Source organism: Pinus tabuliformis, chromosome 3_2 (genome assembly GCF_031772625.1).
Source record: "Pinus tabuliformis cultivar Carrire ecotype Pingquan chromosome 3_2, CPIR1, whole genome shotgun sequence".
NCBI lineage: Eukaryota > Viridiplantae > Streptophyta > Pinopsida > Pinales > Pinaceae > Pinus > Pinus tabuliformis.
The window spans coordinates 172,577,267-172,865,624 of NC_142302.1; the positions used below are offsets into that span (position 1 = coordinate 172,577,267).

Sequence of the window (288,358 nt, forward strand, 5' to 3'; positions counted from 1 at the left end):
ACTATTGGAGGAGAAAAAATTATATGTAGAAACCTTCAAGTATTTTTTTCGAGTATAGGAGGTGGAATATTTGGGTCATATTGTATCTCATGAAGGTGTTAAGGTAGACCCTAACAAAATTAAAGCAATTAAGTAATGGAAAATCCCCACAACCCTAACGAATCTTCGGGGATTTCTTGGGTTGACAAGGTATTATTGCAAGTTGTTAAGAATTATGGGAGAATAGCAGCACCTCTAACAACTTTACTAAAGAAAGATGCATTTTCTTGTACTCCATAAGCAACTAAGGCCTTTGAACATCTTAAAGAGGTAATGTGCCAAGCACTAGTCTTAGCTACACCAGAGTTCACAAAAACCTTTATTGTGGACTATGAGGCCTTAGGAAATGGAATTGGTGGTGTTTTAAAGCAAGAAGGAATACTCATTGCTTTTTAAATTCGTCTAATCAATGGAAAGTGTTTACACAAACCTATTTTTGAGAATGAAATGTTGGCAATACTACATGCACTAAAACAATGGCAACCTTACCTAATGGGGAGACACTTAAGGTAAAAACAGATCATGATAGTCTTAAATAATTTTTGGAACAAATATTATCTTTAGAAGAGCAACAAAAATGGGTCACAAAGGTGTTGGGTTATGACTTTGAAATCATCTACAAAAAATGGAAGCAAAATGTTGTTGCAGATGCACTCTCAAGAAAGGATGAGAATGTGGAAGCAATGTTTTGTGCAATTTATATTATCTAAAGTGATTGGATAACTGTAGCAAGGGATGAATGGAAGAATGATGAAGAGATGTGAACACTCATTCAAAAGTTGCAGCAAGATCCCAATACATCTGATACATTTATTTGGAAAAATGATTCATTATGGTACAAAGATCTCTTATATCTCCGTAAAAATTCCCAACTCAAACAAAATATTCTTTTGGAATTGCACACCTCCCCCTTAGGAGGACACTCAGGATTTTTAAAAACTTACCACAGGTTCAAGAATGAATTTTTTGGGATGGCCTTAATTATGATCTTTAGAAGTTTGTGGTATAATGTTTGGTTTTCCATCAAAATAAAGTTGAAACAATTAAGACCTTGGATCTGTTACATCCTTTAGTCATTCTAAGTCATTGTTGGGAGGATGTCCCAATGGATTTTATCACAGGTTTACCCAACTCTGAAGGAAAGAGTGTCATCATGGTGGTCGTTGACAAACTTACCAAGTATGCACACTTTTGTACATTATCTCATCCTTTTAAAGCCAATACAATTGCTACTGCATTTATAGAAACAATTCAAAAGCTACATGGAAACCCAAAGATTATTGTAAGTGACAGAGATCCCGTTTTTGCTAGAAATTCTTTGACAAAATTAGTTTCTTGTCTTGGTACACAATTAGCCCATAGCTCTGATGGGAAAACTGAGATAGTGAACAAATGGTTGGAATGATATATTCGTTGATTTGTATATGATAAACAAACACAATGGGTTAATTGGTTACCTCTGGTTGAATGGTGGTATAACACTTACTTCCATACTATAGTAAAAATGGCCCCATTTATGGCACTTCATGGGTATCATCCACCATCCATCACATCATCTTTAAGAGAAAATGCTAAGGTTTAAGCAGTGGAAGATCACATCGAGCATTAAAAAGAAGTTCTCCAACTCTTAAATGATAATCTCACTCTGGCACATAATTGAATGAAATAACAGGCAAATCAACATTACAGTTGAAGAAGTTTTTATGTAGGTGAACAGGTATTTTTAAGGCTACAACCATATAAACAAATGTCCCTCAAGCAAGCTGAGAAGGATAATAAATTATCAACCAAGTACTACGGTCCTTACAAGATGTTGCAAAAGATTGGTACTATGGCATACAAATTGGAGCTACCTACATCTTCCCAAGTACACCCAATTTTCCATGTTTCATGATTAAAGAAGGTTATCGGTGACAAGCTCTCAATTCAAACAATATTTCCAAAACTTTATGAAGAAGAAAAAATTATATTGGAGCCTGAAGCAGTGATGGAAACAAGAAGCCGGCAACTACGAATTCTATCAATTTCAAAGCATCTCATTAAGTGGAAGAACTTACCCACTAAAGATTCCACATGGGAGGATGAGAATTTTATATAGAAACATCCTGAACTACTCAAACGTTGAGGACAACACTTTTTTTGAGGGAAAGGGGCATGTTAAGTCCCTATAATACTAGTGTAGTCCCCTTATTGTTATTTTTAGTGCAGCCCCCTATTGTTATTGTTGTCCCCATGTAGCCCCCATATTGTTATTGTTGCACCACATTGAAGCCCACTATTTTTATTATTGTGCTCTTACATTATTATTGTTATTGTTGTGCTCTGATTGTATTATGACCCCTTAGACTCCTATATATACCAAGGAGGTATTTTCATCTGTATCCTCCAAGATTATTCATTTATGTGATGTAAAGGAAGTTTCCCCCTCAAAGAGTCTATTTCTCAAGTCGTCGATCTATCTTTTCTTTTCTTTTGTGAGTTGGTTTCATAACATACTTGTTTCCCTACGTCACCTTGGTTGTTATCATATGTTCCTAGTCCAGTGTGACCTTCCTTAGTTTTTTTTTTCTTTCATTGTCTAAGACGGGCAACAATAGGAGACCTTGATGATGGCAACACTCCATGTTATTCATGCTTAACACTTATCATCATCCCCCTATATGTGTTATCCCATTTTTTGATTGGTGGTTGTTAGTTGTTCATATTGGTTCATTATTGGCTTTGTAATATGAAAAGAAAGGGACGAATATACCCAAGCTTGATGCAATTATAAGGAAAGAAAGAGAATGAGCCAATTGTTAAACTACAAAAGAATAGAAAAGGATGTAATGAATGTAAAAGCCAATTTTAGCTTGAGTTCTACCTTACTCTTATATTGCCACACTTCCTCAAGAATAATGCATATCACACTTATCAAAGTAAAAGGAACTCTTAGTAAACAACTCAGCCTCAATGAAGTGATAAATTACCCATCATTAAAAGTGAGAATGTATGTTCATTATTAATTGACAAATGTTACGAATAAAAAATATATAAAAATAACAAAAATAATATAAATGACAATAATAATAATTAATTAGTAATTGGTAATTAGTTAATGAAAAGGTATGTCCCTAAGGACATAACCTCTGGTGAAGAAGTACCTGCCTAGGGTATATAAGCAGACCCTCACCCTCAATGCAATCATCTCACTAGCTCCTATCTAATATTAAATACACACTTACTTGTCCTACTATGGATGTTTACGTCTTCCAAGTGTTTTGAAGATTACTCCGTTGTGTATACGAACCTTGTTTGTTACATTGGTATTACAGCCACATCTGATCTTGACCTTTGGCCATCGACTCTTCATCAATTTTGTAGTTTTCAGAACTCAGGTATTTCGTTATAAAAAAATTTAGAGATTCTCCATTCATCGTCAAGACTTTGGCAATTGACAAAAAAAAATGTTACATATATATATGTTTATGTGTGTGTGAGAAGGTATATTACAAAAATATATAGATATATATATATATATATATATTAAAATTTATTATTATTATTATTATTACAAAATTAAAATCGACATACCGACTTACCAGGGCAACGCAAACGCAAGCAGCTCCGTCATCCACAGCCGAAGGCACCAAACACTAAAAGCATCCCCTCAACATGAGTCAATTTTTCCGCAGCGCAACTCGACAGTCCAACGCCACCATCGCCCTCGAAACTCAGTTGTCCGATAGCCTAATTTATTGACTCCTTGTCACAATTTCTTCCACGCCACCCTGCTCTCCACTCTCCCCATAACAACGACATTTCCCTTGCTCAGCCGACGCCACCGCATCTGCCTGCGTTCTGATCAGCCCATTTTTGCTATGACCACACGAAATACCAGACCGTCCACCCTGTTGTCCTGGAACCGTACATACAATCGCGACCTGTGTTGAATTGACCCTCTGCAATACAAAACATTGCCCCGTCGCTTCATAGCCACCCAATATTTCGCATCCATTACCTTTAATGTACTATCCATACATAAATTAATTCTCCTTCCCTATTCTTCCACCGAAATTCTTGTACTTACAATCGATAGGGTGTAAAAGGAAATTTGCTTCTCTACAATTACAAGGTGTGAATTTTACATTCTAGGAATAATCGAAATAGCAAAAGTATTTAAACGAACTATTAGTTTTACCTTATCTATTACATATATAATCAAGTGATTATACATATTTTAAAAAAAAGGAGGGATATTTTAAATATAACTATAAAAAACGAGAGTATAAAGTAAAGTAAATTATTGAATGAAAAAGGAAGCTTGAAGTTTTAATTAAATGGATTATTTAAATAAATAATAATTCCAAGATATTAATAAGTTATTAAAAAAGATTAGGTCAATTTTAGAAAAAAAAAAAAAAAAATGGATTATAATCAGAGAATGAAAAAAAAATGGGGTTAATTTTAGAACTTAAAAAAATGGATTATTATCAACAAATGAAAGAAGTAAAGACAAGTTCCACACAATAATGAATATTTTGGACTAAATGTCCATTGTGTTTAAACAAAATTGGATATACTTATATTAAAAATAATACAATTTCAGATGTCCGAGGTGTGGAAGATTATTTAGTACAAAATAAATCACAAAACTTCAACAAAAGAATGAAGCATAAGAGAAGAAATATAAAGATCTAGAAGACTGGTTTCATAACAAATCAACACAAAGTAATGAAAAGATTTTGCGCCTAAGAGACCATAATCAAAAATTAATTGAACAGATCAAGAAGCCAAACATTAAGAAGAAAAAATTAAAGCAAGAGAACGAAAGTTCTAAAGAGAAATTCAACGAGAATCTATCGAAGAAAGAAGAAAATTCGCATTAAACTTTGAATCAAACGTTATTAGAACAAACCAAAAATAAAGAGAAGGATACTGACAACAAAGTCGACAATTAAAAAAATGACGAACTTTCATGTTTAAGGAATCATAACCAAGTCGTACTTAAGCAAATTAAGAATCTTAAAAATGACAAGAAGTCACTAAATGACAAGTTATAACAACTTTAAGAAGAAACACTGAAGTCTCCATTCGTTTCGGTCCAAGTTGAAGATAAAAGAATAAATATCGATCTAGTTAATATCACAATTCAAGAGGATGAGAAACCAAAAGAAGTTAAAACATATTCAAAATTTGCAGTTCAAACAATGGACATTCCAAATGATGAGGTCAACTCAACAACAACACCTGAAGGAAATCATGGAACTACCACTAACATGATAAGGAAAAGTCCAATCAAAAGAACTCCTCGTCGACATCCAAATCACAAGAATAGACTTTCCAATCAATTTACATACCAGTATCACTCAAAACAAACAAAAGATTTATGTTCCAAAGAATACTGAAATTTGTAAAATCCAAAGTGATGATAACAATTCATTGCAAATGTCCAATGATCGAAAGATTTCACAGAGGATTAATCTGGGATGGTCAGATCCATTTTTGATTTGACAATTTTATTAATCGCTCCAAGGATCATATCATCTTGTAACAACGAAGATGGCAATTCCGCAATGAGCTGAAAAAGAGATCAAGGCTTTTCATCAGTAAGCTTTGAGGACAAAGCTTTTTGAAGAGGAAGGCAATGTTACGAATAAAATCTATATAGAAATAATACAAATAATGTAAATGACAATAATAATAGTTAATTAGTAATTAGTGAATGAAAAATATGTCCCTAAGGACATAACCTCTATTTAAGAGGTACCTGCCTAGGGTATATAAGCAGGCTCTCACCCTCGTTGTAATCATCTCACCAATTTTTATATAATATTAAATACACAGTTACTTGTCCTATTATGGATGTTTACGTCTTCCAAGTGTTTTGAAGATTACTCCGCTGTGTATACGAACCTTGTTCATTACAACAAACCCATAAAGTTTCTTAAGCAAGCCATACGAAAGTAAGAAGAAGAAAAAAAGACAGAATTTCGGGGCTTGAAAACACAAAGGCAATGGAAGATAACTTAAGCAACTAAGTGCTCCCTCTACAAAGGCACTTATAGACAATGGGTTTTCATAACCTAGTACAAGACCAGAACACTTTTCATGAAGTAAACCCCAATTCATAACACCCATCACTTACACCTATCATTTGTAAGGGTTTGCCTAGGAACTGTTCCACCCATTAAGGATTGAAAGCACCTAATAGTCCTGTGATAACCCTCACATGTTTAAGTGAGGTAACTTGGACAAAATCAAAATCTAATTGAATATTTGAAGATGATACTTGTATGAAGTACCTTGATGGCTTTAATATTGAATATGGTCCACCTTGGTACATTTATAGTACTTATACAAATGGCGTTGATTCCTCAAGTATGTGTTAGATAATTCTTATAGGTACAAGGATCCCATAAGGGATAAGTGATGCTTCTTCAACACACTATTGGGCATATCTAGCCCCATTCAATGAGGATGTGTTACACATGATAGAGGACCTTAGAACCGTATTAAGGAGCATTGACTTGGATGATGATTTATACAGATGATCTAACCCTCTTCCAATCTCAAGACTTTGGACATTGAGAATTTGAGCTAGGGCTTCAACTTGAGAGATGGTGCACCCCTTAAATGACTACATGCCCCCAAGTTGGCATTGTACCTTCTTGATAGATGTTGCACTTCATTTAATGGTGATTGATGGTGTTGAAAATTGGGACCCCTTTAAAGAGGTAGATGCTCCCTCTATCTTAATGACATCATATTATTCCATGAGGGTATCATCCTAGTTCCTCTTTATATAATGATATGAGCCCTTTGAGGATGATGTGGGCTTTGGAGGGCTATTATGGTGTTATGACACCTCATTTGATGGAGGTACATGACTTAAGAGGATAAGAAAGGTTCCTTAAGTTGTTCCATGCACCTTTGCATTGAGAGACATGCCCTTTTGATGATGATATCACCTTTATAGTACATTAGACTCACATGTGTGGGCTAAGTGAGTTATGTTATTTCATTGATTTTGCTATCATTGGCAGTTGGTTTGTGACCTGTCCACCTTAAATCATGGATTAAATAATATTTTACAAATTTTTAATCTATTTTAGGCCAAATTGACTTGGCTACCCTCATATAAATAAAGGGGAGTCAATTTCTCTTATATCATTGTCACATTTGGATTATGCACTTGTTGATCTCCTCTCTAGTGTGCAATGGAGGGTCAGTAAAGCAACTTTTCTTAGGTAGATCTTGGATGTGATGTCATCTATTTTCATGCATGCTTTTGGTGAACCTTGGATCTTGCATGGTTAAATAAGTTAGTTTATCTACGTTATCTTGGTATTTATGTTCCATGAAAAGTATGTTCTTGTGCAAAGTTAGTTTATTTAATAGTTGCTTCATTATCTCTTGTTGCACTAAACCCTTCAAGTATTTGAGAGATAGAAATAGGTTTTTCTTTCCCTTAATCATCTAAAAGATTAAGAATCTAAATTGCAAACCTTCTAATAAGATAATTTATTTGCCATAGTTTTTTTGAATTTAAAATTATCTGCAACATAAAAAAGGAAAGAAAACTCTAAATTGGTTTGTATCCTAAACTCCATTTAACCTAGATTGATAAAGCACTAGTCTTCATTGTTTGTGACATTCTATTAAAATAAATAGATAAATTAGCTTTTATTTTTATTTCTAGTTAAAATAGGGCTATTTTGCAATAAATCTTGTATTATTAACATTTAATGACTTGATGGAGTATGCCTTAGGTGTAAGGTTAGTTTTAAAGTTTATTAGAGAAGTTAATTTAAAGTATTTCACACATTTTTTTAGACATTTTAGAGTTGACATCATTCTTTACTTGTTATTTGCTATTTTAAGCAAATATCAAAATTTGTTGTAAATTTATCCCTAGTTTGCTCTTAATTTAGCCCTCATTCCATATAATTCACATACATTTACATAAACTTGATGTTGTTATAAACTCTACTTTTGCTACAATTTGTTGCTCTAAAACCTTAATTTATAGCAGACTTGAAATTTTTCTCGGTTTGTTGTTTGGATAACTTATTTAAGATTCTTTATGCTAAACTCTAGCCTTTAGATTGCCCCATAGGCCCCTTGAACCGTAATCTAATTTACTCTTTCATCCACTGCAAACACTAATTTGACATACCCTATTCCTAGAGATAGTTTTATTGTAGAATCCTTATGAGGCACTTAGGTTAAGATTCTTGTATTGTTTGATCTGTAAGCCCTACTAGGGAAGCCTCCCTGACATTGGATTTTGTCCTTCACTAAAGAGGGGATTAATCCCTAAAATGATAGTGGTAACACTCGTGTGTTGCATATTGTTTAGACCACCTAATGATGTGTTTCACTAGATGCTAGATTTATCAACCACACTCTCGAGTGGTGCACATTATCTAGACCACCAAATGTGGCTTGCATTAGATGTTAAATTTTGTTGTAACAATCACAATACCAATTATATTGTTGTTTATGATTAATTGATAATTATATTTTCTACCATACCTATGTTTCACTAATAATGGTACAAACTATTAAACCATCCATGAGGGTTCCATTCATCTTGTGGTCTACTCCACCTAAATGACATGTTAAACAAACCATTAAATCTCAATGCAAATTGACCTAAATGACACGTGAAATAAATCATTAAATGCCACTTAAACGGCATGCTAAAAAAAACATTAAATCCCGCTGCAAAGTGACAATGACAAGTTAATTTGGAAAAATAGATGCCCCTAAGAAAATGGCATATATTTTAAAGAATGTATATATTACAACATACAACCCCTAAAGGTGAGTTTTCGTCTCACTTCCAAAAATACACATAAATAGAGGGAGGAATAGAGAGGAAAAACCTTCGAATTCAAACTTACCAATTGCAGTGATCAAGCAATATTTCATAAATGTGACACCAACGTTTACCACATTTATATATGTCACTAGCTTAGCCAAGGTGGTTTAATGGTAGCATTTTAATAATATCCATTTAATCCTTATGTTAAGACGCCTATATTCAAGACCCTTCTATATTCATCGGCTTCAAAGTCCACTTGGAACTATGTTGCATTAGTTTTCAAGACAAGGGAATGGTAGGGACAGAGGGAACACATCCCCAAGACAACTAGAGTGCACCCCCAAATTTTTCAAGGATGGTGGGTTGGTGACGAATATACATATTAACATTTCTATTTGCTTCAAACTTATAAGCATAACAAGCTATATTATATAGTATTGTCCATAACCCTTACACTTGCCAATTTTGAACAACTTAAAAAGGGTTAAGTGACTCCATTATTGGTCGCTAGACATGAGTCAAGTGCAATTTAGTTTTAGGAAACTTAAGTGTAACTATTTTCAATTTGCAATAAAATCCATGAATGGTATATGAAACATAGAATTGTCTCTAACAACTTTTCTTCATATCTCTTGTTAATGATGATTATGCTAAACATAAAAGGTGTTCTCTTCTCAAGAGGTTTTGCAAGCTTTTACAATGGTATTGAAAACCATTATAAAATACTTTGATTTTATAAAGAGATTAGATTCATATTTCATTAAGAAGGTGATTGATTAGGAATTTTTTCAAAATTTCTGTACCCAATCAAGTCACCACTATCTGATTGTTTTCCACAATGCTTGATGTTGGTATGGTGGAAGAATTAGACTTGAATGACTCCTGGAAACCCATGTACAATATGTAAAAGTTTAGATGACCTGAAAAATGAGAAAAAGCAAGATCAATAACCACAAGGATCAACCCTTCGAAATGTTGCATTTCTTGGTTTCTTGACTTAGAGGCTCTAACATTGTAATTTTGTTGTTGAAAATACAATAATTACTAGAAACACAATTGAAGCCCATCATCATACAAAACCCATGCTTTGAACTGCAACTTGAAAAACAAAGATTTGGTGCAATACAAAAATGATGGATGGGAAAAGTGATCATATTCTCCAATCATCAATGTCCATGATTCTCAAAACTGAAGATATATGCCCAAAAAATCCCTAAAATATTTCTAGTACGTAACTTAAATCTATCCAAAACGTCCCCTAAATCTGCGCGAAACGTCTTGGGTATGACAAGGAAGTCCCCGAGTCCCCAATGAAGTACCCAAAAATTTGGGGAAGTTTCCTAAGTCCCATAATGCAGGGACGCATGATACACATATTTTTTTGGGGGTGGGGTGGCGTGGGGTTGGAGGGGGGGCCGGGTCCCGTGCGGCACAGATTTGGTGCCATGGCCCAACTAAAATTTAATATGTTATATCATTAGACATGAACATGTTAAAATACAAGGGAAAGAATCTCAATAAGGAGAAAGAAAGAAAGAAATTATTTTAACGTCCACAGGGCTAAAGATAGTTTATGGGACAGATTGCTTCTTCATCTGCTTGATGTATTTGGCCCTTTTTCTGTGAAGCCTCACAATAAATGCTCTCAGCTTCTCGACAAACCCCTCGCTAAATAGATTATCCCAAGAGCTAGCTGCGAACATTTCTGCATAACTTTCCCCGTTGTCTTTGAAGGCCTCACATTCTAAAATGAGTTGTTTTCTCAAAGAAGATTAGTTCTTCCCTCCTTGAAACCATGAAATCGACCGTTTTCGTGTTTAATAACTGCTTGTAAGCTTTGAGTTTTATGTTATCCTTGTTTGACTCTTTCCACATTCTCTTTGCCTTTTCACATTCCTCGTCAAACCAAGCATTAACCGGAAAGCAATTTGTTTCAAACTTCTTAATTTTTGCTCTTTTGCACTCTATAAGTGCGCATTGAATTAAATGTGTTAATTCATGACTATGAAGGTTGTGAATTGTGATTTTCTTTCTCGAAGAGCCTCTCTAGCATCATTTTGAAGGTATTAAAATTTTCTGGAGTCAAAAGAATTCTGCCCTTTGAAGATTTTGTTGGACACGCTGAATTTTTTACTCTAATTGTTTCTTTCCAATCTAAGAGAAACTTAAATAAATTGGATTGTGATCTAATTTTAAGTCCCAAAGTTGATCTCCAATCAAAACTTCCTTCATTTTCTAGCAAATTACATAAGCTACTACACTTGCTCCATTGTAAGTATTGCAAGTGAAATTACCGGACTTTGCCCATCTAGTCATGCCATTACAAATGACTAAATCAAAGGCCCGACATAGAGTAAGCAATTGTCCACCAAAGAGATTGTAGCCCTTGTCCTCTGAAATTCTTTCCCACTGATTATTACTCTCTTATGTAAGCCAAATAAGATCGTAGTCTTCTTTACAACAAAGAAGACTAAATTTCTCACTTGCAGTCCTAGCGTTGAAATCACCCACTATAAAGACTTCACCTAATTGAAAATATCTTGCAACATTTGCTTTAAGGCTGCAAATGGATCTTTGTGGTCAAGCCCTCTACCTTTGTAGATTTTTGAAACTTGTGACGCAAAATAGCATGTTGCAATTCTGATGTGGTTTCCATTTTCTGATATTTTAAACCAAATGAATTGTTTATTTGAGTCTTCTTTTCCTACCTAAATGAGACGACCTTCTTTCTCCCTCACTAAAACCATGATACCCATGTGCCCTTTGCCATTCCTTGTTGCCTTGTTCCACACTGCCATCTTCCAATATCCTTCAAGCAGAGGTGTCTTGCACCCTTCATGCTCATGTGTTTCTATGAGGCAAATTATGTCTCTATCTTCCACAATAAGTCATAACCCAGGGCCTCGTCTCCATGTGTAACCTCTACAATTCCAACAAACTAATCTTAAGGAAACTTGGGTATGACTTGATTGTTATTTATTTTGACATGCAAGACTCACATTCGAGTCTTTGTCCCTGCTTTCCCATAATGACCTTGTTTCCTGATTTTATGTTGAAGAGTTTGTTGTCTCTTCTTTATTACCATCTTGTTGCTTTGTTTTGGAAGGAGGGCCAAATCACGCTATTGCATCTTTACCTTTATAAATCCATGCTCTCTTGCTTTCATCTCTTGTTGCCCTAACCTTTAACATTTCCTCCTTCCTTTCCTCATTTTGTTTTACAGTTAAATCTTCTTCTACAAAAAAGTGAGAACCCCTCAAAAGATGCTTCTTGCTTAGAATGATATATTTATCACGCAAGATAGGCATGATGACTTTTATGGGCTTGGCTCTCTCACCGTTAAACTTACCTACCCTCTATGCTTGACATATTTTCCCTTGCCATAGCAACTTGTCTTTCAAGAAGTCTCTTGCAAGGTCAAGAGTGCATTCATTTTTCTCAGTCTTTCACCCTTTTAATAATTATATTTTTCGCTCTATTTTGTCTTAGATTGCCTTCTCTATCTTGCATGTTGTCAACTCGAATGTTTGTTTTTCCTTCCTTATTAGCAGAATTGCTAATAACTTGAGCCCAAGTTTTAGAAACTTTGGTGGAACCTACTTTCCTTTCTTCTCTTGCTTTCTCTTCATGGTTGTCTATTTGGGCAATCGTTTTCCCTTTATCTTGGAATGATTTCACATTCACCACCTATGTACTTTCCACTATAGATCTCTTTATGTTTTGCACATCTACCTTCATGCATTGTCATTTTGTCTTCTCTATCAGAAGAATTTCTTGTAGCAATGCCACTTATTCTTTCAAAACTTTATTGCTTTCTGCTAAAGCCTTGTTCTTAGCTATTATTATATGAATTTTATGATCTCTTTCCTACTCTTTAGATTCTAAAACCTCCAACCTTTGTTTTGCATTTAACAATTATTTCACATAAATATCAGATGACCAAGTGAGAGGTCTGGATGTTGGACTATAGAAGGCAAAATCTTCAATGATTTTTCCTCTCGACTTCTTCTTGTCTCATGTTTGTAGAGGGGGCTTGTTTGAGTGCTTATTGCGAAGGGCTAAAATATTTTCCCTTTGAGACCATTTTTTCCTTGTTTACTCCCATTTTAGATGAGCTAGTTTTCATTTTAAAATACCCCCATATTGTTTGATTTTTTCCTTGTTTACTCCCATTTTAGATGAGCTAGTTTTCATTTTAAAATACCCCATATTGTTTGTCATTGACACAAACCCACTTACCCACTTCCCAACGTCAGCGGATGAGCCAATTTTCACTTTCACTTGTTCTTCGGCAAATGAGGCAATTTTCACTTTCTTAAATCATTTGTGGCCACAAGTACTGAAATTTCCTGTCACGTTGTCATGCTTCAATGCATTTAAAAATCAGTCCAACCTAACCTATTCTCACTGCGTGCCTGTAGAAATCGGTCTCTGCCCTGCTCCTCACCGCTGCTGTCTGAACCCCGCTGCCCCTCTCTGCTATTCACTATCCCCGTGCGCCCAAACAGGGAAACGAAATGCCCAAACTTCTTAAACTTGGTTCGATGGAACGGTTTTCAACGTTGAGGGCGTTTACTTACAACGGCCATTTTCAGTATATAGAGTGACCGAACGCCGGATTCCAAATTAAAGCTATATGAGGAAAAACGAACACCGGATTCGAAATTAAAGCTATATGAGAAAAACGAACCCCTGATTCGAACTTCCGAAATATCCAAAAGAAGCAATCCGGACTCTCCGGAGGGTATTTCAAGGCGACAAAGGAAAAAACCAAAGACAGCCCTACTGCAACATTTTTTATGTTAATTTATCGGACGAATGCTGTCAGACTGTTGTGTGGAGTTTGTTCTGGCGTCTCACTGGGCTTCACCTGAAAACCTTCAGACTGGAACACTTCCGATATCCCAAGCAATTAACTTTATCGGTTTCGAACCGGAAACGTGTAACAAAAATGCTCAAACCCTAAAAGTTCATTGTGGAGGTTCTTGTATTGCTGAAAAGCGCTACACGGAATATCGATCTGCGAATGATGAAAGAGGACGAGGTGGCGAGGGATCCAGCAGCCACAAACGGCACACCTGCCCGATCGATCACTGTATTTCGATCTCCTTGCCCTTCTCTGCCTCTGCACAAGTGTGCCCTCCCACAAGCGTATGAGTGTGTTTCTGTATTCAAGACATTAGCTCGCTTCCACCAAATATGTTTTTTCTCTAAGTTACTCTTATCTGACTGTGCACTCCCATTGAACTTGAACTTATTATTATTAAAGAAAATTGATGTAATTTACATATTTTCCAGTTATTCTTCGGGTGTGTAATATTGCTTATAGTTTTATGGGTAAAACAATTTCAGTAATACAGGTAGAGTTTCCAGCCACCAAATATGTTTTTTCTCAAAGTTACTCTTATCTAACTGTGCACTCCCACTGAACTTATTATTATTAAAGAAAATTGATGTAATTTACATATTTTCCACTTATTCTTCGGGTGTGTAATATTGCTTATAGTTTTATGGGTAAAACAATTTCAGTAATACAGGTAGAGTTTCCAGCATAGTAACGCAAAGTGTGATTACTGTTGCTTATTCATCCATAATTTGTGAATTAGATATGGTGTTTACTATCATACCATATTGATTTTCCGCTTAAGCTTTAACGGCATACATGGGAAAATAAACTAGTCAAGATTTGATTTCTCTTTACCACCAACAAAATTAAAGCATAGCTCCGGTTGCAGCAGGCATTTTTAAACATACTGAGAACTATGGAAGAGGAAATGAAAGAACCCATACACGTAGGACTGACACAAACAGTCAAAGTATTGATTTATGAACAAATGAAAAACAGCGGAGACCATCAAAGGCCAACTTGCTCAGGATACCCGAGAAGAGCAAACAGAAAACTTCAAAAAACATGCCAACCAATTCTACCTTGCGTTTCCAACAGAAACAGTGTCTTCTATATCACTATTATCGGCCGTCCGCATGAAAAGCATAAAAGACGAGAAATTTTACTGAGATCATCACACATATAACATAAGCTCCTTGAGAGCTATCTAGAAGAAAGTTAGAAGAAAGCTCCAAATCAATAGTCCACCTTACTACCTGTAGCATGCAGAATTTATCAGCATGAACATTTCAGAAATGTTTACTTAAAAGTCGGAAATACGCAAAACATTTGCATGTTGCACAGTTGATACAAGCTTACATTAAAGCCAAAACCATAGATTTTATGTTTTGGCCATGGGACATCATCCATAAAATGTTCTGAATCCATAATTAATTTACTGTAACCTCGAGAGGCTTCTGGTTTGATATTCAGTTGTCTAAAATTCGATGAACTAAATAGGGCAAAAACAGTTTTTTACTCGACCAAACCATTCCAAATACAATGCACTCAGTCTGTGGGCACATGCCGTGTGGTACATTTGGCACATCTGTTGGGAACCACTTAAAATAAGTATCCCATGTTTCTAGCTTTTAGTTAATCCATCTTAACACGCTCAATTTTTAACCAACGGCCATAAATATATTTCACAATCTAGAGAAAACTGTTGATTCTGCGTTATTATCATATAGCATGGAAACTCAGGACTTTCAAATGTTATGGAGTTGAAACAGAAAGAGAACGATGCACTGACCAATTTGTATCACTGCATGGAGAGCAATTCAATTCTTTAAAAAGAGACGGAAAGAAAAAAAACCACTTGAGAAGCAAAATACAGCAATGGAACTATACAAAATGCAAAATAATCAATAATAAATCCAGACGAAGTTACACACTTTCATCTCAAGACAAGATATTGAAATGAAAAAATACCCATCATCTTGAATCATTAGCCACAAATAAAAATATGGTAATACTCCATTTTCCACGCCTTAGATATATATTGAAATGAGAAAATACCCATCATCTTGCATCATTAGCCACAAATAAAATATTGTAATACTCCAGTTTCCACACCTTAGATATATGTGAAATGAGAAAATACCCATCATCTTGCATCATTAGCCACCATTAAAAATATTGTAATACTCCAGTTTCCACGCCTTGGATATATGATAGTAAATCACGAATAAGATTAAACAACACAATGGATTCGATGTGTCAAGCCAAGCAAGCCGAGTTCTAGCTAACCCATTGAGTAAACTGTATTGTAATATGCATGGTTCAGAACCCAAGGCAAAGGCCTGATAAGTTAGCTAGGATGGATGCTACCATGGTAAAGAATATTCACCAAGGATGGTATAGGATCAATAAGGGGCCATGATACACAAAAGGTAAGGAAAATGGGGTCCACAGGAAAATATTATAATATCGTTGCTGCCAAGTGTCTTTTCCCAAGTTCTCCCTAACCTTTGAGCCAAGTGTTTAATCCAAATTCACGAGGCTTCTTGTGAGAGCATGAACTATCCATGCCAGGAGAGTATATTTTGTGCATTTTTCTCTGTGTAGCTACTCCATTATTCCATTATCCTATGCTTTCCCATTCAAAAGTGATTTTCTCTTCCTGGATATCATGGAACTTGTGTGAATTCATGGCTACCATGACTATAAGACCTGCCATGGAATCCTACGATGAAAGGCTAAAGTGAGGCTTCTTGAGAGGACACTTACCACCCATGGCACAGAATAGTATAGCCTCTCCATTATTCCATTATCCCATGATTTCCCATTCAAAAGTGATTTTCTCTTCCTGGATATCATGGACCTTGTGTGTGGATTCATGGTTGCCATGACTATAAGACCTGCCATAGAATCCTATGATGAAAGGCTAAAGTGAACCTATGGTAAAGTGAAGAATTTTTTGCTATTCATGGGAGGATAATTTGAGATATTTCTGAGGGAGAAGCATGATCAGCTATTCACTTGCCCTTAAGCAAGCTGTAAATATGCAAACCTATTAATGTGTCATGGATTAAGCCAATGGTCTTCCACTCCAGGTATTCCAGGACAACAACTGATGGACCAGATTCTTCCTGCCGGCACTAGATGAAAAGTGAATTGCCTAACAGACCACATTGCAAAGAAGGGGACTCCTTTCCTAGTGCTTTGTTTCACTGAGTGGAAGAACAACAACACTGCTGGTATGGAGTGATGCCTGGAGTAGTTTACCTTGTTGAGTTCACTGGTTGATTCCTTGCTGCTCAGAGTTCTCAGGCACTGCAGGTTGGGTTGAGAGAGCAAGATTAGAATCCAGTGAGTTCCTTCACCCTGGTCGTATCATGGCCTGGCTTGGGATGGAATCCATCATCGATTCCTACAGTTGGACAGTAAACTTTCCTCAGCTACTAGTTTAGTGGCCATTCACTTGAATACAAGTGTTTGTAATCCTTTCTATGTGGAATGCTTTTATTATGTTATTTTATATTCCATGATGACATGATAATATGCAAATTTTGTAACTGGACTGATTAATTGTATAAATGAACTCTAATCCTACTAGAATTGTAAGTAATACGAATTATGCAATTCTCTATTCATGTGAAACTCTGACATGTCACTGTTATTAAAGGAATTGAACTCACAGTTAGAAATCTGAGTCTAATAAGGAAGGAAAATTGTGTTTCAGTGCCTCGACTGCCTATTAGAGAAACTTTGAGGCTAAGTCACCTAACACGGGGATTCGGGACACATAGGATTCGGGATTTGTGGTGTCGGATTCGGACACATTGACCCCCCGGAACAGGATATGTTATATATTATTTTATTAAAAAAAAATATATATATATATATATATATTTTAAAAATATACATATATATTAAAAATTAGATATTATCATATTTCTTACACAAATTTTAATTAATGATACAAATTTATTGATTTCAAACATAGATCTTCATCTATAGCTATTAGCATGCATAGTACATACAAAATTCAAATAAATGTCAGTGGTACTGGTCACATAAATGATAAATCTATTAAAAATTTAAATCATGATTCATAATTCATAACTGAAAGACAACTTACAACTACAAGATAGTAAGATAAACACACTGACAACTGTAGTTTTCTCATTAAGTCATCAAATCAAAATGTGTTACATAGGTAGTGTTGGTGCAATGCCAATGGCAAATAGAAATAGAAAATATAAAACACCTACAGGTATACAAGCCTGAAGGCATCAATTAGCATCAGAATCAACGTCATTGTCCCCATCACCATGGTCCCCATTGCTCTCCTCTACATCCTCCTACTCTGTTGTATCCATAGTCGCCTCTGCATCTGCTGGTATGGAGGTTGACCCCTCTAAGTCATCAAATCTAACAGGCTCTAGCACTGGATCATTGAGATCCATGTTGGCCAATGCCAACTCAATAGTGGTGTCCAGACCCATATCATCAGGAACAGTGTTACTTGGGAGCGGGAGCGACATATTCAGAAGCGCTTGGCTTGGTGCTCTTGATTAAATACGAGTTCCATACCCTAATACATGACAAAATTCAATGGAAACATTGCAATCCCCCAATCCTAAAATCCTGAAAAACTGATAAGTCCGCTGGATTTTGAATGAAATCTAAAATTCTACTTTCTTCATATGAAATCCAATGAGGCCGGAACCACTCTCAAACATCCTGAGTCATTTCATGGTAATGTTAAAAACTTTAAGAATTTAACATTACCATGAATAGCATATCAATACTAGGGCCTAGACTTGATCATGAAGCTGCCAAAAGGCTTTACTCCTTGCTCCAACAGCACAAATCACTTGCCAAATGACAATTTTAATGAGCAAACACGCCCTTTTCATTCCTGCGCTGAGCTTAGCGAGTCTGGAAACCGGACACGTGTCCTAAAATCGCGACACGCCCTCAGACACGACGTGTCCTGTGATTTGGACACGAATCCGGACCGAATCGTGTCGAATTCGGGATTCACCGGGGGTTTAGGACGAATCCGGTGACTTGGCTTTGAGGTCATAAATGGGCCTCAAAACAAAAATGTACAACAAAAATCAACTTTATAAAAACCAATAAGATTCAATATGATGATGTCAACCATGGGGATGATTCACATTTTTGGAGTAGAAAGGTAAAATGATAAAAATATATAATAATAAAAAATACTCTTTTTTCAACTCGTATTTTCAAATTATCTCCCTAAAATTTTATTCAAATTTCGAACGGGATCACTCGTTGGATGCAGAATTTAATTTTGCATCCAATGAGTACATGTTGCATACTTTCGACGGACCCTATTACACAAAAAAATGTGAAATACATGAAAAAAAACATGATACACAATCAGGTTTTTAGTGTAGTAGGGTCCATCAAAAGTATGCAATATGGATACTCATCGTATGCCAAATTAAATTCCGCATCCAACGAGTGCTCTCACTCGAAATTTGAATAAAATTGTAAGGAGATAAATTGAAAATACGAGTTGAAAGAAATAGTTTTTCTTTTTTCCCTCGAAAACTTGATGAGGTAATCTAATCTTATTTTATTATTTCCACTATTATTTTATAATATTCCTTAAGAGGCCTATTTTTAGACCTAATGCAAGGCAGGCGGGTCTAGGAACATTATATTACAAATATGAATGACTAATAATGCCTGTAAAACATTTGTCCATAATTTACTTTAATTCAATTCAATTTAGATATTATGTACACAGATAAAAGTGATATCATTCAAGAAACCCAAATTCACTTGCATCATATAATGCCTGTAAAACATTTGTCCATAATTTACTTTAATTCAATTCAATTTAGATATTATGTACACAGATAAAAGTGATATCATTCAAGAAACCCAAATTCACTTGCATCATATCATGCTGTGGTATAAAAGAAGTGATATCATTCAAGAAACCCAAATTCACTTGCATCATATCATGCTGTGGTATAAAGGAAGTGATATCATTCAAGGAACCCAAATTCACTTGCATCGTATCATGCTGTGGTATAAAAGAAGTGATATCATTCAAGGAACCCAAATTCACTTGCATCATATCATGCTGTGGCATAAAAGATATGTTATGCATACAAGCAAAGAACAATAACAACTTTAAAAGAAGAAAATGGGCCACAATCCTTCGAAAGGGAACAGTGAGATGGAGTGCAATTCATAGCAACTGCTCACATTCCACAAGGGATACCACATTATATGGTGTACGATTAATAGTAGTTTTGGGTACTACTTCTCCAATCTAGTTCTCGTTTAAAAACATATAATAACCACGGCATGAAATCAAAACATACATAAGCCCCCAATCAGAAAAAACACAGGTTGATCTGTACACACAAGCTATCTGGTGAGGACTCTAGATAAATTTTCAAGTTCAATTAAAAATCTCTCAAAAGTTTACAGACAGATTCTCAAGTGTTTTTCCCATACACTTGAGAAAAATGTACAAACAAAAATAGCATCCTTGTTCACAGCTCATACACCTACCACCTCTTCAAGACAAGAAATTTAATTCAATTGAAATGCATGCCCAGAGATAAATATTTCTCCACTGCCCAGATACTTATCACAAGAGAACCATCATCAAAGGAAAGAGGTCCCCACCAAATACTTTTCAGTGAGCCAACAAAGGGTAATTACCAATAATGGAGAAAATGGCATTTAAACATCAATTCAAAATACATCTAAACCACAATAAAATACATTAATTTTTCTATGGAAATTGTAATGACATAATGGATAAAATCCATAGATGTCAATATAAGCTATGGCCTAAGCATTATTTAGCTATAATGTTAGCAGAATTCTGCGAGAAGAAAAAAGAAAAAGAGACAAACAGATTAAAGCAACCAGAAATATATCAGCACTCTTTTGCTCAGATCTCACAGATTCAATAAAACACATTAACTACAAAAAAAGGAAAAATAATTTCTCAATGCTTTCTTTTACTTTCTGGCAAGGATTCCAGTGGTCCAATTACAACTTTAGCATTATAGCAGCAAATTATGTGAGAATCTCAAGGTAAAACAACGTACAAGCATATTTTTTCAGTTTTGTAATTCATTTTTTGGAGAATCTATGGGCAGTAAAGATAAATCTGATTCGAGTATGCAAGCCCATGGCCACTGAAGCCCTTGCGTAACAGAAAATGCCCATATCAGAAACATTTAACAAAAAAAGTCACACGCAAAGAGGGAAATCACATATAGAAAAGCATTCAACACTTGGGTAAAAGATAGCTAATGCATACAAATCTTATAGCTTCTTTATTTCATTCTTACCCATGTTATTATATGTTGCCAATGATATCTCCCATTTGTAGAAGCTCCCATCGTTCTTCATCACATCAGTGCCCATGATGTAAAAGTAAAGGTTAAATATTAGAATATGCAGTCATAAAAATAAATAAGGCAGGTTCACTTAGTGAATGAACGAATAGCAAACGTCAAAATAAACTGAGACCAAATCAGTAAGGCTCCTAGAAAATAGAGATTTGAAATTAAATGGATGTGTTAATTGTAATCACAATTACTTTGAACGCATAACATTGTGTCCACTTGCATTAAACTGCACTGTTTTATTAGTATTTGGTTCAAACACTATAGCAGTAGCAATTTCCCACATTTCATAAAAACCACTAACGCATTCATAGTCACTGTTCCCTGAACCAATTGAATAAGCAATTTTCATGCTTGTTGACCTCACATAACTTTATACATCCACTTAGATTGAACTACACTGCTTTATTAGTCTTTTGGTTAAAGAGTTATAGCAGTAAGAATTTCCAGATACATTTCAAAAAAAAAATACAAAAAAAACCTCTATTGCATTCGTAGTCAGCGAAGTCACAAGACACGTCCTCCAAGGTCCCGTGTCCCGTATTTTACGTGTCAGACACGAAAACAGCCCTAAAACGTGTCGAAAACGTTTTTCATCGTGTCCTGTAAAATGTAAAACGTATTCGCCGGTTTTCGTCGTGTCCTGCATCTGGAAAACACGTATTCCGTTGATAGAAAACATTGCCTGCATAAGTTGCAATTTTTTTTGAAAGAAACAAATAATTTTTGAGTGGGGCAGCTTAATGATCAAGTCTAGGCCCTAGTATTGATAAGCTATTCATGGTAATGTTAAATTCTTAAAGTAAAAGTGACATTCTCCTTAATCTTCATTTTCATCATTTTACTTAAATTTTTAACATTACCATGAAATGACTCAGGATGTTTGAGAGTGGTTCCGGCCTCATTGGATTTCATATGGAGAAAGTAGAATTTTAGATTTCATTCAAAATGCAGCAAACTTATCAGTTTTTCAGGATTTCAGGATTGGGAGATTGTAATGTTTCTAGGTGACACCACCTGCCCAGGCTACCCCTGCCACCAGTAGAGGACATGGTCTAGCTCCTGTAGCTCCTACTTCTAGTTCTTCAGCTTCTAGAGCATAGCAAACTCCACTGCCAACTCCACCAGCACCAGCATCTACATCTAGAGGGAAAGGGAAAGCTGTGGCATTTTCTCGCAAGAGGGGCAGAGGAAATCAATAGGATTAGACTTTAGTTATTTTCTTATGTGCTTGTAAGTTGTACATGAACAATGAACATTGAATATTCAAGAATCAAGACCAAGCATATCACATTCTAATTTCTAAATAGTAAATTTTGATTCTATTTATTTTTTTAAAGTGAACTATGAACTCTGAGAAGTAATTATATTTTAATTTGATTAGATAAGCTGCAACCTACAATTTAATATGGATAAAAAACTATATTTTGGTATCTATATATATATATATAAAATGTGTCCCTCGTGTCCTATTTCCAGGGCACTGCGTTTCGTATTGAATACTCGTATTTACGTGTCCTCCGTGTCTCGTGTCCTCGTGTCATGTGACTTAGGTAGTCAGTGTTCCTGAACCAATTGAACAATCAATTTTCATGTTCATTGATCTCGGCCTTTTCTATTTTGATAATTCTTTGACCTGCATCTGATTTTTTACTAAATGATACTACCACATATCAAGAAGCATCTACATGGGACCTCCCTAAAGAAAATATAATACAAAAGGAAAAAAAAATTAACCACGCCCACACAAAGATAACTGATGCACTAAACAATAAGATTAAATAAAATTTAGATAAAGAAGAAAGGGATTAGGAATACTTACAGAAAGGAAATTGTAGGAGGATAACCAATTTAACTCTCCTCCCAATTATTTTTCCAAAGTTTATGACTAATATTACAATGTCTTACAAAAGGATTCTTATCAATCAGCTAATCTATGCAGTCTCCATTTGGCAGCTGCAGCAAGAGACATGCAGAGAATCATGTAAAAAAGGAACTGCAAACAGACGAGTGTTACCCGATTAATTTTTACTGCATAATTCCATGGTAAGATCATCAAAACTTGCCAGTTTACAGGACCCCTTAAGGAGCCATACTCTTTTTTCTAATATACACGCACAAAATGCAGATCAATCTGACACTATGCACTTAATAACCAAGAATTCCACTGTAAATGCTTGCATATTTTCTCTCCCAAGAAAATGAACTACATCAGTCCAAAGCCTTACAGTTGAGCCACTTGAATTATTAACTTGATGAGGATCTGCAGAAAAACAAACAACGGTTCAGTACTTTATAGCACGTATCGACATCTTCAAAATTTGTAATATCCAAATTCTTCCAAAAGAACCCCATCTCCAATATGACAAATTGAAGCTAAATTTAAAAGTTATCAGTAATAAAAAGAAAAACACAATGTCACAGCTTGACACACCTGTAATATCAACATCTGCATTTTATCAACCCCGCACATATGGCATGAATAATGTGACAGAAGGATCAGGATCATCCTGCATGATTTCTGCAGCACGATGAAATTCCTCTTTGAGCACACGTATACTGTGCTTGTCAACAACACGGCCCAAATCATGAGAAATCTCGAAGGGGTCTTCTATGCAAATAAGATGTCGCTCATTCCCAATACGCCTCGTCCAATCCTTTTCATTCTTACTGCACTCAACCAAACCATATCGGGAATTTTATCAGCATATTTCTCTCAACAATTCTAATATGATGTGCAGATTTGAGAAGCCTGAATGTAAATGCATATATCAAGAAATGTCTTAGAAATCAAAATATCTGTAATGTTCATGTTGCTATATTAGGAGAATTTTGAGGTCTAAAATGAGCCTCCTAAGGAAAATAATAAAATAAGATTTGTCCCAGGGGAGCAGCTCAATTGGTGATTGAAGTAATGTGAGTTCTAAGAAAATTGAGAGATCCAAGGTTCAAATCCCCCGGTTGTGACCCAGTTTACAAAGGGGACAGGCACTAGACCCCGAGAGGTTTACTAGTAACTACGTGTCAAGCGGGCTGTTGTGTTCCTCTAAGATACAAAAAAAAAGAGTTGTGAATTTTTAAAGAAAAAAGACAGTACATTTTTAATTATATTTTTGACTTATCTCTTTGTAGGTTCACTTAAATTGCAATAGTAGAAACCCATTGGATGCCGAATTAAATTCCACATCCAATGAGTATATCCACATCAGAAGTATGCAGAGTATTTCAATTTCCTTTTATGTGGATCTACTTAGAAGTATGCAGAGTGGAATTTAATTTTGCATCCAACAGGTTTCTACTCTTGAAATTTGAGTGAACTTACAAGGAGAAAAGTCAAAAATATAATTAAAAAAAATAGTTTTCTTCTTTTCCCTCCAAAATATTTTCCCATGGGGATGACATCACTGTCTTGAATTCTATTGGTTCTTTTAAAGTTAATTTTGTTGATACATTTTTTTAGGCCCATTTTTTACCTCAAGATTCCCCTGATGCTAAGAAGAAAAGCTAGGAACATACTTGAAGACACATTAAACCTTTGATTCGATGACTAACAAAAGTTGTGGAAGCAACAAAACACTAAAGTAACATTAGTGTTTCAATAACAACCACATGAGCATTAACTGACCATCATCAAGTTAATAAAATATCATTAAAATTGAGTGATGGTGATTAGAAGAATCTGGTAGCTTGACAAGTGCTTAAGGCATTCATAAATAAGTTCAAGGTTTAAATTTTAAGATATGAAGATTTGAGAACCGAGTCCTAAAGTATTAAAATAAGACTTTAGGAAAAAGCATTCATGTGAAGTTTTAAAAATACTAAAAACTGGAAATAACAACGAAGATGATGTCTACTGCAGCAGGAATCAAAATTTTGAAGGTTCCACAAATGAGGCAATTGTGAAAAAACCAGGAGACCTTGTGACAACAAATGGCAAGCAGAGCAGGAGACTTGTGATAAAAACTGGCAAGCAGACCAAGAGACTCTGAGTTTGACTGACTGGAGAAATTTTTGGTAGATCAGAATGACATACAGGTAGAAAGATCAAACAGAACAAGGGCATACAAACAGCCTTAGATGTGGTTCTCAAACCCACTAGACACTCATTTCAGACAGTAACACCCCTGGCACACCTACCGGTATCCGGACAGCTGCATAAAGCATGCTTTATACCTAAATAAGGCAGAAGATTGTATAAAATAATGTTTCAGGTGGAAAGAAAAGGTTGTCAGATCAGGCATGGTTTGTAGTAGCTGTAGATCCCACCCATTCCAGACATACAAAGACGTAGAAGAAACAGGCAAATCAGGCCAAAATTGTTAAGGGTAAATCACTGTACAGTGCCTATAGAGCTACAGTTAAAAGTTAACCCTTTGCAAGGAATTAATCCAGACAGTTTGCAGACATTAGTGAACAAATTATCCCACCTGGACCAAAATGGCATAAAATGGAAAAACATACAGTTTCTCTGGAAAATTTTAATGAGAGAAATTTCCAAATATGGAAAGTGAAACTAATGCACTTAAACGTATGGAGCACAGTCAGAAGAACAGAAACCAACTATATACAACCCAATAAACTGATCGAATGGACATTAGGGAACAACAAAGCAAAATCAGTGATTGGTTTAGGGATCTTTGATAGCTAATTTGCACAGATACAGATATTGGTACGCTAATGGTACATACTACAACCCATACAAATACAGCAAATTTGTGAAGCACCACATCACCAATACAGGTTAGGGCACTACATTTGTATATAGTAAAATATGTTAATTATTTATTTATTAATAAATATATAATATTTTAATAATTTAACTAAATTATAATACAGTTATCAACATATAATAACATCATAATTATCTCCCTCATTTCAATTATAATTTAATGACTTAATGGTTTAAAGCAATGCTAGATTTATCGTTATCAGCAATTTATCACCGGGGGCCCAAAATTTATATTATCAGCAATATCGAAAATTAGTGGGCAATTATTGGACAACTTAAAAACTACAAAAATAATCATTTTTTTCAATTTTTTAACTTATAAAACAACATCAACATCAAACAAATACATTGCTACATAAATATGAAAATCAAACCAATACATAAGATGTATAAGATGTCAAGTGATACATCAGATATCAATATTTAAATGTGATATTTGTTCTAAGTCATAAGATCTAATAGAATGATACAAAATCATATATTAAAACTAAAATAAATGTATTCATGAGATGAATCATGTTAATGAAAATAATGGATTTCCCCTTGTTTTCTTGATGGAAAATGGTCACATCATCCTCAGCGATGTTATCAAAACTAGGCCAAAAGATTGGTCAACCCAAAATACATAAAATATTCAAATTTTGAAAAGAACATATAATTCATGTGCATATGAATCCAAATTATTATCCACAAATATGCAAAATTTCTCATGTGTATAGCAAGCTTGCATATAACCAGAATATCACTGAGTGCAATCCATCTATAAATCAAAATATATCAACAGACACTGGGAAGCTCTAAATGGCCTCTGAAATCCAAAGAAAATCACGCTGCAACAAATAGCTAGATAACTTCAAAATCATTGCCTAGATTGGGATCCTACTCATCAAGATCACCCACTTAAGCATTAAAATAAGATAGAAAAATCTTAACATCCCAATCAATGATTTTTCTTTAGTGAAGTGTGCATTTACTAGGGTCGTGAAGGAGCTCAACAATCAATGCCTCCAGCATCAAGGTACATAGGCGGCTTGGTGATCTTGATTAAATGTTAGTTCCATACCCTTGTACATCACAGAATCCAGTACAAATGTTGCGATCCCACCAATCCTAAAATCGTAAAAACTATAAAGTCTGTTGGATTTTGAGTGGATCTAAAATTCTACTTTTTCCATATGAAATCCAATGATGTTGGAACCATTCTCAAACATACTGAGTCAATTAACAGTAATGTCAAAAAATTAAGTAAAAGGATGAAAATGAAAGATAAAGGAAAATGTCACTTTTACTTTAAGAATTTAATAGTACCATTAACTACTAGGGTATGTATCTCATGAGATGAATCTTGGGAAATGAAAACAATAGATTCCCCTTGTTTATTTGATGTAAATAGGAAGAGTATCCTCACAGTTCAATCCCCTAACTCACTTTTTAAAAATTAGGGTTAAAAGAAAAAAGAAAAAATTGGTAATAAGTTGAAATTGACAGAAGCAGGGCAATAATTTCGAAATTATCATGATAATTACCTAAATTATCACAACAAATTCAAAACAAGGTAATTATCGCGATTAGTTATGGCAATAATATTAGCGAGGAGCAGTTTGGCAATAATATCGTGATAATTTTCATATTATCATGATATGTGCAACACTGGTTTAAAGCATAATAATTTAATAAAACTAACAGGAGTGATGTTCAGCCCCTATAACTAATCAAATTGATCGTTATGAACCTAGCGCCTTAGAAATGATAAGAAACCAATAATTACAGTGCACCTCCAGGGGTAAACCTCCTTTTACAATGAATACAATGTATAAGACAAGATTATATGATCCTAAGGCTAGGTCTCTTTAGTGTGTATGTGTATGTGTGTGGGTGTAGGAGAAAAAGGGTACAATTCTAATGAAATGGTAAAAATGAAAGGTTTTAGCTGACATAACAATATAACAATAGAAATGTAACAACTCAATATTTAGGGCTTAATAAAGGGTTTTAGAGTTAACGTGGGGCTTATTTAGGGATTAACATGCCCCTCCCCTTCAAAAAATTGTTGTCCTTGACACTTGACTCGATGCATCTTCCCATGTTGCCTCTTCCACTAGTAGGTTCTTCCATTTTATGAGATAATCGATAATTGCTCAATTTCTCAGTTGCATAATCATTGTTTCCAGGATTGTTTCTAGTTCTAGTATAATTTGTTCTTCTCCATCAATCTCTGGTAAAATAGTTTGGACTAGGACCTTGACATTGATTACCTTCTTTAAGCAAGAAACATTGGAAGACTGGATGTATATGTGGAGACGGAGCAACTCCAATTTGCAAGCCATACTTTCAATCCTCTACAACACCTTATAAGGGCCATAATACCTTGGTGCCAATATCTTGTACTTTTTATGTTGCTTTAAGGACATCTGTTTATATTTTTGTAGTTTCACAAACACCCAATTCCCCACTTCAAAATCATTTTCACTCCAATGTTGATATTCTTCTTGTTTCATCCCATTTTGTGCTATAACCAAGTCGTCTTTCAATATTTGACAACCTCTTGTTGGTTCCCTACGAGGTCCTCCATTGCTCGAGCCTTTACAATCACGTTTAAAGGTGATGTGATGGATGGAGGATGATATCCGTAAAGTGCCATAAATGGGGGCATTTTTGAAGTATGGAAGGATGTGTACGACCATTCTGCCAAGGGCAACCACTTGACCTATTGCATCTATTTATCAAATGCAAAGCAATGTAGATATCTTTCTAAACATTTATTCACAATCTTAGTCTTCCCATCGAATTGAGGATGGTAAGATGTGTTGTGAACTAATTCAGTACCGAAATGAGAAATTAATTTAGTCCAAAAAATTCTAGTGAAAATTGGATCTCTGTTAGTCACAATAATCTTCAATATTCCATGTAGCTTTTGGATTGTTTTCATGAATGCTTTTTCCACTATACTTGCTTTAGAAGGATGAGAAAGAGGAAGGGAGAGGGAAGAGTGATGGCTAGGTTTATGTCTTCTTTCTACAATAGACATGGCACTGCTAAGCGAATGGGATTCGATGTTGGTGCCTTCAGGGTTCCAACACAAGGGTGTGATCGCAGCCTTGGTTGGGGTCCTTCTTTGCCCTTACATATGGAGATTCCACTGACTCTTCTACACTCGATGCCTAGGGAGTCATATGGAGGTGGGAATTTTGACCCTGTGGAGGTCTCAACAGTAAGGTTTTCACCCAGGCATGTATGTTGGAACAATAAACCCCCTCCCGCTTTGTTGCCTTTATTTTTTGTATGCTCTGTTTCAAATTTTTTGGGTCTGGATGGTGGTTCAATTCCGAAACATACGCGGTTTCCTTCCTATCAAAATGTGCCCTCCTTTTCTTTCGGATCTGAACTATATACACCTCAACATGGGTGGGAGGAGAGGCCATTTCAAATTTTTATTAAACATTTAAATGGGAATACCTCAACCTTTTGGGTAAGGAGCTCAAACATAGTCAACATACTAAAACGAAGCATTGGGGTTAAATGGGGTTTTCATGTCTTTTCTCAAATCCTACAATTTGAGGGGAGGGTACTACAAAACCCAATCCAGATCAATGACTATCACATTCAAAGGAAATCAGTTGTAGTCCTAGATATGGGGTTGTGGGGTGGAGCTCCAAGTCCCAGAATACCAAAAGGAACAACAACCTCCTTCATAGATGCAGTGAAAGGGAAACCTTCCCCTTCAATAGAATCGATCCAAAACACTCCATGTCCATACATTGTTGAACAAATGGAGCATTCTCTAGATTTGGAAGTTAACCTTCTAGAGATGACCTTCCTATTCTTTGCCCTGCAATTAAAGGCAATAATATGTAGGTTTAATGGCTTTTGGCCAAAACCATAAGCATTACATCAATGGGTCTTCTCCACTTGGAATGCTAACTGCGACCTTTGCTTATGCTCCAAAGGCTTTTTATAGTCCAATTTGACACACAAAAAGATTATGATTTTGTTTTAAACAGAGGATCAAGGGTAATGTTGGACTCTTCACAACTCCATGGTTTCCAGATTACGATCCAACAAACATGGTGGCCTCAAAAATGTCGATTTGGGTGAGACTCGCAAATCTTCCTCTTCACTTTTGGCACCATAAGTCCCTATAGGGGATTGGAAACACCTTGGCAAATCTAAAAAGAGAGACATTGAAAGAACATAAAAGGATATCTTCACCTTTGCTAGGATATGTGTGGAGATTGATCTTAGCAAAGGTCTTCCAGATCGTATCAATTTAAAATGCAGATTTTTAGTGGTCCCAAGCCTTAGACTATGAGAACACGACATTCAGGTGTAGGAATTGTTTCCAAATGGGACATTTACAGAACACATGTCCACAGATTAAAAAAAACACACAAAAAAGAAAAAAAGATATAGGCCAAGAGGATGGCAATTCACAAATCCACATATATCTGAAGAAAAAAAAAATACGGAGAATATAGCAAAAGAAAAAAGGGGATTTCAGGATAAAAATGCCACTACCCCCAATCAATGTGGGACATATATGGTAGCAATCCAGGAATCATAAATTCAGCCAACAATCCATCAGATGGAGGAAGAATCAGGGGATACAAAACGTGCCCACAAATCAGAAAGCTCAAATTTGGACAAAGAACATCCTCTGGAGTCAAATATGGGAGTTTTCGCTCTAGTTCCGATGGGCCCCAAATCTAGGGTATGGTAGCAAGTACAGAAAAAAAGGGGAAGACAATTGATTCCTTTACTTGATCTTTTCCCATAGTGTATTTTATACTTTCTCATTTTTTTTTTCTTTTTTTAGTTTCAGAATGTAAGCATAAAATAGTAAATTACTTTTTAGTTCATTTTTTGTTACACAAGGATCTGGGCAAATCCTTGATGAATGAAAACATTATGTGTGTATATACAAAATGTATTTTCTTTTCAATATGAATTAAAGTATGGGTTTCTTTTCTCAGGAAAAAAAGGATGAGAAAGAGAGCAAAATGAGCATATTTTGTCATTCGATCTACCACTACCATAATGTCGTTCTTTCCTTCAAATGTGGGTAAACCTACAATAAAATCCATTGAAACTTCTTCTCGATGTTGGCTTGGTACGACCAATGGTTGTAAGATCACTAGTCTTGATTGTCTCTCCCTTATTCTATTGGTAGACCATAGTATTCAAAACCGGCCTTGCTAACTGGTCGGTTAGCAGTCCCACCGGTCGAAACCAACCAAAAAACCTGGTTAGCAAGCCCACCAGTCAAAATCGACCAAAAACCCTGGTTAGCAGGCCCATTTCTCCTTTTTTTGACAAAAACCGGTCCTAACCAGCCGGTTTAGGACGGAACCGACCAGTTTATAGCAAACCGGCCGGTTAGGAGGCATGCCCACCGTGAGTTGGAAAAGCGACTTGCTGAGTGTGTTTTAGGGGTTTTGGGGGGAAACTAAGGGTGCTTTCCCTCCAAAAACACCCTCTCTAAGCCTTAGAGAGGCCCCTCTCACTCTCATTTGTCTCACACATTTGATTTGGAGTGTTTATGAGTGTTTGTGAGTTTGTTTGTGAGCTTGGAGAGTGTTGAGTTTTTGCTGAAGTAGTCATCTTGGAGTTGGAGTTGGAACTATTTTGGAGATAGTGTGTAGCTGTCAGTGGAGGAAACTACTTCAAGAGGAGGCTAAGGAAGCTAGTTTGCATTTCTAGGTAAGGATTTTCACTTGAAAATTCCTCATTTCACTGTTGTCCATGAATTAAATTTTTTTGTGTTATAAATTTATAAACTTCTCACTTTTATCATCTATGCTATGAACTCTCTAGCTCTATGCTATCAAATTTTTTAGCTTGCATGTGCATTTGTTTTCCTACATTTATCTTTGGTTTTCCATGTTGCTTAGATGCAATTTTTTTTAAATGGCAGACTTCTTTGCAAATTGTTATTATTTCAAGCAAACATGGCTCCAAAAGGAAAGGCCAGTGCATGGGCTCATTGTGATGTAACTAATGGAAAAATGATATGCAAATTATGCCATAAATCTATTGGAGGTGGGGTTATTCTTAGGTTGAAACAACACTTGGCTGGGATAAGAGGCCAAGTAAAGCCATGTGATGCACCAAATGTATTGTTAGGTCCTATTAGGGCAGAATACATTTCCAAGCTTGAAAAGTTTTATGAGGATAAGGCTAGGGAGAAGGCCATCCAAGATGACATTACAAGGAAGAGGGAATTATTAGAAGCCATGAAAGAGAGTGGGTATGATGATTATGAGATTCAAGACTCCTCTTCTATCCCTTCCACCAATGACCCCTTTCACTATGTTCATCCTTCTTTTGGCCAACCATCAAAAGGAACAAAGAGAACAAACAACCAAAGTTATTTCTCATCTTCTACCAACATTGCCTCTTCTAATCTCACTTCCTCCCAGCCAAGTTCTCAACCCACTTTGGATCAACATTGGAAAAGACAATGCAAAGAAACTTCTCATCAATACATTGCTAGATGGTGGTATGATTCAAATATCCCATTTAATGTTGCTCACTCACCTTATTACCAAGCTATGTGGGACTCTGTTGTAGCTGCAGGAAAAGGCTTCAAAGGCCCTAGTTTGCGTAACTTGCGTGGAGCTCTTTTGCAAAAAGAGATATCTTCCATTGATGAGTATTTGGTTGAGTTTAAAGATTCATGGCTCAAAACAAGTTGTTCCATCATGTTAGATGGACGTACCGATGGAAAAAACTGCACTATCATTAATTTCCTTGTTTCTTGCCCTCAAGGAACCATGTTTTTGAAATCAGTGGATGCATCTAATAAGGTAAAGGATGCAACCCTTCCACTTGAGCTTTTGGATAACATTATTCAGGAAGTTGGGGAGCAGCATGTTGTGCAGGTCATCACTGATAATGCCTCAAACTATGTTCTTGCTGGAAAGATGCTTGAGACCAAATATAAGACCATATTTTGGACTCCATGTGTTGCACATTGCATAGACGTCATGCTTGATGATATAGGCAAAGTGGAGTGGGTAAAAAACATTGTAGAGCATGCCAAGTGCATTACAAAATACATTTACAACCACTCATGGGTATTGAGCTTGTGAGGCCTGCAATTACGAGATTTGCAACTCACTTCCTCGCGTTGCAATGTCTCAATGGTCAACATAAAAACTTGCAGAAAATATTTTCCTCTGAAGAATGGTCTGAATCTCGGTGGGCTCATAGACCAGATGGAAAAGACACCAAAAAGAAAGTGTTAGATACTTATTTTTGGAAAAGGTCTCTAGAGCTTGTGAAAATTACCAAGCCCCTTGTTAAGGTGCTATGGATGGTGGATGGGGAAATATTGGCCATGGGCTACATTTATGAGGCTATGGATCAGGAAAAGGAGCAGATATGGGCAGCGTACAAGGACAAGTTAGCTAAATATGGCCGTATATGGGAGATCATTGATAATAGATGGAACAATCAAATCCATCGTCCTATACATGCAGCTGGGTATTTTTTGAACCCAAAGTATCATTAAAAAAATCGGCTAGGAGATCTACATGATGGGGAGGTCAAAGCTAGATTGATTGATTGCTTGGAGCGCATGGTCCCTAGCATGGTCCCTAGCCATGCAGACCAGTTGGAAATACATAGACAGCTTACTGTTTTCAATATGGCAGGTGGTACTTTTGGCAAAAACTTGGCAAAGATGGCAAGAGATGTGGACCAACCAAGTAAGCAATTCCAATTTCCAATTTGTTTTTCTTTTCAAGTTAAAATTGTTTACGTTCTTTACAATTCAAATTATAAACTAAGTTACTAATTAATGTTTTTTTCTTTGCAGCGCATTGGTGGGAGTCATTTGGTGGCCAGTGTCCTCAATTGCAAAGGTTTGCAATTAGAGTCCTCAGTCAAACTTGCAGTGCTTCAGGTTGTGAGCGCAATTGGTCTATTTTTGAGCGCATACACACGAAGAAGAGAAATTGTTTGGAACAAAAACGGTTAAATGATCTTGTTTTCGTGCAATACAACCTTCGATTGAGGAGGAACCAAATGATGAGCAAAACACCTGATCTAGATCCCATTGTGTTGGACGATATTGATCCAACATCAAAATGGGTGGAGGAGACTGAAGATCCTATGTTTGAGGCTGATTTTGATATCGACATGGCTTTAGCGGGGGATGAAGCAGATTATATGGCAGCATCAAAACCAAGATTAGTAGCGACATCAAGGAAAGGCAAAGAACCAATGGACGGCACTAGTCGTCCAGGTCAACAAACTCGTGCTTCCATTAGTTCCACTTCTATTGTTATTGGTGGCATTGATACTGAGGTTGCAGATCAGGCTTAGGCATCCTCAGACTCTGAACCAGATGATGCCTATGTATTTCCTGATGATGATCCTGTGGCTAGTAGTGGTGGTGAACTTGATCATTGATCATGTGTACACTGTAGACTTGTAGTAGGCCAATGGCCTCATAGCTTGCAGCGTTTATGGACTTTATAGGACATTTAGAGCCTCATTGCTTATGTATTTTGCTATTTTGTCGATGACATGTATTTCATTCGGTGCCATTTTGATATATTCACCTTTACATGGTATATAAATGAGCAAACTTTGCATATTTTGTCTCTATTGGCTTGGAATCATGGTTTTACACAGTGTTGATAATATCGCCGAAAAATCGGCGATATTCGCAAATATCGCGATATTTTCGGCGGGCTGAAATATCGCCCCCGAAAAATCGCGATATTTTCAAGTTTTGAATTTCGCGCGAGAAATACGAAATTTCGGCGATATTTTAGTAAAAATCGCGAGACGAGGGTAAATATCGCCGGTTAGGTTGTATCGACGAATTATAAAATGGTTTTTCAGTTTTCGATGCACGTCATTTTGTTTTCGTGAGCGCTGGAAATGCCCTTTGACAACCATTTCAAATCACGATTTCTTGGTAAAACGAAGCTGGCCATCTCAACTGCTGCTATGATGAACGGCAAAAATTTGCATTTCAAATTGATAATGTGGAAACACAGTCGACTCCATCACTCTCCTTTCATGGGAATGAATAATAAATAAGCAAATCCCGTCTATTGAATTTTATTTGGAAAGGGATTTCACTCATTAATCCCTAGTGAATGCCTACGCGTCAATTTGGCTGGCCAACACCTATTCGCCATCATCAAAATGCTGCCGGAATTTCATTTCTGATGTCATTGATACAGCACCGCCCTTCCATTTTTTTCAATGAGGCTGAAGGCACAACTTGAAGCCCTACATTATTTAATATTTATTTTCTAATTGAGGAACAATGATATTGTTGGACGTGAACGTATTGTTTGGAATCTGGATGCATTATTGTAATAATGATGTTAATATGTATGAATTAAATATAATATTATTATATGAAATTTAATTAATTTTATATTCCCTATAATTAGAAAAGTTAATGGTTTTTATCATTTAATATTGAAAAATTATAATATTATTTTAATTTTCTATTCATAACATCACTACTTATATGTATCAACTGAATATAATATTTTTAATATAAAATTTAAAATTTAATATTCATTACCTAATAAAAATGAAAGTGTTTGAAAAATCTTAATATATAAAATTATAAGATTATAATAATGCGTTTATATTTATATAAATAAATTTATCTAAACATTTATTAAAAATTTGAAAACAAAGTTATCGGCCTAATTAGGAATTGAAATTTGAATGGATGGCAAGGAGTTGAGAGTTGGGATACAAGTGTGAAAACCATAGCTCAAACCACCACCATTGTTAACATTAAACTATATTAACATTTTGTTTGAGTCCTTGATTGGACAATTATCAATTTATCACTATCAGGGATCAGCAGGATTTGGTATCGCCTTTGAAGTTTGATGTATCATTTCTATTTGACATCATACATATCAATGCCTTCTTCATATTTATGTGCCAATGTGTTTAGTTCATGTTGTTATTGCTTTATATGTTTAGAAATCTGAAAAAAATGAATATATTATGCATTTTTTATGCTTGCCGATATTTGCCGATATTTTGCCGATATTTTCGCCGATATTTCCGATAAGATATTTTCCGGACCCTCGCCGATATTTTCCCGATACCGATATTATCAACACTGGTTTTACATCTTAAAAATAGTTTTGTTGCATTAAAAATTAGTTATTTAATGTATTTTTTTAAAACCGATTCGTTTAGACCAAACCAGTGCTAGTTAGACCGGTTCCGGTCGGTAAACCGGTTCATTAGGTGGACCGATTCCGGTTTTAAAAACACTGTGGTAGACCATAATTCTTTACAAACTTGCAATAATATCCTTTCAATCTTAAGAATCCTCTAAGTTTCTTCAAGGTTTTTGGGATTGGCCACTCCCTCATACCTTTGATTTTGTTATGGTCCATTTTGACACCTTCATGGGATATAATATGACCCAAATATTCCACTTCTTGAACCCTAAAGGAACACTTTGAATGCTTTGCATATAGCTGTTGCTCTTCCAATAATGTTAAGACCAATGTTGATAATACCGTCGATATATCGGCGATATTTGAAAATATCGTGATATTTTCGGCGAAACGATACATCGCTAAGTAAATATCGCAATATTTTCCATTTTGAAAATATAGGCTAAATATCACCATATTTTGAAAATATCGGCTATGTTTAAAAATCTGAAGAAGAAAAAAATGATTTTTTATGTTTGCCAATATTTTCCAATATTTTGCCGATATTGCCCATAAGATGTTTTCAAGACCCTCACTGATATTTTGCCGATACCGATATTTTCAACACTAGTTAAAACCATGTCAACATGTTGTGTATGCTCTTCCCTAGATTTGTTGTAGATTAGTATGTCATCAAAAATACTAACACAAATTTTCTAAGGGTGGGTTTGAAAATAGAATTCACCAAGCTTGAAATGTTGAAAGTGCATTAGTAAGTTCAAATGGCATTACCAAAAGATCATGATGAGTTTCACGCGTTCTAAAGGTTGTTTAGGGAATGTCTTCTTGCCACATTTCGATTTGATAATATCTAGAACAGAGATCCAACTTCGTAAAAAAATGGCAAGAATAGAAAACTTATCTTTAATTGTGATTTTGTTGAGTTGTCTATAATCTAGAATGGAACGAACAAAGTTTGTACCTCAAGTTAAATACTCCAGAAGACTTGGAAAATGTAGATCTCCATTGAGGATACAAGAATATATATTAAAATGTATGGATGAAAATGATGTTACAAATGAGAGTGAGGGCCTGCTTATATACCCTACGCAGATGCCTCTTCATGGAAGGTCATATCTTGTTTAAAAATACATATTCAGTACTAATTACTAATTAACTAATCATTATTACAATTAGCATCATTATTTATATATATTTTATTCATAACATTGTCTTCCTCTTCAAAATTCTTTGTCCTCGAAGCTTGTTGATGAAAAGGATTGATCTTTTTTTTTCTTCCTTTTTCTTTCGAACATCTACTTGTCTCTACATTGTCATCATCATTGATACAAGTTGCTATGATCCTTGGAGTGATATATAAAATTGTCGCAGAAAGAAAGGATCTAACCATCCTAAATTAATCTTCGGTGGAATCTTTTGATTACTAGGAACTTGTGATGAATTGTTATCACTGGACTGAATTGTGCGCACTTCACTATCTTTCTGAACATAAGTTTGTTGTTTATGTTTTGAGTGATAAGGATTTGTAGATTGATTGAGTTGTCTTCTCTCGTGTTTCAGATGTCGATAGGGAATTCTTTTGGTTTGACTTTCCCCTATTAGGTGTGTGCCAATTTTTTTATTTTCTTCTGGTACTGCAATTTTTAAGTTAGGTACAAAATCTTCGTTTGGAATTCTCATCATCTGAATTGCAACATGTGAGTGTGTTTTTCCTTCAACTGACTTATCCTCTTCATGAGTTGTGGTATTGACTAGTTTGGTATTGGTTCCTTTATCTTCAATTGGAGTTGTTACGACTGACGACTTCGATACTTCCTCTTGAATACATTGTTCTAATTTGCCTTTCAACAACTTCTTGTTTTTCTTAATCTTCTTAATTTGTGTTAATAATTTTTCGCTATGGTCCTTAAGACAAAAGACTTCTTCATTTCTATCCGCGATGATTTTGTCAATTTCATTTTACATATTTTGCAGTGTTTTTTTTTTCCTTCTTGAAAAATTACGTTTGAAATATCTTGTATGTCTTCTGATGTTACTGAATTAAGTTTTAATGTAACATCTTGTAGTGCTCTTTTTCTCTTTTTGTATGAAAATGTCAAAAACTTACTTTTCGTATTCAGGATGAAGGAACCTAGGGCTTCCATCCAGGGTGAACCTAAAATAATGTCACCTTGATCACTCCATAGGGTTTGAACAGAGAATTGTGATATGAATGTATAATTTCCAATGTTTAATTGTAAATTGTTCACATCATATTTTTTGTTGTCATAACAGTTTAATTTTTCGATTATATTTGACTCAGGAATCACTAATTAGTTTGAGATTTTAGGTTTTATATAATTTTTATCTTTGTCTAGCGAGATACCAATAGTAACATCTTTTCCCGCAATAGACCCTTTAATTCTAAACAGCATTGAGGCATAGTTATATTTAGTTTCTAGGAATCTACGGGTCTTTCCGAATTAGATGTCATTTTTCTTGTTGAGATGAACTTTCTTCAAATTCACCCTTATAATCTTTCTTGGTTATTTTAATGAATTCTTTAAAAACTTCAATCTGCCAATTTTTTTGTTTTAATTTGTATAGCACTTTCTTTCCTTTTTTTAATTTAAATTATTTAATTATATAATTATAAAACTATATAATTATATGCTTTATAAAACTATATATTAATTTTAATTATATAGTAAAATCAATATGCATAAACTTTATACCTATGAAACTGAATCGACAGAAGCGTGACTTTTCGATTGGATAAGGTGGAATCTATTCTGACACAATTGGGGATGGTCGAGGTAGTTGATAGAGAAGTCGATCTAGTGTACGGCGGCTCGAACGATGAATAGGGAAGGCATGTTAATCAGTGATAGGAAGTCCGAATTTGAGCAGAAAACGACAGACAAAATTTGGACTGGAGTTGTCAGAGATTACGGTGGAATTGTAGATTTCGGTGGTGGTGTCGACTGTTGCAAGTGGAACAACAACAGAAGGGGGATATTGGAAAGATTGCGGGAACAACAAGACTATTGTTGGGCTGATATAGGGAGCGAGAAGATCGTGGGGACACGATACAACGCACAACAAATGAGTGGGTAAGGGGGCAAGAGGACTGGTTGCGTGTGGACGGCGAACAAGAACAAACAGAGATGAGTAGGGGTCGGTCGTGCGAACAATCGGATGACGGGGCAGATTGTAGATACAGCTAGTGGTAGCGGCAGCCGATCAAATGGCCGGTCCTTGGATGCGACAGTGAGTCGGTCACTTGTCGGCTGTGTCGTTATCTCGTCTATTGTAGGTGTTCAGTGGACGGATCAAGGGTACACGACTCGGGGCCTCTTGTGGTATAATCTGTTGCGATATGCTGGCAGCAGGCATTGGAAAGCTACAGACGCTAAAGTAGAGGCGAGGGTTGTCACAGGTAACTTTGTTTTTATTTTTATTAAAGTTATTATTATTTTACATATATATATATATATAGCCCCTTGTTTTAAATTCTCTTTTTTATAACAAAAAAAAAATTGTGGAGTTACTCTTTTATAATTTTTTCTTTTTTTTTATTTTGATTTTTTTTAACTTTTTTTTTGTGAATTCTTCTAATGGCCAAAGGCTTATGGAGAATCTCCAAAAACTTGTGTAGCGAAACGCCTAAATTGCGATAACAATGAAGTTGACGAAGAGTCGATGATTAAATGTTGGATCAAACTGGTTCTCTGCAACGGTTGAGTGACCAGAGGATCGAACAGCGCTGATGCCAAATGGAACAAACAAAATTTGTATACTAAGAGGAATGCTCTGATACCAAATGGAACGAACAAAGTTTGTACTTCAAGTTAAATACTCCAGAAGACTTGGAATATGTAGATCTTTATTGAGAATACAAGAATATATATTAAAATGTATGAATGAGAATGATGTTAGAAATGAGAGTGAGAGTTGCTTATATACCCTGGGCACGTGTCTCTTCATGGAAGGTCATGTCCCATTTAGACATACCTCTTCAGTACTAATTATTAATTAACTAACCATTATTACAATTATCATCATTATTTATATTTATATTATTTATATATATTTTATTCATAACATAGAAACATATGCCTTGAACCATCTTTTTTTATAGCCATCACCACTGTTAAAAAGAAACTACTCTAGCTAGATTGAATGGTGCCCACTGCCAGCTTCTAACATTTCTTGAACCATAAGTTCAATCTCACTCTTTTGCACATATAGATGCTTGTAAAGCCTAATGTTAGGTGGTAAATTTTCAGGTTGCATATGAATAGCATGGCCATGATCTCGATCAAGTGAAAGACCTTAGAATGATTGCTAAAAACTTTTTGGAGATCTATTGGAGTAGAACATATAGATATTTGAACATCTAATGAACACAATTGTGCAATTACACCATGGTATCCCTTTTTTAGAAATTTTGTCATGTTATTAGAGCTTATCACTTTAGAAGGCTTCCCTTGGATACCTCTAAGCACAATTTCGTTTTCTTCTTAAGAAAATCTCATGAAAATATCTTGAAAATTAAGGGCCATTGTTCCCAATGATTGTAGCCAATGGGCCCCTAATACAACATCAGCACCACCCATTTGGATTGCAATCATGGGACTATCCAATAAATACTCCCCCATATTCAACTTAATACTATGGCACTTCCTTGAACAATTTGTGGCACCTCTATCTACACTCATTACTTAATATTTGGTGTTGGAAATACAAAGCAATTAAGAAGCTTTGTTAATTTGTAATTGATAAAGTTATGAGTGCCACTTGAATCAATCAATATTGTTACATTTTCTTACATGATGTATCCTTCTATCTCAAGGGTTTGGAGAGTATTGATGCTGGAGAATGCATGACAAGATATTGTTGGAGTAGTCTCTTCTAGCTCTAGATCTTGTAACGATTCCACTTCTTGATCTTCTACATCTTCATAGCCTATGTAAAATGATTTCTTCTCACCACATTTATGCCCCCTTACTATATTTGCTACAGTTGAAACATAGTTCCTTTGTTCTTCTTTCATCCATTTGTTGAGGTGTCAACCTTGTTGGTTTAAGATAGGGAGCATGATTTTCTCTATAGTTATTAGTGACCAATATTCTAGTAGCCATATTTTACTTTCAACTTTCCTTGCTAGACTAAAAGCATGCTCTAGGGTTTTAGCTTCAAAAAGGTGCACCTCATGTTGGATGTTTTCCTTTAAAGTTCCCATAAATCGCTCTAACAAATTATTGTCTAAACATTTCTTTACCATGAGACTCAACTTTTGGAATTGTTGAATATGCTCTGTAACCTATGAAACCGGATTCGTCCTAACCCCTGGACGAATCCCGAATCGGACGAATCGGACACGATTCTGTCCTGACACGTGTCATATTTCCATGACTCGTCGTGTCATATCCGGGTACGTCGTGTCATGAGCGTGTCAGAAAAATTTGGAACGTGTCACGATTTTTGGAACGATTTTTGGTTTCGGATTCGTTTTTAGGGGTTTAAGTTCGCTGTTTTCATTCGCATTCACTGCTTCTGTATAGACCAACAAGACCACTGTTTCCAAATTGGAAGCTAATACTGATATACATCAATGACTCTGAGACTGGGAGTTGTGCAAAAGCTCTCTGGCAATGACTGTTTTGCTTTATCTTCTTCCTTTTCTTTCATATCAGTCACTGTCAGGCTTCAGCAAATGTTTGTTTCTTGAGCTGATCCCTGGTGGGTTTGCAGAAGCATTGAAGTTAGGTTCTCGTGCAAGTGGGTTCTAGACTTCTAGTGGTTGAGCCTCCAGGGTTTGATCTCCTAATGTTTCCTACTTCATCATTTTGCTACAGCTGTCCTATTAGTTTCATAACAGTGAGAAAATCAAACTTAAATCAACATAAAAACCCCTCACATCTGCAATGTGCATAAATCTAATATGACAGTGGCATAACCTTATTATAATTTTCACTGTTTGTTTCAAAGTGCTCCAGTACAGCTCAGAAAGTACTGAAAATTTTCTAATTATTTGGCACACTTGGCACAGGGAAATTTCATTAGTAACTCATTTATGTGACCAGTACCAGTAACCACTGACATTTATTTGAATTTTGTATGTACTATGCATGCTAATAGCTATAGATGAAGATCTATGTTTGAAATCAATAAATTTGTATCATTAATTAAAATTTGTGTAAGAAATATGCTAATAACTAATTTTTAAGATATATATATATATATATATATTTTAAATATATATATATATATATATATATATTTTTTAATAAAATAATATATAACGTGTCCTAACCGTGTCTTGTTCCGGGGTCAGCGTTTCCCGAATCCGACACCACGAATCCCGAATCCTACGTGTCCCGAATCCTCGTGTCAGGTGACTTAGTCTGTAACTAAACCTTTTTGTCAAAGATTTACCAACTGACTAAAGAATGTACTACTCTTAATATCCCCATAATGTGTTATCTATTCCTCTGTAAAAATGGACCAAGATACAACAGAATCCTTTTTCCTTTCACAAAGCTATTGATACCATACATGTTGATCTTGTTCTAAAAATATGGATGCAATATTTACCTTTTGTAAGGCTTCCACTTGGTGTAAATCAAAATATTCCTCCATCTGGGATATCCATGTTATACGATCATTGCAATCAAACCTCCTCATATCAATCTTTAAAATGTAGTGATTCCTTGGTGTTGACTTGAAGTCATGATGATGGAGATCTTGGATTGAAAAGTCATGATTATGGTTCTATGATTCAATATTTGTGCTCTCCAATTGAGATAAAATGCAATATTTACCTTTTGTAAGGCTTCCACTTGGTGCAAATCAAAATATTGCTCCATCTAGGATATCCATGTTATAGGATCATTGCCATCAAACTTCCTCATATTGATCTTCAAAATGTAGTAACTCCATGGTGATGACTTGAAGCCCTGATGATGGGGATCTTGGATTGAAAAGTCATGATTATGGTTCAATGATCTAATATTTTTGCTCTCCAATTGTGATAAAATACTCCCATATGTGATTGAGTCCCAACACCATGCTTCTCCTTATGTTCATGATTTCCTTGGGGAACTCCATATCCCTTTTAGGGAGATTCTATAATAGCATGGCTTGTATTTTTTTTATTTCTTCCTTATTTTGAGTAACAGATTTTTGTATTTCTACCCTGTTTTCATCAACTAATCCTTTTAACAGTGATAATTCAACCCTCATAGTATCATTTATTTGTTTAACCTGACTTTACAACATGGATAATTGGTGCTCAAAGTCCTTTGTTTCTTTGACAGTGATGAATGATCCTTCAAGAGGCTTAATTGTTGTAGTAGCTTTTAGATCTTTCTTTGGAGCTATGTGAAAAAATAATAGTAGTACTCCTCTTTTAACACAAATTTCAGTTAACCAAAAAAAATGGATCTTCTAATCAAAAGTTACGTCACTTTAAAACTTTAATTTAGAGACTATATGGATGGATGCCATTTGTCTTGGTATATCCCTGAGATTTGAACCCTTTTGAAACTATAATTTTGTCATGTAATACTCCAGTATATCTTCTTTGAAATTCCACAAGTCTAACCAAAATTTGATGTGCCAAGAGAAAATTATGGTAACTTCCCCAGATCTTCTTGATTTCTTGGCCTCTTCCCAAGAGAAAACTTGTATAATGTTACCACATATCCAACTCTTTATATATATTCTGAAATTTTTACCTAAGTCACTTCAGTATGTATCCTCAAATCTCTGAAAATTTCATAATCTAAAGTGCCCCAAATATAAAATTATAGCGAAAATGCCATGATCAATCGTTTGAAATTGATTTCAAGACCATTCACGAAACCTAACTCCCACAAGGTACATCCCCAAAATTATAGTGAACGAAATATGGAATTTTTACTAGACATACCTTAGAATGTTTTCTCAATATGCTCAAAATTTTACAATCTAAAACGTCCTAGAATAAATATTATAACGAAAATTCCAAGATGATTCCTTTGAAACAGATTTCAAGAGCAATCACAAAACATAACTTCCACAGCATATACCTTTGAAAGTATAGCAAACCAAAATCTAAAATTTTAATCAGATGTTCCCCAAGATCTCTCCTCAATATTCTCAAAATTTCACCGTCTAAAGCATCCCAAAAAAGTTATAGTGAAAATGCCAAGAAGACTCGTTTGGAGCACCAAAATCATGAGATAATAGCCTTGATACCAAATGTTATGAACCATTTGTTGAATTTTGTAACTATGGTTGGTCTTCATAATATATATTTTAGCCCTTGTAATATATAAAGAATTTGTAAGACATGTTCTTCATGTAATTTTGATTATTTAGCCCTTAAAAGAATTTATGTAAGACATGTTCTTCATGTCAGATTTAAAAGAGAAAATTTAGAAATTAAATTTTGAATTTTTGGCTCCAAAATAGTCAAGTCAGCCTTCCCTCAGGTCAAGTCGGCTCCAGTGAAGAGACACACACATTCGCTAAGGCAGAACACTACATAAAGGCAGTTGACCTCCTCCACAAAGGCACCATTCGACCTCTCACAAGCAAGACAGTTTCTGAGCATCCAAGCAAAGAACAAGAAGAAGAAGAAGGATGAAGATCTCTCTCTCTCTCTAGCTCACATTTCTCTCTCTAGATCTTGCACGTGTGGTTTCTAGGCAGCGATTTTTTTGGACAGGCGAAAAGTCTAGGAAGTTGCAGGGTCAAGTTACAGGGACAAAGTTGCAAGGCCGAGTTGCAGAGCAATTTGACTTGAGGATTGTGGACCAGGTTTAACCATAAGCTTAGTTGGTCAGTTTGACCTCATGGTTGACTAGCAGCATTACATGTATCTCTTGCTGAACTGAAGAATCTCTCTACGATAAAGGTTGTTGGGTTTTTCCCCTAAGTGGGTTTTCCTAGGGTCAATCTTGTATTCTCTTTGTGCATTGTGATCTCTATTGTCTTTATCGTTTCATGGTTGAATTTTTGAAGTGTAATTACTTGATGATAAGATGGAATTGTTAAAAGAAGATCTATATCATTTGAAGTAATTATCAATATTATATATTGCACTTGAAATCTCAACATGGTATCAAAGTTTTGGTGATGAAAAGGAAATTGAGATCATTGTTGAAGAAGTTTTGGTGAGAGATCACTCTAGAGGAAGACCTATATCTACAACCTATTTGCTTGTCTATGTCTGGCTTCCCATATGAGAGCAAAAAACAAATTAGGGAGCTACAAACTTTAGGGCTTGGAAAACAAGAATTGATCTTCTTCTTGCAAAAGAGGATCTCTTGGGTACTGTGAGAGGCCAGATCATTGAACATGAAAAGGATGAAGAGAAATCAAAATTTGAGAAAGTTGACAATACAACTAGAAGTTATCATTACAGATTCCATCAGAGAACATTTGATCCCATATATTGCAAATATTGACTATTCAAAGAAAATGTATGATGCCCTAGTTGGTCTATATACTATCAACAATATTGGCCAATCAACGAGTTTGAAGAATGAGCTTTGTGATATTAAAATGACAAGGAATGACACTATAGCCTCATATTTTATGAGGATTTCTCATTTGAGAGATCAACTTCAAGCAATTGATGAAATCATTCCTGAAAAAGAACTAGTAACTACAACACTTAATGGTTTGCTTGAATCATGGGACTCATTTGCAGCAGGAATATGTGCTAGAAAAGAAGCTCCAAAGTTTCATGAACTATGGACCACATGTATTCAAGAAGAATCAAGACTCGTGTCAAGAGGAAAGATTCAGAGATCCGAAGAAGGTGATTCTCAGGAATATGCAAAACATTTCAAGAAAGGTGGAGGAAGGAAGAAGTTTGGCTTTCAAAGAAGAAATGGAGGAAGAAGACCCAGCAATGGTTTGGGCAGATTCTAAACGGTTGGGAGATATTAAAATAATTAATATTTTTAATGGACTCCCTAAGTCTAAACTTGGGGAAAATAAAATATTAATGTGAATTAATATAAAACTGTGTTAGAATGGTCCAAAAGACATGGATCAACCAAATCTAATCTTAGCCGTTGATTAGGGACTTAATCTCATTGTTGATGTGTCAACGAGGAAAGTATAAGAGGAGGCTTGAGGGTCACTTGGAGAACACACTGAGAGAAACCAATCAATTCAATTTCTGGAGCGGGGTTAGCTGAGAAATTGAACCAGTGAGCTGGCGAGCAGTCAGGAGGCAGCGAGTACGGAGCAAAGAGGTGGGATCAGCCATTGAAGATCAGCACTGAGGCAGGAGAGGCAGATGCAGTGCTTTTCAGGCAGACACAGCGCTTTTCAGGGAGACGCAGAGGCAGCAGAAGACTACGTAGTCACTAGCTGGGCCCGCGTGGGTGACGCAGAGAGGCCCAGGGCTGACACAATCAAGCAGGGGCTGACGTAGAGGGTCGGAGAGCCACGCAGAGGTCAGCCGGGCTGACGCTGGGATTGGGAGAAGTGTTGGAGAATTATTTCTCCCTGTGGGTAAGCCAGTTTGGCACCTTGTTGTACTGAAGAATTGCTGAATAATAAAAAACTCCCTTACTACACTAGTTTTCCCACATTGGGTTTTTCCAGGGACTGTTCTCCAAAATAATTGTGTCAATGTGTTGATTCTTGTGCATATGTTTTGTTTCTGTATTACGGTGTGATACCTGCATCAGTGTTTATTTTAATGTTTATTGAAGTAATTTCATGAATAACTTGTTGTGGAATAAGTAGGAAAAGTAAATCAGTTGCTACAGTGATAGAATTTTCACATGGTATCAGAGCGAGTAATCAGAGACAAGAAGGGAAAATCAGTTATGGGTTGAGACCACGATGCAGAGGCATCCACGTCAGGGGGCTCACACAAATTTTCAGAAGATTGGACAAGAGAAAGAGATGTCGATTTCTCTATGTTAGCTTCCAAGCTAGAAGAAGAAGTGGCATGTATGACTAGTGTTGCATCATCAAAAGTATGGTATATAGACAGTGGAGCCTCGTGTCATATGACGGGAATCAAGGAGTGTTTCTTAGAATATCGAGAATAGAAGATGAACTTCCAAATCACCATGGGGAACAAGGCAAAGTGTACTCCAGTAGGGAAGGGTACCATAGTCCTTCAGGCAGAATCGGGAGAATGGTTTCGTGCTACAAATGTGTTGCATGTACCAGGATTGGGGATGAACTTACTTTCCGTGTCGCAACTACAAAGCAAGGGCTATGACGTCTACTTCATCAAGGAGAAGGTATACGTAAAACACCCAAGCTGGAAAACGAAAGTGTAGATCGGGATCAAAAGTAATCGATTGTATAGATTACAACTAGAATCACCAACGGCACTAATAGGCAGTCATGGAGACAAGGACTTGAATGAACTATGGCACAAAGGAATGAGTCACTTGCACCTTGGAGCTCTGAGAATTCTCAGGAGCACTGTAACAGGGGTTCTGGATCTAAGTACGGAACGAGATGATGTATACAGGGGATGTGCTCTAGGAAAGTATGCTAAGGCAGCATTTCCTAGGAGCAAACACAGGGCCAAGAGTGTACTAGGATTGATACACTCAAATATCTACGGACCTATGTCTTTCAAAGCTCTCAGTGGTGTCAAGTATTTCCTTACCTTCATTGATGACCACTCAAGGAAAACTTGGATTTATTTTCTGAAAACCAAGGATGAGGTTTTCTGTCGATTTAAGGAGTTCAAGGCTCTGGTGGAGAATTTAACTAGGAAGAAAATAAAAGTTTTGCGCTCAGATAATGGTGGCAAATATGTCGATAAAAACTTCACTGATTTTTGTGCCAAGGAGGGCATCAAAAGGGAGTGGACAGCTCCCTACAATCCGGAGCAGAATGGGGTAGCAGAAAGAAAGAACAAGACTATTGTAGAAGCAGCTAGGGCCATGATGTATGATCAGGATATGCCAAAATTCCTGTGGGTGGAAGCGTGCAACACAGCAGTCTATGTTCAGAACAGGACTCCTCATCGGGCAATGGGCAAGATTACTCCAGAGAAAGTCTTCAAAGGGAAGACACCTGAAGTCAGTCATTTCAGGATATTTGGGAATTTAGCATATTGCCGCATACCCGAAGAAAAGAGGAAGAAGTTGGATCAGACTGCGGAAATGGGATATCTGATGGGATATAGCGAGAATGCTAAGGCATACAAAATCCATCTTCCAGAGAGCAGAAAGGTAGTAGTACGACGGGATGTAAAGTTCATGGAGGAAAGGGATTTCAGAAGATCTCACGAGATGCCTTCCGAGGAGCAGACGAAAGAGGATTCGTTGCTTAAGCCTCTTCAACCAACAGAAGTAAAGAATTATTCCTCAGGACAGGAAGATTCTCAGGATGAGAAGGAAGAGCGAACAGAAGCACCTGCTAGCAGAGGAAAAACTAGCAGGCAACTTCGTCAGATTCTGCAAGATGCAGAGGACTTCATCAGTGTGCCAAGAAACAATAAGAGGGAGTGAAAATAGCCAGATAGATATCAGGCATTAGTAGCTCAGGATGGAGAGCCTGCTAGTTTCAAGGAGGCAGCTCAACATCAGGTTTGGCTTGATGCGATGGTGGAGGAATACAACTCCATAATAGTAAACAATGTCTGGGAGGTGATGCCAAAGCCTCAAGACAGATCAGTGGTAGGTTCAAGATGGATCTACAAGATCAAATACGCTGCAGACGGCAGTGTTGAGAAATACAAGGCCAGGTTTGTGGCTAAGGGGTATGCTCAAAAGGAAGGGATTGACTATGAGGAGACCTTCGCCTCGGTAGCCAAGAATACATCTATTAGAAGCGTTATATCTCTTGCAGCCTAGATGGGATGGGAGATCTATCAAATGGATGCCAAAACAACATTTCTGAACGGGGTAATAGAAGAGGAGGTATACATTGAACAACCAAAGGGCTTTGAAACTCATGAGAAGAGGTCTCATGTATGCAGATTGAAGAAAGCCTTGTATGCGCTGAAACAGGGACCGAGAGCAAGGTATGGTCGAATAGATGGCTACTTGCAGAAGATGGGGTTTGTCAAGAGTGACGCAGATCCGAATCTCTACTATCTGGTTGTAGAGAACGAGCCGCTAATCTTAGTATTGTATGTGGATGATCTCTTTCTGACAGGATCATCCAGACTCATTGGGGACTGCAAGAAGAATCTAGCCACAAAATTTGATATGAAGGATTTGGGACGAATGCACTACTTCCTAGGGTTGGAAGTTTGGCAGCAAAAGGGAGAAATCTTCCTTGGGCAAGGGAGGTATGCTACAGAAATCCTGAAAAGATTCGGGATGGAGGACTGTAGACCTATGGCTACACCAATGATCACCAACTAGAAGAAGATTGATGCATCAAAAGACAAGGATGTCAATCCCACCCTATACAGCCAGCGCATAAAGTCCCTGATGTATTTGGTCAATACCAGGCCAGACATTTGCTACACTATCAACTCCCTCAGTCGGTTCATGGTGGAACCGAAGAGGGCGCACTGGGCAGCAGCCAAACATGTTCTCAGGTACTTACAAGGAACAGTCGATTATGGACTCATGTACACCAAGAGTAAGGATATCAGATTGAGAGGATTTACTGATGCAGATTGGGCAGGAAGTTCAGTGGATCGCAAAAGTACCTTTGGGTACTGTTTCAACATTGGATCGGGAATGACCTCCTGGCGCAGTAGGAAACAGAAGTCAGTGGCTCTGAGATCATCTGAGGCAGAATATATGGCGACAAGCATAGCTTCGTGTGAGGCCATATGGCTTAGAAAATTGCTTGTGAACCTATTCAGAAGGAATATGGAGGCGACCAGGATCATGTGCGATAATTAGAGTTGCATCAAGCTCTCTGAGAATCTAGTGTTTCATGATAGGTCGAAGCATATTGATATCCGATGTCACTTTGTCAGGGACTATGTCCAACAAGGAGTTGTACAGTTGAGCTACACTCCTACAGGAGAATAGGTGGCGGACATCCTCACCAAGGCCCTTGGAAGGACAAAGTTTGACTACATCAAGGAAAAGATGTGGATGGTAAAGAACCCATTTTAGTAGCAGAAATGGGAGTAATAACCGCAAGGATACAGAGGGAGTTGCAGTGCGAATGCAGTGTTGGGAGAAAGGACCAGCAGCAGCACAGATGCAGAGGGAGTTGCAGTATGGATGCAGCGGTGGCAGTGGCAGGGCCATGGATTGCAGTAAAGGATGCAGCAGTGCAAAGGATGTTGGGCAACAGGCCTGGCATCAGCATAGGGACCGATGTCGAATGATCAGGGTGATACTCAGTTAGGAGTATTACTAGAGCACAATCCTTGCTAAGAGGGAGTGTTGATTTGTGGTAGCATCGAATGTGCTCTAGCCACGAAAATTGGTAGCAAGGCTAAAGCACAGGAGATTTCCAATACCCAGAAATGGTTTGGGCAGATTCTAAACAGTTTGGGAGATATTAAAATAATTAATATTTTTAATGGAGTCCCTAAAGTCTAAACTTAGGGAAAATAAAATATTAATGTGAATTAATATAAAACTGCGTTAGAATGGTCCAAAAGACGGATCAAGCCAAATCTGATCTTAGTCGTTGATTAGGGACTTAATTTCGGTCGTTGATGTGTCAATGAGAAAAGTATAAGAGGAGGCTTGAGGGTCACTTAGAGAACACACTGAGGGAGACCAGTCAGTTCAATTTTTGGAGCAGGATTAGCTGAGAAATTGAACCAATGGTCTGGTGAGCAGTCAAGAGGCAGCAAGTACGAAGCAGAGAGGTGGGATCAACCACTGAAGATCAACGCTGAGGCAGGAGAGGCAGACACAGGGCTTTTCAAGCAGACACAAAGGTAGCAAAAGACTGCGCAGTCACTAGTTGTGCCTGCGTTGGTGACACAGAGAGGCCCAGGTCTGACGCAGTCAAGCAAGGGCTGACGCAGAGGGTTGGAGAGCCACGCAGAGGTCAGTTGGGCTGATGCTAGGATTGGGAGAAGTGCTAGAGAATTATTTCTCTCTGTGGGTAAGCCAATTTGGCACCCTGTTGTACTGAAGAAATTGTTGAATAATAAGAACCTCCCTTGCTACATCGGTTTTCCCACATTGGATTTTTCCGGGCATTGTTGTCCAAAATAACTATGTCAATGTGTTGATTCTTGTGCATATGTTTTGTTTCTGTATTACAATGTGATATCTACAGCAGTATTTATTTTAATGTTTATTGAAGTAATTTCATGAATAACTTATTGTGGAATATGTAGGAAAAGTAAATCAGTTGCTGCAGTGATAGAATTTTCACAGACCTAAGGAAAGAAGATCCACTCTCAAGGAAAGAGAGACATGTCAACAACTCAATGTTATTATTGTCACAAATTTGGTCACTATATAAGTGATTGTCCTAAAAGACTGAATGATAGAAAAAGGAAGGGAAACCAACATGCCACCATAGCAGACTTGGATAAACTTCCAAAGAAGCCTAATAATCAAAATCCGAGTAATAAAGAATTCTTCTATTTTTTTGTTCTTACTGGTTCTATTGCAGATAGTGAAGACTTGTGGCTAGTAGATAGTGGTGCCTCGAGGCATATGACGAGGAATCGAGACAACCTCACAAGTCTAATGGAAAGAAGGTTATCACAAAAGGTAAAACTGGGAGACAACAACAGTTATGCAGTCAAAGGCTTTGGGAAGACTTCCATTGAGATAGAATCAAGTGATAATGTTCAACTTAGCAATATTTTATGTGTTCCAGGTTTGAAGAAGAATTTGGTTTCCATTTCATGCTTGGAAGACAAAAGAGATAGAGTAGCATTCATTGATGGCAAAGTTCTCGTTTGGTCCAAAGGCTCTAGTATAAATAATGCTAGAGAAAATGGAGTTCGTGAAGGAAGGTTGTATAGAATTTTGAAATAACCTACTCAAGTACTTGTACATAATGACATTAATCGATGTGAGCTTTGGCATAGAATATATGCTCACCTTCACCATAAAGTTTTTCCAACCTTAAAGCATATGGTTGCAGGTGTTCCAAATTTGCAGGAAGAACATGAAAGATTATGTAAAGGATATGCACTTGCGAAAAATGTCAAGAAGCCTTTCCAAAACACCAAAAGTAGATATAAGGAAATCGTAGATCTAGTCCATTCTGATGTATGTGGTCCGATGCCAATAAAATTCCTTGGAGGATCTTTATATTATGTGATCTTTATTGATTATTTCTCTCACAAGACATGGATTTACTTCATGTAGACAAAAGATGAAGTATTTGATAAGTTCCAGGAATTCAAGGTTGAAGTAGAAAATATAAAGGGAAAGAACATCAAGATCCTGAGATCTGATAATGGAGGAGAATATAACTCCAAAGAACTCATTTCCTTTTGTAAAGAAGCTAGGATTAAGAGGGAGTTGATAGTCCCTTACAATCCACAACAAAATGGAGTTGCAGAAAGAAAGAATAGAACTATTGAAGAATTTGTTAAGGTGACGATTCTGATCAAGACCTGCCTATGTTTCTATGGACTGAAGCATCGATGACAATTGTCTACATCCAAAAGAATTTGTTAAGGCGATGATTCTGATCAAGACCTGCCTATTTTTCTATGGAGTGAAGCCTCGATAACAGTTGTCTACATCCAAAATATAAGCGTTCACCGGACAAAATCCTCAAGTTGGTCATTTAAGAATATTTGGTTGTCCTGTTTATATTCATGTACCTAAAGATAAGAGAAGGAAGTTAGAGCCTTCAAGAAAGAAAGGGATATTCGTTGGATATAATGAATCATCAAAGGCATATAGAATATATGTTTCAGGACAAAAACAAGTTGAAGTTAGCAGGGATGTGACCTTTGATGAGAATATGGCTTATTGGAAATCTAAGGAAGTTCCCGCGGAATCTGATGAGGAAAAAGTACATGAAGCTCCTAAGAAAAAGAGGGTTTTGGTCCATCAAATCCTTCAGAACATCATGTTGATCATCAAGAAGAGCCACAAGGGCCTAATGACCAAGTGGACCCAATTGTTGTTCCTAAAATTAGGAAGAGGCCAACTTGGCTAATCTTATTTATGTCAAACCTTCCACCTTTGAAGAAGCATCTAGCCAACAAGTTTGGAAGGATGTAATGTTAGAAGAATACCAATCAAGTATGAAGAATGATGTATGGGAGATTGTGCCTAGACCTGAAGGAAAATTTGTGGCGTCCTCCAAATGGGTATACAAGATAAACAATGCAATGGATGGAAGTATTGACAAATACAACGCAAGATTTGTGGCTAGCTAAGTAACCAGATTCGTCCTACCCCCCATGTGTCGTGAATCAAGCGAATCAGACACGATTCTCGAGGGACACATGTCTGCTTTGAGGCAATTGTGTGTCTAAGAATTGGGATTCGAAGATTGGTGTGTTTTGGAAGTGATTCAAGCAACAGGTATGTGGATTTATCTTCCATTTTCTTTTCTATTTTTGCTACAACAGTGTGCCTATCATTTTGTTTACATTTTTTATTTACTTTTAGAACCATTACTCAATCAAGGACAACAAAGAAGGGGCAAAAAAGTAGGAGAAATATCCCCATTAGTGATGCCCCCCATCTTTCAATTTCATCAAGGTTTGCTAGTGTTCCATCTGTTGGAAGTGGGGTTGCAACAACAACTTCAAATGTTGAGAGAAACATCAATTTAGCAAGACAACAAGCTGAAGAAAGTAAATATCCCTCGTGGAAGTATATTACAAGAATTCAAGGGCCAGGAAACAAGTTAAAGGGAGGAGGCAATGTTCTTTGGAAATGCACTTTTTGCAACACCCAATTCAAGAGCACCTATTTCCGTGTGAAAGCACATTTGTTGGGCTTACCATATTGTGGAATTGGAGCATGTTCAAGAGTGACTGCATCTAAGAGGAAAGAATTAGAAAGAGGGGCCAATGTTAGCGTGGAAATGGTGGTTGCATCATCTAAGAAAAACAAGGATGAGGATACCTTTCATTCTTGAGGAAAAGCAATGTCAGTTATCCATTTGGGAGTTTCGGTGTGCTGAAAAGTGTAACTAGGCTCGATATTCATATTTACTCTTGATTCTTGTATATTGTAAAAAGGAAAAGAAAAATTATTATTATTATTTTTGTAACATGGGTTTCATGCTCAAGGTCATTTTATTTTAGGTAAAAACACCCATTGAGTGCTCCTAGGTTTTTGTTATTAAGTCAAGAAGTCAAAGAGTCATTGTCATATGTAAAAGACCCCATTCGGTGTTTTGTAACAAGTCAAGAGAATTATTTTTTAGTCAAAGTGTCAAAAATACCCCTCCAAGACCAAGTCGGCTTGGCAAAGAAGTCGACCTAATTAGGGCATGTCGTCCTCTTGGAAGCCTATATATAAGAGAGCATTCGACCCCTTGAAGACACTCACTCATTCACCCATCAATCAAGAAAAGAAGACGAAGAAGAAGGCAAATGAAGGAAGAAGGAAGTCAAAGTTTTTTGGGTTTTGCACTGTCAATCTCACACGTTCGAAGGCAAGCTAGGGTTTCTGTAACAACAAGGCCGAAATTCTTAAGAAGCAAGGAAAGGGTTGAAGTTGGAAGAAGACTGGACAATTTGATCTCTCATAAGGCATAGAAGAAGGAGAAGGCTAAGCAAAGGAAGGAAGAAGCTCTAGAAGCCCTAATTCTCCCACACGTGCGAAGTTGCAGCTAGTTGTTGGTTGCCAAAAATTTCAGACCTGCAGTGGGGGCCTAAATTCTGTAGCTGAGGGTCAAAGTTGTGTTGTTGTAAGAGATTTGACTTGGTTTGACTTCGATAGAAGAATCACATCATCAAGAAGGTTTGACTTGGTCTTGGAAGGGTATTGGTCTTGGTCTAGAGGTCCTAGATTTCGTCATTTGAAAAATCTATAAGAGAAGATATTTGTGGGTTTTCCTCTCAAAAGGAGAGGTTTTGGCCCTAGCTAGCAGTCTACATCTTGTGTCCTTGTGTACTATTGATCTTCATGTTTTGGTAGTTGTTTGATGATAAGAACAACATAATAATAAGAAAAGAAGAATCTAATAATCAAGAAAAGTAAAAGAACATCACAAGCAATTATCAAGTCTAAGAGAAATCACTTCTTAAGTAGCCCTATTGATTTCTCAACATGGTATCAAAGCTAAGGTTGAAAAAGGGCATGATGAAAATCACTACATCCTTAAAGAAGTTATGGAAGTTCTCATTGAAGCAGTTTTCTATGTTGGTAAGACACCTCAAACAAAGCATCAAAGTATTCAAGGATCTCCTATCATCAATCAAGGCTTCCTCTACAAAGGACGAAAAATTATTCTCAGCACTTACAGGTACTTTTAAAGATGAAAATATTTGGGTAATTGACAGTGGAGCATCTAGACATGTGACAGGTGAACATAAACAACTAAAGACTCTATCAAGAGGAAAATCAGCTTATTCGGTCAAACTTGGAGACAAAGAGTTATGCAGTGAGAGGAATTGGATCAACTTCGTTGAAGCTAGAAGATGGAGGAAACATTCATCTCAACACCATTCTATTCATTCCAAGTTCGAATGAAAATTTTACTTTATATTTCATGCTTAGAAGATAAAGGAGATAGAATTGTTTTTATAGATGGAAAAGTTATGGCGTGCGATAAGGGCTCTAGCATCAACAATGCAAAAGTTATTGGGATTCATAAAGGAAGACTCTAGAGATTACTTACCCCTCTCTCTCAAGCCTTGGTTCACATTGAAGTCGGTCCATGTGAGCTTGGCATAGAAGGTTTGTGACACCTTCATTACAAAATCTTACCAACTCTAAATACAATGGTGAATGGAATCCCCGAACTAAAGGAGGACCATGAAGGAATTTGCAAGGGATGTGCATTAGGGAAAAATGTAAAGAAACCTTTTGAAAGCAGTGTTCAATATCTAAAGAAATCCTAGATCTCATTCACTCTGATGTCTCTGGTCCTATGTCTATAAAATCTCTTGGAGGTCATCTATACTATGTGACTTTCAATGATGACCACTCAAGAAAGACTTGGATTTATTTACTTAAATCCAAGGATTAAGTATTCGAAAAATTTCAAGAATTCAAAGCAGAGGTAGAGAATCTTAAGAAAAGAAAGATCAAGGTACTAAGATCCGATAATGGAGGAGAATACACATCAAAGGAACTTATAGCTTTCTGTAAGGAGGTTGGAATTAAGAGGGGTTGATAGTTCCATGCAATTCAGAGAAAAATGGAGTAGTGGAACGAAAGAATCGTACAATTGAAGAAAGTGTTAGAGCTATGTTACATGATCAACATCTACCGAAATTTCAATGGGGTGAGGCATCCAAAATAGCTGTCTATATTCAAATTCAATGTCCTCACAAATCACTTGACAACATGACTCCTAAAGATGTGTTTACTCGGAAAAGACCATATGTAGACCATCTATCAATATTTGGTTGCCCTATCTACATTCACATTCCAAAAGGTAAAAGGAATAAATTGGATCCTACAAGCTTGAAGGGCATATTTGTTGGTTATAGTAACTCTTTAAAGGCATATAGAATCTACATAAAAGAAGGGCACCGAATTGAAATCGGCAGAGATGTGATCTTTGATGAAAGCATTGCATGTAAGAAATCCAAGGATCTCTCGATTGATTCTGATGATGAAGAGCTACCTATATTTGAAGAATCTCTAAGGGAAGAATAAGATTCCAATCATGAAGACGAAGGTCCCAATGAACCTGTGCAGCATGTCATAATCCCTGAAAATCAAAAAAGACCAAATTGGTTAAAGTCTATTATTGAAGAAGTTGAAGGACATACTGCAGCAAAAGTTACATTCGAGGAAAGCAAGAAACCTAAAAGGTATTCCGGGTATGCAGCCTATAAGACAAAGTTAATTGAAGCATAACCATCCACCTTTGAAGAAGTTTTCAATCATCAAGAATGGAAAGATAGTATGAATGAAGAATATCAATCTATAATGATAAATGGAGTTTGGGAAATCGTTCCTAGGCCGAATGACAAATTTGTGGTAACTTCCAAATGGCTCTACAAGATTAAGCATGCAGCATATGGAAGCATCGATTATGAAGAAACATTTGCACCTACAGCTAGATACACAATTGTAAGATCGTTGATCTCTTTGGCAACATCTATGGGATGGAACATCCATCAAATGGATTTCAAAACAGCATTCATGAATGGTACCATTGATGAAGAAGCGTATATCGAATAACCCTTGGGATTTAAAGTGAAAGATATAGAAATTCACGTTTGCAGATTGAAGAAGACACTTTATGGCCTCAAGAAAGCTCCAAGGGCCTACTATGCTAGGATGTGTTAAGAAATCTAGGGCAACTAGATTAAGTGATTTCTATTCTTGATAACTACTTTTGATCCCTTTTTACTTATCTTGATTATATTCTTCTTTGATTTAATTATTACTGTGTTCTTATCATCAAACAACTACCAAACCATAAAGAACAATGAGACAAGACACAAGTTATAGGTGATCAGCCAGGGCCAAAACCTCTCCACTTGGGAGGAAAACCTACAAGAATTCTTCTCTTCTTATAGAACTTCAATTGACGAATTCCAAGACTTATGACCCCTGACTAAGACCCTCCAAGACCAAGTCAAACCTTTCCAGCGACTTCATCCTCAAGAATTTCTGCAATTTTGACTTCCAGCAAAATTCTTCAGCAACTTTGAACCCCCAGCAGTTTCTTTTGCAATTTCGACCTCCCCAATAGATTCTTCTGCAACTTCAACCTTCCCAACAGATTCTTCTACAGAAACCCTAGATCCTGCACGAGAGAAGATTATGGTAGATTCTTCCTTCTTTCTTCTTCGCTTGAGTTGATTCTCTCTCCTAGAGAACTTGGCTTGCAAAGTATACTTCTTGGTGCTCTAACTCGATTTGTGCAACTCGATCTTTTTTGCTGCAATAGTTGACCTAGTTCCTTCACATGTGTGGAGAGAAGTAGCCCAAAAACAATCCAAATATTTTGTCCTCTTTCTTCTTCCTTCATCCTTCTTTTCTTCGTACCTTTCTCTCTCTTCTGGTCGAACTTGCTTGAAGCTTGAGTGAGTGTCTTTTACGTGAGGTCGAAGTCTCCTTTATATAGATCTTCTTACTAGGTCGAATTGCTCCTTTTAAGTCGACTTGTCCCTGTGTGTAGGCCAACTTGATCTTTACATTATGACGACGTCTTGGAGGGCCTTTTTACTCGAATACATTTTTTCTTTACAATATTTAACATGCCCAAGAAGGGTCTTTCATTCATGACAGTGACTTTCTTAACTTGTAGACTCAATGACAAGCCCTAGAAGCTCTCCATGGGAGCTTGACCTATAAAATAAATTTCTTAGAGCAAGAAGCCCATGCCTCAAGAATAACAATACCAAATTTATTTTTCTCATTACATAAAGTCATGTTTACATATGTGATTATGAAGACCTTCCATATTTCAACACACCCTCTTAAATAGGGAGGTATTCACAATCCACACGAAGTACTTAGATATTCTCAATCTGAAGAATTCTCATAAGAAGAGTCAGAATGGTAAGCCATCTATTTGCATCATATCAATCAGCATTGTCACATAGCAAGGCCTTGACTAACAGCTCTATCTCTCCACAAGATCAGAGCACAATGTTGGTGAGACCAATCACTTATAGACAACATCATCATTGTCTCTCAAGGCACATACCCCACCCGGGTGTTCACAAGGTATGTCCTTCCAAGACTATTGTTATCTTGGATTTCCAATCCTCGAAGAATATTGGTCCTCTATGACTACTCTTATCTTGGATGCCCTACCATGTCCTCAAAGAGTATCGGATGTCAGATGCTTACCCAATCCTCCATTCTTTCTTCTCAATATGAAGACTGTTGAGAAATTTAGGCATGAATAGTCAAAAGATTTCTTTGCTTGATATTTGCTAGTGATATACTTTTAGTTCTTAGCTTATAGTCTTTTCTTCGTTATGTTAATATTGTGTTCTTTTCATCAAGACAATTACCAATATGCACAATAAGAGACAAGTGACACAATATGTAGGCTTGTCAGCCAGGGCCAAAACCTCTCACCTCTTGAGAGGAAAACCCAATCAAAATTCTTCTTCTAGATCTTCAATTGATAAGTACCAAGACCATGACAAAGACCCTTGACTCTAGTATCCTCCCAAGAACCTTGTCACTAACCTTGATGCTCTGCCTCTTCCCTTTCTCGTATTTTTGCTTGATCTTAAATTGCTCTCCTCAGCTCCTTCTAGAAAAACTCAGTCTCTATACTTCATACCAATGTTCCGAACATCGCGATTGGGATTAAATCAGCGAGGGGAAAACAATCAGAAAAATCGGGAAAAATCAGTAAAAATCGAGAAAATCGGCAAATACAAAAATATTCAATTTTTTTAATATCTAAAGCATCTACGACATTAAATAAATGCATTGACACATAAATATGATAAAAGAACTAATATATAATATGTGTAATATCATTTCTAGTGCTACATCACACATAACAGTGAATCATGTCCTTAATAGTAAGTCCTGAGTCCCAACTCAGCCTCAAAATATCAACAAAAAATATAATAATGTATCTCATATCATAATTCATAATGTCATATACAATAAAATGAACCAAACAACTAATACTATTGATTTCTTTTGCCCCTCTTGCCAGAAAATTCAACAGCTTTTCCTCTAGATGTAGATGGCGGTGGAGTTGGCAGAGGACTCTATTGTGCTCTAGAAGATAAAGAACTAGGAGCTACAGGAGGTAGACCATGTCCTCTACTGGTGACAAGGGTAACCTAGGTAAGTGGTGTCACCTCCTCCTCCTCCTCATCCTCCTCTACCCCCTCCACTACCTCCTACTCTAACCAATCAGCAGCAAACTCCATGAGAGGCCTATCGGCCTCAACCCTCCACGCAACAGTGGTGTCAATCCCATCCAATGAAATGGTCTCCATATCAAGTGTCCACTCAAGTTGCCTCACCCACAATCAAAGATTGTAGTAGACGTAGACCATGTCATTAAGTCGTTGGGACTCAACCAGTACAAACTACAAAGGTCATAAAATAATAATTATAAAAGAAATATTATTTAATAAATTCAAAAAATTAACTGGAAATTTGGAATATTTTAAGTTTTAACCTATTGCGCTTTTTGGTGTCTATTTTTTCAAATACATTCGAGTTGCGCTCGCATCCTGAGGAGCTACATGTTTGGTTGAGCACTCGAATGGCAAGCTGTTAATTTTAGGTATGTTCTATGCTAGAGCAATTTATTTCAATTTCTTTTCCACATTAGCATAAAGTACACTGCAAATAGAACATAAATATAAATCGCAGAAGACAAGCCAAGACAAGAGGACACAAGATGTGGTGCTAACCAAGGAAAAACCCCACAATGTGGGGAAACCCTTGATCAATTCTTCTTTTATGTTCTTCAAAGTTCAGCAGAGAAAGTGAGAGAGATAGTACATTTACAATAGAAGTCAATCACTTTGACTTTTGATATCGGCATGAGATCAGATGAAGACATATTGCTTCAACTGATTCTCTAACGTGACTCGTTCACCTATCATACTGCTGCATCTCGTCTATTTGCTGCACATTACCGTGTGACACCTTGTTGTACTATCACATGTGTTGAACCTTGATGACTGAGCTGCTCTCATCTTCATGCTGCTCATCATGATGCATCTTCCATGGTCTTATTCATCATCAAGCTGCCTATGCTCATGATCTCATTCATCATTATGCTGCCCATGCTCATATCATCATGCATCATTATGCTGCCCATGCTCATATCATCATGCTGCTTATTATGCTGCCCATGATCTCATACATCATGTTGTCCATACTCATATCATCATGCATCATTACACTGCCCATGCTCATATCATCATGCTGCTTGTTATGCTACCCATTATCTCATACATCACGCTGCGTATTATGATGCCCATGCTCATATCATCATGCTACTTATTATGCTGCCCATTACTCATACCTCATGCTGCCTTCCTTCGAAGACAGATGCTCCGGCTGGCTCGGCAGTTCCCGGTAGTTCCGGCTTTTCCGGCTTTTCCGACAGTTTCGACATTTCCGGCTTTCCGACATTTCTGGCTTTCCGGCTTTTTCTGCGTTTCCAGCTTTTTTGGCTTTCCGGCAATTCCTGCTATTCTGGCTTTTCCGACAGTTTCGGCTTTTCTGGCTTTTCCAGTAGTTCCGGCTTTTCCGGTAGTTCTGGCTTTTCCTTAGGATCTCTCCTCCTACTAAAACCCAAAGACAAGTAGAGAAAGGAAGAGATCCAAGTGTGTGTAGAAATGACTTGAAGTCCTCTTCTATTTATACTAAAACGTAGACGTTGAATAGACATGATTGTTGGGCTTCTGAGCCTACATAAGTTGTTGGCCGACTTAACAATTTGTCCATAACATAAATAAATTCATAACTTCATAAGTATTTATCAGAATCGGATGATCTTTAGATCAATCCTACACCTCTCAATGAGAGGGATCCAATAAAAATATCAGCTGTCATAAATAATATGACCCACCTGGAGTTTGGCCCTAGTTGCCAATTTTAACACAAGCTTTCACAGATTGGGTACTCTGGAACCATAGCTTCTCCACCATGAATCTACAACAAAATTACAAATAAGATAAACATAAAAAAAAAATGAAATTTGAAAGTTGAAGAGAAGTATGAAGTTATGAACTTGAAGACAATGACATTTGAAACAAACTAAAAAATACTTAGCATTTTAGTCTTCCTATCAACCACAGCCATGTCAAAGCTAAATGTGCCACTTGTCATCCTGTATAACTCCATTTCTTTGCAGATTTTTGCACGTTCTATTGTAGATGGCACCATCCTTTGAACACAAGTGAAGAATCCATCCATGACCTCAGCATCAAATAAGAACCCACAGGGGTAAGCAAATGTGGGATTCAAGTAGATCCCTGCAGCATGAATGGGACGTTGGAGCATGTTGTTCCATTATTCATCAATCACTTCCCATAGGAGGAGTTGTTTCTGAAACCCCTCATCTCCCTTATCATCATATTAGGTCCGAATGGATTCTTTGGCCTTGTCCATGGCCTCATACAAGCAGCCCATTGCGGGGTTGTCACTATCAACTAATCGAAGAACCTTTACCAAAGGTTCAGTAACGTTGCACACCTCCTGCACTCCCGCCCAGAAACTTTCCTAGTATGAAACTAATCTGCATATGGCCTCTCCCTCTGGTTTGCGGCTAAATGCCAAAGCACTCCACTGATCTGAAAAAAAACATTCTCTTCACACCCCACATAGAATTCAAGAGGGCTTGAAGAGATATGAAACTGATGGCAAACCGTGTAATGGCAGGGCGCACCAACTCCTTGTTGTTGGTGAATGTTCTCATTAAATGAAACACAGACGCATGATTATATATAAATTTTGTAATGCTTTTTGATGAGTCAACAATATCTTTGACAAAAGGAATTTTTCCTATGTCCTCCAACATCAAATCAATGCAATGTGCAACACAAGGTGTTCAAAATAAAGTAGGATGCCTCTCCATAAGCATCTTTCCAGCAGCAACATAGTTTGCAACATTGTCCGTTATGACTTGGACAACATGTTCTAGACCCACCTCCAAAATAAACACATCCAGCAAATCACATAATAATCGTGCATCTTTGATATGTGCAGATGCATCAACAGATTTCATAAACATTGTCCCTTTGGGATAATTAACCAAAAAGTTTATAAGGCTTCTACCCTTTTGATCGGTCCAACCATCTAACATCACAGTGCATCCTATGTGTGCCCATGATGCCCTAAACTCCTCCAATCTCTTGGTGCAGTCAACCTTTTCATTTTAAAAAATGTGGCATTTAAATTCATCATAAGAAGGGACTTTGTACCCTGGGCCAACAATTGCAATAGCATCAGCAGCAGGCTGGAAAAATGGATTATTCCTTGCAACGCTGAAAGGAATATCACTCCAAAGAAGAAATTTGTCCAACAAATTGCCAGGTTCTTCTTTCTCCTTTTTTTTAATAATTGAAGAGATAGATGGTTGTGAACCAGACGTGGTTCTAGGAACAAAATATGATGAGGCAGCTACAGGGTTGGTTGTAGATACTGATGCTGAAGTAGAACCAGTGCCACTCTCATATTCACCTCCTAACACTCTATTCCCTGCTAATTGACTCCTCAGCGCTAACTTGGACAGTTTGGTTTGCTATATTTCTTCCAATGATCTGAGGGCTCTTCGGATGATTTCCGGATTTGTATTGGTGCAAGGCCCTACCTCATGTCTAGGGATTTGTGCAAGGTGATACTTCAATCTGTATACCCCTCCCTGTCATATGATGCCCACACAACTTGCAAGTCAAGTTTGATCTGTCAAACCCTCCATCAGGTTCACCAAATTCCCACAGAGGGTCCAATTTCCTTGGCATGTTTGTAACTTGGTTGAACTCTTGAGTTTTAATGTAAGATGAAGTTTGAAGTTGAACCTAGGGCACAAGAAGAATTGCAAGTTAAAAAAATAAAAATAAAATTTACATACAACACATTGAATTTTTTACAACAACAACAAAAAAAACCTCAACTCAATCCAATAATAATGGAAAAAATGCACATTCAAACCCAAACAAAAATGATGCAAAAAATAGAGCACAAAAGGAAATTAAACTTACAAATCTAACAATCAACTTTTTGCACTTTTGAACAAAATGAACCCTCTCCACTCTATCCAACAAAAATGAAAAAAAAAAACACAACCAAATCCACTCAAAAATCATTGATAATCAATGGATTATATAAACCTAAACAAAAACAAGAAAAAAAACCAAAAAAATAGCCAAATTTGGTGTCCATACCTGGAAACCACGCTTCGCTGAAGAAATTTGGTCCAAACTCGAATTTTTCTTGCTTTGGATGCTAAAATCTTTCGCTTTTATCCTCCTCTGCCACTTGTAGATGACTTCCTCTCCTCCTCAACTCTCAAACTTGCCCACTGTCTGGAAAAAAAATGACAAAAAACCAAAATCGGCTTTAAAAACCATTGATTCCGCCACTCATGATTTTTACTCATCGAATCGCGATTTTTTGTCAAATTTTTGAAAATAAAAGAGTCGCCAAAAAAATCTGCAAACAAATCAGCAAAGCAAAAAATCGCGATGTTCACAACACTGCTTCTTCTTAACTTCTCCTAAAGAAACTCGGTCTCTATGATTTCACTAGCTACCTCTAGAGAATCTCGGTCTCTAGATCTCTATCTTGGTTACCCAGAACAAGTATCGAGAAGAATCCTTCCTTCGTTGCCCCAGAGGAAACCTCCTTCACTGCCCTAGAAGAAAACCTCCTCTTCACTGCCCCAGAAGAACCTCTTCTTTGTTGCCCCAGAAGAAACCTCTCTTCGTTGATCCCAGAAGAAACCTTCTTTGCTATGCCCAGAAGAATCCTCCTTCATTTGCCCAGAAGAAACTTTCTTTGCTTGCCCAAAAGAATCTCTCCTTATCACTTCTTCGCACTTCTCTTTGTAGCCCTTCTTCTTCGCACTTCTTCACCGAATGTATGTCGAGTTGCTTGCTTTCAAGTGAGGTCGAGTTAGGCTTTATATACACCTCATCTCATGTCCTTTAGGCCAACATGATCACTAGAGGTTAGGCTGACTTCTTCTAGCATGTTCTTTCATCATTGTAGGCCGACTTGAAGAGGATAGGTGACAAGGTCTTGGAGGATACTTTACATAAACAAGTTTGACTCTATACAAAGTGTAACATGACTTCATTACATGACAATGACTCTATCATTTTATGACTAGATGACAAATAATTCCTAAAGACTCTCAATGGGAGTCTTGACAAAAAAACAAAATCTCTTGCTCATGAAACCCATGAAGCAAGTCAATATGATAATTTTATTTTTCTTCTTTAGATCTCATTACATAAAATCATAATTACATGTCATTATGAAAACAAATCCTAGTTACACGTTTCAACACTCCCTCTTAAATAGGGAGGTATTCATAATGGTACTTGGACTTTCTCAATCTGAAGAATTTCTCATAAGAAGAATTCAGACTGGTAACACATTTGTATAGCATCATATCAACCATCACTGTTACATAGCAAAGCCTTAACTAACAGCTCCTTATCTCCACAAGATCTGAGCTCAATGTTGGCGAGACCAATGATTTATAGACACTCTCATCATTGTCTCTCTCGAAACATCCCCTACCCGGGTACTCAGGGTGTGTTCCATAAGGACTATTCTTATCTTGGACTCCCTAGCCCTCAAAGAATATCAGTCATCCACGACTACTCTTCTATTGGATGCCCTATCTCATCCTCAAAGAGCATCGGATGCCAAATGATTACCCAATCCTCCATTTTGTCTCCTGGGTGAAGACCAGAATGTCATGTCTATCTCTCCCTCTCAAATAGGGAGGACATATTCCAATAAATGAATGTACCTCATTCTTACCAAAAAGGAATGTACCTAGGCTCCCTCTTGGCTTAGGAATTTCAAGTTTCTTCCAAATAAGAAACTTCTTTTCAATCTCCCTCTTAACTAAGGACCTATAGCAGCTCCTCATGTGAAACAATCAGATGCTTGAAAAACTCCTCTCTTCTTCGATGTCATAAATTTCTTTTGTCAAGAAGTCTTCGTCTTTCGGGGACTTCTTCATAGGGCACAAACCATCCATCACTTTCATCCATGAGTTAGTCATGTCCTCATTTCATCAAAAAGTGATCCATCATTTTTCCATCTGGATTTGCTTCATGTCATTCTGCTTTCTTTCATGCCATATTTTCCGAAAGGATCTTGCATCCTTCAATATGGTTTTCCTGGAAGTCATCCACAAATCCTCCCTTTGGCAGACCTACCTAAGCCCATCCAGATATTAGTTCAAAAATAATAAATGAGCACTTTAAATCAAAATTACCATTGTGATGGTCTTTCATCATGACATCTTCCTGTAGGTATCAGCATCCTGCATATTGGTTGACAGATCTCCCAAAGATATCCATTGTCAAGGATCTCCATCTTTTTTTTACTCACATCAGAGCCTTCATACCTTTCTGGGAGATATTCTAGTCAAATCTTCTTGGACTTCGGATGTTGAATGCCTTCTACCTTTATTGCATATTTTCACGATCTCTTCCTTCCACTTCATTCCCAGGAGCTTCCAACCAAGGTTCCTTAATTGTAGTTAGCTTCCTCATGATTCATATGAGAACATATTATGTTGATTTCATCTACTATGACTTTATGCTTTTCTGCAATATTTTGGAGGAGGAGATCCCTTCTTCTCTTGATCATGTTTCCCAAGGTGGAAATAGTGATCCATATTATCTACAACCATATGACATGAATTTCATAATATCCTATGTAAGCATACATACCTCATCTTTCCTTTCGATCATCCAGACTTCTTGTATCAGCGTCAATTGAACAAAAGAACTTTATCCTTTAGACATGTTTTCTTGTTATGTCATCATACCATCATCCCTTGAGTCCCATGAGTTGGAATTCCACATGAATCACTTGCTTTCCTTGTAGATCGGTGAATCCTTTGATGAGGATTCCATCAGAGAAACTTGAGGATCTTTCATATCCACTCCCTGCAGATGTTTCCTTATTGACTATTAGATGATAATCCTAGTTGATGATGACCTCCACTTCTTTCTATTTTAATGAGGTTTCCAAGAGCCCTTATTCTTTGTAATATTTATTCCAGATATTCTTTTTGCTTCCCATATCAAGAGCTCTTGCTTCTAATGCTTCTATTATGATGTTATTCTTTAATCAGATGCATCCTATCTTATTTACACTACTTCCTCTCTACAAGTTACAAGTGAAAAGTACCTTTTAGTGAAGATCATCTCAGTCATAGTAGAGTTCTTTTTGCTTCTTCCTTCTTAAGCTTCTTTGTCACAGGTTCTTTCACTTCCTTGGTAATATGGGCTTCTTCCTTCTTAAGCTTATTTGTCACAGTTCTTTCACTTCCTTGGTAATATGGGCTTCTTCCCTGTCCCTCTTGTGTTTAGGACAATCTCTTCTATAGTGCTCAAGTTTCTGACAACCATAACATTTTTCCTTAGCCATGTTCTTCTTTTCTTTGCAGGACCAAACTTTCCAAATTTCCCTTTTCTTCTTGTCACTGATTGATCCCTTCTATCTGATCTTTTGTTACTTTCTTTCTTCAACCTGTCTTCTTCTGCCTTGCAAAGAGACCATAATATGATGAATGGGATAGTTTCCTCTTCCCTAGTAGATATGAGGTTACCTTGTTCATCATTCAATGCATTTAGAATAACAGAGATCATTTCGTTATCAAATACCATCTCTCCTAAATCATGCAATTAACCATTTATTTGAGATACTTTCCAAAGGCATGACGATATCCCTTCATCCTTTTTTACCTTCCATTTATATAGATCAGATCTGAGTAATATGATCTTTTCTATCATGATTTTAGAGAAAAGTTCTACCAGCTTATCATATATTTCTTTAGATGTTTCTAGCTCGGCTACATGGGAAATGAGACGATCTTTAATGGATTCCATAAGGATCTTTTGAGCCTTGAGATCCTTTTCCATGTATTAAGATAATGCTTGTTCTTCGGATGGCTTGGAGACCTTTCTATGGACATGATCAATGACTTCATTTACTTCAAGGATTATGTCTATTGTTCTTTTCCATGCAAGGAAGTTTGATATCCCAACCAGCTTATGGTTCTCCTTGAAACATGAAATCATTTTTTACTAGATTAGAGTAAAATAAAAAGGTACTTACTTGCAAAGATAGAATCTTCTACTTGATGATGAACTTGTTGCTTCAGATGATCCTTTTAAGAATGTTCTTACTTCGGTGAGGGAAGACTGACTTCTTTAAGATGATCTTTTTTCCAAATGAGATCGTTGCTTCAATAGGGAGAGCATTGCCTTTCAATCTAACCTTAATTAGATTTGAAGAGCTTCCACTTTGGTGATGTATGAGTGATGATCTTTGAAGTGCTTCTAGGGTTTCGATCTTTCTCCCTGCTTCCTTCTTGAAGATAATTTCAAGACTCTTGTTGGTGTACATTTCTTCGATCTAGGGTTTTGAAGGTCTTGCCCTTGAATCTGCTACGATCCTTCTTCCACTGCTTGATGTCTTCTTGATTGAATGCCCCTTGTTGACTTCAGCACCTAAGCTCTGATACCATGTTGAGAAATCTAGGGCATGAATAGTTAAAAGATTTCTCTACTTGATAATTGTTTGTGATATACTTCTACTTCTTAGCTTATAGTCTTTTCTTCGTTATGTTAATATAGTGTTCTTTTCATCAAGACAATTACCAATATGCACAATAACAAACAAGTGAAATAGTATGTAGGCTTGTCAGTCAAGGCCAACACCTCTCACCTCTTGAGAGGAAAACCCAATCAAACTTCTTCATCTAGATCTTCAATTGATAAGTACCAAGATCATGACAAATACCCTTGACTCTAGTATCCTCCCAAGAACCTTGTCACTAACCTTGATGCTCTACCTCTTCCCTTTCTCGTCGTTCTGCTTGATCTTGAACTACTCTCCTCGGCCCCTTCTAGAGAAACTCGATCTCTATACTTCACACTGCTTCTTCTTGAATTCTCCTAGAGAAACTCTGTCTCTATGATTTCATTGGCTGCCTCTAGAGAATCATTGTCTCTAAATCTCTATCTTGGTTACCCAGAACAAGTATCCAGAAGTATCCTTCCTTCGTTGCCCCAGAGGAAACCTCCTTCGCTTCCCCAGAGGAAAACCTCCTCTTCACTGCCCCAGAAGAAACATCTCTTTATTGATCCCAGAAGAAACCTTCTTTGTTATGCCCAGAAGAATCCTCCTTCATTTTCCCAGAAGAAACTTCCTTCACTTGCCCAAAAGAATCTCTCCTTATCACTTCTTCGCACTTCTCTTTGTACCCCTTCTTCGCACTTCTTCACCGAATGTATGTCAACTTGCTTGCTTTCAAGTGAGGTCAAGTTAGGCTTTATATACACCTCATCTCATGTCCTTAAGGCCGACATGATCACTAGAGGTTGGACCGACTTCTTCAAGCATGTTCTTTCATCGTTGTAGGCCGACTTGAAGAGGATAGGTGACAAGGTCTTGGAGGATACTTTACATAGACAAGTTTGACTCTATACAAAGTGTAACATGACTTCATTAAATAACAATGACTCCATCATTTTATGACTAGATGACAACTAATTCCTAAAGACTCTCAATGGGAGTCTTAACTCAGAAACAAAATCTCTTGCTCATGAAACCCATGAAGCAAGTCAATATAATAATTTTATTTTTCTTCTTTACATCTCATTACTTAAAATCATAATTGCTTGTAGGACTCCTCCTTTCGATGTCATGAAGTACATTCTCTTCATTATGGAGTCTTCATCTTTTGTAGGGCATCGGCCATCCATCACTTTCCTTCACGAACCATATTAGGCATGCCATCTCTCTCTTCATCAGAAAGTGATCTTCTAGTCCACAACTAGCTTTCCTTTATACGACTACCTCCTCCAAGTCATGTTTTCTTTTAGGATCTTCCATCCAAGTACATGAGTGCTAGTTGTAGGTGGCATCTACAACCCTCTTTTCAGTAGCCCTATATCAACCCATTCAGATGTTCAAAAAATAAAAGATGAACATCAAATCACAGTTACCTTTTGTGATGGCCTTTCATCATGACATCTTGCTTGCTTGCAACATCAACATCCTGCACATTCATAAACACATCTCCAAGACTTCATATGTCAAGGGTCTCCTTTCTTTATAGACCTTATCATGGTCTTCTTCTCTATGGAGATGTCATGATCAATTCTTCTAGTCATTGAATGTTGACTTCCTTTTTCTTATGTGACCATAGTTGCATCTTTCATGATCTCTTCTTTCTTTCTTCACATATTGCTTCCCATGAACCTTCCATCCATAGTTCCTTCATCTTTGTCAACTACCTCATTTTCCATATGAGGACACATTATGTTGATTTCATCTTGTCAATATGTGAACCATACTTTCATGCATCTTTCCAAAGAAAGAGATCCCTTTTCTTTGATCATGCTCATGAGGTAGAGCATTTACCCATACTATCTGCAACCATAAAATGACATGATATTATCTTATCTATTATCATATGTATGCATACCTTTCCTTTCTCTTGGCCATCTAGACTTCCTTCCAGCAGCTTCCTTTCCTGGCTTGAAGAAGAACGTTTTTCAACCAACTCGACATGCTGCATTTTGTTGTTATCATACCATCATCCTTCTAAATAATGAATTCCACACAGGGTGAAATGATCAGCGAGACACTTACGTCTCCCAACAGAGGTGATCCTTCTAATGAAGATTCCAACGAAGGATCTTGATTGTCCTCATTCTGCAAATGCTCTTTCCTAATGATGATGATGCATGGTGAGCTCTTTCTATCGTTTATCATGCTAGATGACTTTATTCTACCAATAAGTACTACTTATGTTTTCCATGAGGGAACCAACAGCTACTTTCTTTCTATGATGACTGCTACATCCATGTAAACTTCTACTTCAGCTATCCTTTCAAACTTCTATAATGATGTCATGAGCTCTTGCTTTAATTGGATGCTTCTAATATGATGTCATCTCCTAATATGATGCATCCTATCATACTTACAATGCTTTCTACCATGATAGCTGTTATTTACAAAACTGTAAAGAACTTAGTGAAGGAGATTATCTTAGTCATAGTAGAGATCTCTCACTTCCTCCTTTGATTTCTTCTTCTCAGGGTCTTCCACTTCTTCGATGATATGGGCTTCATTCCTTTTCTTGTTGTCCTTGAATTTCGGACAATCCCTGTTGTAATGCCCATACACCTAGAAGCCATAGCATTGGATCTTTGACATATCCTACGCCTTTTTTTGAGGACCAAACTTTCCAAACTTTCCTTTCCTCCTAGCCTTAGTCACCAGGTTCAACGAATTTGAACGAATAAGTTCAAAATTCGCCGAACTTCAAACGAATACGAACTTATTCGTTCAAGTTCGTCGAATTTATGGTGAACTCGAATTTAATAATGAACGTGAATTTAATGACAAACAAAATCGATTAGTTCGTTTAAGGTTCGAATAAAATCGTTTTGGTTCGAATTGTTTTGCTTCAGGAGTCTTGACCAGATTATTGTTTTCCTCGTGTGTTTTGTTCGTAATTAATCTTCCCAGAAATACTACAACGTCGAACTGCTTCAACGGTTAGCTACTGTGATTCCAGGGTTATTTTGGGACTGCGGCCACAGAGAAAAGTCAATCTGCAATTTAATCGATCCAGCAATATTACAGAGATGTGGTAGGGTTGCTTCAGGAAAATTAGTCAAAGTGGCTCCAGAATTCTTGCGAACTACTCTAGAATTGTGCATGCAGCCACAGAGATTAATTGGGCAGCTTCATAATTCAACCAAAAACACAGTCAGCAGAATTACCCGAAGCCTGTCTCGGAAATGTCTCGAGCTGCTTCAAGAGACTGTTCTATATACCTCAGACACTCGCATGGCTTCAGAATGATGAACGATTACCTTGCGTCAGGAGATCTCGGCTCCTTTTATAAATACGTGTCAAGACCAATGCGCTAAGCCAAGAATCACGAATGAAATAAAACAATAAAATTTCGTAATTGATATTTACTAGTCTTCTGCACGGTGATTATCATTCGCATTTGCAGCGTCTGAGGGCATGAAGTCATTCTTTTGAAATACGAAAAATTGTCGGGAATGATTAAAATTGAACTCTTCTAACTATTCATTTAAAAAACACTATTAAAAATATATATATTTTTTTAAATCATTTTTTGAATTACCCATCCATTCTCAATTTGTAAATATTTAATAAATATTGTGTTTTTAATATTAAATAAAGATGGATGTGAATCATAAGAATGATTTAGGATTATATACTGGTTATTTTTTATTGGATTAATATTTAAAGACTAAAATTATCTTTATTTTTGTTGGTTCTCATTTATTTTTTGATATAGTTTATCTTTCTACAACATAAATTATCACAAACCCATGTCTAGAGAGTCTTATCATTGTATTGACATATCCAACATTTTAAGTGTCACTTAATGTAAGCTTACAAAAGAAGCTTGGACACCTTATCTTTTGGAATCCCCAAATAAATTCATGCCTTAAGAGCATCTTTTATCCATATTGATATGATAATTGGCATGACATTTAATATTGTATTTAATGTGTTTAGTTTCTGTAGTCACCATAATGTCATTTCCTTTGTTATATTTGTTTCCATAACACTTTAATGTCATTTTTTTGTTGTCTTTGTCTCCACTATGGGATTTACATAAAGCTAAAATAGTTAGTTATGGATGTAATTTTGGTGCTTCTTTTTAGAATCCCCTTAGTCTGTTTTATGGAATTGGCCAAGTATTTCCTTAGATTTTTGCCAAAATCCTTCTCAGCTTCAGACAAATAACCCCCTGTTTGCCAGAACAAGTAGGAAGAGGAAATAAAACTAATTAGGGTGGAATCTTTCACCACCGAAATTAGAGGAAAGAGACTAGGTAGGGTGGAAATTTGGCTTTAAATTGATTATATATATTATATATATAGATATACATTTTTTTTTCAAATTTCTATATGTCGAATTTTATGTCAAACTTTATCGACAAAATTTTAGTTGCCGAACTTTATTCGAATTTCAAGGTCGTCGAACTCGAACTCGAACACGAACCTGGTGACTTAACTCCTAGCCATGGCAGCAAATGCTTGAACTTGCTCGTTTGATCCTACATCACTTTTTGCAAACAGCCTAGCTTCTTCAATCTTCCACAATGACCAAAGTTCACTGAATGGGGTAGCTTCCTTCTTTCCAGCAATGCTTGAAACAAAGTTGCCCCATTCCTTTGATAATGCATTGAGCAAAACTGTGGCCATTTCTTTATCAGACATTATTTCCCCCAACTCTTGCAGTTGGTCTCATATTTCTGACACCCTCATAGCTATTCCTTCTTCTTTTGATACCTTTATCTTATATAGCTCGATTCTTAGAGATATGACTTCTCTAGCGGTGCTTACGAAGAACAATTCTACTAACTTCTCGTATATTTCTTTTGATGTTTCCAATTTTGCAACATAGGGTGTGAGGGGATCCTTGATGGATTTTATGAGAATCCTTTGAGCCCTAATTTCCGCTTTCATATACTTATCTAGAGCTTGAGTTTCTTCCTTGGGAGGCTTAGTAATTGAACCCTTAACATGTCCAACGACTTCATTTTCTATGAGGATCAAATATTCCCTCTTCTTCCATGCAAGAAAGTTTGATAACCCAAGCAATTTGTTGCCTTCCTTGCAAAATGAAGTCATTTTGGTAGAAGATTCAGACATAAATATAGAGATACTTACTTGTCAATTGAAGATGCTTCCTAATGGTGATATCTTCAACTTGATGTCTTTCTTGATAGTGTGGATGATAGAAGATGTCTTCTTGACGAAGATGTCTTCCTTCAAAGCGAGGGAGATCACCTTGATTCCTTGATGATGATGAATGATAGAATGGTTATCGCCTCTTCTCGCTTCCCTTGAATGATAGTGTAGAATGTGGTGGCTTTTCCAAGGTGCTTCAAATATAGAGTCTTTTCTTTGATTAAGTGGATGACAAGTCCTTGAGATCTTCTTTTCCTTGTTCAATATGTGAGCTTCCCAAGAATGCTTTGATTAAAGAGCCCTTCCTTGAATGAGTTAGGGTTTTGAGGTCTTCTTTGATGCTCCTTCATCACCTTCTTCAAGATGATGAGAGGTTTAGTCCTTCGTGATGATTGATGCTCTTGATGTTTCCCAAATGACCTTCTTGTGCTTCAGCCCTTGAGTGTCCTACTTTAAGTTGCCTTTCCTTGATGTAGTCACCTTAGTTCTAATACCATGTTGAGAAATCTAGGGCAACTAGATTAAGTGATTTTTCTTCTTGATAATGGCTTGTGATCCCTTTTTACTTATTTTGATTAGATTCATCTTTGATTTAATTATTATTGTGTTCTTATCATCAAACAACTACCAAACCATAAAGAACAATGAGACAAGAAGACACAAGATATAGGCGACAAGCCAGGGCCAAACCTCTCCACTTGAGAGGAAAACCCACAAGAATTCTTCTCTTATAGAACTTCAATTGACGAATTCCAAGACTTATGACCCTTTACCAAGACCCTCCAAGACCAAGTCCAAACTTTCTAGCAACTTCGTCCTCGAGAAATTCTACAATTTTGATTTCCAACAAATTTCTTCTACAACTTCGCCCCCAACAGATTCTTCTACAATTTCAACCTCCTCAGTGGATTCTTCTGCAACTTCGACCTTCCCAACAGATTCTTCTATAGAAACCCTACATCCTGCATAAGAGAAGATTATGGTAGATTCTTCCTTCTTTCTTCTTCACTTGGGTTGACTCTCTCTCCTAGAGAACTCGGCTTGCAAAGTATACTTCTTGGTGCCCTAACTCGATCTTTGCAACTTGGTATTTTCTGCAGCAATAGTTGACCTAATTCCTTCGCGCATGTGGAGAGAAGTAGCCCAAAAACAATCCAAACATTTCGTCCTCTTTCTTCTTTCTTTGTCCTTCTTTTCTTCATACCTTTCTCTTGTGATCGAACTTCTTGATGCTTGAGTGAGTGTCTTCTAAGTGAGGTCGAAGTCTCCTTTATATAGGTCTTCTTACTAGGTCGAATTGCTCTTTATAAGCTGACTAGTCCATGTGTGTAGGTCGACTTCATCTTTACATTATGACGAGGTCTTGGAGGGTCTTTTGACTCAAATACAATTTTTCTTTACAATATGTAACATGCCCAAGAAGGGTCTTTCATACATGATAATGACTTTCTTGACTTGTAGACTCAATCATAGTTGCGGGGGAGCCCAACTCCCCCCCTGCACGATCCCACTCCCAATTCGTGCTCCAGGCGGAAGCGGGTTAGGAGTGTGCTCCCGACAAAAAAAAACGCTCCCTGGTTTTTCGGGAGTGTTTAGTCTTTTTTGCAACAAAAAAGTTGCAGTAATATTCCAAATGCAATTTTTTTCAAAGAAACAAATACGTTTTGAGTGAGACAGCCTAATGATCAAGCCTATGGCCCTAGTATTGATATGTGATTCATGGTAATGTTAAATTTTTAAAGTAAAAGTGGCATTCTCCTTAATCTTCATTTTCATCCTTTAATTAAATTTTTAACATTACCATGAAATGACCCAGGATGTTTGAGAGTGGTTCCGACCTCATTGTAATTCATATGGAGAAAGTAGAATTACAGATTTCATTTAAAATCCAGCAGACTTATCAGGATTGGGTGGATTGCAATGTTTCCATTGTATTTTGTCATGTACTAGGGTATGGAACTCGTATTTAATGAAGAGCACCAATCCCTCTATGTACTTTGATGTTAGTGACATTGGTTGTCGAACTCCTCTATCATGACCCTCCTAAAATTGTACACATCACTCCAAAAAAATCTTGACTTGACGTGCTATGCTTTTTCTATCTTATGTTAATGCTTAGAGGGTGATATTAATAACAAAGATCCCTATAGAGATCCAAAGGAAATGACAAAGATACCTCTAAATATTAATGCTTAGAGGGTGTTAATTTTAGGTATCTTCTATGCTAAGAGCAATTTACTTCAATTTTTCCATTTTAGCTCAATATCAATTCCTGATTAGCAATCACATTTAGCATGATAGTAAGATGCGGATAGAACATAAACATAAATCATAAAAAACAAGCCAAGGCAAGAGCACACAAGATGTGGCACCAACCAGGGACAAACCCCAATGTGGGGAAAGCCTTGATCAAATCTTCTTATGATCTTCAATAGTTCAGTAGAGAGAGAGATAGTACATGTACATTTGAAGTCAACACTTTGACTTTGCCAAAATCAGACATCAGAGATCTTCACTATGAAGATGACACAATGGAGTTATACTCCTGGCACCAAGGACTGCAGCTCAGAATGCTGATAGAGTAGCCCTCAATCTTCAATTGATTTGCAGCATATCAAGCTTCTAGAATAAGGTTCTCCAAGGTGAGACCCTTACATCATCATGTTGCTCCTTGTTAGTTGAATCAACCTCAACGCAGTCCTTCTAATATCCTCATGTTGTTGGCTATGGCCTGCGGCCTAGCTCAGCAAGACTGAGCCTGAATAAGGTCCAAAGTACTGTCTCCTAACAGTCCCAAAATCTGCCCAGATTTAACTTGCAATTGTTCTCCAAGAGAAGGTTGTCCCCTTTATTATTCAGAGCAGCCTATTTGCCTTTAACAATAGCTTTTCCTTCCATAAGACCATCCTCCACTTGTCATCATTGGTTATGGCATCATGGTAAGTTGCAGCGTGTACCAGCCCTTAAGCATGCACCCAAACAAGTTGCTAACACTACGGCTAGGTCCCTCTTCTTTGTTGTTGTTCTATGTAGGAGTATAGGGCTAACACCAGCCCCTATACTCACCCAACAACCCATAGATTAGGGCTCTGTCTCCTTGCACTCCTTCCTGTGCAATCTGTTGTCCCAAAACAGTGTTGAACACATGACTAGGCTTCCTCTATACAGCGTATAGGAGCCTTCTTCAACTGCAGATGTAGGGCAGCATCTAGTCCTCTTTTTGTTGCGGAATAAGGTCTGTGGTTAGGGCACATCTGGGCTGCGACTAGTGCACAAATTGAACTGCGGATTTAGAGCCTCATACATCAGCGGATCTGGGCTCTCCTTAAGTGCATATTAGATCATATATTGACTGCGTATAGGAGCCCTTTCTTGACAGGGTTTAGGGCCTGTCTTCCATAGATAATTAGGCCTCATTTATACAGTCATTCAACTGCATCTATAGGGCTACATTAGTCCTTCTATTCTTTGCAGCTAGGGCATAACATGTCCCTCCTTTCTCTGTGGCTAGGGCATAACATGTCCCTCCTTTCTCTGCGTCTAGATGTCTTCACCTAGGACAGCGTTTAGGGCAATTAAGGGCAATGGCTTAGGGTCTCTTCTTAGACCTGCGTTTAGGGCACATAGACAATGTTAGAACCTCTTGTTGCGCTATAGGCCTCTCTTTCCACTAAAACCCAAAACGAGTGGAGAGAGAGATCACAAGAAATGAGTGACCAAATGACTTGAAGGTCACCTCTATTTATAATAAAACGTTGAGGATAAGTGGGGGTAATTTGGTTGTTGGCTGACCTTGACGATTTGTCACATAACACAAATAAATTCATATCTCCATGAATAGATGTCGGAATCAAATGATCTTTAGATTAATTCTACACCTCTCAACAAGAGGAATCCAAGAAAAATATCAGCTGCCATAGATAAGAAGACCCACATGGACTTTGGCCTTAGTTGCCAATTTTAACAGAGGGTGATATTAATGACAAAGATCTTGATTTTCCAACAAGAATAAAAAATTAGACATTTCTCGTGGCGGCAAGAGGCCCAAGCATTAGCAATAGATAATAGATTTACTTGTCTTTTCTAGTTTCTAGTAGTTTTTATAACTATTGACTCTTTCATATTTATTATGATAATTTTGTAAACAATATATGGCAATTTTTAAGTTTGAAGTTTGAAGTTGGCAATTATAACTCATTAGTAATGAATTATGAATATGATGCTTCATGAAAATTGAAAGTTGTTTCATTTCATTTCATTTTATAACATTTCATTGCATGTTAGATATTATTTGTTGTAATGGTTACACTTAGCTTACAAGGACAACTTTGGTGATCAATGATGATAATTGTTATATATTGAATTTTGAAAGCTTGAAACTTTAAGATTGATGAATCATGAGACTCAATATGTTGTATGTTACTATGTTACTAACTTATGGACGTGGTTGATGAAGATTATACCTTCTAGATGATTGTTGTTATATGGTTCAATCTATGTTTTTTATATCTAATTCATTATTCTACATGCTTTTGTTGACATATATGCAACAAAATATAAAATATATATAAATATATAAGCTCCCAGAATCGCTCCCAAGCAAGGAGCTTCTGAAAATGTCGCTCCTGCTCCCGCTCCCAAGTAACCTTGGACTCAATGACAAGCCCTAGAAGCTCTCAATGGGAGCTTGACCTATAAAATAAATTTCCTTTTGCATGAAACCCATGCCTCAAGAATAGCAATACTAAATTTATTTTTCTCATTACACCAAATACATAAAATCATGGTTAGATATGTCATTATGAAGACCAAACCTAGTTACATATTTCAACAGGATGGACATGTATCTACAAATATTGGGATTTTCAAAGAGTTATGTTGCTCCAAACCTATATATCAAAGTAGTGAAGGGTGAACTAGTCATCATTCTTCTATATATGGATGATCTTTTCATAACAAGTGTCGAAGGTCGTACTCAAGAATGCAAGAAACACTAGGCAGCGGAATTCTATATGAAGGATATAGGGTTGATGCACTATTACTTGGGGTTGGAAGTTTGGAAAGAACTTGGTGAAATATATATAGGTCTAAGAAAGTATGCCATTAAGATGTTGCAATGGTTTGGCATGATGGATTGCAAACCTATGAAATCCCCCATGGTCACAAATTTGAAGAGATTGAGAAGTTTTGATTCAAGCGTTGTCGATCCTACAAGTTATAGACAATTAGATGGCTCTCTGATGTATCTTGTCAATACACGTCTAGATATTTGTTTTGCAATGAATATTCTTAGTCAATTTCAAATGGAGCGGAAACATGACCACTGGATAGTGTTGAAGAATGTAACTAGTGTCCGTCTTCATAATTGTACTTGAGTCATAATGAAATATATTTGTCAAAAGAAAGAACAAGAAATTTTATTATTAAAGAAATTGACTTATTACAGTGTGGGTTTCATGCTTTGATCAATTATTTTTAGGTCAAAGCCTCCATTACAGGTTTCTAAGGTTTATGTCAAGTGTTTTTGTCCATGTCATAATGTAAAAAACCCTTGGAATTTATTTTTCAAAGAAGAAATTTTTTTCAAAGAAGAAATTTATTTTATTGTATTTTAGGTCTTCTAGGCCTCTCCCACCAAGTCGGCCTCAAGGAAGGACAAATCAGCCACAAACAATGGAATTTGACCTCACAAGAAGCCTATATATTGGAATTTGGAGCAACTCGAACTCATTTGAAGCATCAACTCAACAAGTTTGATCTGCAGTTTCTAGGCTAATAAAAAGTGTGAATTTCAAATGGACAAGAGAAAAATTCTGGGAAAGAAGGCGGCCAACATCTTGCTAATGAAGCCGAAATTTCTCTCTTTTATCTCACACATGCGAAGTTCTTGATTGCTACTGGGGGCCGAAATTTTGCAGTTGTTGGGGAGGCCAAAATTCTAAAGTTGGTGAAGCTAGTGCTGAAATTTCTAAGCTGTTGTTGGATTTTTGCTACTGGACAAGAAGAGACTATTGAAGGTTGTTATAGCTCGGAAAAGTCTAGTAAAGGAGGCCAACATCTTGCTAAAGAAGCCGAAATTTCTCTCTTTTATCTCACATGTGGGAAGTTTTGATCACTGCTAGGGGCCAAAATTCTGTAGTTGTTGGGAGGCCAAAATTCTGAAGTTGTTGGTGACGCTGGGGACGAAATTTCTAAGTTGTTGTTGGGTTGTTGTCGCTGGCCAAGAAGAGACTATTGAAGGTTGTATATCTCATTGGGACGTTGCCTTGGTGGAGGAGGAAGGTTTGTAGGTCTAAGGTCTTGGTCTATCTCATATTGAATTACTGAAGGAAGAGTTTTTGACTGGGTTTTCCCCTACATAGGGCTTTTAGCCCTGGCTGAGCGCCTACATCTGGTGTCTTAGATCTTCGTGTTTTGGTTTTCATAATTGCTTGATGAACTAAGATAAAAGAAGAAACAAAACAAAAAAAAGATAATGAGAACACTAAGATTTCACAAATAATTATCAACATAAGAAAATATTTTTGTCTTTCTGATTTTCTAACATGGTATCGAAGCTAAGGTGAAAAAGGAAGAGAAAGGTAGGTTGAAGATCTATTGAAGAAAAGGAGATCAAAGGAAGGTTATTAAGGAAAAAGGAACATATAAGCCGACCATCTACAGGAACTATGTCAAACTCAATGAAGGGAGAAAACAAACTAGTAGTCTCCAACTACAGGGCATGGAAAAAGAGGATAGATCTCATCTTCGAAAAGAACAAAGTTTTGGATCTTATTCTTGACTAGGTTTTCCCTACATAAGGGTTTTAGCCATGGCTAAGTGCCTACATCTGGTGTCCTTGATCTTCATGTTTTGGTCTTGGTAATTGCTTGATGAACTAAGATAAAAAAAGAACATGAAAAAAAAAAGATAATAAGAACACTAGAATTTCACAAGTAATTATCAACATATGAAAATCGATCTGCCTTTTTATTTTCAAACAAATAGCAGCCAAGCACATATTGAGATATCTGCAAGAAACAATACATTATTGCCTGAAGTATGATAGAAAGAGTGATATCCAATTGATAGGATATACAGACTCTGATTGGGGAGGCAATGAGACATATGGAAGAAGCACTATCGGAGAATGTTTTAGCTTGGGATCCTCTATGATCTCATGGATGAGTAGAAAGAAAGAATCAATTGTTTTGAGTAGCGCTTAAGCTGAATATATTGCAACATGTGAATTTAGTAGAAAAGTTGTCTAGTTAAGGAAGTTGTTATCTGATTTGTTTGAAGGACCGATGGATCCTACCGTTATACATTGTAACAACACATAAACAACAAGTACCATTACATATGAAAGTTGGTGCAAGATGCGATGTTGCAGTGACAGTATATCTTCACTGATGAGTAGCATATCTCCACCGATGAGTAGGTAGTTGATATTTTGACAAAATCTCTTCCTAATAACAAGCTTGTGTATTTGAGAGACAAGCTTGATCGGTTGCTATCTCCTCCCTAGTTGAAAGGGAGAGATAGACACATCGTTCTTGTCTTCACCTTATGAAGAAAGTATTGGGTAAGCATCTGGTTTCCGATACTCTTTGAGGATGTGGTAGGGCATCCAATACATAAGAGTAGTTGAAGAGGAAATCCCTTGAGGATGTGTTAATCCAAGACAGAAATGGTCCTAGAAACATACCTTGTGAAGATCCAGATGGGGTATGTGCCTTGACAGACAATGATGATGGTGTCTATAAGTCATTGTCTTCCCAACATTGTACTCTATTTTGCGGAGAGATAGAGTTGTTAGTCAAGGCATTGTTATGTGACAATGTTGGTTGATATGATCAGATGCAATGAGATAGGTTGAAATAATAGCTTATGAGATGGCTTACCAATCTGACTCTTCTTATGAGATCTCCTCAGTATGAGAATGTCCATGTACCATTATGAATACCTCCCTAGTTAAGAGGGAGTGTTGAAAAGTGTAACTAGGTTCGTTCTTCATATATACTCTTGATTTTTGTATATTGTAAATTGAAAAAGAAAAATTATTATTATTATTGTAGCATGGGTTTCATGCTCAAGGTCATTTTATTTTAGGTCAAAGCACCCTTGAGTGCTCCTAGGTTTTTGTTATTATGTCAAGAATTCAAAGAGTCATTGTCATATGTAAAAGACCCCATTGGGAATTTTGTACCAAGTCAAAAAAATTATTTTTGAGTCTAAGTGTCAATAAAACCCCTCCAAGACCAAGTCGGCCTAATTAGGGCATATCGTCCTCCTTGGAAGCCTATATATAAGAGACCATTCGACCTCCTTGAAAACACTCACTCATTCACTCATCAATCAAGAAAAGAAGACGAAGAAGAAGGCAAGCAAAGGAAGGAAGAAATAAGTCGAAGTTTTTGGGTTTTGCACTCTCTATCTCACATGTGCGAAGGCAAGCTAGTTTTTCTATAGCGACAAGGCTAAAATTCTCAAGAAACAAGGAAAGGGTTGAAGTTGGAAGAAGACTAGACAATTTGATCTCTCACAAAGCATAGAAGAAGGAGAAGGCTAAGCAAAGGAAGGAAAAAGCTCTAGAAGCCCTAATGCTCCCACACGTGCGAAGTTGTCGTTGGTTGCTGGGGGGCGAAAATTTTAGACTTGTAGTGGGGGCCGAAATTTTGTAGTTGAGGGTCGAAGTTGTGTTGCTGGAAGACATTTGACTTGGTTTGACTAGGATACAAGAAGCACATCATCAAGAAGGTTTGACTTGGTCTTGGAAGGGTATTGGTCTTGGTCTAGAAGTCTTGGAATTTCTCATTTGATGAATCTATAAGAAGAGAAGAGATTTGTGGGTTTTCCTCTCAAAAGGAGAGGTTTTGGCCCTAGCTAGCAGCCTATATCTTGTGTCCTTGTGTACTATTGATCTTCATGTTTTGGTAGTTGTTTGATGATAAGAACAACATAATAATAAGAAAAGAAGAAGCTAATAATCAAGAAAAGTAAAAGAACATCACAAGTAGTTATCAAGTCTAAGAGAAATCACTTCTTAAGTAGCCCTATTGATTTCTCAACACGGTGGAGTACAGGTCAAGCAGCAAAAAGGAGGGCACTTGGTCCAATGGCCAAGATATTTCAAGAAGAGAGGCAAGAAGAGATTGATCTCATCATTTCCTTTTTTTTCTATCTCAACTTCATATCATTTATTGTTGCATGGTCACCTTTATTTATTGAGATGTGTCGAGCTCTAACTCAAGGGGCTCCATCAGGGTGTGTGCCTCCTAGGTCAAAGAAGCTTAGAACTACATTGGTGAGTAAGGCAAAGGAGGTGGATAAAAGGCTTGAGCCTACTAAATCAGCATGGCCAGCATTTGGGGTTAGTATTGTTTCTGATGGATGGACAGATGCAGTATGCCATCCACTTATCAACTTCATGGTGTCTACCTTAAATGGCCCAGTTTTCCTGAAAGCAGTGGATGCTCTTGGAAAATACAAGGATGCACAATATATGGGTGAGTTGTTCATTAAAGTTATTGAAGTTGTAGGTGTTGATTCTTGTGTGCAAATCATTACAGACAACGCACCTATTTGCAAAGTTGTTGGCATGATTGTGCAAGCTAAATATCCACAAGTATTTTGGACACCTTACATTGTCCATTCCTTGAATTTAGGACTCGAATCTATTGCTTTTGATGTACCTTAGAGTGGAACTCTTATCATATCTGCAACTTTGTACAAAATCATACCAATGCCCCCACAATCTACAAAGAGTACACACATCTATCATTGTTGAAGGGTGCTCTTGGGTCCCCGGTTATTTCAGATTTTTGGTTGTTTTGGAGAAAGACAAATCAAGTAGCCTCAAAAAGAGTCAAGGACACAGTATTAGATGATGCTTGGTGGGAGAGGGTATATCTTACTATTAAGATCATGGACCCTATCATTGCTTTGTTGCGATTTGTAGATACAAACCAACCCATCCTAGGAGAGCTTTATGAGGGATGGGATTCCATGATTGAGTCTGTGAGGACCATTATTTTTCACAGTGAGTGCCTTGAGTATGAGACATCAACAAAGGCCTTCTCCACCACCATACAGGATATTCTTGTCAGTAGGTGGAACAAGAATTGCACAACTTGGCATTAATTGTCTCAAATACTATAGCTATGAGTCGCTGGATGGGACCTTCATGCAGATTCCCTCCTCACATGGATGGTGAGATTTCACAGGAGAGGAAGGATGCATTGAGACAGATATTTCAGGATAGAGCGTCCCTTTATGAGGTGGAGGATTCCTTCGTAGAGTTCTCCACTAGCACTGGCGATTTGCAGGCTATGATGTTATTAGAGATAGGGGGGCTAAGAAGCCCTATTCTTGGTGGGTAACTCATGGGGAAACATGCCCTCCTCTACATCAATTAGCCATGAGGCTCCTCTCTCAGGTTACTTCATGCTCTTGTTGCGCGAGGAAATGAAGCACATATGGGAATTTTTATAGATTGAAGAAGAGCAAGCTTGAACAATCCAGTGCAGAGACAATGGTGTATGTGCACACCAATCTTCGTCTTATTTACAGGCAGTGGGAGGAGTGGTTGAAGATAAAGACAAAGATGTGGGATGTCGTTATTAATGACATGGGTTTGGACAGCAATGTTGAGTTGGCATTAACCAACTTGGATCTTAATGACCTAGTGCTAGATCATATCTCCTTTAATGATGGCAATACTCAAGGGGCCATCCTCCACAACAACAGATGCAGAGATTATATTAGATACAGAGGAGGAGGATGCAGAAAAAAGCAGTGGTGGCACTAATGTTGATTTGATGTTGATGACTTTGAGCTATACGCAGCACTACAGCAACCAGCAGCCTATGAGATTCTTCGACTTCGAGTTCTACTATCTACCTTGTTTTGTATTTGCTATTTTCCATTGGCATTCCTAGTCAAGAGTCCTCAGGACTAAGTTCCTATGTAATACATTTTGATTTCAATGACTTAATGAGAAAGTTGCAGTTTATGGTTAATTTCTTGTGTTTATGGTTAATTTCTAGTTGTAACCCTGTATCATTGATGAATCATGATTGTATGCATAATGTTACAAATTTACAATGTACATGTATGAATCTATGATTGAATTTGTTACTTGTATCATCATGAAAATTTGTGTAATATCATAATATGATGTATCTATTAATTTTTTTAATATATATATAGTATATAACGTATCATGTTCTGGGGCATCTCTGTGTCTCGCGTCAGACTCTCGTATCCCTATGTCCTGCATGTCATGTGTCCCATGTCAGGTGACTTATGTAGCTAGAGGATTCTCCCAGAAAGAGGGAGAGGACTATGATGAGACCTTGCTCCGCTTACCAAGTATACTACCATTAGAACTATTATGTCTATGCTTCTTCTATGGGTTGGAATTTACATCAAATAAATGTAAAGACTGTTTTTATTAATGGCGTGATTGAGGAAGAAGTCTACATAGAGAAACCTCAAGGTTTTGAGGTCCATGGAAGAGAGTCACATGTTTGTAGGTTGAAAAAAATCTTGTATGGACTTAAACAAGGACCGAGAGCCTGGTATACACGGATTGACAATTATCTGAAAAGACTTGGTTCCTTCAAGAGCAATGTTGATCCCAACCTGTAATTCAAGGTTGAGAAAAATTAACCAGTGGTTCTATTACTATATGTTGATGACTTATTTCTGACAAGTATATAGCATCTAATTATTCAGTGTAAGAGGGAGCTCACTTCTAAATTGATATGAAGGATCTTGGATTGATGCACTACTATTTGGGGCTAGAAGTATGACAGAAGCTTGGCGAAATCTTTCTTGGTCAAGGAAAATATATTATCAAGATCCTACAAAAGTTTGGAATGATGGATTGTAAGTTGATCTCAACTCCCATGGTGACAAATCTAATAAATCTGAGAGACTTCGAGTCTGATTTGGTAGACCCATTCATATACTTGAAGCTAATTGGCTCGCTGATGTATTTGGTTAATACCAGGCTGGACATTTGCTTTGCAGTGAACACATTGAGCCAATTTCAAGTGGAACCGAGACATGATCATTGGATTGCAGTAAAAGTTAAAACACATAATGAGATATTTGTGTGGTATGGTTGACTATGGTTTAACATATGTCTTAAACGGTGACATATAGTTGCAGGGATATACAGATGCAAATTGGGCAAGGAGTGCTGAAGATAGAAAGAGTACCTCCCAATGTTGATTAAGTTTGGGCTCCACTATGATTTCAAGGATGAGTAAGAAGCAAACATCTGTTACACTCAGCATTGTTGAGGCAGAATATATTGCAGCTAGCTTGGCGAGTTGTGAAGCAGTGTTGCTTCGGAAGCTACTCGCGAGTTTGTTTGATCATGTGCTAGACCTGAACATGATATATTGTGATAATCAGAGTTGTGTGAAGCTGACAGAGAATCCAATTTTCCATGACAGATCAAAGCACATCGAGATCAAGTACCACTTCATTCGTGACATGGTGCAAAAGGGACCAATAAATCTCTAGTATGTTTCTACTGATGAGCAGATTGTTGATATGCTTACAAAGCCCCTTTCCAGTGTGAATTTTGTATACTTCAAGGACAAGCTTAGACTTGTTGAGAACTCCTCTCTCATTGAAAGGGGGCATTGATGAGACAGCGTCATGGACTGACATTCTCCCTATGTCATATATCACCAGAATTAGGGAGATGTAGTATACCTAGGGGTGAATAATATGGGGTACCTAGGGGTGTACCCAACAACATAATGTGATGTAAAAGGAGACCACAATTAATTAGTTTAGTAAATAAACCTCGTAAGTGGTTACCCGCATTAATGATGATCGTATTTGGTTGACCCTCAATAGAAAAAGGGACCACAATTAGTTAGTTTAGTTAAGGATGATGAATAAACGAGCCATAGTTGATAAATAAAGTGGTTAACCCACTTTATGCAAGGGACCACAAGTAGTTAGGGAATAATGTGATAAAACCATGTTATTGGTTGTATGGTATTGAGGGCTCATGGTATTACAAATGATATTACCCATGGTATTGTATGTATAAAACCTATATAGAGGCTAGAGACTCTCCATTGGAGATATGTCAAGTATTGTTTTGCATTCACAAGCATGTGGCTTGTGAAGTGTTCTCCTTCCTTAAGGAGTGAAGGTATGGTGTTACCCTGCCCTCAAGGGTTTCTATCAGTGATGCGAAAATCGCGATAAAATCGTGATTTTCAGTTTTCACCGATTTTATCGCCCGATTTTTAAACGATTTTTTTCGCGAGTTTTCGAAATAATCGCAATAACAACCAAAAAATCGTGATTCGATGCATACTTATCATTGGGCTAGCAAGCAACACGTTTATAAGACCCAAAAATGATTTTTTTAAATTGATTTGGACAGACAGCGGCAACGAGGTGGTTTTCGAGTGACCTATGAGAAAAACCTTGGTCGATTAGGAGCTGATTGGAGAAGAAAAACGGATTGAGAGCTAACGAGGAGAGGAATTTTCTCCAGCAAACCGGTATGGGCACTAAATTTTTGTGTTTTGTAACTTTGTTTTGGTCTTTTTTTTTATGTTTTTGGTTGGGTTTGGAATCTGGATAACCCATTATTCATCAAATATTTCAATGGGTTATCAAATATTTTTGAATTGATTTGATGGGGTTTTTGTTTGTTAAATTGTCAAAAATTCCATGTGTTTTGTCCTGTTACTCATGTATGTAATTTTTTTTTAATTTTTGTAACTTGTAATCCTTATTTTACCATAGGTTCACCATTCAACTTCAAGCTTCAAACTTCATATTACAAATTTAAAACTCAAGAGTCAAGAGTTCAACCAAGTTACAAACATGTCATGGAAATTGGACCCTCTGTGGGAATTTGGTGAACCTAATGGAGGGTTTGAAGAATAAACTTGTCTTGCAAGTTGTGTGGGCAGCATATGTCAGGGGGAGTTTATAGATTGAAGTATCACCTTGCACAAATCCCTAGATTTGATGTAGGGCCTTGCAAAAATACAAATCCGGAAATCATCCGAAAAGCCATGAGATCATTGAAAAATTTAGAGCACCATAGAGAGGCCAAAGCAGAAATGAAGAAACAACTAACAAATACTGTGTTAGGCTCCGGTGAACAAGGAAGTGGCACTGGTTCTACTTCAGCATCAATATCTACAACCAACCCGGTAGCTGCCTCATCATTTTTTGTTACTAGAACCACGTTTGGTTCACAACCATCTATCACTTCAATGCTTAAAAAATTTGAGAAAGAACAAGATGACAAGTTGTTGGCCAAATTTTTCCTTTGGAGTGATATTCCTTTCATCGTTGCAAGGAATAATCCATTTTTCCAGCCTGTTGTTGATGCTATTGCAACTGTTGGCCCAAGGTACAAAATCCCTTATTATGATGACTTTAGAGGTTGGATTCTTCAAAATGAAAAGGTTGACTGCACCAAAAGATTGGAGGAGTTTAGGGCATCATGGGCACAAACAGGATGCACTGTGATGTCATATGGTTGGACCGACCAAAAGGGGAGAACCCTTATAAACTTCTTGGTTAATTGTCTCAAGGGGACAATGTTTATGAAATCTGTTGATGCATCTTCACATATCAAAGATGCAAAAACTTTATGTGATTTGCTGGATGTGTTTATTTTGGAGGTGGGTGCAGAATATGTTGTCCAAGTCATAACGAACAACGTTGCAAATTATGTTGCTGCTGGCAGGATGCTTATGGAGATGCATCCTACTTTATTTTGGACCCCTTGTGTTGCACATTGTATTGATTTGATGTTGGAAGACCTCAGAAACTTCCTTTGTCAAAGATATTTTTGAGTCATCAAAAAGCATTACAAAATTTATATATAATCATACATTTGTGCTTAGCTTGATGAGAAAATTCACCAACAACAAAGAGTTGGTGCGCCCCCCCATTACACGGTTTGCCACCAGTTTCATATCTCTTCAATCCCTCTTGAATTCTATGTGGGATGTGAAGAGAATGTTTCTTTCAAAGGAGTGGCGTGCTTTGACAATGAGCCGCAAACCGAAAGGAGAGGCCATATGCAGATTAGTTTCATACCAGGAAGACTTCTGGGCAGGAGTGCAGGAGTTGTGCACCTTTACTGAACCTTTAGTAAAGGTTCTTTGATTAGTTGATGGTGAGAAGCCCGCAATGGGCTATTTGTATGAGGCCATGGACATGGTGAAAGAATCCATTCAGGCCTACTACGATGATAAGGGAGATGAGGGGTTTCAGAGACAACTCCTCCTATGGGAAGTGATTGATGAATGATGGAACAACACACTCCATTGTCCCATTCATGCTGCAGAGATCTACCTGAACCCCGCATTTTCTTACCCATGTGGGTTCATATATGATGTTGAGATCATTTATGGATTCTTAACCTGTGTTCCGAGGATGGTGCGATCTCCAGCAAAACGTATAGAAATCTCCAGAGAAATTGAGACATACAGAATGGCAGGTTGCACATTTGGCTTTGACATGGCTGTGACTGATAAGACGACTAAAATGCCAAGTATTTTTTAGTTTGTTTCAAATTTCATTGTCTCTTCAAGTTCATAACTTCATACTTTGCTTCAACTTTCAAATTTCATTTTTTCTTATGTTTATTTGAAATTTTATTTGTAATTTTGTTGTATATGCATGGTGGAGAATGTATGGTGCCAAGGTACCCCTTCTGCAAAAGCTTGCCATTTGAATCCTCAACCAAACATGTAGCTCCTCAGGATGCGAGCGCAACTGGAGTGTATTTGAAAAAATACACAACAAGAAGCGCAACAGGTTAAACTTAAAACTTAAAATATTGCAAATTTCCAAATAATTTTTTGAATTCATTAAACAATATTTTTTTTATAATTATTATTTCATGATCTTTGTACAGGTTGGAGTCCCAGCGACTTAATGACATGGTCTACATCTACTACAATCTTCGATTGTGGGTGAGGCAACTTGAGAGGATACCTGATATGGAGGCCATCTCATTGGATGGGATTGACACCACTGCTGCATGGAGGGTTGAGGCCGAGAGGCCTCTCATGGAGTCTGCCGATGATTGGTTAGAGCAGGAGGTAGTGGAGGGGGAGGAGGAGGAAGAGGAGGAGGAGGAGGAGAAGGCGGAGCAACAGGAGGAGGAGGTGACACCACCTACCCGGGCTACCCCTGCCACCAGTAGAGAACATGGTCTACCTCCTATAGCTCCTAGTTCTTCAGCGTCTAGAGCACCAACTCCATCGGCATCTACATCTAGAGGGAAAGGGAAAGCTATTGCATTTTCTCACAAGAGGGGCAGAGGAAATCAGTAGTATTAGACTTTAGTTATTTGGTTCATTTCAATGTATATGACATTATGACTCCTGATATGAATCATTAGATACATTATTATATTTTTTGTTGATATTTTGAGGCTGAGTTGGGACTCATGAGTTAGGACTTACTACTCAAGACATGATTCACTATTATGTGTGATGTAGCACTAGAAATGATATTAAGCATCTTATATATTAATTCTTTTATCATATTTATGTGTCAATGTATTTATTTTATGTTGTAAATGCTTTAGATATTAAAAAAATTGAAAAAAAAAATGAATATTTTTGTATGTTACGATTTTTTCCCGATTTTTACTCTTTTTTTCCCGATTTTTACGATTTTTTCCCCTCGCCAATAATATCCCGATAACGATTATTGCAACATAAAAAATAATAAAGAGTGAAGCATTTCTATTGTTATTTTGGATTGGCTCTGGGATTTATTTTGCAGATATTTTAATATATTTGCAAGTTTATTACAGGAGATAGTCCAGCAGAACACAGACATTCTTCGTGTGTCAAGTATATTGACCAGAATTAGGAAGAATGGTCCTAGAGGCCCAGAATTACTCGAATACAATGTGGCTTTCGAGAATCAAGCTCATTAGCATTAGGCCCAGAAGTACTCAAATAGAGTGTGGCCTTTGGGGATTCACCATGTGTCAGGTATCGACCAGAATAATGGTGAACCAAGGCTAGTCTATATATTATGGGACAGATAGATGATTAGTTGATGCTAATGATGTGTCATACGTCAAAGGTACCAACTAGATTTATAGCTAATCTACAATGTGTCAGGAGTACCAACCAGAATTATGGCGAGAATGCACCATGTGTCAAAGGTACCAACCAAAATTATGTTAGACTATTGATGTTGGTGATATACCATGTGTGAAAGTTGTTTGACCATAAATATGGTAGCTGAATCATGCTAATTCTATTGATGATTCATTATAGCCTTTTCCTAGAGAAATTTGTTCACAAGAAGAACCTTTGTCTAGTCATGATGAATACTTCCCTAGCTAAGAGGGAGTGTTGAATTTTGTAGCTATGATCGTGTTCATAATGTATATTTTAGCCCTTGTAATGTATAAAGAATTTGTTGAACATGTTCATAGCATCTTGATTATTTAGGCCCTAAAAGAATTTATGTAAAAGATGTTCTTCATGTCAGATTTAAAAGAGAAAATTTTGAAATCTGAATTTTGAATTTTTGGCTCCAAAATAGTCAAGTCAACCCTCCCCCAAGTCAAGTCAGCCCCACTGAAGAGACAGACCCATTCGCTAAGGCAAAACACTATATAAAGGCATTCGATCTCCTCCACAAAGGCACCATTCGAGCTCTCACAAGCAAGAAAGTTTATGGGCATCCAAGAGAAGGACAAGAAGAAGAAGAAGGACGAAGATCTCTCTTTCTTTCTAGCTCGCATTTCTCTCTCTAGACCTCGCACATGTGGTTTCTGTGTAGCAATTTTTGGGACAGGCCAAAATTTTGGTCAGTTGTAGGAGGCCGAGTTGCAGGGTAGTTTGACTTAAGGGTTGTGGACCAGGTTTAACCATAAGCTTAGTTGGTCAGTTTGACCTCATAGTTGACTAGCAGCATTAGATGTATCTCTTGTTGAACTAAAGAATCTCTCTAAGAAAAAGGTTGCTCTGTTTTTTCCCTAAGTGGGTTTTCCCAAGGTAAATCTTATCTTCTCTTTGTGCATTGTGATCTCAACTATCTTTATGGTTTTATGGTTGAATTTCTGCAGTGTAATTAATTGATGATAAATTGGGTTTGTTAAAAGCGGATTTATATCATTAGAAGTAATTATCAATATTTTAGAAATATTGTGCTTGTATCTATTGCACTTGAAAACTCAACACCTTGCACCTTATAAATGATAAGAAACCAATACTTACAGTCCACTTCAACGGGGAAACCTCTTTTTACAATGCATAAAATGTATAAAACAAGATTTGATGATCCTAAGACCAGGTCTCTTTAGTATATATATAGGACACAAAGGGTACAATTAATGAAATCAAGAATCTAACTCAATATCTATCGAAAATAGTGTAACTAGGTTCGGTCTTCATTATGTCAAATTTTGCAACAATGTATTTGTGTATCAAAGAATTGTTTTTTTTGCTCTAATTAAGGGCCCAAGACAAGTCGTGTAAAAATGAAGACAGCCATGTATTATTGTTCATGTAATGAATGTAAGTCCTTCTAGATCATCAATGAAATACTCCTACGTGTACCCACAGACTTATTGCAAGGAAACCGCTCAAAGAAAAACTATGGAAGCCTTCTAGATTCACGTCGGCCTAATTAATTAATCAAAGGACATGTTGGCCTAATCTAGGCTCACGTCGGCTCAATGGATGAAAGGGAAAGCCTATATATAGGCTACGTTTGGCTCCTCCTAAAACGCAATTCATTCACTCTCACTCATGAAGAGGAGCAGCAGCAATAAGGTCGAAGGAAGGAAGGGTAGCCGCAGCAAGTGAGGAGGTTTGTTCCCTCATGCGAAGACATCAACGAGTCTGCTCTCCCTCACGGCATTCAGATCTAAATTAGGGTCTTGTGTTTCATAACTGCATGGTTGGTTTGAAGGGTTGTTCTAGCCGCAAATACAAGAAGGAGATTGTGTTGAAAGGTGCGAGGGTATCATCGGGCTAGGAGAGCCCTAACTCTATTCTCATATGTGCATTCGCTCTGAAATCAAAGGCTTCTACCCTCGCAGTTCTGGGCAATCAATATCGTTGCCTTTTGAAGACCTACAATCAAGCCCTTATCATCGCTCTAACAAAGTATGAGGGATATACATGAAATGCGAGGATAGATCGAGGTTGGATGAGTCTATTCGAATTGGTTAGTGCAGGTTGTCATGCTCATTCACTACAAAAACATACAGCATGAATGGGTACACGTTTGGAAGTATTGTCATTTGATGTTGAAGGCATCTCTGAGTCAAAGTTTGGGTCATGTAACTTTTCAATAAAGGTTCTATAAGAAAGAGTTCAAAGGGTTTTTCCTCTCATATTTTGGAGAGGTTTTTGCTCTAGCATGGTGCCAAAATCTTGTGTACTTGTGCATTTTGATCTTCTTATTTATGGTAACTATTTGAAGATAATAACAGATAAGAAGCAAAATCTAAAGAAGTAATATCTCAAGCAGCGACCATAATTAAGAGAAATTGAATACTTCACATTGCCCTTAATTTCTAAACATGGTATCAGAGCAAGGTTCTGCAAAGGGCATAAAGATAATCAGAACTTTGCACTTTCTGTCTGAAATTTCATGTGAAAGTATACACAATCTAGAAGGGAGAGATCTCGCATAAGAAGGGACAGAACTCACGTATCTCTAAGATCTAGTATGGAGCAGATCTGCATTGAAAAGGGTTCAAGTATTTGTCTGCACCTCGAATGGGTATAAGGGAAGACAGACCAGGTCTCGAATCTCATGAAGAAAGATGGAGAGGCATGAAGATTGTCTCGGAGTTTATTCCAGAGCGCAGTCATGAACTCGGCATACATATATTCGTGACATAAGTCTGTGAAGACAGTAACTACTACAATCTCGGTGAACAAAGGAATACAACCTATACATAGAGTCTCGGTGGACATTACAATATGTAGATCTGTCTCCTTGTGATCTCGATATATATATATCAGTACATCATTGCTATAGCCTTGGCATACCTGTAGGTGTAGTCAAGAAGGATCTCTGAATGGATAGACAGTCTCGGCATAGAGATGTCTCTACTCTTTCGAAGGTATAGTCTTGGCATATTGAAGAACCGCAGTAACAACAGTGACAAAAATGATCAGAATCATGATGGTGAAAGAGGGTAACAGTCTCAGAATAATGAGGAGTAAACATAATGATCTCGGCATGATTGTGACAAGCAAAAGACTCAGATCTAACACCTCGGTTGATTCACGTAATATCTCTGTTGCAATCTCAATGAACAGCAGTGATAAGGGTTTCAAGAAGTAAGTCTTCGGTCTCAACATAACTATGATTGTCTCATTCTTAAGATAAAAGGATCACAAGGATCTACCTTCTCGGCATACTCTTAGTAATGACATTGTAGACGCAGCACATGATGATTACTGTATAATGGAATATAATCACAGTCTTAACATATGAATGATCAAGAAGGATCTCTGTGATATATACAAAACCTTATCTCTAGCATAGATAGAATATGGGATCATGATTTTTGATATCTCAGTGATTTCATTGTTCTGAGAATGTATATCAATAATGATCCTATGCAAGAAGAACAACAAGTGAAGATGCAGCAGCAATGTGATGACAATGGCATGGTAGCAGAGAAGATGATGATCTCAGTAAGGACAAGAGATCTCAAGAAGCAATAATGAAGATCTCAGTGATGCAACAGAAATCTCAGTGTTAAAGTTATGGTTTCGATAAAAGCGTAAAGATGATCTTAGTAAAAGAACAGTAAAGTTCTCAGTGAAGATGTGACATTAAAAATAGCAGTCATGATCTTGTTCTTTTATGAAGACAAGGTCATGGGCATGATCTCGACTATGATGAAGTCAAGGTCTTGATCCCTATCTCAGTGTAGCTATCATAAATACCTCGTTGTTATGATCTCAATAAAGGTACAACAATGATGATCTCGGTGAAGGAGCAACAAGGATGATTGCAGTCATGGTGCAGCAGTGACCTAATTGAAATGCTAGAAGACGTACTCTCTGAAATGTAGTAAAGAAGGTCATCTTCATGAGATCTCAATTGGGAGATCTGAGAAAGATGATAAGAAGACAATCATCTATTTTTCTTAATAAGCAAGATGTCAAGTGTCCTTGGGACAAGGAAGCTTCCTCATCTAACAACTTATGGTACCTGTGCAAAATGGAAAAAGGATAAGTTGTGGACAAAAGTGCTGAAGGTTAAAAGACTAAAGCATGAGAAGGGAAGTTTGGTCCTCAAACAAGACAATTTAGTATAGCTAAGATTCAGTGCTATGGGAAGATTATGGATAAGAGTTCATATCATCTTAAGGATAGAAGAAGCTAAAGAAAAGAGGGAGTAATAGATCTCCAGTATGAATGAGATGGTATGCCTCTCAAAAGGATCTTATTAGAAGTCCTTACAGATATGATCATAGTAAGAAGATGCATTGTGGCATCACATGGGAATCATGAAGGACATATCTCTTGGGAATCTCCAAGACAAAGGAAGCATTTGCCAGATGGGGATATACAAGATCTTGAAGATTCTCTGATGGAAACCTCAACTGAGCATCCCCTAGCGAGGAAAGGCAGCAAGTGTTTCATCAGAAAATCCAACTTTTGGAATTCATGAGATGATGGTCCGATGACATGAGAAATGAAGCAGATCAAGAGATTGAAGATCTTTTCAATCAAGGAAGTTGTTGGAAGTAGAAAAGGTAAAACGAGGTGTGTATGCTTGTGTTTATATTTAATATTGTAATATCATGTCATATGGTTGCAGGTAACATAGATCAAGCATGATCAAAAGGAAAAATGATCTCCTCCTCTGAAAGGATGCAGAAGGACATAAGTCACATTAGATGAAATCAACATAATATCCTCATATGAAGTATGAGGTGGTTGACTACGATTGTAGAACTCTAATTGAAAGCTCCTGGGATGGAAGATGTGAGGATGGAAGAGATCATGAAGTATGCAACCATGATGAAGGCAATCAACATCTAGAGGATCAGGAAGACTTGACCAGGATATCTCTCGAAAAGATGTGAAGACTCTGATGGAAGTCTGAAAACATGAAAACCCTTGACAACAAATATCGTTGGAAGATGTGTCAACATGTATGCAGGATGTTGATATCTACAAGAAGATGTCACTGGAAAAAGACCATCACCAAAAGGTAATATGTGATTTGTTTTTGGTGTCTAACCTCTTGGAAAAGTCTAGGTATGTGTGCAGGGCCATGGTAAGAAGAGTTGTGAAGGATGTCACAACTATGTACCTCGTGATCTAGAACTATCACCGTTGAAGGAAAGGTGAAGATAGATGGCCCTATGAAGGAAGCCCCAGATGTAAAGCCAAGGAGGATACTTTCTGAGATGACATGATGGAGGAAAGTGAGGGATGGTTGAACCCTACATATGAAGAAATCGATGACATCGAAGTCTTGGATCATCAGTCAACTAGAAGACCCTATAAAGGTACTAATGATAGAGTGCACGAGTAAGAGGGAGCTCTGGGAGGTTCCTATGAGTAAAGGAACTCGAGCTAGTTTCTGAGTGAAGAGAAACTTGGAACTCATCCCTCGTTAAGAGGGAGAGTTCAACACAACATGCTTATCTTCAGTTTGGAAGAAAGAATGGAGGATTGAGTAATCATCTGGCATCTGACACTCTTTAAGGACGTGGTAGGGCATCCAAGACAAGAGTGGGCAAGAGGACCGATATTCTTGAGGGTTGGGAACCCAAGATAAGAATAGTCCTAGTAAGGCATACTCGGAGAACACCCGGGTGGGTATGACCCTACGAGAGACAATGATGATGTGTGTCTATCAGTCATTGGTCTCGCCAACATTGTGTGCTCTGATCTATTTGAGAGATAGAGTTGTTAGTCAAGGCCTTGCTATATGAAAACAATGTTGGTTGAAATGATGCTAGAACAAATGGATAACTAATCCGACTCTTTGCTTATGAGAACTCGTGTATTGAAAATGTCCATGTACCATGTATGTATGAATAGCTCCCTAGTTAAGAGGGAATGTTGAAAATAGTGTAACTAGGTTCGGTCTTCATTATGTCAAATTTTGCAACAATGTATTTTTGTATCAAAGAATTATTTTTTTTGCTCTAATTAAGAGCCCAAGACAAGTCGTGTAAAAATGAAGACAATCATGTATTATTGTTCATGTAATGAATGTAATTCCTTCTAGATCATCAACGATATACTCCTACGTGTACCCAAAGACATAATGCAAGGAAACCGCTCAAATAAAAACTATGGAAGCCTTCTAGATTCACATCAGCCTAATTAATTAATCAAAGGACATGACGACCTAATCTAGGCTCATGTCGGCTCAATGGATGAAAGGGCAAGCCTATATATAGGCTATGTTTGGCTCCTCCTAAAAGGAAATTCATTCACTCTCACTCACAAAGAGGAGCAGCAGCAATAAGGTCGAAGGAAGGAAGGGTAGCCGCAGCAAGTGAGGAGGTATGTTCCCTCATGTGAAGACATCAACGAGTCTGCTCTCCCTCACGGCATTCAGATCTGGATTAGGGTCTTGCGTTTCATAACTGTATGGTTGGTTTGAAGGGCTGTTCTAGCCACAAATACAAGAAGGAGATTGCTGTTGAAAGGTGTGAGGGTATCGTAGGGCTAGGAGAGCCCTAACTCTATTCTCATATGTGCATTCGCTCTGAAATCAAAGGCTTCTACCCTCGCTGTTCTGGACAGTCAATATCGTTGCCTTTCGAAGACCTATAATCAAGCCCTAATCATCGCTCTAACAAAGTATGAGGGATCTACATGAAATGCGAGGATAGATCGAGGCTGGAAGAGCCTATCCGAATTGGTTGGTGCAGACTGTCATGCTCATTCACTGCAGAAACGTACAGCATGATTGGGTACACGTTTGGAGGTATTGTCATTTGATGTTGAAGGCATTTCTGAGTCAAAGTTTGGGTCATGTAACTTCTCAATAAAGATTCTATAAGAAAGAGTTCAAAGGGTTTTTCCTCTCAGATTTTGGAGAGGTTTTTGCCCTGGCATGGTGCCAAAATCTTATGTACTTGTGTATTTTGATCTTCTTGTTTCTGGTAACTGTTTGAAGATAATAACAGATAAGAAGCAAAATCTAAAGAAGTAATATCTCAAGCAGCTATCATAATTAAGAGAAATTGAATAATTCAGATTGCCCTTAATTTCTCAACAATATCTAGGGCTTAATAAGGGGTTTTGGGGTTAACATGGGGCTTATATGGCCTTAACACTAATACAACTACACCAATAAGGGATATGTCACAGGATAAGGTTCGAGGATATGTTGCAGAATATGGCTACACAATGTCCCTAGATACAGCTGCATATCAAGTTCATATCAGACCTGTTTTCATATCAAATATGGGATACAACATATGAGGGCCGAAAGAAGATTATCAAGGGACTTAGTCTAATACACAACTGCATCAATTTGATTTCTCTAAAAGCTTCAAAGAATTTTGGAAAGAGTTAAATATTTATTTAAATCAAAAGCTCAATATCCAAATTTCATTTTAAAGAAGCAATTCTTTGGATTTAAAACAACAACCAGAGAGACAATGTCTACTCAGATTAATGCTTTAAAGAGCATTAATACAACTATCTGAACTTTCAAGTAAGCATTAAGGTCGAAGAAGATGATGCTAAGACAACTCTATTAAAAGATTTATGGCCAATAGCAATACTTATTCACACTTAGCCATATACCTTCTCAATCCTATGATTCCACGATTTCATCCCTCTTAACAGAGGAGAATCGTGAAGGGGTTAAAGAAAATATTGAAGAAAAGGTCTTCTTTGGCAGAAGGCAAATCAGATAAAATGTCATACAAAGGTGAAGGAAACAATAAGGAAGAACTCGTTTTTATAATGGGAAATAAAGGCCTCATACCTGGGATTGTAGAGTTTGACCACTGATGAAGCAAAGGGTACAAAAGCTGGAAGGCTCAGTTCGACAAATTATTAAGGTGAATCTAACTGAATCCTACAATCATCGTAAGGAGATGGCAATCTAATAAGCTGGAATAATGTCTGGTTGGGTTTGGTGAAATTCTACATTCAAAACTGCGGAAGACTGAAATCTGATAGAACACTAATGAAAACCTGGATCTAGACATGAGGAGCTAAAGACACGACATGTAACTAGGTTACCATTCTAGAGAACAGCAAGCATTGCAACTACTTACATAGGTGCCATGGTGGATGATCGTAAAACCATATGTTGAACCCATAAGTAAATTGAGAGGCGAGGGTGAATCCGTATAAGACAATTTTTGCTTCAACATTCACGAATCATAACAAAACAATCACATATGAAATCTATCAACTGCAGAACATGGAGCACTAGATTTATGTCGAAACCATTTGGAAAGAAAACCACAAAACTTCTTTCTGTATTTCTTTGTAGGCACCAACCTACCGGAGACACCAATCCCCACTAATGCAAATACTCATAGGAACCAACCTACTGGAGAAATCAATCCCCACTGCTGCAAATATAAGTAAGCACCAACCTATTGGAGACGTCAATCCCCACTGCTACAAATATTTGTAGACACCAACCTACTTCACTAAGTCTGCTTGCTACTTCTGCCTTCACCAGGTCTACTTGTTGCTTCTTCCTTCACCAAGTCTGATTCTCCCAAAACTTTTTGTTTTTGGCCCTGGGATTGTTTTTGGCCTCAAAATAAGATTTTCAACCATATATCCTATGCTCTCATTTGAGCTAGGTCTTTAAAGTAAAAAGGCCTCAAAGATAGGGTATCCAATTGGCCATTAAAAAACTAGGTATTCAAACAATATTTCCAACAATCTTTATCTTGGACATTTGTAGTCTCCCCATGTCTTTGACATCAATGACAACAATATTTCCAACAGTCTTCTAAAATTTTGTACCCATCTTTGTAGAAGTAAGAACTTTTGTCTTTGGAGGGGGGTATAGTTGAAAACTATAATTTCCATGATAAGGGGAGGTGTTGAAGTATTACCACTGCAATAATATAATAAGCCAAAGCCTAGTTTTTAGTAAAATAGCACCAGCCTGTAGCAAAAGAAGCAAATTTTAATTAGCTAACATTATGTTAATGAAGTGTCATTAGAATTAAGCTAAGTCACTTGACACAGGGATTCGGGACACGTAGGATTCGAGATTCGTGGTGTCGGATTCGGACACGCTGACCCCCCAGAACAGGGCACGTTAGGACACGTTATATGTTATTTTATTAAAATATATATATATATATTAAAAATTAGATATTATCATATTTCTTACACAAATTTTAATTAATGATACAAATTTATTGATTTCAAACATAGATCTTCATCTATAGCTATTAGCATGCATAGTACATACAAAATTCAAATACATGTCAATCTATTATCTATTTCTTATGCTTGGCCCTCTTGCCACCACGAGAAATGTCTAGTTTTTTAGTCTTGTTGGAAAATCAAGATCTTTGTCATTAATATCACCCTCTAAGCATTAATATCCAGAGGTATCTTTGTCATTGCCTCTGTATCTGTATGGGGATCTTTGTCATTAATATCACCCTTTAAGCATTAACATAAGATAGAACAAGCATAACATGTCAAGTCAAGATTTTGTTTGAGTGATGCGTACATTTTTAGGAGGGTCATGATATAGGAGTTCGACAACCAATGTCACTAACATCAAGGTACATAGAGGGATTGGTGCTCTTGATTAAATACGAGTTCCATACCCTAATACATGACAAAATTCAATGGAAACATTGCAATCCCCCAATCCTAAAATCCTGAAAAACTGATAAGTCTGCTGGATTTTGAATGAAATCTAAAATTCTACTTTCTCCATATGAAATCCAATGGGACCGGAACCACTCTCAAACATCCTGAGTCATTTCATGGTAATGTTAAAAATTTAGGTAAAAGTGAAATCTTCATTTTCATCCTTTTACTTTAAGAATTTAACATTACCATGAACAAGACACGTTTCCGAAAATCGCGACACGCTTTTGAAAATCGTGACACGACCTCGGATTCGACATGTCGGAAAAGGACACGACATGTCATATGATTTGGACACGAATCCGGACCGAATCGTGTCGGATTCGCTGGATTCGGGATTCGTAGGGGGTTTAGGACGAATCCGATGACTTAGGAATTAAGTGATGGTAGTTAGGAGAATTCATAATGCCATCTACTGAACATATGGATAAAAGTATATCTATCTCATTGTATCAATGAATTCAAATAGTTTCTATTCTACTTCTCTTGTATCTTAAATTGCTTTAGTTTGACGGATGAAAAGCTTGAAAAGACAGGTAGACAAAATGACCAAAGGAGGAACAAAATTGAAGCAGCCAGATGAATTTGGCTTTTGCTTTAACATGTGCACATAAAGCAACAGATGTCCCAGAAATGAAAGGATTGCATTCTATACAATGAAGTAACTCCAATACAATACAGATAAGTATGTGACACTCATTCACCTAAGAAGCCCTCCAGTGCGAACTGATATCACAGAATTGGCATAATCATGACGAAAAGCCCAGTAGTGAAAGAAAGCTGATAGCAATTGACCAAGGGTTTCCTTGTTTCCAGCACCATAGTTTTTCAGTTTCTCAACTTGATCGTAGTAAGCACATTCAATCTCACCGATCACAACTTGGTATGTTGCTTCCATTTCCTGTCAACAGAAAATAATTTTTACGGAATTTATGAGATCCACAATAGGAAATTGAAATTTATAAAGAAATTTACCAGCAATAGTGGCACTAATGTATGTATGACTTCATCTTTAAATAGGAAAAAATTATTTTGACAACAAATGATAGAGAAATAAGATAAACATGTTTGTTGCTACATTTTACACATTATTAATGATATTTTATTTCCAAAGAAACACTAAAGCACATATACAGGTGGGGGGATTCTGTTGACACCTGTAGAGAACCCAGAATTACATAGGAAAGACAGCACCCCATTAAACACAATGATAACCACCAAAAGAAAAACAGGAATACAAAAGTAAAAAGAATAAAAAAGGCATTCATAGAAATTAAGCAATTTAATGCAAATACTGAGAAAACTCAAATGTTTAATGAAAATTTAAGGAAATTTATCTATTCTGCCGAATGTTACATCTGCAAATTTTCCAACAAGATACTTGGAAGCTTAAAACTCATTCATTCATGTTCGACAATCCTGGCTGTCTTGAGTAATTTCCCGCAAATATTTCCTCCTCCATAGAATCAATACTGTTTAAATAAAACCATTTTGTCTATATTTATAAATCTACCATGCCTAATACTAGAAGGGTCTAAATGACAGGATCAGGTTCAATTTCAGGTTCAAAAACTATTAAATTTGATTTGGGTTCAAATTTTCCAATGAGGTTCATATAAGGTTTGTCTATATATATATATATATGAACCCAAACTATTAAATTTGATTTGGGTTCAAATTTTCCAATGAGGTTCAGATGAGGTTTGGCTATATATATATATATATATATATATATACACACACACACACTTTAGAAACAAAGAGAAACAACCACCCCTAGGAAGCACAAAGTTTATGGTAAGTCTGATTGAGTTAGCTTCCAAGCAGTGGCTCAGGCTTAGTATGGTAAGTCTGGGTTCAGGCCTACAAGCAATGGAAACTCAGGAGGAAGGCCCTAGTCAAGGTTTATATGCAGTAATGACTCGGCAAGCAAGGTGGTGAGGTCCCAGCTGAGGTTTACAGGTACAGATAAGAGAGGCAACGAACCAAGATAAAGGTTTATACATAGGAGGCTGAGCAAACATCGGAGAGCTTACACTATACACACAGGATGCAGTGGCAAGGGATGCCTGAGAAATGGGAGAATTGGAAAAACGTGTGTTGCTGCAGGAAAAAAAAGTTCTGATTAAATTCACCTTTGAGGTTAGACGAACCTCAAACTTTTCTTTAGGCTCACCATGTTGATTTTGTAGCCTCGAAAGGTCTTCTATATTGGCTTGGTATGTTAGCATGTAGAAGATATTTGATTGCTTCTTTAGGTGCTTGCTTGGAGTAAGTGATTTTATGATTTCTTTCCTAAGATTAACTTAGGAAAAGTACAGTAATTAATCAAAATAAGTATTGTGGATTATAAGGTCAGAGTTTGAAGGATAAATAATAATGTTATCTAAGTGAATTAGATATAATCTCAACCGTTGATCTCAAGTAAAGTTAGGATTTAATCCTAGCCATTGATAACTTAGGAGATTAGGGTTGGGGATTTTTTCTTAATGAAATTATAAAATAAGCCTAAGGGAGATGTGAAGACACACAGTTGTAGAGGAAGCTAATTTCTCAAGAGCAAGAGGCTCAACTAGACTGGTGAGAAGAAAGGAGAAGTGCAGCAAGGAATTTCGGGAGAAATTCAGGAAGACCGAATTTAGGAAAGAGGGAGGCCGAGTTGCTGAAGAAGGGACTGAATTGTGGAGGAGGCCGAAATATCCAGAGAGGTCGATTCCTCAAGTGCGCAGGGGCTGTACAAGGTGACAAGAAAGAGGGGTTGATTAGCTGGTGAGACAAGTCTAATTCTCCAAGGTTCAGTTTCTTCAAGGCCGAGTTTTCAGGTTCCCATAAGTTGTATTTTTCTACATATTCTCTGTGGGTCTAACCAAGAATTTTCCAGGGTTTAATAATAAGAAGATTTGTGTTGGGTGAAAATTTGCTCTTATGATTGATCTCTCCATTTTATTTCCGCTGCATTTTATTTTGCATTAATATACTGGTGTGTTTATTTTATCAGCAATTTCAAAAATATTTGAGATAAATATTTTCTGGGATATTAATAAATTCTTGAAATATAGTAAATCAGATTTGGTATAAGAGAATCATCGCACGAAATACTGAACCTGAAGGTTGAAGTACAGTGAACTCTATAACTTTGGTTAGCACAATTGGTAGATGCTCTCGTGCTAAGTCAACAAAGCTCTTGGAACCAAATTTCATGGGGTCCCTTGGGATTACCAGCTACCTACATGGTTGATGGTAGATCTAATATGTAAACATTTGTAATCAATAAACTCTACAAGAACACCAACTCTTGTTACATTGATTGTACGTAGGCATCAACCTACTGAATTACAACCTTACAGGCACCGACCTACTAAAAACACAAATCTTCAAGACTTCATAGACTTCAACCTACAGGAGACACCAATCCCTTAGACTGAGCACCCACTCAGAAAGTTTTTGTAGGCACTGACCTACATGTCACACCAATTCCCTTAGCTAAGCACCAACTCAGCAAATCTTGAACTCTGATCTACACTCATAGTTCTTGATTCGTAAGTTTGGCCTTTACTTGGTCCTACTATTTTGTACTCTTCTAGATCTTCTCTATGGTATGTTCTCCTCAGACTGTTCATTTATATCATCTCCTCAATTTTTACTAGAGGAGAATTATTTCTTCTTGTCCAAACATTTTGAATCAAAATTCTTTACAACAACAACTACCCGAATATTGTAATCTTCCATGTTTCCAAATCAGCCAATACACACTCAATGTACTTCACACTCCTGAGAATTCAAGTACCACACTGCACATTTCCATGTTTCCACACACAACATGTTGGCTTCACATACTCTCCTTTATGGCTTTACACAAGCTCCTCTCCATAACAACAACACTGCTCAATATATGGGCTCACAGGTATTTACAAACCTCGCTCTACTCGACACAGAATGTCATACCCACAGTATTTAGCCAACAAATCTCCTAACACAATTTCATGTCAAATAGTCCAACACATTTGCTCAGTTTCCACACTCGATCTTTCGCACATGGATTTCACACAAGCTTCCATCAGCAATTTCACATGGGCTTACACAACTCTGGCAGCTAGTTACCACATCTTGTCACATACTTTCTGTAATTGCTCTTTCCATAATGGTCCTTTGTGCTTTTCATCATAGCTCTCTACATAGTGGCTTTACACCTTCACTTTTTCCCACTTGCTTTGGTGATTCGCTCCTTGCACATCTCCTGGGATGGGAAATGGAAAATCAATAGTTCTTAATAATCCATTCCCTTGCCCAAACTCACAAACAAATTATCACGTGTTGGCAACGTGACAACAGTGTAACGTCAAAGTTGTGAATGATTCAAATACACTCCCTTCCACCAGCCTGGGAGCTGAAGAAAGTGGAAACCTTATTCCCTTCAATCACAGTTTATCTGTGATTAATCTTCTAAGACAACCAACTCTATATCTTGAGCAAATCTCAATTATTTTTGTGTAGCAAGATTTTAGCATCAATATACCAATACTCAAATTTATTTGTTGAAGAAACACATATAATAAATACAATTAGATTATCCAATACTTGTTCAGGGCCTTAAAGAGAAGCCAAGTACATAAAACAGTAGGTCTTGGTTTTGTCCGAACCAAAAACTGTAAGCTAACTGTTTAATGAGGCCTTTGAAGCTGAAACTAGTCAGTTTACATCAGAAAGACAATGAAATCATCGAACCACAATGAGGAAGCCAATATGGAAGGCCCACTTATAACTCGGTAAACGATCTGTAAATAAGAACACGGCTTAATTCCTGTGACAAATACTGCGATCTGCAAAATATAGGAGCATTGTAGTATAAAGGTACGTTATGAACCCTGTAACAAGAAGTATCCTCACTGTTCAGAATCCAGATCCACACTAGAACTCAGAAACATGCTCAAGCCTCAAACAACTCCTTTTCAGCCTCCTTATCCTTCCCTAGTCCGCAGACCTTATTCAATTTCTACTTCACTGCTTGGTCCGGGAATGCCACACGTGTCTTATTTATAGTGGTTTTTCAATGTGTCATTTGATAGAGCCGACCTCATTTTAATTTAAACTCTGCCTAGACCAACCTCTCTCTTCAATGGAGTAAATACCAATGTATTTCAAAAAATATTTTTTCCTCAATTGTGAAGAGCTAGGGGGCAAACCACCCATCACTGAAAAGGTCTCAGAGTGAACTATATGATGGTTTTCTTTTGCATCTGAACTAAGTTTGACCGCCTTTTTCATGAATTTCCTAAGGGCTTCTTCTGGCTTTCATCATTGATTTTGAGCATTTAAACACTTTTGTGGGATGCTTCCTTCATCTACTAGTTTTGACATCATTCCTAGAACCTTGGTGGTGTCAAGCACTTCTGCTTCCTTGGAGGGATAACTTCTGCTTACTTGGAGGCTCACCTTTGCTTGGATTTGACATCAATGACAACTCTTTCAACAAAAAATCAATAGAAATTTCTCTAATTCTAACTGTACAAAAATATTTAGTTTTGTAATTAAAATTCGAACAACGAAATTATTGGAAGGTGGATATTAAAAGAAGACATGGGCATTGGATGTATTCCCACTATCCAATCTTGCACCCTCCATCCTATTTTAAAAATACGAATTCCTATTGACATAACAAGGATATTTTGGTAACTCCTCTTTGGGACCTAGCCCAAAGCCCATAATCCTCCCATTTGAGATAATCTTTAATATAGAGGATGTCCCATAAATGTTTGCAAGACAAACACACACGACAACACCATCCCCTCCTTATTATGAATACTAATGTGAAAAAGGTGTTGAATACCCTATCAAGTAATCCATGGATATTCACATGCTTCTTCAATCTAAGATAATATAAATACAAGTGATTTACTCTACAACTTTACTTATCTAGTTTCCTCATGAGGGAAGAGGTGAATGCAAGAGGAATACATTTTAATGAATGATCAATGGTCCTTTGACTTTTATCTTACCCACATCAAATTGGCATAAGAAAATATCATGGTTGAGATGAGGAGAATGTGTGATTTGTGACCAAGGTTGAATGCATCAAATTTCAGATGGGAAGAAGTAGAAAAATGGGCTAAGGATATAAGAAAGGACACTTCCAATTGTTGAATTTTCATAGCTCAGGGATAAATTCCCTCCATTGGGAAGCCTTCCTCATCCGGATAAGACCCTACAGTCAAGGAAAAATATTATTTTTGATGAGAAACCCACATGTGCACAAAAGTACAAGTTGGCCTAGGCAAGCTAATTCGACCTCCAAAGACACATATAAATAGACCACATGTCACATCACTTCGGAGCATCATCACACACATCATCTATCTTAATCTGAATGGTTCGTACAAGTCTAAAATTGCAAGGTTCGAGCTCACACGTGCGACGAGGAAAGGAAATTTTGTTGACCGAGTTTGACTTCTATTTTGGCATCTTTGACCAACATTGATGTGAAAATTCCTCAACCGGAATCCCTACAGCAACCACTAATGATATTAGTCCTATTTGTTAAACTCCTTTAAACAAATTACTTGCAGTTTCCTACGGCCAATATCATAATACATACACTGCAGCCTTCCCTTAATTAAATATTATGCAAAAACAAGGGATTGAGCAAGAAAGAAAATACAACACAATGGACACCGTTATTTTTGGACAAATCTCCCCGGAAAACCCCAATGTGGGAAAACTGGTGCAGCAAATTTGCGGGTTTATTATTATTAAGCAATAGCAAATTCGGAATACATCTTTGAATAACTCTCTGGTTATTCAGTTACAGAGAGAAATATGGGCAGAAACATTTGTGAGATTACCTCACACAATCATTAAGAAAATCAGGTTGATCCGAACTCTGGATGAAGTGCCTTTGGCAGGCCCTATGTTGCCTCTGCGCAGTCCTCACGCAGTCCCTACATCAACCTATCTAGGCACTGCATCACCCAGTTTGTTGATCAATTTGTTGCCTGGAGTCTCTGCTATCAGCCTCTCGATCTCACACCCAAGCTCCCAACTTCTAAAACTGACTCTCCCCAGCAAAATCTCAGACTCTCTCTCACCCTCTGTGTTGCCTCTGCGTGGCCCTGTGTCAGCCTCTGCGTCTGGGCTACTGGATCACTCTCTGCCTCTCTCTGTTGATCATATTCCGGCTGAGAAAATCTATCTCTCTCTAGATGCTATCTATCCCTACCCCTCAGCTGCAAGAAATCTTCTCGATCAAAACTTCCTCCTGAGAACTTTTCACTTCAGAAATTCAATCTCTTGATCTCTCAGTGTGTTTTCCAAACGACCCTCAAGCTCCCTTAAATAATCTTCTCGTTGACATTCAACAGCCCAGATTAAAAGCTAATCAATGGCTAAGATCATTTTAGCTTGATCCTCGTCTTCTTAGAAGTGACACCCACAATTAGATTAATACCCATTAATATTTTTAATTTCCTAAGTTTAGACTTATGGTCCCATTAAAAAAATATTAATTATTTTAATAAAATCGTCTCTGGGAGGAATTTCCCAAAATGATTTCTAGGTTCTTTGTAATACATGTGCCCAAGCCTCCCTGCAAAATTTGAGGCCTAGAACACATCTAATGCTACCCCAAATCAGCACTCCCTCTTAGCAAGGAATGTGCTCTAGCAATATACGCTACTGCATACTGCTCTGACTTTAAAGCATCGTCCTCTGCACTGCTGATGTCTGACATGCTGTCCACCAACTACTGCGTTGTTGCTGCAACTATACTGCTGTTGACACTGCCACTGTCAACACTGCATCCATACTATAGCTCCCTCTCAGGTGTTGCATCTATGTTGCTACTAGCATTGCCACTGCCAACTGCCACTGCACTGCAAACTGTTGCTAATAGCAACAGAAAAAACATCAATGTTGGAGCCTAACTGCTACTAGTCTTTGCACTGACCCTCTGAATCTACTGCATTGTTTCTCACCTCTGCTTTGTACCATCTGCATTGCTACCAAATCTGCTCTACGTTGTTCAATGGCTGGTGCTCCTAGCCACTGCAACTATCTCCCCAACACTCCTCGGCACCATCTGACACTAGTCCATCCTGCTAATGCAAAACTAGGCTCTTGTATCAAGGTATTGATTCGAGAGGTGGGCTCCTCAAGTATCTTGTCCATCTGTATCTCTTTCGAACTATAGCTCCAAATTAGCCCACCTCCCTCCTGGAGGTATCTCGGTTGTCATGGCGAACTCCTCCTCTTCGATCTTCGCAGGCGTAGCCTTCGGATCGTGCTTCTCATCCTTGTCCTTCTTCTTGAGAGGACACTGTGTAGCGTAGTGACCCATCTCACCACACCTGAAACACTTGATCTTCGAGACGTCTTTCTTATGTCTCCGCTGCTCCTGTTGTCCCTTCAATGCAAGGGTTGCATTATCCTCCTCCTCCTTGGGCTTCGACCCACTGTTGTTGCTGCTTCCGTCAAGTTTGACCTTGACTAAGTCTCTCCTCAGCTCCTCTTGTTTTAGAGCTGCCCACATCTCATCCCAATTCGGCAATGTTGCTCTGCCCAGGATACTCTGGACAAAGACTTGCCACTCATCTGAGACAGAATTGAGGGCCAGTCTAACCAACTCTGAATCCTGAGGTGTATGCCCCACAGCAGACAACTCATCACAGGTTTCCTTCAGCTTCGTGAGGAATGGATCCACACGCTCTCCCTTCTGCATTTGAGCAGATCTCAGCTTCTGCTCCAAGTACATCTTCCGCTACTCAGAAGATCACTGATATAACGTGGCCAAGGCATCCCACATCACCTTAGCAATCCCTCTGCTAGCAACATGACACACCACGTGATCCTTGACTCCATCCACGATCATTGTCTTAGCCTTCACCATCTCAGCTCGCTATTTCTGCAGCGGATTTGGATCTGCAGGGACAGCCACCACGTTGTCGACTATGTCTTAAGGGCATGCTCATCTAGAAAGAATGGCATCCTTGCCTTCCAGATTACATAGTTGGATGCTCCGTCCAACCTATCCTGATCCCTCAAGCCATTGGTTTCCATTTCTGCCAAAAAATAGAAAGTCCAATGACCTCCTCTCTCCTCTGTGCTACTTCTAGGCTAGCCTACGCACTCCCTGCTGGAGCTAGTAAAATTGCTACCCTTTGTTGCTGCTCAGCTCTAGAGAATTTGAATTCCTTGGCTAGGAATTCTCTGAGGAGGAAATTCCCTCAATCGTGCTTCTCCTCTTTCTTCTAACAATCTTCTTCCCAACAAACTGCTTGCAAAAAAATCTGCTTCCCACCAGCTCTCCCCAAGCTGAGGCTTCAACGTTACTCCCTCTACCCCGACAAAAATTTGATCTGGAAGCCCTTCTCTCCGTCGACTCTCTCAGAGAGAGACTGCCTCGAAATTTCAGCCCTCCAGCTAAGAATTACGCAAACCCTCTAGGGTTTTGAATTGTTGCCTCCTGTAACTTTTTCGAACTTCCTCTTCTGCTCAGCGTTGTATCTACCAGCTCTACTCTTCTTGCTCACCTGCACTGCTCTAATACCATGTGAAAATTCCTCAGTCGAAATCCCTACTGCAGCAACTAATGATATTACTCCTATTTGTTAAATTCCTTCAAACAAATTACTTGCAGTTTCCTACGGCAAATATCGTAATGCATACACTGCAGCCTTCACATAATTAAATATTATGCAAAAACAAGAGACTGAGCAAGAAATAAAATACAACAAAATGGACACCGTTAGTTTTGGACAAATGTCCCCAGAAAAACCCAATGCGAGAAAACTAGTGCAACAAATCTAAGGGTTTATTATTATTAGGCAGTAGCAAATTCTGAATACATCTCTGAATACGTCTCTGGTTGTTCAGTTACAGAGAGAAATATTGGCAGAAAGAATTCTGAGATTACCTCACACAATCACTGAGAAAATCTCATATGATCTGGTCTCTGGATGAAGTGCCTCTAGCAGGCCCTACACTACCTCTGCGTAGTCCTCACGCAGTCCCTGCGTCAACCTCTCTAGGCACTGCGTCACCCAATTTGCCAATCAATCTGCTGCCTGGAGTCTCTGCTCTCAGCCTCTCGATCTCACACCCCGGCTCCCAGCTTCTAAAACTGACTCTCCCTAGCAAAATCTCGGACTCTCTCTCACCCTCTGTGTTGCCTCTGCATGGCCTTGTGTCAGCGTCTACGTCTGGGCTACTAGATCACTCTCTGCCTGTCTCTGTTGATGATTCTTCCACTAAGAAAATTTCTCTCCGGTTGCTATCCCTGCCCCTCAACTGCAAGAAATCTCCTCGATCAGAGCTTCCTCTTGAGAACTTCTCACTTCAAAAATTCGATCTCTCGGTGTGTTTTCCAAATGACCCTCAAGCTCCCTTAAATAATCTTCTCGTTGACATTCAACGGCCCAGATTAAAAGATAATCAATGGCTAAGATCATTTTAGCTTGATCCTTGTATTCTTCTAGAAGTTACACCCACAATTAGATTAATACCCATTAATATTTTTTATTTCCTAAGTTTAGACTTAGGGTCCCATTAAAAATTATTAATTATTTTAATAAAATCGTCTCTGGGTGGAATTTCCCAAAATGCTTTCTTGGTTCTTTGGAATACATGTGCCCAAGCCTCCCTACAAAATTTGAGGCCTAGAGCACATCCAATGTTACCCCAAATCAACAATTGACTTGGCATGTTTTGAATGGATTTGTATTTGTTTTGGAAGGTCGAGTTCAGGGATAGTTTGATTGAACTTTTCTGGGCTATTTGACCAGCGTTGACTGTTGTCCTGCAGCTAGGGTTTACACAAGTCAACAAGTTGACTTTGACCTATTTTGTGGGGACTTTGTTGACTATTTTGACAAGACTTTGCTCAGCAAAGAAGGCCACATCTTTTGACTGTTGACCGAGTTGATTTGGAGGGTGTTTGATCGCTGACTGGTTAGAGCTACTGATGTTGCTGTTGACTTTGACCAGAATTGCATATTTGACTTGTTGACTAGGATTGACTTTTGGACTCATCTTTGATTGGATATTGGTTGGTTGAATTTGTCTAGTCAAAGGTTTGACTTTGACTCATTGTTGATGAATTGGAGGATTGTATCTCTCTGCTGAACATTTGATGACAAACTAATAAAAGAAGAATTTGGAAAGGGTTTTCCCCCTCGTTTTCCTTGGTCTTTGACCAAATCTTGTGTCTCTCTTGTTCTTGTTCTTGGTTGTCTTCTATTGCATTTGGATTACTATTCTATCTACAATTGCTTACTGTCATTGGAAGATTGAATTTATTGGATAAAATGATTGCTAATTGAAGAAGAATTGTTGTAAGTGATTGTGCTAAGCATAGAACACTGGAAAATTAACATGGTATTAGAGCTAAGGTGAAGAAAAGCCCGAGGAGACAAGAGACAAACAATTACCTTTGAAGAGATTTGAAGAAGCCTATTTGCCTTGGTCAAGATGTCTACCTCGTACTTCAAAGAGGGAGAGAAGTTGAATGACTCATCAAATTTTGTTGCTTGGAAGATCAAGTTGGAAGTGACCTTGGATGAGAATGATGTCTTGGAATATGTGGAAGGAAAGGTATCCGAGCCTCCAGAAAATGCTTCTGTTGCTATCAAGGCCAAGTACAAGAAAGGTGAGATCAAAGCAAAGAAAAATAATTATTGATCCTTTGAGAGATCATTTCCTTACTTACATTTCCAAGTTGAAAAAGTTCAAGGAAATCTATGATAAGTTGGTTGGGATGTATGAGGTCAACAATTTGAATCATATTCTCTCCTTAAAAAATCAACCCAAAGACGTCAAAATGAACAGGGGGGAGACTATACAGTCATACTTCATGAGGATATCCCAACTAAAGGATCAATTGCTAACTGTTGGAGAATCTATGTCTGATAGAGAGTTGGTACCTGCTGCACTTCAAGGCCTTCCTCCAATTTGGGAGATATTCATTACTACTATAAGTAACAATGACAAGTTCCCAACATTTGACAAGCTCGTTAGTAATTGTACTCAAAAAGACACAATGATGATTTGGGAGACATTCATTACTACTATAAGCAACAATGACAAGTTCCCAACATTTGATGAGCTCATTAGTAAATGTACTCAAAAAAGACCATGATGATTTCTAGAGGGAGGATTCAAAAGCATGAAGGAGAGCCCTTTGCATTTCTTACTCAAGACAAGTAGAGGAAAGGAAGAGGAGGTCCATCTAATTCAAGAAAGCATGCTCCAACATCCAGGGATTCTAATAGAAGATCAAGAAGGGACAGGGATATGTCGAAAGTTAAATGTTATAATTGTAACAAGTATGGTCACTATGCCCAAGATTGTCTAAAAAAGAGAGATGCTCCAAGGTCCAACTACAACAACAAGTTCAATAATAGAAGAAAACGAGATGGTGGAAGAAGAAGAGATGCTCCTAATGATCATGAGCCTCAAAAGAGATCAAGAAATTCAAAGTATGGAAATAATGAGTTGCTACTCAATCTCAATATTTTCTCATTTTTGCAATTTCTAGTTCCTCCTTCGAATTCGTTTGATAGTTGGTTGGTAGAGAGTGGGGCCTCTAGACACTTCACTGGGTATCGTGAAGCCCTCTCAAACCTGGTTGAGAGACAGACTAATTTGAAATTAATTATTGCAAACAACTCTACTTATCCGATGAAGGGTTTTGGTCCTGTTTCGTTTCTTTTGGACTATGGTGAAATCGTACATCTACATGATGTTATGTATTTTATGGGATTGAAGAAGAATCTTGTATCTATATCTGCGTTGGAGGACAAAGGGATGAGGTTTGCCTTCATAAGAGGAAAGGTCCTCACCTGGCCTATCTAAAATCTCGCATGAGGGATGCATTTACTTTGGGATGAAGAATTGAAGAACCCTATAGAGTCAATGGAAGACTAATCTGAGCATTGGTACATGGTAGCAATCAGCAAAGTGACCTATGGCACCAAAGGTTTGCTTATCTTCACTATGAATCCCTGCCTAAAGTAAGGAGGATCGTTTATGCAATACCTGAGGTTCAAGTTAATCATGATGGAATATGTCCTAGATGTGCAAGTGGAAAGAAGTCAAGGGGACCATTCCATTCTAGCTAGAGCAGGGCCAGTGACATTCTACAACTCATACATTTTGATTTATGTGGACCCATGTCAGTTAAATCTCTTCATGGCTATCTATACCACATAACTTTTGTGGATTGGTAGCAATCATCAAAGCGAGCTATGGCACCAAAGGTTTGCTCATCGTCACTATGAAGCCCTGCCTAAAGTAAGGAAGATGGTTTCTGGAATGCTTGAGGTTTAAGCTAATCATGATGGAGTATGTCATGGATGTGCAAGTGGAAAGAAGTCAAAGGGACCATTCCCTTATAGCAGGAGCAGGACCAGTGACATTCTACAACTCATACATTATGATCTATGTGGACCCATGTCGGTTAAATCTCTTGGTGGCTATCTATACTACATAACTTTTGTGGATGACTTCTTAAGGAAGACATGGATATTCTTCTTGAAACACAAGGACGAGGCACTTGACATGTTCAAGGACTTCAAGGCACTAATAGAGAATCAAACAGGGAAGAGAATCAAAGTCTTTACGTTTAATAATGGTGGAGAATTCATCTCAAATGTGTTCATTGACTTTTGCAAGAGAGCAGGAATCAAGAAGGAGACCATCGTGCCTTACAACCCTCAACAAAATGAGTAGCCAAAAGAAAAAATAGGACCATCATGGAAGCTGCTCAAGCCATGTTGCATGATCAAAAGTTGCCAAAGTTCCTATGGGGTGAAGCTGCCAACACTGCAACCTATGTTCAAAACAGGACCCCACATCAAGCCTTGCGTGACAAGACTCTAGAAGACATCTTCACAGGTGTAAAGCCCGATGTTGGACACTTGAGGATCTTTGGTTGCCCCATATACTTTCATGTGTTGAAGGACAAGAGGAACAAATTGGAAGCTTCAGGGAAGAAAGGTACGTTTGTTGGTTATTATGAAAATTCTAAAGCTTTTAGAATATATGTGCCTAATCAGAGGAATATCGAGTTTCGCAGGGATGTGACTTTCGATGAAAATGTTACCCTTGGAAAAGCAAGGGACATTCCCTCTCCTCCTATTGAAAAGAAGGATGATGATATGGACCTATTAAAAGATCCTTTTGTGCCTGAACCTGAGGTAGATGTTGTTGATGATCCCATGGAACCTATGGACCCCTAGGATCCTCCTCCATGTGATGCTCCTACTAAGAACAAACCACTTTGGCTTCGTGATAAATTACAGGATGTTGAAAGACATGTCGTTACCAAAGGAACCTTTAGAGAAAGTAAGAAGGCATGTTAATATCAAGGTTATGTTGTGGCTATGAGCAACATCACATAAGCTGAGCCTCCCACCTTTGAAGACGCAGTGAAAGAGAAAGTTTGGAAAGATGTTATGGCCGAAGAATATGAATCTATTGTGAAGAATGATGTATGGGAACTGGTTCTGAGACCCAAAGGGAAGTCCGTTGTGACTTCTAAATGGATATACAAGATCATGCTTGGAACGGATGGGAGCATCAAAAAGTATTAGGCAAGGTTCATGGCTAGAACTTTCTCCCAGAAAGAGGGAAATGATTATGATGACATCTTTGCATTGGTCCCCCACTACACTTCTATTCAATCTATTGTTGCCCTTGCTTCTAGTCAGGGATGGACTCTTCACCAAATGGATGTGGACATTTCTACATGGCATGCTCCAGGAAGAAGTATATGTTGAGCAACCACAGGGATTTGAAGTACAGGATAGGAAGACTCGTGTGCAGGCTGAAGAATGTTGAAAAGTGTAACTAGGTTCAGTCTTCATAATGACATGTAATTGTAATTTTATATACGAGATGTAAAGAAGAAAAATAAAATTATTGTAATGCTTGCATCATGGGTTTCATGAGCAAGAGATTTTATTTTTGAGTCAAGGGTCCCATTGAGAGCCTTTAGGAATTTTGACATCTAGTCGTAAAAGAATAAAATAAGTCATTGTCATGTAATGAAGTCATTTTACACGTCGTAAAGAGTCATACTTGTCTATGTAATGTCATCCTCCAAGACCTTGTCACTAGCCCTCATCATGTCCGCTTGCAACGAAGGGATGCATCTAGAAGATGAAGTTGGCTTTCCTCCTAGAGATCATGTCGGCCTAAAGGTCATGAACAAACTATTATATATACCCCCACTCGGCCTCATTTGGAGACAATGCATTCGGTGAAGCAAGTCAAGAAAGAAGTGCGAAATATAAACCAAAAGAAGCCTCCATATCAATGCAACAAAGAGGAAAGATAGCGAAGATAGTCAAGCATTGTTCTTAACTTAATTTATCCTCCCTCGTGCGAAGCTAGCAGAAGAAGAAGTCAAAGGAGTTGTTGTCACTTTGAGGTGATCATTGTTTGGGTATAAAGCCTCGCTAGAAGAAGTCGAGTCAAAGTACAAGAGGTATCTCTCTTGAAGAGACTACAAAGGAAGCAAAGATATTCTAGTGTTTTCTGTGTTAGGGTTACTAGCCTACAAGAAGAAACTGAGAATCAAAGGGAGTTGAGATCAAGAAGGAAAGAAGTTGAGAACAAGAAGAGAAAGGAAGCTGAGAACTAGAAGAAGAGAAGCAACGTTCAAGAAGAGGCTAGTGACTTGGTCTTGGGAGGACTCTAGTGTCAAGGGTCTTTGTCATGGTCTTGGCATTCGTTAATTGATCTATAAGAAGAATTTCGTTTGGGTTTTTCTCTCAAAGAGTGAGGTTTTGGCCCTGGCTGACAAACCTACATATTGTGTCTCTTGTCTTCTATTGTTTATTTGGTAATTGTCTTGATGAAAAGAACACAATAATAATATTAAGAGAAGATCATAATCCAAGAAGTAAAAGTCTATCACAAGCAATTATCAAGAAGAGAAATCTCCTAACATCTGATGCCCTAGATTTCTCAACAAAGAAGGCACTCTATGGATTGAAGCAAGCCCCAAGGGCTTGGTATGCGCGCATTGATAGCTACCTGATGAAGCGTGTTCTCAAACAGTGTATAATATTCATTTACCATTGTAACTAGATGGAAACTTTTATGTTTTTCTTAAACAGTGTACAATATTCATTTACCATTGTAGCTAGACGGGAGTTTTTAGATTTTAAGGCAAATCTCGTGAAAGATGACAAGTTGATCATGATGTAGAGTTGAAATATTCAAATGATGAGCTTGTAGACCCATTTTCAGACATGTAGTTAGACCTACTCTACATCATCATATCAATAGAGTGATCATTGATGAGACACTAAATTTTGTATTTACAATTATCCTTTTTGTATAAAGCATGATACCTCATGATTTCAGTGTCGATTTTTAGCATTGAATATGTTTTTAAAATTATATATATATATATTATTGTATTTTATATACGTGGTGTTTCCCCACAATATCCAGATCCTGGCTTTTCAAAAATCTGGTGAATCTAAATCTATATTTGTTTCCTGGTAACTTAGCATACATGATACCCTAGGCTAGATCACCATTTTTTAGATTTGTATTTGACCAAGACAGATGAAGAATCTAACTTTTACAATTTGATTGATTACTCTAATATGCTTATTTTAGTCTTGTACGTAGACGATCCTTTATTTGTAGGAAATTAAAAGAAACTCATAGAATGGTGGAAGGCAAAGTTGGTGACAAAATTCGACATGAAGGGCATTGGCTTGACACACTACTTTCAAGACCTATAGGTGCGGCAAAGTCCAAGTGTTTTCTTTCAAGAGGGTAAGTATGTAATCAAAATTCCAAAGAGATTTCAAATCATGTATTACAAGCTCATGGCTACTCGTATGATAAAAAATCTGAAATCCCTTGTTGACATTGATTTAGAATTGATCTATACATTTGTGTATAGGTAGTTGATAGGTTCGCTCATGTATTTGTAAACACAAGGACTAACATTTGTTTTGTGGTCAGCACCTCAAGTTAGTACATGGTGGAGCCCAAGCAGGTTCATTAGGTTGTTGCAAAGCACGTGCTCCAGTACTTAAATGGCAAAGAATATTTTGAACTGAGGCATGTCACAAGTACTGCTACAAAGTTTTTCAGATTTAATTGGGTAGATAGTGCTAGTGACAGGAGGAGCACTTCGAGGTGTTGCCTCAATTTAGGTTTGAGCATAGCTTCCTAGTTCAGCAAGAAACAAACTTATGTAGCACTCCAATTCAAGAGAGGCATATGGCAAAAAATTCTACTAGATGTGAAGCCATCTGGCTTGACAAGTTACTAGCAAAACTGATAGATCAAACTTTGGAAGCTACTGTGATTTACTATAACAATCATAGGTGTATCAAACACTGAAAATCCAATATTTCATGATTAATCCAAGCATATTGAAATTCGATACCCCTTCATCAGAGATGAAGTTCAAAAGGGAGTTATGGCTCTGCAATACATTCCAACATATCAACAAGTTATTGATATCTTTGTTGAAGAATGTAACTAGCGTCAGTCTTCATAATTATATTTGAAACGTATTTGTCGAAAGAAAGAAAAAGAGATTTTATTACTAAATAAATTGACTTATTAAAGCAAGGATTTCATGCTTGGGTCAATTGTTTTTAGGCCAAAGCCTCCATTGAAAGCTTCCAGGGTTTATGTCAAGTGTCCTTGTCTATGTCATATTGTCAAAGACCCTTCTTGGGATTTATTTGTCAAAGAAGAAATTTATTTTATTGTAAAATAGCTCAATTAGGCCTCCTCCACCAAGTCGGCCTAAACTAAGGGGCAAAATCACTATACAAGGGCAGCAACTCGACCTCATTCGTCACTCACACTCACCAAGTTCAATCTGCAACTGTTGGGGCAGTAAAAAGTGTGAAATTCAAGGAAGAAGGTGAAAAAGGCTAGCGAAGGAGGAGGAGGTTCATCTCAAGCATAAAAAGTCGAAATTCTCTCTCTCTCTCTCTCTCTCTCTCTCTCTCTCTCGTGTGAAGCTACTAAGTTGTTGGAAGGGTTGAAACTTTTGTTTTGTTGTTGGGCCGAAATTTTGTTGCTGGGGGTCGAAGTTTTGAAGCTCGGAAGTCGAATTTCTGGATTGTTGTTGGGTTGAAGTTGTTGGACAAGAAGAGACTATTAAACGTTGTTGAATCATTTTGGAAGGTTGACTTGGTGGAGGACGAAGGTCTATTGATCTAAGGTCTTGGTCCATTTCATTTTGAATTACTGAAGAGTTCTTTGACTAGGTTTTCCCCTATATAGGGGTTTTAGCCTTTGGCTGAGTGCCTACATCTAGTATCCTTGGTTTTTGTGTTTTGGTTATGGTAATTCCTTGATGAACAAAGACAAAAGACAACATAGGAAAGTTAATAAGAATATAAAGAAATCACAAGTAATTAACAGCATAAAGAAAATCTTTCTTCATTTCCGATTTTCTAACATGGTATTGGAGCTAAGGTGAAGAATAAGAAAAAAAGGCAAGTTGAAAATCTATTGAGGAAAAGGAGATCAAAGAAAGGTCATTAAGGAAAAAGGATCATATAAGGAGATAAGTCTACTATCTACAGGAACTATGTCAAACTCAATGAAGGGAGAAAACAAACTAGAAGGAGCCTCCAACTACAAGGCCTAGAAAAAGAGGATAGACCTCATTGTCGAAAAGAACAAAGTTTTGGATCTTGTTCAAGGAAAAATCAAGAAGCCTACAGATGAATCAAGTGAAGCAAAGAAAGCAAAGTTCAGAGAAACTGAAATCTTGGCTATGAACCTAATAGTGGATGGAGTAAAGGACAACCTCATCCCATACATATCCAACATAGATTCCGCTCAAGAAATGTATGAGGCTCTTTCCAAATTATTCACAATCAAGAACATTAGTGACATAGCAAGTCTCAAGAATGAATTAAGGACTATTAAGATGACAAGAGATGATATTGTATCATCCTACTTTATAAGGATATCTAGAATCAAAGATGAACTCCAAGCAAAAGATGAAGTTGTCCCAGAAAACAAGCTTGTAACTACTGCTCTTCTAGGACTACCAAAATCTTGGAGTGCCTTTGCATCAAGGCTTAATAATTGGAAGGATACACCAACATTTGAGCAAATGTGGAATGCATGTAGTCAAGAAGAAGCTCGAGTATCATTAGTAAACAACAAGGAGGAGGATGAAGAAGAAAACATATCTAATGCTTAGTTTGCTCATCACAAGAAGAAGGGAACCCTCAAGAAGTTCAAAGGACCAAAGAAAAAGGTTGACCTATCCAAGATCGAATGTTACAATTGTCACAAGATGGGTCACTACAAAAATCAATGTTCGAAGAATCCAAGGAATAGGAAGAGAGAAAGAGATCAAGCAAATATTGTCGATGAAGCTCCACCGAAGAAGAACAAGATGGAAGAATCTGAAGTCAAAGACTTATTTGCTAGAGACTCTTAAGGACATTATCCCTTCCATATCCTTCTACTTTAAGTTTTGCAATGTTTTCCTTTATGTTCTGATTTCTAGAATTTGTAGGTCTAACATGTCGTGCTATAACATTTTTGAATTATTTTGATAAGTTGTAGGTATCCCTCAAGATTGGATTACGAGGGAGCCTTCACCATTTTACTAAATTTAAGTATCTTGTTCCTTGTTTCCACTTTTATGTTTGGTTTCCCTTTCATATCAAGATTTGTTTGTGTTATATGCTAATAACTTTTTCTTTGTACTTTCTTGATATGAAAACATTGCAAAATACACAAAGGTTATGGAGGAGACTTTAAAGAATAAACTTGAAGCGTGGAAGAAGTTATGTTGCAAAGGAAACCCTTCAAGAATTAATGTCCCACTAGGTTTGTTAAGGAACAACTCAAGGTATGTCTTAGACTATAAGTTTTGTTATAAAGTTCTCTTCATGTAAAAGGTACGATCATTCTTCTTTTGAAATTTGCATTACATCACTGACATCGTTATGTATATGGCTTTGAATCACAAAGATTCTTGTTAGGGTGATTAATCATTAGATTGAATCTATCCTCATGATATTATTTGATCATTCTTGTGTAACCCTAACCTTTAGGGTTCACTACAAAACCCTAGCCTCTTATCACTAAGGGTATGTCAATTCTTGTGGATTTTCCTCTCAATTGGAGAGGTTTTGGCCCTGGCTGATCGCATATATCTTGTGTCGTTTGTCTGATTGTTCTTTATGGTTTGATACTTGTTTGATGAAGAGAATACTAATAATAATCAAGAGAAAGAAGAAGATGATTAAGTTAAGTAAAAATACATCACAAGCATTATCAAAATAAGAGAAATCACCTAGTCTAGATGCCCCTAGATTTCTCAACATGGTATCAGAGCTAAGGTGACAAGACAAGGAAAGGTAGCTCAAAGAAGGACACTCAAGGGCCGAAGCACAAAAACGTCATTCAGGAAACATGAAAGACATTGAATCATCAAGAAGGGATTGATATGGACCGAACAAACTAAGGAGCATTAAGAAGGAGTACTCAAGGATCAACAAAAAGAGGGAGACCTCAAAACCCTAGATCATCCAAAGAAGTTTTCTCCAATTAAAGCATTCTTGGGAAGTTTACAATCTTCAAAGGAAAGAAGAGCTCAAGGGCCAATCATCCACTTAATCAAAGAAAGACCCTATACATTTGAAGTATCTTGGGAAGGCCACTACACTATACACCATCATCGAAGGAAGCAAGAAGAGGTGTTGTCATCATCATCAGGGAATCAAAGTGATCTCCTTCTCTTTGAAGGATCACCTTTGAAGGAAGGCATCTTCATCAAGAAGACATCTTCTATTATCAACATCATCATCAAAATCTAGAAGGCATCAAGTTTAAGATAGCATCATCAAGGAGCATCTTTGCTTGACAAGTACCTCTATCTTTATGATTGAATCTGCTATCAAAATGACTTCATTTTGCAAGGGAAGCAACAAATTGGTTGGGTCATCAGATTTTCTTGCATGGAAGAGGAAGAAAAATTTGATCCTCTTAGAAAATGAAGTCGTTGAACATGTTAAGGGTACAATCACTAAACCTCCAAAAGAAGAAGCTTAAGCTCTTGCAAAGTATATGAAAGGGGAAATAAAGGCTCAAAGGATTCTCATAGAATCCATCAAGGATCCCCTCATACCTTATGTGTCAAAGTTGGAGACATGAAAAGAAATATATGACAAGCTAATAGAATTGTTCTTTGTAAGTACTGCAAGAGAAGTGATATCTTTAAGGAATGAGTTGTACAAAATGAAGATCTCAAAGGAAGGTGGAATAGTCTCATACTTTATGAGGGTATCAGAAATAAGAGACCAACTACAAGAGTTGGGAGAAATAATGTCCTACAAAGAAATGCCCACCATAGTGCTCAATGCTCTTCCAAAGGAATGGGGAAACTTTACATCTAGCATTTTTGGAAAGAAGGAAGCTACCCCATTCAATGAACTTTGGTCATTGTGTAAAATTGAAGAAACCAAGTTGAAAGCAAAAAAGCGATGTAGGATCAAACGACCAAGTCCAAGCATTCGCTTCCATGGCTAAGAAGAAAGGAAAGCTTGGTACTCAAAAAAAAAAAAATTGTCGAAAATCCAATGCTATGGTTGTCATGAATATGTGCACTACAAGAGAGATTGTCCTAAACTCAAGGACAACCAAAAGAGGAAGGGAAGAAACCCATATCAATGAAGAAGTGGAAGAACTTAAGAAGAAGAAATCAAAGAAGGAGGAAGCGAGAAATCTGTATTATGACTGAGAAAATCTCCTCCACTAAGCTTTTTTCAATTTTATAAATAATAACTATCATGGTAGGAAGAATTGTAAGTATGATAGGATGCATCATATTACCAGATGGCATCATGGTAGAAGCATGTGATTGAAGCAAGAGCTCATTATAGTAGCTTGAAAAAATAGTTGAAGCAGAAGTCTACATAGATGAAGCAATTATCACATAAAGGAAGTAGCTCGTGGTAACCTCATTGAAAGCATGTGTAAAGAAAGTCATCTAGCATGATAAAAGGAATTTATCATACATCATCATCATGAGAAAGAAGCTTATGCTGGATGAGGATAATCTAGATGCTCTGATTGGAATCTTCATTAGAAGGTTCACCTCTACTTGGGAGAAGCAAGTGTCTCGTTGATCATTCCACCATGTGTGGGATACATTGTTTAAAAGGAGGATTATAGGATGCATCATATTACCAGATGGCATCATGGTAGAAGCATGTGATTGAAGCAAGAGCTCATTATAGTAGCTTGAAAAAATAGTTGAAGCAGAAGTCTACATAGATGAAGCAATTATCACATAAAGGAAGTAGCTCGTGGTAACCTCATTGAAAGCATGTGTAAAGAAAGTCATCTAGCATGATAAAAGGAATTTATCATACATCATCATCATGAGAAAGAAGCTTATGCCGGATGAGGATAATCTAGATCCTCTGATTGGAATCTTCATTAGAAGGTTCACCTCAACTTGGGAGAAGCAAGTGTCTCATTGATCATTCCACCATGTGTGGGATACATTGTTTAAAAGGAGGACGGTATGGTGACAAAGGAGTGCAACAACTCAAGTTGATTGAAGTACTTTCAATCAAGGAAAGTAAGTTATCGAAGGAAGTCTAGATGACCAAAAGGAGAAAAAAGGTATGTATATATTTGATAAATTAAGTCATGCCATCATATAGTTGCAGACAACATGCGTAAATGCTCTACCTCGTGAGCATGATCAAGGATCTCTTCTTTTGAGAAGATGCATGAAGGCAAAGTTCACATATTAATAAGATGAAATCAACATAATATGTCCTCATATCGAATATGAGGTAGTTGATAAAGATGAAGGACGTATGTATGGAAAGATCCTTGGAAGCAATATGTGAAGAAAGAAAGAATAGATCGTGAAAGATGCAACTACACTCACAGGAAGTCAACATCTGATGACTAGAAGAATCGATCATGACATCTCCATAAGAAGAAGACCATGATAAGGTCTGTAAAGAAAGGAGACCCTTCTCATATGAAATCTTGGAGATGTGTTTATGAATGTGCCAGGATGTTGCAGGCAAGCAAGATGTCATGATGAAAGGTTGTCACAAAAGGTAACTTTGATTTGATATTCATTTCTAATTTTTAAACAACATATGGATGGGTTAATACAGGGCTACTAGAAAGGAAGTTGTAGACATCACCTACAACTAACACTCATGTGGTTGGATGAAAGATTCTAAAGGAAACATGTGGTAGTTGTATGAAGAAAAGCCAGATGTGGACTAGAAGATCACTTTCCGATGAAGAAAAGGATGACACGACTATAGCATGGTTCATGAAGAAAAGTGATGGATGGTTGATGCCCTACAAAGAAAAGATGAAAGCTCCATAATGATGAAGAAAATGAAATTCATGACATCGAAAGGAGGAGCCCCCAAGTAGCTGATACTCCCATGAGCTCCACCAAAGAGAAGAAAGTTGTTGGAAGCAAGTCCTTGGTCAAGAGGCAGCTTGGACAAGTCCCTAGATAAGAGGGAGCTTTGGGTACATTGCTTTACAAGAATGGGTATATCCTCCCTAATTGAGAGGGAGGGATAGACACATCATTATTGTCTTCACTTCAAGAAGAAAGAATGGAGGATTGGCTAAGCATTTGGCATCCGATACTCTGAGGATAAAATAGGGATCCAAGATAAGAGTAGTCGAAGAGGACCAATATTCTTTGCGGACTGGGAATCCAAGATAAGAATAGTCCTGGAAGGACATACTCTGTGAACACCCGGGTGAGGTATGTACCTTTAGAGACAATGATGATGTCTTAAAGTCATGGTCGCACCAGCATTGTGCACTGATCTTGTGGAGAAATAGATTTGTTAGTCAAGGCCTTGCTATGTGACAATGTTGAATGATATGATGCTAAACAGATGGGTTACCAATCTGACTCTTCTTATGAGAATTCTTCAGATTGAGGATGTCCAAGTACCTTGTATGGATTATGTATACCTCCCTAGTTGAGAGGGAGTGTTGAAATATGTAACTAGGTTCGGTCTTCATAATGACATATAATCATGATTTTATGTATTTGATGTAATGAGATAAATTAATTTATTATTGTTATTCTTGGCGCATGGGTTTCATACTCGAGGGAAATTTATTTTTAGGTCAGGCACCCATTGCGTGCTTCTAGGGCTTGTCATTGAATCTACAAGTCAAATGAGTCATTGTCATGTATGAAAGACCCTTTTGGGAATGTTACATATTCAAAATAAAAATTATTTGAGTCAAAATAGAGTCAAAAGACCCTCCAAGGACTTGTCATCAAGTCGGCCTACACAAGTGGACAAGTCAACCTAAAGGAAGCAAATTGTACCCCTCAAAAGCCCTATAAATAAAAAGGAACTTGACCTCACTAGCACACTCACTCAAGCAAGTTCGATCTCCTCAAGATAGAAGCTGGAAAAGGACGAAAAAGGAGAAGAAAAGCAAAATCAAAGTTTTGGGCCTCTCCCTCTTGTGTTAGGGTATCTACTGTTGTTGGGGAAGTTGAAGTGTTGCTGGGGAAGTCAAAGTGTTGTTGGGCAAGTCAAAGTATTATTGGGAAGTCAAAGTATTGCTAGGCAAGTCAAAGTGCTAGGAAGAAAGTGTTGGGTAGAAATTCCAGAAGAATTTGTTGGGTAGGTTGAAGTTGCAGAAGAATTTGTCGGGCAAGTCGAAATTGTAGAAGAATCTGTTGGGCAGGTCGAAGTTGTAGAAGAATCTGCTAGGCAAGTTGAAGTTGCAGAAGAATCTGCCAGAAGGTCAAAATTACAGAAGTTGCTGGAAGGAAAGCTCGTTAAGGAAGAAGGGTTTGACTTAGTTTTGGAGATTCTCGGTCAAGGGTCACAGGTCTTGGAATTCCTCAATTGAAGATTCTATAAGAAGAGAAGAATTCTTGCGGGTTTTCCTCTTAGTTGGAGAAGTTTTGGTCCTGGCTCATCGCCTATATCTTGTGTCCTTTGTCTCATTGTTCCTTATGGTTTGATAGTTGTTTGATGAAGAAAATACTAATAATAATCAAGAGAAAGAAGAAGATAATCAAGTTAAGTAAAAACACATTACAAGCAATTATCAAAATAAGAGAAATCACCTAATCTAGCTACCCCTAGATTTCTCAACAGCCAAGATTAGATCTCTTTCGATGATGAGTACTTGCCCTTACATGAAAACAACACTCTTGTCCTCCATAGCTGACACTAAGAGCAATTTCTTCCTCAATCCTAGTACATATATCAAGTCTTAGGCCTCCAAAGAACTATGTTGTTTTTCCACGATCTTGGGTCTGGGATAGAATCTTAGAATCTATGACACTACCAAACCAAGAATCACAACGATACTATTTTGCACAGCGGAGTATAAATAGAAATAAATCTATTTGTGCACAAAATATGGACAACTTTTTACAATTTTCAACCCAACTTTGTTATATTAATCAACATATAATACAACAGTCTAGGGCTCTCGTACCAAGGATAATGGCCCTCATACATCCACTGATACAAGAATACAAACTAGGGCTTGGTGTTAGTACATCGACGACCAATCTGCCCTCAACAAGATACTTTGACCATCTGGCTGATGTAGCGCGCTCTCTCAGCGCCTCTCGGTCGTACCTTGTACCTGCCCAGTCCTTCGGATCCCAATCTACATCCCCTGCCTCTATCAATGATTCAAGTCCATCTGGCCACTGAATCTCACCTATCAATCTGCTCACTAGTTGTGCCTTGGTCCATCAACGACACAACACATCAAGACTCCTGTCAAGTTGTTCACAACTCCGTTTGTGAACAACTCTCAATCTGCCCACTACAACTCCTCAGCTACTCAGGGACTTCACCCCACTATGGTCTTCCTGCACTGCTCCAATGATGATCAACATAGGGCACAGAGGGCTACCACCTATCACCACAAGATGTCAATCTCCCACAATGAACACAGGCTAGGAGGATTGTCCATCATCTGCTGTAGAAGTCCTTCTTCACACACAAGACTGCTCCTTTGGTTCGTCAACCCTTGATCTCAACAACTGCCACTCTAGCAACCATCTAGGTCCATGAAGATGGTGCACACCGGGTCCAACTTGGGCACTATCACGCTGTCCTCCAACGGACCATAAATGCCCAATCACGTTCACACTTGGTCCACTCTCATGCTGCCCTCCAACAGTCCACGAGTGACCAATACTTGTTGTAGCATCTACCTCTGGCTAGGGCATCCTCACACTTAGGAAACCCTCCTCTTGGCTGCCAACAAACTTCACTAATAGTCCTCTCCTAGGACACCCATTACTCCACTACGAGATCTGCTCCTAGTTGGGGTTTCTTAACACTCAAGACAACCCCAACACATGGCTCCCATAGGCTACAACAAATCTGTCCACACTATGACCATCCAACTAGCAACAAATTCAACATAAAATCAACATCACCATACCTCAAAATTGTGGCCCCTACCTACGGAAACTCGACCAATACCCAGCCTACGGAAATGCACTGCCTGCGAAAACCCAGTCTGTGGAAACGCACTACCTACGGAAACCTAGTCTACGGAAATGCACTACCTGCGAAAACCCAGTCTGTGCAAACTCATTGCCTATAGAAACCCATTATGCGGAAACTTGCTTCTCGCAGAAACTCAGTCAGCAGAAACTCGTTGCCTACGGAAACCCAATCTGCAGAAACTCAACCTACCTTCTTATAGAGTTGAGACTACCTCTAAAGTTGATCTTCTATGTTTGTTGCACATTTGGATGCTAAAATTAATTGGTGGAACTACTATGGTGAGGAACTTCCGAATATCCACAAATTGGCCATCAGGATCTTGTCATAGTTTGCTAATTCCTCTTCAGCGGAGAGGAACTGGAGTACATATGGCTTCATGCATTCGGTGAAGCGAAACAAATTGGGCTCCAAGAAGGTTAAGGAACTAGTGTATGGGCATTCAAACCACCACCTTTTGTCACACAAGTGACGAATACAAATTTTGGCCCACCAAACTATGGGATGTGGAACCAAAGTTACCTGACTTGGATATGACGTTGAATACCATGTTTCATATGACTTTGTTTGATGAGGAGACACAGATAATTGCATCTTCAAGTGGACATGGCAGGAATGCTCCCACTCTTGGGATCCAAATGTTGATGTGCATCTTAATTACATGGATGAAGACATATTTGATGATATGTAAATTTAATTTATGATTATGTTTTAAACTTTTGAACAATGAACATTGAATACCATAATATGTCATATGATAGTAGACTGCCAGTCATAGTTCATTTTGTAATTTGAATTTTGTACTATGTAGTGTGCATCTAGCATTATTAATTTTGCCATTTTGGTGATGATGTTGATGATTGAAATTGGAAACAGAAACTTGCTGATATGTTGAATGTTATAATAATCAAGAATGATGATGACAATGTTTATGCCGATTGCTGGATTGATGATGATGACAATGTTTATGCCGATTGCTGGATTGATGGTGATGATTTGTTTATGTTGAAGTCAGAACGATTACATATTTTTAAATATAGAATCTAGATTGTAAAAGATGAATAGTAATATGAAACTCTTATTTTGTCATATGTATATATAGATATATATATATTTGTTGTTTTCTTGCCATATCGTATCAGGATTTATTGAAAATTTGTTGTATCCGTTTCAAACCCTGTATATGTATCCATTCCCGTATCTGTTTCATTGCAACTTTGCAATTTCCTAATGCAATAATTTTGAACCCTGTTGTAGGAATTCAAGGGATGGGGAAGTAGCATTACACTCCAAGCAAAGATAGTAGTGTTGAAGATCAAACAAGAAGACATAATCTCTAAAGAAGAAATTATCCATAAAATAAATAAGATTCAGACAAAGTGGAAACAAGCTGAGAAAAGACAGATTGTGTCTTCCTGAGGAGAGGTAGAGCAAGACAGAATTTTTGCTCAAGTTCACATCCACTGCATTTGCGTCCCTCTGAAGTGCAAAAACAGACAAACATTTCTTGGGAGATGTTTATGACAGTATGGATTCCATGGCTGAGAAAACTGTGGAAATCACTGCACAGGAATCTCTGCAACTTTTATTTGTTGATGCTCTAAAAAAGCCAAAGTAAATTTAGACACATTGAAAACCAGAAATTAAATTTCTCCAACCTCATCATCAACACTTACTAACTATTGGCAGCACCAACTACATAAGACACAAAAATGATTACTGTATTGACCAGCTGAATGCTGTATGTAATGCATGTAATTTACATAGCTATGTTCATATCTGGTAACAGTTTATTGCAGGCATAACATCCTCTCCTTAAATATATAAAGAATAAATTCAATGTTTTTACTAATTGGATGCATTTGCCACATTCTCAAATATACCAAGAGGTGTTTAGTCTTTGAAATAATGTGACCAAAGCTACAAAGAATAAGTGGTGTGCTATGTCACCAAGATTTTAAAAGCTATTTAAAAAAATATTAACCCTTTCAAATTTGACGTCAATCAACACGTAAGAAATAAGAAATGAATACTGTGTCAATGTCAATCAAATTTGTTGGATGGTGTTGTCATTGATGTCAACCCTAGGGTCTGACTGGGTTTGACTTTGACTGATACACCAGTCATTGATGTCAAATTAATAATGAACGCTTCTTATAATTGTCTGGATTACATCAAGTTGGAAGCTCCACTGTTGGATGGTTGAAAACCTAGGTCCTAGGGTTTGGGTTCCCCATACTGAGTTCATACCCTGACTTTGTCGAGGGTTTTTGATGTGAAAAAACATTGAGTTTGGGTTGGAGATCCACATCATTGGATTCTCCTCGGAAAGATGTTTCTCATAGTATGTGGTATGCCACATGGTTCCTCCTGGTTTAAGAGATATTCCCATTTGAAGTTAGGGACCCCAGTTGGTGGGCTAGAATCCCATAGGAGTGTCACTTGGCATAATTTCATTGGTTATGGGCATCAACAATTTAGTATGAGGATCCCTTGTCATATTTTGAGGAGAGATCATATTTAAAATGGGCATCATCACTATTATACCCATATGAAACATTCATTACATCCCTAAGAATAAAACCTCTCTTCATTAGGTTATCTTAGGAAATAAGATAATTAATTATTAATGTTCATTAATAAAGTTAACATTTTTCCAAGGAATTTAAACCCTTAGAAGTCCTCCAACGTTCACCTTAGAAGTCCTCTCCAAGTCTATAAAATGAGACTTAATCCTCTCCCAAATCACATTAGCACTCAACAAATTTTCATAGGAGAAACCTTTGTGATTTTTGACCCATCTGGGGCAGAAAATTCGGCCTCCTGAGGAAGAAAAGTTCAGACCTGAGGCAGAAGACAGCAAGTCTTTTTGTGAGAATTAGGGCTTTTTCTATGGGTCAGATCTAGCCCAGAAAATTTGGCCCTAAGGTAAGTTAATTTGGTTGATATTTTTGGTTCTCTTAAAGTTTTTATTGCATATCATCTTGAAAGAATGTGTGTTTTCAGATCAACAAATATCTGTGGTATTTCTGTGTGTTTTTGGGAAGGTTTTTTTTCTTTTTAAAAGGGGGCAGCAAGGTGTTATCCTTGTAAGATTCTGAGGCTAGCAAAGAACCATTTCATATTATATAACCCTAACTTTATCTCTGTGGCTTTCTATTTCTTCTGGCACATGGTCGGTCTGAACTTTGAAGCAATACTTATTAGGGCATTTATCACGTGTATTAGACCTCGTCCTCTTCATAAAGGTCTCTTTTCTTAATCACCAAAAGTATACCTTCTCTCTTGCGGCCTAGTTACCAGAAATCTGGAAGTAATCTGCGGTTAGGGCATCCAATGATTGGGGTGCAGATTTGTTAGAAACTCTAATCTATGAGTTCACCTAGAAAGACCAGCAAAAATTTCTTGATGAATCTGTATGCCTAAAGTTCTCTTACAAGTGGTTAGACGAATGATGAATGCAGTACAACAGTCCTTATATATATATGCTGACACAGTGAACTGATGAGACAAAGACTGTGAGACAATGGTGTATGATGGCAATGACCAGTGATGACAAGACTCTTGTCATGAGCCTTTGTTCTAAGACATTCTTCCTTGAAAAGCACAACATCTTGGTGACTGTCCTGAGTATAACAGTGACATGAATTGACTCTTTGTATCTTGACTTGACTATGATGTAAAATTGAATGTGTGACATAGTAGCATAGCGACATAACCTGTAATGTATGATTGACTGTGAGTGTATGACAGCTTGACACTTCCTCAAATGCCTGGTGATGTCAACAAAATTTTATTTTGAGAGCATGATTCAACTGACCTGGTATAACAGTAGTAAGAGCGATTAACTATACAAAAAGTGACTCTTGTTGTTGAGTGACCATGAGATAACTATAGCACACAAGACAGTGACTTGACTTGACAAGCAGTAAAAGATATAACAAGTGACCTTGACATATTGACATAGATTTATATACTTGACAGTCACTTGAGACATGGTATGGCCATACAAGCCTGACAAGTGGAGTGACAATATCTCTCTTGGTGTAACAGCAGTTAGATAGAAACTTGACCTGATGAGGTTGACTGTATGAATTCTTGTTGGCAATTAGTTCAACTGTAATATACATGGCAGTAGCAGTATTTGGATTGACTTGATGAAGTGACTAAAATTCACAGAAGATGATTTGATAGTGGTTTGAAATTGCTTGTGTTGCCAGAGCACTGGATAGTGACCTGACATGACAAGCTTAAAGTCTTGACAATGCACTGTGAGATTGTGCATCTACACTGACCTCAGATAGGGACTCTTAAGTAGTGGTTTGAATTGACTGCCTATAACATATAGTTGACTTTATCAATAGAACTGTTATGACTGTGATTTGACATATTAATGTGACATAAACTCATATACCTGATAGTAACTTGACATGCTTAGTGATTTGACACACACATAATGACCTTGTTGTATAGCTTATTGACATGAGACATGGACAACAGTATATGACGTGTGATACAGCAGTACAAGTGAAAAGATATATGTTGATAGCTCTCTGTGGGCAGTGTTTGAGAGCATTGGAAGCAGGTCATAGGGATGACCTGAGGCATCTTGGTGTATGCCATTATCAGATATTTGGGTTCAGCATTTGCAATTGTATAGGCAGTTTGGTACAGTGATGGTAGCAAGTGTTGTGAGCTCATGAACGCTCATCTATTCATGTGCAGTGCAGTGGTTCAATTGTGATGTGCATTAGCCTATGTGAGCAGTGACATGCAGTGATGTGCAGTGGTCATTGGTGTCAGTATTGTGCAGTGATCAGTTTGGGCAGTATTGTGCAGTGATCAGTTTAAGCAGTATTGTGCACTGATCACCTTAAGCAGCATGCTACAGTGGTCAGTGGCTACCATGCCTTGACAGTATAAACAACATCTTCTTACAGCATTCTTATATTGATTCGGAGCACAGGGGGATCCGGTTTGAAAATTGTGAAACGTGGTCTGTCGGCTATTCAAGGTGATTGGAGACAGCTTCAGGTAATGGACTGAAACTCTTCAGGGTGGCAGGGTGGTGCTAGGGCAGGTCGTAGCCTGCACAAGGTGTTGTGGCATCCTTTTAGTTGGGGCTAATAAATTACAAGGCGACAAAGCATCCTTCCGACAACAATTGGTAAACAATGTTGGGGCACTCGTCAGGTTTTGCCCTAACTCACAGGGCATCGAGCCATCCTTCTGGTTGCAGCTAGATATTAGGGTGTAATAACCATAGTTTTAAAATTCGGCCGATTCGAAACGGAAACGGCTGAGTTGATCTGTTTCATTGCCCAGAAATGTGACTCGGTGGAGGAAACGGTTCAGTAGGGTCATTCAATGACTCGGCCAACTCGGCCGTTTCTGTATTGACTCGGCCGAGTCATAAGCAGTGGCCTGTAACCCCATCAAAACAACACCAATCCCTCTATGTACCTTGATGTTAGTGACATTGGTTGTCGAACTCCTCTGGGATTTGCTCCCAAACCTGGAGCTTCTGAAAATATCGCTCCCGCTCCCGTTTTCGCTCTCGCTCCGCACTTTCGCTCCTGCTCCCAACTTCCAAGTAACACTGAGCCAGATGATGTTGGAAACTCTAGCAGTAGCCAGTAGTATTGGTCACAGACTTTTGTTGTAGAGGCCATTTATAGCCTCCTTGGTTATGTGTTTTTGTTTTGATCTCTATATCATCATCGTGTATGTATTGGACAATGCATTGGGTGCCATTTTGATATAATGGATACATTCATGAGCCTACTTTGATCATATGTTGTCTTCTATCTATATTCTAATGCTGTGTGTTTGGAAACATGAATGAAAATCTTTAAAATTATGTGTTTTTATAAAAAAATAAATATTTAATGTATTTTTTACAATGACCGAGTCATTGAAATCGAGCCGGCCGAGTCAGAGTCGGAGTCGGAGTCGACCCTCGGCCGAGTCGGAGTCGGAGTCGGAGTTTTAAAACATTGGTAATAACGTCCTACAAGTTGTAGCCTGTAAATCAGGGGGTTGTGGCCTCCTTTAGCTGTGGCTAAAAACTTGATGTAATTATTGCTTTTAAAGAGGAGAAGACAGTTACTAAGAAGCATTCAGTGGGTTTTAGCCTAGATGGGGTTTTCCACCTAAAAATCTTTGTCTCTACTGTCTCTATCTTTTTGCATTATTGTATGGTGTTGTCTATTATTTTTGATATCTGATACTAACTAATAATAATATTGTTGAAGATCAATAATGCTCTAAAAATATTAATAAAGTGTTAATTGCTAAGAAATACTGATTCACCCCCCCTCTTAGTATTTCCAACAAAATTCACTTGAAATGAACATATTTTCTGTTGGAAAATCGGGAGACTTGGGTATTTAGATGATTTTCCGTACCTTGATAATTACTTGTGATATTTGTTGGGCCTTTATTACTTTGTTAGATCTTTGTTCATCAAGCAATTACCAAAACAATGAAGATCACAACAAGACAAAGTACACAAGATATAGGCTCCAAGCCAGGGGAAAACCCAGAAAATGCTTCTCTCCTTTAGAATCTGCTTACAAAGAGACTTCCAAGACCCAAAGACCAAAGCCAACAAACCCTCCAAGCCCCAAGCCAGCCCCCAGCGAGGTCTTCCTTGAGACAGCTTCCAGAACTTCGATACTGCAACTTAGGCCCCTGCAATTTCGGCCTCCTGCAACTGCTTCAGAATTTTGATCTCCTCCAACTGGCAGCTTCACAAACTCTAGCGAGACAAGAAAAGTGAATCTTTGACAAACTTCGACTTCAGCTCCTTTTCTTCGTCCTCCATCTACTCTTTCTCTTCTTTGCAAATCGAACTTGTGTGAGATGAGTGACCAAATGAGTCGAGTTCCTCTCCTTTATATAGCCTTTACTGAGGGTGGAATTCCCTCCCTTTAGGCCGACTTGATCTGCGCCTTGGGCCAACTTGGTCTTGGGCTTATCCATGGCCTTTTCTTGACAATATAAATATTTTCCTTTATTATAATTAGTCCAAATGGGACTATGACACATGACCAATAATATTCTTTATCCTAGAAAGACCTAGAAGACCTAAAAGCACGAAGAGCATGCTTTTGACTCAAAACTTGAGTATGAAACCCATACTCCACAAATAAAAATATAATATATTTTTCTTTCCTTATAAATAATATACAATCTCATGATTTATAATGAGGTCATTATGAAGACCGAACCTAGTTACATTTTTCAACAATCCCTCTTAACTAGGGAGGTATTAATAATCCCATTACATGGTACAACGAATCTCAATCTTGAAGCATTCTCATAAGAAGAGTCAGATTGATAAGCCACCTTTGTCAAGCATCTATATCACAAGCACCACTTTCCCTGAAGGCCTTAACTGGACAAGCTCATCTTTAATTAGGAGAATTATGTTGGGAGGCTTTATGTAAGCTATCGCACTACCTCTCAAGGCACACCCCATCTGGATGTCTACAAGGTATGTCCTTTTTAGGATTATTCTTATCTTGGATTCGCAAACCTAGATCCTCAAAGAATATCGGTCCTCTTCGACTACTCTTATCTTGGATGCCCTACCTCAACCTCAAAGACCATCAATGAATAACTGCTTTCCATGGATTCTACAATTCATAAGAAGTTTCAATCTAGATGCTTATCCAATCCTTCAAAACCCATTCTTTCTTTATGGCATTCGCTAAGACTTACAGTTGTTAGTCCTAGTCTAGTGCTTGACCCATAAAGACAAGAACTATCCAACATCACTCCCTCTCAATTAGGGAAGAGATGTCCACCAAACCAAGCTTACCTCTAGGCTCTCAGGTATGCAAGCTTCTTGTTTGGTAACGCTTTAGTTAATATGTCAGCTACCTTTTCATTTTTAGGTAGAGAGAGCAGCTCCACGACCCCATATCGTACCAAGCTTCTGACATAGTGGTACTTATTGTTTATATGCTTTGTTCCAGCATGAAACACTAGGTCTTCTATCAATTTTATGCAAATCTCATTATCATAATGTATCCATGTAGGGCTAAGCAATCCTTCAAACAAGTCTAATAACAACTTCTTGAGCCAAACTACTTCCCAATAGACCTTGCTTACAGCAACATATTCAGCTTTAGCGTTGCTCAAAGCAACGGTATCTTGCTTTATGCTCATCCATGACACCATGGAAGACCCTAGGCTAAAGCATCCACCTGTTGTGCTTCCTCCATCTATCTCACTTCCACCCTAATCTGAATCTATATATCACATAAGCTGGATTTCACTACCACTATATCGGAGGCAGTGATGTATGGTTCCACACAAATATCTTAGGATATGCTTGGCTGCAATCCAATGATCATGTTTTGGCTCCATCTAAAACTGACCGAGGACATTCACTGCAAAGCAAATGTCTAGTCTTGTATTCACCAAATACATCAAGGACACAATCAACTGTATGTAGCAAGTAAGATCCACTGGATATACTTTGAACTCCTCAGCTTCTTTAAGTTTGTAATCATAGGAGTCATCATAGGCTTGCTATCCATCATGCCAAACTTTTGAAGTATCTTCATCACATATTTACCTTGACCAAGATATATCTCTATTGGCTTCTGCCATACTTCTAGTCCCAAGTAATAATGCATAATCCCAAGATCCTTCATATCGAACTCAACTGCTAACTGCTTCTTGCATTCCTGAATCTGATTCTCTACACCTGTGAATAGTAGATCATCCACATACAAGAGTATGATAACTTGTTCACCTTGGACCACCTTGATATATAGGTTAGGATTTGTAGTACTCTTGTTAAAACCAAGTCTTAATAGATATGCATCCATCCTTGCATACCAAGCTCTAGGTGCTTACTTTAAGCCATATAGAGTCTCCCTTTGATTTATTTCAAATCCTTGAGGCTGCTCAATGTAAACCTCCTCATCAATGGTTTCATTCAAGAAAGCAGTCTTCACATCCATTTGATGGATGTTCCATCCCAAAGTAGAGCCAACGAAACAAGTGATCTTATTGTCGTATATCTCGTTGTGGGAGCAAAGCTTTCCTCATAAGCAATCCCTTCTTTCTATGAGAAGCCTCTTTCTAGAAACCTCGCTTTGTATTTATCGATGCTCCCATCTGCAGTGTGCTTTATCTTGTAAATCCATTTTAAAGTGACTACAGACTTGTCACTTGGCTTAGGGACAATTTCCCCGACACCATTCTTCATTATGGACTGGTATTCTTCCTGCATAGCATTCCTGCACCCTTGATGTTTAGCAGCATCTTCATAGGAGGAAGGTTATGCTTCAATAAGCTTTGTCATGTATGTGGCATACCCAAAATACCTCTTAGGTCTTTTACTTTCCCTAATAATCCAAGATGTTGTATGTCCTTTTGCCTCTTTTAGAGTAACTCTCAACCAAGCAAACCTCTTGTGATTTTCTGGAATAATCACTTGTTGTATAGGCTCACTAAGACCTTCAACATATTCTTTATCAGGTGTCGTATCTTGACCATCATTGTCCCTCGAGATATCCTCAAAAATAGGTATCTCTTCTTCATCAGAGTCAACTAGAATATCCTTCGATTTCTTGTAAGCCATACTTTCATCAAAGATGACATCCTTGTTTACTTCAATTCGACAGTCCTCCTTAATATAGATTCTATATGCTTTAGATGAAGCACTATATCCCACAAAGATGCCCTTTATTAGACTGGCAAGATCTAACTTCTTTCTCTTGTCCTTGGGTATATGAATATACACAGGACACCCAAATATTCAAAGATGATCCACACTTGGCTTCTTTCCTATAAATGCTTCTTCCAGAGTCATATTGTTGAGAATACTGTGAGGACTTCGATTCTACAAGTAAATAGTTTTCATACATGCCTCTCCCCATAGGAATTGAGAGAGATCTTGATCATGCAACATAGCCCTGACGCGTTCCTCAATAGTTCGATTCTTCATTTCTGCCACACCATTCTATTCAAGATAATAAGGAACAATGAGCTCCCTTTTCATCCTTTCTTCCTTGCAGAAAGTTGTTAATTCCTTGGAGGTGTATTCTCCACCATTGTCAAACCTCACAATTTTGATCTTTCTCTCGGTTAGGTTTTCCACTTCATTCTTGAACTCCTGAAACTTTTCGAATACCTCATCCTTGTTCTTGAGAAGGTATAACCAAGTCTTCCTTGAGTAATCATCAATTAAGGCTACATAATATTGATGCCCATCAAGTGACTTGACTGACATAGGTCCACATATATCCGAGTGTATGAGATCTAAAATTTCTTTAGATCTGGCGTCACTACTTGCAAATGGTTTCTTTACATTCTTGCCTAGAGCACATCCCTTATAGGTCCCTTCATGCTCTTCCTTTAACTCAGGGATGCCATTGACCATTTGACTTAGAGATGGCAAAATCTTAAAATGAAGGTGTCCATACCTTTTATGCCATAGTTTAGAAGGACTCACTTCCAAGTGGACTAGGGCATGAAATCCTAATTACCCTAGCATCATTAATATTGGAGCCCTTACCCCAAACCAAAACCTTGCCATCAACAAAAGAAACTCTATCACCCTTATCCTCTAGACAAGAAACAGAAAGTAAGTTTTTGTTCAAACCTGGAACATACAAGATATTGTTCAAGTGAATGCTTCCACTAGAGTTGAGCTCCAACGAAATGGATCCAATCCCTTTCACTGGATAGCTCTTCTTGTCTCCAAGTTCAATTGAATGAGATGAGTTACCCTTAGATAGGGTTTGTAGTTGACTGCATTCTCCTGTCATATGTCTGGAGGCAACACTGTCGATAACCCATACACTCTCATTTTTTAAAGTCTTGAATAAAGCAAAGAACATACTTCCATCTATTTCTTTTGCAAGCTTGGAGATGATCTTCAATAAACAATTCTTGATGGATGTAGCGAGATTTCCAAGAACCTTGAAATCCTTCCTTATAGCCCTTGCCATAGTGTTGACAAAGAAGTGATTTCTAGTCTCCTTCTTGAACCTTACCTCTAATACCATGTTGGAAAATTAGGAGACTTATTTAGATGATTTTCCTTAACCTGATAATTACTTGTGATATTTGTTGGCCTTTTATTACTTTATTAGATCTTTGTTCATCAAGCAATTACCAAAACAATGAAGATCACAACAAGACAAAGTACACAAGATATAGGCTCCAAGCTAAGGGAAAACCCAGAAAATGCTTCTCTTCTTCTTTAGAATTTTCTTACAAAAATGACTTCCAAGACCCAAAGACCAAAGCCAACAAACCCTCCAAGCCCCAAGCCAAACCCCAGCAAGATCTTCCTTGAGATAACTTCCAGAACTTCAATACTACAACTTCGGCCCCTGCAATTTCAACCTCCTGCAACTGCTTCAGAACTTCAGCCTCCTGCAACTGGCAGCTTCACAAACCCTAGCAAGATAAGAAAAGAGAATCTTTGACAAATTTCGACTTCTGCTCCTCTTCTTCATCCTCCAGCTACTCTCTCTTCTTCACTATTGCAGATTGAACTCGTGTGAGATGAGTGATCAAATGAGTCAAGTTCCTCTCATTTATATAGCCTTTCTTGAGGGTCAAATTGCCTCCTTTTAGGCCAACTTGATCTGCTCATTGGGCCGACTTGGTCTTAGGCTTATCCATGGCTTTTTCTTGACAAAATAAATATTTTCATTTATTATAATTAGTCTAAATGGGACTATGACACATGACCAATAATATTCTTTATCCTAGAAAGACCTTGAAGACCTAAAAGCATGAAGAACATGCTTTTGACTCAAACTTGAGTATGAAACCCATACTCCAAAAATAAAATTATAATTTATTTTTATTTCTTTTTCTTTCTTTATAAAGAATATACAATGTCATGATTTACAATGAGGTCATTATAAAGACCGAACCTCGTTACACTTTTAAACATTTTCAAGCAAGCATTAGCTCTCTCCAACAATGATCACAATACCAATAGATAACTTCTCAGGGAAATATGTAAATGCCATAAACAAAAGATTGAAAGGGAATCAATCATATGGAGTTGAAAATCTAAATACCTGTAAGCAAGGAAGAATCGGAGGTCTGCGCTGTTGTAGAAAGTGAATGCACATAAGCACATACCTGCAAAAACAGACTCAGTAAAAAGTGATCATAAAATGGGACTTGATGAATACTGGAACTCATTGGAACTTACAACACATCTAAAAGTGTATCACACGGAAATTACCAAAGGCTAAAGTGTACTGTATTACTCACGCATAGCTAGATAGAGTGCCCTGATATGTCTCATTGATCTGCCGACTTTTTGCCCAATGCTTTACCATGAATGCAAGTTGCTGTAAACGGACATCTATTTGTGCATAATCATAGAGAAGCTTTGTATTTACGACTGCCAGGATATTATTGATGCAAATGTCGCAGGAAATTGCAGTCAGTGGGTCAGTGAATTTTACAATAGGTACTCGAGCATGGGTCAGAGCCTGCATTCACAACCCAACCATTTCACTAAGAGTCCTGAAGAAAGAAAATAATTGGATGTCCATGAACCAAACAAAATACAATGATCCTCAAATCCCATAACAATGGAAACGAGAAAATAAATTATATTCTGACAACCTTTCTTTTCATCTCATTATGTATCATGATTCTTGAGTCAAAGATGCTAATATCATGTCCTGAATTCACAGGAAGCTTAGAATTATTCAACAATGTTTACAAAGAAATTCAAAACCATGGACAGTGGACACCAGAGCAGAACTTTTTAAAGGGAAGATAGCAACATATTCGGAATCAAGAGCTTATATTGAATGGTCAAATTTCTTGTTTTTCCATGGTTTTATTTACATGAGGTTTTTACAGCCAGAAGGCCTAATTTATTTATTTTTCGACAATATAAACCAAAATCTTACTTAAAAAATAACAACAAATGTGACAATGTAATGAACCAATCCAATACATAAAGTGACTATTCAAAATAAATAGGACAACGTAAATGAATCTGTAGATTAAAATTATGAGACTTGATTACAATAGCATGTGACATTGTGTATAAAAATGCATTGACAGGTCACATTGTTAGATTTTCTGAAACACGGTGAACAGATTCTGCACTAAAAGAATTCCTACAGAAAACTAAACAGCAAAAAACTGAAAGCCAAAACTGCACTCTCTAATCAATGCTAGAATGTATAAATACATACTGTAAAAGATATATAATGGAAACTCAATATATGACGGTCAAAACCTGTTATTTTTTTCATTACTTCTGAAAATGAAATCAGCAAAGAAAAGACAGCAAACTGCTAACAGCTGAACTGGAAACTGAATGAATAAACACATAACTCTGATTTCTCTTATATGGGTGAATAAGAAGAGTAGGCACAATGAAATTTGGATACATGCAGAACACTGCCTCGACTAGAAATGGTCTGAAGCATGCAAGCGTTCATCCTCCTTGTGATTTGCAGTTTAACTGCCAGGCTGCATGCACTTTACTAAACTGAGCTACGCTACATGCACCTTACCTAACTGATCCAAGCAAATTTAAATTAGAAACTTGATGCATGCACCTTCATATAAAAACTGCTAATACATGTGCACGCAAACTGAATAACACAAGCATATGCAAACTGTCTAACAGATGCAACCTGCATGCAAACCGCTGAGAATAGCATGACCCATTTGTATCTATGGTTAGCATATGCATGCATGCATCCTCAATGTTAGAAACCTACAAATAGTGATGTGTTCCATGCTAGTCTATTCTATTGCCATGCTCTAATCTGCAAACCATCATGCTGCATGGAAGTCAATGCAGTACAGATCTGTTGAGACTGCCACATGTGCTAAGGCCCAATACAGACCAGCAGTATATATTGTACTTTTTACTGTAGTACATAGCTGTTCCAGAACCTCTTTTGGTCATACCTTCAACTCTACCATCTGCCACATGTGCACCCAAGACTTGTACACACCTTCCAAGGTACCAAAAACTTACACGCCCTCTTAATGAGGAAAGTGTTATCTGCCATACACAAGAGGCTTCCCTATATCATGAACCTCCCCTCAACTAGGGGCTTGGTCAAACAGTTGACCATCAACGAACCTAGTAACATGAATCACAATCACTACTTGCTTCTGTACTCTAAACTCTCATCAGAATCTCCAAGGTGAAAATATTGTGAACAAGAAACACCGCATCAATAACCTTCCAACCTTCTCGTCCTTCATGCCATCTCCACTGGTCAAAATGTTCTCACACCACATCATGAAATTTTTTGAATTTCCTCCAATAATGAACTCATCTGTACACAAGGCCAAGACCGAGAGTATCAAATCACAAATTGAAATCTACACTGAACTTGAAAGTCCCAACATGAGTACAAACTCATTGATACTTATCAGTGTTCCATGGGGACTCGCCCCCCACCCCTTAGGGGTCTAGTTTCCTCACCCCCCCGCGCTCCAGGGACTTGGGGACGAGTAGGGGACGTTTCCCCACGCTCCCAAAAATGAGGAAACTCTGGGGGACGTTTCCCTTTCCTGGGGGGTGTTTCCAAAAAGGGGGACGAGGGGGGACGTGGCACACCTTTAATGCATTAAAAACCATTTTAATTAACTAAACGTTGAACCTAATCTTTAATTAACAGTTAATTAACGCTTAGGGTTTTGGAAAATCGCTGTTTCATGTTATAAAAACGGCAGCCTGAACCATGAACAACACACTCACAGCCTTTGCAAGTTTGCTGAGCGCTCCACTCACAACGTTCGATTTCACTGTTCAGATTCATCATTCCAGAACTCCTCCCTCCCTCTCATCGAGCATCCTACAAGCAGCAGCTCCCATCGAGCATCGTGCAAGCAGCACCTCCCTTCAAGCATCATGCGAGAAGTGTTGCGTGCGAGGAGCGGACTGCTACAGCCTAACAGGTTAGTAACAGTTCATTTCATGAGCATTTGCCACTGCATAACTGCGTTTAGAGTGCATCTAAAGAATGCGTTTGGATATGTTTGTGTATATGAACTGCTGTTCATTGAAGACGTGTTCACTGTTTCGGTGTTTCCAAGCCCAAATTCTTCTGAATGCATGGCAAACACTGCCCTTCCAAATTTGCCCATGTGATGGGGTTCAAATGTGATATAACTTATAAGTCTCCAACAGATCAATAGTGCGCATTGTTTGGTGTGTCTTGACGGCTGTTTTTTTAAGCGACAATGCTATCGTAACTAAACTACAGATGGAGGTTCCATGTTTTGATATTTTCTTCCAGCCATCAGTTCTTCCATGGAGTCACCATGGTTCCGTGGAGCACCTCTGCTTTGACATTTTGATTTTACTCTTGCGATGAGATCCGAAACATAGAAGTCACGCCAACTAACCTTGTGTCAAAATATTTTAATTTCAGTATGAATGCAACTTTCTCGAAAGAAACCAGGTTTCCATGTTTCACTTATAAATTTAAAATTTTAAATATATTCTGCAGGTTTTCATATGACGGCCTTGTCTACGGCCACACTGGTTTTCATATGACGGCCTTGTCTCGATTTTAAATATATTCTGCAGGTTTTATCATTGCACAGTACAACAACCCTTTCCGAATCATTGGGCATGTGAATGAAGTTTGGGCAATCATCACAGCGTCTGTCTCAGAGCAGTGTCAACCAAACTTGATTGTGCTGAAGAGTGTGAGTTGAATGCAGCTTCTCAATGTGTATATATTGTAATGACCCTTTGCAAGTACTATTGTGGAATCCATGAAAAATAAATTCTCTCGCTCTAGAACTTCGCTATAGTAACTTAAAGTTTTAACAATACAAAAGATGGGGACCTGTGTATACTTGCTGGCTTGTTTGTATAATCTCCAGACTCTTGTAGATCCTTACGCGATATTGTTATTTAGAACCTATCTAAACTAGTACCAAGGGCATATATTTAAGTTAAAACTTTTCATATGACGGCCTTTTGTCAGAAGCTGTTCAATTTCATAGATGAAATGCATTCGTATTAAAAACACAGCTCTATAAACCAAGATTTCAATGGGACGTAACTTACCAGCCAGTCATTATGTTACTAGTTTTAATTTTAAAGCCTTAAAGGAGGTTGAAGGTTTGGATATTTTATTATTTTGGGCATATCACTTACATCTTTAGGATCTGATCTTCAATACAAAATTGTGCAAGAGGAAGTTTGTAATGGTCGATGTCTTCTATACATCTGAATTCACTTGCTATCAATAAACCTTGTCATGATTCTCGATCTCCCTTTTAGAGCAAAATAGTGGCATCTTCAGAGATCTGAAGCAAAGTTTGTAACTAATTCAGGGCACGTTGACAGAGCTGAGAGATTTATCATTTATGTGCAGACTACAGAACAATTGAGCATAGGTTTAAAATTTTAAATTATATCCTTTTCTTTCCTAAACGCAGAAGGTATTAGAGTCTAGACTATTAGTTGAGTGAATAGATTATAGAAACAGTTTTAACTTTAGGAGCAAAGGATTTTTTTTCATTTCTTTTTTTATCATTATGTTTTGACTCTTTCAATTCAAACCAAATTGTCATAGTGGACTCAATTAATAAATTATATTTTATATTTATAAGTTTTTAAGACCCTGACGCTCCCCCACGTTTCCTAAAAAATGGTGGGGAGCCTTTGCATAGGCCGCTCCAGCGTCCCCTCACTCCCTCGCCCCCTCGTCCCAGAACCTTGGTGGAACATTGAATGTGTGCTTGCAAAAATTCTTGTATCAATTGTTGAAAAGTTAAAAGAGTAGAGTAGTTTTTTGTTTCAAGTCAAATGCAAAATTAATGTACATATCAATCACATGTTTATGATGGGATTTGGGCATTAAACCATGCAAAAACTTGAAACTGGGTGGGCTAGAGCACTTGCATAATTTTATACAATATTCACTTGAATGATCACTTCCTTTTTTACAGTGCTCCCATCTACTGGGGGCACCAAGAAACAAATGGATAGTGGCCTTAGCTATGAATCCTGGTTAGTGTGAGCTCATCAGACTATCCCCACTTCTCAAAATGCCTCAATGGCAATGTCAATCCCAATCCCAATCCCATCCCAATGATCAGACAAGATCACCAATGCCCTAACGACAATAAACCTCTTCCAGGAAGTAACACAATATATAGTCCAAATCCTCCTCTAAGTCCTCGAAACAATCTTCTATCCTATGTTTTCTCCACTCTACCTCAGATGTTAGGGGAGCTAGCTCTAGTGAACCCTGATACATTGGCCTTTTGGGCACTTCAAATTTTGGATCAACGCACATTATCCATCCTTCTTTCAAATCCGCTCTCTACTTTTGCAGTTCAATTCTCATGTTTTAGCTTAGATTAACAGTTTACTTGATGCATCTTGCTTTTTATAAAAGTTATTTTTGAGCTCCCGCTTTGTATCGACATCATTGTATTTGGCAGTACCATTAAACCCACTTCATTGGTCATTAGTTGAACATTAATATAATTATCTTATCTTATACTATACTATCTTATTACCTTCCCAATGAGGTTTAGGTCTAGTACATCATCCTCGTCCTTGTAACTAGTTGATAATTGTTGTAGTCTCAACTACTCTCCACTTGAATCATCCCACAACTACTCAAATTCAGGTAAACACTACTAACCACAAAAACTTGGACAAAGTTGTGCCAAGAAAGACTAAAGCCATTCAAAGAAACCTGAACTAGCTCATTATCCACAACCACATTCCCAACTACAGCAATATGATCTCTCAACATTGCAATCTTTATGAGATAGCTTCCTACTGTATGTAATGACCCATATTTTCAATTAATACTATACCTGGTGATAAAAATAAATAAGTGGTATTAAAATAGTAATAATGATCATGATAATAATAATAATAAAGATGATAAATAATAGTAATCATCATCAATTTGCTAATTTATTATAAAAGAAAAAGTAAAAATGGGAGAAATTAGTAAAATGAAATTAAGAGAAAAGCTAAATAAATAAAAGGCTACCTAAAAGCTACAGGATTAAATACAAGGGTTAACTGCTTGATGACAAGTCAAGCCTACAAATGGGGATTTTTGCATGGATAGATAGGAAGAAAAGCAATTTAATGGATGCTGAGGACAACTTGAGGAGATTTTTTGCTCAACGCAATCTTGATCTTGAGGAGCTACACTTGGAGCTTGGACATCAGATGAAGACAGAAAAGGAATATAAGCTAGCATAGGTTATTGATTGAGGGCTCAATAAGCTCTTAGTTGTATTGACTATATTGACTAAGAGGAGAGTGGTACCCCCACACTTGGTTGCCTGGATGGTTGTTGCTAATGGGAGTGCATGACTAGAGCTCATTATTCCCTTCATCACCAAATTATAAGTCAAGTTTTTGCAAAATTAATTCAAATCCAGCAATTCACGATTAACTGATTGGGTATGTATTACTTTTGATCCAATTGGTAGTTGTTAAAGTAAATTGTCTTGTTTTATGCAAACTTGTACATTGTTGTAACCCTTATAATTTTATTGTCGAGCATTACATATGTTACCAGCACTAAGTGTCAAAACTAGAGACCTAGGGCTTCCCAAAGAACATATATTTTTAACTGTAGTTGTTGTATCTAAAGATAAATGGAGAATAAGAACTACAAGAAATAAGAAATCTTCTCTATGAACTGGGGCAAATATATTACAATAAATACACATTGTTGTTTGTTACATACATGGCATTTCAAAGCCAAAGTTGGTGAATCAATCACAAACACTTGAAACAAGAAAATTGTAGGGGAAGAATTGGAGGCTACGATCCTATAATCATCACATATACAGACAACTACCAAATGATGCAAGTTTTGGAGTTATGGATCTTGTACAAGCCTATTGTTCTTCTGTAAATACCTTAAACAGGAGTATCCAGCATGAATTTGGAGATATTTCTACTTTGGACATAGGGTGCACCCCTCTACATGGGTTGGAAAGTTGAAACAAGTGCAGGCACAACTTCCATATGTAAAACTAGTAAATTCCTACTAAAAATATTGAAAGTGTTTCAATAGTGTACTAAGTCAAAACAATCAAGTTAAAGTTGCTTGTGCTTGCTAGATGATATTATATGCTTAACATGCTTAATTTACCTTATGATCTAACACAATACCACAGTTAATCTTTCTTTCGTAAAGTAATTTATTTTCTGTAACTTTAGTTTCAACAATTTCCAAGAATATTCTTCATTTATCTACCTACATCCTAAAACTTAAAACTGCACAAAGGATTAGATGCATAGAGCATCAAATGGAGGACCGTAGTATAGAGTTGTAAAAATGTGTGGCCTACAATGATCACCCTACAGTTGTTGTGATCAACATTAGAGCCCAATTTGTGGATCGGGTGGATAGTGTGATGTAACCAAGACTATAGAAAACCCATACAGACCACATGGTTGAACAAATTGGCCAAGTGATTATCCATAGCATGAAAACCCCACTTGAAGAGTTCTGCCTTGGGACCCTTCCTCATCAAACGCTTTGCTAGTGTTCATATACCAAACAACCTCCCAGATATCTTAATAGCAGAATAAGTGGCAAGAAGGCAAGGCGGCGTGGGAGGTGACCTAGATTAAAGGGAGGAGGTATGAGAAACCATGAATTTTGGATCAATATTGGGAGGGAGAGGAGAGTAGCAAGGGAAGATGGTGCGCCAGAAAATTTTAGCAGGGAGGATAAAGGAAGCATTCAAATCCCATCTCCTCAATGAAGAAGCAATTCTTATAGAGAAAAAGGCGGTGGTAGGAAGCCTTAAGATAAGGGTATCAAAGGTGAGTGTGAGTGAAGTTGTAATATTCCCAATTTTGATTTTTTATTTGAGGGGATTAAAGAGTTTATTGGGGAGGTGCTAAACATAGCAAAATTTTGTAATTTGGGGCCTGGGCATTGGAGGCAATTTTGGCGTATGGGACTTAGGAGAAATAGAAAATTATAGCTCTAGTGGAATGTGGGGGCCACAAGAGAAGGAAATTCAACCCAATGGAACAATTCACACTAGTGAGAAGAGAGAGAGAAAGGAAGGGGTGCGAATTAGAGGAAGGTGGGGACCACCAATTATAGATAGAGCTTGGAGGTCTCCATTTGGTACTTTTGATAATTTGACAATTTAACATTAGTTCACTTGAGATGCTTAGCCAAGACAACCGTGTTGTTAAGCACAAGGAATTCCCGTGAAAGAATTCCACCCTCATTTCGGAGAACTTCGAGCGTCTCCCTAGTGAGGCAATTGGGGAGCTCAGTTCAGAGTTTCCATTGGGCACATTTACATTCATTTCCTTCAGCTGGAGCGAGTTTCCCTTGGACGCAGAAGAAAAATTGTCTCCTGGAGAGCCAGCAAAAAGGGGAATTTGGGCCAGCCAATTAGCAGAGAATCCTTCCACAAAGAGGGTTGGAGTTTCTTGTCAATTTGCGTGTTTATTGGTAAGGCGTTTGGAAGAGTTGAGTTGCTCCGATTCTTGGCCTACGCAAGGACTCACTGGGCATTGTTATGCAATCACTTGGGCAAGGAGAGTCTGGTGTGGCTACGAAGGAATAAGGGAAAATTGGGAAGGAGATTTTCTAGGAGAGATTTGGAGCATTTTGTAGCAGATTTCAACTACAGTCAGTTTTGCTAACCATTAGAGGTCCACGCACAATCAGCCCAAACCCTTCATGGGTTTTTGTGGGTTTTATGAGAGGAGGCTAGGATTAATTTTGCAGAATTTTCTGAGCACTCCTAAGGGCAAAATTCCTAGTTGCATTCAGCAGTAAGCAGTGGAAATTATTGGAAGAGGACATAGTTATTTCGAGGACCATTTCCACCACTTGGGTTCGCGAGATATTTCTGGGTTTTGTTGCGTTGGTGGGGTCGTGCATGTGGCTAATTTCTCAGAATTTTTGGAGCAGTTTGAAGGGCTAAATCAGCAGTTCCTTTCCATCGGCAGCAATATTTTCTGGGTGGATGCAAATTTGGTAGTAGAGTCATTTCCAACATTTGGGTACCATCATATTCACCTGGAATCTTGCCTTGCTTGTTGTAGCAAGCCCAGGTTCTTCTGTTCCTACTCATTGTACTCCATCTGATTAATTTAATAAAAAGGCTCATCATTTTGGGTGTTATTTCTGGCGTAATCTAGTATTTCTGCATATATGTACAATTTTTATTGCATGTTTATGATTTCACTATTGTTATCACTTAATATTTCCATCGGGAATATCACTGTAGTATCATAGCATAATATTGGCTCAACTTGTGGGAAACCCTTCATTCTATGACAACACCAGAATAAAAAGATAAGAAATCACGGGATCCAAAGAAAGATTAAAATCAAACATGGCAATAACCTTGAATGAGGTGATTAGGATGCAACAAATGATGATTGATGTGGGGGAGCATTTGATTCATTCCGCAATTGGGAATCATGACCATTCTCAATTATACAACAAATCCACTATGCCCAAAATTATGGGTAATGCATCAAGATGGCAAGACATGATTGCAACTGATGTGGAGTTATTGAAAACAAATTAGAGGGCATACCAATCATTGGGTCATGGCATTCAGGCATCCCTCTCTTTTTGGGAGTTCTGTGAACTAAGAGGCATGCACAAATCAGTGGGGATTCAGTGGAATTATGCAGGGATGATGAGGAGGATTAAGGCAGAAGATGAAAGAGTAGTTGAAGGGGCCATGGTTGGCAAGGAGACAATTGAGCATACACCCATTGATGAGATGCCATCCGTTGCTGAGGTATCCAGGGTTGTGACTGAGTTCTCAAGTGATAATAGCGCACCACAGGTTGATGAGGTGTAGGGAGACATCTCCATTGTTGATGAAGAGCTGATAGCTAGAGAGGCATCCAAATCTATGACAGAGTTTTCGAACGACAATCACCTACAGCTGACTAGTGAGCATGTCTTGTGTGTTGGGTTGTCTATGGAGGAGCAGTTGGAGGCTCGTGTTGAGTCCATGATGGAGGAGGATGTGCAACCATCCTTTGGGCTAGCCATTGATGAGGGGTAGCATAGAGGCCACACGTTGGGATTTCAGCACAGTTCGCTTTAGAGGCACACTAATGGGATCTATAGCGTCATTAGCCCACCCTTACACATTGTGTTGAGGGAGGTAAAGTTGTCTAGACATACCCAAGGGGATGTCCAAGTTAGCAGGACTGAGCGACATGAGCTGCATACGGCACAACGTCAGCATGGAGGGCTTGTTCCGTACACAAGAGATTGTACATTCGATCCCTCTTTGGGATTGGATGGCGTGAGGTATTGAGTTGGTACCCGATGGAGCAGGCTAGGCAGTTGGATACATCCATGGCCACATTTCAACAAAGGTCGAGGATTACCAGAGGGACTTGAGGGCTAGACTGTTGTTGGGAACCAAGTGGGATTTCCCATCACATTATAGAGTTGGTAGTGATGGCAGTAGTTGCGTGATGGATTCAATGTTTGGGCACACACACATTTTCAAATCTTCATCAGAGCCTCGGTCAGCACTAGTGACAGGATAGTTTGACAGGGGAGCAGAAAAATTTCATGAGTTGTCTTGGCATATTGATTGTGCATGGAGTCACAAAGTGATTAGCTTACTCTCGCAGGAGTTGGTAGGAGGTGGCATCAGCAGGCCACCAAACGGGGCATTACATGGAGACGTGCCCTCTCATTGGTATATTGGACACCAGAGCTACTCAGGATAGGCAAAGTAGTGTCATTCTCGTTGGCATGTGAGGAGTCAAGTCGCTCAGGTCTTTCAGGGCAGATGGGGAAGATGTAGCCCACACATCATGGAGGGTGGGTTTACTAGCAGAGAGTTGGATACTTTGGCACATGCAAGATACCGTATGTTACAAGGTGGTACGACATTGAGCAGTGGTACACAGGACTGCACAGATTTATCTCGTAGGGTCCAGTGTTATGTATAGGGATGCAAATTGATGCGTACAGACCTGATTTTAGGCCACAGCATCCAGTGGTGTGCAAGGCGATGCAGCAAGGAGCAGAGACCTACAGAGGAGCATGCAGATGTATGTTGGTGTGTCGTAGCATGTCGATTTACATTGTGGAGTAGGGTAGTAGCTTGCATTGCATTGAGTTCCAGCAAGTGTCAGGTACGATGACACAAGCCGGACACAAGGTGATACAAGATGGGACAACAGTAGTAGGGGGTATTTAGCGGTGTACAAGGGTAGGTCGTGGAGTACAGTGGCATGTCGAGAAGTACAGGGATGCTCAGTGGTATGTAGGGGCGTAGGGTGCTGCACAGTGGGGTCTTGGAGTGTTGCCTCCAGGAAGACTCCTAGACAAAGACACTAGGCATAACTTTGGGTGTAGTTCATCCAAGATCGACAAGGACACAAATGAGCGATATTTGGTTGTTGTCCTTTGACACTCTGGGCAAGAGCAACGAGGGACAGGGAGCTCACCCAAGATATTTGGATGACACGCAGTGCACTAGGGGAGAGACTTTGCAGCAGTGGCATTGGGTTGGTGCACGACTTGACGGCCAGAGGTTGGGGGATGAGGTGATCATCTGTAGGGGTGACATATCATTCATCACTGAGCCTATGCTTTAGGAGTTGGTCACGAGGGAGAAATGTGTCACTCTTTCCACAGGGCATGTCAAGGCCAGGCATGGGCAGAGGATACCATGTACGGCTAAGGCAGTTTTCTAGTATGTGTCAGGGCTCCAGGCATTGTATTGGCACATTATCGAGAGGCAGATGGCCATGGTGATATGGTTGGCAGGAGCACGAGGGGCATGCATACATTGAGTCGATTGCGAGTATCAAATACCCATCTATTGGTTGCATTCAGGAGGTAGCTATTTGGCACATGTGGCCTTCAGTGGTCATCGATACTACATAGTGGCAAGCACAAGGCAATTTAGCATGCATCAGATTAGTTCATGATATATGGAGCCTATATATTGATTGCATGCACGCGCTAAAGATGAGGCATAGATGGATTCCAGGAGTTGTCAGATCTATGCCACAACAGGTCCAACTATGGGATGCAAGGATTCAACTGGTTAATAGATCACTCTGTCTCTTGATGAGCGAAGTCATGGAAAAGAGTGATCTAGTTCACACTTGGGTTGGCACATGGGAGTTCGCAAAGGCCTTTCGTATGGCGAGCCAAGCTTTCTCTATTGCTGCACAAGTTCAAAGTTAGATTTGGATGGGTAGGCTTTGGTGTCATGGAGATGCCTGGGCAAGATGTATTTCACCTATATCAGTGTTTCACAATTGGGTTCCAAGAGAGGAGGATACTGTGTACGCATGATGAGCAATCTATTAGAGCCAGAGTGACGCAGATCCAACATGGTGGCACCCTTTTGAGGCTAGCATGGAACCTGGGCATCACAATACTTGGCTCCCTTCAGTGATGAGCTGGCTACTACAGGGGAAGATCATTTAGATTCCCCATTGGGCTTTAGTGAGTCGTTGATGGCATGGAGAGCATGGCAAGTTGGTCAGCAGGAGGATATCAAGAGAAGCTCATGCAAGGGAGACTTCATTCGCATAGGGATTGGGTCGTATCTTCAGGGGCCCACCATCAGAGTGCATGAGATGGACTACTCGGATAGTGAGTACAGCAAGGGATGCTTCACGTTGATCAAGTTGGCTTGGGATCCAGGTATCGAGGGACTCCTTCACTATAGGACAATGCAGAGATCAGGGACGATCCAGTGGCACATTTGGGACCCTGGTATAGTTTGCAGTGACAGTGGGGATCCACAATCAGAGAGGGCGCTTGTTCAGGAATTGCTTGAGGACAAACAATTTTTGGTGGGGAGGACTATAATATCCCCAATTTTGATTTTTTATTTGAGGGGATTAATGGAGTTTATTGGGGAGGTGCTAAGCATAGCACAATTTTGTAATTTGGGCATTGGAGGCATTTTTGGCATATGGGACTTGGGAGAAATAGAAAATTATAGCTCTAGTGGAATGTGGGGGCCACAAGAGAAAGAAATTCAACCCAATTAAGCAATTTTCACTAGGGAGAAGAAAGAGAGAAAGGAAGGGTTGCGAATTAGTGGAAGGTGGGGACCACCAAGGGAGAGAGGGCCAACAATTATAAATAGAGCTTGGAGGTCTCCATTTGGTACTTTTGATAATTTAACATTAATTCTCTTGAGCTGCTTAGCCAAGACAACCGTGTTATTCAGCACAAGGAATTCCCGCGCAGGAATTCCACCCTCCCTAGTGAGGCAATTAGGGAGCTCAGTTCAGAGTTTCCATTGGGCACATTTATAGTCATTTCCTTCAGTTGGAGCGAGTTTCCCTTGGACGCAAAAGAGAAATAGTGGCTCTTAGGAGGGCCAGCAAAAAGGGGAATTTGGGCCACGGCCAATTAGCAAAGAACCCTTCCACAAAGAGCGCTGGAGTTTCTTGTCAATTTGTAGATCTGTTGGTGAGGCGTTTGGGAGAGCTGAGTTGCTCCAATTCTTGGCCTGCGCAAGGGCTCATTGGGCATTGTTATACAATCACTTAGGCAAGAAGAGTCTATGGTGTGGCTACGAAGGAATAAGGGAAAATTTGGGAAGGAGATTTTGTAGGAGAGATTTGGAGCATTTTGTAGCAATTTCATCTACAGCCAGATTTGCTAGCCACTTAGAGGTCCATGCACAAATTGGGGTCACCGGGGCACGTTGGACTTAGCCCAAACCCCTTCTGGGCTTTTGTGAGTTTTATGAGAGGAGGTTAGGTTTTTTTTTCAAAATTTCCTGAGCACTCCTAAGGACAAAATTCCTAGTTGCATTCAGCAATCAGCAGTAGAAATTATTGGAAGAGGACATAGTTATTTCGGGGACCATTTCCACCACTTGGGTTCGCGAGATATTTCTAGGTTTTGTTGAGCAAGTGGAGTACTGCATGTGGCTAATTTCTCAGAATTTTTGGAGCAGTGTGGAGGGCTAAATCAGCAATTTCTTTTCAACAGCAGCAACAATTTTCTAGGTGGACGCAGCGTTGGTAGTAGAGTCATTTCCAACATTTGGGTACCATCATATTCACCTGGAATCTTGCCTTGCTTGCTATAGCAAGCCCAGGTTCTTTTGTTCCTACTCATTGTACTCCATCTGATTAATTTAATAAAGAGGCTCAGGGTTTTGGGTGTTACTTCTCACATAAACTGGTATTTCTGCATGTGTGTACATTTTTTATTGCATGTTTATGATTTCACTATTGTTATCACTTAATATTTCCATTAGGAATATTATAGAAGCCATGCCAAAGATAACTACAGAGGAGTTTGCACTCATTGTTGTACCACCAATTCATGGGGCAGGAGTCATGACCTAGTTTTTAGGGAAGGTGAAGCGGATCTAATGTATAGGGGGGTAAGACTAAAGAGTGAATTCCTAAATGGTGGATTAGACATAGGTGTATTTAACAGCAGCAGAGTCAAGGTACGAAAACTGGAACTTGAAAAAGGGAATCTGGCAGAGATGGGAATTAAAGATGTCGAGATCACCATCATTAAAGAGAAAAGTGGTACAAGGTGGACCAAGTGAGCAGGGTCAAGTTGGTCAAGGGAAGGGAGTTGTCAACCTAATGAGAAAAATATATAAGAGCACGGTCAACTAAGTTGACGGGAGTCACCAAGAAATGGTGGATGAAGTAAAGTAGAACCTAACTAGACAAGACAAAATCCACTACACTCACCCCTTCACCATGAGTTCAGCAAGTGAAGAAGTGAGATTCCAAGAAGCAAGGGATTCTTTTTAGGATCAATATCACATGGGATTCACCGAGCTATAAGAGATGCCTACCATACCCTGTAATAGGCCCTTATGCATCATCGAACAACCAATAGAGTTCCAATGAATCTGGATTTGTTTCTTGAACACAGAACGCATCCTCTATACAATCATAGAGAGGAATCTGAAGAGCTCTAGCACAGCCATTAAAGTTGTCCAATAAGATGACTTCCCCACCACAAAGAACTGAATGATGCAAGAATTGAGGTTCCAGTAGGGATCATTTCTTCTTCTTTAAGCAAATATTGTGTCACGTGTGGGAACTATTTTTCTACATATGTGTGAGTGTATTTCTTGGTGACTGGAGCTTTTGTATGCAAGATAATAGATTCAATCAAGGTCATCTAGGAAAGAAGCCATCTCAAATGGTGGATAACTAGATGTGATTTTTGTTGACTCTTGTTATTTAATTTTATTTGCAGTAGGCATTTCTCTTCTTGCTACTTTAAAAAGTAGTGACTTAATTAATAATACACAAACAGATAAATTACTTGGTCTAATAACTTCAGATTGGTCTGGGTAGAGAATAAAACAACTATGCGAAGCTGTTAGCTCTAAAGTACCTCCTATTGTTTGTTATTGAAAAAGATGCCGATCCTTACAGATTTTTGGAGACTCCATGGTTGTCATTAACTGGTTAGATGAGACTCGGAGATATCAGAGTCACACACTGCTGCCTATATTAGAAGAGATTCTACACAAAACATGTTTTTGGCCATGTTTCTTATTGTCACATCCACAGGGAGCGCAAAAAAGCCGAAGACACTTTATCTAAGGAAGGTGCCGCTCAGGATATGGGAATTTGGAAAATCACTGAACAGTTAGGCGAAGACACACCGGAGTATTTTCACAAGGCCATTCGTTGATGGTTTACAGCAGCCTCAGTAACCAGGAGACATGATATTTATTTTTGTTTTCTGCTTTTTGCTTATGATTGATGGTTGATGTTTATGTATATAAAGCTGAATATGAACCTTTATATGCCTATTTATGTATACAGTTCAGAGACTTAGTATGTCTGATCCTGGGCATGTTTCAGCCTAATCATTCCAGTTATTTTTACAGTCAGGATTTTCAGAAAGCACAGAGATGCATCAACAGAATGTAATGTTTTCATTATCTAAAGAAAAATTACGATTTTTTCCCGAGGAAAAAAAATTACTTGGTCTAATTTTGAAATTAATGTCTTAGGATTATTCCTTTCATCAATGAGGTATCAATTTTCAGCCATATAATAACTTAGTGGCATGCTTTAGGGCCAATGTGGAAAAAGTCGAAATTGGGATTAATTCGGCAAGGGTCCAAAAGTTGAAAAACTCGTCAAAGTCGGGAGTTTTTTGAAAATGTCGGCAAAATTTAAAAAAAAAACACAAAATTATTCATTTTTTTTATTTTTTTTAACATCTAGAGTATCCACAACATCAAATAAATGCATTTCCACATAAACATGTAAAGAATGCTAATATATAATATGTATATGAAGTCTAGTGCTACATCACATATCAAAATAGTGAATCAACTCTTGAATTTTGAGTCCTGTCTGACTCTCAACTCTCAGGAGTCAAAATATCAACAAAAAATATAATAAATGTATATCATGAGTCATCTAAAAGTCATCAAGTAATCAGTCACTGAGATCCTCTTCCCCTTTTAATTTTTGTTTCCGCTAATTGTATTAAGAAATAAGTCATGCATTTATTCAGTAGATTGTAATCTGCTTGGGTAATAAGGTGTCAAGTGGTAGGTCCAATGAAAATTAACAGTGAGTATCACAGTAGATGTGAAAATTAATGCTTGGTGACTCCAAGCTGCTTATTTTCTGAGAAAATAGTAGATGTCAGATTACTAACCTAGCAATGGCATCTATTATTCAAAAACTCTTGGAGGTAAAATCCACTTCTGATACATAACCTTTCCCCACATTTACAGGGAGTTCACCACTAAAGAAGATTCCCTTTCAAAATGTGCTCTCATTGCAGGAAGGATCTTTGCTGTCACAAGATTTCACAGGTACTTTGTTCCTGTCTGAAAAATGGGTTCTTTTTTGAGGCACTGGTTTTGTTTTTTTTGGACAGGTTGTTGTTGTTTGATCTTCATGACCTCCTCTTTGTTGTTTCTTCTGGAAGCATTCAACAACTGTAACAATGTTTTTGATGGTGTGGGGTTCTTTCTACGGAAGACTGTTGTATGCCTGTCCTTTTGGTACTTTTGTAATCTTTTGAAGGGGCAGTGGCTGTTAGAGTCTGGACACTGAAAGCCTAGAGGCTTAGCCAATGTATACTTTGCTTTCTAACTAGAAATATGAAGTATAAAGATTTGTTTTTCCTTGGAAAACAAAAACATATCTTAACCTCAAAACTAACAAATTACAAATGAGACTGCTATGCTCGCAAATGCATGGATGGAAGCTTCAATTTACACTTTTTTCACCTTTGCGGCCTCTTTATCCGTGGCCTGGGAAGGGAGGCCGACTTTTTGGGTCGACTTATAAAAAAAAAAAATCACGATTTTTTCCTTTGTGAAAAAGTCGCCAAAAAGTCGGGGGATTAAATCATTTAGTTCAAAAAATCGCGTTTTTAGGATTAAATCACGATTTTTTGCAGACTTTTTCCACACTGTTTAGGGCAGCCCTTAGGTCCTTGAATTTAGACAACGTTAAGGCCACCATATAAAATTTGAGTGATCGCACTAGCCCCGGGATTGGTTAAGCATTATTCATCCCTTCATCCATAAAATAATTTCTATTTTTTATTTTTTACCTCCACCTATTTTGCTTTTGTTTAGCCTGCTAGAAATTGGTTTTATTTTCTCTTTTAACTTAAAAATTCTATTTTTCACCTTTTTCAGAAAATACTACAATTTTTATCAACCATTTCAGCCTAGGATTCAATTTCTTGACTTCAACTTAGGTATTAGTGTTCTGTATGCTCACTGGAATTTCATTTATGATTTCTGTTTTGATTCTTGAATTAAGTGCAGAAATATGCATTTCCAACATTGCATAGTGACTTAGGACCTCAAGGTTTCATCATAATCTATGTTAGATTTGATTTTATACATTATAGAAATTGCTTTAAATTCCATTTTACATCAAGCGCCTTTCCAGCGCTTAATATAGTTCAGAAATTTGTCTTTTCCAGATTGTAATAGAACCTTAGACCTCACTTTTAAATCACATATTAAGCTCAGTTTGTGCGTCAATCAATGAAGAATTGTCTCTTCAGAATTTCGCTATTAAATTTCAGGAATTTTCATTTACATTAAACGCAGAAAAATAATTTCCAAATGGCATTATTGAGCATTGGAATTTCATTTCGTACTTTGTTTGCTCAACTCTCATTTCTTATTTATAAATTTGAAAATATAGTTTCACATAATATCATCAAATTTCATACTTGATAGAAGTGTAAGAACTTAATATTCACTACCATATGCCTGACTTGAAACTTGGTTTAAAATCTGAACATCCACATTTCATTCAGACATTTAAAACTGTTGACCTAGGTTGTCATTGATGTCAATGTGGCAATATTCTAGATACTAGATGACGATATGAAACCAAAGGGAAGCAGAGCAGATCCATGGAGAGACAGGAGCAAGGCCATCAGGATAGGCAAGCCATAAGCAAGAGGAGTTACCAAAGGAGGCAGATCAAAGCAAATCACAGGATATCAGAGCAAGAGAGGCATTCATATATGCAAGGAGGTCTTTGAAAGACACTGCCAAGCCAGAGGAGCCACACTGGAGCAAGAGGAGCTACAGGAGGAGCCATATATATAGGTAATATATATATGCCAAAACTGAGTTCTAAGAGCTACAGGAGCAAACAGAGCAAACAGAGGAGCCATATATATATGCCAAAACAAAGCCATCAGAGGAAGCGGATTACACAATCGGGAGCTATCGGAGGCCAAAACCCATCTATATATGCATTAACGGCTATCGGAGCAACAATGCCAAAGGAAGAACTATCGGAGGAGTAGAGCTATCGCATATGCCAAGAGTAAGGTGCATAAGCGGAGGAGCATATAAACAGAGTTAAAATAACGAAGCAATATACAAACAGAGCTATCGGAGCGGAAAACGCAGAGTTTATATATGTATGCGTAGAATACATTATCGGAGGAGAAAACCATATATATACGCATTTAACGCAAACGGAGGCCAAAAACCCATATATATATATATATGCTTTAACAACATCGGCGGCCAAAAACTATCCATATATAGGCAAATACACTATCAGAGGTGGAAAACTGAAGTTTTTAGTGGAATACACTATTGGAGCGGCATGCACATATATATCGGCAATAGTGTAAATTGGCGGTTCGGCTATGCGCCATCACCCCAAACCCCCGATTGTGATACATAGCTGTGGACCTGAAGAACCTATTATAAACAATTTAATATAATATCGCATCCGGTATTGGACCTCCGCCAAGGGAAACTCCCGATTGCGATATATATATGCACGCAGACCCACCGCAACATTGCAATATGAGTTAATCCATCACGCATCCGTCACATATCGCATATTATGAAGCCTTGCCAGACTAAAGCGCCGATTGCGATATGGACCGGACCCAATACAAGAATAGGTGCGGGGGTAATATTTCCTGAAGTCCGCCCTTTAGTCTTTTTGACTGTTTTTCTCATATTCTCTGTGTAATTAAATATTTGGCTTGCGCGGGGTGTTTTAGGCCGAAAGGCTTATGATAATTGTTCTGATGGTTCAGGAAGCTAAACATCAATTAAGTGGGGTGATTCATGGTGATAGTGATTGCGATTGGGACGTGGTTGTTCGTTAAACAAAGTTGTCTCTGTGTATGCCTGTAATTATTGTAAAAAGGAGCGTTGTTACAGTTTAACGTAAGACATGATTTCTCTGTGCATTTGTGGACCTCTCTTTAGAAGTAATGTGTCTCAGGAGTGTCGACGAGCACAAAGAGATAGAAGAAACCAAAGAGACCAAGGAGGAAGCCAAAGGGCCAGCGAAGAGAGGAAACCGACAGACAGAGGCATGAGGAGCAAATAAAAGCAGGAAAAACAGAGAACGGAGGTTGTTGAATGCTATTGAATGTTGTTGAACATTTTTGTGGAAATACGCTGGAGAAGACAGAGGCATCGAGAGGATCCAGCTGAACAGAAAGAGGGCCGAAGGGCCAACAGGACAGCAGATAGTCGAAGGGGAGAAGTAGCCAGCAGAGGACATCAGCTTGAACAGGAAGTTGTTCTTTATGCAGAGCTTAGTGTAACTAACAGTAGACTGACTAAAGCTGTGTGAAGACATTACCAAAGAGCATGAAGGCTATTGGAGACTATGTGTGGGCAGTGTGCAGAGTTGTGAAGACTACTTCATAAGAAGACTAGTTGTCATTGATGTTGTAGCTTGGAGACTACAGTGAAGCTATAAACAGACAAAACTCAGCAGAAAAGAGTTCTGAGAGCAGAACATTACTATCAAATGAATCTTGACAAGATTGGGTTAGAACCCTTGAGGCTGGTGCCTCAGAAGTAAGTAAGATTGGAGTCCTTGGGGCTGGTGCCTCAGAAGCAAGAAGGATAGGAGTCCTTGGGGCTGGTGCCTCAGAAGTAGGAAGGATAGGAGTCTTTGGGACTGGTGTCTCAGGAAATGGAAGTATTGAAGTCCTTGGGAGTTGGTGCTCCTACGTCCAAGATTGGTGTCTTAGCGAAATAGAGTTGGTGCTCTGGAGGTTGGAGCCTCACCAAAGTCCAAGTTGGAGCTTGGCAACTGATTGCAACCACTTATATATTGTATCTATTTTACTGCAAATATTATATTAATAAAAGCATTTATTATTGTTGTTCATCTTGTGTTCTGAATATATATATATATATATATATATATATATATATATATATATATATATGTTTTAACTGGTAAAACAATAGTCGGAAAAAGAAATACTGATTCCCCCCCCCCTCAGTATTTCCAACAATTGGTATCAGAGCCAATACCTTCATTCAAAGCTTAACAGCTGAAGGTTGACCTTTAGAACACAAATGGCAAAGTCAAGGAAGAAAGTCTCCAATCCTCCTTAGGATGTGTCTCCCTCTACTACTAAAATAGAAGACAATCAATTTGAGGAGGCTCCAAGGCTCAATGGGAACTTTAATATATGGGAAGTAAGAATGATGAATTTCTTACAGACTCGAGGCATTGAAATCTGGAAATCAGTGATTGATGATAGCAGGATGGATAGAGAATCCAAGGAGTACAATGCAAAAGCAATAAAGGCAATCTTGAATGGGCTACCTGATTCTGTAAAGAACAATCTAGGAAAAGATTCATCAGCAAAGGGCATATGGGACAAACTTCATGATCTTCACTCAAAAGGAGCATTGACCATGACCATCAATAAAGAAGATGATGGAAATCTAGAAGGAAATCCAGAACCCATCATAGAAGCTGAACATGAGAATGATGACATCAAGGCTAAAACAGACCTAGAAGATGAAGAGAATGAAAAAGATTTTGTGGAAGAACTCCTCACTCAACTTATGACTGCCATGGAAGAGATTAACAATTTGAAAAAGGAAAATGAGAAACTTAAGAAGATAGCTCTAGATGGTGACCAAGATCAAACAAGGAAGAAAGTTGACCTCATCAAGCTTCAAGTACAAGAAAGGGATGAAGAGCTTGCCAAGCTTAAGAAGGAATTTCATCAAAGCAAAAGAAAGCATCATGAAGAAGTCATATCCATGACAAATCAATTGAATAAAGCAAAGAAGCAGGAAGATACCTTGTCAAGTCAACTTGAACAAAGGCACAAGAGCTTGAACAAACTTGAAGAAGAGATTGGTCAGTACAAGGTAGAGGTCTCCTCTCTCAAGTCTCAACTACAAGAAGCAAGGAAACAAGCACAAGGAGCTGAAAAGACTATGGAAGCATTGGAAGTCATAGAAGGACAGGTTGATGAAGCAGGAAAGGAAAGAAACACCATGATCTGTCAACTGAAAGCAAAGGATGAAGAAATCTTCAAAATGAAGTCAGATATCATCTCCCTTAAAATAGTAGCAGATGAAGCTACTCGTAGCAAGGAAGAAACTGAGAAACAACTTGCCAAGAAGAATAATGAGTGTGAAAGATTGGAAGAAGAGATTGTCTTCCTCAGAACAAAGGTTGAAGGGATGAACAAAATCTTGAAGAGCTCTCAAGCCTTGGATGACATGCTCAGCTATCACAGATGTCCATCTGATAAATCAGGTCTCGGATATGTAGGTGAATCCTCAAACAAGAATGAAAATTCTTTAAACAAAAGAGATGTGAAGAAGCCAAAAAGAAATGGTGATGCTCCCAGCTCCAGCAAAGGTAAGGAGAAAAATCAAGGCTACAATAGAAGAAATCCAGCTCCAAGAAGAAATATAGATGATGTCAAAGAGGCGAGAGGCAATGGTTATCATCAAAGGATCTCAAGGCAGAAAGGCTTCAGAAGTACATCAAGGAAACCTCCATCTCCCAGGTACCAAAGTTCAATTTTTGGTTATTGTTATTCTTGTACAAACTTTGGTCACATGGCAAAAGACTATAAAGCATATCATAAAGATAGATGTTATGGTCCCCAACCATCTCATAGAGATAGATATTATAGTCCCTAACAATCTCCAAGAAACAATTTTACAAGAAGAAATCATGAATTCTTATTCATGGACAATGTAGAATGTTTCAAGTGTCACAACATTGGTCATATGGCACGTGATTGTAACTTAACTTGGGCTCTTACACAAGCTAGAACTATGCTAAAGAAGAAAGTTACACAAGTATGGAGAAGGAAGCAAATACAATCTGAAAGTCCCTTGAGCTCTCCAGCCAACAGCATATGTCATTGCCTGAATTTTGACAATCTAAGCATTTTATGAGAAGACTCTGCCAAAAGAGATGATGCATACAATTAGGGGGAGCCTGTGATTCTTGATCATTATTGTTGAAGCTATTAGTGAAAGGGTCCTTATGAAATCCTTGTTGAGATCTATTAACAGACATTCTTTGATAAAGATCATTTCTCAGGGGTACTCCATTGAAGAATAAGATCCTGTGACCATTCTTTGGACTGTTGTTAAAGATGCTTTTCACTTAAACTCTAAGTAGTATTTGGAACAACAGAGAATGGCATCTAACACTAAAGAAATAGAGCAAACAACTATGGTGTTGTTATCACAGAAGGTTATGTCTTGAATCAGGGATTCATTGTGAGAACAGTTAAATTCTGAACACTAATAGAGGCAGTCTTCAAACAAACAGATACATCTGGAATGGAGTTTGAAGTAAGAGCAGCTGGCAGCATATAACAAACTGAAGCATTGCAAATAGATGCAAATTAGCAGATTGTATTTAAAAGACAGTCACAGATTGGATATCTAAATCTGCTAAGAGGAAATGACTAGCTGAGATATGTACAAGAACACAAGGAAAGGATGGTAGTGACTCAAGAAGAAGCATAGAGATACAAATGAACTCAGATCTGAAGAAACGTAGCAAGAAAGACAATCTTAGTGGCAGTTTCTCTTGATTTGGACTATGAAAGTCTCTCAATTCTGTCTATGGAGACAACAATATGGATTAAAGCATCAAAGCCTAGACTACTTGGTGTATGGCTATTTGCAATCTGATTGAAAGCATTGAAGTAGAGCATCTTTAAGCATTGTTGAAGCCATGATAAAGAAGTTCTGAGACATGAAGAGGAATAATGTGCAAATTGATGATAAAGCATCAATCCTTCTATCTTGAGTAAAAAGAAGAAGAGCACTATGACAGGGGGAGTCACAAACCCATGAAGATCTACCATTCATGAAGAACAGAAACAGGTTGATAGGGGGAGTCCCAGAGCATTCCTTTGCCATTGATGTCAAAGGGGGAGAGAAGAAGTATATTGCCATCAATAACAAAGGGGGAGATTGTTGACCTATGTTGTCATTGATGTTAATATGGCAATATTCTCGATACTAGATGATGATATGAAGCCAAGGGGAAGCAGAGTAGATCCATGGAGAGACAGGAGCAAGGCCATCAGGATAGCCTAGCCATAAGCAAGAGGAGTTACCAAAGGAGGCAGATCAAAGCATATCACAAGATATTAGAGCAAAAGAGGCATTCATACATGCAAGGAGGTCTTTGAAAGGCACTGCCAAGCCAGAGAAGCCACATTGGAGCAAGAGGAGCTAAAGGAGGAGCCATATATATATATGCCAAAACTGAGTTCTCAGAGCTACAGGAGCAAACAGAGCGAAAAAAAACAGAGCATATACATATGCCATATATATGCCCAAGAAGAGGAGCAAACGAAGCAAACAGAGCAAACAGAGGAGCCATATATATAACATATATATATGCCAAAACAGAGCCATCAGGGGAAGCGGATTACACAATCGGGAGCTATCGGAGGCCAAAACCATCTATATATGCATTAATAGCTATCGGAGCAACAATGCCAAAGGAAGAACTATCGGAGGAGTAGAGCTATCGCATATGCCAAGAGTAAGGTGTATAAGCGGAGGAGCATATAAACGGAGTTAAAACAACGGAGCAATAAACAAACAGAGCTATCGAAGCGGAAAAGGCAAAGTTTATATATGTATGCGCAGAATACATTATCAGAGGAGAAAACCATATATATATATATATATATATATATATATATATATATATATATATATATATATGCATTTAACACAAACGGAGGCCAAAAACCCATATATATATCTATATATATATGCTTTAACAACATCAGCGGCCAAAAACTATGCATATATAGGCAAATACACTATCGAAGGCGGAAAACTGAAGTTTTTAGTGGAATACACTATTAGAGCGGCATGCACATATATATCGGCGATAGTGTAAATGAGCAGTTCGGCTATGCGCCATCACCCCAAACCCCCGATTGCGATACATAGCTGTGGACCCGACGGACCTATTATAAACAGTTTAATATAATATCGCATCCGGTATCGGACCTCCGCTAAGGGCAACTCCCGATTGCGATATATATATGCACGCGGACCCACCACAACATTGCAATATGAGTTAATCCATCATCGCATCCATCACATATCGCATATTATGAAGCCTTGCCACACTAAAGCGCCGATTACGATATGGACCGGACCCGATACAGGAATAGGTGCGGGTGTAATATTTCTTGAAGTCTGCCCTTTAGTCTTTTTTACTGTTTTTCTCATATTCTCAGTGTAATTAAATATTTGGCTTGCGCGGGGTGTTTTAGGTCGAAAGGCTTATGATAATTGTTTTGATGGTTCAAGAGGCTGAACGTCAGTTAAAGGGGGTGATTCATGGCGATAATGATTGCAATTGGGACGTGGTTGTCCGTTAAACAAAGTCGTCTCTGGGTATGCCTGTAATTATTGTAAAAAGAAGCGATGTTACAGTTTAACGTAAGACATGATTTCTCTATGCATTTGTGGACCTCTCTTAAGAAGTAATGTGTCTCAGGAGTGATGGCGAGCACGAAGAGACAGAGGCAACCACAGAGACCGAGAACGAAGCCAAAGGGCTAGCGAAGAGAGGAAATCGACAGGCAGAAGCATGAGGAACAAATAAAAATAGGAAAAACAGAGAATAGAGGTTGTTGAATGCGGTGGAATGCTGTTGAACATTTTTGTGGAAATAAGTTGGACGAGACAGAGGCAGCGAGAGGATCCAGCTGAACAGAAAGAGAGCCGAAGGGCCAACAGGACAACAGACAGTCGAAGGGGAGAAGTAGCCAACAGAGAACATAAGCTTGAACAGGAAGTTGTTCTTTATGCAGAGCTTAGTGCAGCTAACAGTAGACTGACTAAAGTCGTGTGAAGACATTATCAGAGAGCATGAAAGCTATTGGAGACTATGTGTGGGCAGTGTGCAGAGTTGTGAAGACTACTTCATAAGAAGACTAGTTGTCATTGATGTTGTAGCTTGGAGACTACAGTGAAGCTATAAACAGACAGAACTCAACAGAGAAGAGTTCTGAGAGCAGAACATTACTATCAAATGAACCTTGACAAGATTGGGTCAAAACCCTTGAGGCTGGTGCCTCAGAAGTAAGTAGGATTGGAGTCCTTGGGGCTGGTGCCTCAGAAACAAGAAGGATAGGATTCCTTGGGGCTGGTGCCTCAGAAGTAGGAAGGATAGGAGTCTTTGGGACTGGTGTCTCATGAAATGGAAGGATTGAAGTCCTTGGGAGTTGGTGCTCCTAAGTCCAAGATTGGTGTCTTGGCGAAATAGAGTTGGTGCTCTGGAGGTTGGAGCCTCACCAAAGTCCGAGTTGGAGCTTGGCAACTGATTGCAACCACTTATACCCCCCCCAGTATTTCCAACAAAAACCAAATTCATTACCAAGTTACATTGGGCCTTAAACACTTCATTAACACATCAAACCATTGGACTTAGACTTTGCCCTTAAGGATACCCCGTTGAGTTGGCAAAGAACCAACTTAAAGTGAGAGGAAGAGCTATTGAGGTGACAGTGGGTAGCCTGAGGAAGAGATATTGAGGTGACAGCGGGTAGCCTGAGGAAGAGCTATTGAGGTGACAGTGGGTAGACTTCCTAAGTTAGAGAAGCTAACACCTTCTGCTTGGGACTTTATATTTTGAGGGTGCCAAACGTTGTTGTAATAGGAACCTAATGGGGCATTCCAAGAATTGCACTCAGGACCTCACCCAACATAAAAAGCACCTCTCTGCAATTGACTTTTTCTCATACTACACTACCAGAAATATTTGATCAGCACAGCAGCCAACCATGTATAAATGATCAAATTTGGGTTTGATTTTGAGTTGTTGCTAAAAACCATGGGATCAGTGAGAACAGCCATTAATGAAGGATATCAAGTTCTAGGCCACCATATTAGCCACTGCAAGGAGATAGAATTCGGTGCACCTTTCTTAGTCCCAATTAGACTGATTGAATGTCGATGATTTCAAAGTTGATGAGGATGTTTGCCATTTTTTTTCTATAACTCCATCCAGCATGTTTTCATAGCACACTTTTTCTGTTCCTCTGTCACAAATTCCACATTCATTCATCAAGGCCAATACCCAACACTGTATTTTGCCTTTCCGAAAACTGGTGGGCATATGCATCTTTGTTCTCCTGGTTTACTGTGCATAGTTTTGGGCTTCAATTCATGTTGCCAGTGCTATCATGCTGCTCATTGGCTGTGCAATGATTAGATATGTTGCCTGAACACATGGCTCGTGTGGTTATGACAGTTTTTGCCAGCTGCAAACACTTCAACTCGCTCTGTCCATTGACTCTTTCTAACACTTGTATTCAAGCAATTCCCATAGTTCAACAAGGTATAGACCAATTTTTTTGGCATTCAAATATGTTCATGCAAATCTCTTTCAATGCTCAATTAGCTAAAGCTAATCCCTGCAAACAAACTTCAACCATTATAATTATATAAAAATCAAGCTCATTCTATAGAGTTACAGATTCGAGTAAACACTTTCCAGCAATGTGGGAAAAAAGTTATATCAGATCAAAATATCCTAGTTAAGCTTTATTTATTGCTTTAATAGCTATGAACATGGCTGAATGAAGGAAGATCTAAGACTGAATTCCAAAAGTTGACAAAGAATAAGATATAACTTCTATGTATTCTTTGATGGTCCTAGCAAATTGTGAGATAGTCAAGTTGTGTGTCGGCAACAGAATCCATCTTTAAATTCGATATATATATATATATATACACTTACTGTAGCCTGGTGTAACTTTTGTTTCTTGATAAATAGTTCCTCAATATCTCTCATTGGTCAAACACAGCTTGATAAAATTGAGTAGTTTCTTGTTTGGCATTGTATTTGTCTACTTCAACATGGTCATTTGTTTGATGGTTAATTTGCCATTCAGAGAAATTACCACGTGAAGTATCTACATATCTTTCTATGATTTACAAATTCTTCATTCATCACAAATTCATTTTCACAAAGGAAATATTTAATTTCGTATATAGCAATCTATTTATGGGATTCTTCCTATTTAGAGTAGCTTTGTAATAATTTGTCCACATCCCAGTGGGGCAAAGTGGAATCGACAGAAAACTATGCATTTCCATGCGGTATAACTTTACAGAACATCTTGGGTCACATGGCTCTATTAATTACAGCTATACAACACATGCACATTGAATCAGTTATCAGAAAAAAATTCTATCCGCAACTAAATATGGTTTCCTGAAGAGCTTGTCCATAATAAGATAACACCTCCAGCCATCCCAGATAAGTATTGATATAACCAATTATGATCCCTGCCTAGTAAGATTGTCAGCTGCATGGATTGCATAAGAGTGATTATAGGGTTGTATTTTAAATCCCTTAGATAGGTTGTTTGTACCTATTTTAGCTAGTGTACGATTAAAAAAAAATAGAACCTGATAATAATTTATGGCCAAAGATTTGATGTGAATGCACAGTTACAAACCTGAACTTGCAAGGTTACTTGGTTGGGATGTATACCACATTTTCATTTAGCCTACGCTCTTATCAGGCACCTTTTTGTAATGGTTGAGTGAAGTAAAATTACTTAATAGTATTATTTTTTTAATTTGTCTCTCCTCTTGTCATATAGGACTTTTGTTAGATGGTTAGGAATTTGTATGTGATTCTGGAATTAGTTTCTGCGCTGATCCTCTGAAGCCTCTGCGCTGCTGCTGACTCTGCACCGCTGCCAATTATGCTCTGCACTGCTCAGTCTCTAGCGCTCCTAGCCACTGCAACTGTCACTCTGGCACTCCTCTACACCAACTGACATTGTTCCATCCTGCTACTTCTGATTTGGGCTCCCGTAGCAACGTATTGATCCGAGAGGTGGAGTCCTCAAGGATCCTGCCCATTTGCATTGCTTTCGAACTACAGTGCTAGAACACCCAAATCTCCCTTGGAGGTATCTAGGCAACCATGGCAAACTCCTCCTCCTCGATCTTTGCGGATGCAGCCTTCGAATCATGCTTCTCGTCCTTGTCCTTCTTGAGAGGACACTGTGTAGCGTAGTGACCAAATTCACCACACCATAAGCACTTGACCTTTGAGACATCTTTCTTCTTCTTTCGCTGCCCCTACTACCCCTTAGATGCAAGGGTTGCATTCTCTTCCTCCTCCTTGGGCTTCGTCCCACTATTGTTGTTGCTATCAAGTTTCCACTTGACTAAGTGTCTCCTCATTTCTTCCTGTTGAAGAGCGGCCCACATTCCTTCCCAATCCAGCAATCTCTCTTTGCCCAGGATGCTCTAGAAAAATACTTGTCATTCTTCTGAAACAGAATTCAGGGCCAGCCTCACCATCTCGGTAGGCTGAGGTGTTGACCCCGCAGCTGCCAACAAGTCTCGGATTTCCTAAAGCTTTGTTAGGAACGGATCAATGCATTCCCCCTTCTACATCTGCGTGGATCTCATCTTCTGCTCCAAGAACATTTTCCATTGCTCGGAAGATCCTTCGTATAACGTGGCCAATGCTTCCCACATCAGCCAAGCAGTATCCTTGCCGACAATGTGACATACTACGTGATCTCTCACTTCGTTGAGGATCAATCCTTTGGCCTTTGCCATCTCACTCTTGTACTTCTTAAGCGGATCAGGATCCGCAGGTACAGCTACAACACTATCGACATAGGTTTTGAGATCATGCTCCTCCAGAAAACATGAGATCCTTGCCTTCCAGATCACATATTTGGATGCACCTTCCAACCAATCCTGATCTCGCAACCCATTAGCTGCCATCTCTGCCAACGAAATGTCGAACTGCCTCCTCTCTCCTTTGCACAGCAGTAGGCTAGCTTACGCACTCCCTACTGGAGTTAGTAGATCTGCTCCTCTCTGCTGCTGCTCAGCAACAGAGAAATCGAATTCCCTAGCTAGGAATTCTCTGAGGAAGAAATTCACTCAACAATGTCTCCTTCCAACGCTTTTCTGCCACGACAAATGCTGCAGAAAACTGCTCTGCGCTGATGCTTTTGCGTTGCACCATCTAACACTGGCAAACTTCGATCTGGAAATCTTTCTCTTTGTCGACTCACTCAAAGAGAGATTTTCCCACGAAAATTTTTCCCTCTTGACCTGGACTGCGCAATCCCTCTGGGGATTCGATTTTTTGCCTACGCAGCTCTTCGACTACCCTCCTCTTCAGCGTTAGGCTCTTTCAGCTCTGCTCTCTTTCTTCACCTACTCTCTGATACCATGTGAAAATTTGGAAGACCCAAATTTCTACTGCAACAACTGATTAAGTTTCTTCTATTTGTCAAAATTACTAAACAAATTATTTACATCCTACAGCAAATACCGAAACTAATACATTGCAGCCTTCACCAATTAAATTAAATGTGGAAACAAGACGCTGGGCAAAAAAGAAATACACAACACATGACAGTATTATTTTTGGACAAATATCCCCAGAAAAACCCAATGCGAGAAAACCAACACAGCAGTTGAGAGTTTGTATTATTAAGCAGTAGTTATTTGAATAATATATTTGGATGCCTTGTTGGCTATCCAATACAGAGAATCTGACTCGCAGAATATTAGTGAGAAATACCTCACACTATCACTGGTGATCCGACACTGATCCAAGCCCTAGGGGGTTGGCCCCACACTGGCTCTGCACAGCTACTGCGTCAGTCTACGCAGTTCTACGTCAACCTCTCTAGGGATCTGCATCACCTCTTCCCGGATCTCCTGCTGTCTGGAGCTTCGTTACTTCAGCTCTCCAATCTCACACCCCAGCTTCTAGCTCTAGAACTCGACTTCTCAGTGGAATTACGAACTCTCTCTGAAGCTCTGCGTTGCCTCTGCGTGAGTTTATGCTGCCCAGCGTGGCCTTTGTGTTGCCTCTTCTGGATCTCTCTTTGCCTCTTATGTGATGTATTCCCAAATCAAGAAACTCTCCAACCGAATCACTACAAGAAATCACTTCAATCTCTCTCCAGCAATTGTTGCACTGCTCTCTTGAGAAATTCGATCTCTGATGTCTCTCTGATGTGTTTTCCAAATGCCCATCGAAGTCCTTATAATCCTCCAGTTGAGTAATCAACGGCCCAGATTAGATTCTAATTAATGGCTAAGATCATTCGGACTCTATCTTTGTCTTCTTATAGAAGTTCCACCTTCAGTTTGATTAATACCCTTAATTATCTTAATTTCTTAAGTTTAGACTTAGGCATCCATTAAAAATAATTAATTATTTTAATAAAACTGTCTCCGGGTGGAGTTTCTAAAAACAATTTCTGGGTATTGTGGAATACATGTGTCCTGGCCTCCCTGCAAATTTTGAAACTAAGAGCACATCCGATGCTACCAGAAATCAACATGAGGGGCATGACTTGTTCTGGAGTCCAAATGATTATGGTCATCCCCAAGATGACAAGGGAGGGTTTGTACTAACACTTGGAGACCCAACGTTGGAGAGAGATGATGCCACGTCAAACTTCTAACCCTTAAGGAAAGTGACATAAGGCACCCAAAGCATGGTTTTGACAATTGGAGGCATTTGAGGCACTTCTTGAGGGCTCCTCTGTTGAAAAATGTGTAACTTGGTTCGGTCTTCATTAGTATGAAATGTATTCTTGTATATATAAAAGGAAAAAGAAATTATTATTATTATCGGAGCATGGGCTTCATGCTCAAGTTCTTTTATTTTATAGGTGAAGCACCCATTGAGTGCTTCTCGGGTTTGTCCTAGGTATAAGAGTCATTGTCATATATGGAAGACCCTATGAGCACAATGTAAATTGTAAAAGAAAATTTATTTTGTCTTGAAAATGTCAAAATACCTCCAAGATCAAGTCGACCTACATGAGTTGTCAAGTCGGCCTAAGTGACGACACATGTCCACCCTTGAAGGAAGCCTATATATAAGAAGAACTCGTCCTCCATTTGGATCATTCACTCACTCATCTCATATAGAAATCTGGGCAGCAATTTCTTCTGAGCAACAGAATCTCCTAGGACAGTACGAAATCTGGGCAACAACTTCTTCTGGGCAACAAAATCTTCTGGGGCAGTACGAAATCTAGGCAGCAAAATCTTCTGGCACAGTGAAAAGTTTGAGCAACAGATTCTTCTGGAAGTACGAAGTTAGGGTTTCTGCATTGGGAAGTCTAAGGTTTGATTTTGGAAGCAAGAAGAGCAAGAGGGCAAGCGAAGGTCCCTTAGGGTTTCCTACTAGCCCTAGGACTCGAATAAAGGCAAGCGAAGTCAAGGGAAGAGTAGTTAGAGGGAGATCGAAGTCTCCTAGAGAAGAAGCAGCAATTGCTAGGCAACAGAATTTCGAATTTACTGGGAAGTCGAAGATATTGCAGTTGGAGGCCGAGGAAGACTTGATCTTGGAGGGTATTTGTCTAAGTCTAGGTCATGGTATTCGTCAATTGAAAGATCTGAAAGATAAGAAGAGATTTTCGGGTTTTCCCCTCAAGAGGAGGGGTTTTGGCCCTGGCTTGCAGCCTATATACTGTGTCACTATTCTTACTGTTTTGGTAGTTGTTTGATGTATTTCACATTGGAATAATAAAGATCAAAGCTAATAAGTAAAAAGGTAACACAAACAATTATCAAGTTAAGAGAATTAACATATACATTGCCCTATTGAATTCTCAACATGGTATCGGAGCTTTGGTTCTCTAAGGGCATCATGAAGATCTCCTCTACAATGAAGAAGGTCATCAAAAGGATTGCAAGCCATCTCAAGAAAGGCATCAAAGAGTGCATCAAAGCACATGACTAGTCACTCCCACCAATTGAAGACCTTATAAAAGGAATATCCGCATATTTTGTGGAACTTGGAGACAACAAGACACATTAGATCATCATCCATAAAACAAGAAGATGGAAGCAACATCCACCTCAACAACATTCTTCTTGTTCTAGTTTGTAGGTTTCTCTCGAGCTTCGGAGAGAACCCCAAACAACTCTCAAAGATAAGTATCTCATGTCTTTTCAATTTTGGGTTCACGTACTCATTTAGTTTTGATTATATTAAATACTAATCGCATTCCTCCCTTTGTTGTCTTGATTAGGAAAAACATCTGCAAGAAGGAGGATCTATCAAAACAAGGTTAGTCAAGAAGCAAAGGTATGCTTTGAATACATTGATTGAAAGAATTATTCTTTTGATGATCTATTACAAACCTTGTTACGAGTAGTTGTATTGAATCTTAGTGATTCTTATTTGGGTGATTCATCTCTTGATAAATCTACCCACCCCACTCATATTCTTGATTGACTATGTAGAACCCTAGACAGGTTCTGGAAAACCCTAACCAAAGGGTATGCTAATGTGAATGTCTGAAATCCTAAGCTGATTAGGGATATTGTGAAATGCCAGTTGAAGTCTTCATTGATGATGTCATGTTTGGGATTTTGGTATGATCGGTAAATCCTAACTTGTTAGGATGGAATGATAAGGTCTAAAATCCCGGAACCTGTGAGTTTTTGGTAATGTAGGGTTTGTTCTACATTGGAACCCTAGCTCATTAGGGTTTGGTGGAATGTGAGAGCAAGACCCTCATATTGTCTTAGAAATGTTTTCCTTGGTATGAGTGTGTTTATCTGATCAAACCCTAGTGCAATCAAGATGATTGTGTATTTATCTCTTATTGATATTTGTGAAGTTGGGTTTGACTAACACATGATATGATATATATTTACATAATGATGAAATCTAGGCATATATATGGATATGTTCTTTTGGTTAAAGTCTTAGGTTGGACTAGGTCAACTGTATTTATGTTATTAGACATATGATATGTTGATGTATGGTTATGATTTCCTAGCTATATGTTTACCTAGTCATTGATGGTCATGATTTAATAGAAGTTGTTGTTTGAGATTCTAGGATGTTGATGTTTGGAAATCTAGGGTGTTATAGCTAAACCCTAGTGAAGTTAAAATTGTCTAGTATGTGTAATGTAACAATCTGATATCTATGAATTTCTAGGTTTTTTGAGTTAAACCTTAGCCAAAGTAAAATCTTTGAAATACTATGATTTGAGATACGTGAAAGATTGTTGAAATTGTGAATCTTTGGTTGAGATTTATAATTGATCGGAAATCTAGGGTTTGCAACTAACCCGTGACGGTTTGATGGTTGATTGAAAATCTAGGAGTTGGAACTAACCCTAGTGGAAGCAGGTCAGGTTAATGACTAAGCTGTGATTGTCCAAAAATAACTGTGCAACTTGGTGAAGATGCTCGATGTGACAAGCATGATGAGGTTGATGATAACTCCGATGAAATGATTGGAAGCCGCAAAAAGATTCTCCTATGTCGAAAAAGAAGAACCTGATCTCCTAGAGGAAGCATGAATAGAAGAGATCTCCCTAAGATTAAGACGGGGTCCAGATAAGGAAGCGCTTCCTCGTAGAGAGGGAGCGATAGATGTGGTTCTCTGCTTCATGTGTCATGCACTAGATCAAGACTAACAGCCATAAGTCTGAGTGAAGGCCATGAGCAGGAAAAGGAAACTGGAGAATGCATTTAGTAGTGTTGCTAAAAGAAGGAAAGCAGGATCCGATTGCAGAATATGTTGCAGCATGTGAAGTTAGCCGGGAAGAAGTTTGGTTAAGGAAGTTGTTGTCTGACTTATTTGAAGGACCGATGAACCCTACAGTGATATGTTGTGATAACACAAGTTGTATTCATTTGTCTGAGGACCCAGTGTTTCATGGGAAGACAAAGCATATCAAAGTATCACTATATACGAGAGCTAGTGCAAAATGGTGTGGTGCAACTACAGTATATCTCCACTGATGAGCAAGTAGTTGACATATTGACAAAATCACTTCCAAACAAGAAGCTTGTATACTTAAGGGACAAGTTGGGTTTGGTGGATTTGTCCTCTCGGATTGAGAGGAAGGGATAGACACAAGCATTCTCGTCTTCACTTGGGAAGAAAGAATGGAGGGTTGGGTAATCATCTGGCATTCAATACTCTTTGAGAATGTGGTAGGGCATTCAAGATAAGAGTAGTCGTGGACCGATATTCTTTGAGGATTAGCTACCCAAAATAAGAATAGTCCAATGAGAAGTCATACTCTGGGAACACCTAGGTGGGGTATGTACCTTTGAGAGACAATGATGTTGGTGTCTACACATCATTGGTCTCACCAACATTGTGCTTTGATCTTGTGGAGAGATAGAGTTGTTAGTCAAGGCCTTGCTATATAGCAATGTTGGTCATTATGATGCTAGACCAATGGGTTACCAATCTGACTCTTCTTATGAGATCCCATCAGATTGAGAATGAACTATACCATCTATGAATACCTCCCTAGTTAAGAGGGAGTGTTGAAAAATGTGTAACTAGGTTCAGTCTTCATTAGTATGAAATGTATTCTTGTATATATAAAATGAAAAAGAAATTATTATTATTATTGGAGCATGGGTTTCATGCTCAAGTTCTTTTATTTTATAGGTCAAGCACCCATTGAGTGCTTCTAGGGTTTTTCCTAGGTATAAGAGTCATTGTCATATATGGAAGATCCTATGGGCACATTGTAAATTGTAAAAGAAAATTTATTTTGTCTTGAAAATGTCAAAATACCTCCAAGATCAAGTCGGCCTACATGAGTTGTCAAGTCAGCCTAAGTGAAGAGACATGTCCACCCTTGAAGGAAGCCTATATATAAGAAAACTCGTCCTCCATTTAGATTAATCACTCACTCATCTCATATACGAAATCTGGGCAACAGTTTCTTTTGGTTAGCAGAATCTTCTAGGGCAATACGAAATCTGCACAGAAATTTCTTCTGGGGCAGTACTAAATTTGGGCAGCAATTTCTTCTGGGCAGCAGAATCTTCTGGGACAATGCAAAGTCTGAGCAGCAAATTCTTCTGGAAGTACTAAGTTAGAGTTTTTGCACTGGGAAGTCTAAGGTTCGATTTTGGAAGCAAGAAAAGCAAAAAGGCAAATGAAGGTCCCTTAAAGGTTTCCTACTAGCCCTAAGACTCGAATAAAGTCAAGGGAAAAGCAATTAGAGGAAGATCGAAGTCTCCTAGAGAAGAAGCAGCAGTTGTTGGGCGGCAGAATTTCGGATTTACTGGAAAGTCGAAGATATTGCAATTGGAGGCCGAGGAAGACTTGATCTTGGAGGGTATTTGTCTGGGTCTAGGTCATGGTATTCGTCAATTGAAAGATCTGAAAGATAAGAAGAGATTTTCGGGTTTTCCCTCAAGAGGAGGGGTTTTGGCCTTGGCTTGCAGCCTATATATTGTGTCATTATTCTTGTTGTTTTGGTAGTTGTTTGATGTATTGCACAATTGGAATAGTAAAGATCAAAGCTAATAAGTAAAATGGTAACACAAACAGTTATCAAGTTAATAGAATTAACATATACATTGCCCTATTGAATTCTCAACATTCTCCTCCAGGATGGTGTTGATTATGATGATGTGACATCCACCTAGTCCATTCAGGCAGCATACTTATGGAGTATTTCTACCCACATGTGTGGGATTTTATGGCATATTTTTATTATTGTGGGCTATGAGGTTGGCTTGTAACCCCCTATCATGATTCATACTCAAAATCAAACTTGTTATAAGGCTTCTAAGCTAATATTAGTGAGTGATAGTGTAATGTACCCAAGCAAAAATTCAAGCAAAATTTTCCCACAAATATGAGTCTACCTTCTTTGACATCTTTCTACAAACAATTAGCATGCAAATTCTGGAAAACACCTTCAGCAAAGAAAGCTCAGACTTTCATCAAACACTTCATGAACATAATAAGAGAAATCACATCAACTAAAATTTTGGGGCAAATCTTAACTTTAATAGAATTTGATCTTCAATGCATACAAATGCAAATGGAGAGAAACACCTAGAATCTACTTTCGTTGATAAAGAGAAATAATTTCATTAATCTTAGGGCTGGAGATTACACTTTAGCGCTCTGAATCAATTCATCCTTTTGGACAATTAAATTAGGCTTTTACAAGGGACTCTACTACAAAACTAATATACTCAAGTGATGGTGTCCTTCAGCTCCATTGCAAATAAGATTTGGCCTTGACTGAGAAAGGGATAGCATGGAATAAATTCAGCCTTCAAAAGATGAGAATTCGGCCTTCTTCGACCCCCTTTATTTCAGTCCCAAGATGATAACTGATGTTTGTGAAATTCAACTTCTCAAGCTGAGAGAATGGCTAAGGAAGGACACAAATCGACCTCTATATATCTCCTGGTGCAAATCAACCTTTGGAATTGAATAAACTCAGCGCTCTATTCCAACATATGATCTTTGGAATGGCTCTGTGAATTTCACTGAGCGAATACCCCTGGAACAACCAACTTGACCCCTGCACAATTCGTCCCCTTTGGCACTAAGACATCTTGGCCTTATCAGCGACAATTTGCTCAGAATTCGGCCCTCCTGGAAGATGGTATTCAGCCCCTTGGAGAAGATTGAATCGCCCCTTTGAAAAATAATGCAACCCTAGGAGAACTCAACCTCTTTAGTAATGAGAATTTCGTCTTCCTGCAATCACAATTCGCTCCACAATGCTAAAGTCTCTCTGCATATAAACTCAATTAGATCTTCAGAAATAAACACTAGAAAAAATTGAACGAGGGTGGCAATGATATCTACTGAAGAAGGAGAAGTACTAGCTAGGGTGGCAAGAGATCCATCGAAACTAGTGTGAAGATTTCGCTTGAAACCCTCAAGACTGAAACTCGCTTAAGCTTCTTCTTCAATGGCAATGAGAAATGAAGAGATAGAAGGATTAGCAAATGAGCTCCACCCTACTTTTAGAATTTTTCATTGAGTTTTCTCCAAGCTTCTAGAACTCCTTTTAATATTATTTTATTGGTAAAGTCACTTTTTCTCGCAAGTCACTTTTTGCCCCCTTCTAAACAAAATACAATTTGCCCCTTTTTATTAATCATAATTTATCCCTTTTATTTAATAATATCAAATTTAGTTAAATTCTTTGGGTCTCCTAGATAATTTTTACTTCTCACTAGCCTAAAGGGGACAAATTAGGCAAGCAAAAACGATGGCTTTAGCTCAAGAATTAGGGGCCATTACAGTCCTCCCCGGCCAATTGCTTATCCTCAAGCAATGTGAGTCTGGGATATTGCTATATTTGTTCTCCTTCCCATGTAGCATCTTCTAAAGGCAACTCTTTCCACCGTATAAGATATTATATGATTATTTTTCTCCTAGCCTTCTCTCTCTCACCTCTAGAATTTCCTCAAGAATTAATACCAAATGTCCCTCCTCATCTAGGGGAGGTAGCTCGCATGAAGAAGTGATATGTTGTCCAACTGCCTCCTTCAAGCAAGACACACGGAATATATTATATATCTTGCTTCCTTTTGGAAGCTCCAACTCATAGGCCACTTCTCCTCCTCTCTTTATAATCCGGTAAGGTTCATAAAACCATGGCTTAAGCTTCTTTGTGCCATGTCATCAACATCACTTAGATCTTCACCTAGCATGCTCTCCAAGTAGGAATCACTCTCATCTTGAGGCTCTTACTCATCCATAGCAATTGGAGGTAGCTCAATAAGGCCATCTAGTTGTATCTCCTCGTCCACACACATAACACCATCTGTGTGTTGGTCCCATCTCTTGAAAGGACCCTCCTTGTACCCAGGGTCTTTTCGAGATATGAGACGAAGTGTGCTACGAATGTACCCTAAGTTCTCTGCCTTCTTTGAACCCAACCTATTTCTCTTTACTGAATGAATAAAGACAAAAGCACTCCAATTCCTCTCACAAGATGAAGAACTAGCTACCTGAAATATTAGCGGAAGCCCATTAAATTAATTAAAAATTTAAAAATAAAAACTAAAACTAAAATGAAATTTTAAAATTTAAAATTAATTTCCTATATTTAATTGAGAAATTTTCAAATTTTGAATAAGATGGGGAACTCCAAACTAGCTACCTGTCCAAGTAACCATATGGCAAATTGCTGCAACTTAGGAGCATCAACACCATGAAGCCACCACCAATCAATTGGATCCTTCTTCTTACGTCTATCTGCCAAAGATGCATGTGAACCAAAGACACCTCGGCCATGTGAAAATTGGGCAAACTAAGATCGTATGTAAGAGGCTTCTTCTGTACTACCATAAATTTTCTTGACAGCGTTCAAGAATCCTTTGAACACTTCTCTATCTTGGGATGGAGACCTCCTTCCTGTTGTGGGATCATACCATTTTGGATTAACTGCATAAGCTGCCATATGAAGAGGGGTGTTTAGTTTATTCCAACACCCATGTATAAACTCTTTCCGTTGTGGCCATAAAGTAGAATCCTTCCTATCTATGACAGTTTTGATCTGAATGGAAAATGGCATCAACCCATAGTCATCCACCCATGGAATTTACCCATGGTATTGTAAATGACATCCACCGATGGTATTTATCCACCCGTGGTATTGTAAATGGCATCCACCCATGGTATTCATTCTCCCATAGTATTTTCCCATGGTATTGTGACATCCACTCATAGTATTCATTCACCCATGGAATTTACACGTCGTATTGTAACTGAAAAAGGTTATAAGTAACAAGTCGCATTTTGTAAAAGGACTGTTTGTCCACCACAATGTAGCTTTTACAGTTATCATCCATTTTAATAAAAAAATTCTTTTTGATTTTGTTTATTGGGCATTCTCCTCTTTTTCTTCTGGCAATTCAATTTTTCAGATCTTGGGGGCCTCCCCTCCCAATATCCATTTCAATCTTTTAGATCTTGGGGGCCACTCCCCAAGATCCAGATTAGTGGTATCAGAGCAAGTTACAATTCCATGGGAATGAGGATTTAATGCATATTTCAGTTTCAAATTTTTGCAACAATATTCAACAAATTTCTTGCACATGCTGCGACCTCCACAGAGCACTTTCTTGGGCCAAGCAGGGAGAATTTTTCCTTTTTCATTTTTTTGCAAGAATCATTTTGGGCAGCGAGTTTGGAGATCAGATCTGAAACATTGGGTACAAAATTTACAAAAACAAATTACAGATCTAGATTCCTTGCAAAAAAATACCAAAATTCAAAAAAAAAATCAGCTATGTTGTAGAATTTTTTCTGACGATAACTGGTGGACGGCGACTCTCCTATCATTTTTTGTCATTTATGTGCCGAATTTCAGAACAATGATTGCAGATCTGAGCTCCTATTGAAAAATCACCCAATTTCAAAAAAAAAATAGGTCAAATCGTAGTTTGGATGTGGGAGATATCGTTGATTTAAAATCAACTATTTTTTCAAAAAATTTGTGACGGCGGAACAGTTGCAGTGCGAATATGAAATTCCAAAGTGTCCAGATAAGGATTTCCAACACATAGGAAGATGTAGAATGTTCATTCTATTTCCAAAAATAGGTAACAACAAAGATTTTGAATTATATTGACCGAGTTATGTCCATTTTAAATCTGGAGCAGCATTCGAAGCAGGTTCCCTTTGGAGACGTGCCCTCCCACCCACTTTAGTAGGCACCTACTTCACATTCATCAGTTTCAACATAGCAGCATCTGGCTTGGGTTTTTTGGAGACGTGCCCTCCCACCCCAAGCTATGTAGGCACTTGCTACTTCATCAACAATCAAAATCACAGTTATGGGTCAACCGCACAAAATCCTTATTATCGAAGTCCATTTGCTAGGTCGCACACTGTTAGTATCACAGTTGGTCATAAGCGTTACAGGGTATCTCTACCCTCGGATCTTCATTTGTTATGGTTATGAGTCATCCACAAACCCACACTTCATCAAAGTCCATTTGCTAGGCCGCACACTATCAGTATGAGAGTTGGTCACAAGCATTACAGGGTATCTCTATCCTCGGATCTTCGTTCATCATGGTTATGGGTCATCCACAACCCACACTTCATTGAAGTGCATTTGCTAAGCCGCACACTATTAGTGTCACAGTTGGTCACAAGCATTACAAGGTATCCCTATTCTCGAACCTTCGTTTATCATGGTTATGGGTTAACCACATAAAACCCTTCTCTTCAGTGGCTCTTCATATTCAACAAAGGATTCACAGGAGGGAACTTCACGCAATGGGGACCATTATTTCCTAAGGAGGGAGGGATGATCCGAATGGAAAATGGCATCTACCCATGTTATTCATCCACCCATGGAATTTACCCATAGTATTGTAAGTGACATCCACCCATGGTATTTATCCACCCATGGTATTCATTCACCCATGGTGTTTGCCCATGGTATTATGACATCCACCCATAGTATTCATTCACCCATGGAATTTATCCGTGGTATTATAACCAAAAAAAGTTATAAGTAACAAGTCACATTTCGTAAAAGGAAAGTTTGTCCGCCACAATGTAGCTTTTACAGTTATCCTCTGTTTTAATAAAAAAATTCTTTGTGCTTTTGTTTATTGGGCATTCTCCTCTTTTTCTTCTGGCATTTAAATTTTTTAGATCTTGAGGGCCTCTCGCCTAAAATCCATTTCAACCTATTAGATCTTGGGGGCCTCCCCCCAAGATCTGGATTAGGTTTGGATCCTCTCACACATGGATTCCATGTTCTCATAAATCTCACGTAAACATGGACCATCTATGTCTGCATAGTGGATCATATCACAAATTGGTTCTATAATTTCCACAACAAATTTGGCATCAACCCAAAAAATTATCATTCAAAATCAACCTCTTCACCTCCAAAGCTGCATCTGAAGTAGATAACCTCCATTGTTCCCACATGTCACTGACAATTGTGGCAGATAAAGCCTCCTTCATCTCCACAAGCCGCCTAAGTAAAATGTAGTAAGTTGCAAATATGGTGTTTGTGGTTAAAAGAAGCTCAATTTTTGCATGCTTGCAGTAAATGGCTTGTGACTGATGATAGTTGCATATAAACATTTGAATTTTGCGACCATTTTCAATTAATGCTTGAATCCATTCAATTTTCCCAATGTCCTTCAATGCATTATTCAAAGAATGCAATGCACATGGTGTCCAAAAAATATGTCTGCGTACATCAAGGACAAAATTAAAATATTAATAAATCAAAATGCTTATTGTTTAAAACTAGTAAAGTTAAAAAGTTAAAACAAATCAAACTTGTACTCAAAATTGAAAATGTAATTCATGTAATTTAAATATAAGATAAATTAAACTTGAAAGTTGAAACTTTTCACTTACTTGTACTCCTTCTGAACCATTGTCCTCGCTGCTTTGCACATTGGAGTTGCATCAGTAGTAACTTGAACAACACTGGATGGCCCCACCTCTGCAATGGCATCACCTAATTGGTATTTTAAGAACAGTGTTCTTTTCTTGACCAGAACAATCAATGGCCCTGAGAAAATAAGGGCCAAACATGGAAGAGACAATGATGTTTATTAATGAACAATTACTACAATCAGTTCATCCATCCATGACAATTGAGCATCCATCTACATCCATCTACACTCCAAGATGCCTTCAAGGGTGCCATTGTCTTCTCAAGATGGGCTTTCTCCTTGTCCACCAATATAGTTTAGAGCTTCTCATAACCATGAGCTTTATACCCTTGAGGTCCATCATTAATAGCACAAACCATTTGCTCAAAAGAGGGGGAACAGGCTGCATTGAAAGGAATGCCACATGCAAGAAAAAATCTTGCTATTGCAAGATCAACACCCTCCCTACCTTTCACATCAAACATGTCGTAAAGGCCACCAAGTTTAGGCTTCTTGCGTGTTTGACCGATAGTGTTTTTTGATGCTCTAGATGACACTGACACATGCTCATCACGAACTTGAACTTCATCATCAGATGTTAATTCTTCTTCATTTGAATCATCATTTTCATCCACATTGCAACATGGCCTAAATATTTCTTTGCTTGTCTTACCATCGGCCTTTTGTTGCTCTCTTTGTGCACTAGGGAGTCTAGTGGGATCATTTGGGTCTCTAGTGCAAGCATCAACACCCTTCCTTGGTATCTGCATAAAATGAGTTTTAACTCTAATATAGCTCCTTGTCCATTCAAGCTTGACATAAATTGCATTTTATTGTTGTTGTCCCCCCAACACCCTTTGGAAGTTTTTGCCTATCCACATATTTCCAAAGTGAATATTGTGGATTTGATGAAGTCATTTTTTATTTTGCAAATTTTGGAAGACAATTTGAATCTGTTTAACAAAATTCAAAGTAAAAGTTATGTTAATAGATGTTAATAATAATGAGAGACTAAGCTATATTTTATGGCAGCATAACATTTGTTTATGTGTAACCATGACAGCTATGTGAGAGAGCTTAAGGCTACTACTAAGATACAAATAATAATCCAAACAAAAGAAGGTCCAGCCAAACCACACCCACCAAAAGATTGCACAAAATAGAAACTGCTCAACAAGCGTATGGTGGACCAGATCCTTCAAAAATATCACTGCCATAGATTTGTTAGTATATGGCCTAAACTGTGCAACGCCTCCTAAAATGATAGACGCAATAAGATTATTAATTTATTTCCATTAATAAAAAGTCTCAGTCCATTTCAGAAGAAGAGTCTCAGTCCATTGAGATAGTGGATACAAGCGCTGGGAAAGAGGTACCTGGCTGGAGGAAAGCTGAAAGTCTGGGCAGGAGATCTCCTTGGCTTTCCAGTAAAGGATCCCTACCACCAGTTCCAGGTAATGAAATAAGCAGGGAGTTCCAGTATTAATCATAAGCAGGAACGTTATGTCAATGCATTGCGAAATGGAAGTTTCACCATCTAAATTTGTATTATATTAGTATTTTCATTTGAAAAAACCCGAAATGTAGCCAATTTCATATCAGAATGAAACTTTCATTATTTTTTTCCTTCATAGGTTTTTGTTGATTGAAATTTGTTATGGGAGGTGATTTCAATATCCAATGTGGCTTCCTATAAATGAGCTTTTAATTCTGTAGTATGTATTTATGAATCAATATTAATATCTTTGTTTAATCTTTATTTTCTCCTAAATATTTACATTTAAAAAGAATCATCGTCATTGGGTGTGTTGACATTTTATATATAAATATTTCCAAAAGCCTCAAAAAGAGTATTTGGCTCCAACGTCTCAACTCTCTGCCCTGCGCAAACACCAGCTCAAACTGCCCGACGTCTCCCCTACGCAAACAGCGTCCTCTGCACAGTCAAATGCTGGTGATGGAACAGTCAAATGGCCTAACAGGTTAACGCCTAACGCCAATGTTGGTGCTCTGTCCATCTGAAGGTGAAGCCTAATGTTGCCGTCGTCGAGGTGCTTTGTCCACTGCCACCGGAAATGGGTAAACGGGTTGAACAACGGAACCAAAAATGAAATTCGATGGGTAGATGGGTTAATTAAAAGTTTAGGTTTACTTTTAGTTTTTCTTTGGAAAATATAAATAGACATAGGTTTCAAATTTCAATATTTTTTTTAATTTTATGTTTTAAAAATTAACTCTTAAGTTTTTGACATTTGTTAATATTATATTATTAATTTTTAAATTTTATTTTTTAAATTTCAATTAACAAAAAAAAAAATTTAAATTTTTAATATAAAAACTTTTCTGAAGAACCCAAAGAACCCGATTTTTGGGTTCTAAGTACCCATCCTATGGGTTCTTCGTACCCATTAAAGGAAAAGAACCCAAAAAAAAAAAATTGAGAACCCAGTGCTTATGGGTTCTTCTCAAAAAAATCCGTACTCGAATCTGGTACTTAGGGACGGGTTCAAGAACCCCACCCTCAGGTTCGGGAACCCGTGCAACATAGTTATTATATTACCCAACGAACCCACACACCCTGTTTCAAAAAATGTTTTCCTTGAACCCACGTTTCTTGGCAACATAGTCAAATACTATTTATTTATAGGTGATGACATTGTTTTGAAAGCTATTGATGAAGGGAGACAAAGGGGACAGCACTAGAACTTGCCATTGCTTGAGGACAAGCAATGTCGGGAAGGGGGACTGTAATGTTCCTGGGAATTGCCTATCAATCCTTGTAGGCTACAGTCTTTAATAAAGGGGAAAACCCCAAAATACCTAATGTCTGGGGGAGTTTTGGGATAGCTAGGCAAAGAAACCCAAAATTGAGGTTTGGAGTATATTTACTCAATCAATTAAAAAGAAGAGACCCCTCTAGGAAATCTATAAATACAAGAGTGTTGAATTCATTTTGGAGCATCATTGGATTGGATTATCTCTCTATATTTTTTAGCCTAAGGCTCTGAGGGTTTTAAGACCCCTTTCTTCTTTGTCAATTTCAGTGGTGAAAGATTCCACCCTAGTTGACACTTTTATATCCTTTCTCTCTCTTATCTGAGCACAAGAATATTATCGGGAAAAAAGCAGCGAAATTTTGTTTGTTCTTGATACTTGTTTGGCACTGGAATCCCATCTAGAAAGGCAGCGAAATCTTTGTTTGTGGCATAGGATTAAGAAGCAGCAAAGTAGTTATGTGCAAGGACCATGGTAGAGCATCTTGATGTTGATGAGATTGCTTAAGATAAAAATGATATGAACAAACGAGTCTTGGATTATTTGTGAAAACTCATCTATGGCAAACCCCGAGTCTACCTGGGCAGTGACGCGAGTTCTGGTCAATGGCAGAGACAGGCAGCGAAATCTCTGTTTGTGGCATAGGATTAAGGAGCAACAAAGTAGTTCTGTGCAAGGACCATGGTAGAGCATCTTGACATTGATGAGATTGTTTGAGATAAAAATGATCTGAACAAACGAGCCTTGGATTATTTGTGAAAACTCATTTTCGGTAGACCTCGAGTCTACCTGGGCATGAATGCGAGTTCTGGTCAACGGCAGAGACAATTTGTGGAAAATAAAACAATAGTGAGATTCCTAGCAGTTTTCTGAGCAATCAAGGATTTCTGGGCCCCTCTGAGGTAGACAAGATAGATTTTTGTTCCCCCTCCTGCCCCCACCCCCTCTTTGTGGCAATGAGGACAAATTTCTGCCACCCCCTTGTGGCAGAGAGGACAAAATTTAAGCAGTGCGATTTGATTTGGGGGGCACACAAATTTCTGGGACAGACCAATACGGAGGTATACCAATTGTTCTATGATTAATTCTGAGACAAATCGGAATTTCTGAGGCCTCTATGTTGCACGAAATTTCTAGGAACCCGACGTTTCAAAATGTACCCATACCCGAAACTTCAAAACTCGACCATCATGTAATCATTTATAAGAGTTAATATAGACTTGGTTTTCCTTCTAAGTTGTCATCTATGGGTCCTATTCCCTTTTTCTTGCAACATAATTTGTTATTCACTTATTTATAAATTTATTTTTTTATATATAAACATATATGACGTTTCGAGCGGCGTTTCCATTTTTGGAAGGTTGCATTTCTAAACGTACCCATTTCGGAAACTCCGAAACGTTTCGGCGCTTCGTCCAACTTAGTGAGGCCTTAAACCTTGCGAAGTTAACATTGGGCAGAGGAGAAACTCTTCATATAAGGAGCAACAAGTTTTTTTTCTACAATTAAACTATGTGGGTAGATCATTGCATGGACAACGGGCCCCCTATGAAATTGGCGGCAAATCCCTGCAATTGACAGATTCTTGAAATCGATTCTGGGGTAGAACAAAGCTAATCAACTTGAACGAAGTTCCATAAGACAACTAAGTTATTGTAGCGGAGCGAGGAGGGTTTCCTGAGATTTGGTTCCACAAACCCAGAGCCCTAAAAGATTCTGACAAAGTGCAGTCGGGTTTCCCCATTATTCTATGGCTTCTGAAGTACCTAGATCGAATTTTGGGGTAGGCTAAAGTATCTCTGTTGGCGATCGAACTTGTGACTTCTATAGCAAATCGAGTTTGTGATCCAAGTTCAATATGTGGTGTACAAGAGATTACTTTTGCAGTTCGGATCCTATACAGGAGGAGAAATCAGAACAGAAGGTCGGATTGGATAATAGAGGGAAGGTCGAGGCTGTTTCAGGCCGGAACTAGTACATTAAGTAGGATCAGCATCCAAAATTATATAGAACAATATTTTATGTTCTCTAGTTAGGGTTTGTTGTACTGTAATCTGGGTTTGTTGATCACTGTGGAATGAGGATCATCATGTTGTGTGCATCTATAAGAATTGATCTGATATGAATCATTTGGTTATGTGAAGTGGACTATTGGATATGTATTGCATTGATTCAATCTAGTGAATGTTGGTATCCTTCTGTTAAGCTTATTGTGTGAAGAACGCATTGATTGTTTGAATTTAACTATTGCAATTGAAAGGGAAAAAATTTATTGAAACCCTAATACCCTAGGGCACAATTACCCTAGCCCGCTAGGGTATAATATGACATGCACACAAGTAGTTCCATGTTTGAGTATCACATTAGATAAGTATACACTCACTAATGATTTTTATGTGATGGAACTGGTTGATACCAATGTGCTACTGGGAGCATATTATTCAAAATCGGTTGGTTCATCAAGAAACTCCACCAGATGGGTAGACAAACCCGGTTAAACAACGCTCCTCATCGGATTTTTAGTCAAACTAAGCATAAATCGACCGGTTTATGACAGAACCAGCTGCTTTTCCCATAAACTGGTCGGTCCCATCATAAACAGGTTGGTTCATTGCCAAGCCAGCCACGGACCCCACGGAAGGTTGTTTCATGGTTTTTCAAGTGGTTTTGAGGTACTAGGGGTTGCTTTCATCCAAAAACAAACCCTGCAAGCCTTTAAAAGGATTTCTCCCCTCTCATTGGCCTCACACATCTCATTTAGAGTTTTTGTGAACTTCATTGTGAGCTTGGAGAGTGTTGAGCTTTTGCCAAAGTAGTGGAACAACAGAGAGTTTGGGCTGAGTAGTAACCACCATGCCTCCAAAAGCCAAGGAAACTACATGGGCTCATTGTGATATGATTGATGGCAAAATGATCAGCAAATATCGCCAAAAATCTATTGAAGGAGGGGGTATTAACAGGTTCAAGCAACACTTGGTTGGGATAGGAGGCCATGTAAAGCTATGTAGAGCACCAAATGAAATAATAGGGCATATTAGGGCAGAATACCTCCAAAAGTTTCAAACTCAAGTCACTCAAACAGTTGAGATGTTTATGACTCAAGCAGTTGAAATGTTTGAGAATCGAGACTCAACCGAGTTTGATCATGATGAGAAGTGATAATGTTGATCACTCATATGTAGACTTGTAGTAGGCCAATGGCCCCATAGCTTGTAGCATTGTTTTTGGACTCTAGAGGCCATTTAGTGCCTCATTGATTATGTATTATACTATTATGTTGTTGATATGTATTGCACTCATTAACATTTTGATATATTCACCTTTACATGTTATATAGATGAGCAAACATTGCATAATTTGTCTCTATTGGTTTGGAATCATGGTTTTAAATCTTAAAAATAGTTTTTTTCATTAAAAAATAATCATTTCGTGTATTTTTTTCATTAAAAAATAATCATTTCATGTATTTTTTCATTAAAAAATAATCATTTCATGTATTTTTTTTTTAAACCGATTCATTGAGATCTAACCAGTCCCGGTTTGACTGGTTCCGGTTTGAAACCCAGTTTATTAGTGTACCAGTTCCGGTTTGAATACTATGAGTAGGAGTACAAAGGTTGTATTCACTAGGAAGATTCATAATGAACTACCAAGCGATGGAAATGGTATTCTAAGACCCAAATGGCAGCAAGGTAGTACTAAGAGACATGACCAATGGTGGCCATGAGTTGTAATGGTCAAGCAAATAGAGGTCATATCAGAGCAGGGCGAAGTAATTTACATGCCAGCTTGTAGGACTCTAGGAGTACAAGCCCCAGATCATCAAGTAACAACTTACAACCTTTTGAGCCAGGATGCAAAGAGAACGTTGAACATCACATATGCACATTCTTGAAAGATTGGAGAGCCACCTCTTAGGAAATACTCCAAAAATATGTTTTCCTACAAATTGTTGGACGGATTCATCCATGATGATAGGTACAAGTTAGAAGATGAGATCATCTTCTCTAAAGATCAGATATATTTTGTCCCTGAATCTACACTCAGGTAAAAGCTCATTAGGCCTACACATGACAAACCAACTAAAGTCACATCGGAGCCTCACACTCAAACTGGGGATTGCACAAATATGGAACAGACAGTTGGCAAAAACAGGTCAAGGACTGATGACAAATACCCCAGAGAAAATCTGATCACAGCAGCAGATTCTCCTGAAGCTGATGGCAGTCTTTATAAAGGGAGGAAGTTGGAACACAAGGCATATTGGTTGTATGAAACACCATAAAAAGCATAAAAAAATGTATGTGGGAACAAAGATAAATCGGGAAAATGCTAAGTTTTATCTACACAACTTTCCTGTTTTGTGTGAGCCACTGTTTTGAGAATTTGGTAGCAATGGATGCTGATTTTCCAGGAGGGTCTCATGCCCTTGAACTATGTGCCAAATTCTGTTATGGGGTTGATGTTGCACTCAATGCCTACAATGTTGCTGATATTTGCTGTACTGCAAAATATCTTGGGATGACAAAAGTTATGAAAGAGGGAAATCTGGTCTGTAAAAGTGAAGTTCTTATCAGTCAGACAGATAACATGACTGTTTTGCAGGCTGCCAAATCATTCTTACCATGGTCAGATGACTGTAAAGGAGAAATATCATCATTAATCCCTCTCAGGTTGATGGGCCCTTCACGTGCACAAGGATGAAGTTATTAAAAAGCCAAACATGCATAGAAGATAGCCCTTTTAAAAATGGAAATGGGTCACTTTCAAGTGATGTGGGGGCAGCAGAAAAGCATAGACAGCTGATGGAAACTATTGTGAACTTATTACCACCACAAAGAGGATCAACTTCCTACAATTTATTGCTAAAACAATTAAAGAGTGGTACTATGCCAGGGGGAGGAACTTCATCTAAAATGAAAATTACTTCCACGGTAGCACACAACTGTACCCTTTCCACCTGTGATTTGGCAAGTGAAATCAGCTACTATGGCCTGATCACATCCCTCACCAGCATGTTAATTATTGGGCTACAAAAACTAAGGAAGGATGCTGTAAAAATTGAAGAGGAATTCACATTCCTAGAGATAGAAGGCCAAATTTTGCAGCACCCAGGTTTGCCATGGCTTGGGGACAAGCAATGTCAAGGGGGGCTGTAATGTCCCCTATGGATTAATTGCCCACAAGAGGACGGAATAGCCTATCCAACCTCGTAGGCTATAGTCTTTGATAAAGGGGCAAACCCAGTTATCTAATGTTTTGGTGCAACATTTGGCAAATTTTGGGGTAGCTGAAGCAAAAAGCCCAAATTGGGGATTGCACTTGCAGCCCCACATTCGAGGAACCCCATGAGGAAATCTATAGGCAAAGGAGAATTGGAATCACATTTTCATCATCGCTTTGGATGGAATATCTCTGATTTTCTTGAGCCTAAGACTCTAAGGGTTTTATGACCCCTTCTTCTTGATTAGTTTCGGTGGAGGTGATCCCACCCTAGCTAATCCCACCGTCTAGTTTCAGTGGAGTTGATCCCACCTTACCAGACACTTATTTTCTTTGTTCTGCCACAAGGCATTCTCTTGGAGTAAATTTAATTTGTTTTGGCCAACCAAGAAGATACTCTCAGGATCAAGGAATTTAAGATTCTGAAACAGCCCATATATATAACCAGGGAGCCTAAGACAGAGGTTCTGGCCATTCCAGCAAGGATCGATCCTATCTGAAGCAGTTAGAAAAGATCTGGTTGAACTGAGGTTTGAGCTGCGGGAGGTTTGAGGGTTTGAGGCTACAAAATGAGGGCTGCAGCCACAGGGCCGTAGGGCCACAGCCACAAGGCCGAAGTCTGGTTGCAGCCTGAGACAGCATCCTTGAATGCAATAACAACATTTTAACCAGGGGACAGCCGATATTCCAGTCAGCAAGAATTAACTGGGCAATCAGGACAGGTTTCCATCATACTGCAGCTTCAGACTTGGGACAAAGGAATAGGGAATTGTGGATCGTTGAAGGAACAGGAATTCAGACCTCTGTGGCAATAATTGGACCGTCCCTAAAACAGCACATTCTGTCACAGCTGGCCAAGGAATGTTAGGCAGTGAGTTGCAATCAGCTTAGTAACACTTGATTAGGTAGTATTAGCGTAGTTATAGTTGAATGTTCGATTACTAAATTGTGATATTCTTGTACTGGTGGACTATTGGTTGAATACTGCACTGTGTATTAGGTAGACAGTCCTAATTCACGGTGACTTGTCTGAAGAATCAGATTGTTGTGGAAATCTCCATATTTATGCATAAATAGAAGGATAACTATTTTTGTATGGATGTGCATTGTTATTATATAATCTTTCTATTTTATTGGGAAACCCTAGTTAGCTCTAAACCCTAAGGGGAAAAATTACCCTGGGACACTACACTGCCCTAAAGACTCCACCAACCAAGTAGGATTAAGCACTGGCAAGCTTGGTGTTGATCAAAAACTTTGAAAAAGTAAATATTTTCCTACTTTTAGATTTTTCTAAGCCTTTTAAGGCACGTCTCTAGGGTTTTTCCTAGGTCCGAATTAGTCTAGAGCATTTGTGGATGAGTGTTTGTGGTTTAAAGACCTAAATTTTATCTTGGTAATCCTTTCAACTCAAAATCTAACCTTTTCATGGTAGAACTTCCCCTTTGAGGCTGACATCATCTTTCTCTAAACAAGTTTGTGCATTGGAAACCTAAACCCTAGCCTAGCTTCAAGTTGAGACATCTCTTGAGGGTTCACTCTATTATTTTGTTAACCTTATCTTTTAGTAAACCCTTTCTTTGACTCATATGTGTCTAGGTACTCCTTTGTTGCTACATTTTCATAAACCCTAAGTCATATATGTCCTTACTAGTCTAGGTGCAGAAATATGTTTTTCCTTATTAAGAAGTATTGAGCCTTTGTCCATCATTGAGTATCTCCACCTAGCCTATGCTTTCATCACCTTGAGCTGTTAAAATTGGCAACTAGGGACAAACTCCATGCGGATCATCTTATTTATGGCAGCTAATAATTTTCTTGGATTCCTCTCAGCAAGAGGTGTAGGATTGATCTAAAGATCATCCGATTCCGACATGTATTCATGGAGATACGAATTTATTTGTGTTACCTGACAATTTGTCAAGGTTGGCCAGCAACCAATTTACCCCAACTCAATCTCAACATTGCACTATAAATAGAGATAGCCTTCAGGGTTCAAGTCATTTCACACTCATCTCTTGTGAGCTCTCTCTCCACTCGTTTGGGTTTTTGGTGGAAGGAGAGGTCTAGTAGAGAAACCCTATACGCTGTCCTAGAGGAGGCTCTTCTACACAGCAAGGAGAGGCTTCAATTCGCTGTCAAAGGAAGCTCTAAAAGAGCCATAGCCGCAGACAAGAGGAAGGCTTCGAGATCTAGACTTACCCTAGCCGCAGTCCTAAAGGGAGGGAGATCTAGACTTACCCTAGCCGCTGTCTTAAAGGGAGGGAGATCTAGCCTTACCCTAGCCGCAGTAAGGAAGAGATAAAGCCGCAGTTTCAAGGGTTCCCTAGCTGCAGTCTAAGGAGGCCTAACTAGCAGCAAGGAAGAGGCCCTAATAGCAGTCTTGAAGGTGCCCTAATCCGCAATCCTGAAGGAGACTAGGACGCAGTCAAGGGAGGACCTATATGCTGCCTACAGAAGCCCTAAATGCCGTCATAAAGAAGCCCTATTCACTGTTAAGAAAGCCCTAAATCTGCAGTGATATAGAGGCCTGAAATTGCAGTCAAATGAAGGGTTAGCTACAGCAAGAGGAAGCCCTTGCCACAGCAAGGAAAGGCCTAATCAGCAAGGTCATTTGAGGACTGTTTCAAGGGTCCGAGTTGCTGATTGGAAGGCCGAGGCCCTGATCTTGGAGGCCGAGGTTAGGAGGACTTGCTGGAGGGTGGACAGTCCTTACGTTGGGCTTGAATCTGCTCTAAAGGAGCAGCATGGAGGGCAGCATCTTATTGGAGGACAGCCGCAGCAAGGGAAAGCAATTCTGGGCCAGTTTGATGAGCTATTAGGGACTGTGATTGGTGCCCTAATCAATCCCAGAATTGCAGCAGTGCAGCAAGAAGTCTACAACACTTTTAAGAGATGCTTTGAGCATTCGGTTGATGATGTTTTGAGGACATTTGCTACAGGAGTTGCTATGTGCTAGGCCACAGGCCATAGCACCATAGCAAGGGCTACTTAGGGCTGCCCTTTGTGCCTTAACCAAAATTGCAGGAGCAGGCAATCAGAGGAATGTTGCAGCAGTGTTATATGGAGGACTACTAGATTGATGATCTACCAAAAGGGATATGCTACAGCACTCTTATTGAATGTTGTCAGGGATGCATGGACTTACTGCTACTGTCATAAAATCTCAGATTTGTATATTTGTAGCATGTACTATCTCTCTCTCTCTTCTGAACTATTGAAGATAATAAGAAGAATTGATCAAAGGTTTCCCCACATTGGGGTTTGTCCCTGGCTGGTGCGACATCTTGTGTCCTCTTGTCTTGGCTTGTCTTCTACTATTTACGTTTATGTTCTATCTGCACTTTACTATCACGCTGATTGTAACGACCTATCTATAAATATAGAGAACACAAGAATAATAGCAGGCATACGATGCATTCATATGATAGCTACATATGCATGTGTCGCATACACCGCACTAGTATTTATATACTAAATTAACTATAAGTAGTAAATATCGTGACACTTCGTCCAATAGAAGTTCTACTCACCCATTAAAACCCATATTGCTTAATGTATCATGATTAATGGGTAAATATTAAATTTAAAATGTATAACATAAACATAACTATAAAAGATAGATGTTAAAAATTAAGCTAAATCCTAAAAGATGGTTATATAATTATATATTTTAGATTATTAATAAAATTATATTAATAAATTAATAAAATGATTATCTATATATATATATATATATATTAATTAAAGGAAGGGTACTTAGTATAACCTTAGGATCTTTATATTAAAAAGAAGTATTTTATTAAATCATAAAAGAAATATATTTATTACGTGACATGGAAGGGTGTCACGAGGAGGCAAAGCGGTGGGCTACTGGTGGAAGGGCGGCCACCACCAAGAAACAAGATATAAACCACAGAGAAGAATTTTGGAAGGGATCCGGAGGAAGAAAAAGAATGAAGGAAGGGGATACTGAAGAAGGGAGGATATCCATAAACTGGAGTTACCAACAGAAGGAGCGCGGATTGTTCTGAGGTTTCTGGGCACGGGGGAACAGTCTGCTTCAACTAAGAAGCTTACTGGACTGAGTAGCGAGGTTCTGCTCAGTTTGGCTGGGTGGTTTCGGTCTTTTGGTAACCGAAGCAGAGTAGCTTGAGGCATCATCAACCGCAGGTGCACAGGTAGGTACCCTCATCAATTCTGTTAGTTAATTTGTAAAATTTCAGGAAATTAATCACAGGCTCATGATGAAAAACCCTTTACTGTATTTACAATGGCTTTACAGTCCTTACACTGATGTGATTGCTAATCTGAATATTGTCATTGCGCTTATATGAAAAATGAAGTAAATTGCTCTAAGCATAGAACATACCTAAAATTAACATGAACCCTACAACCTAAAATATCCTCTCAGGTGAGCATTGGAAAGCCTCCCTTGTGGTGAAATTCCACTAAAAAGCAGGAGGAACATTGTTGAGGTGACAGTGGCAATCTACCTCATTGTTGCAACAGGGTCTAGCCCTTGCCTTATGAGTCCCCTCAGAAGGCCTGCTAGATTTTGAGGCAATAGTTCCCAGGTATGAGAAGAAAGTTTATGTAATATATATAGCTTGAAAAATAAGTGACAATAAATTCAAATTTTCAATATAAAAGCAACAGCCATTAACAATACAGATTTCAGTAATGTGGATTAACAATGTTGTAAAATGAAAACCGACAAAAATTAAAAAGAGTCACTCAATCTTTTATTAATTTAAAATGCAAATCCAGGCATCCACATAGATAAAATAAACTGTGCACCGTCAAAGATATCAGAGAATTTCCTTTCCAAAATTTGATAAAATTCCTATAAAAACTGGCAAAAACGATTGTTTCCAGATCTAGACTTTTTGCAAAAAAATCGAGGCAAGGGAACATCTTCAGTCTGAGACAAATATTAGATGATTGAGTACTGAAAATAGATTTCAATCTGAGATAATCAACAAATTGATGAAGTTAATGGCAGACATCTTATTAAGTAGAAGTCAGCCATGAGTATATACAAGAATGTATGTATCAAGGAAGACAATCAACAGAATTGATTTTGGAAGGGACCACAGGAAAATATGAAGTCAAAGATAGTTTACATTCTGTAGTCAATATTTGACCAGATCACTAAAGCTTTTGGACTGCTTGTACTTACACCTGGGAGATGACACATAATCTCCATAAATTTTAGATTTAATTTTTAAGACTATATCTACACCCAAAAGAATACCAAACCTACTATCTTTTAGTGTTGGATATAGCACTCTCTGAACCAACCTAACAAGAAATTGCAGACCATCATAAATCAACGAATTGACAGCTTTCAAGAGTGGCAGTTCAATTTACTAGTTTTATCAAAACCACCATGAAGGGACTTTGAAGCTATAATTATCAGTTTATACTCTAAACTGTGCACTTAAAACATCACACCATATTAGTCATCTTCCCAACAAGAAGTAGACACTGACCTGCACATTGTGCATATCTTCAGCTTCCAAAATCTCTGCTAACTTCAAGACAAGTTCAGGCTTGCTACATTCTTCATCATTGATTGAAAGACAAACATCTATGTCACTTTTAGACACACCAAAAGCATTAGCACATGACCCAAACAAGTGTAACTGAGCCCCTGGCCACACTCTATTAATGACCTTCTCTAAACAGAAGATCAATTGTTTTCTCTTGGCTTCTTCCTCCTTTCCAGGTATAAGAGATTCATAAATTAAAAGAAACCGTGAAGTGAGCATCTCCAGATCAGCACGATATTGAATTTCTTTTCGTCTTGGTCTTGTTAAATGTTGTCGGCGATTCTGGTTAGCATGATATTGAATTTCTTTTTGTGTAAGCCTCATTGGCTGTTGTTGTTGATAATGTTTATCGATCACCATCCCTTGATTGATATCAGAATCAGAGTCCTATACACCAAGAAAAAAAGGAATAAGCACCTTTTATCCAGAAAAACTGAGTTTTATATTAGAGCAAAAATATAAAGTACAGAGTGCAGGTCATCATAGAACAGAGCTTCCTGCTTCCCACCAACGCAAGAAAAGCAAACATCCTCAATTCATGTCTCATATCAGAGGACAAAACTACTTGCTCAAGTAAAAGCTGCTGAACACAAATTTGAGTTGGACCTTACTGAAAAAGATACAAGTGAAAAAGAAACTTTAACAGCAATATCTTGATTCTTATCTAATAAATATTAACAAAAAGGAAAACCGATATTTCTTTGACTGCCAATTGCCATTTTCACAATAATGAGATTTTTATTTGTTCAACGATTGACAGTCAATTAATTAATTCAATGCTGTAAACGAGTTAAACTACTAATTTAAAAGTCTTCAAAAAGCTAAATGATGTTAACAGAAATATATAGAATCAAAAATGCTAAAAAGTTTATATTTCCTGTGCCCTGAGGGAAGTGTACTAAAAACAGTTGACTTGGCCTCAAACTCAGTCAATTTAACCAAGTCAACCATCATCAACTCACTCAGCCTTCTATACAGATCACAGACCAATTTGGTAACCAACTGATCCAACTAAACCAAATCCATACCTTGCATTCCTACTTCACTGAGTCAATTCAGTTTGACACATTACAGGCCACAGCACACAGTTAGAGGAGAGAGTATTTTTTTAATTTAAAACTAAATCCTAGAATCTATCACCCTAAACCCTAAAACACATTATATAGAGACCCCTCTCCCCTCTACTTGAATCATCCCTCTCACTGAGCATTTGTGAGCATTGGAGTTTTTGGAGCATCATGCATCTTGCTTTTTTGGACTCTAGAGGCCCATTTGGAGCCCTCATTGATTATGTAATTTGTTTCAGATGTCTATTGCACTCAGTTCCCCTCATCGAACCAAAGGTTGGGCAATTGGTAATAGTCACTTTGATGATAACACCTTAACAATTTCAATCTAAGTCACATCGTTTGGGTTCGAGTTCAGTTCAACAAATTAAGTTTGATTCGGATTCGAATTTTCCGATAAGGTTCAAAGGAGGTTCAGCTTTAGGTTCGACTATATGCATTTTTCCAATATATATATATATATATAAACATTAGAATAAAATATAACATTAATGTTGTGTGTGTGTGTGTATACATACATACAATATACACACTAGAATGAAATATAAAATAAAAGAATTAAAATGAGATATAACAAAAAATTAGAATGGAATGTAAAATATAAACATAATAAAATATCATTTAAAAGGGCCCACTACATCTAGGCAGTAGTCAACGACGACTCGCGAGGGACGCCCAAGCATAATATGAGGGAGGCCATTACGATTTCATGTTGATTTATGAAATGTTTAAGTGCAGCAATTGGTCACTTGACAAGGGAGGCAATGAAATTGGAGTGAAGGTTTACAAGCAGCCGTGTCTTGGTGAGTTCAGCAGCATAGTTTATTGTTTTACAGGCTCAGTCAGGGACTTTGCAAGAGGGTCAGGCTAGTGGCAAGTCAATGATTGGAAGTCTTACGAGGCTGACTTGTGAGGAAGCTGCCAAGATTGACAGGAGGATCAGCATGGGCCACTGTAGCGAGGCCTGATTGGAAGTTTACAGGCAGTGAGGACTCAAGAGGGAGGTAGCGAGGCCTGATTGGAACTTCGCAGGCAACAAGGAGGGAGGCAATGAGACTGGAGCACTAGCAGAGGGTTCAGAAACAGTCTATACAGAGGCCCAAGCAACTGCCAGAGATGTTCAAGACGCAGAACCCTAACTCGAACCTGCCGGAAAACTTAAACAGACCTTAATTTTTTTAAGGTTCGCTGAATTCCAAACCTGAAGGTTTAGGGTTTCGACGAACCCTATGACTTAGATCTCAACAACCAGAATGCCTGAGCTTAGAGCATGAAATGTTTGGACACCTGTGTAGCCACAAGATGAGCTATTCAATGAACTAAAACACAATTAGGAGATATTTATTGAAGCTTTCCTGTTTTCATCAAGAATTGGAGGTTGAGCGTGACAATGTTATGATGAAATTGTTTGTCCAAAGCTTGCAGCCGGGTGCACAGGAACGATGTAGAGATTCACCCACTGCAAGTATGTCTACATTAACCTCCTATTTGCATTCTCTTAAATCCAAATGGGGTGATGAAGAGTACCAGTCACTGCCTGCAGATTTCACTGACATCATAAAACAAGAATTTGAGATAGTTTGTGAGTTTAACGGCAAGTTCTCCAAAGCATATGCAATAATTAGTCCCAGATTAAGAGAAGAAGTTTATGCCTTAGATTTGCATCTCCATGTTTTTTATTCTGATTTTGGTTTCCTTTGGAGAAAAGTATGCAAGGCAATGCCTGAAGAAAGTTTAGGAAATGCTTATATTCTTGCCAGATTTTCAAAGATGGTTCTATGGATAGAGAGGAATCTTAGTGTATTGAAAAGGAACTGTGTGATAAAGGTTCCGACACTGAGAAGGATTGTTCAGAGAAAGACCATGATGATAGAACAACCTTGTCTTTTCATCCCGAAAAAGAAATGGCGTGTAATGATGTTTTTAGTCTGCCTTCTACCACTACTTTGTTCATTGAGCATTATGATGAATCAAAAGACCTTGAATCCGAGGAAGATACACCCTTTTCTTCAAATAGTATATGTGATTCAAAATCAAAAGACTTTGATGAAATCTCTGAGCTTAATGGCAATATTATATATATTTCAAATTCCATTGAAAGAGTAGTTGAGAAGAAAGAAGATGACAGGAACCTTGTTGAAATTGGGGGCTTGAATTGGCAAAAGGGTTCATTGCTTTTCTCTATGGTTTTGCCAACTCAAGTAGAACGATATGCAGAGGTTTACAAAGAACAATCTTATGATGGTGATAAGGATGAAGAGTATTATGAGAAATTTTACACACCTCTTGTTTCTTATTATTGGCAATATCTTCGATATCCTATTTATGATGCTGATTGAGGAAGAAGAACCAAGTTTCCATTCTGATCTATTGACTCTTCCTAGTAATGATTGCAGAATTAGAGAGTAGGCGCAACAAATTGATCCTGAGGATTGTGATTAGCATGAGACTTTTTTCCCATTTGTATAGATGTGTTGGTTCAAGATGAACACCCGATTGAGATTTTAATGCAGTTGAATGAACATCTTTTGCTTAAAACAGATGGTCATCTTCATCACAATATGGTAATGATCTCACAGTAGACTTTTGTTCTTCAGTGTAATCATCAATTTGATCATTGCTTGGATATTAGATTACATCATGATTTGATTGAATTGAGGATGCTAGAGATATTTTAGGAGGCAACACGAAAAAAGTTCTAGCTTTTCTATTTTCTTCTCATCCACTAATGAGCAACCATGTTCTGAGTTTCAGGCTTTCAGCTATCAGATTTACTTGGTCGTTTGAAAATCAAGCTTAGGAAGACTTCTTTCTATCTCTATACTCTTTACAATTGGCTTACTGGAGATATGACGATGTTGATCTTTCATGTAGGACCAATCACTTATCTGCATGGTTGTACTGGTTTTTTGAATATGTTGATCATTGCAAGTCTAATATGACCATTGCCCAAAGGCGATCCATCCAAGGTGAATCTTTTCTCTTGCAGGCTAAGTCACCGTGTCCAGCGAACAAAATCTTTCAAGTTCAAATTTTGCCAAACTCAAACACGCACCAAATTTATTCGTTTCAGTTCGTCGAACATCAAGGCGAACCTAAACATGAACCAGATCCGAACACAAAAACAAACGAAAATAAAATAAAATAAAAAATCGCCTTAAATTCAATTAAATTCAACTTCATGTTCGGGTTGCTTTGGCAGTTGATAATTAAAAAAAATAAAAATCAAAACTCTAAAGGCTAAAGTCACACTCCACTCTCAACCCCTGCTGCCTGCATCCACTCTCCAGTCTCGAGTCTCAACCCTTGCGTCTTGATGATTCTGCACAGTTATATCTCCCAGAGTTCTAACATGGGGCAATAAGTTATAACAATGCTCGTTGCTTGGCCCAAAAGCACAACCACAAACGACAGCTTACCAAACAACGCTCGACGGACTATTCCAAAATCCACCTGACGGCTGACCAGAGACTGCCCAGCGCCAATAACTATAGGCACAATTGCACAACTCCAATCAGGTGCATTTTTTAATTTTAGTAAGTTAATAATAAATATGTTGCATTCGTGTTTAATTTTAGTTTTCAGAGGATATCAATCATGTAGATAGATCTATGTGTCTCAGCTTTCAAGGAGCAATAGCTCAGAAGTTTAGAACCTTGGTCCTTTTACAATTTCATGCTTTAAAAATTAAAAGTTCTAAAACTAATTTAAATGTAAATTTTAAAAAACAACAAAACAAGAGAAAATACAAAAAAAAAAATAATAAATAAAATAAAAATTAAAAATTAAAAACACAGAACCTTCAGGTTTCAGAGTCTCAGACTTCATTCAATGGTACATCCAAAATCAATTGTTGTTGCATGGAATCGTATCAAAAGATAAGGGAAAGATCTTCTATGTTAGTTATGTGGACATCAATTCACTGGCTCTTTAACTAGAGCAGTGGATCACCTCCTTAGTATTAGCAACGGAACTAGAGGTAATGTTGAAGGTTGCTCTAAGATACCTGAGGAGCAAAAAATGCAATGAAGAAAGACTATTCCAGTTCAAGGATGGAAAGGGAAAAAAGGGAGAAGAGGACCCTAGACAACAGCCCAATCAAATAATGGACGTCAGTGAACTGAGCAATTTATAACAGTCCCCAATCAATGATTAATGAATGAATACACTACTGTTATACATTCTTACTCCCTAAAAAAATTTGCAGATTACTTTGGCTCATGGACAATCTCCTGCTCATGCATGGCCATCCTCAATGGCTCCTTTGTCCTACAATCTTGAGCAGATCGTCTATTCAAGCTCTCATCTTCTGCTACTGCCCCTCTTCTTCCCAAGCTCCAATTCTCCCTTGGTCATGGTTGCCCCTTTCATCAAGACATCCTCTTACAGAGCTGCCTCCTCAGAAGACCAACCATCGAGGTAATTCATTTCACCTTTCTGAGGCATTTTGGCCTTTTGCCTTCAAGCTGATTACTGATCAAACTTTTGCAGAAAAATTAATTACAAAGATTGGATGGGGGGGTCTAGTTTGAATCCATTTTGGATCGCACCTCTCCATTCACAAGCTTTTGGTCCCCTAAAAACTTCAACTCAAAGACATGGCATGCTGTGTTCTTTTCCAGCACACTCTCTACAGACTTCTACACTTCATTAATTCAAGGGCTACAATACAATGGATTCCACTCATTTCCAAATGTCCACATTTCTTTGGACAATTTGCAGCACTTCCAGAACTGTCTTCATAACCATAGGCAAAGCCAGTTCTTCATATCTTCAGTCTTTGGTACAGTTCTTCGATATTGCTGCTACTCTATCTCTATTTCCTATCAATGTCAATGCTCTGTGGAATTGCTGCTCCAGATGAGGACAAACTGCTAAATATTTGACTAATTTTCTCCCATCTTTGCAACAGACCTCTGTTTGTGGTTGTCAACTTGTTTACTTGATCCTCCGAGTATTGGTGCAGTTTCGGGTGGCCAAAACATCACCTGTCTACCCTCTTTCTTCTACAAGCAGGTTGGAGTAATGGGTTGTTTCCCACATCTTTTTCTCATCATTCAATTGGATTTTCTGCAGGCTAAGTACAAGCTCCTCTGCTTGCATTTCTCCAACAGGCATGAAAGGATATCTCTGTTCTCAGTGCAAACTTCTCAGCCACTATCAACAACAGGCAGCAGTAACCTCTGTTTCTCTGCTGGCTTCAAGGCTTCACTGCTTTGTTTATGGCACCAGGACCAAATAAATAAGCAGGCCTCTGTTTTAATTGCCAACCAAAAACAAATTTGTTTATAACATCAGTTCACAGCCAACACAAGGGTTCATTAATGAATCTGTTTATGCAAACTCGGAATACCACTCTGTTCTTTTCAAATGTGCAGTCACAACCTTTATACAAGCATTCCTTTACATAGATATGCATGTTCCAGCAAATAATAATTCTGCTATGCTAGATGTATACCATGCTTGTTCACTGCGCCTACACACAACACTTTTCACAAACAATATATCCCCTATGCTTGGAAAGTGAAGTTATAGAAAACAGGTACTAAAGGGAAAAGCACAGCATGAGAGAATAAAGCTGTAGAAGAGAACACAATGCAACAAAAGATGTTGCAGCTGGCAGTCAAACACCCAACATATGGTTTACAGACTAGCCAAAGTTGATTTGACTGTAGATAAATGCCTTACAAACCAAGCAGAGGCTACATTGCAAATTGGGGATGTGGCATGTGATTTCCACAAAGATTATTAAACCAGCGAACAAACTAACTAGCAATTCAAATTCATAATGGAGTTGAAGGTTGTCCAGTACATAAACAGATGATCAATGAGTTAAGGAAATTCTCTGGGAAACTACCCAAATTGCACAGTAAGGGCGTTCAGGTTGCATGTGATCTCCATACATTTGAATGAAAGATATGGTGCAGCCTGGTCCCTGGAATATGGAGACACACAGAATTCCAACAATACCCTAGCCAGTGGCCCAATCAAATAATGGCAGCCAGTAAACAGAGAACTTTATAACAGTCCTCATGTTTAATGGGTGAATACACTACTACCATAAATTTCTATTATATGGAACATCCACAGGAACATCCAAAATTGAAACAAGCAGCAGAAGCAAAAAATCAATCATGCAACAGCTAACCACATTGAACAATAGACACTTTTTCCCTGGAAACCCAAATGGAAAAAATAGCATTCAATGGGTTTTGATTATGCTCAGGAAAGTATTAGAAGGGTGAGGTATGCACTCTCAAAAGAGATTCCGATGCATTCTTACTCACAAACAATCTTTGCAGATGGCTTTGGCTCATGAACAATCTTCTACTCATGTGGACAGCCTCAATGGCTCCTCCATCCTCCAATCTTCAAACTCTCTTCTTCATCTACAGCCCTACTTCTTCCCAAGCTTCAATTCTCCCTTGATTGTGGTTGCCCCTTTCATCAAGCAAAGCATCCTCTGTAATGGAGCTTCCTTGGCAGACCAACCATCAAGATGATTCATTTCACCTTCTTGAGGCCTTCTGGTGTTTTCTCTTCAAGCTGATTACTGATTCAAACTTTTGCAAAAAATTAATTCAGATCATATGTTCAACTTTATAGAGTGAGCAATCAAATCACTGCATGGAGAGGATCTCTTGCCCCACAAACAATGGGGTTTCATAGATCAATTTGGTGTCTAGCTAGGCTGTGACCTTAAAATTAGATGGTGCTTATAATTATTATTGATGACAGGTAAGTAGGTATGTAGGTAATGCAACTGGCCCACAAATGACATAAAAGGGGAGCACTCCCGTCGAATTATATGACTTCATTGTAATAAAGACGTGTATCTTACATGAGTCCATTTTTATCATGTTTCTCTTTTTTACCGTATGCTCTAAAAATCCAACAATACATAAGCTCTTAATATATTAATAATTCACTAATATAGTACTATTGATTGCTTATTAGTTTTAGCATATTATAAATATATTATTAATACATTGTTATGGACAAATAATTATTAATAAAATAGGGGAAAGCACCATCAAATCGTCGAGCACTTAAATGAGGAGTAGCATGTTAATTTTCTTTGAAACTCTGCAACTACTTAGATTAATTTAATGAAAAATCAAGGCAACTGAAAACTGAAACCAAGTTTAACTTTCACCAAGATACAGAGTTTCTTAACATTCAACATGCAGGCAGAAAATACTTTAGATAAAAACACATGCAGACATAAATTTGACACCAGTGTTTTACCCAGGAAACCCAAACGGGAAAGCCTGCATTCATTGTTGCAGGCTTTTATTGATTATTCTTTGAGCAGATAGATCTTTTACAAATTCAATCTGCTGCTACTGCAGCCAGCAAATAGCCTTTGAGAATCTAATTTCCTAGCTCCACAATTGCTCTCGGCCCTGCCTTGATCACAGCTCTCGGCCTTGAGAAGATGTTCTCGGCCCTGCCTTGATCACGGCTCTCAGCCTTGAGAAGATGTTCTCAGCCTTGCCTTGATCATAGCTCTCAGCCTTGAGAAGATGTTCTCAGCCTTGCCTGTTGATCTGGACCTGCATACACAATTGCTTACTGCTGAATTCCTAATCTCGGCTTGCTCCTTGAATTCCTGATCTTAGCTCCTCAACCAATGCGCACTGCCAACAACAAAGAATCATCAAATCTTGTGCCTTCGTCCTTCTCTTGCCTTAATAGACTTTCGATCCATGCAAAGAGGTCCAGTTCGAATGGCTGTTCACACTAGTTCAATGAGTTCCTTTTGCTAGTTAAGTGGACTCTAAACTGGAGCAAGTCTCAGTTACACATTGACTAGCTCTTAGTTAACTAGCTCGAGTTGCTCCTTGATTTCCTCTAGTTAACCAAGTTAACTGAGGACTTAGCTTGTCCTAACTTGAACTTGACTCTGCAATCTTAACTCGTCCTAAATGAACTTGTCACTGCAGTCTTAACTTGTCCTAATTGGACTTGCCTCTGCCACCTCATCATATCGTCCAACTGAAGAAGACTCCAAGGAACTAAAGCTCCAACACTATGTATGCAATCTACTGATGAGCATTACCATTCTAGTGAATTGGAAATCAACTCATCACACTAAAGTCTATCTCATGAATTCACATTCATGCTAGAGAAAGACAATTCGAAGTCTTTACTAGCTAAGGCACAAACCAGAAGACCTTCCTTCGCTACATTTTCAACACTCCCTCTTAGCGAGGAAGGGATTATGTAAAACTCCCAACTTATCTCTGAAAAACACAAACTTGCCTTTGACTAAGGCCTTCGTCGAGATATCTGTAACATGCTCATCTGTGAGAATGTATAATAACTTTACTATCCCTTTCTGCACACAGCGTCTGAGATGATGGTACTTGACCTCGATGTGCTTGGAGCAGTCATGAAAAACTAGATTCTTAGAGCTTCTCAAAGAGCTTAATGCAACTCTAATTGTCACAGTAAATCAAGGTGGGCTCCAACCCCTGCCTAAAAAGACCCACAAGCAACTTCCTCATCCATATGGCTTCACATGTTGCCAAGCTAGTAGCCATGTATTCGACCTCAATTGAACTGAGGGCAACTAATCTTTGCTTCTTGTTGAACCAGGAAACAGTTGTTGACCCAATGTTGAAGACACAACCTGAAGTACTCTTCAAATTTGTGGTGCTCCCTACCCAATCTACATCTGCGAAGCCCTCACGCCTCATTCCATCAACCTATCTGTACCATAACCCATAATTTGTCGTGCCTTTGCGATAACTCAAGACATGCTTAGCAGCAACCCAGTGAACTCTAGTAGGCTCCAGCCTCCATCATGAATTGGGCTCAATTGGTTCTCTGCAAAACATATGTTAGGTTATGTGTTAACTAATTGCATCAACAACCCAATGAGTTGATTGTACAACATGGCATATACTCGCTCTTCTCTACTAGCGTCCACCTTCCTCCAGTTTGTGACTAGAGTTGTAGTCATGGGCTTGCAATCCTGCATACGAAACCTCTTAAGAATCTTTGTAGTGTACTTCCCTTGCCCCAAGAAGATTTCCCCGTCACCCTGCCATACCTCCAACCCAAGGAAATAGTGCATTAGCCCTATGTCCTTCATTTCAAACTCTCTTGCAAAATCTACCTTGCAATCATGGATCAAGTTGTCTACTCCAGTCAAGATAAGATTGTCAATATAGAGCACTAAAATAAGCGGAAGCGATCCAACCATGATGTAGTACAGGTTAGCATCTGCCTCACACTTAGTGAAGCCCAATCCCTTAAGGTAGATGGCAATGCCAATGTACCAAGCTCTCGATGCCTACTTGAGCCTGTAAAGGGCTCTCTTTTGCAAACAAACACGAGTGTATCTATTGAAGGTCTCAAACCACTCTGGTTACTCCATATAAATCTCTTCTTCAACCACCCTGTTGAGGAATACTGTCTTCACGTCCATCTGGTGGATCTTCCAGCCCATCTAAGCTGCAAGTTCCAAAATCATCCTAATGGATGAATAACAAGCCACTGGAGCAAATGTCTTCTCATAGTCAATGCCCTCAACCTGTGAAAAGCCCTTGGCCTCAAACTTGGCCTTGTACTTCTCCACACTCCCATCTACTCCATGCTTCACCTTGTACACCCAACGTCCACTGATTTTCCCTCAAGGTGTGGCACAATCTGCCAAACACCGTTCTTTGTGATGGAGGAATATTCCTCCACCATGGCATCCCACCAAGCCTACTGAGAGGCTACATCTTCATAACAAGAAGCCTTTGAGTCTAACAACTCAGTCATCAGTGCCATGTACCTAGTGTACGTCTGTGGTTGCTTGCTCTACTTGAATGTAGAGATAGGAGTCTCAACTCGCTCCTAGATCAACCTCTCGGCCCACTTGACTCTCTTACTCCCTATGTTGGGAGTCACTGACTGAGTGGTTGCCTCCACTTGTCCTAGTCTCTCCTCATTCTGCAATGAATCCTTGTCATCCTATTGTAAGGTCTGCTTGCCACCTAGTTGAGAGTTGAGACCCAGTATGTGGTATTGGTTGAGGCTCTTGCTTGGGAGCAAGAAGCTCCTCCTCAAATCCTCCAACCTACTCTCGCTCCAAGGACTCCCTCAAAGCTTTGTCATCAGCAAACCTCATGTCCTGCATGATAACTGTCTCCCTGAGTGATGGTACGTACACCTTGTATCCCTGAGGTGTCTCACAATAACCCACGAAAATTCCATTTTCAGTTGTGGCCTCCAGTTTCTTTCTGCTTTCTTTGGGCACATGGAAATAAATTCATGTCCCAAAGATGCGGAAGTGAGAAACATCAAGCTTTTTTACCTGTGAAAGCCTCCTTCAATGTAACTCATCCACCCTATGTGGACTCTTGTTCTACAGAAATACTACAATGTTGCATGCCTCTATCCACAAGAACATGGGCAACCATTGGTCATGCAACATGGCCTTGGCCACTCCAACTATGTTGTGATTCTTCCTCTCAGCCACCCCATTCTGCTAAGGGTTATGGGGTATTATAAGATCTCTCCTAATGCCCTCCTTGGCACACACGTCCCTGAAAGCACTGGAGACATATTCCCTGCCATTATCACTCCTTAATGCTTTGATCTTCTTTCCGATCTGGATTTCTACCAAGGCCTTAAACTCCATAAGCTTGTAGAAGACCTCCTCCTTCTTCTTCATAAAGAAGATCCATGTTTTCCAAGAATAGTCATCTATGAAAGTGACATGGTACTTGTATGTCTTAATGTATCAGCTCCAAGCTCCCTTTGGCTCTATTGTTTCGGCCTTGAAAATATGACTTGGCATACTTGCCAAGTGTGCAGCCCTTGCACACTTCATGTTGGTCAACATTGCACTATGGTAGCCCTGTGGCTATCTGTTGAAGGATCTTCAGCACCCCATGATGCAAATGCCCCATGTGTTTGTGCCAAAGCTCCCCCACGTCTCTGCCATGCTCACACCCTGCCTTGCTGCTCAAGGTTGCGTCTGTCTCAACCTGCAACTTGTAAAGGTTCTTCACCCTCACACTGCAATGTCCCAAATAAAAATAATTTGCTTAAAAATTTAAACCGACAATTCCTTAAACCATTTGTATAAATTGAACCACAAATCAACAACAAAAACATGAAATAAAATCAGCAACTGAAGATTGGACAACATAATCATGCAAAAAACTCAACTTTATTTTATTAAATAAAAGAGTACATATAATGTTGAAAATGGCAGAGAGAATGGCCTCCCACAAATATTTGCGACAAGCTGAAACTAGGCCTCCAAAATCTAAACTGAAAACAATAGCTGCAACCTGTAAATTTTGGATGAATTCACCAAGGAGAGAGATGGGTGCTCGCCCACTCTCACTAAATCACCCAAGGGTTTCCGTCCTGGGGCTACTGAAGTTGAGAACCACATTCCCGGAATGCCACCTCAAGTGAAATTAATTAAGTCAGGCTCAATAATAACCATATTTTCCAAAAGTTGTCGAAATGCAACAGAACGAAAGGCAAGTTGTGCGGATGATATAATATGCCAAGGGAATGCCATTGAACCCCGTAACAACTCCTCGAAACTCCCCAAAACCCTTGATGACATAAACATGCTCCCATGACTTGGCCATCTCGTGCCCTAAAAATCCACCCTAGTTGTACTATAAAGGAAAATAAAAATGGGGACATGATAAATCCTTCCGCCCCAAGATTGTTTGCCCTCGAGCAATCCGTATTTGTCCACCACAGAGGCATCTGTAAACTGATACCAAGATCCCGAATGAACCACTGTAGCACGCCATGCCTCCATGTTAACCGAACATGAATGGGTCCCTCAATACTCGGAACCCAAACAAACTGCTGACTCAATCCACCACCTGGATCCCAAAACCACCATAACCAATCACCCTTGTCCATCCCCCATGGCTCAAGTTGTGCTCTATCTCTGACCGTAGATGTTGCTCCACCAATAGAATACCAACTCATCACCTCTCTCCAGTCCAACCCTTGGCATAGACCAAGGTCAATCCCACTATGCAGATGTTGGACTAGTGCAGCTGACATGTTGATGAACTGTCGGCCTACATCCCTCTGCCAACTAGAACATGTAGTGTCCCTCACATCTAAGGGCTCCTGCTGCACTATATCCCTAACTAGAAATATAGCTCCATCAATATGGTACCAACTCATAATCTCCACCCAATCTATCTCATGGAAAGAGTCGAATGCATGGACACCTATGTATGGAACAAGTCTACTATGTTGTCGTTGATCCATGCTCAACTCATGGTGCTATATCCAGTCCACCAACAACATATGTCCAAAAAATCCTGCCCCTCTCCCTAAAATGGGCAGAAGTGGACAAGTTGTGTTGCAAGCCCTGTCTATGTACTCCCGGAAAGGGTTGTAGTGAATAAACTTTGCAACCCTGTTGGTTGCCACTACACCTATTTGCACCTCATCAATGGGTAGACCCATAGATGGATGCACCACCATCTCTAAAATATCCCCACTCATCTGACTAGAAACTTTGTGCTCCTCCAGTCTACCAATATCATGCAAAGCTGCCCTGTTAGGCTCTAGCACCTCCTGATGACAAGTGTTGACAACCTTGTTGGCTATCTATGCATCTGTCTGCTCCTCGCCAATGGCTGGCCCAAAGGACGGTTGCTGCAGATGGGAAAAATTTGTTGCTCATCAATCTCCTCTACCAAGCATGGATGCATCTCTAAGCTATTGTCGACAACTCCCCATGACTGTTCACACTCCTTAGAGGCATCCTTGGATGAACCCATGGACTCACCCAAAGAAGAATCCTCGTCCTGAATGTCAAAAGGAACCTTCTTCTGCTCTACCTTTTCCATCGCCTCTATGTCACTCAATCATGAGTGGTCAGGTCCCCAAGGTTCCTTGTAGATGAAGCAAAGACCCTTCCTCCTTAACTCATTATTGATGCATGGTTGCTCATCACCAATCCTCTGCAACTCCTCCTAGGTCAATCGTCTCCTAAACAAACCAATGTTCTACTCAACCAACCTTTCGGCTAGTTCAAAAGTAGCAAGCGAGACCGATTGTTCTCTCCTCCAAATGGCCAACAATCTAGACTGTAACTCCCTGTAAATGGCATCACGACCTTCCATGCATGAAGACAAAATGGACTTTATATGTGTTTTGATTATGTCAGGATAATGTTTCCTAATGCTAAAGAAGCATTGGAACATTTGGAGAATCAAGCCATCACACCATAAGTAAAACATGAGGTGATAAGATCTAACCAAGGCCATGACTTCTAGAATCTCGAGCTTTTTCCCAAAGGTAGGACCCACAATGTTATCCAAATCCTAAAAGGTCTCTACTATCAGTGTGAAAACTCCCATCATAATATCATCGTTTAAGGGAGTATGGGTGCGGTCAGCCTCATGATGTTAATATGACAAGATGCAACTGGAAGTTTGACCCCTTCACAAGGGTACTCCATGAACTTGGGTTGTATTAGGAAAAACATGGCTGGTTTTAGAGCCCAACATAGCTTCTTCCCCTCTGATTGACCCAACCTTGGAAAGAAGTGAATCTAGTTCGTCTAGTTTCAAAAGGGCTTTCACAGTGACCCTCATGCGTTTCAAATTTGTCCCAAGTGCAAATATTTTGTGTCCTGTCTCATATTCTTCATGTGGCTGCTCTTGCTGAAGAATAGTACGCATCACTTTTGAAAAGGGTTTGTCATTTGCTACTGCTAATTTATTAAGGGAATTTATGAAGGTTTTATCCATGTGTTAGTCCAATGACGTCAAGTACATCAAGCAAGGCTTTTACTAACAGCAATACATAGATCTCTCAACTTTTTGGGACTCAATACAAGGCTCATAACATCATGACTCAGAAACATGACACATGCCCAAATACAAAGTCCAAATGATCATGACAATACTAGGTTCTCTTCTAATTCATAGACTTGAAAGTTCCCTAGCATTTGTTACTGCTCTGTCACAGGCTCGGGGTGATCACTCACTGTCCAACCACATCCAACATCTGAAGTTGGCATGCCAAATATCCTTCTCTGTGGAAACTGAGGATTAACACAGCATTATAAGTTCTTCTGATTTTCATTTAACAGTTCCAGTCTTCAAAGTCTAGGCAATTGAAGACTGATTGGGTGCGGTATTGTGTCAAATAGTTTAGGTGTGATTGTTTGTGCCTTAATAAATTTCCCTTCTGTATATTTTTCTTTGGCTTCAGTAATATATCACCGACAGCTCCTTCCCATGTAATTTCAAGCAGCCCAGCATTCATTCGTCAACAAAAACCTGTGTCTCTGTGACTCTACACATACAGACATGGCAACAGCAGCTATTTCCTAAGGACAGGTTACGGCCTGCCCGGAATAGCTGGCAACTCCAGCAGTGAAATTTGTTCTATCAATTCACAAGAAATACTAAAATCAGTCCCCTCTTATGATACGCTCGGCCATCAGCGCACAAGAATGGACGCGGCCCCTCAGTTGCCAGAACTTGGCCCAAGACTTGGAAAGTGATTTGGACTCGGGGAATGTAGAACTCGTCCCTCTCCGAGCTAAAGACTTCAACCTAGGTAAACTTAGTCTGCACAAACCCTCTTGCTCAAGAGCAATTGATTTTTGGAAAGAAGATGGTTGTTCGGCTTCATCAAATGCGTCAGTCTTCAACAAATATATGAGTCAGCTCCCCTTTTAGTAATCGAGCCCTTTAAAAATTACAAATAAATATTGGCCATAAAAATGATTTGCTCCAAAAAATTCGGCCCTTTTTTTATAATGTGTCGAATAATAAAATTCGGCAAGAAATAATTTTGACTGCTCCTTACAACATTGGGCCAAATTGTCAAATTTTTATTATGCCTGCAACGTTTGGCCATGAAATTTGTTGCTCCTTTAATAAGAAAAATTTGTTGAGCCGTTTTAATAAATTTTCATTCAGCTGCAGAAACTGGATCTTACTCTTCTCCGGCAAATAAATGAAATAACCGTCCAACAATAATAGTTGCAACTGAAACCCTTGAACTTGGCCTCCTAATTAACCCACGAATTGATCTGCAATAAAACCCTCAGGCTAGCAGGAAAGCTAGCTCCGATACCACTATAATGTCCCAAATAAAAAAAAAATGAAGACAATTGCTTAAAAATTTAAACCATCAATTCCTTAAACCATTTGCACAAATTGAACCACAAATCAACAGCAAAAACATGAAATAAAATTTGCAACTGAAGATTGGACAAGATAATCATGTAGAAAACTCAGCCTTATTTTATTAAATAGAAGAGTACATATAATGTCGGAAATCGCTGAGAGAATGGCCTCCCACAAATATTTGCTACAAGCTGAAACTGGGCCTCCAAAATCTGAACTGAAAACAATAGCTGCAACCTGTGAATTTTGGATGAATTCACCAAGGAGAGAGATGGGTGCTCGCCCACTCTCGCTGAATCACCCGAGGGTTTCCGTCCTGGGGCTACTGAAGTTGAGAACCACGTTCCTAAAACCTCTCCACAAAAAATACTCAAATCCAAGATACCTCCAAATGGTTTCCTCCTCTTTTATAGATCTCCATAGATAGATCCCCAAGCCTATAGAAGCATCTTATTTTTTTTTTTTTTATTATTCTAGAAGCTCCTCCATTGATTTTATCTTAAGTGACCTTTTAATTTTATTTTATTTCACTTAAATCACTTTTGGCTTTTTTCCACCAATTAATTATTTTTCCTTAATTAAATGACTAATTAAAGTCATTTTTAATCAAGGAAAATGGTAAATCCCCCCCATACTCTCTCCAACCACTGGAAGTCACTTCTCAACATCCCATCCTACAGATCTCATTTCAGTTCCAACAAGCTATTACACTGAGGTATTCCATCAAATATTTCTCCCAGAATGCCACCTCAAGTGAAATTAATTAAGTCAAGCTCATTAATAACCCTGTTTTCAAAAGTTGTCGGAATGCAACGGAACGAAAGGCATGTTGTGCAGATGATACTATATGCCAAGCAAATGTCATTGGACCTCATAAAAACTCCTCAAAATTCCCCCGTGACCCCTAATGACATAAACCTGCTCCCATGACCTGGCCATCCCGTGCCCTGGAAATCCACCCTGGTTGTACTATAGAGGAAAATAAAAATGGGGTTACACACACCAATCTGCTTCATGGCTTCAAATTCTAAGTGCTTGAGGTAGGCCTTTCCTCTACTAAAAATGACATCATAACCCATGTCCTCTAGGGTGGAAACAGAAACAAGGTTCTTTTTAAGGCCTAGAACGTAGAGGACATCCATGAGATGGAAAGATTTACCAAATTCCCTGTCAAAATTTACAGTACCCATACCCTTGATCAGGTACCTGCCATCATCTCCTAGCTCAATATGCAACTACATGTCCTTCTCTTTCAACTGGTTGAAATATTCCTTGTTCTCGGTCATGTGAAAGGATGCTCCTGAATCAATGTACCACATGTTGTTGCCCTCTGAGCTTGCCATGCAAGTTATCAATGACAAATCCTTCTCAAACTAAGAATTAAAATCATTCTACCTTGGTTGATGTTGCCACGTGATCCTTATTAGACCCTTCTTCTGGTTAGGACACTTAGTGGCATAGTGTCCGAACTGGTGGCAAGAGAAGCATTTGATCTTGCTCAGATCTTTCTTCTTCTTACCGCCCTTCTGACTAGACTCGGCCTTACCTTGGGTCTTGTTGCCCTTGGCCTTGCCTCCTTTGCCTACAAAGGCAAAGTTTTCTTTGTCATTTGTCTTCACTAAAACTCTAGCTCTCGTCCACCTTCGAATTTCTTCTTGGACACAGTCTCCCCACAACCTTTCCCAGTTGGGAAGATTCTCTCTGCCACTGACTGCATCCTGGAAATTCTCCCAAGACTTATGAAGTCCTAGTAGCGCAAGACTCACAAGGTCGTTGTTTGCTACAGTCTCGCCCACTCCAACTAGCTCATCCCAAACCTGGGTGAACTTGGAAAGGTATGTAATGATGGGCTCTCCTTTGCTCATCTAGATATTTCTTAGCTTGTCCTTTAAGGCAAGCTTCCTGGCATCACTAGATCCCTGATACAAAGCCAAGATGGCTTTCCACATATCATTTGTTGTCGTCTTCCCATGGAGATGAGGGATAATGTGGTCTTTGACCCCCTCAAGAATGATCCTTCTGGCCTTAGTGTCATTCTTGTTATGCTAGAACAACTGTTGGGCATCTGTAGGCGCAGTTAGTGGGTTCTTCGAAAATTCGAGCACCCCATTATCTTCTAGCACCACTGAAATCCACTCCCTCCATACCATTATCTTCCAACACCAGTGATTTGCCTTTAGTCCTTGGAACGACATACTGCTATCCAAATTTTGCTATCCAAAATATTGCTCTTCAAACTCTAGCAAAAGCCTACTGACTGAATTGCGCTCTTCACTGACTGAACAAATCCTAGTGCTGGTTTTTATACAAAGCGTGGCTCTGATACCACATTAATTTTCTTTGAAACTTTGCAATTACTTGGATGAACTTAATGAAAAATCAAGGCAACTGGAAACTAAAACCAAGTTTAACTTTCACCAAGATATAGAGTTTCTTAACATTCAATATGTAGCGGAAAATACTTCAAATGAAAACACATGCACACATAAATTTGACACCAATGTTTTGCCCAGGAAACCCAAATTGGAAAACCCGCATTCATTTTTGTGGCCTTTTTTTATTGTTCTTTGAGCAAATAGATATTTTACAAATTCAATCTATTGCTACTACAGCCAACAAATAGCCTCTGAGAATCTAATTTCCTTGCTCCACAATTGCTCTCGACCCTACCTTGATCATTGCTCTTAGCCTTGGGAAGATGTTCTCAGCCATGCCTATTGATCTCGACCTACATACACAATTGCTTATTGTTGAAATCAATCTCGGCTTGCTCCTCGAATTCCTAATCTTAGCTCCTCAACTAATGTGCACTACCAACAACAAAGAATCACCAAATCTTATGCCTTCGTCCTTCTCTGGGCTTAATAAACTTTCAATCCATGCAAAAAGGTCAAGTTTGAATGGTTGTTCACACTACTTCAACGAGTTCCTTTTGTCAGTGATCTGGAGCAAGTCTCAGTTACACTTTGACTAGCTCTCAATCAACTAGCTCGGGTTGCTCCTTGATTTCCTCTAGTTCTGAACTGAGTTAAATGAAGACTTAACTTGTCTTAACTTGAACTTGACTCTGCAGTCTTAACTCGTCCTAACTAAACTTGTCACTGCAGTCTTAACTCGTCCTAACTGGACTTGTCTCTACCACCTCATCCTGTAGTCTAATTGAAGAAGACTCCAACGAACTGAAGCTCCAACACTATGCATGCAATCTACTGATGACCATTCCAGTGAATTGGAAATCAACTCTTCACACTGAAGTTTATCTCATAAATTCGCATTCACGCTAGAGAAAGACAATTTGAAATCTTTATTGGCTAAGGCACAAGCCAGAAGACCTTCCTTCGCTACATTTTCAACATAGCAAAGGAGAATGGTGGCAACTAGGGTTTACCCAAGCCACTTAACCATTGCCCTCCTAGAATCAACATGTTGATGTCATTTACCGGTGGATTCCGCTAAGAAGAAAGGAGTAGTCCCTACCTCCTTGATGTTTTCCCATTCAAAATAGTTGAAAGGAACCTCACCTCCACTCTGTCAAGGTAAGAATTCCAACCACAAGTGTGGGGAAAACAAAGTAGTGAGGAACATAACCATGGAGATCCAAAGCTCACTCTTTAGCTACACGGACTTTTCCAAAGGATAACCTGTGTGTGAAAAACCAACTAATAACACTCATTTAATGCCATAAGTGCCTAAACACCAACATAGGAAAAAGGCAATCATTGAAGTTGCTCCCTTGGCATGTCAAGGTAAGAATTCCAACCAAAAGTGTGGGGAAAACAAAGTAGTGAGGAACATAACCATGGAGATCCAAAGCTCACTCTTTAGCTACACGGACTTTTCCAAAGGATAACCTGTGTGTGAAAAACCAACTAATAACACTCATTTAATGCCATAAGTGCCTAAACACCAACATAGGAAAAAGGCAATCATTGAAGTTGCTCCCTTGGCATGTCATAGAGAATTGGGTCAGCACTTGAAAGTCTAGCCTCTTCAATAATCTGCTGACATGAAAATGTGGTCAAGAGTTTGATAATCCTGGCCAAAACCTACCTATTGCCTAGCACAAAAGCCATTTTTGTTTAAGTTCTAATCTATGAGCATCAAAGATAATGTAGAGAATTCTGGCCAAGGTATGTTCTATCATACTGGTGCTATAGTTTCTTGACTCTTTACATAGACCCACCTATGGATAGAGTGAATGACAAGAGTGGTCCAATATGACAGGATGCCAGAGTGCACAGCTTCATTAAACATATCAGCAATGGTTGAGGGCAAGAGAGTCTATATCAAGAATCAAAATTTAATATTGTTGTCTTCCCATATCTTCTACCATATTCATCTATAGCTTACAAATGCTACCAAGACATTTTTAGGTATGTAACATCACAAGGTGGACATAAGTTGTGTGTTTGGAAAACGTTGTATAAAGGCTGGAGGAAACTCGCATTTGCCTCTATTACAAAAATCCAAAACTCAGTATGGAAACCCCTAATGCTGTTGCATTAGCCAGTTTTTGGTGTATCATTACCTATGGCTTCCCACAAGACAGTAGGAGTCTCGGGGGGTCAAACAAAGTGATTCCACTGCCATAAAGAAATTTATCAATGACTTGAGACACCAACATCAGCAACAACATGAATTTCGATCACATATTGTAGCAAATAAACATTATGTTCCAACAATAACAAACCCAAATTCAATAATTTTTTAACAACACATTTGTAATCAAGATGTTCCAACTTGACAATTTTCTACACATTCGCAAGGAATAGTAACAAATGCTTCCATGTACTAAAATTCTAAGCCAATTCAGTCCATTAACTACTACATCCCTTGCACTTATTAGCAATGAAGACCTTGTTCCTGCAGCTTCTTCTCCAAGGAGTAACAATGTTACAGGTGACAAATGCTTTTATGGACTAAACTTCTAAGGCAACTCAGTCCATAACTAATACATCCCTTGCACGTATTAGCAATCAAGACCTTGTTCCTGCAACTTCTACTCCAGGGACTAACAATGTTTGATCCAGATTGGATCATTATATTGTCTGTCATTCATATCGATGCTTTCAAAGTGGAAAAAGTGGAGGAATCAATTCACAGGACCATTTTTACCAACAGAACCCAATTTGGTAGATTGGGGTCTGAAAACCTTCCCGGAACATTTTCAGGCATCAAACAACATTTTTGGGGGGTAAAACTTGGTCGCTTTAGTGCAGCGCCCTTTTTCCTATTATACAAACAGAACTTTCCAACGGCATAAGAATCACCTCAATCAAAGTCCATATGTAAAAGTTATACCACTCTGAAGTTGACCTTCATGTTTTGACCTCCATAATTCCAGAGGATGCCACGTTAGCCCCCATTACTGATGAAAAAGGGGCCAGACACATAATCATGATGAAAAAAACTCTAGAAGAGTTTATATTGTGACTCTAGTTAAGAGTTGAAGGAGTCAAACCTAACCACTAGTGGGTTATCAAGTTATGTTAGAACTGGGCTAGTAGGAGGAAAATGGGTTCCAATTCTTTTTTAGGGCATTTTGTTCCATAGACAAGCAGAGTAGTTGAGAGGGATAGGGAGAGAGCACGACGAGAGGATTTGTGCACTGTAGTAGCCTGCAAGACACAGGCCTCACTTCTTTGTACTTGCAGTGATTTTCTATTCAAAGAAAGAGAGCAAAACGGCCTCACCTTCTAGCTGGGTTTTCTCCTGAAAGGGGTTCCCATGATATATCTTGTGTTAGTTGTTGTTTGTGAGTTTTTATTTCGTTGTTCTATTTTCTGGATAATTACAACTTGCATGCATATGTAATAAACAGTAATTTACATATCCACAAATCTAAAGAGAAATAAACCGTCAGTGTAGATTTCGGAATTTTAAGTATAATTTGATCAGATCTGTTGTGACAAACTGTCTAGTGGAATATCCATTTGTAGTTGTTCAATCTATCAATCTGCCAGTTTGGCAGTTGTAGTTTAATGAGCAAAAACAACTACAAATGCTACCTCAATCATAACCCATTCCAATGCCAACATTTTGCTAAACCTATTCATCATAAGCAATATCCAAGGTTTCGTAAATGGTTGAAATACAATGCACTAACCCAACCCCGCTTCATGATGTTTTTTAGCGTTGAATAGTTGCAACTCTTTTGAAAATATCTCCACACCATCTTCAAAGGTTTCTTTTGCCCAATATAGGCATCTCTATTGTTTCTTTTGTCTAGTTGGAGCTAGTCTCATGCTCCCCTACTACATTACCTACCAAGCAGGTCTATTTCAATCCTACAAACTACACCACTCCCTGGGTAGCTAGAACGATAGTTTCCTCTCAAACAAGGAACATTAAACGATACTTTCTACACTAGTCCTTCACCTTCCTGACCTCCAACATGCTACTAATACTATAGGTTCTATTCTTAAGCAAGGAGAACTGTCAGCAGTTTTCTACTTTGAACTCCAGCATGACAGACTGTTCCACACTTGATTCAAGCAGTCCACGTTCAGAAGATTTTCAGACCCCAAAATCAGAAGATATGGGTCCATGTCAAGACCCCAACTACACAGAGTCAAGAGACTATTATGTACTTCATGGAAATTGAGTACCCCTTAGGTTAGCAGAAGCTGGGAACAGTTCCCTCTAAGCAGGGAGAAAATGATGAGAACTTGCACCTAGCTTTATGCTTTTCGCCTTTAGCTTTAATTCTAACAACTTCAAGATGACTTGTTACGCATGCACTATAGACTCATCTTACCAAAATGTTATACGCTTTGTAGTGTGCGTATAGATTTTATTCACATGTAATGAAAAGTGCACAGCACATGCATAATTGTGCCTACTTTTTGTGTGGCCTCTGATGCCCTGTGCATTTCTGCCCATGAGCACACATCACTTGATAATCAAATCAACCACCTAAAGGGCATAAAAGGTAATGAAATTATATATGGCAAGCTTGTGACGTCTAAAAGACAAAGAACACAACATTAAAAATCGCTCTACTTCAGTGATGGAAACAAAGCTCTGCCGCTGATGAGAAATAACAATAAGCAACAACATCATAAGGGTAAATTACTGTCAACATATTCACAGAACTTTAAAGACTTGAGACAGAAAAAAATAGAAAAGTGAAATTGGAGGTTTATATGCCATTCCTATTGCACTGTCATCAAATAAGAAAGGAAGCGTTTCTTAGAGGATATCTATATCCAGATTCCAAACAAGACACACACGAGAATCAAGCATCAAGAATCTGTTTTCTTACCTTGTGGAATCGAGGGACAATTGACCTATTTTCATTGCAATATTTATCTCGCGAATCGTGATCACTGGACGGTTGGTTTTCTCCACCAAACCTGCCAGTATCTTCTTTATCAAAATCCTGATATCTACATCCAGTTAAATTTGAGAAGTGTTTTCCTTGCCGCCTTCTTTCAATCCTAGACCTCTGGTTTCCATCAGAAGGAGCAACCCCGTGGAATTGTCTTTGAGATTTTTCCATTTGTGATGCTGGAACAGAATGCAAATTGCTCCCAGAAGAGGAACGGGGATTTTCCAGTTCAGAGGTAACTGGTTGACTGCAAGATGCATCATCAGATATCCTACTAAGGATATGCTTTTTCAAGTCGTCATTAAATTTGCAATGACCAAATTCATTCACCTCCAAAGCAGATAAATGATCAGTAATGGTTGAGAATGAATCAGAAACACCAGATTGCTTTTGATCCTTGGTTTGTGAGTCTTTCATATCCCATTCTTGCTCAATTTCCCCGCATTTCTCAAAGTCATCCCGATGCCTGTATATACCTCTTCCTCGAGATTTCAAAGAGTGATTCCCCATGCCCTCTCCATTTGCAATAACTTCCACTGACTGTTTGCCCGTTTCCCTGGCATGCCTTTCTTTGATCACCCGTTGTGCTGTTCCATTTCTGATGTCATCCTTTCCAATTATATCTGATTGGCCATGTCTGATGCGCCGGGCAATACTTTGGTTACTGTTCCTTTCGATTTGCACATAGGATTTAATTTCTGGTCCCTTTTTCCTGTCATCTGTATCAAATGTATTTGCAATGCGAGAAGTAGATTTTTGGTTGCGAACAGCATTTCTACTTTCTTGATCCAAACCTCTTTTATCCTTTATAATCACTTGCTCAGAAGATGGAGTGGATGCTCCTCTCGAAACTCTGGGCTCATCAACTAATCGATTTGATGGATGTCCTTTCCAAGGCAGTCCTTCCTCTGGAACTGTTTTATTTCCTGAGACTTGTTTACTTGAGGAAGGCCTACAAAGTAACCGCACAGCACCTTTACCCTGTAGGTTGCATGGAAGCTCGGCATTGTTAAGGAAAATATTTCCCGATTGCAACTCTAACATCTTTTCACTGCGATCACGTTCAGACTGGCATACCACTGAGCCAAACATCAAGTTTCCATCTCTGCTGAATGGCTCTTCAGCTACAGCTGACCATGATTGACAGGGCACTGATCCAGTTTGACAAGATGAATTTTGGTTTTCATTCACAGGAAGATAGCAAGCATTTGAGCTTCCCCCAACGCACTTTTGGTTCCTATTCAGAGCAAAATCCCCAACATTTAGGTTTGCACTCCCAACACACTTTTGGCTTACAATTTCATTCATAGTAGCATTGCCTCCTGTACTATTAAGCTTATGATGTACACCAAAACTGCCCAGCAAAAAACCGTTTTCTTCAGAAAGCCCTTGCAGGTGTTGGAAAAGGTCAGCCCCGTTCCCATACGACTGCGGCCAATGTTTCTGCTGGTGCAAAACATCACCAGTGAATGTGGGCCCATGAGGATGATGATTCGCTACCCCCTTACTGCCACTGAACACTAGCCGAGGCTGCGATTGGGGCTGGGGCTGAGGATCATGAGACCAAGTTGGTGGTTGTCCTCCGCTCTCACCTCCTGCCCCCAGTGGCGGCCTCAGCGAACTCAGTGTCATCCAAGGAGCCTCGAGCACCCGGGAGATACCCAAATGGTCATTCTCAGTGAAAGGGGAACCGGAAGATGCCCCTCCACCATCACCGCCACCAGGGCTAACAAACGAACAAGGCTCAGGAAAGGATTTATCATAGGGCTTTTGAATCTGAAAACCGCCCGCAGGAAAGACTGGATGATAAGGACTCGCTGACTGGGGTTGAGGTTGGGGTTGGGGTTGGGGTTGGAGTTGGGTTGGTGGCCTGTGCAGCAGCGATGGATCAAAGGAACACGGCAATGGCGATGGCAATGGATGCCGGGCCCAAGGCGATGGAGCATCTGTCTCGCTAACAAAATTAACATTGGCATCGTCGTGATTAACATGGCGGTAATCCACAGCAGTCGCTGGTGATGAATGTAAGTGCAGCCAACCATGTGGATGTGGATGTGGAAGTGGACTTGGACTTTGAAGATGATGATGGTACCCCTGTGCTATGACTTCTTCCCCGCGGAAACGATGGCTAGGGCCTAATGCTGCAACTGCTGGATCCTTTAGCTGCCATGGCTCTTCATCGGCTGATGATGAAGAACCGGCGATGGCTTCTTGTTTCCTCCTCCTTTTATCGGTAGAATCTGCTTCTCCGCCTCCATTGTTTGCTTGATTATTGCCTTTTCGAAGTAAGTGCAGAAGAAATTCACCGTCTGTCAGCGCAGAAGAAGGCGATGAATGAGCAGCAGAAGCATGATCGCCTGTAATGGCAGGGGATGCCTTTGATTTTGGCTTCTCCTTCTCCATTCCTCCTCCACGAGCTGCGATACCCTCGTCACAAGTAATCGCTGTGGGTAGCGCAAGTTATCAGTGAAGAGGTAACAGACTCTGTTCTCAAAATACATATATCCGTGTGAAAAGAAATAAAAATCTCTTTTAATCGCTGTGAGTAGCGCAAGTTATAAGTGAAGAGGGAACAGTCTCTGTTCTCAAGATACATATATCCGTGTGAAAAGAAATAAATATCTCTTTTTCTTTATCTGGGATGATGGTCTGGTTCTCGGCAAATAAGTTCAGTCATTGTTTAGCGGTTAGTTTTACACGTGTCAAACGAAGTTCGAGTGATAAGGCTTTACTACACATGCAAATTACAATTTTCCTTTAAATAGCGTTGATTTAACCAGTGATTTTCTTAATAAGTTTGATTTAATGTGGGAGATGTTTTTCATACTAAAAGTTAAGTGGCAGAAAAAATCAATTTTCCTTTAAATAGCTTTTTTCTTATTACAACTATGATTTAAACTGGAGAGGTACATTGAAAAAACTTGATATAATTTCAGTGGCAGAAAACTTCAATTTTCCCCTTTTGATCATATTTTTAGTCAAAATTTATATTTAGGCGATGGAAATTTTAATTATAAAAATTTAAGCATCGTTTTTTTTAAATGAGTGGTATTAAGGTAGAGCTTTATCTTTATAAGAGATTTTAAGATAGTTTAATTTTAGGTGTTAAATAAATTTTCGTTTTGAGTAGGTTTAATCTTTTCTATATTTTACAATTTGACTTTAGTTTTTAGTTTTAGCTATTATTACCTAGTGTACGTTTGAATTTATATTTTCATGCCTCGAGGAATGAATTTACATGTGGGCCATTTTTTCTAGTTGGGATCACAGATAGTGAGTCACACATGGTCGTATTGCAATTGTACAAGCCGTACACACTTTAATGAAGCCATGTGTTGTTCTCTTGGTCCAACGTTGATTAGCTCCCTCTTGCTCAACATCTTATTGAAACTACGACCATTAGAAATCTAGTTTGTTTAATACGTAGATTGTAGATTTTGAAGTGTGGCTCATGACATGATTTGTAATTATCTTATATCTTAATACCTTTGTAAAGTTTAGCCAACGTTGTTATTATTTATTGCAATAGGAATGAACCTATTAACTTTGAAGTTGTAAATAAGCACTTATTTTACATAGGTTAAGGTAATTGGTTGTAATTTTCATTAAAGGGATAGAAGAAAGAGAAAGAAAGAAATTATTTTAACGTCCACGAGGCTAAAGATAGCCTATGAGACAGATTGCTTCTTCATTTGCTTGATGTATTCGGCCATTTTTCTATGAAGCTTCACAATAAATGCTCCCAGCTTCTCGACAAACCCCTCGCTAAATAGATTATCCCAAGAGCTAGTTGCCCGCATATCTGCATAACTTTCCCTATTGTCTTTGAAGGCCTCACATTCTAAAATGAAATGTTTTTCTGTTTCCACTTTTCCAGAAAAACAAAAAGAGCATACCCTTTCCTCGCACACTTCCTTTGGCCTTTTCCAGCGCCCTATTTCACAACGGAGTTGATGAGAATTAGTCCTTAACTGAGTAATAAGAATTTTGGCTCTCCAAGAAATATTGGCCTCTATGTATGCTTTTGGTTGATAATTATGAGTGGGATTAAACACTTCAATATAGTAATTTTTCTTTCTTCCTAGCTCCTTATCCCAAGTACATTTGTGGAACTTTTCCATAACAAAAGCTTTTATCTCTTTGTTGTTTATGGGACACGCATTCTAGCAAATACCCCATTTACTAAACCATTTGTTATTTTGTTACATCCAAGTTTTTTTTCTCTTGCACAATCTATCATTAAAGACAACCTTAGGCCATCTACCCTCTTCCATTCGCTCATTGTTTTTTAAATACCTTATGACTCGCACCATAGCAATTGCTTCAATAAGAGCAGTCCCTGTTTCACTTAACAAGATATCATAAGGAACTGCACTATTAATCTTAAATTTGTTTGTAATCAAATGCTTCTGAATTTTCTCAATTTGTTTCCACTGCATGTTGGAGGTACTGCTAGCCCACAGTTCACAACCATAGAGAATCATCGGAATCACTAGAAACCCAAAAAGACTTTGAGTGGTCTTCCAATCCCATAACTCTGCCTCTCTACACCTATTTTGAAAAGCATAAAATGCTTTCCAACCCCCCAAAGTTCTTTTCTTTCTACAACCATTCCAGCTTAGATTTTTGTTGAAGTCAATCCCGAGGTATTTGTAATCCGCAACTTCTTCCAGAATGTTGCCTTCAAAGTAGAACTTAGGCTGGTTATGTTTTCTTTTCTTAGAGAAGACCACTACTTTCGTTTTGCTAATATTGACTTGCATCCGCACACTTCTACAAAAATACTCAAGTGATAGTAAGTGCTCTTGTAAACCAAGAGCTGATTTAGCAATCAGAATAAGGTCATCTGCATACAAAAGAAGCCTTATAACAAACTTGAACAAATAGATACCATTACCCCCTTGCGAGTTTAACCACTCCTCAAGCTTGTTGATATATAAACCAAAAAGGGTAGGAGACAGTGGGCAACCTTGCTTGACCCCAATATCACTTCTAAAACCTTCAGAAATGCCTGTTGAAGTTCTAATTTTGACTTTCACATCTTCATACAGCCTATGCACAGTTGCTCTCAAATGTTTAGGAACCCCGAGTTCCTCCATTCTCTGCCAAAGTTTATCCCTAGGAACTGAGTCAAATGCTTTTTTGAAATCAACGAAGCAACAAAAAACTTCTTCCTTTTTCTCCCAAACTTTTTCAATGATGTGCCTTAAAGTTATGCAATGATCAACTATGGAATGTTTAGGTCTAAAACCTGCTTGCCCTTTAGCACGCTTATCTCTTTCTTCTGCCCACTTGCTAAATTTGTTTTCTAACATGCTTCCAAATAGCTTTGCAAACAAAGGGTTTATCACGATGGTCCTGTAATTGGAGGGATTATTGACGTCACCGCTCTTGAAAAGAGGTATTGCCAGACTAGTTGACCAATCTGTGGGGAGCCCTTGTTGTATGATGTTGTTGAAGATTTGTGTAATGTGAGGTGCAAGAATATTTGAGCCCTACTTTAGATATTCTGCTTGGAGTTCAGCTAAGTCTTTTGCTTTTCTAACACCCAACTTCTTGATACCCATCTCTACCTCTTGTACCATGAAGAGTTCAATATCAGTGTTGACCAAGTGGGAGGGTCAACCTTGGGAACCTGCTCATAGAGTTGTCTTGCATAGTCAAACCATTTGGAAGTTGTAATATTATTTCCAATTTGTATCTTTTTCGGTTGGAGCTCCTTCCAAAATAATTTGGGATTATTTTTCCCAAGGAAGATTAGTTCTTCCCTCCTTGAAACCATGAAATCAGCCTTTTTCTTGCTTAATAACTGCTTGTACGATTTGAGCTTTATGTTATCCTTGTTTGACTCCTTCCACATTCTCCTTGCCTTTTTGCATTCCTCATCAAACCAAGCATTAACCAGAAAGCAATTTGTTTCAGACTTCTTAATTTTTGTTCTTTTGCACTTTGCAAGTGCGCATTGAATTAAATGTGTTAATTCATGACTATGAAGGCTGTGAATTGTAATTTTCTCCTCTCAAAGAGCCTCTCTATCGTCATTTTGAAGGTATTATAATTTTTTGGCATCAAAAGAATTATGCCTTATGGGAGATTTTGTTGGACATGCTGAATTTTTTTACTCTAATTGTTTTTTTTCAATCCAAGAGAAACATAAATAAATTGGCTTGTGATCTGATTTCAAATCCCACAGCTGATCTCCAACCAAAACTTCTTCCATTTTCTCACACAAACCATGCGAGCAAATTACATAATCTACCACACTTGCTCCATTTTAAGTATTGCAAGTGAAATTACCGGACTTTGCCCTTCTAGTCAAGCCATTACTAATGACTAAATCAAAGGTCCCACATAAAGTAAGCAATTGTTCACCAAAGAGATTGCAACTCTGAAATCCTTTCCCACTGATGATTACTTTCTTCTGTAAGCCAAATAGGGTCACAATCATCTTCACAACAAAGAATGCTAGCTTGCTCACTTACAGTCCTAGCATTGAAATCACCCACTATAAGGACTTCACCTAGATGTGAATATGTTGCAATATCTGCTTTTAAAGCTGCAAATGGATCTTTGTGGTCAAGCCCTCTACCTTTGTAGATTTTTGAAACTTGTGGTGCAAAATAGCATGCTGCAATTCTGATGTGGTTTCCATTTTTTGATATTTTAAACCAAATGAATTGCTTATTTGAGTCTTCTTTTTCTAACTGAATAAGACGACCTTCTTTCTCCCTTACTAAAACCATGATACCCCCGTGCCCTTTGCCATTCCCTATTGCCTTGTTCCACACTGCCATCTTCTGGTATCCTTCAAACAAAGGTGTCTTGCACCCTTCATGCTCATGTGTTTCTATGAGGCAAATTATGTCTCTATTTTCCGCAATAAGCCCTAACCCAGGTCCTCGTTTCCATGGGTAACCTCTGCAGTTCCAACAAACTAATCTTAAGGAAACCTGGGTATGACTTGATTGCTATTTATTTTGACATGCAAGACTCGCATTTGAGTCTTTGTCCCTGTTTTCCTATACCGACCTTGCTTTCTAATTTCCTATTGAAGATTTTGTTACCTCTTCTTTATTACCATCTTGCTGCTCTGTTCTGGAAGGAGGTCCAAATTGCGCTATCACAGCTTTTCCTTTATAAATCCATGCTCTCTTTCCTTCATCTCTTGCTGCACTAACCTTTAAAATTTCCTCCCTTCTTTCCTCCTGTTGTTTTACAGTTAAATCTTCTTCTAGGAAAAAATAAGAACCACTCAAGAGATATTTCTTACTTAGAACAATATATTTATCACACAAGCTAGGCATAATGACTTTTATGGGCCTGGATCTCTCCCCGTTAAACTTACCCACCCTCCATGCTTGACATATTTGTCCTTGCCATAGCAACTTGTCTTTCAAGAAGTCTCTTGCAAGGTCAATAGTACATTCATTTTTCCATAGTCTTTCACCCCTTTAATAATTATGTTTGCTGCCCTATTTTGTCTTTCCTTGCCTTCACTATCTTGCATGTTGTCAACTTGAATATTTGTTTCTCCTTCCTTATTAGCAGAATTGCTAATAACTTGAGCCCAAGTTTTGGAAACTTTGGTGGAATCTCCTTTCGTTTCTTCTCTTGCGTTCTCTTCATGGTTGTTTATTTGGGCAATCATTTTCCCTTTATCCTGGGATGATTTCACATTCACCACCTCTGTACTTTCCACTACAGATTTCTTTATGTTTTGCACATCTGCCTTCATGCGTTGCCATTCTGTCTTCCCTATCAGGAGAGCTTCCTGTAGCAATGCCACTTGTTCTTTTAAAATTTTATTGCTTTCTGCTAACGCATTGTTCTCAGTCATTATTATATGAATTTTATGATCTCTTTCCTGCCTTTAGCTTCTAAAACCTCCAAAATTTGTTTTGCATTTAACAATTCTTTCACATAAAGATCAAATGACCAGGTGAGAGGTGTGGATGTGGGACTATATAAGACAGAATCAACAATGACTTTTCCTTTGGACTTCTTGTTGCCACGTGCTTGTGGAGAAGACTTGTTTGAGTGCTTTTTGCGAAGGGCTCAATTACTTTTCTTTTGAGACCATTTCTTCCTTGCTTGCTCCCATTTTAGACGGGCTATTCTTCGTTTTAAAATGCTCTGATATTGTTTGGCATTGACCCAAACCCACTTCCTAGCTTTGGCGGATGAGGCAATTTTCACTTGTCCTTAATCATTTGTCTCTACATGTTCTGAAATTTCTAGTTCCTTTGTCATGTTTGAATGCATTTGTTGTTGCTTGCTCGCTGCCCCTACTCTCACACTGCTCACTATTCACTGCTCGCTACTCTCACTGCTGCCCACACTGCTAGATTTCATAGCCGTATTAAGTACCCATCCTCTGAAGCGGCATTTAAACTGAGGCACTCAATCAAAACCAGCGAATTCTACGCAAAGATTTCATAGCCGTATTAAGTACCCATCCTCTGAAGCAGCATTTAACTGAGGCGCTCAATCAAAACCAACCAATTCTATGTAGCTGCTCTCCTCAGGAATCACTCAAACCCTCTAATCAGTAAGAATAAAAGCAAAACTGAAGAAATCCACCCACATAAAGGTTTTACTTGCATCCAACAGCTAGAGATATGAAGCTTTCGAACAGTTGAAAAGTTGCAGCATACGGGCCAGAGTTCGAACTGTTGAAGATGCTTTTTGCAAGTAAGCATCAACCTTCGATGGAGAGACGGATTGTATACACTGCAAGTAATTGACGACTTCAAATATGAAAGTATTAAAATATTGTTTTCATTGATTTGGATTAGATCATTATAATGTTTGTTATCCATTTTTGTGTTTTTTAAGTGAAAATTTGGAGGAGTCATTTCACATGACCATATTTACAAGTGGGTATTAGTTTTGGCAAATTGAGTTTTTAAAGTGAAAAATTGGAAGAGTCATTTCACATGACCATATTTACAAGTGGGTATTAGTTTTGGCAAATTGGGTTTTAAACCTTCTTGAGGCAGTGTTAAGCATTTCATAAAGTTTTTTATAGTACAAAAACTCTTGCTTGTTTCAGACCCCCTAGTATTGTTTCGCACTCATATACCTTTTCAACGACCCAAGAAAGACCTCAAACATAGTCCATAAGCAAAAGTTATACCACTTTGAAGTTGACCTTGTTTTTTTTACCACCATGATTCGAGAAGATGCCATGTCAACCCCATTACTCATGGAAAGGGGGCTAGACATGTGAACATGATGAAGAAGACTTTAGAAGGGTCAATAGTATAACTATTATTAAGAGTGGAGCTAAACTTAACCACTAGTAGGCTATCATGCTATGTTATAATCGAGCCACTTCGAGGAAAAGAGATTCCATTATATTCAAGTGCAATTTGTTCCAAAGATGAGGAAAGTAGCTACAAGTGGGTAGAGAGGGAGCAAACAAAGATGGTTTTTATTGTGTAGCAGCCCACAAGCCACAAGTCTGACTCATTTGTACTTGCATCCATTTCCATTCAAAGAAAGAGAAAGCAATGCAACTTCACCTTCCAGAGCATATCTTGTGTCATTGTGGTTAGTTAGTGTACATTATCTTCATTGTTCTTTTTTTCTCGTATTTCATATATTGCATGCATAAGTTGGAATAATAATTTAATAAATCTAAGAATATAAGGAAAACCTAACACTTATTGTATAGTTTTTGGATTTTCAATATATTTTATCAGATTTGTTGTGATGAACTAGCTAGTGGAATATCCATGGAAATTTACAAATCATATTGGTATAAGAGTAGGTTTCTTTGGGTATGTTGTGGTGAGTTGCAAGAGATCTGGATCAGTTAAACTAAAATTCATAAAATGCCAGCCATGGTTGACGAATCTATTAATAGCTCTCAAGATCCGGTAGAGGAGAGATTCGCAAGGTTGGAAGAGCATATCATAAGTGTCAGTGGTAGTATGAACCTTCTCATGGAAACTATAGCAAATAAACTTGGAATCAAAGAAGACAAAGGTTCAAACTCAAAGGTGAGATCATAGGGAAAATCAAGGGATTGAGAAGAACCAAAGAGAGAGACTAAGAGAGAACCCGAAAAAAGAACAACCTAGTTTGAGTTCCATGATTCACAGTCCTTATTCAAGATGGAAGCAAAGGTAAACATCATGCCATATTAAGGTGAGACTAACACTTCGAAATTAAATTATAGGTTGCAATAGTTAGAGGTATAATGTTATAGCATTCATCACATAGAGGAAGAACAAAAAATTTATTTCACTTAGTTGAAACTAGACAACCAAGCTTTGACTTGGTTAGAAAGCCATATGGAAACCTTGAGGCTACAAGGAAGTTCTCCAATGAATAAGTGGAAGACTTTGAAAACTCTCATAAAGTCTCAGCTCTATCCTATCGTGTACGTAGAGGACTAGTGGATCCGACGACATTACTTTAGGTAAAGACAGGGGCAAAGTGTGAAGGAGTATACCACAGAATTCAAGGAGATGGTAATAATGTTTGTATCTCTCCCAAGAACCCAAACATCCTCCTCAAGTATTTGGGGGCTCTACACAACCATCTGTTGAAGCAAGTGATGTTGCTTAAACCTAGATCGATGGATGAGGATTATGTAGAACCAAAGTACCTAGAAAACATGGGCTAGAAAAAAGGGCAATCAAGTGGGTCAAAGCAAAAGGAACACCAAGAAGCTTCCAAATAAGGGAAAAAGAAATGGAAAGGGTGGGAGGACAAAAATACAACAACGACAACACACTGATGCAAAGATACCAACAGCTAATACAACCATCGTAACATTGATTGTCATACAGAAGAGAAGTGTTGGAAACTGCACCTAAAGCTCAACCCAGAGAATCAAAAAAAGGACGAGAAGAAGAAAATCTCATGGCCACAGATTCAAGTAATTAGGTGGAAAGCAGCTCAGACATGGATGAGAAGATTGTCTACACATTATGCAGGGGTGAATATGAATAGCCTTCAACGACAAGAAAAACAGGAGATGACCAAACTCTTCCATATAAAGATATAGGTCAAGAAGACAAAAATTGATGCTTTGTTCAATTCACGATCACAAGCAATTGAGTTGGTCAACAAATTGGGATTGGAGGTTCATGACAATCCTAACCCATATCCATTGGGATGGGTCAAAAAGGAGGCTAAAATAAAGGTAAAGAGACATGTAGAATTAAATTTGTTATTAGTGTTCGTTTATTGATGAAGTATAATTAGATGTAGTTCCACTTGATGTATGTAGAGTTTTATTTGGGAGTCCCTATATGTACGTGTGGGATGCGTCATGCAAAGAGCCAACCAATATTGCCTCATTAAGGACAACAATTCCTTCATCATCAAAGCACACAAGGGCAAGTCAAAGATCTCGCTAGTAAGTGCCAACCAGACCTCAAATTTGATCAGTTCTTATAAGAAGTTTGTTTTATTATTTTTAAGAAAAAATCAATTTGCAGAATAGTCAACGAGGGCTCAAACATCCCTGGAGGGGTGTACTAAGGAATAGAAACAACAACTGGAAGAGTTGTTATAAGCACACAAGGGTGTGTTCTAGGAGGCTAAAGCACTACCATGCAAGGGGGAAATGGAGAACAAGATCAAACTATTGTTGAACTTTCCATTTCCAAACATTGGGTTGTACAAGTGATCTATAATAGAAATTAACAAGGTGAAAAAGCAATTGCAACAACTACTAAAGCATGGTGCCATTTGACCAAGTACCTCATCATGTGGGTCACCCCATCGTAATTGTGCTTAAGAAGGATGGGACTTGGAGAATGTGCATTTATTATAGGGCTTTGAACAAAATAATGCTCAATAATAGGTACCCCCTAACAAGAATAATTAATTTGGTGGATCAATTGTAGCAAGCAAAATACTTGACCAAACTATAATTAAGATCATGATATCATTAGGTTCGAGTCAAAGAAGAAGATAACTGGAAAACCACCTTCAAAATCGAACAAGATTTGTATGAGTGGTTTGTCATGTCATTTGGTATATGTAATGCACCAACTACATTCAAGAGATTCATGAATGATATATTGTGCCCTTTTCTAAATTCATTTGTTATTGTTTATTTTGATGACATATTTGTATATAATGCTACTTGGGAGGTACACATCTCACATTTACTGCAAGTGCTAGAAATGTTTATTGTCGCAACTCATTCATTAACATTGTTATTAATTACAAACTAATCATTGTCGTGAGATCTACCCAACGAATTGTGACTTATGTCGTTGCTAAAACTCACGATGGTGTAACTTTGCGCTAATACTAGAATACTCTATTTTCCAAAATTACAAATGCTCTTTTTTTATTTGATTTAGTTTACAACATCTTATATATAACCTTATTTCATTTATGAACAAGTATGGTTTGATGGTTTGTGATTTACTACATTACATTGCATATGCAACTTCATTTATGTTATAGCTACCAAGATCTTCTTAATATTGGAATAAGTCACCTTATATGCTTGTGTGATTTATTTCCTACAAGTGTGATATTTACTTTTGTGCAAGTCTGACATTGTGCTCTTTACATTCCTCTAAATTGTGGGTTGGATTACAAGTGGATTTCGACTAGTGACTCATGAAAGCATCTCAATATCTTGTCTCATGACACACATTCAAATTACTACAACTATAGATTGTACTAGCATAGATGGTGCACGACAATTCACGAGTTCCGTACAAACCTCATATTTAGAATTAAATGTACAATATTTTGATTGTCTTTCTAAACAATCAGAAAGGTAATTGAAAGGCCCATCATGCACACTATCTTATGATCTCATTAGTAGAATTACATTGGTACAAGTAGACTGCATTCTATTATTTTTGTGTCACTAAGGGCTATTTCAGAATTGCCTATATTACTAGATAACTAGGAGAGGATAGATGAAGATGACTTAGGAAAGCTTTTTAGTTCATTAGTTACTAAGGAGAAAGAAAGTTTTTTGTCAAAATTAGTACCAATAGGGAAAAAGTTGTTAGAGCTGAAATTACGTATGAATTCCTATATTTTTAGAGAAACTAGTAAAAAATCAATATAAATGATTTGTATAATATTGCATTGTGATGATGGTAATTTCCAAATGAAGTCATTCTAGGGTATATCCTTTTAATAACCCACTAAGCAATATACAATTATGTTAGTTACATATATAATACCATTAGTGAGTAGCCAGAGAGTTTTTAGAGTTGGAATTTTTTTAACATCAGTGTTAGTTTATCTTCTCATATATTATCAATTATCATAATTCATTCATCTTGTATCAAACAAGATGAATCAACATGGAAGGGTTATTCTAGCCTTTGAATAGACAAAGATCTTGAAAAGAAATAAATAACATAATGATCTCAAGCTATATGTGGATAATTTCATGATTATTACATACACTCTATTTTATAATGAGCCTCCTCCTAGGATCTTTTATGAATTTAAACAAATTTTACAAATGAATTGAATTTATCCTAGTTTAAAGTTTTAATATTGGTACATCTATAGAGATTATATTGTTCTTAGGGCTCATGGATTTGAAGTGAAACCTTTTAGACTACTTGTTTTCCTTGCTCATAGAAATCTTGCTTTGGAGTTTATAAGACCAAAATTGAATGTTGATTGCATACATTTTGTATCAAGAAGCAATAAAGTTTCTTTTCCTTTATTAGCGTAGGTGTTTTCCTTTATTGTCAAGCAAAGAAATGTATATGATATTGTTGAAAATATGTTAAAATGTTTTATTTTTGAAATCCTCTAAATGTAATATATAAAATGATGATTGCATTAGGTGCTTCATCATATAATCATTTTTTAGATATAGAAAAAGAAAGACTAAGTAACAAATATCCATGGGTAGAACTTGAAAGAGTATTACAAGTATAAAAATGAATCACTCAAGGAGCAAATTTGTCAAAAGGTAAGATGTACATTGAAGTGGGAATTCCATAAAAAGATTATTAACAAAAAAAAATATTAGATGATACTATGGCAAAAGATACATGATTCATTAGCGAGAAGGAGCGAGATCAAATATGAGTCCTAGAAGTTAAATGATGAAGAAATATTAAAAATTGAACATTTAAAGAAAGCCTTCCTTGAAAAATTAGTGATGAGAGTCACATAGGTTCCATCAACCTTTGAACCTTCTAAAGTAATCAATAAAGTTAAGATGGGAATAGAGGGTTCTAAAGAAATTCAACAGTGTTGAGAAAAACAATGATGTATTCACTTAAATGGCTTTAAATAAGAAAATGGTAAAGCAAGCTAAAGAGAGATTATATCTTTAGATTAACCATGAAGATACTACTGCACCAACCAAGTTATTAATTACTCTGAATTATAATAAAGGCATGATGTAGATGGCTATATCACAATCAAAGGTTGACAAACCAAAAAATGATTTGAAGCATCATGACTCTGAAATTACAAAGGTTACTTTTAATTTAATATAATGCCAGCCAAGGACTAAATATAATGGCAGAAACAAGCTAGCAATTTAATCACAAGAAATTGTATCAAAGCAAAATCTTGAGGTAAAATTGAAAAAGTTACAAAATCAATTAACAATTGAAAGAGAATGGGATTAGAATAATGATAATAAATTATCTTTAGTAAAAGTTGTTCACTTTGGGAAAATTTTTTAGAAGATCCTTCCTATTTATCTTTAGTACTAAAGGGAAAGGAAAATGAAATTCAATCACTTAGAGATAAATTGAAATTACTTGTGACTAAACGTTCATAAACCAAGAAAATAGTTATCTTGGAAAAAGAAAAAGAATGACTAAAAAATCAACTCTAAATTCTTTTGGATCAAAATACTAAATTTGAGAAAATTATTAAACAAGTTAATAATGAAGGGGAAGTTATGTTATCAACTAACCTCACTAAAAATGATAAAATACCATTTGTAGGGGCGGTTCTAGCAAGCTCAAATCAAGAGCAAGTTAGAGGATTAAAGAAACAACTATAAAAAAACAAAAAGAGCTATAGAGTGATGAAGCATAAGTTAAAAGCAAGGCTTCAAAAATAACATATTTGCATGGCTTGATTAATCTAAGGAATGTTTTTTATTGAAAAATATGTAGTTAAATCACATAGAAAGATAAGATAATTGTTGAGAGTAGTGAATTCATCATTCAAATGGAAGAAAAGAAAATGTAAATAAAAAATTATATGCAAAAGGCATTTATTTGGTGCAAATCATTATAAACAAAGTTACCAGCTTAACAAGAACTATAAATCCAAAATGAGACCTCTAGCCCAAAACCTCATTTTTTTCACAAAAAACATGAAAATACACCATGAAATCGAAAAGTCGTGATGTTGCATCACCTTTTTTCCTTTTTTTAAAACAAAAATGTGTAGGATTTGTATAACAATCTATGCCCGGATGCAACAAGTGCTCGAGAAGTGAGTTACAATATATTCTTCTTCTTGTGAGGCACTTTCAAAAAACTAAGAGACCAACCTCCTCCCAATAAGAGTGGGGAGCGGGGGGAGTTTTGATACTAAATCTTTTGGTTGTTATTCTTATTGTTACAAAAGAGAGGGAATAAATTCTAACAAATTGCTTATACAAAAAAATGCAAAAACAATACATTTCTATATATTGCTAGACGATGGCCCACTGCTTGGCCCGCGGAAGTCAGGACCAAAGTTCTTTTTACTATGATCTTTCTTGCTTCTTGTTCTTGGTCGGGAGGAATGTTGATATTTAAGCACATCTGAATAGGAAGGGGAGGAAGAGGAGCACTTCTTCACGGCCACCTTAGTAGCTTATTTATCATTTAATGTAGAGACCTATGTGGAAAACTTTCCCACCATAGTTGGAGAGGCCTCATTTGGATCTTCTTTGTCATTCAAATCAGGAGGGACCTTTGGAACAAGGTTATTTGGTTGATCCTCTTAGGCCTCAAGATTCTCACTTTCTTCTTCTTAAGCATTCAAGATGTAACAACCCTCGTTAAAAATCCATGTAAAAAATATAAGACCAACGTCATGGGACACGTATTCCAAGATTACTGTTAGGTAAAACATCCTAGTGGGTGTTCATTTCGATTATTATGGCTAGAGGAAATTGGCAAAGTCTTTGGGAAGGAAAAATGGCATTTTTGGCACATATATTTATGAAAATAATGGAAATTAGGAGAAAAGGAAGGTGAAAGGTCACATGTTGCAAGTGAGGAGGAAATTGAAGGAAAGTAATGGAAATTGAAGAAAATAGAGGCCTCATTGATAAAAAGGCTTATGAGGATTAGTTGCCAGGCTTTTGCTCAGGCTTGGTCAGTGTAACCTTTTGTTAGTTCAATTTTGGAGCTCTCCCATTATTCTCTCTCTCTCTCTCTCTCTCTCTCGGACATAGAGTTTTCTTGGAGCACTTTGGCATTGGATCAAGAAAGGCAAAGAAGGCAAGAGGAAGGAAGGATCAAGCAGCTACAATAAGACTCTTTGCAAGTATCGATTTGCATGTGTGGTTTCCTTGTTATATTTGGCATGCATGGTGTTTCATGTGTGTTCTTGGTTCTCTTTCTATCATTAGCATGGGTTTTTCCAGGTGTGACAGTGTTTCAGCCTAGCCTTGCCATTTCTAGATAGCCATGGTGTGATGGGGTTCTCATGTTTTGGTTGAGCTAGATTGCCGTATGGATTCAAAGCTGAGTGAGCTGGACCTTCAAAAGAAATAACACATGGCCTAGTGATTCCTGAACCGAACTGTGGATTGCAGTAAATCCACTGGCCTAGTGACCCCTAAACCATATTGTGGGTTGCGGTAAAGCCAGGTATTGTGTGCCTTGGTGGGCCTTGGAATCCTCGACCAGTTAATGGTGAGATATATGATAAATCCTATAGGTGGTTGCCCTGGATTAGGCCTAGGAATCCTTTCCGGTGAATGGCAGGATATACCGTAAAGCCTAGAGGCTGTAGACTTGGTTAGGGACTAGTGATTTGATGTGGATTGAAGTAAAGCCTAGAGATTGGTGTCTCAGTTATGGCATAGTGATTCAGTGCAGATTGTGGTAAAGCCTAAAGACTAGGAGATAGGGAAATTCCTCATGGCGTAGGTGGAGAAATCGATGGCATCCATGCTTGCTTTGGCCTGGTGATCTGGTGGAGATCATGGTAAAGCCTGTTATTACATGTTTATTATTTTGACCTAGTGATCCGGTGTGGATTGCGGTAAATCCTAGTTTCTATTGATGTGAGTGAGGTGTTTTAGCCTCAGGATGACTTAGTTGGTTCTTTTGGTTTGAGTCCCACATTCATGCTTGGAATATGGCACAGGGGTGATTGGCTGAAGAGAGATTTGGCTCAGCTAATCTATGGTTGGGTGGAATGTGGTAGTCTGATACCGGGTTGGCTTTTGCATTCATTAATAGAGGTTAGTTTCTTGTTATCTTATGTGTAAATGTACTAGATTATATGTGGATTCTATGGTTGATGAATCCTTGATATTTTTGTTCTTATTATGTTGGTTATAAGCATGTATTATGATAATGATGATGTATGGCTCTCCTCATGTTTTGATTTGTAAACTAATGAATCATGTATCTATGACATGATAGATGATAATGCAGCTAATGATCTAAGGGAACAACGTTTCTTAGCGATTCTCATATAAGTATGAGACCCCTATGCTTAGATATGTTGTTTAAACCTATAGATTACATAGTTGTGACATGTTTGACAAAATGCCTGCCATGTATAATAGGGGTCCAATCTAGTCCCTATTGATGTTTTTGAAAATGTGTCTTTGTTCCACTGTGAAATTTCATTTCCGAAGGTGTCATTGAGTTCTGGGTAGTGACCTGGGCTTTGGGCCTGAAAAGGTGGCACAAATCCCGGAGTCGCAGGCAGAACACTAGGGAAAAAAGTCCTCGGACGCTCACTTTCCCTTGTTATGGGAGCGTCTGGAGCCTCCTAGACGCACCCTGGTCCATATCAAGGGAGTGTCAAGGGATTTGATGCACTAAAACTTCAATTGGTCTCAAGGGCTGGTTACATGAGTGGTTGGGATGGCTCCTGGGAGCTATGTTGATAACATGGAAGGTCTGTGTGATGTGTTCTGTTAGTTCCACTTCCTTAACTAACACATAGGGAGTCAAATCATATCACAGTAACTTATCGTCACTTGTTTACCCCTGTTGGCCAGTTACTTGGGTAGATGTGGGAGGAGGGCGTTACACATGATTTCAAAGTTATTTTTGGAAAGCGATGGATGCTTGGATTTGGCCTTACAAGTTTATTGTTTTTTACTTCCATGCTTCTTATGTTTCCTTTTAACAAGAGTGAATCCTTGTGTGTTTTCTCTTTGCTTTGGAGGAGGCAACAAAGTTGGGGAGCTTTGATAAGTTGAAGCTTTTGGACAAATTTTCACAAAGTGTCCATACTCACAGAACATATTACATCTGAAAGGTACACGTTCGTAATCCAGAGCTTGGAAATGAGACCACCCATCCAAATTGAGTTGAATCGCCTAGGGGAGGCCTTTCAAGAAATCCATTTCAACACAAATTCGGGGGCCTAAAAAATTATTCTCGTGTTCCATATCACTTGTAATATAAACTGCCTAATTTATCTCCTATTTGCTTAAAAATTCCTTCACCCCAGTGAAGAACAAGGACAAAAGGTAATCTTATCCACATGGGTGTAGATGAGATTTCCATTAATGGATTAAATTCAAGAGACTGATGGCTGAGAAATAAACCTCAAGTGCCCATGAAATAGTGACCTGATTTGTAGATCTAGTCTTTATCTTCCTAGTTTACAAAGAGAAATAAATAATCCATTACCACAATAGATAACGGGTTCATGATTTGCCTAGTTGTCAAAAAGCTAGTCTTTAACAACTTCATAACTTGGCCATATACCAATGAACTTTCCTAGTAGTTTGTTTTCCTTTAATAATACCATGTTCTTTTTCGTCGAGGAGAGAAGCCCCATATCCCAAGGAGGGTTTTATTCTTCTTTCTTCACAAATTTATTTTGGGTGCTAAATGTGCCTACATGAAGCACATAGTCAATAGAATAACCCAGAAACCCCCGCAATGGTCGCTAACAGGTGAGTAACTTCGAGCAGCAAAAAACTCTGATATGTGCAAAGACTGCATTCGACTCCATACTTTAACATGATGCATCCAAACTCCCCTGCAATCAAAACAACATTTGCACATAGTCATGCCAACCAGAGCTTCACTTGTAGGGATACAATGACATTAACTCCATGGAATTCGGGTGTAAACGCTACTATTCAACTAGATCGTTAGCACAAACTTCATAGTGATCACGGGATTTTGTAGCATGAAACATAATTCAACGATGACCAGGTTTTCCCTAGCTACCGATGAAAGGGTTTCATAAAGATCTTCATCCTTTCTTTTGCATCACCTTTTTTCAAGGTTAAAATTCTAACATTTTTCTACCATGGCTTTAAAAACCAAAATCATGATCATGGAAAACCTTAAAATTCCAACAATTTTCAACCATAACATTAAATTTCAAAAAGCACGACTCTCAAAAACCTTAAAGTTCCAACATTTTTCAACCATGGTATTAAAAACCAAATATCATGACTAAAAAAAACCTTAAAAATCAACGTCTTAATCAAATAGTCATTCTACCAAGTTATATATATATATATATATATATAGATATATATATATAATTATTATTATTCCTAGGAAAGAAATTAGCTTCCCTCTCAGTCCAAGAGCTAGATTGAGGTTGTTGGTTTTGGAAAATGTAACTAGGTTTGATCTTCATTTAATGTATTTGAGTAATCTTGTAATGTACTTGTCAAAAGAATAAAGAAAATAATTATTATTATTATTATTATTGTGACTTATTAAAGCACGGGTTTCATGCTTGGTTCACCATGTTTTAGGTCAAAGTCCCCATTGAGGACTTCTAGGATTTATTCTGAGTCAATAGAGACATTGTACTTTTAAAGAGACCCTTCTCAGGCTTTTGATCGTGTAAAAAGGTTAAGTATTGAGTAGAATGTAATTTATGTATCCTCCACATCAAGTCATACTAGAAGAAATCAATTCGGCCTAAGGACATCAATTCGACCTCCCTTGAAGCCTATAAATAGAAGCAAGTCAAATTAATTTGGAGCACTTCATCTCAAGCAAGTTCAATATCTCTAAGGAAGTCGAGAAGTGCGAAGTATGAAGTTGGGAAGCCAAAGGAAGTGTGAGTTGGGCGAATTATAAGGAAAATAAGAAAATAGAAATTTTGGTGCCTCTCTCGCTCTCTCTTTGTTTCGTGCCCTAGATTGGGAGATTCAAGTCTTCCAAGTTTTGCTAATGCCGAACGCTGCTACATAGTCGAAGTTTCCAAAAGAGAGGTCGAAGATCTGGGAGGCTGACTTGGTGTGGAGGGAAGGTTTGGTCTTTGTCTAGGGTGAAGAGTCTCAAAGAATACTAGTGAAAGGAAGATAATTTTGACTGGGTTTTCCCCTCAAGGGGGGTTTTTCCCTGGCATAGTGCCTACATTCGGTGTCCATTGTTTTATGTGATTTTGCTTTGGTATTTGTTTGATGAGCTAAAAGAAAGAACATATAAATAATTGTAATAAGAAATCAAGAACATCACAAATGATTATCAAGAATAAGAAAATCTTTTTTCCTTTCCAATTTTCTAACATGGTATCAGAGCTTTGGTGAAGAAAGAAGAAAAAGAGAGTCTCAAGCACTTGATCAAGGAACCATTCAAAATGATTATCTTAGGGAAGGAGTCTATTATATTCAGGGAAGATGTCTAACACAATCAAGGGAGAGAACAAACTTGAAGGAGCCTCAAACTACAGGTCTTGGAAGAAGAGGATTGACCTCATCCTTGAAAAGAACAAGGTACTAGACTTGGTCAAAGGAAAAGTAAAGAAGCCTACAGATGACTCTAGTGATGCTGACAAAGTAAAATTCAGAGAATTAGAATTTTTGGCCATGACTCTAATGGTAGAAGGGATAAAGGACAATCTTGTCCCATTTATAGCCAACATCAATCATGCTCAGGAAATGTATGAAGCCTTGTCAAAGTTATTCACTATTAAGAACATTGGTCAAGTAGCAAGTTTGAAGAATGAGCTAAGGACCACAAAGATGACTAAAGAAGACACATTGGCCTCCTTCTTTGTGAAGATAAAAAGAACCAGGGATGATCTTTTGGCCATTGATGAAATTGTTCTAGACAAGAACTTGTGATCACTGCTCTATTAGGATTGCCACCTACTTGGGGTGCATTTGTTGTAGGTCTTAATAGTTGGAAGGAAGCTCCCACTTTTGAATAACTATGGATTGCATGTATTCAAGAAGAATTGAGTATCTCTCTAGTTTCCAATCCTAAAGGAGTATCAAATTCCTACATTGCTCAACATAAAGGAAAGAAATCTAAAGGACCAAGGAAGAAAGTTGACATGTCCAAGTTAGAATGCTATCAATGTCATAAGAAGGGTCACTATAGGAGTGACTATCCCGACAATCCAAAGAATACGAAGAGAGATAGAGATCATGCTAACAATGTTGAAGAAGGAGACCCAAATAAAGTAAAACCCGAAGAATCTGATATAAGGGACTTACACTATTAAGTCCTTTACTTTTAGTCTTAGATATTTTATTTTTTTGTTATTTTTTATGTTTATGATTTATAGGTTTTAACATGATTTTGGAAAAGACTTTTTCTTTTGTTTTATAAGTTTATAGGTATCCCTCAAGCTTTGAAGGGAGCCCCCAACAAATCTCAAAGATTAGTATCTCATTTCCTTTCAGTTTTTGGTTTCATGTATTGATTTAGTTTTGATTATATCAATACTAATCACCATTCTCCCTCTATTGTCTTGTTTAGGAAAACATATGCTATATTCTCAAGGAGTATGAAAGAGGACCACTCAAGACAAGGTTTGTCAAGTAACAAAGGTATGCTTTAAATCATTGATTTCTTTACAATAAATGCTTATTCATTTGACAATCTATTACTAACATTGTTTGTGTCTAGCTATAGTGAATCATATTGATTCTTATTTTGGGTAATTCATCACTTGATAAATCTACCCCGCTCTTATTCTTAATTGATTTTATAGAACCTTATACAAGTTCTCTGGAAAACCCTAACCTGAGGGTATGCTAATGTGAATGTATGAAACCCTAAACTACTTAGGGATATTGTGAAATTTTATTTGAAGTTCTTGTTGATGATGTCATGATTGGGATTTCAGTATGTTCATGAAATATTAACTTTTTAGGGTTGAATGATGTTTGTTTGAGATCTTGAACCTTTGAAATTTTTGGAATAGTAGGGTTTTCTTTGCTATGTTATGAAACTCGAGATTTTTATGGTTTGGTTGGGCCTATAAGCAAAACCTTTGTTATGGATGCAAGATCCTATGAATGAAACCCTAGGTATATATAGATGTGTCCATTTGGTTGAAACCCTGGCTTGGTCTAGGTTAGTATATGTCTAATGTATTAATGGTGTATGATATATGATATGCTTATGCATGATAATTAATTCTTAGATACATGTGTTGACCTAGTTATTGATGGTCATAAGTCTTAGGATTTAATATAAGTCATTGTCTGAGATTCTAGGATGATGATATTTGGAAATCTAGGGTTTTGCAGCTAAACCCTAGTAGTAGTTAAATTCTCTAGTATGTGTGATATAACAATCTGAGATCTGTAATGATTGTTGAGATTGTGGAAATGAAATTTTAGGGTTTTGGAGTTAAACCTTAGTAGAAGTGAAAATATCCGATGTATGGTGACATTGTGATAATTTGAGATTTGTGTAAGATCGTTGAAATCTGAGTTTTAGTTATGATTGATGATTGAAAATATAGGAATTGCAATTAACCCTAGTGGAAGTTGGTCATGTTGATGACTAAGTTGTGATTGGTTTTGATTGATGAATTCTTTTGTATGAAATCTAGGATTTGTATGAAACCCTAGTGAAAAATCTAACATATGAATTCTGAAAGTTGTTAGATACCTTGTAGATCTATATTTGTTTAAATTATTTCTAGGGTTTGATATATGTTGTAGTAGGGTATGTTACACCTTTGAAAGAAACATTGAAACCCTAGATGGAATGAAAGTTGTTATGAAGTAGTCTAGGGTTTACAACAAAGTCCCTAGCGAGATGTTGAAGAGTATATGTTTCTTGTTTGTAATTAATTTTGGGTATCTGATATGTATATATTTTGAAATGATTCTATAATATTGATATGGCTAAATTCATGCTTCTATAGTTTTGGTTGTACTTTCTATCTAAGTTGTGCAGGTAGACAATCTTCAATATGTTGAAGATGTTCATTGATGTGATAATCATGGTGGGGATGATGATAACTCTGATGAAATGGTTGGAAGCCACAAAAGATTCTCCGATGATGAAAAGAATAAGTTGATCTCCCTGAGGAAGATTGAATAGAAGAGATCTCCCTAAGATTAAGAGGGAGTCTGGATAAGGAGATGCTCCCTAGTTGAGATGGAGGGCATAGTTTGATTTTTATTGAAGAATGAATTTCAGAGGATATGTTGTTGCATGAGAAGTAGGAAAGGAAAGTGTATGATTGAGGAATCTTTTGTCAGAGGTTCAATTGATAGTCCTACTATGAAAATTTAAGAAACAAAATCTAGACCCCTAAGGTTTGTATTTGATTATGTACACATGAAAGTATATTATTGATTGGGGTTGTGTTTGTACAGGTGAATCTCTCAAACGTTTTGATAGAATGTTGGTTACCAATAAGTTTTATTGGGAGAGATTGGCCATCCTTGATTTGCTAGATCAAGGAGTGTTGAGGCTTTGTGAGTGAAGCATTGCCTGGGAGGACATTTGGTCGGCACATTGTGTTAATGTCTAGGTCCCGAAGTTGGAAAGGTGGTGTTGATTATAGAGCTCTATTTTTTTATACACACTTGTATCTTTGGGTTGGTGGTTAGCAAGTAAGCCTAATGGTACCTAGAGGGGGTTGAAAGGTTGCGTCCATCTTAGTCCCACCCGGATAGATTGAACTGGTCAGGAATCCATTCTGTGGAATTGCGGTGCCTAAATTGTTGAGAGACCAATGGTTAGATTTCCATGGTCAGGAATCTAGTCCATGGCATTGCGGGGCCTAAAGTTCTTCATGGTTCATATAGTTGAGATCTTCCTTATACTTGTATATGATGAATACCTCCCTAGTTAAGAGGGAGTGTTGGAAAATGTAACTAGGCTCGGTCTTCATTTAATGTATTTGAGTCATATTGTAATGCACTTGTCAAAATAATAAAGAAAATATTTTATTATTATTATTATTATTATGACTTATTAAAGCACGAATTTCATGCTTGGGTCACCATGTTTTAGGTCAAAGTCCCCATTGAGGAAATCTAGGATTTATTCTGAGTCAATAGAGTCATTGTACTTTTAAAGAGACCCTTCTTGGGCTTTTGAATCATGTAAAAAGGTTAAAGAGACCCTTCTTGGGCTTTTGAATCATGTAAAAAGGTTAAGTATTTAGTCAAATGTAATTTATGTATCCTCCACATCAAGTTGGCCTAGAAGAGATCAAGTCAGCCTAAGGACATCAATTCGACCTCCCTTGAAGCCTATAAATAAGAGCAAGTTGAATTAATTTGAAGCACTTCATATCAAGCAAGTTCGATATCTCTAAGGAAGCTAGGAAGTGCGAAGTACGAAGCCAAAGGAAGTGCGAGTTGGGTGTAGTCTAAGGAGAAGAATAAAATCAAAATTTTAGTCTCTCTCTCTCTGTTTCATGCCATAGATTGGGAGATCGAAGTCTTCCAAGTTTTGTTGATGACGGAAGCTGCCTGATGCCTGAAGTTGCTACATAGTCGAAGTTGCTCGAAGAGAGGTCGAAGATCTCAGAGGCTGACTTGGTGTGGAGGGAAGGTTTGGTCTTTGTCTAGGGTGAAGAGTCTCAAAGAATACTATTGAAAGGAAGAGAATTTTGACTAGGTTTTCCCCTCAAGGGGAGTTTTTCCTTGACATAGTGCCTAAATATGGTGTCGATTGTTTTATGTGCTTTCGATTTGGCAATTGCTTGATGAACTAAAAGAAAGAAGATATAAAGAATTGTGATGATAAATCAAGAACATGATAAGTAATTACCAAGAATAAGAAAATATTTCTGCCTTTCCAATTTTCTAACAGTTGGTACTAGGCCAACCCACAGGTATACTCACTTAAGAGTTCATAAGGCTATAAGCCATTACAACAATATTTATAAGCACAAAGCCATTGCAACAATATTTATCAAGGCATTAGAGCTCATCATGTCACTAGCTGAGATTTGAAAGTTAGTGGAAATGATAATAATTATTCCACCCAACCACCTAAGATAACCTCACTTGACACCAATATATATATCTTTTGAAATCTTTGTTTATGACAACTTAAACCTTTTCAATGGGGCACTAAAATTTCCTTTTTTTCAATTGTAGCCTATAAAATCATCATTAGCGTATACAAAATCATAAAAATACTCTTAAAAAACGACATAACACAAGTGTGTGTGTGTGTGTGTTTTTTTTTTTAAACATGATTTATTTAAAAATAAATTAAATAATTTAAAAAAAAAACATATTTTCCAAACCGAAATTATATATATATATATATCTATATAATTAAAAGTAATAATAAAACAATAATAAATAATTTATAATGACTCCTCTTGAATATTTTTTGAGAACTTGAGCGATGAGGCCCGCGCAGGCTTGACCTAGCCGCCCCCATCCCCTGTGCTGCCTCCTGCAGCCTCCCCGCCTGGCAGCCTCCTGCTGCTGGGCCTTCCCAAGCTCGCTCTCAGCCCCACGCTCTCCTTCCCGTTAGCGGTTTACCCTGGGCTGCCTCCAGCTCCATCCTCCCTCTCGGAAGCCTCCTGCTGCTGGGTTTGCCCCACCATGCCTATTCAGTCAGGGGAAGACTCTTCTCCCTAGCAAGGCACTGAGGATCAAGAAGCTGCATTTGCTTCTCTTTTAGTCGATCATGGAGCTCCTAAAATCAGGCCAACAGCTAGTAAATTTGTGAAAAAATTAGCAGACATTCCTGAGATTTCTTTACCTCCTAGCCTTCCCTGGAAAGTTTCCATATCCTTAGCTGAGAGGGGACTGGTGGGACAATTCACAGGGTTGTGGCCCTCCCCCAAAGTAATCAAAAAATGGGTGGAGAGAAACTGGAGCGCCAACACTCAAGGGAAAATAGCTATCAGGTTCTATGGAAGGGGATATTACACATTCCTCTTTGAAACTAAAGAAGATCGGAATTTAATTTTCAGAAACGGACCTTACTTTATGGATTCAAGAGGCTTGTATTTGAACAGATGGTCCCTAGACTTTGACCCGGAGATGGACATCCCAAGCGCTGTCCCAGTTTGGGTCAGGCTTCCTCACCTCCCTCTCCACTGTTGGGGCGACGAGTCGGTCAAAGCTATTGGGAACGTGGTTGGCAAGTATATAGACAGATGCGAGCCAAAAGACAATATGCATGCTTGTGCTAGAATATGCGTGGAAGTTGATCTAGGGAAAGGGCTACCGGAGGCAATTAAAATCAAGGTGGATCAATGGACTCACATTCAGCAGTTGGACTACGAGAAAATTCCTTTCAAGTGCAAGGTATGTCATGAATATGGTCATTTTGCAAATAGATGTAGCAAAATTAAAGAAGCAGAGACTGCTGATAATGGAGAAGCTCCTGAACCCTCATGGGAACAAGTGAAAAGGAAGAAGACAAATAGCAAACATCCCACCCCTAACCCTACTCAAGCCCACGAAAATATTGCCTCAGCCTCCATCCCTCCTCTGAACAAGGTCCCTCCAGTCAACTTGACACCCAACCCTTTCGAACTTCTAGAAGAAGAACCATCATCCCCATGTTCCCCTATCCAAGACAAGTCCCTAGCCATCATCTCTTCCCCCATCCAAAGCTTGCCATCTCCTCCTCCCACCATTGACAGAATTCTCACAAGAAATAAAGTCAAAGAATCCAACAATTTTTCATAACAACCAAAAAAAGCAGGAAGGAAATCCAACAAAGAAATTAGAGACGAAGCAGCAGCAAAGGAAATGGCTATTGGTACCCAACAGCCAATGGACTCATTCCTCGGCAAACAAAAAGGAAGTGGGGAAAAAATCAGCAGAAGGACAAGGGCGGAATTCACCATAAATCAAGTAAATAATGATTATGGTCTCTTGGAACAGTAGAGGTTTGGGGTGAGCTCTCAAAATCAATGCAGCCCGAGATCTAATAAAGCAGGAACAACCAGACATTCTTATGATTCAAGAGACCAAAGTCAGTAGCCAAGAGTTACAAAAACTGATCAAAACTCAATTTTTTTTTTAAGGAACAACCACAGACTCCACGGGAGCATCAGGAGGCATAGGCATGCTGTGGAACAAGTGGAAGTGGGAACTCATCAAACAAACACTCAACAACTAGTGGGTAAGGACAGACCTTAAAAATAAGAACACAAATGAAGAGCTCACTATTATCGATATATACTCTCCGAATCATTATAGAGACAAAGCTCTTTGCTGGGATTCTGTTAAAGAAGAAGCACAAGATCGCCAAGGAAACAAACTAGTCATAGGTGGGGATCTAAATCTGATCCGAAATATAGAACAAAAGTTGGGCGGTAATTACTTTAACGATCCCTCAAGAGCAGCCCTAGAAGCTCTCATTGAAGAACATAGCCTTTTAGATATTACCCCAAGTAATGGGATATTCACGTGGAGTAACAAAAGAACAGGGGTTCATAATATAGAGGAAAGACTTGATAGGATTTTGATTCAGGAGAATTTAGCAGCCGGATATACGTCCATCAAAAGTATGATAGTGCATGTTTCTGCCTTTGACCACAAGCCGGTTGTGCTAAGGCTGGCCAGTCAGGAGAACCTTGGACCAATTCCCTTCAAATACAATAAAATCTAGGACAACAAGGAAGACTTTCGCAAGTTAATAAAGGAGAGTTGGGATACTGAGGTCATAGGCTCCCCACATTTTGTTTGGGAATCCAAACTAAAAAATTTAAGAGAAAAAATAAAAATTTGGGCTAGAGAGAACGCCATCAAAGACAAAAATAAGAAATCCTAGCTAATGAAGAAACTCGAAATCTGGAGCAAAGAAAAAGAAAATCAGAAAAACAATGAGCAAGACTACGCTCAGGAAAATGAAATTTTTTTGGATCTTTACAAGCAGAACAGACAAGAAGAGGAGGAAATTAGAAAAAAGTCCAGATGCCTTTGGCTTAAGGCGGGAGACAAAAACACAGCCTTCTTTCACAACAACCTGAGGATTAGAAGAGTGGGCAATCAAATAGATAAAATTTATTTGGACGGAAAGGAAATAAAGGAGAGGGAGGAAATAAAAGAGGCAGCCCACAACTACTACAAAATCCTCCTCTCAGCAGGGGACCAGCAAGCAGACAACAACGCTTCCTTCAACAAATCAGTAGCAAAATCAACAAACAACAAAACAAGGAACTCAAAAAAGAGGTGACTGACGATGAAATAAGAGAGGTAATCTGGAACATGCCCCTAGACAAAACCCCTGGGCCTGATGGCTTCACCATTGCCTTCTTAAAAAATCATTGGGACATAATAAAAAAAGATCTCGTAAGAATGATAAAAAACGTTTTCAAAAAAAACAAAATGGGAGAAAACACCAAAGCTTCTCATCTGGCTCTCATTCCGAAAGAGCCTAATCCTATCTCCTTTGATAGATTCCGCCCCATTTCTCTTTGTAATACCTCTTATAAAATCATCACAAAAATTTTGGCAAATAGGCTAAAACAAATTCTCCTGTGTCTCATATCTGAAAATCAAGGTGGTTTTGTCCCCAAAAGGCAGATAACGAAAAGGGTATGGTTATTAAGCTTGACATGGCCAATGCCTTTGACAGAGTTAGCCACCATTACCTTGTTGTTGTCCTTCAAAAGCTCAGGATCTTTCTCAAGTTCATAGAGGTTATCATGGCCTGTATCTCCAATCCTTGGATAGCACCGCTAATTAATGGAAGGCCTAGTAGATTTTTCCCAGCTCCAGAGGGTTGAGGCAAGGATGCCCGCTCTCTCCGTTCCTCTATATCTTAATGGCAGAAACTTTAAGTATCTAGCTCGAAAGCCAAAGGAAAAAAGGAAATCACTGGCATCCGAATAGCCAGAGGGGTTAAAGAAATTAACCATTCGTTGTTCGTCGATGATACTCTTCTCATTGGAGGCGCCTCTAGCATTATAGCAAGGAGGTTCAAAAAATCCTTAGATGATTTTCTTGTTGTTTCAGGAGGCCTCTTAAATAACAAAAAAAGCAAAATCTACACTTGGAATGTGCCTATAAATATTATGCAGAGAATCTCTCAAATTATGGATATTCTGGTTCAGTGGAAATGGGGTCATTTCATCTACCTTGGGCTGCCACTGGCAAAAGAAGTGGTGAAGGCAGAAGTTTGGAACAAACAAATCGAAAAAATAAGGGGAAAAATTCAAAGTTGGGGGATGATGTGGTTAAATCTTGCAGGTAGAACTACCCTAATTAAATCTCTCCTCACAGCTTTACCAATCTATCAGTATGCCATCATCTTGGCTCCAGCTAGCATACATAAGCAAATGGAGATAATTACGAGAGGTTTTCTTTGGCAAGGAGGGAAACAAGACTCCAAAAAGTTTAGTCTTGTCTGTTGGGATCAAGTCACTCTCCCTTTCGAAAAGGGAGGTATCTCAATCAGGATCCCAAGTTCTTCAAATAAAGCTCTTGGCATCAAGCTTGTTTGGCGGATGCTAAACGGGAAGGATCACTGGTGGGCCGAAGCTTTGGCTAAAAAATACCTTAATGGACAGCTCTTAAGGATGCTTTCTGATCCTATCTCTAATCGACCGTGTACCCAAGTGTGGAAGCTCATAAAAAAAATAATTCCTCAAATTAGAGACAATATCTCCAAGAACCCGGGAAATGGGAAAGATTCAGCCATTTGGGTGGATAGAATAATGGGTGCAGCTGCCCTGAATCAACATCAACACTTAAAAGGCCTGAAGGAGTGGATGGAAGTTAAAGGGATAACTTCACTTTATGACATTTCTGAATGGGACCAAAACAAGTGGGTTGCTTGGAGAAAGTTACCCCTCCCTTTCAGATTAAATTCTCAGTGGGAAGAGTTGAAGTCTGCCCTGGCCGGTTCAACTCCTCTTAACAAGAACACCTTGGACACCTTTATCTGAGACCCAAGTGGAGGAAACTTTACAGTCAAATCTGGCTACAATTTTCTCCAAAATCACAACGATCTTGAAAACTGGAGCCTCTAGTCTGCTATCTGGAATAATGAATGCCTCCCTAAAATCAATTTTTTCACCTGGCCTCTTTTGAAAGGGAAAATCCTCACAGCTGAAAACTTAAGAAAAAAAGGCATTCATGGGCCCTCAGTTTGTGTTTTGTGTAGACAGGATGAAGAAAGTATCCAACATCTCTTCGTTCAGTGCAGCTTGGCTAACCATTGTTGGAACCAAATCATCAGTCCCCTGAAGATGAACATGGGCACCCTGGATCAGCTCTCAACTTTAAACAAGAATTGGTTGCAAAACTACCCATTCACAAAAAAAAAAGCAGCCATTATTGGTATTTGGAAGTGTCTCCCCTCCTCCCTTTGCTAGAAAATTTGGTTAGCTAGGAATAACTGCATCTTTAAAGGCCAAAAACCAGACCCAGGGTCCATAATAGCCAAAACATGGGCCCTAGTTGCAAAGATGATTAGTGCGAAAGGTGTTTTGCTCAAGGATCAAAGCAGCTGGCAGCATGAAGAAAAAGAGTGGTACAAAAAGGCTCTCCCTGATTGGGTCATAAGGATGCACCCCCCAGAGAAAATTCGAGGAAGTCTTAGAGACTGGAAGCTCGGGGGAAATGAAAAGGAAATAGACAATTGGCTCCAAAATCAAAACAAGAACATCCTCTTTTTTGATGGCGCTTCCAAGAATAACCCTGGAAGAGCAGGGGCTGGAGGAGTTATTCTTAACCAAACAGGTGAAGTCATCTCCTCTTATGAATGGGGGCTTGGGACTTTGTCAAATAATAAAGCGGAGGCTTACAGCCTGCTCATGGGAATAAGCATCCTCAACAAACTTTAGATTAAAGATCCAATTATTATAGGGGACTCAACAATAATCATTGCGGCTATGGTCGCAGACAGAGTTTTTCAAAATGGGGCCCTTAACAAAATAAGACAAAGAATTGTGGACTGCTCTAAAACGCTGGGAAACGTTGTCTACAAGCACGTTTTGAGGCTCCACAGTCAAAAAGCAGATACCCTCGCCAATAAGGCTGTGGAAAGAAGAGCTGGGCAGGCGATAGAAAATCGAGTAATATATGAAAAACCAATCCCTCAAGCTGACAACTCTTCTGGACTGGAGCAAGGTACATCACTCAGTTACTCAAATCAAGCAAAAAGAGGTAAAGGCTATTATGAAGATTATGAATGGGAATCCCCATCATAGGACTGACAAAAAAATCTCAGATAATCCTCCTAGCGCAGTCAGGAAAACTCAGATCAGTAGGAAGGACCGGTTCCGGGATTTGTTTCAGAGGGCAATACGGCTCAGGGATCAGCACAAGGCAGATGAAAGTCACTTCAACACTGGGTAATGATGGTACTTGGGAGAACTCTTTCGAAATCACTGATCAAACTCACGGGATTTGTAGGTTCTCCCAAGTCTATAAGAAGCAGCTCCTTGCTCCTGTGTTTTCGATTAGTATTGTTTTCAAGGTGTCTCATGTTTATTCAGTTGTGTTTTGCTTCCTCCATTGGCCCAGTTCTTTTACTCGCCCTCCGCAGTATCCTTCCCAGCCCCCCCTTCATTCCTTCTCCTCTCTTCTCGGTTGGACTGTGGATTTTAGAAGACATAGTGACCACTTCCACTAGCTGCCCCTCTACTACAGCCTCGTTTTTTCCTCCATCAGTTCCTCCACTTGTGGGCAACAGTCCTAGCGCATCTCTTGTGACTGCTTGAACCTTAAGAATCTCTTGGGCATCATCAGGCTCTCGAAGCAGGGTGATAATATTGTCACGAATCAGAGAGCAGCTACCTCTCAGTCAAACATGATTAGAAGGCTACAACACCAGAACAGTAATCAGGAAAGCATCCCCATTGTCACCAAAATGTCTGGCAACCCACTGGGGAAGGTTGAGAACAATGACAGTTGTGTGCTCTTCCGGGAAAACTATTTTATGATCGGGCGTTTCATCAAAACCCTCAACAAACTCCAGGCTGAGATGAAGAACGAGAATAAATCCAAGGAAAAAAAGTTTGAGAAGCAGAAAGCTGATATTGAAGGGCTCAAGGACAAATGTCAGCATCTAGAAGAAGCTGTGAGCTACATTAAGACTCTGAACCATAGCGAGCAGGGCGAAACTTCGACCAAACTCAGCAACAAGAAGGACAAGCTTCCCGAGGACTCGGTCAACCAGTTCTGGTGATCTCATTGTCATTTTTTCTATGCTTTGTAAATTTTCCTGTTGTTAGGACAGTTTTTTCGCCAATATGGTTATCTACTCTTTCAATTTCTAAGAAACAAGACTTGTGATACGGAGGATGGGATTGCTCTCCCCTTTTGCACCTCCCTCACAAATATTCCGTTCTCTATATGTACTGGGACTCTGTCCCTCCACTGATTTTTTATAATATAAAAGTATCTGACCATGTTCAAAAAAATAAAAAAATTATAATATGTATTTCAAACCAAAGCAACATGGAAAAAAAAATCACAACTTCGAACGAGAGACTACTTTCTGGTTACATACCCTCAATCCCAGAAGATGTGCCAGGGAAGCCACACACCGTGGGATCCCAATTGATAGGCACAGATGCCTAGATGCTTCAAAAATTCACACATGTGGAGCAAGTCCAACAACATGTATATGGACACGATACAACCAGATAAATTGAAGCACACCATTATGTGGCCAAGGTGAATGGGAATTTCTTATAGTTTGTTGTGTATGATTCATATACCAACGATGCTCATTTCTTAGGTGTGGAGTGTATATATCAAAGCATTTGTTTGAGGCGTTCCCATAAAAAGAACAAAAGCTTTGGAATTCTCGTTGTTATGAGGATGTTGGCAAAGTGTTCAATAAAATGTCTGAGAGAAAATTTCACTAGGGATATGTTAAAGCATGCAAATTATTTGATGTAATTTCCAAACATTTGGGGTTTTCTAGGGATTGAGAGATCTGCTCCACAAAGCATGGTTGCTGGATGGGATCTGGCTAAGAATGGTAGTGGGGAATTGGATCTTCAAAAATTCCCCATCTTTGTCAAATCCTTGTATGGAAAATCCCTTTGCCTTAGGGCAATGAATTGGATGTAGTAGAAAGGTTTGCAGACAACGTGCAAATGATGACAAGGACCCCATGAGAGAAATGAGTTTCCTATATGAGGGGAGACAATTGATGATAGATAAAAGCCTTAGAGATTATGGCATAAAGAAGGATTCTTCTATCTTGTTGGTTGTAGGTCTAAAAGGAGATGCCAAGGGTGGTGGGGCATCCTCTATGTCTTTTAAGGATGCCCTGGAGACATATATCAATCCTAATTCACACAAAGATCTCTCGGGTCAGGTCTTTGTGGTAGAGCATTAATTAGACACTCCCATGCTAGAACTGAATTATCTCATTAACAAGGAAATGATGGAAGATTTTAAAAATCAGGAGATTATATGTCGTTTCAATGGATTTTGTCCCTTGTCTTCTGCTCTACGAGACTAGGTTCATCAAAATTGGTCCTAAAATATTGAGTTGTTGTTCTGTTTGAAAGGTTTCTTTGTAGTTTTCTTTAAATATCTCGAAGATCGGAAGAAGGTTTTAGACTAGAGTCCGTGGTTTTTGGGAAAAGTGGGTCTATCAATCCAACAATTGTTTCTGGAGTTTAATTCCATTAATATGAAGTCATTTCCTATACTTGTTTGGGTTAGGCTCCCAAACTTGCCCCTTCACTAGATCTTGCTAGATATCGTAGAGGACATTGAAGACTCCATAAGTCGATTTATCAAGGTTGAAGGTGAGCGATTGTCAAACGGCTTCATAAGTTTCATTTGCTTATGTGTGGAAGTGGACGTCATAAAAGGTTTGCCAAACAAAATTTTCCTCAAGTGGGGAGACAAGGAATATTCCCAACCTCTGGATTATGAAAATACTACGTTCAGGTGTAGAACTTGCCAATAGCCTGGACATCTTCAACATGCAAGTCCCTTTCCAAAAGCGGCTGTCGGATCGCAAGAGGTGAAGAGAAACAATTATGGCTGGCAAGAACCAAAGACAACATCAGGTGCTAAGAAATTTGTAGATCAAAAGCAGAATAGGTTCCAACAACAAAAGACAACAATGAACAATACAACATCTCGAGATCCAAGGCAGCTCCTAGTGGTACCACCACAGTCCTCGGCGAGAAAAAATCTTTCGCCAAAGGAGATGGAGAGATGTTCAACTTCAATAGCACCACAGTTTGCGGCAAAAGCAAAATCATGAATCAGACCAATTTGATGGTGAAAAAAGAGATTCCAATCTCGATTGGTTGAGTGGTCATGAAAATTTCTCAAGAAAATGAGCATTTGACTTTAGCCTTAGTTGTGACAAATAGTTTTGTAGGATGGATTGATGTCTGTGGGAGAAAGAAGAAAAAAATCCCATGGGTCACCCTAGTCTTTGAATTGAGGGATGTAGTAGGAGTCCTTTGATGTAATCTATTTATCCTAGCATAACCACATTAATAAATGTGGTTGATAAACACTGATAAGGCCGTATCAAGCACATATATCAATTATCAATAATATTAAGAATCAATGTTATTATCAATAATATTAATATAACTATAAGAACCATATTAATAATAATTAATATTGTACTATTACTATTATATTAAATAATAATAATTATTATATTATTATTGTTATATTAAATAATAATAATAAATAAAGATAATAACAACAATTATATTAATAATAATTTAAGAAATAATCATGAAATAAACATTTAATAAAAATCAAACAACAATTTAAATGTGGTTGATAGGAAATTCAACTTTAAACACTGTACTAGAACACAATTTTTAAATGATAGCCTCTTCCATAACACACCGAGATTGATGACAAAAGATACACCAATTCATATCAACAAGATAATGATCATGACCATTCACACTTTCCAACCAATCCCTTCTTGCCTGGTCTTGCATTTTTTCATAACGTTGAAAAGAAAAAGGCCGTGAAATCTGCAAACCATCTATTGATTTCACTCTTGACATAGTTGTAAATGTCAGAGGAATAATATTAAACCCAAGGGATAAAAATTATAAACCCAAGGAATAAAAACCCTAAGATAAATAATATAAACCCTAAAATAAACATGCCTGACCATGATTTATCATCACTGATTTTCATACTAAGACGATGTTTGTCACAATGTGACTTTGGACTATACTTGATGATGGTTGACCATGGCTGATTTTCATATTGAGATAATCTTTGGCACATTAGGACATTGAACCATCGTTGACCATGGATGACCATGATTGTTGACCTGATAATGAGATCTAAGACATTTATTAAGGTATTACAGACTCATGTGCATGGATGTGCCTATGTTATTTTATGCAATGGATCGATAAGATTGCGAAATACACAGACAATGAAGCAGTAAAGAAGCATAATAGACTAACACACGTAAACACAACAAATTTAATAAGGAGTTCACCCAAGACTCTTGGGCTACATCTCCTGGTCCAACCTTCAATGGTGACCTCTCTATTATGCCTTCAGAACAGAGTTTTACAACAGTATGAGCTCAACTTGAGTTTCAACAAACAACAGATACAACAACAAGAGTTTGCTTGAACCTCTCAAGCCTCTCTGAGTACACAGACTCTCTCTACGCTCTCTGTCTCTGTCTTGGATCTGTCTCAGCATTGCCTTCCATACTGCCTGCCTCTGTTTACTCTCTGTCTGTGGCTTTAAAGCCAATCTGGGCTGCCTGTTCATTTCTCCTCCTCGGCTTTTTGTCTCCCGGCCTCTGTCCGCTCGAATCCCTCTTCTAGAGTTACACCATCATTGCATAACACATTAAGGGGAGGTGGCCACCTATTCTGCAACGTAAGAGTGCCTCGGGCCTTTGGAACCCCTGAAATAGTCGCTTCTTGTTAACACAAAGAAATGCTTTCAAACTGTGAAAATCTGCCAAAATCATGGTTCATCCGGACTTCAAAAGTCCTTAAATCTGGTCTATTCTCATATCGGGTTCGTCCTCAATTGCTGTCGCAAGTCGCTTTGGCCTTGTTTAAAGCTTCCATTTGTATTTTGGAAATATGTTTAAAACATTGAAAATAACATAAAAATGGCTTCCTCCGGACTTGAAACAATATACATTTTCATTCCCAAACCTTCGGGTCCGGGTTTTATCGCATCGGCGTTTTCCCTTTGTATTTTTTAAATAACGAAATATATGAAAATATATATAAAAAATGCTATTTGGCGGATCTCAAATCCTTTACATTAGTGTTTATATTCCCATCGGGTCCGGTTAATTGCATATATATATATATATATCCTGCTCCTCTGTGAAGCTCCGATGCGATTGATCGCAATTACATATCGCGATAACCCTGGGCCGTTTGGTGAGCGCTTTATTGTGTTGGCTGATTGCGATTTTGCAATGCAACGTGGGCCATCGATATGCGTGCTTGATCGACGGTCCTCGTTGACTCCGTCGGTCACCATCGCAACTCATATATGATATGCGCCGATATCCTTCGTCTGCCTGTGCCGATTACGATTTGCCGATTAGATCTAGACCGTTGATCGACCACATCTGACGGCTGCTGTGCATTCATTATTCAAGCCTCCATTGCTTTCTTTTTTTCACTGTTTTCTCTATGTTTTCATTCCCCGGTAGTGTTTTACTGCCTTTTGGAGGGTTCCCCTTATACGATGGTTTTGATCTTTTAAGCATTTTTAAGAGATTTTGAAGATTTAGAGAGTATTCTAGGATCCATTTGGATCAATTGTAAACCCAAGTGATTTATATTAAACCCCAGGATTAATGTTATAAACCCTATGAATAATATTATACGCTATATGAACCAAATAAACTTAAGGGATTGATATTATAAACCGAAGGGAATAATAAACCCAAGGGATTAATTCTAAAACCAAAAGGTATTATAGACCCAAGGGAATAATATTAAACCCAAGGGATTAATATTATAAATGCAAGGTATATAAACCCAAAAGGGATTGATATTAAACCCCAAGGGATTAATATTAAAACCCAAGGGATTAAAAACCCAATGTATTGATAATATAAACCCAAGGGAATAATATTAAACCCAAGGGATTAATATTATAAACCCAAGGTATGTAAAACCTAAGGGATTGATATTATAACCCCAAGGGAATAATATTAAACCCAAGGGATTATGAACCCAAGGGAATAATATTAAACCCAAGGGATAAATATTATAAACCCTAAGATTAGTATTTGTCACAATGCGACTTTGGAATATGGTTGACCATGATTAATTTTCATATTGAGACAATGTTTTTCACAATGCGACCTTGGAAAATTTTTGGCCATCATTGACCATGTTTGATCTCCATATTGAAACAATCTTTGTCACAAAGCGACGTTGGACCATGGTCGACCATGGATGACCATTTTTGTGACAATGTGACGTTGGACTAAGAGATAGTCTTTGTCACAATGTGACCATGGTTGACCATGGTTCACCCCTATTGAACCCAAAGGTATTATAAACCCAAGCGAATAATATTAAACCCAAGGGATTAATATTATAAATGAAAGGTATATAAACCCCAAAGGGATTGAAATTAATAAACCCAAGGGATTAATACTAAAAACCCAAGGGATTAAAAACCCAACGGATGGATAATATAAACACAAGGGAATAACATTAAACCCAAGGGATTAATATTATAAACACAAGGGAATAACATTAGACCCAAGGGATTAATATTATAAACACAAGGTATATAAACCCTAAGATAAATATAAAAAGCCCAAGGGAATAATAAAACCAAGGGAATATAAACCCAAGGGAATAATATTAAGTCCAAGGGATAAATATTATAAACCCGAGGAATATAAACCCTAAGATAAATATTATAAAACCTAACATAAATATTTGTCATAATGCGACGTTGGAATATGGTTGACCATGATTGATTTTCATATTGAGACAAATAAACCCTAAAATAAACATGGTTGACCATGATTTACCATCGTTGATTTTCATACTGAGATGATGTTTGTCACAATCTAACATTGGACCATGGTTGATCATGGTTGATTTTCATATTGAGACAACGTTTGACACATTGTGACATTGGACCATCGTTGACCATGGATAACCATGATTGTAAACCCAAGGAATTTATATCAAACCCTAAGATTAATATTATAAACCATATGAATAATATTATACCCTAGGAATATGAACCAAATAAACCCAAAGGATTGATATTATAAACCAAAGGGAATAATAAACCCAAGGGATTAATTATAAAACCCAAAGGTATTATAAACTCATGGGAATAATATTAAACCCAAGGGATTAATATTATAAATGCAAGGTATATAAACCCTAATGGGACTCATATTATAAACCCAAGGGATTAATATTAAAAACCTAAGGGATTAAAAGCCTAAGAAATTGATAATATAAACACAACGAAATAATATTAAATCCAAGGGATTAATATTATAAACCCAATGCATATAAACCTAAGATAAATATTATAAACCCAAGGGATAAATATTATAAACCCAAGAAATATAACCCCTAAGATAAATATTATAAACCCTAAGATAGATTTTTGTCACAATGCGACGTTGGAATATGGTTGACTATGATTCATTTTCATATTGAGACAATGTTTGTCACAATGCAACATTGGACAATGACTAAGCATGGTTGACTATGGTTGATCTCTATATTGAGATAATCTTTGTCACAATGTGATGCTGGACCATGGTTGACCATGGATGACCATGGCTGTGACAATGTGACGTTGGACCAAGAGATAGTCTTTGTCACAATGTGACCATGATTGAACCCAAAGGTATTATAAACCCAAGAGAATAATATTAAACCCAAAGGATTAATATTAAAAATTCAAGGTACATAAACCTTAAAGGGATTGATATTATAAATCCAAGGGATTAATACTAAAAACCCAATTAATTGATAATATAAACCCAAGGGAATAATATTAAACCCAAGGGATTAATATTATAAACCCAAGTTATATAAACCCTAAGATAGATATTAGAAACCCAAGGGAATAATATTAATCCCAAGGGATAAATATTATAAACCCAAGGAATATAAACCCTAAGATAAATATTAACATTGGAATATGGTTGACCATGGTTGATTTTCACATTGAGACAACGTTTGTCGCAATGTGATGTTGGACAATCGCTGACCATCGAACCATGGTTGATCTCCATATTGAGACAATCTGTGTCAAAATGTGATGTTAGACCATGGTTGATCGTGGATGACCATGGTTGTGAGAATGTGACATTGGACCAAGAGATAGTCTTTGTCACAATGTGACGTGGTTGACCATGGTTGAGACAACCTTTGTCACAATGCAACGTTGGAACATGGTTGATTTTCATATTGAGACAATGCTTGTCACAATGCAACCTTGGTTGATTTTCATATTGAGAAAATATTTATTGCAATGTGGCGTTGAACCATCATTGACCATGATTATAAACCCAATGGATTTATAATAAACCTAAAGATTAATAATATAAACCCTATGAATAATATTATACCCTAGCAATATGAAGCCTTTGACTAATAAACCCTATAAATTAGTATTTTATAGACTTTTGAATGAAAAAAATTCATAATATAGTGCAAAATCTTAAAAATAAATGAATAATAGATAATAATCTTTTCAAAAATAAATTCATACAAAATAAAATTAAACTAAATAAGTATTTGCAAATTCATAAATTCATTTACTATAATCTCATTTGAATATATTAAATTTTTAAAAAAGATTTCATGTGAAACATTATTGATGGAATTTTAAATCTATAAATTTACAATTTTTTAATGTATGATATATTTCAAAAATTGATAATTAAATTAACCAAAAAAACCAATTTTATATTTTTACTTCATGTATTTTACTTATAATCAATTTACAAAATAATGCATTTCAAATTTTAAAAATAAAAATACATTTCAAAACATCAACCATAATTTCTAAATTTCATAATTTATTAATCATGGACGAACTTATCATGGAACTTATTAGTATAAACAATGTACTTCATAAATAAAATATTTCAATGCCATATTAAGTAAAATATTTGAATGTCAACTAATATGTACAATGAAAAGAACCATGCCCAGGTTTCTTTTCAAATCAGCCGATGAAGAATCAAATCTCCACATGTTCTTCCAATGCAAATCCTCCCGACAAATCTGGTATGATCTGGCCATTATTTTTGGTTGTCCTCATGTTGCTTTTGTTTATGTCCATGCAGCTTTCAAATGGTGGTGTAATCAAAAGGAGCCAAAGCGTTTTCTTATCAGTATCATGATTCGATGTGCATGGAAATGGCGGAATCACAAAATCTTCCGAGATTCCAAAGATCCTTACAATTCCATTCTTCACCACATCACTGCTATTTTCGATTCAATTCCAATTCAGCTGACCAATTAGCTCAGGATTGCATTTTAGTTTCATTGGTCAATGTGTTTCCCAGATTGTTCTTGGAATATGTCCCCCGACTTTCTTTTTGTGCATCTACTCATATGCTTCCCCTGATTATGCTGTATATATGACTGCATATGCTTCATCCTTCCTGCTATATGAGGCTTGCTCAGACATCTGTTTTTTGCTGATTCTCAAATGACTTGGAATGTGGCCCACTTGCCACTTTTTTGTAACCTATGCTGGTTTTTATATTGCCTCAATATAATACATGATGCTTTTTTCTCTGAAAAAAAATGTACAATGAAAAGAAATACATTTTCATGGTTAAAACATTTTTAAGCATTTCAAGTAATGTTATTATTTTATATTTGGGATATATTTTTTTTGTCAATTTTATCTTTGAGATGCAAACATTTTTTTCAAATTTTGCATTTAAAAAATATTACACAAGAATAAATTATATCACTCTAAACACTTCTTAGATTTGTGATTAAAATAGATCAATATTGATCTTTAAAGAAAAACTAATAAGATCAGCTTGCAATTTGAAAATTTGTTATTGAATGATTGCTAATTAATTTTAGAGCACAAATTCATTCATGCTACTTTACCTAATTCTACACTAATCCTACACTGAAAACCTAGGACATACCAAATTCATAGTTGAGCTACTTTTATACATTTGTATGTGAAAAGTAAAACAATCTTTCATAGAACACTCCAAATCATTAACATCTAAATCACACGGTTACTAAATTTATAGCGGACACATAATTGATCTCGTCGAGATTCATCGCATAAACTCGTCAAACCTTGTACTTCTCATTTGTGCGGTGACACATATTCCTCTCGAGATTCAAGGTCTCGTAAGTCAGCCTCGTGATCCAATATGAAATTCCCAAACTTCTCATAGAGGTTGTCCACATTAAATTTTCCACTATTAGACACTTGTGGCAGCGTACAAATATATGTATGTTTAGATACTCGTAAAGGAGATAGGGAAGTAAATTGTTGCCACGATTATAGGAAAATACCTTGTTATATATGGTATGGAAAACTTTTTTATTAATCGAAGAAGACACAACCCATATTCTTCTAGCATGAGCTGAAGATTGGACATCTTAATGCGAGAATGGATGGAATTTTTTTTGCACCATAGTGAAGACATAGGAAAATACCTTGTTATAGACTTGCTTATATATAGCTGAATTTTATAAATAATAATGAAGAACTTATCATGGAGGAACTTATTAGAATTGGAATAATCTCAAATGCCTAGGAAATTGTTGGGTGGGAAGCCACGTGGCACATATTTTTTGTTTTTTGTTTTAACTAATGGACCATTTTGCTAAATAAAATTTTCTTATATATAAATGAATGTTATAAATAATAATGACAAACTTATTAGAATTGGAATATTTTCAACATGAAGGAACTTATTAGAATTGGAATATTCTCAAATCCCTAGGAAATTGGTGGGTGGGGAGCCATGTGGCACAAATCTAATTTTTTAAATTTATTAAAAGTAATGGGCCATTTTGCTAAATAAAATTTGCTTATATATAGAAGAAAGGAAGAAAGAAATTATTTTAACGTCCACGAGGCTAAAGATAGCCTATGGGACAGATTGCTTCTTCATCTGCTTGATGTATTCGACCCTTTTTTTGTGAAGCTTCACAATAAATGCTCCCAGCTTCACAATAAATGCTCCCAGCTTCTCGACAAACCCCTCGCTAAATAGATTATCCCAAGAGCTAGTTGTCAGCATATCTGCATAAATTTCCCTGTTGTCTTTGAAGACCTCACATTCTAAAATGAAATGTTTTTCTGTTTCCACTTTTCCGGAAGAACAAAAAATGCATACCCTTTCCTCCCACACTTCCTTTGGCCTTTTCCAGCACCTTGTTTCACAACAGAGTTGATGAGAATTAGTCCTTAACTGAGCAATAAGAATTTTGGCTCTCTAAGAGATATTGACCTCTATGTATGCTTTTGGTTGATGAGTATGAGTGGGATTAAACACTTCAATATAGTAATTTTTATTTCTTCCTAGTTCCTTATCCCAAGTACGTTTGTGGAACTTTTCCATAACAAAAGCTTTTATCTCTTTGTTGTTTATAGGACACATGTTCAAGCAAATACCCCATTTACTAAACCATTTGTTATTTTGCTGCATCCAAGTTTTTTTGCTCTTACACAATCTATCATTATAGACAACCTTAGGCCATCTACCCTCTTCCATTTGCTCAATTTTTTTTAAATACCTTATGACTCGCACCATAGCAATTGTTTCAATAGGAGCAGTCCCTGTTTCACTTAACAAGATATCATAAGAAACTGCATTTTTAATCTTAAATTTGTTTGTAATCAAACGCTTCTGAATTTTCTCAATTTGTCTCCACTGCATGTCGGAGGTACTGCTAGCCCACAGTTCACAACCATAGAGAATCACCAGAATCACTAGAAGCCCAAAAAGAGTTTGAGTGGTCTTCCAGTCCCGTAACTCTGCCTCTATACACCAATTTTGAAAAGCATAAAATGCTTTCCAACCCCCCCAAAGCTCTTTTCTTTCTACAACCATTCTAGCTTAGCTTTTTGTTGAAGTCAATTCCGAGGTATTTGTAATCCACAACTTCTTCCAAAATGTTGCCTTCAAAGTAGAACTTATGTTGGTTATGTTTTCTTTTCTTAGAGAAGACCACTACTTTCGTTTTGCTGATATTGACTTGCATCCCCACACTTCTACAAAAATGCTCAAGGGATAGTAAGTGCTCTTGCAAACCAAGAGCCGATTTAGCAATCAGAATAAGGTCATCTACATACAAAAGAAGCCTTATAACAAACTTGCACAAATAGATACCATCACCCCCTTGCGAATTTAACCACTCCTCAAGCTTGTCGATATATAAACCAAAACGGGTAGGAGACAGTGGGCAACCTTGCTTGACCCCGATATCGCTTCTAAAACTTTTAGAAATGCCTGCTGAAGTTCTAATTTTTACTCTCACCTCTTCATACAGCCTATTCACAACTGCTCTCAAATGTTTAGGAACCCTAAGTTCCTCCATTCTCTGCCAAATTTTATCCCTAGGAACTGAGTCAAACGCTTTTCTGAAATCAACAAAGCAACAAAATACTTCTTCCTTTTTCTCCCAAACTTTTTCAATGATGTGCCTTAAAGTTATGCAATGATCAACTATGGAATGCTTAGGTCTAAAACCTACTTGCCCTTTAGCACGCTTATCTCTTTCTTCTGCCCACTTGCTAATTTTGTTTTCTAGCATGCTTCCAAATAGCTTTGCAAACAAAGGGTTTATCATGATGGTCCTATAATTGGAGGGATTATTGACGTCACCGCTCTTGAAAAGAGGTATTGCCAGACTAGTTTTCCAATCTGTGGGGAGCCCTTGTTGTATGATGTTGTTGAAGATTTTTGTAATGTGAGGTGCAAGAATCTTTGAGCCCTACTTTAGATATTCTGCTTGGAGTTCAGCTAAGTCTTTTGCTTTTCTAACACCCAACTTCTTGATACCCATATCTACCTCTTGTATCGTGAAGAGTTCAGTATCAGTGTCGACCGAGGGGTGAGGGTCAACCTTGGGAACCTGCTCATAGAGTTGTATTGCATAGTCAAACCATTTAGAAGCTGTAATATTATTTCCAATTTGTATCTTTTTCGGTTGGAGCTCCTTCCAAAATAATTTGGGATTATTTTTCCAAAGGAAGATTAGTTCTTCCCTCCTTGAAACAATGAAATTGGCCTTTTTCTTGCTCAATAACTGCTTGTAAGATTTGAGCTTTATGTTATCCTTGTTTGCCAAATTGAATTAAATGTGTTAATTCATGACTATGAAGGCTGTGAATTGTAATTTTCTCCTTCTCAAAGAGCCTCTCTAGCATTATTTTGAAGGTATTCAATTTTTTGGGGTCAAAAGAATTATGCCCCGTGGGAGATTTTGTTGGACATGCTGAATTTTGACTCTAATTATTTCTTTCCAATCCAAGAGAAACATAAATAAATTGGCTTGTGATCTGATTTCAAATTCCACAGCTGATCTCCAACCAAAACTTCTTCCATTTTCTCACACAAACCATGCGAGCAAATTACATAATCTACCACACTTGCTCCATTGTAAATATTGCAAGTGAAATTTCCGGACTTTGCCCATCTAGTCAAGCCATTACAAATGACTAAATCAAAGGCCCCACATAGAGTAAGCAATTGTTCACCAAAGAGATTGCAACCCTTGTCCTCTGAAATTCTTTCCCACTGATGATTACTTTCTTCTGTAAGTCAAATAGGGTCACAATCATCTTTACAACAAAGAATGCTAGCTTGCTCACTTGTAGTCCTAGCATTGAAATCACCCACTATAAGGACTTCACCTAGTTGCGAATATGTTGCAATATCCGCTTTTAAAGCTGCAAATGGATCTTTGTGGTCAAGCCCTCTATCTTTATAGATTTTTGTAACCTATGGCGCAAAATAGCATGCTGCAATTATGATGTGGTTTCCATTTTCTGATATTTTAGACCAAATGAATTGCTTATTTGAGTCTTCAGTTTCTAACTGAATGAGACGACCTTCTTTCTCCCTCACTAAAACCATGATACCCTCGTGCCCTTTGCCATTCCCTGTTGCCTTGTTCCACACTGCCATCTTCCAGTATCCTTCAAACAAAGGTGTCTTGCACCCTTCATGCTCATGTGTTTCTATGAGGCAAATTATGTCTCTATTTTCCGCAATAGGTCCTCACCCAAGTCCTCGTCTCCATGGGTTACCTATGCAGCTCCAATAAACTAATATTAAGGAAACTTGGGTATGAATTGATTGCTATTTATTTTGACATGCAAGACTCACATTTGAGTCTTTGCCACTGTTTTTCCATACCAACCTTGCTTTTTGATTTCCTGTTGAAGAGTTTGTTGCCTCTTCTTTATTACCATCTTGCTGCTCTGTTCTGGAAGGAGGTCCAAATTGCGCTTTCACAACTTTGCCTTTATAAATCCATGCTCTCTTTCCTTCATCTCTTGCTGCCCTAACCTTTAAAATTTCCTCCCTTCTTTCCTCTTGTTGTTTTAGAGTTAAATCTTCTTCTAGAAAAAAACGAAAACCCCTCAAGAGATGTTTCTTGCTTAGAATAATATATTTGTCACACAAGCTAGGCATAATGACTTTTATGGGCCTGGCTCTCTCCCCGTTAAACTTACCCACCCTCCATGCTTGGCATATTTGTCCTTGCCATAGCAACTTGTCTTTCAAGAAATTATTAGAATTGGAATAATCTCAACATGGAGGAACTTATTAGAATTGGAATAATCTCAAATCCCTAGGAAATTGGCGAGTGGGGAGGCACGTGGCACGGATATAATTTTTAACTTTATTAAAAGTAATGAACCACTTTGTTAAATAAAAACTACTTGTATATAAATGAATGTTATAAATAATAATGAGGAACTTATTAGAATTGGAATAATTTCAATAATGAGGAGCTTATTAGAATTGGAATAATCTCAAATCCCTAGGAAATTGGTGGGTGGGGAGCCACATGACAATAATCTAATTTTTTTAAATTTATTAAAAGTAATGAACTATTTTGTTAAATAAAATTTGCTTATATATAAATGAATGTTATAAATAATAATGAAGAACTTATTAGAATTGGAATAATATCAACATGGAAGAACAAATTAGAATTGGAATAATCTCAAATCCCCAGGAAATTAGTTGATGGAGAGCCACGTGGCATGAATATAATTTTCTTTTTAATTTATTAAAAGTTAATGCAACCTAACAAACTTTGTAATACACTACAACCTTTGATAAACATGAAGAAGAAGCATATGCCGAGCATATTCCCTTGACAATAATTTTTTAAATTTATTAAAAGTCAATGCATCCTAACAAACTTTGTAATACACTACAACCTTTGATAAACATTAAGAAGAAGCATATGTTGAGCATATTCCCTTGACAATCAATCTAGGCTCTCAAATAAATAAAAGAAAGTCAACAAACATCCTTCCATCTAAAGTTCATATATATAGTCCTATTGGAAAATTAATGAGTAAACATAAAAAAATAAAATAAAATAAAAAATAAATAAATAAAAAAATGTAAAAATAAATTATAATATAAAATGTAAAAATAAGGAAAAAAATATTTTTAATCCATTTTAATCTTACAGGATCTATAAAATGAAGAGAATATAATATTTAAATATGTAAATCTCAAATCTTTATATTAAAAAAAGTTTGCATTTTGGAAAAATATTGATCCCTATATATACTATAATATAGTAAGTTTAATGAATCTTAACATAAATAGAAGGCTTCAAAAATAAGCAACACTATCAATCAACACAAATAATATGGAAAACTTCGGTCAAACACGATACAACAACACCCATGAAGTTGTGCGACTCAGAAAATGAAATTTAAAAAAAAACTTTGCAAGTTGGAGGAGCAAAATAATCAATTGGTTATGGAGGTTAGTTATAGCACCTTGAATTGAAAGTCAATCGCCTTCATACTACTGAGATGAAAAAAGTTGATGTTGAGCTCTCATGCTCACCTTATTCCACATTTCATGATGTTAATTGTTAGCCTGATGTTCATGATCATGACTCATCACATGTTTTTGTTACACCTAATTTTGAAAAACATACTACAGGTAATAAGGAAATGAAGTATTGGAAAATACAACTGTAACAATACATACATGCTCATAGCTTCTAAATAGAAAAATTGTGCCCATCTCCCTGAAAACACACAACTTACCAAAAATTGCAAGCAAAGACCAATTATTGGACCTTCCATTAATGGACCATATCAAACTCCAATTACTACTTCCATATTAGACCATTTCTTACCACAACCCCATTCAAAATTACAAATTAAATTTTATATTTTTATCATTTCATAAACAAACAACATACACAAAGGTAATTACACATAAAACACCTATGGATTAATCTTTGGGTACCCTCTAACATATGAATTTCTTTTTCTTGTATCGCTAAATTCAAAAGGATATTAATTCTACCATCCTTCCAAAGGCTTGAGAAAATGAATTTTGAGAATGTGAAACACTTTTCGCTGAATAATCATTGATGTTATCATTGTGGTTTGGGAGCTCAACATCACAAATTGAATAAAATCCAACAAAATTTATGCCAAGACGAAGAAAACTTTACCCCTAATTATTTTTTGGTCCCAACATGATCCCATCAAACCTCAAAGAAAAACTCTGTTTTAACGATGATATAATTAATATAATATATATATATATATATATATATATATATATATATATATATATATATATATATATCCGAAACCCACCTTAAAACTTACTATGAAAACCCATCTTTATTTTGGTAAAGAAATGCCTACTAACACTCAATTCTCCATCTACCAATACTTTAAAAACTGATAGGAAATCATTTTGACATATGGAAGTATTTATAAAACAGTGAAAAAAAGACCCTGCAAAAAGGAAAATTATTTTTCAAACTTATACTTACATTGGAGTAGTTGTTTTTATTACTAGGATTTCCAGGAGAATCATCTTCCATTTCTATAAATTTAAGGAGACATGTGCACACATTGTTAAACTCTATCTGATGAAGAAGTTGGACTCTCCAAAGACACGACTGTATTTTCTAAGTTAAATTTAGCCATACCTCCTGCGTGGAGAGGTAAATTACTTTATCCTTCGTAAACAATAATGGCACACTAGTTGTCGATGTTTTGTTTTATGTTTGATTTCGTTCGATGTTATTGGAACTACTTTTTACATGCTCTAAAAATCTATATTGATAATGTCTGATGTTTAAGCCTTGTTGTATATTTGATTTCATTCTTTGTTAATGGAAATAAGTGGACAATTGTGTGCCCAAAATGCATGAGCAGTCACGGCTAGTCTGGAAGTGGCTAGCGTGAAATGTGTCTGCCCGAAAATACCAGCGTAAGGAAGAAACTTGTGTGTAAAACATAGGGCCTTTCTGTTGCCTATGGACTTGTGTAAAGCCCTATGGAGTGGCTGCATTGAAATTCTTTGCAGGCTTGAGCGATGTGCAGGAAGTGTACATGCTTCTTTTTTTTTCGGCCTTTTGGTTTTTGATAAACTGCATCTTCAAGTTCATACATGCATTCTCCCTGATTTTCGATGGCAACAAATGGGGTCACAATGGTCCTTACCTCCTCACGCTTGTTGTCAACGGAGTCGCTAATCGGACAACCGATTTGGAATGGTATCGTGTGTAATGGAAACCTGAGGCATTGAACCGGCGCAGGCATGGAAGCTGTATTAGAGGATACCATGTGGTTTTTTAGTATGAAAACCAGAAAAATGGATGTTAATCATAATCATCATAATTGACAGAATAAATCGAAATAACTTACAATAAAATAAGACAAAATTATAAATACCTATTAATTAAAAAAATCTAACAACAAATTTTAGAAAAAATAATTAAAAATTAAAAAATTTCTCACACACATATTAAAAGGCCACTTAAAAAATAAAAAAGAGTATTATATATATATATATATATATATATATATATATATCAATTAACTTTAGTTTGGGTGTTTGGGCGAAATAGTTGTTATCCTTCCCACCCAAGTTCAAGTCTTGTAGGTTGACATGTTGACACTCTTGAACACAATAACTTTGTTTAGCTCTTAAGTTAGTTTATACTAAGTGTTGGCCTAGTACCACCAAACTCTCTCTTGCCTTCGAGTTGAGAGTGAGATTGACTTTCTTCCCCAAGTAGTACCCAATGCCCAAAATTATATATATATATATATTTTGTTTTTCATCATGCCCAATATATCACCCTCATCAAGGTGTGGAATTGAACTAATGACTTCACATAAAGTAATGTATTAATAAGGCACTCGATCATCGTTTATCCAAGACCCCATATACAAACACATATTTAATTAAAAAAAGAAATATATATATATATATATATATATTTTAAATAAATAAATTTAATAAAGGCCTAAGGGCTAGATGTGTAGTTCTTTGATATTGTTTCTAGTTGTTGTTGATCACCGATTCATCTTTCTTTGATTCATTTAGGGCAAACCCTCGTAATTAGGATCGATGGTTTACCTATTTTACCATCCACGAAATGTGGGGAATTAGTTTGGGGTTTCTCATCCTTTCATTCATAGTACTAAAAATAAAAATAAAACAAACAAATAAATAAATGTAATAAAAAAATGAACTATTATGCAAGAGGGTGATGTTTGGCATCACTCCTCTTTGCATGCGGTTAGCTTGCAGCTGCTACACAACCTATGCTCGAGCTATGTGGTGGTTTGCAAGCCATTCGTTTGGGTAGAGGGGTTGTAAGGGCTTCGAGTTGGTGAGTGCCCAAGATGACCACCCATGGACGAGAGAGTCGAAAAATAGAAGTCGCAGGTATGGGCGCACCCATGATGTGTGACAGGCATGTGGATGTAGCAACCGACTCCCACCCGACTCGAGCTTGGTTAAAGGTGATTCATGTTCGGTTAAAGGCGCACAGAGACAAGTTCGGTTAAAGGCTTGCGGATGACGAGTTCGGTTAAAGGCTTGCGGATGACGAGTTCAGTTAAAGGTGGCAGGACATTTGGGCAACCAGGTAGTGCGGCGGGGGAACACGCGCGACAACAGGCACGTGCGACGGGCGAACACGCGCGACAACGAGCACGTGTGACGGACGAACACGCGCGACAGGCGAGCACGTGCGACGGGCGAGGGTGCTCACCCGACTGAGCAAAGGTCGACCCATGACATGAAAGTATTGAAGGAGCGTGTGTTGGATAACAGATAGGTTGGTTGGGTAGCATACGGGTGACTCGACCAGACCCATCAGTATAACCAAAGGATGCGACCCTTGGAAAAATTGAATGAGTTGGGCAGCGTATATATATGACATGTTGCCATTCGTTGGAGAGATCACCAAACAACACGAATTTGAATACTACAAAACGAAGTGTGAGCAAGGGTGAAGAGAGCCATAGGGAAGACGAGGTAGAGGTGAGGCTTGCTACACGATCCACAAGACTGTAAGTTTTCTGCAGGTAGAATTAAGGGTTCCACAGGCAGACCCTGCAGGTCAGGTGAACTCTGCATGGTGGAAGGTCGAGTAGGTTGCAGTGCGACAAGTCGACTTTCAACAGAGTGTCGCACGGTCATTACGAGTAGGGTGCACAAGACTTCGGCTAAGGGCCGCTACAAGTGAACAAGTGTAGCGGGTAGGAGTTGCCGAAGGTCACTACACGGTGTTGCAGGCGAGTTGTTATAATAGTGTCGCGGGTAGACCGCTATGGGTGGGCACCATGAGTTGAGCAGGCCTGCGAGTAAAGGTTGTGGTTGTGTGGGCAGAGGCTGCTACAGTGCAAACAAAGGTTCGCGTGAAAAATGTGACTGTTGCCCAAAGTTGGTAAGTTTGGAAGTCCAATCAATAACGTTTCATAACATTGTAAATTGTTGTAATTTGTAAAATTGCAGAATTTGATATAAGTGTTGGGCAGACTTGTTCGGGAGTTTCCCCTTCCATTTTATATGTATGTACATTGTTGTTGATGATGGTTTATTTTCGTTGCGTATGAAAGATAAATTGAATAAAGCTAATTGTTTCTGTTGCATTAAGATAATTGGATGAGAACACTTAACGAAATAATTCTAAGTGTTGGAGGTTAGGCGCAATTCGAGAACCGTAGTAGTAGTGAAACGAAAAGGTTTGTTGGTGTCGCACCGTTCCCAAAAGTGGAATTTAAGTCACTACTAGTGTGGGGCCGTGCTAGTTGGTATTAGCGATCGTTTTGTTGAAAGAGGGCTTTACATATTATTAGTTGGCCGCAGTGCAACATAAGGAAGTTTAGCAGGGGCAAAGACAACATTGCTTGAGCCAAGCTAAGTGAAATAATTTTATGGTCGTGACACGTTCACAAAGGAAGTTGATGGAAGGTGTTGGAGAGGAACCACAGGTTACAAGTGAATCCAGCATGGAGGCCGAGGCAACCTTTATGAACAAGGTGTTGGACTGGATAGACGAAGTGACTACAAAGATGGATGCACTTGAGGTTGAAAATGCCAAACTTCGGGAGAAGTTCTTTGAGCAAAGTGATAATCATGCAGACCTCAAGGTTCGATATGAGTATCTTGAATAGAAATATGGAGAGACTGAGAAGGAGGTCGAAGCATTGGGAACTACCAAGAATCAAGGCATCAAGGAGATCGCAAAGCTGTGGAAGAGCCTTACTGAAGCTCGAGAGGATATTTTGATTTTGAAGAAAGCATCGAGGCAAAACTCGATTGGGGGAGTTTCCCACATCAAGATAAAAGAACCAGATTTCTACAATGGAATGAGAAGTGAAAAAACACTTGAGAATTTTCTATGGGATATGGAGCAATATCTTGAATGCTTGGGGCTTACATTAGAGGAGACAAAGGTCAAGGTGTCCGCTCAATTCCTTACAAAATATGCCAAGTTGTGGTGGAGGTGGAGAGTGGATCAAGTTGCGTATGTCGATGTTGAGGACATTTCGACTTGGGAAGAGTTGAAAGAGGCACTCTTGGTTCATTTCAGGCCACAATATGAAACATGGGATGCCCCAACAAAGATCAAGTACATTAAGCAAACATGGATTATACAGTTATATCAGCAGGAGTTTGGATCTACCTGACATGACAAAGAAAGATAAGGTGTTCAACTTCATTATTGGATTGAAACCTTGGGTACACGATGAGGTGAAGCAATAGAAGATACAAACTTTTGAGGAGGCATTTGCAATAGTTGATAGGTTGGTGGACCATTACGATGAGGGGACTGACAAGAAGAAGAATAAGTCTGACAAACAAAAGGAGAAACATTCAAAGGTGGATGATGCAAAGGCAAGTGGCAAAACAAAGGAAAATAAACCTTTGAAGTGTTGTCTATGTGAAGGTGATCATACGGTCAAGAATTGTCCTTCAAGTCCGAATATTGAAGTAGTCACACAGTTGGAAGGAAAGAAGAAAGAGGAACCAGTGGTTAGGATGATGCAAATATTGGGTGCTGTAGCAACAACAGAGGTTGTCCCAAAGCACAATCCTGAGAGGAAAAGGTTGGAATATGTGGATATGAATATTGGGCAGGGCACATTTCTTACCATGGTGGACAACAATGAAACTCGTAACTTCATGAGAGAGGAGGTAGCAAGGAAAGTTGGTTTGAAGTTTGTGCCAACTCAAGCTCGTCTCAAAGCAGTGAACTCTCCACCATACCAAGTTATTAGTATTGCAGAGGGTGTGGAGGTGAAGATTGGTGAATAGATTGGCAAAGTTTACTTCATGATTGTTCAGATGAATGATTATGAAGCAATTTTGGGCATAGAATTCATGAAGCAGTATGAAGCTATGATGGTGACACATTTGAAGAAGTTGTATATTTACGATGGATGGGGGGATGAACCATTGAGTGTCCCTACTATGTCTGCTATGATGGGCAGACGTAAGTTGACAACAAAGGGTGTGGAATACATCAAGTGAGATGAAGAAGTCTATGAGAGGTTGAGCCACACAGATAAAAAACTTATGGAGCAGGCATAGATCATTAGAGCATTGACCGATAATGTTTTGGATTTGACAGCCAAACTAGAGGCAGTGGAGGATAACAGAGATGTGAGACTGGAGACTCATCAAGAGGAAAGTCAGGAAGAATACATGCAGAGGTTGGAAGAGGAGGATGTCGACACTTGGATTGAGATGTTGGAGAAGGACGATGGAAATCCTTCAACCTTCCCATCCCCACCTTCTTTATAGGCTAACATGGAGGATGGGCTCATTGTCACCTTCTCATGACAGTGAGACCCCCTGATATGATGAGAAGACTTTGGAGGTGAGATAGATGCGATTGACAACAGGATGCGATGATAGTCACAATTATGTGAGATGCATGCGTTCTTTTGGAGGAGATGTTACAGTCAGATTAGCTACCCGACTAGTCACCATCATAGGGGGGATCCAACACATGATTTTCTTGCAGAGTTACGACATGATATGGGCATGGAGTAGGTCATGGGTAAGGCTATCAGGGTGCTGATATGGAGATGATAATATTGTGATGGGGTTTTGTTGGGATGGTGTTGTCAAGGACGAAAAACGTTTTAGAGTGGGGGAGGATATAAGGCCCTCGAGTTGGTGAGTGCCCAAGACAACCACCCACAGGCGAGAGAGTTGAAAACCGAAGTCGCGGGTATGGGTGAACCCATGATGTGCGACGGGTGTGTAGACGTAGCGATCGATGCCCACTCGACTTGAGTTCAGTTAAAGGCGACTCATGTTCGGTTAAAGGCTCGTGCAAACAAGTTTGGTTAAAGGCGCGTGGATGATGAGTTTGATTAAAGGCGACTAGGTAGTGCAACGAGAGGGCACCTTGCCAACTGACCAAAGGTTGGCCCACGACATGAAAATATTGAAGGAGCACGTGTTGTATAACAGACAGGTCAGCCGGGCAGCATAGGGGCGAGCCGACCCATAAGTATAACCAAAGGACGTGATCCTTGGAAAATTGGATGAGATGGGCATCGTATATATACGACATGTTTCCAATCGTTGGAGAGATCACCAAGCAACATGTTGATGGCGCTGGACCCACCAACATGTCAAGGGGATCTCCTCAGTAAGAAATCCCAATTAGACCTCAAACCGTTTGGTGTAGGAGTCCCAACAGTGGGTTGTAAGGTAATGCCTTGACCGCGATGTCACACAGAGGCAAGTAAGATAACTCTGTCAGTAGCAAGGGTGTGACTGATGCAGAGAATCAAGGAATGTGTATGAGAGGTTCCAACACTTCGAAGGGAGAGGAAGGTGAAGGTGATTTCCAAGTTGAAAGGTACCAGTCCCAACTCGTCTAGGAGCACACCACACAAAGGACATGCACAACTTTCGGCGGAGCAGTCCACTCGGATGCGGCAGTCACAAGAACAAGGTAAGATAACACGAACAACACTCATGGATCAGTCTGAGACGAGTGTGATAGTTGATATAGCAAGGTTCATGAGAAAGGTCTGTCTGATGTCCGATAGAGTAGTCGACATGGACGGTGATAGCATTAACAAAATATGCAACACATTAACAACAAGATTCATATAATTGCATACAAATAAGTTCATATACAAGTACGTAAGTTAAACAACATATATCATTAAGGCAACTAGAACAGTCCAACTACAATAACAACATATGCATGAAAATGTGTTGGCTCTTATTATTAAATAAGTGTAAGTCACAATCATACAATACACCATGTAAACTTGCTAGCCCCAATAGTGGAATGTTACAACCACATCTGCTTGTTCCTCGAAAGAGATGTACTAGCTCCGTGCATTGGAGAAGCCAGTGGAGCGTTACAATACTGTCCAAGCCTTCTTCAAGATAGTCTTAGTAGAAGTTTGGCTAACCAAAAGCCTATAAAATGAGTTATGAGGAACTATTTATAGCAAAGGGTGGGGTGACCCTTGACATTCCCCTTTGTGACAGTTCAACTACCCTCATGACTCTTCACCTACTCTATGACTGTTACATCCAACTGTTGACACTTGACTCACACTTGACATGACTCAACATTACAATGCACATGTACTCATGTGAGACAACATGGCTTGAGAAAGCCTTGCAAGACATCGCTGACACTCTGTCCGCTGTGGTGAGAACACCTCTTTGACATGCTTGTGATGGTGAAGGTGGTGAGTTGATGCCAAGCTTGGTCATTCGTGATGGTGTGCATGCACCTCATGGTGAAATCTTGCTGAAGCGAACTCTTGCCTTCATTGCAACTAGTGCATTGGTTCGACCCCTTCATCCAACTCGTTTGCTAACATGCACATGGTATTCTTGGGTATGGTTGAACTGGCAACACACTGATGCATAGTGTCCATGCTGATCTTCAAGTGTGTGCTGGTGGTCATGCGCATCAACTTGCCGAAGTACATGTTCAGCCCCAGTTGGACTTGCTTCTTGTCTTTGCCTTGGTGAGTGTGTTGAATGGGTTGGATTGCATGCATGCGCTCAACGACATGCATGCTGCTGAATCCCTTGCATGCGATCAACAACACTGCTCACCATGTCTGCTCTATGTCAGCTACTGGGATGGATCATTAACTTGTACGGGCGCAGTTTCATCTGTGAGTGCATGTTGCGCCCACTATTGTTCTTGTTCTCGTTGCAACTCATTCGTCTGTCCGTGCAGCTTCATGTTCTTCCTGAGTTGCTGCTTCAACACATGCAACTCCTTCTTTGTTCCATCTGTTGTCTTTATGTGATCTTCATGTCGCACCGTCACTTCATAGCCAGAGTCTCAAAAGTTGCTTTCATCATCATGGACCTACTTGAGCTTGCAACCTTGTCCCGCCTCCGTGTTGTCAACAACCCTCCTCTTGCATTCATTTCATTTGGTATGCTGTCTTTAGCTACTGTTCATGATGCTGCTCTCTGTGATGCTGCTGCTGTCATATCTTGATGTCCTTGTCTACGAACAACTTGATGTCTTTGTGGGTAGGCAAGTACATAAACACTTGATCGACTGCATCCCCAAGTCTGCTATGAACGGTGTCTTCGTCTCTACTCTCTTGGAAACCATTGTACCTATACTACTGAGAGGCAGATGAACACCTGCGATACCTGGAGACATGGCAACACTCATAGCAACCAATCTGTCAGTCAAAAACTAGAATGAACATGAGAACTGACTTGCAACATACCTGGGTGAATGATCATGAAGGTTGCGCAATTTTGGCTGGGAGGTCGGGAGGCCGACTGCTAAGACTGCACAAGGCACAGTTCGGGCTGCTGAGAGATTGACTGATTTCTGGAACTATGCAATGCACAGTCTAGTTTGGCTGTTGACTGCTGAGATTCTGCATTGTGCAATTCTAGCTGGGAAGGACTATTGGCCCACGGACATATTTGCACAATTTCTTAAGCCAAGCAGCCACTGTGCTCCATAAATGTGCAAAACAATCCTGGAGGCCAATGTTGGGTAGAAATGCGCAAATCTGGAGAGGAAGGTGAGCCTTCCTTCCCCAGATTGCGCAATGCAGCCTTAGTGAAGGCAGAGTCCAGGCCAAGGTTGGCCCGACTCGCCGACAGGCAAATGAAAGCAACTAAAACAGTAAATGCATGGTGCCACTAAGTGATAGCAGAAGTGATTGACAGTGCACCCAAAACATGAACGAAATATTCAGCAAACAGATCAACATGGATGTGGGTGAGGTAGTTCCCCAGTTGGCAAACGTCCATGCAAAACAATTTCATGCATGCGATAGCAGTGAGATAACAAAAATTGAAACATAGCTAGAACAAGATAGAATACATGTAAATGACAACATGTGTTCAAAGAATTCAAGCAAACAACACTCACAGAAGTGAATACACAAAAAGTGACAGAAATGCAGCACAAGGCATGGGAAGCAAGCTTACCCCAAAACAATTGAGCTGAACGTGTCGACTGCTCCTAGATGTGATGTGGGATGTCAGAGCTACAAGGTTGATGTGAGGAACGAGCTCTGCATCGTCCAGTTGATGAGTTTTGATAACACCGAGGTTGTGACATGCATGCCACAAATTTAGGGGAAGCGACACTTGGAGGGAGGTTTATGAATTGTTCCTTGCATGTAACCTCCAACTGCTAAACATAGATCCTTGAAACAAGGGATGCCTTTGAATGCTGCCTTGGGAGAAACAACCCATGCATGCAAGTCTATTTTGCTCAGTCCTGGAGGGAACCGGTCAACTCAGCTGCACATGTAAGAGACTACTTGACTGCTGGAGAAAAATGCACATTTCTGGCTGGGAGTTGGGCTGGCTGCCCAAGAGATTTGCGCAATTTATGGGCAGAGCAGCTGACTGCTGCCCAGATTTGCGCAAATTCTGGGCTGAACAACCTATTGTTGGGAAAATTTGTGCAAATCCTGCTAGGAGGGTTGACTGGCAGGATTGCGTAATTCTGGAGCCCAACAGGCTATCAGAGAGGATTGCACAATTCTTGGAGGGAAGGTTGGTTGCCCTCTAGAAATGCGTAATTTTCAAGGGGAAGCTTCTCAGCTTGCAGTTGGACCAAGTTTGGGTGAGCAGCCTGTGAGGGGAATGGATCAAGCTGTGACTGACAGGCTACCTTTGTGCAAGAAAGACACTGAAACTTGTGAACTCGATGAAGCAAGGCAAGCTGCTGTGAAGGTTGGAAGGGAGGCTCCAAAACGAGGCCAAGGGAAAATTTTGGAGGGTGGTTGTAGCTGCTACAACACAACACGAATTTGAAGATTAGATAACAAAGTGCAAGCAAGGGTGAAGCAAGGCGCAGGGAAGACGAGGCAGAGGTGAGGCTCGCTACACGAGCCACAAGAACGTAAGTTTTCCGTAGGTAGAATTCGGGGTTCCATAGGAAGACCCTGCACAAAGATAGGTCGAGTGAAATCTGCACGACAGAAGGTCGGGTAGGTCGTAGTGCGGTAGGTCGACTTCCAACAAAGTGTCGCACGCTCATTGTAGGTAGGTTGCACAAGACTTCAGGTGAGGGCCGATACATGTGAATGGGTGTCGTGGGTAGGAGTTGTTGTAGGTCGCTATATGGTGCTGTAGGTGGGCTGTTATAATAGTACCGCGGGTAGACTGCTATGGGTGGGCACCACAGGTTGGGCAGACCCATGGGTAAAGGTTGTGGTAGTGCGTGCAAAGGCTGCTATAATGTAGATAGGGGTTCGAGTGAACAATGTGACTATTGCACGAAGTTGGTAAGTCAGGAAAGCCAGTTAAGAAGGTTGCACAACATTATAAATTGTTGTAATTTGTAAAATTGCAGAATTTGATATATGTGTTGGGCATACTTGTTCGGGAGTTGCCCCTCCCATTTTATATGTGTGTATACTGTTGTTAATTATGATTTATTTCCATTTTGTATGGAAGATAAATTGAAGTAAAGTTAATTGTTTTCGCTGCATTAACATAATTGGATGAGAACACTTAACGAAATAATTCTAAGTGTTGGAGGTTAGACATAATCTGAGAACCATGGTAGTGGTGAAACGAAAAGGTTGGTCAGTGTCACACCATGCACACAAGTGGAATTCAAGTCATCACTAGTGTGGCGTGGTGACATGGGTGATGTTAAGCATCATCCTCCCCATAATTGTTCACTCATTTTATTTATTTATTTTTAAACTTTATATCTATATCTATATATATATATATATATATATATATATATATATATTGATTGCTGGCAAATGATTTACACTATATTAACAAAGATTGCATACATAGAGTAGAAACATATAAGCATAGAGAGTGACGGCCTGAGGGCACCATAGAAGGATGCATAGGGTAATCTGCGCTTGGAAGGGGAAACCAGATGGACTACCCAAGATAAAGTAGATCGAAGTCATTGTGACAGTTAAATGAGACCAAATCAAGTGAGGGCCATTGAAAAGTTTTTCAAAACATATTAATAATTCTTTAAAATTATTATTATTATTATTATTATTTGTTTTTACTATTTTATTTTTAATTATTTATTTATTTTTGAAGTATTTTATTAGGTTTTTTTTGGTATTTTTTTTAATTTTTAGAGGGATTTTAATGTTTTTTCCTCTTTTTAATTGTTTTTGAAAAAAATAACATTTTTTTAAAGAATAAAAGGTTTTTGTTTTTGTTTTTTTTTAAATTGATTTTTCCCGTTAAAAATTATTTTCATTTTTTTTTTTTCAAATGAAAGCTATTAAAAAAATAAATATTTTTTTTTCTTCTATTTTTCATTTTCATTTTTTTTTTCAAATGAAAGCTATTAAAAAAATAAATATTTTTTTTCTTCTATTTTTCGATTGAAAGTTATTAAAAAAATAAATAATCACTAATTTAACAAAAATTATGTAACGTTACTTTTAGATTTTTTGTTGAGTTTTTTGTTTTTGTTTTGTTTTTTTTAATGATGGTAATAATCGTTAATGCTAATTAATTGGTAATTTTAATTCCAAAAATAAGATAAAGTAAAATAAAAGTTAGATAAATTTAAAAAACACATTTAAAAAAGAAAAAAAAAAAACAGAAATGTAAACAAACTTTGGATATTGATTTTTAGCGTTTTTTTCTAGTCATGATATTTGGTCTTTAATATCATGGTTTAAAATGGTTTGAAATTTAGCCATTAGAAAAGGGGTGATGTTGCATCACCATTTTTGCATTAAACATGTTTTTTTGTGTCTTTCATAGTCATGATATTTGGTCTTTAATTCCATACTTGAAAAATGCTTGAATCTTAACCCTAAAACATGAAGAGGTGAGGTTGCATTATCACTTTCACATTTCAATGTGGTTTTTCATGTCTTTCATAATCATGATATTTGGTTTTTAATTTCATGGTTGTTTTTTTTAGGAATTTTAACCCTGAAATGTAAAAAGGGTGATGTTGCATCACCACTTTTAAAAACAACATGAAAAACATGATTTGAAGCAACTTAAAAAAAGAAGAGAACTTAGTAAAGTTCTTGTTAAGTTAGTAACTTTCCTTATATTCAGGATGAAATTATGGTAATTGTGAAAAAAATGAAGATTAACGAGTGGGAGGAGAGCAAAATCCCGTGAAACCCTAGTTTGCAACCACAACTTCCTTTGTTGCTGCAAAGTGCAAATTTCTACCCTGTAGATTGCATGCACAATTTAGATGTGACGACATTTTGTTCTAGGTAGAGCTTTTGGCTCCATTCGTTTTGAGATTTCTTGAATCTTCTTCATCTTTGGCAGCAACAATGGTTGCCCAAACTAACATTGATGTGTCTATGGCATCTCCTTGAACATTATCAAAAGGACACCATTTGTTTGAGTCTGAGTTCAAGGGGTCGGTGGTTCTAATATCACAGAGGGCAATTTCCTTTGCGCATGCAACCTGGGCGCTGACCATCATCGCAGAGGCTGAGAATGTTGTTATCTTCAAGAGACATTCATAAGTCGAGGGTGTAGTAAATCTGTTGCAGGAAGATGACGATATAATTGAAAAAAACCCATAAGAACCAGATCTGGTTGATGTCGATCAGAACAAGGTGAAAGTTTTCCAAAATTTTGTAAATGGTTTGAATGGGACCTCAATCCCATTTTGGGTATTGGAAGAGTAGTACGCAACAGATCTAATGTAGATCTTAGAGAAATGGTGGGCATCCTAGTAGCCATGCAATGACGATTGTGTGAAGGGAAGAAACTACAGGTTTTTTCTCAAATGCGTGAATCCAACATAACTAAGAACTCCAATATTGTACTACTTTTGAGGTTGCGTGGAGATGCTTTGAGCTCGAGGAGCTCAACTGCTTCAGTTTCTTACAAGGATGCAACTAGGGGGGAAGGTCCTGTTACAATGAAACGACCATAGTTGAGTCCATGATCTTATATTGTTGACCAATCAAAACAAGTGCCAACTATGGAAGTAAATCTAAAAGAGGTAAATCAACTCTTTTTGGTTCTTTAATCAAAGGTTGTGATTTGTAGATTTAATGGTTTTTGGCCAAGTCTGAAGATTTACATCAATGGGTTTTTATGACATGGTCCAATTTTTTTGATATTTATCTCTGTTCAAAAGGTTTTTTCATTGTTCAATTCAATTCCCAAGAATATCTAGAGAAAGTTTTGAAGGAAGGGCCTTGGTTTTGGGGAAGAGCGGGGCTTTTCATCACCCCTTGGTTTCCAGAGTTTGATTCTACAACAATGGTAGTAACAAATATGCCAGTTGGGTAAGGTTGTCAAACCTCCCTCTTCCCTTTTAGCATCATAAGGTTCTTACTTTGAAAAGATGGATACTAAAAGAATGGAGAAAGGTTTGTTCACCTTTGCCCATATATGTGTAGAAATAGACCTAAGAAAAGGTTTACCTGACCGCATCTTGTTGAAACATGAATTCTTCCAATTGATTCAAATTTTGGACTATGAAAACACGACATTCAGATGTTGCACATGTTTTCAAACAAGACATCTTTAGGACTCATGCCCCCTGACAAAAAAGCTACCAAAAAAGAAAAGGGGCAGACCACTAAAAAAAAGGTAGGCAACCTTTTGATCCTATTTTTTTTTTAGGAATAAGAAGGGGAAATTAAGGAGGATATTACAAAACAAGAAGATAGGCCCTACCATGGTTCATGATGGACATCCACCTCATATGCAGAACAACTCATAAGTATAATTGATCCATGAAGTGGTGGTTCGAAAATAAGACGGGATGGCGGGCACAAAGAGAGTTCATGTTTCAAAACGTTCAAATTATGACAAAGAACATCCACTAGTGGTGACTGAGAATGATCTCGCAATGGTTCCTGTTGAAAATCCTACAGTGGGATGGCTGAAAGTTCAGAGAAAGAAAGGAAAGAAAAAGAAGATAAGTAATTTTATATCACTTAATCTTCCTCTTTGTATTTTTTATTTTTAATTTTTTCCCTGCTCCCTAGCTATAAGGCACATATTGAATGCTTTTAGCATCTACAAAATGTAATTTTGTTCCTTTTTCCAAAAGTTGAATTGAAATTACGTTTCTTTTTTTCCTTTTGAAAAATAATGTATGAAAATATTTAGAATAAATTTAAAGTTATTAAAGACACATAGGGTTGTTGAATAACATTCCTGGATCAAGTTAAAGGTTAAATTTTTATCTTTTGTGTGTTATATGATCCTCATTAAGACCCAGAAAATTTAATAGTTTAAAATTAGTTGAAGATGTGGTTTTTCCTTACAGGAGGCTAATCAAGATGGTTTCTCCTTCGAAAAATTAAAGGGCTACTAAAAAGAAAGAAATTGACTGTGTTCATCCTTTCGTTTATGTCTTAGCTGCACCCAACACTTAATAGAGGTCATTCTACTAAGGATATTGCCAATTTTCATTCCACCTTCATAAATTTATCCACTGTATCATTTCTCCTTTTTTATCCTTTTACTATTTTCCTTTTTACATTTAACATCTATATTTTACCTTTTCCATTTACCATCAACCATATGATCCATTTTCCATTATGTTTTCTCTACCCTCATATTATTTTGGAATTTTCCATACCTCTGTGCTTCAATACTTAACCTTTCCACTTTCCATTTTCCTCTCTTTTTCCATTTTTATGTTCCATGATTCTATACCTAGCCTTTCCACTTTCCATTTTATCCTCTTTTCCTTTTTTTAGCATGTCTATAATTTTCCATTTCTATTTCCAACTTGTTTTTATATGTTTACCTTTCTATTTTTCGTATTTTCGGCAAAAGCCAATTTATTTTCCACATCATTTCTTTTTCTACACTATTTCTATTTTTTCCCATGTCAAACATTCTCATGACTCTTCCTCACTCTCCACATATATGTTATAACACTTGATTTATTTTTTAGCATCCTTTGTTTGGAACACTTAATTTATTTTTGAGCAACAATTGTATGGAAGTTTTGGTGCATACTCCTCTATACATCCTTTCCTCCACACATCCCTTTCTTGCAAACCCTTTCCTAAAAACACAATTTATTTTGGGCACCCTTTGTATGGAATTTTTGGTGCCTACTCCATTAGGCACCCTTTCTTCCCTTTCTTGCACACAACCCTTTCCTACAAACCCTTTCCTCCCCTTTCTAGCACATATATGTTATAACGTTTAAATTATTTTTGAGCTTCCTTTGTGCGGAAGTTTTGGTGCTTACTCCTCCACACACCCTTTCCTTTGCTTTCCATTACACAACCATTTCCTCTCCTTTCCTTCCCTTTCCTCTATACAACCTTTCCTCCCATTTCCTTGCCTTTCCTCTCCTTTCCTCCACATACTTGATAGTCTGTGTTATTACCTAGTTGTTTTTACCTTTATCTACTTTTACTTCTTCACACTTAGAATATTTTTGAAATTCCCACATCTCATCTCCGCATTATTTCTCATATCATTTTTATCCTAAATTTCTGTGGCATATCTCCCTCCTTATGACACATGGTAACCATCGAGACATATCCCGGGGTTACATTGGGAGGGAATTGATTGGATGCTGATGACTAGGCAATGTGTTGGCAAACAAAGGACAAAAGTTTACACTTTCACAAATTGTGTAGAATTCCATGACTCTCTATGCTTAATACATAAATAATATGGGGAAGGTTGCCTTTATAAATACGTTTAAGTATATGACCACTATGCACATGGGATGAAAAGATGGACTTGCAGATCAACTCTAGGTTTTAACCCTATACAAAAATTACCTATAAACGAATTCTTCAAACATAAAAATAAACATTGGCGAGAACAAAAAACAAATATACATAGAGATTTCCCCCTGGATCCTAAAACCGGGGCTACCAGATTGATTTTTCATTATGTTCCTTTCAATGTTATAATGCATATATATACATGCCGGAGCATTCATAAACCCAATCCATTAACCCTGGATTAGAACATAACCATAGTTCCCTTGGGAAGAAAACCATCATGCCCAAAACCATGTGCAAAACCCATGCACAAAACCATGGGTAGATCTGCCCATCTTTGGGTACACCCCCCATCCTTGGGTCCGTCGAACTATTATTATTGTGAGCTAGTCATGGAAAGAATATAACACACACGTAACATCAACGACTAAGATCCAACTTTAATGAAGTCAATGTTAGTTGAGTCACTATCTTTCGGATAACATAACTTGATCTCTTGATGTCTGATTTGAGAAAATGAGAGCTTGTTGGAAAGTTGAAGTGTGAAGAAGATGTTGAGAGTGGTTTCCATGGATAAAATTATAAATACCATTTCAAAATATTAAAATAACACTCATACCATTCTGAGCATATCACCATATTATTCTTGAAAATGATTAAAACAAAGAAAATCTAGATATCTTATATGGGACCTAGTTTGGAGGATGATTTCCTAATTTCATATTTCAAAATGTATCTTCATTTAGTTCACAAAAAGAGGGAAATCCTATTTCTCAAGTAGTTCCAAAGTATAAACGAAGATTATAAAGGGAGAAGAACACATTCATAAAAGAGGGTTGTTTTGGGGGTTTTGGTTGAAAAAGAGTTTACGTTTTTAGAAAATCTTGTGAATCAACCTACTAAACTTTCCCTTTCATCTATTTTTTTACATTTGTCTTTCCATTATTTTTCCATGTGTGCTCAACTATAGGAAGATCTAGGTCTAGTTTATGCCTTCTCATCTCTTCCAAGCCCTTCATATTGTACTACAAGTCAAAGGGAGCAAGATCCTTGCTTGTAATAAATAAAATGTAGTAACAATATATATATATATCTATATATCTATATATATATATATATATATATATATATATATATATATATATATATATATATATATATATATATATATATATATATATATATATATATATATATATATATATATATATATATAGATATACAATGGTTTTTCTGTTATTAATACAAATGAGTATTTCTTATATTAAGTTTGTGCCTAGACGCAACAAGATAATCAGGAAATAATTACATTGGTTTTCCATCCGTTTGCTCCTTCAAAGGAGTATTGGAAAGTGTTGCCCAAAATTTCAAACTGATAACTTACTGCTGCAGATTCTTGACATACACCAAATGGTCAACAAACATAAAATTTGAAAAATTGACCCAACAAAAGTATAAATTTACAGTGGGAAGTCATGATGAAAAGGGAGGTGATCATCTATCGAGGGCAGATTTAGATTAAACAATAATTTTTCAGGAGGTTAGTTGAATGCATTGTTTGTAGAACTTTGACTTTCACTTGTATCCATCTGCATTTGTAATTCACTTAATTGCATATGAAAAGCATCAATTTCATCATCTTGATGATTAACCTTGGCTTTGAGAGATTGGAGTTCCTCCATAAGAAATATGATAGTGTTCGCTTGTTGATGGATTTTCTTTTGAAAATCCAAATTATGAAGGTGCATATCCTCAAATTGTCTTGGATGATTTCTACATGCACTACTACCACCTGTAATGGTTGGAGAGTCTTTCGTAAATGACATAGTGCAATTACCAAGAGGAGGGAACCAATTGCTAGTGGGGTCTTGAAGAGGAGAAGTCCAAAGGTCAAGGAAAAGGAGAGAAGCTTTGAAGGACCAATGATTATAACTCCCAAGGAGTCGGTTGGGAACAACTGAGAAGCCTGAAGGGGAGAGGGAGGAGAGAAAAATTGCACAAGGCATTGATCATATAGAAAATAGAGAGAAGAGTACCCAATTGGCAAAGTTAAATGCTTCCAAAAGGCCTAAAATATACACAATATGCAAGGCTGAAGAGGACAACCCAATTGCATAGGGCACTGACTATACAAAAAATAGAGAGGGGAATTCCTCAATGGAAAAGTGAAATTTCATCAGAAGGAATGAAAGATACACATGGTACAATACTGAAGAGGGTTATAGATGAAAAACAAGAATTCAGTCATAATCACTATAAGATACCCGAGAGCAGGAAGTGAGCAAGAGTGAGCGCATAGACTCCTGTGGGAACAAGTCTTGTAATGAATTACACCCCCACGTCCAGAAGTAAAAGGAATTGTGTCTTTTCAGATACACCCAATGATCCACGATGCAAATCGTCAAACAATATTGGGGAGAATATTAGGGTTGAGAAAGACTCTGGCCTCATAATCCAACAGAGAAAACTATGACGCCCTTGATTTGTTTATGTTGCTAAGGTAACCCCCCATAGACCAAAATAGGTTTCACTTTCCACCAGCTGAGCGATTGACCAAACAATTGCTCCAAAAAATTCTCGATTCACAACAGGGGGAAATATTAGTATCAAAATTATTTGCCCAACTCAAATAAATGATCAACCAACACCATAGTAGGCTCAACCACCATGGAGGCTAGCTACAATTTGACCAGATGCTACCCATATATTTAAACCCAAGGCCGAAGAGTTCACACACTGCATAAATCTCTTCACCGTTAAATTCCATGATCATCCACTTCCTTGGAGCCATCAAAGTTTCAAGTATAGGATCGAAATATTGTTTATGACATTTTCCAACCAAAGCTCTAAATGCATGTAAATTCAATGGGATACAGATCTCTACATGGCGTGCTTCTCTCTGCTAGCCACATCACCTCTAATATATTGCCAAGAGAATGAGTCATGAACTATACAGTAGGAGCCAATGTGAGCAAAGGGGGTATAAAAGGTGGCTACATTTTTCTTTATATAATTTCCATAGGGCTCTAAAAAATTCAAGTAAGCTATAAGTAAAGAGGATTTAATCATGGGATGTTTCACCATCCTAACAAGATATTGATGCTAGTTTGACCCAGATTTAAAATACATGCATGGTTTACTTGCTCACCGCTTCCTTATTTTGAGTTCTTAAGATATGGAAGAAGGACTTAAGATGAAAGTGGCCGAGGGCACCCAATATTCTATGGAGGAGCAACTTTAACTAATTGTCCTTAGGAAAAGAGTCTTTGAATAAATAATGGATGGTGAGAAGAGAGTCCCCCAATATTAGAATCAAAGTAATATCCTTTAATTTTTCTAGATTTAGCCCAAGCAAGAGACCATACATTTCACTTTGGTTTTTTGTCCTATTGTCTAGCCCCCAGGAGTACTTAAGCACTTGTTTTAGGCAATGTTAAACATGTCACATTTGGTTATTGTTCTTACCTTATCCCACAAAGAGTCATTCAAGTTTAAAGTTGCAAGCATGAGTCTGCATGATGATGTATCATTGGATTCTTATGCAATTGAGGCTTTACAAACTCATTTGATTCCAGCATACACAATCATCTAAAGTTATTTAAGACCTATCCATTTTATTTATTTTTATCATTTCATCTTACAAAGTTAGATATAATGTTGGATTCATATTATTTTAAAGTGGAAGGAAAAATACTTGTTGAAGGCAGACCCCATTATATAAAAAATCTTTATTTTCATATTCATTTATTGTGTGCTTAATGATTAAGTCTATTGTATGAGAGTTTTGTTGGAATATTTGTTAGGGTTTGTTGTTTAGCACTCATTCATTGCATTCATCTAAGACTATAATAAAAATCTCCAACATAACAAAGAGGAGTACCATCTTTATAAAGACGAAAAGAGGAAATCTTGATAATTTTCTGGGAGGTTGTCTCTTTTCCTTAACAGGGAAAAAGATCTATAAGGACTTAGAAATAATAGTTAATTTTCAAGTTAGAAAACCATGGGAGTGATAAGAAGATAAGGTCTAGATTGCAATTTATGATGTAAATTAATAAATAGTATATATAATGATTATCATGATATACTACAAATCAAAGATAGGACTCCATTTATTTTCTAAGTAAGCATAGTGCATAAAAAGCACAATTTAACTATATTTGCAAATCGGCTTTACAATTTGGTCATGATTTAATGAATCAATTTTCAAAAGCTTTTTAGTTTGACTAACAAAATATGGTTCTATAAAACAAAGAACCATGAAGAATCTTTACAAAAGGAAAGTTAAAATGAAGAGAAACTTGATTATTTTAATGGTCCATTGAGATGGATAACTATTTATGAGAAACTAGATAAATACTTTTTTATTTTTATATTTTTTAATGAGAAAGAGTGTTGTATTATATAATTCAGTGTCTGGTTCATAGTAAATGCATCAGGAATTAGAGAGCTAATTCATAAAAAAATTATAATTGTTTTCTCCTTTCTAATAGGAATACATTATTTCCTAAGGAGAATATATCTGAGCAACAAAACGAGGGGTTTTGTAGGTGAATACCTTGCAAAATTTCGCAAAAAAAACACAAAAATTATAGCACATAACACTACTATGGAATTTTTTTAATAGACTTCATCCGCCATTAGAGAATTAAAGCAGGCTTGATTTAGCCATTAATATTTAATTCACCTATCTTCAATTTACACCCCTCGTTAGCATACTTATCCACTTCTATGTTGAAATCTCTTAGAACATGGAAATATGCTTTGGATGGGATATCTTCTAGAATTTTCCCGATTCTTTTCATGATGTTTTCCATATATTTCTCCTTTGGAAGGGAGCATTTGACTAGATGATGTAGGATTAAGAGAGAATCTCCCATAACCATAAGTGTGTCCACCTAATGTTCTTTGGCTAACAAAAGTCCTTGGTAGAGACCATATATCTCTGCTTGATTTTTTTCATATGACCAAGACCCCATGAGTACCTAAACACTTTGTCCTCCTCAGGGCCATAGAGTACCCCTCCTCCTACCACCCCTGGGTTTTGTTTGGATGCCCCATCAAAATATAGAATTTAGCCTTATTACGAGCTCTTCCATGCTATTAATTCTACCTTTGTTAATCTTAGCTCCCAGCTTTCGTCTGTTTCAAGGTTGTTCCATCTTGTGTTTTGGGAAAAGTTTTCTAGAACTGTAAACTTTCTTAGTCAATCTCGTTCCATTTGGTCTAAGGTTTGTTGAAAAGAGTTATGGTCTATTTTTTGAGCTCCAAACTAAACACATAGTGAGATTTATTTCATAGTTGTGTTGTGGGAAGGAGTATTTATGTTATTAAAGATTGCATTAGTTGTTTCTAACCATACTTTCCAATGTATAAATTTTGGGAGAGATTCCCAATAATTTTTTAGGAGAGGGTTCCTTGAAAAGATTCCAACATAATTTTGTCTAGGAAGAGAAGAATTCTGGAAAATTGTAGGGCCATTTCACTCTACTAGAGAGTGGGGAAATTGCATATATCCAAACTGCTCTCGTATAGTCATAATCGAGAAAAATATGGGAGATATCTTCAGCTTTATGCAAGCAAAAAGGACATAAAGAGGGGCCATGGATGCCTCTCTTTCTTATATTCTTAGTTGTCAAATTTTTGCTATGAGAATGAAGCTAGCAAAAAGAGTTTACCTTTGGATTGGCATTAGATTTCCATATTTTTTTTTCCAAGTGTTGAGTTTTGGGGGAACTCGAGACTAGAAGAGCAGAGTGACACATCACTCCTTCACCAAATAAGCCAAGGTATTCCACCCTACCTGAACTACTTCCTCTAACCTCTATGGCCTGCATCCCACTAGTCGCTCATGAAGCTTGAAGAGAAATTGGTGAATATTCTATGGAATATTTCTAAGGTTCCATCTAGTCCAATTACCTTCCTTGTCCCAATAGGAAATATCGGCCCCACTGAATTTTATTTGAGCACATAAGAATTCTCTTAGAGGAAGAAATTATTGGAAATGTTCCAGTGGTTGTTTATCCATTATTTTTATCAGTCCATAAGTTTATATTTTCCCCATTTCTTGAATTCCAACACAAACTTGAACAAATGGGAGGGGTTGTTGATACAAATAATTTCAAATTGTGGAGCACCCTCTTGAGGCTTCAATTGAATCCATACTTCTCATTCTTTCTCCTTGAATATTTTTTGCCTTAAGAAGTCCCTTCCACTAATATTCTTCTCGGGTGATGAATCTACAAGCCACCTTTTCTATAATTTCTTTATTCATTAACTTAGGGATCCTAATGCCAAGCCCTCCATGATTTTTACAGTAGCCCATTTAATTAGATGGAATTTCTTTGTACTCGTTTTTCCTCCTTCCCATAAGAACTTGCGTATTCTTTTGCCAAAACATAGAGAATGCTTTGTGGAGAAAAGCATCGAGAATTGATTAAATGGTAAAGCAGAGAGGACTGCTTTTAACAAAACAACATTCCTTGCAAGATTGAGCCATCTAGCCCCCTAGGCAATTGAATTTTCCTTTTGAATTTTAAAAGAACACTTTCCCAAGCCTTGGTTGAGTGTGATTTCAGGAAAATAGTAATGCCTAAACACTTAAATTCATTCCATGTTTCCATCGATTGAAAGCCCATTATTCTTCCAATTTGAATTTTCTTCTAAATTAAATATTC

The 288,358-nt window shown here is 38.0% G+C and overlaps 1 protein-coding gene across 1 annotated transcript; it reads right to left on the bottom strand.

The window, feature by feature from the left end:
* Positions 1-22,866: 22,866 nt before the first annotated feature.
* LOC149180343 (uncharacterized) lies at positions 22,867-220,343 on the bottom strand. The gene is made up of 7 exons (XM_089416048.1): positions 217,706-220,343; positions 194,178-194,624; positions 139,003-139,226; positions 138,804-138,867; positions 100,936-101,132; positions 23,529-23,764; positions 22,867-23,357 (listed from the first exon to the last, which is right to left on the bottom strand). Exons 1-6 carry the CDS (start codon positions 220,172-220,174, stop codon positions 23,554-23,556), a joined length of 3,612 nt encoding a protein of 1,203 aa, XP_089272174.1. The 5' UTR covers positions 220,175-220,343; the 3' UTR covers positions 22,867-23,357; positions 23,529-23,553.
* Between the last annotated feature and the right edge of the window lie 68,015 nt (positions 220,344-288,358).

What these genes read in the sequence shown, in the direction of transcription:
- LOC149180343 (XM_089416048.1), bottom strand. Translation starts at nt 220,174, where the DNA reads ATGGAGAAGGAGAAGCCAAAATCAAAGGCATCCCCTGCCATTACAGGC. An exon ending in TTGTCCCTCGATTCCACAAG is followed by an intron (nt 194,625 to 217,705) that starts GTAAGAAAACAG and finishes CTTGGTGTATAG; the next exon opens with GACTCTGATTCTGATATCAA. An exon ending in CGCACTGGAGGGCTTCTTAG is followed by an intron (nt 23,765 to 100,935) that starts GTGAATGAGTGT and finishes GGTTGAGTGCAG; the next exon opens with TAAGAATGAAAAGGATTGGA.